This window comes from Capra hircus, chromosome 29, assembly GCF_001704415.2.
Source record: "Capra hircus breed San Clemente chromosome 29, ASM170441v1, whole genome shotgun sequence".
In the NCBI taxonomy this organism is placed as follows: domain Eukaryota; kingdom Metazoa; phylum Chordata; class Mammalia; order Artiodactyla; family Bovidae; genus Capra; species Capra hircus.
In genome coordinates, this window is record NC_030836.1 from 31346898 (window position 1) to 31578946 (window position 232049).

A 232049-nucleotide genomic window follows, 5' to 3' on the forward strand; every position below is an offset into this window, starting at 1 on the left:
TTAAGGATCGTTAACCTTCCACCCTCCATCTCTCACACTGGGCTCTGGGAGTGTCCATCTAAGAAGGTAGCTTCCAGAGGGGGTCAGTATTCCCTCTTTGGAGCCCCCGGAACAAATGACTGAACAGATTAGGACGGATTAGACAGATAACAGTTCAGACCCTTTTACAAGCACATTTTTCACTCGACACTCAAATTCCCTTCTGTGCCCCACAGTCTCACACAACCCAGCGACTGGATAGTATTACTGAAATATCTCTGCGCCAGCCGAGTGCGTGGAACTGTGCAAAGCCAGATGTTCTTGTAACCCTGTTTTACTGAGTTATTTATATCCATATAATATTTGACATTTCCTGTGTTGTTAAAGAGTTGGGGCCCTTGACGTATTTTTAAGAGAACATTGCCGACTTTTCTTTTTTTTTCTTTGATGCCCAGCACCAGAAATAAGTAATATAAAGAAGGGTTGTATTAAACAGATGCTTTGCTATCCAGAGTATACCTTATTTTAATGCCTTTCATCTTAAATAATCTTCATGAACAGAAAGATGTTAGAGTCCCCTGAACACATGAATTAAGCCAACATTAAGTGCAATAAAAGCACATGCCTGTGGACCTAAAATAAGTCAGCCGACAAAGAAAAAATTTTAATAAATATTAAAAATATAATCCACGTTTCTAAGACTAAACTTTATAGAGTACTGATATATGAAATATATTGTCCCTGAACTTGATTGATATGGAAATGGCTAGTTAAAATTTTTCCGAGCTGAGCAAATTATTTGCTGTAAGGTTTCTCTGGCAAAATGAAATAATGGAAACTTTATAGAGTTAAAAGTATTTGGTTGGTCCTGTATGGTAAAGAGACTTAAACTGTATGTGAAATTTGATATAATAGAAGGTAATCTTTTTTTTGTTTATTGAGAGGATCCATTCACAAACTATTCTTTCTATTTTGAAGATTTCCGAAATTTTAAAAAGATTTCTTCTTTGTATTTATGCAGTTTTGGACCATGAATTTTAAATCATTATAACTAGGCTCAAGCACATCTTTATTAATCAAAATAGTAACCACAACAATCAACACATTTTGGCCAACAAGAAATAAGTTGGTTTATTCCTGTACAGTAAAAAAATCCATGCTTTAGGATTCAGTGAACTCTTGGAAAGCATTTTCTGCCTCCTGCTGGTTGTGGAAGTGTTTTCCCTGCGAAAAGTTGCTGTAATGCTTGAAGATGAGTTAGTCAGTTGGCAAGGGGTTGGTGAATATGGCAGATGAGGCAAAACCTCGTAGCGCAATTTGTTCAACTGCTGAAGCATTGGTTGTGTGACATGCAGTCAAGCATTGTCATGGAAGAACTGGGCCCTTTCTGTTGACCAATGCAGGGTACAGGTGTTGCAGTTTTTGGTGCATGTCATTAATTTCCCGAACATACTTCTCAGAAGTAATGGTTTTGCCAAGATTCAGAAAGGTGTAGTGGATCAGATGGGAAGCAGACCACCAAACAGTGACCAGGAACCTTTTTTTGGCACAAGTTTTGCTTTGGGAAGTGCTTGGAACTTCTTGGTCCAGCCACTGAGCTGATCATTGCTGGTTGTCATATGCAGTCCATTTTTCATTGCACATCACAATCTGATAGAGAAATGGTTCACTGTTGTGTAGAATAAGAGAAGACAACACTCCAAAACAATTTTTAAAAATTTCTGGTCAGCTCATGAGGCACCCACTCAGCGAGCTTTTCCACCTTTCCAATTTGCTTCAAATGCTGAAAGACCATAGAATGATTGACACTGAGTTCTTCAGCAACTTCTCACATAGTTGTAAGAGGATCAGCTTTGATGATGGCTCTCAGTTGGTCATTGTCAAATTCCAATGGCCGGCCACTTCGCTCCTCATCTTCAAGGCTCTTGTTTCCATTGCAAAACTTCTTAAACCACCACTGCATTGTATGTTCATTAGCAGTTCCTGGGCCAAATATGTTGCTGGTGTTGTTAGTTGTCTCTATGGCTTAACACCCCATTTTCAGTTTGGATTAAAAAAAATCGCTTGAATTTGCTTTTTGTCTAATATCATTTCTATAGTCTAAAATAAAAATATTTGTATTAAAGCTAATGAAAGTAATGTCTTTAGCAAAAAAAGAAAACAAAACAAAGTGAGAAATGTTCATTAAAATGATGTATAACATAATCACCTTTATTTAATAATGTATTGAAATATCAAATGGCAAACTTCAATAATGTAAAACTGCAATTATTTTTGCACTTAACTAACAGAATGTGACAGAAAGGAGTCCTGGTTCCCAGCACCATCTTGATATCATTGACTGCTCCATCCTGAAAGCAAAAGTTGTAGAAAAAGAGAAGTAAGACGTGAACTATTTGGGGGCTCTATGGTCTTCAGGGTTGCTTTAGAAGCTTTTTGAAAACTCCCTACACTAGTTTTGCTTGTTTAAAATCTGTCTCCTCTCCTAAAATTAGAGGAGGTATGAGGACACCACCTTTTGGAGACACTTCCATAACACATTCTGCCTTCCAGTGTATGTCTCATTCCCACTCACCCAACTCTGTCCATCCTCACTCTCTGAAGCTGAGGACTTTCCTGATAAATGAAGTCCTTCCACCAACTTAGTGAAACAAGACGCCATGGCCTCATCTGAGCACACTGAGCCTGCTCACTCCAAGGCAACAGGCAAATCCCTTGTGAGTCCTCTAAGCTGTGAGAAGTCTCTAGTCTTCAAATAATGGACAGGTGTTCCTGAAGCCTCTAAGTCAGGGTACAGGCTTGCTTATTTGTATCACCAGTTCCCCAGACCTTTACAACTGACCTTCCAGGGTTGATTCACTGCTACAGTTGGGACTGGGGTGTGGGGTCTGGAAAGCTAGCTCTGGACCCCTCACCAAGAGCTACCTGGGTCTGCATCTCCCAGCTTCTTCTGGACTCTAACTAGACCTCTAGTCTCTGGCTCCCACATCAAGATCTTTTCTGCCCACCTCCTGAATTCTTGATCTTGACACCCTGTTCTTTTCCGTGAAAGGCTTTTGGATCTTTTGTTCCATTCAGCATATATTGTCTGTTTCTACCCACCCCCCCCCCCACCTTTTTTTTAATACTTACCTTAGAACCTTCTTGTTAAGGCCACTGACAACCTTGGCCCAACTCTAGAAAATCTCCCATCAGGAGACAACTTAATTCACTGGGATGAGAGTCACTGTTGTCAGTCATGGTGTTTGGGGAGAGGCAGAATTCTGTTCACAGTCTTCTCTATTAGCCTTCAAATCCGCTCACCAAGTATATCCCTCTAGCAGCCTTTCCTTTTCTGAAACATGAATTTGAGCACCAAATGCAATCTACTATTTCCTCAGCCTGTCTCTGATAGAAAGAAGACTCAAGCCCCAGAGATAATCCTCCAAAAATCTCAAGTTCAAGAGGTATTCCTCCAGAAAAATCTAGCCCTTTCCTCAAAGAAATCAATTGATTCACTAGTTGCACCCTAGAATTTATGAAACGAAGGTCCAAGGTTTGACTTTGGGGTGGAGAATTTCATTTCCCATAATGACTTTCACACTCACACTAACACCATGAACCTGGAAACTTCTCTAAGCAAATTGGACCAATGAACAGAGACAACTTAAGACAACCCATCCACACCACATGGGAAACAAGCAAACAAAAAATATTAGGATCAGTCGTAGTAAACCTCCTAAATGTGAGAACCACATGTTTAAGTCTAAAGAATGGCATGTATCCAGGTAATGGAGAAAAAGAATAAAGTGAATTCTGGAAGTGTTACAGACATCCTATGGAGTATCACAGATGAACATTATGAGAGCTACATGTAAATAAGAAAACATAGGCAAAGGGACTAGTCCAGTGCCTGTCTTACACTAAACAATCTGTGAATTATAGCTATGGCTATTATATCAGGTAGTTTCATCTTCAGATTAATAAATGGAAGCACAGGGAGCAAAAATTTGCTTCTGCCTAGCCTGAACCACTTCTCCTTACTTCTGCTCTTAATCTCTGTTCTCCTTAATCTCTGATCTCAAAGCAAATATTGTTTATTAAACTGGTCAGAGCAGCCACTGTTCAACTCCCAGTTCCCATCCTCTGAGCATAACATTCAGAAATGCTTCAAAAACAAACATCTAGTCACCAGATGTCCATAACATCAGGCTAAACCCATAAAACTATCTTCTACACCACTAGCTCCTTCTTAACTCCGAAGTGCAGAGAGCAAAAACATATGAAATCTTGAATGCAGTGAAATAAGATCTTGACATTTTCATCTTTTTTTTTTTAATTTTAAAATCTTTAATTCTTACATGCATTCCCAAACATGAACCCCCCTCCCACCTCCCTCCCCACAACATCTCTCTGGGTCATCCCCATGCACCAGCCCCAAGCATGCTGCACCCTACGTCAGACATGGACTGGCGATTCAATTCTTACATGACAGTATACATGTTAGAATTCCCATTCTACCAAATCATCCCACCCTCTCCCTCTCCCTCTGAGTCCAAAAGTCCGTTATACACATCTGTGTCTTTTTTCCTGTCTTGCATACAGGGTCGTCATTGCCATCTTCCTAAATTCCATATATATGTGTTAGTATACTGTATTGGTGTTTTTCTTTCTGGCTTACTTCACTCTGTATAATTGGCTCCAGTTTCATCCATCTCATCAGAACTGATTCAAATGAATTCTTTTTAACAGCTGAGTAATACTCCATTGTGTATATGTACCACAGCTTTCTTATCCATTCATCTGCTGATGGACATCTAGGTTGTTTCCATGTCCTGGCTATTATAAACAGTGCTGCGATGAACATTGGGGTACATGTGTCTCTTTCAATTCTGATTTCCTCAGTGTGTATGCCCAGCAGTGGGATTGCTGGGTCATAAGGTAGTTCTATTTGCAATTTTTTAAGGAATCTCCACACTGTTCTCCATAGTGGCTGTACTAGTTTGCATTCCCACCAACAGTGTAGGAGGGTTCCCTTTTCTCCACACCCTCTCCAGCATTTATTGCTTGCAGATTTTTGGATCGCAGACATTCTGACTGGTGTGAAGTGGTACCTCATTGTGGTTTTGATTTGCATTTCTCTAATAATGAGTGATGTTGAGCATCTTTTCATGTGTTTGTTAGCCATCTGTATGTCTTCTTTGGAGAAATGTCTATTTAGTTCTTTGGCCCATTTTTTGATTGGGTCGTTTATCTTTCTGGAATTGAGCTGCAGAAGTTGCTTGTATATTTTTGAGATTAGTTGTTTGTCAGTTGCTTCATTTGCTATTATTTTCTCCCATTCAGAAGGCTGTCTTTTCACCTTGCTTATAGTTTCCTTTGTTGTGCAGAAGCTTTTAATTTTAATTAGATCCCATTTGTTTATTTTTGCTTTTATTTCCAGAATTCTGGGAGGTGGATCATAGAGGATCCTGCTGTGATTTATGTCGGAGAGTGTTTTGCCTATGTTCTCCTCTAGGAGTTTTATAGTTTCTGATCTTACATTTAGATCTTTAATCCATTTTGAGTTTATTTTTGTGTAGGGTGTTAGAAAGTGATCTAGTTTCATTCTTTTACAAGTGGTTGACCAGTTTTCCCAGCACCACTTGTTAAAGAGATTGTCTTTACTCCATTGTATATTCTTGCCTCCTTTGTCAAAGATAAGGTGTCCATATGTGTGTGGATTTATCTCTGGGCTTTCTATTTTGTTCCATTGATCTATATGTCTGTCTTTGTGCCAGTACCATACTGTCTTGATGACTGTGGCTTTGTAGTAGAGCCTGAAGTCAGGCAAGTTGATTCCTCCAGTTCCATTCTTATTTCTCAAGATTGCTTTGGCTATTCGAGGTTTTTTGTATTTCCATACAAATCTTGAAATTATTTGTTCTAGTTCTGTGAAAAATGTGGCTGGTAGCTTGACAGGGATTGCATTGAATTTGTAAATTGCTTTGGGTAGTATACTCATTTTCACTATATTGATTCTTCCGATCCATGAACATGGTATATTTCTCCATCTATTAGTGTCCTCTTTGATTTCTTTCATCAGTGTTTTATAGTTTTCTATATATAGGTCTTTAGTTTCTTTAGGTAGATATATTTCTAAGTATTTTATTCTTTTCGTTGCAATGGTGAATGGAATTGTTTCCTTAATTTCTTTTTCTACTTTCTCATTATTCGTGTATAGGAATGCAAGGGATTTCTGTGTGTTGATTTTATATCCTGCAACTTTACTATATTCATTGATTAGCTCTAGTAATTTTCTGGTGGAATCTTTAGGGTTTTCCATGTAGAGGATCATGTCATCTGCAAACAGTGAGAGTTTTACTTCTTCTTTTCCAATTTTGCTGTGTATCCTGACTCCCTCGTCATTATTTAGAGGAATTTACAGGCTGTAAGAAAAATTTCGACTTCAGTATAAGGTTAAAAGAAGACATTCTAATAGCCTGTTCTTTTTAAAATTCTAACTTGAACTCCTATGAATGACAAGGGAATGTCCTGAGTGAAATGGGAAATCACGTGTATGATCATGATGTGTATAAATCAGAAGGAAAGGAAAGTGATCATACACTATGCTGCGAAGAGATTTGACGATGGGAACCTGGGTTGGCAATAGAGGAGCAAAGGTGCTGAGGTCAGGACCTTGGAACGTGTCAGGGACTGGGTCAATAGAAGCCAGCCTGAGGGCACAAGCAGGAAGGGGAGGAGCCAATTAAGAGACAGTCAAGCAGTGCCGGAAGCTCAGTGCCTGGGGCAGGGTTGAGGGGGGCTGTAGGAACTGAAAGCCTGAAAACCATCCCTTTATGTTTAAAAGGTGCTGATCTCAACTCTTTGGAGCAAGATCCTTTCATCATCAGTTTTATGCAAAAAGCTGTGGATACTCCAGTAGAAGGACCCTTGACCAGGCTCCAGGATTTTGTTGAGCCTGAACGTGGATATCAAATTGTGAGCATTTCATTCATACAGATCCTCAGAACAGGATGAGTTGTCAGGCTCCTAAGCCAGCAAGAATGGCATGGAAAGAAGAGGTTAGCATTGGATCTTGGGTAAGTCTAGACCAGGGTCGGTCCACCTCAGCACGATTGCCAAGTGGGGCTAGATGATTCTCTGTCGTGGGGGCTGTCATGTGTCATTGGAGGAAGTTTGAAAGCATCCCTGGTCTCTACCCACTAGATGTCAATAGCACATCATCACCTTCTGGTTTTGATCCTCAAAATGTCACCATATGTGGCCGACATTGTCCTGAGAGAGTGACAGGTGCAAAACTGTCCTCATTTGCAAATCGCTCGCCTTGACAGTAAGGAAGTCCCCACCCTTATTACACGGAATCTATACCCATCTCCAAGATTTCAAGCAAGATATTCAATCACTTACAGATACAATTTGTGATCAGTAAGCCACTCTTTCAGACACCTTGATAGGTGCACTTATTTTAACAGTCTTAAAATATTGGAAGGACCCATTATTTCCATTAATACTCCAACACACACACACACACACACACACACACACACAGGCGTGGTGAAAACACCAGCACAAACTATTCATTTTACAAGTGAGGTAAATAAGTAGAGTAGTTATCATGAAAAAGAAATTTGTATTAACTTGAGGAGTTGGAGAGTAGGAAATGGCAACCCACTCCAGTATTCTTGCCTAGGAAATCCCATACCCAGGGGAGCCTGGTGGGCCATAGTCCATAGGGTCACGAAGAGTCGATCACGACTTGGTGACTGAACACAAAACTTGTGGAGCCGTGCAGGCAACTAGATGTGACAGCATCAATGGAAAGCATGGAAAATGGGAGCAAGACTAACACAGAAAGCAGAACTGGTAGCACTCTTCTGCAGTTGACAATGTCTTCAACACACGCTTCGGTTCCTGTCACTCAGTCATGTCCGACTCTTGGCAACTCCATGCACTCCAGCACGCCAGGCTTCCCTGTCCATCACCAACTCCCAGAGCTTACTCAAACTCATGTCCATTTAGTCAGTGATGCCACACAACCATCTCATCCTTGGTCATCCCCTTCTCCTCCTGCCTTCAATCGTTCCCAGCATCAAGGTCTTTTCAAATGAGTCAGTTCTTCACATTAGGTGGCCAAAGTATTGGGGTTTCAGCTTCAGCATCAGTCCTTCCAATGAATATTCAGGACAGATTTCCTTTAGAATTGACTGATTGAATCTCCTTGCGTCCAAGGGACTCCCAAGAGTCTTCTCCAATACCACGGTTCAAAAACATCAATTCTTCGGTGTTCAGCTTTCTTTACAGTCCAATCTCACATCTGTATATGACTACTGGAAAAACTATAGCTTTGACTAGACAGACCTTTGTTGGCAAAGTAATGTCTTTGCTTTTTAATATGCTGTCTCGGTTGATCATAGCTTTTCACACATGCTTAGCAAGTATCATTATCCTCAGATACTAGGAAGGTTCCCCACATACCGGATGAATAATATTGAAAAATGTATTAGTTTTTCTAGTACTTTTACTTCATCTGCTAAATGGGAACACAATAACATACTTTATAGGATTGCAATAAGATTAAATGATCTTTAATTATTTTAAGGCAATTAAAGGCATTAAGGCAATTAGCACAGGGCCTGACACATTTTCACCTCTGGGTGAAATTAGCCTCTGTGATTTTCATTATGATGGAATGATAGAGTTGAACTGACAAGGGGTGGTAATAACATTTGACCCGATATGTTTAAAACTCTGACTTATCTGACTCAAACGTGGCCTTGTGACGTTGCAAAAAATGATCACATTCCTTTAACATGGGAATCAAACATGGAAGTTTGACCCATCTTGCTCCCAGGCCCGTAATTAGTACATGGTAGCCCCAGACCCCAGGCTAGACCCTCAGATTCCTCTGTTCTCTTCCCCTGGGTGCAATCTAAGTATTAGTCACTCAGCCATGTTCGACTCTTTGTTGTCCCATGCACTGTAGCCCACCAGGTTCCTCTGTACATGAGATTCTCCAGGCAAGAATACTGGAGTGGGTAGCCATTCCCTTCTCCAGGGGATCGTCCTGACCCAGGGATCTTACCCAGCTCTCCTGCATTTCAGGAAGATTCTTTACTGTCTGAGCCATAGGAGAAGCCCTCTGTCCTAAGAGTCTACACCCCTAGATCAGCTAAGATAATTTCAGCTAAATGGCTTGAACAATAAAGAATTTTATTTGCCCCTATAGCAGGTTGTCCAGAGGTTTGGCGGCTTCTAAGAACATGCAGTCAAGACTCTGGCTACGTTTCCCTGAGAGGCTCTCAAGCTGTCTTCCTTGGGGCATCAGCCTTGTTCTCAGACCAGCTTCCTTCATAATACTAAAAAGGCCATCGACAGAAAATGAAGCAGAGAGAGAAAAGGGGGTATTTACTGCTTGTCTTAAAAGTAAGAAAGAATGTTCCTAAGAGTCTCTGTGATCTTGGCCTGAAACAGGATAAGGTCTCATGACCACTCCTGAGCCAACCATATTCAAGGAGGGAACTACCCTGGAGTCAAGTCGTGGCCCATCCCTGGAGTGGACGTTGGCTCAACAGTGCAGGATATGGCCAGTGCCAAAGAAGGAGGAGGGACAGGAAAGCATGTAAGCAGCCATCAAACCCTCTATGGTGTCCAAAACTTAGTGCTTCCTACTGAGGGCATCGTCCAGATCTGCTTTCTTTGTGGTGATCACCCTCCACAAAAACAGAGTTTTAGATGAATCAAATCTAGTAAAGAACCTGTCTGCCAATGCAGGAGACGCAAGAGTCACAGATTCGGTCCCTGGGTCAAGAAGATTCCCTGCAGGAGGCCATGGTAACCCACTCCAGTATTCTTGCCTGGAGAATCCTATGGACAGAGGAGCCTGGTGGGCTGCAATCCATGGGGCTGCAAAGAGTCGGACACAACTGAAGCAACTTCGCATGTAGCACAATAAAACACTCAGCAAGAAAGTGAAATTGGGGGAGAGTTCTGCAAGAACTCTCCGCAAGAACCATATACCCCAGAAGATCCCCTAGAGACATTTATCAAAAACAGGAGAAGTAAGAGTCTGAAGGAAGAGCAACCGAATGCGTGAAGTCCCCCCAAACGTGAACATTCCATGTACTTGAATTCCAAAGTACATCCCACCAACTGCTTCATGGTCTCTCCTGTCATTTAATTTGCTCCAAATAACAAAAAACAGCTCTCCATCCTCAGTTTGTTATTTAACACATTGCAGAGAAGTTGACTGGCTGGCTTTTTATGAACAGTTTCTCCTCTGAAACATCATAAATCCTTAGCAGTTCTTCAAGTGTTGGGTTTACTCAGCTTCCAGGTTTTAGCAGCAGCTGATCCATAGATATAGCCTCCTAATAGCCCAAAGATGTCCCCTGAGAACAGGGATGAGGAGCTGAGAAACCACTTCCCTGTGAGCTGAGGAAAGACGGCTACTAGGAAATGCTTTCCTCATGGGTTTGGGGCTTACATTCAATCCTGTGCTGAAAGCCGCTGGTGGGAGGCGGAGAGAGGGAGTCCAGTGCAGGCAGAAGGGAGCGAGCATTTTCACAGGTCGAAGAGAAAAGAGAAGCATGGAAGTGACGGGTGGGTTTTGTTACTACACTGCTTCCTGAGTGGCCACCTTCCTGCCCTTAGCTCACACTGCAAGAGCTGCATGAATCCTCTAGGTACTTGCAGGCTACCAGCTCCCCTGCACCTTACCCCTCACCTCTCACCTAACACAAGCCCTCACCCACTCCCAGCTGAGCCCTGAGAAATAACATCATGAGGAGGAAAGACCAGCAGCCTGAGAAGGCTGAGGTTAGAGTTTCAATAACTCAGTTACCCATTCAGTTCTACCCAAAGCACCCAAAATGATAAGTCACCATCACTCCTGCAGGACATCCACTCTTTTGAGCACTATCCACTCAGTCAACAAGTCTGGAGCCACTACATCCAGAAACTAAGCCATGAGCTCAAGTCTCCATGAGCAGAAGAACCAAAGCTAAAGAGCAAGGAGGCAAGAAAGAGAAAAGGGGATGCTGTTGGTGAGATTTTTCCAGTCCGCCATATTGTTGGCTTGGGCACCCGCGTGCATGCATGGTGGGTCTCAGACCCCGAGCCCATGTCTCGGGTACCATGGTCTCCTGGAGACATTGCCTGCCCAGCCAGGCACGGTGGCTCCTTTGCGCTGCACACATGGGCTCACTAAGTTCTGCGAGCTCAAGCCTTCTGTTTCTGTTTATTTGTCTTGCGTTGTGTTGTTTTATTAACTAGAACTTGAAAAGGAGGATTTCTTTGTTGTATTGCCATTTGGCAGAAGACTAGAGGTTACAGTAGCAAGCAGAGCCTAAACATTTTTTTTAATCTCGATGAAAGTTCCTTCCAGAGAGAAAAACTATATCCGATTCTCTGTCTCCTATTGAACCTCTGAAGGACTTCCTACACCTTACCTTCAAATAACAGAACCTTGGCCAAGGAAAATGAAAAAACATAAATTTTTGCATGAAAAGTAAAAAATCAGAGGGTGCAGACAGGCCTGTGTCAACAAGGTATTTTTAGCTATCAGTGAATTTTTAGAATCAAGTCATAAGGCATGGTGCTCTGTACATGGACCTAAGATGGGTGTTTTTTTTAAGGACCTCTGCTACCCTTGACTAGTCTCAACTCATTTCAACAGTGCCTGATATCCCCACTTGAAAGACTGGGAAGACAGAGGCCCAGATGAAGAGGAAGTGATCAGCATTAGTTTCCAGTGGTTGAATAGCAAAGATGATGGTCTAGACAGGATAGCTCCTTGATAACTATAGCTGTTAGGGCTAGGACGCCAACTTGCATCATTCTTCAAATCCATTTCTCAACATTTGCTTGCTATTCTGGCTCCCTCCCTAGAATTAAACACTGCCCCTTGGTTGGGCACGACTTCTGTCTTTCTCCATCAGAGACAGACTTCCTCATCCTTAAAGCTCAAAAAAGGCAAAAAAGATAAATGCAAAAGGATCTCTTCTGTAAGATTCTCAGAGTCTCTTTTCCAGATCCTAAAAGAATAGTTTTAAAACAGAGGGTGACAGTGAGTGATGGTCTCTGACTGGGCCCTGCCCCTTGTGCCAGGAGGAGATGAATGCAGCGGCTCAATTTTCCCTCTATTTCCCTCAACAGTCACGGGTGGCTAAGTCTCAACGATCAAGCTGTGGCCGTTAGAGGCAGGAAATGGAATCGGAGAAGAAAGACGAAGGCTTACCCACCATGGAGAGCCCCGGGTGCTTCAACTCTTCCAGATCCCTGAGCCCCACCAGGTTGGCACCTGAACAAATCTCCCGAGCTCGGGGGCTCCTGCATTTCCTGGACTCCTGTGAGTTTGTGTCTGGGTCCCCACTCACTGACGTTGACCAGTCACCCTTTGAGGGGCTGTCCTCAACTTCCTGAAAAATTGACTCCATAGGATCAAGGAATGCACCTTGCTTTGGACTGAGAATAGTAACTTTGGGAGGGGGACCTGGTCAAGTTGCTCAAGATCAACATCACCAGCAGTGCATGGATCCCTCAGAATGATGACCTGCGGGAGACACCTCATCTCTGTGTGTTCTTCCCCAAAACACATAACCTCAATCTAATCTTGAGGAAAACTTCAGACAAACCCAGAGTGGGACATCATACTTAAAACCTCACCAGTGCTCTTCCAAAATGTCAAGGTCATGGACTAGAAGGAAGGACTGAGTTACTATGACAGAGGGACTAGGCTCAGGACACCCTACAGGCCAGTGTCACGTGGGTCCTGGACTGAACCCTGGAGCAGATCCTGAGCACTGCAGGAAAACCGATGAAATTGGAATAGTCTGTAGTTTGTGAATGGTGTTATACTGATGCTAAATTTTTGTAGTCATCCCATGGTTGTTTACATAATTCAGGGACATTTGGGGAAGGGTATACAAGCTCAGCTCTACTATCTTTGCACTCTTCCTTTAGGGATGAAGGGAAGGGAAGTGGAAGGTCACATTGGATGCCTTAAACATGGAAAGAGAAAAGGAAGTGATGAAGTCAGTGAACTGGCATTGTTAGTGAAAAACCAACCCCAACACCACCTAAAGGAGATGGAAAAGTACTTTATTTCATGGGTCACGTTGATAGAAACTCGACAAGGAAATATGAGATTAGAGGTTAAAAGATCTGGGTTCTAGCCAGGCCCTGCGGCTTCCCCTGCAAAGTTTGACAAACTGCTTATGTAAATACTTAGATAATGTCTAAAACAAGTTACTTCAATAATATGTAAAAGATGATTCTAAGAGACTCGGGTTTCTCACTTGTGATTCACTTTTCATCAAGCACAAGTAAAAGATGGTGATAATGATAATCGTGTCACGTACTGAAAGAGCATTTTAAATATTGCCATAAAAAATGTAATTTATGTTTCAGATTCTGTTTCTTCATTTAGCAATTGAATTTGAATTCTCTAGAGATCTTTCCAATGGCATATGACTCTAAGGGCTGCATAAAACATATCATGTAAATGTTCTCATAGTAGAAAAAATCAAGTTGCCTACATACACTGGTGTCTCTTTGATAGAAGTAATATGTGAAATCTTTACTAGCGTAAATGACCTTTCAGTAGCACTCTTGTTAAGATTGGAATAAAAATAGAGGTGAGGAGAGACAATTCGCTTTGCAGAAGCGGTATTTGTTTATAAAATTTGAAAAAATGCTAAACTGTGAAGTTTATAGAACAGCTTCCCCAGTGCATTAAAATATGACCTAATTTTATCACCAATTTAATGGTGTGAAGTTTGTCGGAGCATGTCAGTTTCATCAGTTTATGTCAGATGAATATCCACACAGTACATATGTATGAGTGAGCTTGTGTGTGTGTTTGTATTCAAGCAAGTAATTATGGATTCTTTTTTTCTTATTCCATGTATAGGAAACCATGTGGAAAATGTGTCTGGAAAATAACCACCTCTGTAGCTCAAACGTACATCATTGTTGATCTCGGTGGGTGCTTTGCAGTTGAAAATCACCTAGTTCGTGGCCTCAGCATCAGCAATGTGTTCCCTCCATCCTTGTCCCCTTTGGGGCAGGCAGGAAATGCCAGCCTCCTCACAGGAAAGCCTGTTGCGGTGAGATTTCCCGATTTACTTTATAGAAGCAAGAAGGCCAGATACAGGAGGAGATAAGCACTCAAGATTGCTAGTCCTTATCATCACTGGGTCCTGGGCCCCACAGCTATGACTAGTCTCTCTGCTCGAGATGCAGGCCAAAATTTATTTTGGTTCCAGATCGAAAGGACCGCCCAACTGAAAAAAATGTGATTATCACCCACCCCTGTCAGTCCCTGCAAGGAAACCAAGCCAAACAACTTGCTGAATGGTCGCCCTGGCTGGTATTCTGACCTGAGGAATTTCTAAGGCAGTGAAGAAATTGGCTTCCACGTAGCTTCACACTGCAATCACCTGGGGGTGTGTAAAAAGATTGGGGTACCTGCCCCCCTAACTAGTAGCTGAAGACATGTTGCCCATTGCCCACTTGTCCAGCTAACGGGAGCAATGTTTGGTGGGCACACTGCTGCTTGATTCTGATTTTTTTGCTGCTGGTGTCCCTTAGATAAAAATGTTCCTGGACTGAAAAAGGTAGGGACCTCAAAGGACAAGCCAGCCAGCAGAGGTGGCCAGCTGAGTTCACAAAGCACCCTGGGACTAGCTGGACTGAAATCAAGCAAGTTCTGATTGCTGCACCCAGGCCATCTCACTCTCTGGTCAGAACTTGGGGAAGAGGGCGAGAGCGGGCAGGAAGGAACACTGCCCACTTGAAGGGGAGCCCTATGCTCTCAAGGTCCACTCCACACCGCCCTGTTGTGTTCTGGACAATTCTTGTAAAAGAGAACCAAGGTAGCACCATACAAGCTGCACAGAGAGTGACATTTAATTTCTTTCTTTTTCCAAGAGCAGTTTACAGATCTCTTCGAAACAATGAGAATTCCTGAATCAAATACTCAGTTAATCTACATGCCACCCACCAGTCTGATCTTTTACAAAGATAAAATAGGATTTGGAATACATCTATGTTCCTATTGCCCTTAGCCAGAATTCTAGGAGACATCTTATTTCACAAAGTCTGATTTAAAAACACACACCAAGAAAATGAAAACATACCCTCCACTTTTGATCTCTTATCTAAGAAAGCCAGGTTCCCTAGAGGAACTCACAAGGCAGGCGATGGGTCTCCAGTGTTTATTGTGTTTAGTGGGGTACATTGTTTTGAGCGTATTGAAGTGATGCTGAGCAGCCATACTCTCTTCAGGACTCCAAAGTCCACTGTCTGTCAAAGCTGAAGGTCACCAAAATAATAATAATGACACTTCAGACCAGTATTTGATCAGGCAAGTATTTACATAGCATCTTTTTCCCCTGGAAGTTGGAAGCGCTTGGCCCAAAGTCTCTCGATTCTTAAAAGACTCTCCTCAGGTGTTAAAATATGAGGAATATTGTTTATACGTGGGTGCTAAATTGCTTCAGTCGTGCCTGACTCTTTGGGACCCCATGGACTGTAGCCCACCAGACTTCTCTGTCCATGGGATTCTCCAGGCAAAAATACTGGAGTGGGTTACCATGCCCTCCTCCAGGGGATCTTCCTGAACTAGGGATCAAACCCATACCTCTTATGTCTCCTGCATTGGTGGGTGAGTTCTTTACTACTTGTGCCACCTGGAAAGCCCAATACTGTTAATATCTCTCCTCAATTTTCTATTCATCACCCCACTACTATCGTCTTCATTAAAAAAACAGCCAAAGACCTTCATATCAAATAGTATTGGCCTTGGCCCAGCTTGGCTTTTTCTGTGTTTTTTTTTTTCTTTTCTTTTTTAAAATTAATTTTTATTGGAGTACAGCTGATTTACAATGGTGTGCTAGTTTCTGCTGTATAGCAAAGTGAATTGGTTATGCATATACACATATCTTTTCTTTTTATTAAATTAGGGTCATTAAGGAAGGAAGAGGGCAAATAATACAGAATCCTATTTCTCTATCCTATCGTAGGCAGTCAGGTTAAGTCTACTTTCATTTCTGTGGCACTTTTCTCAAAGGGTACCCCAAAGGTTTTTTTTTTTCAACCAACGCAATTATCTTCTACCTCAAAGTTGCAAGGAGATGGACTAGCTGCCCCACTCTGTGCAATTATGTTTCAAACCCTTTAGTTACCAATTCATACCCCTCTAAACTGTGAAGGCAACTCTTTTCACAAGAGGTCCTGAACCTGATGCTTTCTTTTAATTCTGTTCTCTTTCCTCTTTTTTAGGGTTGAGTAAGGCCAGACTGCAGCTCACTTCAATATTCTTGCCTGGAGGATCCATGGATAGAGGAGGCTGGCGGGCTACAGTCCATGGGGTCACAAAGAGTTGGGCACGACTGAGAAGCCACAGAGACCAGACTGATAGAGCAAAGACGACCTAGTCTTTGCAAGCCTTTGCCTTCTCAGAAATGGCAAAGTGATACTATTCAGGTCCTTTTTATGACTCATCCTCCCACCCCTGACAAATGAATGAATGATTTAATTCATTGTGATGAATAAACATCACCTTATCTGGAATCACACTGGAATTATTAAAAAAAAAGGAAACATTCTACAGTTTATAAACAGAAGCAAGGAAGGAGACCATCTCCCAATAACCTGGAAAACTATGACCACAGATGGGATTAGTGCTATGCTCCTTGAAAGTGCAAGTTAGTCTCTCAGTCGTGTCCTACTCTTTGTGACCCCACGGAGTGTATCTCCCCAGGCTCCTCTGTCTATGGCATTCTCTAGGCAAGAATACTGGAGTGGGTGGCATTTCCTTCTCCAGGGGATCTTCCCGACCCAGGCCTCAGACCCGGGTCTCCCACACTGCAGGCAGACTCTTTACTGTTTGAGCCACCGGAGTTTTTAGAGTTATGAAAATTAAAGCTGGCAAAGACCTCAGAGATTATCTCCTAAAATAAAATTAGTTAACTGATATCCATGAAGAGACAATTTTAAAGGGAGGGAAAACTTGCTTAGAGCTGTAGAAGAATAAATCTAAACTATATAAAAAATCTTTGGTCTTCAGAGCACCACTTTGCTTTAAAGCATGGTCCCATTCATTCTCCAATAACCTCACCTCTTCATCCCTAGCCGTGGGAAGCTTTACACATGTTTAATGTATAGGTGGGGGTGAGGGGTGAGTCTGTCATTTGGGGGAGGCGCTTTCTCTTATACCTGTTTGGGTGGCTGAGCACCAGTCATCCTCCACCCTGGCTCTGGATGCTCCCTGCTGTGCATCCCACGCTGCTCATGCTAAGGCAGATCCTCTTTTACACTGAGAATATGTACGAATGTGCCTTTGTGTGTGAGTGCATGTATGTGTTGTGATGTGATGGGAACCAAAGAGTCAATCAGATCACACAAACCTGAAGAGCCCCGGTCAGTCTGACTGCTCTACTTATGCATTCTGTTCAACTCACTGCCTCTATTTCCTGGACTTATCTCCCTGGGCAGATTTCCCGCCCCTTCTCTCTCCTTGCAATTTCTAGGAGCTCAATCTAGGTTTGCAGTCTGTCCACTAGAGAACACAGACACTGAGAGATAAGGTGCATGACACCTCGCCGGCTATACTTTAAAATTTGAAGTTGCGTCTTGGAAGAGCAGGAAGCAACTTCCTTCCTTTCTTCCTCATCATTATGAGCAAAGGCAATAAAAGAAAAATCCATACAGGACAGTGAAACTCAATGTGGTTTTGGATCTTATCTGGGGCAGAATCCCTCTCTGGCTACGCTATAAAATCTGAAGTTGCGTCTTGGAAGGGCAGGAAGCAACTTCCTTCCTTTCCTCCTCATTATTAGGAGCAAAGGCAAAAAAAAAAAAAAAAACCATACAGGACACTGAAACTCAGTGTGGTTTTGGACCTTACCAAGGGCAGAATGAACCCCAAAGACAAGAACACTGCTTTATACACAAGGCCATACATGGCCCCAAACAGAGGGGATATACAATAAACAGATATTGATCATCACAGCAGTTTCTAGAAACATTGAATCAACATAGTCAATTCCTTTTACCTGCTTGGAGAAACCAAATCATAGCAAAATACCATTCTTCAGTGGTACCAGTCTGGGAGGATTGCCATAAGAAAATACCAAAGTCTTTGTGGCTTAAACAATTTCTTTTCTCGTAGTTCTGGAGACTAGATTGTTCAGATCCAGGTTTTGGCAAGTTGGGTTCTCCCGAGGCCTCTACCCTTGGTCTGCAGTTGGACACCTTCTTCAATTGGTCAATTCTTCAATTGTGTCTTCAATTGGTCTTCCTTCTGCACTCCCACATTTCTGCGTCCTAATCTCCTCTACTGTAAGGACGTGTGTCCGTGCTAAGTCACTTCAGTCGTGTCTGACTGCGACTCATGGACTGTAACCCTCCAGGCTCCTCTGTCAGTAGGATTCTCCAGGAAAGAAAACTGGAGTGGGTTGCCATGCTTCCTCTAGGGGATCTTCCCTAGGAATCACACCTGTCTCTTGCATCGCCTGCTTTGGCAGGCGGGTTCTTTACCACTAGCGCCACCTAGGAAGCCTCACTATAAGGACCCCGGCCCTTTTGGATTACGGCTCATCCGTTTTACCTTATTCACCTCTTTAAAGGCCCCATCTTCAAATACAGTCACATTCTGAAAAGTAATTAGAGTGTTAGCATATTAATTTTAGGGGAACACCATTCAGCTCCTAACACCAGTCTTCAGGAGCAGAACCAGGACTGGAACTGACTTTTAAACCCTAGCGTGTGAATTTGCCTTTGATTCACAGCCTTTCCCGGGTTAAATAATCTCACAGAATTATAGCATGCTCTGATTGGAAGGCATCGGGTGATGATCAAATCGTTTCCCTCTTATTTGCCAAATAAGAAAGCTAGTCTGAATTGTCTTGCTTACAACCCATGGATGGCCCAGTGTGGTAGGCCTGATCTCTCAGTTCCACACCAGAGTCACCTGCCACCGAAGCTCTGGATTGCACATCTACAGCCCAAGGAAGCAGCTTGGTGCAGGCCGGTACCCAGAGCAAGAAAGTTCCCACCTCTTCTTTGAAAACAGTTGAAGGGACAAGGGCTTTCTTGAGTCTTCCTGCCTCTTTCCCCTCATCCTCCTCTCATTCATGCCTTCTTAAGGCAGCTGTTACCGTTTCAGCAATTTTCTTCTGGCCTGTCGAAGGCTCCAAGTGACAAAGGGAGTTGGTCATGTCTTCCAGGAAGATAAGGGAACCTGGGTCTACTTCCATTCCATCTCTGCTCCCAGACAGCATGGTTAGGGCCACAGGCACTTCCTCTCTGGGCATCCCAAACCCTCCCCACACCAGCCCCATACCTTCACAAACAAGGCAGGTTTCCAGGTCTAGTCCAGCCCTGAAACCCTTTCTGAAAGGGATTCCAGATTATTCTTCACTTCGTTCTCAATTCATCTGTTTCCCCAGGACCAACAAGATTTTATTATTTGCATGACCCTTGGGATAAATGCCCATTGTTGACTTTTAAAATTACCAGAAAAGTAGAAGATAGGACAACATGCTCAAGCCATGAGTATGCACGTCCTTATCCCTACCCTCCATGCACACACACAACCCTGATGAGTTTGGTACCAAACCCAGAGATGGGATACTTCCACCAGCTGACCATACCCAGAGCACTTGGCGAAAGGGATGATCACATGCTCCTTGGTTAAGCCATTTATATAAAAATGAATCCAATACATGAGCATTGATTTCATGTAACCCTGCAAAGCAGAAAATGAATCAGGATTGCTCACTCAGGTATAATTTTCCTGTTAGTTTTTCCTTAATGACAATGTGATGGTTTATTTGTTTTGCATTTTTTCTTTAGTTTTTGGTCAGAAAGGAGGATTGTAGCTAAAAAAAATTGGGCTTTCCAGGTGGCTCAGTGATAAAGAATCCACCTGCCGATGCAGGAGACACAGCAGACATGGGTTTGATGCCTGGCTTGGGAAGATCCTCTGGAGTAGGAAATGACAATTCACTCCAGTATTCTTGCCTGGAAAATCCCATGGATAGAGGACCCTGGAGGACCACAGTCCGTGGGGTTGCAAAGAGTCAGACAAGACTGCGGGACTGAGCTTGCATGAGCTAAATATTTGTTCTACTTCTCTGCTGGTCAATTGCAGTGTGGAAACTTGAGTATCCAAACTGACTCAATTCCTGCCTTCAGGGAACTTATAGTCTAATGAAGGGAGCAAATCTTAGACAGTATGTGTGCATGTATGTGCTCAGTTCCTCAGTGATGTCTGATTCTTTGCAGCCTGATAGACTGTAGCCCGCCAGGCTCCACTGTCAATGGGATTTCCCATGCAAGACTGCTGGAGCAGGTTGCCATTTCCTACTCCAGAGGATCTTTACAAATAAAGATGTAACACCAACGCTGAAAACATAAAGAAGAAAGGGCTAAAAATCTAGGGGCAGGTACTCAAGGGATCTCTTAGAAGTCACCTTCAAGAAAAGGAAGGTAGAAGGAGAAAGAGTGGGAGGGAGGGAAACAGAAAGCAAAGGAAGGACCAACGATGGAAAGACCTAATCTGGGTGGTGAGGCATTAGTTAGACAATCTGTTTAGATTTTCATCTCCTCTATGACAGCAGAAGTCTTCATTCTTCATTTTCAAATCTCTAACTTTCTTAAAAAGAACTTACTTTGAAATGCATGACATCCGTGTAGAATTATTACCTAACGAAGCGCCTTCTGTTTTATCCATGGCTGTGTGCAGTAGTGTTTATTCCCTTTGGAAGGGAAGACGAGCTCTCCAAGAATCCCAAGAACCAAAGCACGGGGCCATGGCCCTGGTACTTCAGCCCCTACCCCTCCCCAGCGCTGTCTTGTTTTCCTAAGCCGTGGCCAGGAATGTGCTGGGCGGGGGCAGCCCAGCCGTCAGCACAGAGAGCCCGGCAGCCCCAGCAGCCCCAGTCACGGTCCAGGGTTGGCCTTTCACCTCCCAGCTCTCCCTGGCCGCTCTTATTAAGCAGCAAAATGTTTCAATATGTTGAGCTTTGGGGGAGGGATGGAGAGAAAAATCGGGATATTGTTAAGAAGGAAATAATGAATAACCCTGCCGCCGGTGTCCATACCCCCCACATGGGGAGATCTGGGTGATAAGCGTGATTTCTCCAGAAACGGAATCCAAGCCATTACCTTTCGGTCAGAAATTTCCAGAGTCAGTTTGGGGAATCGGGGAGGCGGAGACGAGGGAGCTGGTACTAAACAAAATTTCAGTGTCCAGTGTACCGAAGTAGCCCCCGATCTGGATACCCCAGGAAGGAAGAGGAGGGGAAGGCTGAAGAAACTAATTCTCAAAGGTGCACAGAGCTGGAGGTTTTGCTGTTACAATTGGCGTAGCCTCTACTCTTACCTGTCACCTCCAATCCCTTCTCTGTCACTTGCACCCCCACCCCAAGGTTCTGGTCTGGGGCCTGGTGAGCTGTGTTCCCTTTTACAGGAGGCTCTGGAGAGAGGAGCCCAGGATGTGGAAAATGGCCCAGGCTGGAGGGGACCATTAGCCAGGCCAGGTCTGTGGAAAGTGGCCCTGGAATAGGGCAACTGAAATGCTCTGTGAGAATGAACCCACAAATCTGACCCTCAGGTCTACCAGTGGAAGGCAAGCAATGAATGAGCAACCTTCAAATTTCAAGGAAACACAAATCTGAGGACCCAGAAACCACTCCTTAACCAAAGTATCTTTTATTTATTTATTTATTAAAGTATAGTTGATTTATAATGTTGTGCTAGAGCAAGAGTGTTTTTAAATATGTATTTTAAAATCAAAATCCCATAATAGCCTTGGTTCCCTAACACAATCCACTTTGCTCTTAGAGATGCTGCCTAGAAAATGTAAATCAGGAGGGATATACCTGGGGAGGATCAAACAAGAGAAAGAAGTAACTAAGGGCTTGAAAAGCCAAAATAGAGGTCATTCGTCTTGTTTAAATGTAAAGACTAATTATTTGCATTGCAATCACTTGAAAGTAAATAGCCAGCTTAAAGAAGGTCCTGGTTTCCACCTCCCCTCATTGCTGGACTCAGCTGTGTGTCTCTACATTTTTGAAACATGGTGGTTTATGGTGATCCTGGACATTTCCAAGTAACACGGCGGGGCTGGGGGTGTCTCTGGAAAAGCAGCTGGGGGCAGATGGGTGGCTGTCCATTAGAACAATTTATCAGACAGCACTTGAGATATTGATAAGAAAACGGAAATCAAATTAAAAGACGGAAAAGAGAGAGGAAGCGGGAGTGGGACCAAGAGAGCTGGAGAGAGGCTGGAGGGGAGGAGACGCATAGACTTTAGCGGTTCCTGAAGTCCCGAGGATGTGCTGGGGTTGAGGGCGCCTGTCTGGGTACGCTGGAAATAAAGGCACAAGTCACAGCCAGCAGATTTAATTTCGCTCTGCCAAGGGTCCGGAGTCTAGCGGCAGAGGATTCGCACCAAGAGCTTGAACACCCTGGAGTTGCTGGAGTCAGGCTCCTGCTGGTGGAGCAGGAAGGGGAGCAGGAAGGGGTATCAAAGGTGGGTGTCTGTTGGTTCGGGATCTTTAGGGGCCATGCAGAGTCCCAGCTGCCTGCTCGAGTTGCAGCCAAGAGGCTTTCGGGGCTCTTTCTTTCTCTCATTCTCTCCCGGGTTTTCTTTTCTGTGCTTCCCCCCTCTCCTGCTCTCTCTTCTTGCAGATTTCACTCCAACTTTCAAAGAAAATGGGGCGAATCTGGAGCGAGGGCGGTGGGAGAGAACCGGGCATGGGAATGTAGGAGCCGGGAGAGATGTACCTGGTCCCTGAATATGTATGTCTGTTGTGGCTTCAGGAGCCAAAAAGCTGGAATTTGTTAGTGGGGAGAAAAGTGTTTTATCAGAAACACATTGGCTGCCGTAGAAGCTGCACCCTGCCACGTTAGAGATGGTTTAGGAGAGAAAGGGAAGAAAGAGGAGAGGGACGGCGGCCAGACTTGGACAAGAAGAGAGACTCACTCAAGCAGAGGCACCTGGCACCCGAGGGCAGTTTTCGCTTCCTTCAGTCCAAATATTCAAGCCTCAGACAGCATCTCCCCTGCCACTAGAAACAAGGCCGCCTCATTTATTGTCTTTGTCTCTGCAGGAAACCCTATTTTCTTTCTGAAACTGGTGAGGGGAGTCACTCTGGGAAATCCTCTGTATACCTCTGGAAGCTTAGCCAGGGTACCTTTCTAAGTGGCCCCCCAGCAGGGAAGAGGGAGACAGAGGGTCACTGGCGGAGCCCTAGGGGTGGTAGGTCAAGCAGACGATCTGTGCTCCCACGGCCCCAGGGTTGGCAACTCTATAAATATCTGTTTCCTGGGGCCTTCAGTGGCACTGGTGAGGAGTTCCACCTCTATACTAGCTGCCACCTTTTCTCTGGCCGAAGCACCCTCCTACCCCCCTGCACCTCCAGGTACCAAACTAGGAAGGCCCTGGGGGAGAAGGGTGTCTACAATTGCCCATAGGAGGTTACAGGACTTTAGGAAAGAGACACCCCTTAGCCAGCAGCCTGGGGGACAGAAGCATAGGAAGGGCAAGGGTACCTGCTTCCCACCCTCCCTCCATAGTCCAGGTGGATTGGAGTCACACCCCCCACCCTGCAGCTTTCCTGCCCTCTCTCTGTTTTCCTTCTCCCTTCATACCCACCACGGACTCACCCTGCTCCACTCGCCAGTGACTGAGGTTTCTTCCACATAGGTTGGTTCTTGGGCCTTCCTGACCCTTCCTCACCAACCCAGGATGTTTCAGACAGTCCCTGACACATCGTCTTACGTCAAGGTAAGACATGACAGCGTCTTTAAACAGGTAATGACCCCCCACCTCCACCTCAGCCCGCCCTCCACCTTCTGCCCAGACCTAGAGTCCCTTTCTCCTTTTCCGGTTAAAGCGGTGGGGGCCACGGACCGCTCTCTCTGCAGGTGTGTCTAGATTAGGGGCCCTAACTAAATCGGATGGGGGATCCCTGGTTGAGGACTAAGACTCTTGGCCGCTTCCGTTGGGAGAATGGTGTGCGAGGGCCCTGCAAGGAAGCCCAGACCCGCACGGGGACCCGCGGGCCACCGTCCGGCCCCTGTAGGTCGTGGCCCCACGCCGCGCCGCGCACAGCAGTTTCCCCCAGTTGAGGGTGTGCGCGGACGCGAGTGTGAGGGTGTGGGCGTGCCCTTGTATGCGTGTGGATGCAGGCGAGTGACCGCGGCGCGCTCTTCGTACCAGCTCGAGAGTCCCCAGTCCTCAAGCCCAGCTTCCTTGGCCCCACCGGCCTGTCGAAAGCGCAGATTCCTATATTTGACAGTATGTCGAAGGGAGTTAGGTTTTTTTTTTTTTCCTTTTCCACAACAGTTCCCAAGAATGTAAACAAACCGAGGCCAGGACATCTGGGTTACACGTTTAGTGAAAATTCGCCGGCGGGGCGGGGCCGAGGGTGAGGACCCGCCCGGGGTGGGGACCGCGGGGAGGTCCTCTCGCCGCCCAGGCGCGACCTCCCGCCTTCCAGGTAGCGGCCCAGAGCCTCCCCAGCTCGGAAAAGGAAGGACCACTGCGGTTCGTCAAAAGTACTCCCAACTTCTTGGGTCTCGGCCCCGCCCACTCCTCGAAACTCCGCCCCTAGAGTTTCCACCCCCGCCGCCCCCTCCCCGCACACCGTTCTGCGTCCAGCGTCCGCTAAGGCCCGTGGAGTGACCGTCCGAAGGAATCCGGAACCTCCATGGCGTGGGCACTCTCGGGTCTCATCCGGGGGCGCCACTTATGCGTCCATCGCTGTTCCTGTTTCTCTTAAGGGAAATCCGTTCACACCAAGTAGCTTTTTCCCCGCCAGCGGTCTGAAGCTGTCTCTAGGCACTTTGGGGAAGCCAGGTTGTGGAGGATTGGTGGAGAAGGGGTGTTTAATCTCGCCGTGATAAGTGAATGAAAAACTACTGAATCAGTGGATGCTACGGCTGGGTGGACCGGTGTCTCCCAGGAGGTGGCAGAGCAGAGTTAGACTACCGCGTGCTGGGTTCGCCGTGTCCAGCTTTCCCGAGAGGTTAAGGACGCGGTCACCCCTCCCAGTCCACCGATCCCGGGACGCGGGGCACGGCTGACCTAGCTCTCATTCCCGGCTCTGCCCCTAAGGCTGCAAAGGGCCCCGGGGCGGGCAGCTGTCGTCTCTCTCCCATCCTCTGGGACCCCTCGAGTGTGCACACACCCGGGGACCCAAAACCTCAGGGAGCCCGGGAGCCTGACTCCGGGCCAAGAGTCAGAGAGACGGCAAACGAGCCCGGCCACTGGGGAGGGGCTGGGGGCGGCAGTCTAAGAGTTCTGGCCGCCAGGGGAGCCGCTCGCCTCAGGAGCTCTTTTCAAGGGGAAAAAATGGATTTTTCAGCAGCCACAAAGTTTGTATTGTTGCACAAAGGGGTGCATTGATGAGTGCAAGTGGTCCGCGTGGCGCGGACAATCTTGGGTCTGTTCCGCAGGCTCCCTACGCCTGCCATTCGCCAGAGGGGCACAAACAGTCCCTGGCTGCCAAGCCCCAGCCACTCCGCTTCAGGCACTCGGCTCCGAGCTTGTTGACAAACCCCGGGGGTCCAGGCGCCCGGGCCCCAGGAGGCAGGACACGAGCCGGACCCTGGAGAACCAAGGGTGCCCGCTGCATCGGGGCAGCGATCTAGATCCCAAGTGCTCAAGGAAGACCGCGCAGGAGAGTGTGTAGGACGAGCCTGAGGCTGGAAAGAGCAAGGGAAAAGGGGGACAGCATTGTATCTGTACTAACTTGTTGAATAGTAATAACAACCCTAGGAGGTGGTCCATTTTGCAAATGAGAAACTGGGGCATTGAGAGGTGACCGTGACACAGGTTGCAAGGGACAGAGCCAAGACACAAACAAGGAGGGCAAAGTTGTGCTGACTGCGAGGCGAGGTCTAAACACTTCAGCTTTACAACAGCCCTTTGAGGTAGATCCTCTTAAAACGCCGCCGACGCACAGACGAAGACGCTGAGGCACAGAGAGGTTAGGCAAACTGTTCAAGGCCACAGAGCGGGTACGTGCACAGCCAGAATGCAAACTCCACAGAGCCGGGTTTCCCAGTGCGAACGTCCAAGCAGGACGTTCCACTTGCTGATAACGGGGAGGGTCAGGAGACCCAGTGGAGTAACCCGGACCTGGTCCTCGCGAGGTGCCGCACGGAACAAGGCACTTGTGAGTCCGAGCGCAGGGAGCGCATCCCTGAAGGCCCCAAGCCGCCCCACTCGAGACTGGCAGGGTCCTCCATGTTCCGTCTCAGACTGCTAGTTCTCGCTCCCCCACCAACCCGCCTGCTGGTTCAGCCCACCCCGCATCCTGGGGGAGACACCCCCCCCACCCCCTCAATCAGAGGAGAGGAGGCTGGCCAGAATGTTCGCCGCGGCACGGCCCAGGGGCAGCATCTGGCCGGCAGGTCCTGAAACGGCGCTTCAAGGACACAGGTCTGTACTTTGAACGCTGTTTGGAGTGGCCAGGAGGCCGGCGGCTGGAGGTTGAGAGAGGCCGAATTCTCCCCTCCCCCAAGCCCCCCATCCAGGCGCCGCCACCGGGTGAGGGTCCCGGCACCTGGCTGGTCTCCACCTCTTGTCAGCCTGCGCTCTCTGGTCAGTCTCCGAGTCCCTTGGGATTTCCTCCTCGACGCCGCGTGGTCTGGGGACCCGGCCCGGGAGCGCCACGGGCTCGGGGCGCAGAGACCCTCCCCCTCCGGGCCCTCCCGCCGCCGCGGCCTCCCACGTAGAGTTTTGAACCCTCTTGGCGCTAAGGCAAGAACGAGCGTGGGGAGCGGGCCGGGCCGGCAGAGGCTCTAAATCTTCCTTCAATCTGTGAGTAGATGAAGTCTAAGAAACAAATTCAAAGCAGGCGCGCCTGCAGAGCCTTCCTGCAGAAATATTCCCCGGCATTCAAGCGCGTCCAGGGGGCGGCTCGAGCTGCCTTGTTTGGCTAAGGTCAGACGAGACTCGAGTTCTCCAATAAAAATAAATCTCAAATTAATTATGGCCTCGAGCGAGGGGCCAGACACTTGAAGCTGCAGTTGTGCAGTCTGGAGTTTTGGCGCTCGCTCGCCCATCCCTCCCCCGCGTCCCCCTCCCCCACCCGCCTTGCCCGTTCGAATACCCGCCGAGGCGGCTGGACGGGAGGGGCCGCGAGGAGGGAGGCCGGAGGGGGAAGGACCCGCCCCACACGCTCTGCCAAGCCTGGCATCTTTCAGGGGTTTCAAGTGACCGGCTGTCCCGAGGTCTGGAGGCACCCCAGGGACCCGGCTCTGGTTGTCGCGTCCTCCCACCCCCAGCCGGGGCCGGGGCCGAAGAAACCCGGGGAAGCTTCGTCTGGAAAAGTCTTGACCGGGTCAAAAGGGCTGACATTGAGCGAGCCAAGACACGTTTCACCCCCGCCGCTCCCCTCCCGGGGGAAGCAGGACTTCCGCATCTTTGAAAATATTGTCAAGTGCGTGCGGATGGTTAGAGGCAAGTCACCCCACCACAGTTGGCAGTGAAAAATGCCCCAAGTCCTAAGGTTTCCAGAATATGCGCCCCCCTGGGCATGCTTTCTGCAAGTGACCTTAGACTTAGAACCATGTAATGGGCTGTTTTTTTGGTTAGTCCACTCCCCCCGTTTCCCCAGTGGATAGTTTTTGTTTTAAGCGCTGGTCCAGGGCTTCCTCGGACTTGAAAGCCAGAGGGGCTGGTGGGGTGGGCAGGATGGTAGCGGGCACCAGGTGCTGCTCACCAATCCTGCCCAGTCTGGAAAAGCGAGAGGCAGGGCAGTCTCTGGTGAGCCAGGAAAAGGGTGTGAGCAAGTGTGTGGGCTGGGATAACCAACCAGCCCCTAGCTGGGCCTGGAGGAAGGAGAGGAGGGGGAAAGGAGAGGGGAAAGGGAGAGGGCAAAAGAGGGGGTCAAAATAGAGAAGGGGTGGGGAGAGCCAAGAGAAGGGGAGAGGTTCCCCCCTGCCTAGCTCCAAGACAGTTTTCATCTGCAGCCGCCTCCCCACAGGCTCTCTATCAATTTGTCTCAATGCAAACATTCGAAATATTCTCTTTGGCTGCTCGTGAAAACAATGTGAGCTGCCAGGATCAAACCATCTTTCCAGATGTCTGGTGGTAACCACATTAAACAGGGCAGACTTGTTTACTGTTGTGTTTGGTTAGGGCGTCTTTCACCCTTCGGGATTTAAAAAAGCAGCAGCAGCCCTGGAGTGGGACTTCAAACCCAGAGTTACATAAGTGGGCAGCTTTGCCCACCACCATGCCAACATGGGTTGCAAGGAGGCTCAGATTCTCTCTGACGGCTGTTCAGAGTTGGGGTGGGGGCTCTTCTTTCTGGGAAGACTAGCTTGTGAACCGGCAGGAGCTCCTCATGGAGGGGCTGGTAAATACCAAAAGCCAGGGCATCAATGCCAGTCAGTGACTCACTAAAGGATGACAGCTATGCCAATGCCAGCCTCTTCCCCCTCCCCGCCACCTTCAAAATTACGAAATTGCCAGAAGCTTTGGTTTTACAGGCAGAAAAAGAAAGTGCTGTTGAGTCCCACAGCTCAGACAGGAGGGCAAGTCTTCATTTGAGTTCTCCCAAGGGGAGAGGCAGCTTCTGCTAAAAGGAGTTGAGGGGGTACGAGGGATGTTGGGGTGACTTACTGACCAGAGCAGGGAATGCAGTCTGTTATTAGCTGTTGGGGTAGGAGCTGGGAAGAGCTGCCTGGCCAATGTTTTGCCACAGGGGTAGCTTCTCAAGTACTGGGGGGAGGACTGAGTGTAGAAAGGGGAGCCGCTGGCTGGCCTGCGGTGGCCATTAAGGGCCTGAGTGTTTGCCCAGCGCCAGGAAGGGGGCCTCCGGTGGTAGAGTGGCGTTCTCTCTGCCTGCAAGAGGGGGAATGTGGCCGAGGGTGCCGGTTTTCTGGTCGGATCTGGGTGGGAAGCGGTCTCCTCGCGCCCTCCTGAAAGCCTTGTTGTCGTTTGAAGGTCGGCAAAGTCTGGGCTGAAAAGGAAACAATTTGGGGTTTGAAAGGATGTAATTCATTCTTCCTTTCCCTTTAACCTCTTTCCTCTCTGGAAAGCATGTGGAAACGCTGAAGAGAAGAGTGAGAGGGCGGGCGGCGGGGCCGAGGGGAGGAAAGGGTTAAGCCTGATTTCTTTTAATTGAACTCCAGAACTGGTGGCCCCAGGCAAGGGGGGGACTGACCCCGCTAGCGGTAACCAGATGTGGCGGTCCCAGGGGAGCCCCCGAGCAGACCCCTGGATTGAGAAGCAGACAGGAGGTGGGGGGGGCCGGCCCGGCCCCCCTCCAACCCCCACCGCATCCCCCCACCGCACTCCCCCTTACACACACCAAGTCTCAATTGCTGGCAAGCTGCACCCGCCACTCCAGGTCTGGTCACGTTCAGACCCGTGTCTGTATTCGAACCCAAAATTGGAGCTGAATTGATGAGGCTAATTTCGAGAGGGGCGTGGGGGGAGGGAGGGAGGGAGGCCAACGAGCTCTCGGGCTCAAGTGCTCCTGAAGAAATAAAGAATTAATAAGTCACCTTTTTCGTCGCTGTGGACACCCTTTTGAAATTTTTTCTTTCCAATTGATTCGGATCTCCTCTGGATTTTTTCCCCTCCTTCTCCGGATGGACTCTTAAATAAAAGTGAGAAAGTCCAAAGCGTGGTCTGGAGAGCGTGGACAAGGTAACCTGTTTCGGAAGTCGGGGAGAAAGAAGCGAGGAGTCAGGTCGAGAGCACCCTAGGGTCCCCTCCGTGCCCCCAGCTAGAGCGGGAGGGGGTTAGTGCTGGGGGACCCGGGAGGCCTCCGGGTCGCAAGGTCCTGCAGGGCGGGCCGAGGGGAGGCTGGCCTCAGGACTCGATGGGGTGACGGTCTGGAGCATCGGGGGTCTCCCCGCGAGGAGTCTGGGGCGGTTCATGGATGCTGCCTGCTGGGCTTTGCAGACCCGCCGGCCAGCCTGGACGGATCATCTCGTAGTAGCGTAGGTTTCTTGGGGCCCAAGGTGGCATTGCCTGGACAGCTCAGACCCGGGCGCCAGGGCCTGGGCCATCGGGTCGGGGGTATGCGCCAGGGGGTTGACCTAGGAGGCGCGGAAAGGTGGCCTGGGGTGCCGCAGGGACCAGCCCTCCGCTGGTGCCGGGAGCTCTCCAGTAGCCCAGGGCCGAGGCGCGCCGCCCCAAGGACGTCCCTCAGCTCGCAGCGCTCGGAGCCGAGTCCACGCCCCCGACGGCCGGGGTCCGTCCGAAACCGCTCGCCGTCCGCGTCGCTGGGTGAGCGGCTGCTCCGCGAGTCTGTGCGACTCCGCAGCCGAGGGCCCGGAGTGGAAAAACTTCCCATTGGATGCACTTTCGAATGGTCGGTCGCCTTCGGTCTGCGTCCGGATCTTCCCGGGCGGTAGGCTCCAAGTTATCCTTAGCCCCAGTAAACTCTTCCGCCCCCCAAAAAAAGTTTGACTGAGGCTGGAAAAGACATTAATGAACGTATCTGTGGGAAGAAACGGAAAGTGAATGAGTCAGGAGGGCCACCTTCGGCCAACGGCCCCGGGAAAAGGAAGGAGGCCAAGGGCGTTCGGTCTTGGACTTTGGGGGAAGGTTGGGGAGGGGGGCGGCGGGGTGGGTTCGTGCAGACTTTGGGAATCAGGGCGCGAGCGCCGGGCGTGGACCCCGGCATTGTTCCCAGCTCGCCCTTATCTCCCGGGAACAAGTATCCTGTGTGCGCAGCGCATGAATGTATCTGGGCATCTCCGCATATATTTATATAGTGTGTGTGATGCGAAAAGCAGGAGCGCCGGAGGGGGGGGGCGAAGAGGGGGTGTGGGGGGAGGGAAGACGAGAGAGAGCAGAGGGGAGAGAAGAGAAGAGAGCGCGAGACAGAGAGAGAGAGAGATAGGACTTCCTCCCCATTCGCAAAGTGAAGTCACTTCCCAAAATTAGCTAAAAAAAAGTTTCATCCGGTTAACTGTCTCTTTTTCGCTCCGCTACAACAACAAACGTGCACCGGGGAGCGAGGGCAGGGCGCTCGCGGGGGGCACGCAGGGAGGGCCCAGGGCGCCAGAGAGGCCGCGCCGGGCTAATCCGAAGGGGCTGCGAGGTCAGGCTGTAACCGGGTCAATGTGTGGAATATTGGGGGGCTCGGCTGCAGACTTGGCCAAATGGACGGGACTATTAAGGTAAGCGACCGGTCGGTGGGCGCAGAGCCGGCTGGGGTGGCGAGGCGGCGGGCAAGCTGGGCGCGGGGCGCCGGGGTCCCGGAAGACGTGGCCAGTCTCCCTCCCTTCCGCACCCCGGCTTCGCGCCGTCTCCTCCCGCGCTCCGGTGGCGAGTCTCGCAGGCGGGGGCGATCCGCCGGGCTCCGCGGCGAGGGCGATCTCCCCCACACCCCTTGCCCCCGAGCGGAGCCCGGCCCCCTCCCACGGCGCTGCCGGCCGGACTGCGTGCGGGCGGGGCCGGCGGTGTGAAACCCGGGGAGCCGGGCGCCCATCGCAGCCGGGAGCCGGAGACCTCCCGGGCCCCCACTGCCACCAGGCGAGCCGAGCACCCCGGCCCCGGCTCTGGGCACCCGCCCGGCGGCCGGCGGCTTCCTCTCCCCCAAGGCCGAAGGCGGCGGGGGCGGGCGCGCAGCCGCCAGCAGCCGGGTCCCCTGCCGGGTGGGCCCAGGGGCGGGCAAGTGGATTGGTTGCAGGCGGATCAGGGTGCGAGTGAGTGTGTCCGGGGATCTGTGTGCGCGGGCTCCTCCGGGTGGAAGCCCTGTTTACATGTCAGCGCGGGCCGGTTTCCCTTCCTCTTGGTACTTCTGTTGCCGGGTTCTTGGCGCTTGGGAGCTGCCGACTCCCCGGGACTAACGGGCCGGACTCTCCTTGCCTTTCCTCCGCCCGGCATCACTTTCCCGGACGGCTCGCGCGGCTCTCCGCACGCCCGGCTCCCGCACTCCACTCCCGGGCTGCGCCAGCTCTGGGGCAGGACTCCCTCCCGCCTCTTGAGGAGGGTCCCTCGCCCGCGGAGCCGCCCCTCCTAAAGGGAGCAGCCCTGAGCCGGCCGCCCTGGGGGCTGCCAGGTGGCCGGATTCTTCCTACTCCCACCTCTACCCTCGTCTCGCGCCCGGGTCCTGCTTGCCAAGTGCAGCCCAGAGGGACGGGTCAGGGTCTGGGTTTCACCGCAGACTTCAGGAGGGTTCACTGCCTGCTCCCTCTGGAAGGGGGAAGTGGGGTTAGGAGCAGAGAGGAGGGACAGCCCCTACTGTGACGGGCCTTAGACGACCGAGAGGAATGAATGGGACCAGGAGTTGGCTGTGAGGCTACCCCACAACTGCAAGCCCGAGCTGGTCTGGAAAATCTATTAGGCTGGTGAGGAGGGGACTGGCAGAGCCCACCATTCCCCGAACTCAAAGGAATCAAATCTTTGTTCAGGGTTGAGTAAGAGGAGGCTCAGATGTTGGGCTTGGAGAATTTAAGAGATTTTTATCATTTGGGTGGGGTAGTGGTTTTATTTTCTAAGTTTTTTTTTTTTCTTCTTCTTCTGAGAGTTTGAAATATGCTGACTTAAGTAAAAGGCACCAACAGCAGGAACTTGAAAATCTGGAGATGAGATTACTGATTGTATTGGGTTAAAAGGAGCCTCTGTGAGTCTGGGTTCCTCCAGTTTAAAGTGTGTGGGTGAGGAGTCAGTTGAGGAGATGAGGTTCCTGTAGGGGGGAACCAGTAGATGGGGGTCCTGTGACTGGTCATTTAATGTCTGTCTCCCTTCTTTTGGTGGGTGTGTGCAAGAGTCTCGAGTATCGGTATGTCTGGTTTAGTAATAAGATGCTCCAGTCTAGAAAACTCCCCTCACCAGGACACTTGCCACTGACCCAGGAGGCCCCCCTCTGACCCGGAAGGGTGGTAAGATGGCTCCAGGGTCTTGATGTGGACACCCTAAGGAGAAGTGAAGCAATGTCTCGCTGATGCTCAGACCTCTCAGCACAGGCCCTGAGGGTAGGGAGGAAGCTGTGGTCTGTGTACCCAGAATGTGCTAACCTCTTTAGATGCACACTCAGGGATTGGCATGGCCAGCAGTGAGAGCAAGCTTAGGCCAGGACCCTAGTGGGGGTGACGGGCGTCTTTGCTGCAGGGGTGACGGAAGCCCGTCAGTCCATGCAGACCGTCCCCTGAGGCACCCTCCATCTCCCATCCAGCTTGCCTGAATATGAGGCCGACCAGCAGAGCAGTGGCTTTTCGGGTCGTCATCTTCTGCCCAGCATTCAGAACTGCCCAGCGTTCTGAAGGACTGAGTCTTTAGTGTATACTTTGGTATTTAAATTGTGTGAAAGCCACAGTTTCCTGTTCATGTGTGACCTTCGGATCTTGGGGTTCCCAGACCCCACTCCCACAGGGGTTCCATCACTGTGTGTGGACAGGACGTGGACAAGGAGAGGCCCCAGGACTTCTGGTCTCCGTGTGAGGAAGGATGCACAGTCCACGAAGCCAGTTTGAGCTTCAGACTCTGTAAAAGTGAAAGAGTGGGACCGAATTACCTCTTCAATAGTATCTTTCCAATCCTTTCAGTTCCTGGGATATCTTGCTCATGTGCTCTTGCAAGAACATGGATCTCCAAGTCCAGGAAATCCAGTTCTAGACTGAGAGAGCTCAGAAGACAGCAGCTGTGGAATTTGTAGACAGAAATCCAGAATGTGTGTTTGCAGTTTGAATGGCCTTGACACATCATCTTTGACTGATTTGGGGATGTGATTTTTATGCACCTGCGTATTTCTTCTTCATCTATAAAGCATGTTGACATTTCAGAATACCTCTGGGTCTCATCACTGGGGAAGCTATTTGGTCCAGTTTGCCAGGGAAGTTTTTTGCAGAAGCTTTTTATTTTGTGATTACCAAATCTCAACCTCATCACTCTTGTTATAATAAGTCCTTCTGTATCATGCTCTCTTCTCTCCAAGAATGTCTCCTGGGAAGGCTCTGCACATCACGTTGGGAGCACCAACATTTGCTGGAGCCCTTCCACTCTTCATTTGCCACAGGCAAGTCCGTCTAAATATTGAACAACACCTTACCCCGCCCTGCTCCCCCACGGTGATGCTATCAGTTGTTGAAAAGCACGTGATACTGGTTGCTGCTTTAAGAATGACCTGGTTTCAAATACTGCATCTTAGATCTAGGAAGTCTTCAACTGAGTCTGCTTATTTCATCTATGGAAGCTTGATTCAGTCCGTACATATGCTACCATTAAAGATGGGGAAGCAATCAGAGAAAATGTAGATGATGTGAATAGTATAGGGAAATGAACTGGGGACTTGGAGTCAGAAAACCCAGGCTCAGTCTCCATTCTGGGAGACTCAGTTTTTTCATCTGTAAAGTGGAGCCAAAGTCCCTTCTTGCCTTAAGTCACAGTAAGGATTCAATAAAGTTTGGTACCTTCATTGACTGTATGTTAGTTGACTTTCTCCTTGGGGATAGGGCTTGTGGGGATCGATTGGCCAGAAAATCAGTTCATAGGTCTGGATTTATTATATACATCTTTCATTAATTCTACAAATATTAATTAGGTGTCTCTTATGTTCCAAGGCTCTGCTTTATGTGTTGAGGCTAAAGTGAAAAGTGAAAGTGTTAGTTGCTCAGTCATGTCTTGATTCTTTGCGACCCTATGGACTGAAGCCCGCCAGGCTCCTCTGTCCATGGGATTCTCCAGACAAGAATACTGGAGTGAGTTGCCGTGCCCTCCTCCAGGGGATCTTCCTGACCCAGGGATTGAACCTGCATCTCTTGCATTGCGGGCAGATTCTTTACTGTCTGAGCCACCAAGATAGGAATCAAAACCTTGCTGGACATTATGCTCTGGCAGAGGAGACAGACACATACATAAATAATTGTGTGTCCAACCTGATACGTCTTCTGAAGAACAGTAAAGCGGATTAGGGAATAGACAGGGATGTGGTTAGATAGCCAGGATGGTCATGAGGGTGCTTCCGACAGAGTCCCAGGTAAGCAGAAATACAGTCAGTTTTCATCATTTACCTCGGGAAAGCACTGCACCACACAACAGTACATGTGGGGAGAACAAAATGGGAAAGGAGGGCTGAAGTGTCAGCTGGGCTTTGAGACCATCAGAGTCCATAAGCCATACTGGCCCAGGTGGCAAGTCGCCACGGACACTGTGTGTCCAGTTGGAAAACTTCAGGATGGGCCTGCTGGAAGAAAGCAGCAGAGTGAGGGGTACCCGGGAACAAAGGCTTTACTTCTGTCCTTAAAAGTGGACACTGCCTTCACTCTGGGAGTGAACTGTTCCCCCACCTGCGCCTTTAATTAACCTTCATAGCACCTGCACTCACGCAAACTCAGGGCACAACAGGCTGTGTCTCTCTCTGGTGACCACAGAGAATTGCCTCCCTTGGGGAGTCACCAAGCGGTGAATCCTGTTTTGTTCCTGAATAATTTCTACCAAAAAAGCTTCCTCCCCACATCTGCTGCTGTCCCACTTCAGGCTTTCAGGACTGCAACTTTAGAGCTATAGTGGTTATTTAGCTCCATATCCTTGTTTTATGGGAGGGAAACTGAGGCCCAGAGGTGTTTGCTGAATTATCCAAGATCACACAGCTGACTAGTGACAGAGTCAGGGTGAGAATGCAGGGTCCTTACCCTCAGGCCAGTGTTCTTTCCACTTACTAGGAACATTTCATTTGCTTTCATTACATTATTATGAATTGTAGGATCCTGGAAGTGGTGTGTATGTGTGAGAAAGAGAGAGAGAGGCAGATAAGTCATTAAAAAAATCGTGGAGAATCTGACAGTTTGGACTAAAGACTATTTCTCTTATTTAATAGAAATGTATTTCCATACTTCAGAAAAAATCTCAAATGTTTGTATAGGATTTTTACATAACTGTTCTCCAAAACATATCCTCCTCTTTCTGTAGACAAACAAGGTCTCTACCACCAGGAGACAAAAAGAAATAGGGTATTTTACTTAAATAGCAAATAGGCCCCTTTACAGACCAGGGACAGGTAGGCTGAATTACTATTTCAGTTCTTTTAATAATTGAATATTTGACTATTGAAATAAAATGTATTCAGATGCATTAGAACATATCTTATGGGTCTGCCTTCTAGTCTGTGTAGTAAGTAGGTCTTTAATAACAGCTGCATTATATACGATTTAGATTTCAATGTCTCCTTTTATTTGGGGTCAAACAGTTAACTTGGCACTGGCTTTAAAAAGTGATTCATTTAAACCAAATCTATTTTTTTTTTTAAGAAATGCAACATTAGACAAATGTTAGCATCGAGTTGTCCCAGCAAAAGAAAAAGGTTGGAAAATTTTTTATGATGCTGAACCATCAGGCTGGATTTCTAATGGTCTGAGGCCTTTATCATCCCTCAAATGTCAGAAAATACCCCTATTTGTAAGTCAACATTCAGGCCCTCAGCAAGGTCCTTGTCTTCTTGGGAAAAGTCTTATCCTGCCTGAAGCTTGATAAAAAGATTTTCAGATTAGGACCTAACTATTTAGGGTTGGGAGGAAAAACATCTACTATTTTCATTTATTTGAGATGAACAGTTGCATTATGTAGGTAGAGAATAATGTTTTTGTTTTGTTTTGAATAACAAGTCTTTCTTTTTTGGCCTATCTTGAAACAGTTTTTCTAAGTCTTATCTTTTGTTTGTTGCTTTGTGACAAATGGAGAAGACTAAAGGACATTGGCCTCTATCTACACACACACACACACACACACACACACACACTCACAAAATTTTCAACCAGTCATAATAGGTTTTTTTGAAATCTCAGAGCTATGCAGGTGTCTTTCTCTCTGCAGAAAACTATACCTTGTTTCATTTTCTGTTGTTTCAATGATACTTATCTATAGTGTTCATCCCATTCATGGGATGCATTTGATGTTTATCTGTATTTCCCATTCACAGGAAAGCAAAACAGTGGGACAGTTTTGCTAAATAATGTCACTCTACTTTTTCTACTGACCTGATAGACCCAACATCAGTGGCCCAGACTTTGAGATATTCCCCCAGAGGCAATGGATGGGGTTTGTCTATCCCCACATTGTCACCCTTAGGGACATCTTGACAGGTGTCTTGGACATTTGAGAGAATTACACAGTCTATGGATTAACCGTTTTCTGCGCAGAGCGAGCTGGTCTTATGGGAACTTGTCACCTTGGTCTCATGGGCATCATAAGCTGATGCCACCTGTATTAATGCAGGTCAGGAGGTCTGCTGCATGGCTGTTAGGCAGGGGCTGAACTAGGTACTAAATGCTATCAAGACACCAGGCTGGTGGCAAAAGGGCTCCTGCCCGGGAGACATAGCAGGAGGAGAAGCTGTGTGTGTGTGTGTGTGCGCGTGCACACCCAGCAGAATGCAGTAGTGTGTGTGCAGTAGAAGGAAAGAGCAGTTTCAACTGGAGAGACACAGAAAAGACAGAAGTAGTCATGTGTTTCCCCCTTTCTGTTTACAAAGCATTTTCACATTCATCCTTGCATTTAATGTTCACAACGACCCTTTGGGAGGTAGTATCATCATATCTCTGCTTTATCAGGGAGAAATGAAAGTTCAGAGAGGCGCAGTAACCCTAAGATAACAGCGAGTAGGTGACATACTTGGTTTTCAAGCCCAGTGTGTTTCTGTTTCCAGAATGCTTGTTTGTTTTTCTTCACACCAGCCGCAGTGCCTCTTGGCCCAGGTAGACCTTGACTTTGAAAGATGGGTAGGACTTGCACAGGAAGATATGGGTCAAGGGCTTTCTAGGAAAGTAGACTACTGGGGGGGGGGGCGTGGGGCATATGAAGGAGAAGGTAAAAAGTGGAAATATTGGATGGAATAGATTATGGACGACCTTAAATACTGTAAGAGAGAATTTGGGTCTTGCAAAACACGTGGGAAAGAGGAATCACAAAATTTTTAATAGAAGGTTGATCTGTATAACTGTAAAAATTTGTCAGGAATGGAATCTCATCCTAGTCTCATCCTGCTCCTTAGGAGATGGAAAACGAAAAAGAAATAGAGTTGAAAGTGGCTCTATCACTTATCAGAGGCCGCAAGAATTAAGTAGCAGAAAGGATTAGACAACCAGTCATAGATTCAGGCCACCAGACTATGTTGTCAGCTGTTTGTTTATTAAATACGGAGTCAAGACAGAGAGGAGAAACTCTATTTCACCAGATCCGATAAAAATATGATTCTCCTTCCCTTCTCTGATTGCGTCTTCTCTCACAGTGTTCTAGAGACTTCACCACAAGCTGTCTTTTCAACTAGGCCATCCATTCTGGGCTACCAACTTAGTTCCTTTTTAGAATGAGTCAGCAGATAGTAAATGAGAAGAGACAAAAGGAAAAGCTGTTTCCTGAAACGCAAATCCAATTTCTATGGAAATTCAGACAAATCTGACATACTTTCATAGGGAAAATGAATGGCCGGGCCCATCCTCTCACTTAGAAATACTGACATTTCACCCATGCAGACCAAAACCTAGGTGACATCACTATCTTTCCAGGGACGACCAGAAATCAGGTGCTCAGACGCCTTTTCAGATCCTTCAGATCTACTTCACAACAGCTTCAAAATGGCTTCTACCCACAAAAATGAACCAAAATACTGAATATTTGAGGTATTTTCCCTCTTTGGGGAGCAATGTGCCTGCCGTTTAGGTCATGATCAAAATTCCAGAGTATGTAAGTTTTCACTTCCAAGAGAATGCAGACTTGAAATGTGAAATGCATTGCCCACCGCAGGGCCCGTTTTCTCAGTCGGTGCCATGTGTCCCTGGGAGTGAAAGACCGTGTCACACCCCAGTGTACACGTGTAGGTGATCAGTGTTACAGGTGCCATGGGAGCTTCCACCCTGCATTTCTAGACAGCCGTGGGTTTCAGGTGTCTACTGGCATCTACTGATCCAAGAGGAGACTTCTGAGGTCTCATTCATGGGAATTCATTGATTTTCCCTTAGAAGGAGTCTGAGAGTGAACAGTTTTGCAGTATTGTAGAAGAAATGTGAAAACAAACAGGTTGATATTATAAAATTATCCAGTTTGTGAGTTGTCAACGCTGTTATAATGTATATCAATGCATGTATTTAGAGGGAATTATTTTTTAAATTTTTGTTTATTTGACTGTGCTGGGTCTTAGTTGCCGCATGCAGGATCTTTAGTTGTGGCTTGCAAACTCTTAGTTGCAGCTTGTGGGATCTAGTTCCCCGACTGGGGATCAAACCAAGGCCCCCTGCGCTGGGATCATGAAATCTTAGCCTCTGGACCACCAGGGAAGTTCCCTAGGTTGAAATTCTTATGCCTGAAGAGTTCGTCTTTAGGGATTTATCACTTAATTCTTACTCATGCATTTGCTCATTCAACTAAACACTGAAAGCTATTGCCAGGCACAAAGCTTTACATAAACGAACAAGAGCCGGATGTCTTTACTGCTTCTTCTAGGCATCTAGAGGGTAGAGGTTTCTCTGCTCACTGATTTTAAAGTTTCCAAAAGAAGCAGTACTCACTAGGGGCCTCTTTATCCATGGCTTTGTATTACAAGGAAGTGTAGGCACATTTTCCCAAGGGTAACACCCAGCCTATAATTTTTTAATTGCCCTTTTACTCTGGGTGATACTAGTCCTGGAATGGACATTTTTGGAAATCCAGGGTTTCAGCCAAGGAAACTCTTTCTTATTATTATTCTCCCTTTGTCAGCTCTAGTTCCTCCTTTTGTATATTGACATCAAGAAAAATACCGTAAGTAAAGTGAAAAGACAAATGAGAAACCGAGAAAGACTATTTCCCATCCATCAAGCAGAGGGCACATGTCTTAAAACACAAAGATTATGTGGAATCTAGAAAAATGGTTTAGATGATCTTATTACAAAGCAGAAACAGAGACACAGACATAAAGATCAAACATACCAAAGGGGAAGTGGGATGGGATGAACTGGGAGATTGGGAATGACATACACACATTATTGACACTGTGTATAAAATACGTTAACTAATGAGAACCGACTGTATAGCAGAGGGAACTCCGCTCAAGTACTGTGCTGACCTGAATGGAGAGGAAATCCAAAAAAGAGGGGAATATCTGTGTGTGTATCTATGTAAACTGACACAGGGCTTCCCTGGTGGCTCAGTGGCAAAAAATCTGCCTGTCAGTGCAAGAGACTCAGTTCCGATCCCTGGGACGGGAGGAGCCCCTGGAGAAGGAATGGCAACCCACTCCAGTATTCTTGCCTGGGAAACCCCATGGACAGAGGAGCCGGGCAGGCTGTCGTCTGCGAGGGCGCCAAGAGTCGGACACGACTTACCGACTAAACAACAGCAACAGAAACTAAGACAGCATTGTAAAGCAATCATACTCCAATAAAAGTCAATTAAAAATAATAATAAAGACTGTTTACAAATAAATAAGAAAAAGGTAGACCACATAGAAGAAAAATAAACCAAAAATGCTATAAATAAATGCTAGAAAAAGAAATATAAATGGTCAGAAAGCATATGAAAAGAATCTCAGGCGTCTATATATTCAAATGAAATTAATGAACTTCCAACATTTATCACCTATGAGGACAGCAAAGATGAAAACAGCTTACTGTTGCCTTGTGGTAGAAAGAGTAAAGGGAAATGTCTCTCACTATTTCTGCTAGTGGGACTCTAACTTGGTACACTCACTCTGGGAGGCAATTTGGAAACATTTATTGAGATGTTCAGTGTTTATATACAAATTTGATGATAATTCCAGTTCTAAAAATTTATCAGACATATTCAGTCAAATACCAAAGACAAATGTTTACAAGATGTCTTTTAGCATTGTTGGTAAGGGCAAAAATTGGGAAACCTCTAAATATCCATCAATAGGGTACTAGACAAATTGATTTTAGAAGACTCAGGTAAAAAAGTATCATGTAGTCGTTAAGTGGAATAAAATCAATTGTGTATACAAACTGACTTAGAAAATTCTCCAAAGTATATTAATACATGGAAAAAAACATTACAAAATGTGTGGTTCCATTTCTGTAAAAAAAGATGAAAATGTTTATTTGTTTATTTATTTATGGATATACTTTTTCAGAAGTTGTCTGCTGCTAAGCTGCTGCTAAATCACTTCAGTCATGTCCGACTCTGTGTGACCCCATAGACGGCAGCCCACCAGGCTCCCAGTCCCTGGGATTCTCCAGGCAAGAACACTGGAGTGGGTCGCCATTTCCTTCTCCAGTGCATGAAAGTGAAAAGCGAAAGGGAAGTCGCTCAGTCGTGTCCGACTCTTCGCGACCCCATGGACCGCAGCCTACCAGGCTTCTCTGTCCATGGGATTTTCCAGGCAAGAGTACTGGAGTGGGGTGCCATCGCCTTCTCCAAGAAGTTGTCTATGCATAAATAATTATAATAGATAGATGTGTGTGTGTGTGTTTTCATTTTAACAGTGGCTACTTATGGGCAGGACTTTTACTTTTCACACTATAAACACGCAGTATTTGACTTTTAAAATTGCTAGTATATATTACTCTTATCCTTTTAAAAACTGAAGTAAAAGAGGGACTAGAAATAGATTTGTGAAAAAGAATAAGCCGAACACTATCATTCTGTCCCCAGTGTGGTGTTCTCAGAGACTCTGGGATTCCATTTTGCAGTAAAATACAGAGAAAAACTGTCTAGCCAAATCTGGGGACCTGAATTCTAGCCCCAGCTCTACCCCAGAGGAGTTCTGGGATCTTAGACAAGTCATTTCCCTGCATCAGTATTCGTGTAAATTTCCTCGTGTTAAAGGTTTTCTCATGTATAAAATGAAGATATGATTTCAAAAGTTCCTTTCACCTCCCATGTTTATAAGACTCTAATCCCAGGCAGACTTTACAAGCATTTCTCATTTGAGGGCTTAGATGACTGAAGTTCTCACAGAAGTTCTGTCTAGCCCATGTGGTTCTTCTGCATAATCCGAGGATAATTCATAGAGTGATCTGGGAGCTGGTTGGAGGCTGGGCGGGGAGGGGCTGGGTCTCACGAGGGCCTTCCTGAATTTCTGGGAGCTGGTGTTTTTATTACCAGGCAACACTGGAGCTGTGTTAATCCCTTTGCATTAATGTAAACGAAGAATAGGGTCTGACTCTGTTTTGGGGTCTTAGACGCTCTTTCCCAAAATTTGGTCTCATTTAAAACCCAAAACACATTTGGTCCCAAGTGCCTTTTCCTTGGATTAAAAAAAAACAAAAATTCTGTTTAATTGAAGGGAAATTGAATTCGTCTGGTTTTGATTCATTTACACTTAACTCTTAAAAAAATTTTTTTTGAGGACATATTTGATGTCCAGGAAGGATTTTGAGCCTCTTAATGAGTTTTCTGGGAGCCTTTTTTTTTCTTCTTCTTAAAACAGGAAGTGAGTGGTGCTAGGCTTTGGGCAAACACAGTCAACCCTGAAAAGCCCCAATTCAGTTTGAAACCATATCACCCACCATTTTGCATGAGCCTCAATGGCCCTTACTAAGGCCTTTCTTTTCCTACTCCTCATCTGAGAGTAACAGACTCACTCACCTTCCACCTGAGGGGAAGAGTATGGAGGGCAGATGATCAAAATCAACAGAAGAAAGAGAAGGAGCAATTTATCAAGCTCTGACTGTGTACCGACAGCTGTTTTTGCCGTTATGGGCATGCTGACTTTTTAAAAAAATTTTATTTTATGCAAGGCTAATTCATTTCTGCTGTATAGCAAAGTGATTCAGTTATACATATATGTACATGCTTTTTCACATTCTCCATTTTGGTCTATCACAGGATATCGAATATAGTTCACTGTGCTATACAATAGGACCTTGTTTATCCATTCTCTGTGTAATAATTTGCATCTGCTAATCCCAAACTCCCAAACCATCCCTCCTCTTGGCAACCACAAGTCTGGTCTCTAGGACATAGTCCCTTTTGATCCTTGGAACGACCCTATGCTGTATGTACTGTTTTTATTTTGGAGAGGTGAAGTAACTTATCCGAGGCCAAGAGGAGAGACAGTGGAAAGGCAGTGATTTGAAGCTTATCCTGTTTGCCTCCGAAGTTCATAGAGTTTAGCCTCTGTGATCCGTTGCCAGTTTGACACATGCACGTCCATAAAACTGAGGCTCCAAACTGAGACCATCTATGGAGGACTTGCAGGTGGTGGCAGGCTTCCCAAGCGGCTCACTGGTAAAGAATCCACCCGCCAATGCAGGATACATGGGTTCGATCCCTACAGTGTTTTTGCCTGAGAAATCCCTTGGACAGAGGAGCCTGGTGGGCCATAGTCCATGGGGTCACAAAGAACTGGACACAACTGAACAACTGAGCACGCAGGCAGTAGTGTTTGTCTAGGTGACCCCCTCTGCTCTAGACAGGTCTGTGGCCTCACCCTATCCTCCACATCCTGTCCTTAAGAAGGCTTCGGCCCTCTGTTCCCCAGGCTAAGAGTCCCTGCCTGACTCTGCTGGCAGATGGACTGGGTAGCAGGCAGGCAAGGGAAGGGGAAACTGCTAGGTTCTATTTTACTTTTAAAATTTGTTTTTCTTGGAGTTTAGTTGCTTTACAATGTTGTGTTAGTTTCTGCTGTACGACAACTGAGTGAGCTATATGTATACATGTATCTCCTCCCTCTTGAGCCTCCCTCCAACCTGCTCCCAACCCACCCCTCAAGGTCCTCGGAGAGCACAAGCTGAGCTCCCTGTAGTGTATAGCAGGCTCCCACTAGCTCTCCAGCTTACACATGGTGGTGCCTGTATGTCAGTGCCGCTCTCTCAGATCGTCCCACCCCCTACGAGCTATCAAGATGATTTGATGTAAAAAAAAAAAAAAAAAAAAAAGCTCTTGTAGCTCAGTAGAGAATAGCATATTTGACTCAATGATGCTTCCTCTTATACAATTTTATGCTTTCTCTTCTCCTCTCTGGCTCTAACTCTGGCTGTCTTTTTCATTCTCTTTCACTTACACACACACACATAAATTACACACACTTAAAAAAAAAACTGGTGGGGGGATGTGTTTCTACGAAAGACAAAGAAGGGGACATTTTGCAAGGTTAAAAGGGAGTTGTCAAGGAAGGCTAACTTCAGGCTCCAGTTTCTCCCGAATAGCATTTCTTGTTATTTCAAGGCTGATTGACTTATAACTGCATCCCCAGCCACCTCACATCAATTCCTTTTATCAGCTCAAGTGAGACTTCCTGTGGACTGGCCCAGCTTCCTGATGTATTTCCTTTTTCCTTTGGCAGAACAAAGAAAACCATAGCTCCAAGGATCCTTGGAACCAAACATCATTTAGCACTGAAGAACCTATTATTTAAAAATTTTTATTCTCAATGTGGAGGCTGTGTGCTTGGCTTTGGGTTTTTACCCCCTCCAGCGTCCGGCCCCCCCCCCCCCCCCCCGCCTCCCGCCCTGTGTATGTTGTCAAGGTGGACCTCGGGTGCAACTCTCAGGGGTCAAGGAGGCACTCGAACTTATTGTAGTTGTAGTTTGATTTCACTCCAAGAGGGAAAATTAACCCATTCTCCTCCTTAAGGCTGCCTGAGCACCTCCTCCACGCCATACACACATATACCTCCAGGAGGCACATGAAGGCCTCTGTGTATAGGGTTTACGTTTTTGTCACCCTAATTCAACATAATCTGTCAGCAAAGAAACTCTTATTTAGAGATGTCAGCTTATCTTTGTTTGAAGCTCTAACTCTAGAAACATGCATATAAGAAAAGAAACTTTGCATTGTATCCCAAGGATCACTGGTGTTAACTGAAGAGGAAATTCCAGAAATTGGAATAAAGGCATTTCTTTTCTCTTTCGCTTAGAGGACTCCATATTACCCATTACCACTTGGTTTCACCTCCTGCTCTACAACTTATTTCTGAAAGGGCTTTAGCTTAATTCCCAGTAAGCAGTTCAGTTCAGTTCAGTCGCTCAGTCATGTCCGACTCTGCGACCCCATGAATCGCAGCACGCCAGGCCTCCCTGTCCATCACCAACTCCCAAAGTTCACTCAGACTCACGTCCATCGAGTCGGTGATACCATCCAGCTATCTCATCCTCTGTCGTCCCCTTCTCTTCCTGCCCCGAGTCCCTCCCAGCATCAGAGTCTTTTCCAGTGAGTCAAGTCTTTGCATGAGGTGGCCAGAGTATTGGAGTTTCAGCTTTAGCATCAGTCCTTCCAATGAACACCCAGGATTGATCTCCTTTAGAATGGACTGGTTGGATCTCCTTGCAGTCCAAGGGACTCTCAAGAGTCTTCTCCAACACCACAGTTCAAAAGCATCAATTCATCGGCGCTCAGCTTTCTTCACAGTCCAACTTTCACATCCATACATGACCACTGGAAAAACCACAGCCTTGACTAGACGGACCTTTGTTGACAAAGTAATGTCTCTGCTTTTGAATATGCTGTCTAGGTTGGTCATAACTTTGAGAACACTACTAAGAGAGCTGCCTGGGGATGTCCTGGTGATCCAGTGGCTAAGACTCTGTGCTTCCAAGGCACAGGCCCCAATTCTATCCTTGGTCAGGGAACTCAGATCCCACAGGCTGCCCAAAACAGTCAAGTTAAAAAATGCTGCTTGTATTTATCATATTGCCCAAGGCAGACATCACACGCTGCTAACTGAGTACCCACCCTGAGATTGTTAGAAGACAAGAGGCCATCGTACCAAAGAAGTGTCTAGGTTTCAAGGTGTGATGTGTCTAAAGATGAGAACTGGACAGCAGAATGCAGGTATCCATTTCCCAAAGCACACATTTCACGGTAAGAGTGTTTCTACAAGTAAAGATATCAAGCCTCATCACATCCACAGGTGAACCTGCTTTCTTTGCCTTTCAGTCTTACTTCCTGGCCATTGTATAATTCTCCTGTGGGGTCAAACAGGGCACTTTCCGTAGGAACCGCCGAGGCATCTAAGCAGTCATGCAGCCACTCAAATGCAGCCTTTCTCTTTACAAAGCACTGACTTGAAATGGAAAACAGTTGAAACTGCAATGTAGCTCCCCTGGCAAAAGATGTATTTTTCAGACAACAGGAATTATCATGGATAATTCATATTGATTTTTCCCACCCAATCCTCAGTGTAATCATTTCTAGATGTAAGTGCTTTGAAAAGGGGTGATCTCAGAGAGGAAAGTCATTCAGAAACTGTATGGTGTGAGGTGAGTGTGTGAGGGTAGGTAAGGGCTCAATGAGGATGCTAAACCTCAAATAACCTGCTTTGAGGATGCCAGGAGAAAAGGGCTAACATTTCTGCACTGATACAGGAAAACATGAGATCTTTCTTTTCCCAGCTCTGCCACCAGCCCTTGTACCTAAGTCTGTGACCAGGCAGGAATCTTAGAGAACAAAGACCCGTGCATTACCTCTCTCAGTCCCCAAAATGCTATCTGTAGAAAGCCGTATACGTACCGTCCACCTCTGGTACCACCCTGTGCATTGGCTCCAGGGTTCCAAAATCAGCAGATGCTCAAGTCCCTTACACTTTGCTGTCCATATCCTCAGCTTATCCATTCGGCAGATTCAACCCACCACAGATCAGAAATACTATTATAACACGTCCGCGATCAGTTGCATATAGGGATGAGGAACCCTTGGAAAGAAGGGGCAGACTGTACTGTCCTTAGTTTTCTCTACCGTAAGGGCATATTGGGGGCAACAGCTATAACCAGTCTTGATCAAATAGAGTCTGTGCTGCAACACAGGACTTCTTTTGAAGTCAAGGACTCGAGGGACACCTGTACTTTCTGCACTTTTCAAGAAGGAGGAGAGAAAAGGGGCAGACTGCTTGTCTGGAAACATACTTCAGGAAATTTGGCGTGCAGAGAATTTTCCCAGGGTGCTTCATGGAAGAGGCATTGAGGCGTGTGGACTTGCCGCTCTGGGCACCGGGGCCTCTAAAGTCCTTGGTTCTGCAGATCTGTGGTTCCCTATCTACTTTCTGATCTGTACTGTTGTAAAGGGAAATCGCAGTCCTCCTTCTCTGCCTTCTCAGAGTTTGCCCTGCAAGGTGTTACAGGCAAGCCACGATCGGTCATTGGGGCTGGGTTTGAATCACCTTGAAATTAATCATTTCTTCTCATCAGTTTGGACTGGGCAGGACCTAGATTCTGTTCTGCCCAGAGCACCTTTTTAAAAAACTATTTAGGCCCTGTGTGTATTTCATGGAAAATTTCACATGCCTGTTTTTGATTCACTTCCAATTAAAGGCTCAAAATGCTGGTTTTGTAAGAGTGCTTTGATGATTCAGATTCTTGTTGATCTTTTTTTTTTCTTTCTCCTCCTCAAAGTCCACAGAAGTTTAATAAATGTTGCTCAGGCATTTGCATGCTTAATTGTTCAAAATAATTGGAAACAGGAGAGAACGTTTACTGTATGTGCACAAAACGAGGATATTTATGAGCCAGATGCCTTGGTGAAGGTGACTCTTATGGGAAAATAAGGAATATGACGGAGGGCGGACAACTTGGTGTCCCCACCGCTGGGAGGGCAGGGTGCTCGGAGCTCAGTTTCTCCGGAATGGTCGGGGGCATGTTCCTGGAAACACAAGCGTCCCTCTTAATGCAGCCAGTCAGCATCAATAGGCTGTCTGTGGGACGGTCAGTCTCATCAGAGATGGACCAGGTGGACTGGTGTTCCAGCGCTAATGCTGGTCCCTCTGATTGGAGGCAGTCTGTTGTCTGCATTGACAGCAAATGCATCCCTCGCCTCCTTCATACTCGATACAAAGCCTTGATGATGAACCTACCTGCACACACCTCTGCACTAAATGCAAAAGAGACCGACGCAGCAGGCCCCCTGGGGCCTGTGGAAGCAGTCCCAGGCTCTGCCTGTGTACCGGTCCCTCTGAAGTGCACAGGGCATCTGGTAATCTGATTTCTGCTCCTGGCTTTGCCTTTGGCTGGTTGGGTGAGACTGGACAAGTTGCTCCCCCTCTCTTAACTTCTCTTCTCCATCCACCCAAAAGGATGAAGAAGAGGAACAGTCAGTCTTCTGCTCTCTTGACTTTGGTGAAAATCTGGCCTGCTAGATTGCTTTGAATTTCTTGAAGAAAAGCATTAATTAATTACTGCCATTTGCCAAGCAACTCAGCGACTCCTTACACGGCGCTTCTTGTGGTCAATTGTAAAGCAAGCATCATTTCCAATTCTGAGTCTTATTTGGACCACTTTTTCTTCTCTCTTTATTGTTACGGGCTGGTTAGCCCTGTTAAGCTGGAGTTAGACAGTGTAACTTCGTGTTCACACAGTGTCATGTGGGGATGCGATGTGGGGCTTCTTGGCTGAGAAAGGTGACAAAAACCTTTATTCTGGTGGGCAGTGAGATGCTATAGTGTTTTGCAGATTATTATGATGCTGGCAGAATGGCTCCTGTGCAATTCAAAGTGTGAAAATCTAGGTTTGAAAGCAGCTGATTAGCTGTGTGATCTTGGGCCAGATATTCTCTCATCTCCTCCCTTCCTATCTGTAAAATAAGACCAGTCATAAGTAATATGAAGTTTTCTACTGCCATACTGACCAATAAAAAGAATCAAAATAAGTGTGGAAGAAAAAACACTTTGTAAAGAGCTATGGGCTTCCCAGGGGGCTCAGTGGTAAAGAATCTGCCTGCCAAGCAGGAGACGTGGGTTCATTCCCTGGGTTGGGAAGATCCTCTGGAGAAGGAAATGGCAACCCATTCCAGTATTCTTGTCTGGGAAATCCCATGGACAGAGTAGCCTGGGGGGCTACAGTCCATGAGATTACAAAGAGTCAGACATGACTTAGTAAACAGCAATGTAAATGCTGGTTATTATTATCTTAGTTATTATTCTCATCCAGGTGGATGTTTGAACATAACAGGCTCCTCTGTCCATGGAATTCTGCAGGCAAGAATAGTGGAGTGGGTTGCCATTCCCTTCTCCAGGGTATCTTCCCGACTCAGGGATGGAACCCGTGTTTCCTGCATTATAGGCAGATTCTTTACTATCTGAGCCACTAGGGAAACCCTAACAGATAATAAGTGTTGCTTAAATGGAGTCCATGGGTTACTTTTTTCCTGACTTTCATGGTTCCCAAGACTTACTTGCATTTGGTGAAACTCGTCAGTTATTTATTCATATCTCTTTGCCAGTAGAGACACTCTCCCCTACAAATGGACCAGAACAGACCAAACATCCCATATTCCTCCTCTCCCCTCCCTCATATCCGGCCATTGTTCTCCTCATGAAACTCCCATCCCCATCAATGGGGGTTTTACGTAAAACCTGATGGCAGGATGTGAGTGCAGCTTCAGGAATTCCAGGCTTGTGCTGCTGATAAAGAGTTGTGTCCAACTGAAAACACCAGGGAAACAAAATTCCCTTGTCCAAACTATGCTACTCACATTTTGTTTTTTAGCTTTTGTCTCTGCCTTTAAAGAGTCAAAAACCCTCCTAGAATATAAGCCATGTATCTTGTACCACTTCCCCTTGGGAATGGTTTTTCAATGCTCATCTAGTGAGCAACCACTGCCCCCACCACTTGTACCACCTCCTGTGTCTCCTCCCTGTCCCTGTGGGAATGCAGGACCAGGCCTGAAGTGCGTTGACTCAGAGGGAGCTGACATTCCAGTCCTTCCATAGGCTCTGCTTTACCTTCCACTTCCAAAAAGAAGAGTCTTCCAACCAAGGAGGAACTGTAGGACTGAACTCCCCTGATCAAGGAATCTGGATTGGTTTGGAATGTGATGGTTTAAGTGTGAAAGTAGCTGAAAGCTGAAACTGACTTGAGTGTGAGTGAGGGGGTGACAGTGTGGAAGAAGTCATCTACTTTGCAGATGCTCCTCTGCTGGAGCAGAAGGCAGAGATGACGGTGGTTCTTCCCCCAGGCACGGAGACTCAACAGGCAAGCTGTGTCTTTGTTCTCATCCTGCATCGGTAACATTTTAGGAAAGCTTGTCTATCTCCGTGCTGCACTACACAACCAGTATGACTGTGTGACCAGAGGTGGAACGAAGGGGAAGAATGTTTACCCCGGTTATACCCACACTGAAGCAGCTAGGTGATAATGAGACACACACAAAAAAGGAAAATGAAGTTGGCTCTTTTCATTTTAAAAGGCTCGTCTAGACATTTAGGATTCTGATGAAAAGCTTCTCCTGACATCTTTTTTTGAACATGTTGAATTAGGTATTAGGGCTTTCTTCTTAGCCAACAAAATTGGGATTTAAAAGTCCACAGGGTGGACACTGAGCTCCTCAGACGTTGATCTATCAGTTCTTTAGGAACCACAATCCAGCTAAGATCAACCCCACCACTTCTTTCTCCGTGAAAGCAAAGGACCACCAAGATCTGTAGGCTGTATTGAAGGAATATTCTGTGTTTTTTCTACACCGAAACCACAGAGTAAAGGTAAAGAGATTAGAGAGCATCTCAAATACATATTTCAAACTATGGAGAACGTCTCACACATGGGAATTAACTCAGCCTTGCAGAAAATTCGTTTTGTTTGACAGTGGTATCTATCTTTGGGAGGTTAGATTGTATAACGATTTTCTAGATATACTTAGTATCCTACCATCTTAGCTATGTCCAATCCTGCCTAAAGATGTTACAGATTTGGAAATAGCTAATTAACACGTTCTAATCTTTTTCAAGTAACTCTAACATTCTGGTTTTAAATTTATGTGAGTGGAAGGGAGAGTGATATTTTCCTGGTCTGTAGAATGCTTGAACATTTGTTTTTAGAAAAGACTGATGCATTGGCAACCTCATGAGAGACGTGGTTCTATATAACTTTTAGAATAAGAGATTTGGGAAACTTCATTAATACTTATCAGCTTTCTTAACCTGATCTTAAAGGCAAAGTGGAAGATTAAGCAAACTGTCTTCATCTGGGATGTCCAGTAGAACTTTCTCCAAAGGAGGGACATGCCCTATTCCACACCATCCACTATAGTAGCCACTAACCTAGCTATTGAGGTAGCTTCTAAGGCCTTGAAATGTGGCTGGTGCAAACAAGAAGTAAGTTTTTAGTTTCATTCCATTTCCTCCCAGTTAATCTACATTTAATTCACATGTGGCTAGTGGCTCCCGTATTAGACCATGCAAGTCTGTATATTTCAGGTCAAAACGGTCTTAAAATCTGAATTCAGCTGGAGAGTGTGTTTATGTGAATCATTTTTATTTGAGTCAGCAATGTGTGATCCACATAGAGACTAACATTTCCATTGATGCTTATGACTGACATTAAAGCAAAATCAAAGGAAAAGTGGATATCCATCTTTACCCAAATATTACCAATGCTGGCCTGAGGCTGGAACTAAGCCTACCATCTAGTATTTTGGCTTCATTGCCAATTCTACACTGGCCTTTAAGAGTATAATGCTGTCTTTTCCCATCCATAAAATGGGTGCACTCAAAATCTGTCACCGGGATATTCACAAAAGATGATTAAGTGTATATCAGGCTTGTCAAAGAAAGGTGTGGGCTTTTCCTGTAGACCTTTTCACTGAAAATGACCTCAGCCACAGGGAATCCTCCAGAACATGGTGATTTCATTTTCCTCATTTGTAAAATGCTGGCATGATGATCAATTGTTTTCAAGGTCATTTTCAGTTCTAATGCTTTGTCCTGCCATGAAAATATGATTTTCTCTGACGGCAGATTCCATCCTTTTAACAGAGACTTGGCTTTCTGAGTTCCAAGATCCCTTTAATTCATTGTAAGTAGATTTCTTCTGAAGTTTAAATGTGAACAAAGCAACTTATTTAGCACACGGGTAGGTAGAATGGTGACTTTGAACCCCGGTGTCCCTCCAGTGCATATTCCCTGGACTTCCATTGCTTTGTGTTGTTCTCAGTTACTGGGACCGACGCGCTTGATATGTCCAAGGCATGGAGGAATTTTTCTCCCTCCTTCATGACCCTGACCCGTGGAAAATCGATCATATGACATGCTGTACCTGCTGTGGCTTTGGAATGACCGTGAGGAATAAACACCTTGTTCTTCTCTGGGGAGATCTAACTTCCTTCCTAACGCCTGATTTTTTTTTTTTTTTTTTTTTTTTTGGCTGTGTGGGCTCTTTCCTTGTAGCTCGCAGGCTTAGTTGCCCCACCGCTTGTGGGATCTTTAGTTCCCTGGACCAGGGATCGAACCCACACCTCCTGCACTGGAATTCTTAACCACTGGACTGCCAGGGAAGTCCCCCTAAGGCCTCTTCATGAGCAGAGCTGTGGTGGCTTTTGCTTTGGAAGTCTTCAACTGGAATCACTGAGAAGGTTCATCCTGTGTCTATCCCCTGAATCAGTGGCGTGCATTTCTGAGCTGAATTGTTTAAAACCAAGATGGACAGATGTTACAGAGAAAATAGAGCAGAGCTCCCTGCAGGCTAACTAACTGCACGATGGTTTTAGGAGTGGTGAACCACTGTGGTCCTGCTGCTTTCTTACACTTGCCCTCTAGAAAGGAGAAAGTACAAATCAACTCCTGGGCACCTGTGAATGCCCAATTCAAGCCTTGGATCATCTCATGCTGATTATGTATAGAATCCATCAAGAGTCTGGTACTTCTATGGCTCACGCATTTTCAGAAAACTCTCTGCAGTTTGAAATCTTCCATCCTTGTTCTTTTCAGATTGCATCTGGAATAAAGTAAGGATGGGTGTGCAGAATATAATTCTGTGATGGTGATAGTTCAGTGACTCCTGGTACATCATGGAAAGCACTGAAGTGTGGGTTTTCACTGTTTGCTGTCAGCTTCTTGAGGACAGACACCCCACCAGTTTGTCTTTGAGACCTCAGCTCCCTGCGCACAGTTGCATATTTATTTTTTTATAACTTTTTATTTTATACTGGAGTATAGCCAATTAACAATGTAATGATAGTATCAGGTGGACGACAGAGAACTCAGTCATATGTATACATGTAAAACCATTCTCACCCCAACTCCCTTCTCATCCAGGCTGCCATATAACATTGAGCAGAGTTCCTTGTGCTGCACAGTAGGTCCTTGTTGGTTATCCATTTTAAATATGGTAGTGATATTCGTGTATTTATTGAGCACTTTCTGTGTGCCAGGTCCTGGGATTACAGTAGTTAGAAAAGACAGGCAAGGCAGTTTTTGGTACAGAAATTGTAGTCAAGGTGGGAAAAGAGATACTGGGTGTGTTGTTATAAGGGCAAAGAGTTCTGTGAAAAAGGAAGTAGAAGATGTTTCAGGAGAGTATACTATGGGGACCTAACCAGTTTCAGAGGTCAAAGGTTTCCCCAAGGAAGTGACATTTAGGCTGAACCCTGAATGATAAGCACGAGGAGGCATGAAGGAGAACAGGCCTTCAAGAAGTGTTCGCGGAATGAATGAATGAAACGCTGCCTTCCTACCGCTCTGCTACATTTAGTGCCTCTAGGCATTGTCTGTGGGTCTGTAAGCCATGTTCTTCAGTAAAGGCAAGTAAAGTGAGTAAAGAATATCCCAAGAGGACAATGACTTTCAAGGTTTCAAAGACATGATCAGAGTAGTATTTGACTGAGCACATTAAGTTCCTTTGTATTGGTTGATAGACTTTTTTTTAAAAAGTGTATGTAAGTGGAGGATTGATATGTTTTGAATATGCAGTGCATCCAGAAATGTCAAGCGCAGGAAGATTCTCTAAGGCTTCTTTCCATCTTTGATGATTCCCACAGCATATGGGTTGTACTTGTTCTCAGCCTTGCAGACCTCCTTACTGGAAGAGTAAGGCTGCTCTTGGGCACACAGGGCTCTGGAAATCATGCTCACCGGCCTCGGTGTGAGCTGCCCTCAGCCCTTCAGCAGGTCCTGGACCTCCTCATGCTTTGGTTTCCTCAACTTCAGAGCAAAGAGATTCTGCCAGTGATAATTTTACCTCGAAGTGATGTTGTAATAAAAATGGCTGTAAGTGCATTTTGTAAGATCAAAAACAAAAAGAAGAAAACAAAACCCCCTGCTGAAGACGCATGCTATCTATATCAAGTGTTTGCTAGAATTTCAGAGAAAGCCATCTGGTCTAAAACTTTACAGAGGTCAAGAACTGGGATTGGCTTTTAAGGTCTTTCCTGGAGTGACTGTGTCCTCTACCTATTTATTTACTTTAAAACAACTTTCCAGGAGGTTTCAATAATGTCAGTAATGATGGTGGGATCTTCCCTGGTTGGTCCAGTGGCCAAGACTCAGCACTCCCCGTGCAGGAGACCCAGGTTCGATCCCTGGTCAGGGAACTAGATCCTGCATTTGCAACTGAGAGTTTGCACGCTGCAACTAAAAAAAGATGATGATGACAATAATAATAATATTAATTGAGTAGTTATAGATGAGCCAGGCACTGTCTTGAGCCCTTCAGTGCATTTTAGCACTTCATTTCTACGACAGCCCGTGGGTTACATCTGTCATTAGAGTTTACCTAAGAGGAACCAAGTGCAGAAGACCCAAGTTTCTTGTTCAAAGTGTATGCAACTCATAGGATCCGTCTGATTTCAGAGACTTTACTCCCTACATATGTGAAATGTTTTGAACTTTTCAGAATAAGGGCTCAGGGTTGCTAAGTGACTAAACATATACAATTAATTATTGCTGCCCCAGAATACAAGAGTGTTAACATTAGCAGTTGATTTTTGCAATTCCTTTGGCCTTCTGGCATTCCCACATGCCTCCATCCCTCTTCCTAACTATTCGAGCAGACCTCCAAGGTGACAGTGGTTCAGTTCCAGGCACTGCAGTAAAGCCAGCATCAGCGTAAAGCGCGTCACAATATTTTTCAATTTTTCTTAGGAAAAGTTGCGTTTATACTTTATTAAGTGTGCAACTGTATTGCGTCTGAAACCCTTCATTAAAAAATATTTTATTGCTAAAAAATGCTAACCAGGATCTGAGCCTTCAGCAAGTTGTAGAAGCAACATCAAAGATCACTGATCGCAGATCCCAATAACAAATATGATAATGATGAAACAGTTTGAAATATTGTGAAAATTGCCACTGTGACACAGAGGCACAAAACGCTATTGGAAAAATGGCACAAAGAGATGTGCTTGACACAGGGTGGCCACAAACCTTCAAAGTGTCAAAAATGCGACATCTGTGAAGCCCAATAAGCAAGGTACGCCTGTACTGCTCTTCTGTTGTTTAAAGGGGAAAAATATTTTCCGAACTTGTTCAAATACAGATGAACTATCTGAAAACTAGCAAAAGCAGTGCTGAAGAACAGACTGTATAAATAGAGAGTGGGGGATTCTAGTCTACTGTTTCTGAGGGTTTTTTATTACCTCCTCTATCCCCCACCCCATCCCGTTTCGTTGGATGCTACGGGGGAGAACGCATTTCTAACCTTCTTGAAATGGAAACAATAGGATTTGCCTGTGCTACTTTTATTTCCCCGCTGGGGAATCTGAGCGATGACCTGATTGAATTCCACCCATAAAGGTCAGGCTTTGAATTCGAGGCAGAGGAAAAAGCGTAGAAAACATTTTGCAATGATACCCCCTGGGTCCCAAGCATGGAGGGGCCTTTGCTCAGTGCACTGTGGTCTGCTGATAAGGATAACATGGATGACAAGCGGAACATTTCCAGGACAAAGGAAATTCCCTGTTTCATTGTTTAAAGGAAGCCCCGGTCCACTCGGGAGAGCCAGGTTTGGGGCATAGACACAGATTTCTCTGCCGCAGGGACAGGAGAGGCAGAGAAAAGCCAGGAGTGCGGTGGGAACGGGGAGCAGCCCAGCCCCTCGCGTGCCTGCTGCTCCCTAATTTCATCTGGGGAGCACCGGCGGGGTTGGAAGTCAAAAAGGGGTCACTGCAGTTTACGGCATTCGTCGCAGCTCAGAGCCAGACTGTTAGTGATGGGGGTGCGCAGGCTGGGAGAGTTAAAAGCCCAAATCGCACAATGTGGCCCATTGAGGAATCACAGAAAAAAGCACTAGGAGATTTAGCGAAGCTGATCTGGTTTTGAGTTTAAATTCTGGACCTCCTTCCCTCCCCACCCCCTCCAAGCCAAAATGTCAGCGAAGGGCCTGGTTTCCCTTTATGGAGTGCAGAATAAACAGATCTACGGCGGCAGGAGAGGGGCCCAGTCCCCCAGCCCGTAATGCCAGAGCTGGGGGTGGGGGGCTGTGGGGAAAAGCAGTTATTCTTCTGTCTGGTTAGTATTTGGCATTGACTTTCATTTTCTCCAACCTCTGTTTTCTAGAAGCCTGCCTGTACGGGAAGTACAGGAATAAAGAGAAGCTGATCTGGGGTGGGGGTGGGGGGTTCTTGCCAGACTTCAAAGGAGGTGGACTTTTGGTTTTCTGATAGTTTGGGGAGGCATTTGCAAAATGAAAACTGCTTTGGGGAATTGAACCCAGAGACGGAGCTTTTAGCCGTTGGCCCGTCCGAGCGCCTGGCTCTGGCCCTGATGGAGGCCAGCGCTGGGCCTTCCCTCAGTCCCTCCCAGCCCCGGGAGCGCGCCGAGCCCTGGGCATGGTGGGGTCAGCTGTGGTTAGCCTGGCCGCAGGACTCTGCATTCCTTTTGGGCTTTGCTTGGTTTGGGTGGGTGTGACCACGAGTTTACTCTGGAGAAAACTGAGACAAAGGTCTAAATTGGGCAGGATCTCGAATCTAATGACTTGTTTACAGATCCTGTACTTTTTCCAGGGCAGGGAGGAGGAGGGGGAGGAAAGGGCAAGCTGGCCACTGCGGGCACATTATTGTTTTTCAATCTAAGGAGGTGGGATCGTTTCAGAACCCAGCAGGGCATCTCCTGGCAGCCAGTGGGCAGAGCGGCACTCTGTGTAATTTTCCAAGGTGGGGAGGAAGCGGCGGCGGCCGTGGCCTCTGCCCACCAGCTTGGCTTCCGGGGCACAAACGCCCGCCCCTGCCACATGAAAGGCCCCGTGTCCTCCTGCTGCAGCTTTCAGCAATGGGGTGGGTTTGGGGGCTTGCTCCAAGTGCACCCCAGCCAGGGTACCCAGGAAAGCATGTGCACCTGCAGGGTGGCCAAGGAAACAGAGCAGGACCTGTGTCAGGATGAAGCGATGCCCAGAAGGCCGTCTCGAATGGAAGAGCCCTCTCATTTAAGGTTCTGCTCTAAGGTGGTATTTATTTAATGACTGTTAAGTGTAAGAAATTCCGCTGCTCTCCCCTGAAAATTGCACTGCAGATTTGAGGACTTGTGCTTCTAGATTCTGGCCGTTCTCCTGGAGCTCAGAGGGCCTGCTTCTAAGACATTTAGGCCCCCAGGGTTTACCCCACCCCAAAGGGCAGGGTTGCACCACAGGGCAGGCGGGAAGTGCCTGTGCCCACGTGTGCCCTGGCACTTTATAGACACGTCCCTGTTGGGCCCACAGCCACCCACGAGTCAGATGTTGTCATTAGCTTTTATGAGGGGGAGACTGAGGCCCAGAGATGTTCAGTGATTCACTCAAGGCCACACAGCGGCTACATTTGCTAGGCTACACCTCCTTTGCACAGTGTGCACAGATTCACAAGGCGAGGCAGGAACCCACGTGTGCCTGAGCTCCTCAGAGTGAAAAGAGGGTGAAGGAGGGGTCTGCAAGGTGTGGTCTGCCCTTCTCCTGGACTGTTTCAGTTGGGTGTGGCTGATTCAAAGCTGCACTGCAAGCGAGCGTGCTCCAGTCTGTGAGTAGAGGAGCCAGACCACAGGGCGCTGCAGATTCTTGCTTTGCAGAAATCTTCCAGATGTTAATGTGGGGGCATCTAAGGTGGTGCGGGGATGGTGGGAGTGGGGTGAACTGGGACCCTCTAAATCTTCTGGCAGGGAAGCCTCATAAATACTGACTTGCCCAGGGAACTCAGGAATGGAAGGGGACTCCAATTAAAAATAGCATCAGCTGTAGTAACCACCCTTCTGTAAACACTATAACAGCTAACGTTCACTTTATACCCAGTCACTTAGAAACTCTGTGATGCTGTGAACTCATCTGAATGCAGAGAGGTGGCCAGGCAGGTAATACAGCTGGAAAGAGAGGTAGCCAGAAGTCATCCACCAGATTCTAATCCCAGTTCCTGCCATCAACTAAATGGGATACAGAAATGATTCCCCCCCCATCTTCTGAGGCTCCCCCAAAGCTGGCAACCCAGGCCCGCTGTCGGTCCACTTCCTTCCCATCCTCTCCCAGCCCGGCCAGGGTCTGACCCATGGGGAGGCCAGGTCTGCGGGAAGGAGTAGGTGGCAAGATTTCTTTCCACTTGTTTCCTGCACCTGGAAACAAGCACAGAGGCCATTATTTGGATGACTTATTGTTTAGAGCTTTTGTTTTGGTTTGGTTTTTAAGAAACCTTCACAGAAAGAAATGTGCAGATTTTTCAAATTTCAATTGTCTGCTGCCCAGCCCAGCTGACCACCTTGCCACTGGCCAATTGCTGGATAAATCTTAGTTAGTGGCCACAGACTGTGTTATTTATCTGTACCCCCGTAGGTGGAGAGTCAGTGAAATGGGAGAAGCTGCAGAGCAGCTGAGGTTGGACTCAGTGGAAAATCCAGAAGTGCAGATGTGGATCCAAATTGGGCTGAAAAATCTCATGAGATCAGGCTTTCTTGGACTTCCTGCTTTTCGCCCAAGCAGTATGTTCAACATAAACGAACTTTCGGTATTTTGAAACTTCCGTTTCTGATCTCAGAACCTGGAAGTGAAGAGCTGTTGTGAACATTTCCACAAATTTTGTCATGGTTATTCTGGAGGCCAAGTCCAACCCGGTAATTATGGAGCTTTTGGGCTCACTAGGACCACAACAGCCTGCCGGGACTTCCATAGAGGAGGGGGAAGGGCCCTCTGCCGACGGGTCCAGGTTGGGGAGATCGGTGTTTAAATTGTAGCCCTGCCACTTCCGGCCATGACTTAACCTCTTGGATGCTTAGTTTCTTCATCAGTTGGATGAAGAAAATATACCATTTCATAATGTTGTGAGGACAGAATTCTGTGTGTGTGTGTGCTCTCAAACTCTCCCCTCTTTGCTCGTCTAATTGCGTATGATGTGTGCATGTATGTCTGTATGCTGCATACTTATCTCTGCACCCACACATACCAAATAGAGGTGTGTGTGCATGTACGTTTATGTATTATTAAGACTTACTTTTACCCTGAATATATTCCCCTGGGGATCTAGGGCAGCCAGTTTCTGGCAGAAGCTGCGCGTAGAGCTCAGTGAAATCTCCCTGATTCACTGTCCAGTGGCACCTCACACACAGGCACCGAGGGCTCTGCATGCAGAAAGGATGAGACTCTGTGAGGCTGGAGAAATCTCGGGTGGCGTAGAACAAGAAGCGAGACTTACCTTGCACTTTGGGAGCTGAGTTATGTTCATCACATCCTCTTTTGCTTCTAGGGTCTCTCGCTCTCCTGCAATAAGCTAGCAGGAATGCCAGGCTGGCGGGTGCAGTAGGAAAGCAAGGTGTGAGCGGAGCCCTGCCCAGGCATCGACTGGAAGGAGCAGAGCTGGATGGGGGTGTGAAATGAGAGGAGAGACACAAAGAGGCAGGGACCAGAATGAGAAGTGCATTAACCCACCTATGCTGCTAATCCATTCCCTGGCAAGCCTCCTGCATAGACTGTGACTTCTTTGATTCTCTGTTTTTTTGGCTTACATTTTTTCTTTTACTCATTAAATCTATTGCTTATTTTAAAGTATTTTTTTAATAGCAATTTTCAAAGTACTACATTATCTTTGTATAAAATTTAGAGAATATGGAAAAATCCGGGAAAATGTCAAAACTCCTGCAGTCTAGCAATCCAGAAAACAACATATTAATATTCGGGTGCATTTCCTTCCAATCTTTTTCATGCAGACATATAGACATCCATGTCTGGTTTTTGTATAACCAGAATTGTATTGTTTTGCAACCTCCTTTTATTCTCTTTGTATTTAATTATGAATGTTTCCCTGTATCATCAGGCGTTGTGGCAGGTCACTGTGTCCTGTGGACTGACAGATAAACCCTCCGTGAGCTTTAAGTGCCGCGTTTTTGGACAGTATGTGTCATCTTGCTACTCTTCAACTTCTGGAGCTGGGATGGTGTTTTGTAACAGGGCTAGGCTCAGTCGAGTCCGACTCTTTGTGACCCCACAGACTGTACCCTGTCAAGCTCCTCTCTCTCCATGGGATATTCCAGGCAAGAATATTGGAGTGGGTAACGATTTCCTCCTCCAGGGGATCTTCCTGACTCAGGGATCGAACAGAGGTCTCTGGCATTGCAGGCAGATTCTTTACCGTCTGAGCCACTAGGGAAGCCCAACAGGGCTTGAATTCTTTCTTTTCCATTTTAATAAAATATCTTTTATGGGCTTTAGAAATGATCTCACATAAAGTGCTGAAAAAGGGATGTTGAAGCAGCTATAGGATTCCCCTTCAGTCAGAAATCAGGAGGCACAGGGGCCTGGGTTCACCCCTTTGGGTCACCCAGAGGGAGGCTGGATTGAGGACTTGCAGGCCAGTCCAGGGCCCAATCTGATAGCACCAGGACACCTACATCTCTGAGTTTGCTGCTACCACAAGGCTTCGTTTTTGCATAGGCTGTTTGACTTACACAGACGTGGAAAGCAGCCACTAATAACAGAAGAGCTGCCTCTTCCGTCGTCAGGCCCGGCAGTGGCTGCTCAGCGACTTGGCGTCTGGGGTGGCGGCTGTCTGCCACACCTCTGCCCTCCCAGCAGCAGGGTCAGCCGGTCTGCTTGTCAGAAAGAGGCCAAGCCTCCCTGCCCACCCCGTGTGTGCTGGAGGTGGGGGAGGTAGATTTCTGAGAGCTCTTTGTCTGGCGAGGGAGCCAGACCTCTCTGCAGCAGGAGCCCCTCTGGCCACCCCCTGCCTGTCCCCCTCCACCCAGCCGATGACCTTCTTCTCCTCCAGCCCCCATGAACCAGAGCTCACTTGGCCAGCCTTGAGAAGCTGGAACCTCCTGGCAGCTTCGAGAGAATCTGTCCTTCCCAACTGAGTGCTGGCAAGTCTGTGAGGGAGAATTTTCTGGGAGGACCAGCCTCTGTGCCGTTTATCCCAGCATGATACCTTGCAGAGTTGAGTCAGCCGAGCCCTTCATCAAAGCCTGAACTCGCATGGTCTGCTTTGTCAATCATTCATTCATTCCATTAGTAGGTATTTAGTGTCTCCTGTTGCAGGATTGGACTTCCCAGGTGGCGCTAGTGGTAAGGAACCTGCCTGCCAATGCAGGAGACATAAGGAACACAGGTTCCATTCCTGGGTCGGGAAGATTCCCTGGAGGAGGGCATGGCTACCCACTCTAGTATTCTTGCCTGGAGAATCCCATGGACAGAGGAGCCTAGTGGGCTACAGTACACGGGGTCACAAAGAATCAGACATGACTGAGGTGACTTAGCAGGCATGCAGCACATTGCAGGGCTAATGATGGGATGGAGGATAAAACAGCTAACACCCCTCCTCTCATGGACGCCACGAAAAATATAAAGGGAAGCGATTAGAGTCGAAGAGTTGATGGTGGGAGCCTCAGGGGAGATACCTCCCAAGTAAGACCCTTGATACTCCTGTCTTAGGTTTGACAGTGGAATCCTGCTCTTAGTCCAGCCCCAGCCTCTCCTGAACACACAGCTCTTCCAGCCGCTGAGCTGTAGAGAGACCATTGCTTTGGGTAAGAGCAGTTATGGGCAGGAAAGGAGCCTGGCTTGAGCACACAGCCCCACAGACCCTTGTGGTCAGAGAGTTCCTAAATGAACTCGAACTTTGGGAGCTGGGATCTGTTTACTCTTGGCACACTGGGATTTCCTGTTTCTAAGAAAATGGGCTTAGATGCTCAGCTGCATTAACCAAACAACATGTTGACGCAAATGAATCTGAAACTTGCCAGCTCCAGACTCTCTAGAAGGTCAGATTTGGGAATGAGGCGTTTGGGTGAATTTCCAAACCCTGAGTTCCAAATCAGATGACTCAGACTAGGTATTTATTGGGGGTGGGGGTGGGGGGCTCCTTTCCAACCCTTCCAAACTGAACTCCTGCCAAGTGGCCTCCAGGTCAGAGACTCCCTGATCGTCTTGGAGGTAGCATGGGGTGGGGGGACCTTCCCTTGTCCACAGCTGGCGTTAGCAGCGGATATCCCAGGTAGCTTAGCTGGGATGCTCTGAAAGATCCGGCCCCAGCATCCCATCTGCCTGAAATGATCACCATGAGCTGATTCCTTTGAGCCCTGGGAAGCTCATGTCAAAATGCAACTTACTCATTGACATGACTGTCTGAGCCAACCTTAGCAAGGTCCTATGAATATGGCAAATCTGGCAAGTTTTGACAGGGCGTGCGGGAGGGCAGGACAGGAGATGATGTCGAGGATGCTTCTCAGAGAAGCCCAACCCAGAGAAGGGAGTGCAGGAGGGGGATGTTCAGACACGGAGCGTAACAGGCTAGCGATACCAGTTTGGTTGAGTGTAGACTCCAGAAAGCCCCATGATCCACCTGGCTACAGGTGGCCCTCATTTGGGGCATTCTCTCTCTTCTCTGTGGTCCCCAGGCTCCAGCACACCTTGCAGAGCTGTACCTGATGAAGCTTCTGGGAGAAGCGCTTTCTCTGCTGGCAGAGATTTCACAGTTTTATCAATATTTGAACCAAGGGACTCAGTAGTGTGGCTTTACATATGACAGTGCAACTGTGTGAGTTGTTGTTGTTCCTTTTCAGTCGCTAAGTCGTGTCTGACTCTTTGTGACGCCATGGATGGCAGTGCTCCAGGCTTCTCTGTCCCTCACCATCTCTCAGAGTCTGCTCAAACTCATGTCCCTTGAGTCAGTGATGCTATCCAACCATCTCATCCTCTGTCGCCCTCTCCTCCTCTTGCCCCCCAATCTTTCCCAGCATCAGGATCTTTCCCAGTGAGTTGGCTCTTTGCAAAAGGTAGTCAGTTATTGAAGATTTATTCCATCACAGAACTTATAGTCATTGAGATATTGCTGGCTACTGCTTCCTGACCAGCGACTAGTTGGACCAGGTAAAGTTCCCTTGGGAAAACCCATAGTCCAGGGAATGTGAGTGTCAATGCGCAAAGTCAATGCAGGAGCATCATTTTGTATTTTGATTGTGTATTAGGAATTGTGAACTATGGTGGGGGAAGTCTCTGAAAAACCAGGATAAAAACATATCTGCTGACAACTGCATACAAGTTCAAAGTAACGGTGGAGCTATGAAAGGAAACAGAGGAACAAGTTGGGGATCAGGCAGTGTATGTGGATAAGCCAAAAGGAAACAGAAGAAAAGGAAAGTCCCTGTGGGTTCAGACTAGTGCAAGAGAGCTTCCTGGAGGTGTGTTGTGATCCAGGAAGGTTCATCCTCATGACTGTCCACATCATTAGGAAATAAAAGGCCAGAATCAACGTCTTTATAAGCGTTGGCGGCCTGTGAGCAGTGGTGAGTAGCAATGGCTGTGGGTGATTCTGTGAAGCTTGTGCACAAGGATAGAGATATTTCAGAAGTGGAAATAAAAGAATTGTGTTCCTGGTGCCATCTATGTGCTGAGCACCAGGAGGGGGCATGGTAGGGGAAAGAGAAGGAAGGAAGGAGAATGGGTACAGGAAGACTGCTGGAGATTTGCAAGGAAGGGGTGGATGGAGCCCATTCTTTCTTTCATTAGTTTCATCATCAGACATGTACTGGGCGCCGTGCGGCATTGTGAATGCAGTGACGTGTAAGGTGTGGTTCTTGTCTTTGATAAATTCAGTGTCCTGATGGACACAGGCAGACTCTGAGGGAAGGCGAGTGCTTTCTTTCACAATACTGTGTGCTAAATGTCACAAGAGACCAACTGAAGAAACAACCAACTCTGCTGGAAATAGCTGGGAGAGTTGGGGAGGGCTTCGTGGAGGGCAGCTCATGATGCAGTTGGCTTTTTAAAGTGACTTCGGATTTACCTGGCAGGATATTCCAGGATGCTGGTTCGATCCCTGGGTTGGGAAAATCCTGTGGAGAAAGAAATGGCAACCCGTTCTAGTATTCTTTCTGGGAAATCCCGTGGATAGACGAACCTGGCCTGGCTACAGTCTATGGGGTCGCAAAGAGTCAGACATGAGCACACGCACACATACACACACACGTTCCAGGACGAGGGAGCAGGAAGGGGAGACGGATGTCAGTAAGTGTGCCTCGTTTACAGGGCAGCGGGCGGGGAAGCTGGAAAGAAGCTTGGGCTTGACCCCAAAAGCTATCACTTTCGTATCAGATTCTAAAGAATTTGAATTTTATGTCGTGGCCAACAAGAAAATCAATACTTGTTTTTGTAAGGGAGTCGGATCAGCAATATTCATTCAATTCTATTAACTATGCATTTATAGGGCAGCTACTACAAGCAAAGCGTACACTGTGCTGGGTATTCCTAGCCCTCAAGGGACCCCCCTGTAAATCCGGGAGGAGCAATGGAGACGGTGAGGAAAAGACCACAGACAACTAATGCACAGTTGTTGAGGAAGAAGCACAGAGGTTCATGGAGGCAGAGATCCCCAGAAGCCCACTGAGACCCGATTTGGAGATTCCACCATTTCTCGTTTCTTTCCTTGGTAATTATCCCCAGGACTCTCCCTCTTTCCTCCGGGAAAACTGCATTTATTAACCCCAGAAGGAACTATGGGGTTCAGGTCAGATTGCCAGCAAATGGGGGACTCCCCAAAGCCACTCAGTACAAGTGGCCAGGGCTATGACTCCAGGCTGTGACTCGAGGTGTTTGGTTTAGATAAAAACTATAATTAGCTGCCTCAAATGCCAGTGGATGTGGGAGGGGGGATGGGAAGACTTGAGTGTGAGTAGTTGTTTCTGGGTTCCTTTATTTCTGGCTCTTCTGGTCTGGAGTCTGTGTTCAGCTAAATCCTTCAGTTTGCATATGCAAAGTAACCCCCTAGGTAGGCCTGAATAGCACCCCCTCCTGGGAAACTCAATCAGGGTCTTCCTGTGCCTTCCTCCTCCTCTTTCCCCTTCCAATCCCAGCTTGCACACCACGTGGTATCCACACCCTCTCGTGTCTTCAAGCAGTACCAGGGGGCTGGCCGGTCCCCTTCAGATCATAACCCACGTCTCGGCCCCTCACGCTGACCTGTGATCACAGGCAGTCAGGGGCAGGGGGTTCAGACTCACTTCCTCAAATCTATCCTGCGTGCATGCCCCCAGGGGACTGTCCCAAGAGAAGCCTGTGGGGCTGGCAGAGCAAGGCCAAGCCTGAGCCCAAACCTAGCTGTTGCAGTGCCCGATTTATAGAAAGATAGCTTGTCCTCCCTTTGTGTGTTGGCCCTCCTTTTCTTTTCTTTTTCTCTTGCTCTCTTTCTGACTGAGTTGCCTCAGGGCTGGTGGTTTCAAAACTAGCAGCTGCAAACTTATGAAGGAAAAAAAAAAAAAACAAAACAAAACCACAAAAACCCGTCTTGTGAAAACCGTGTGTGCCAGTCTAAAAGCGGCAGGCTGTGCGGGAGGAGAGCCTGCTCACATGTTAGCCGCCAGGGTGTGGGGATCACGACTGGGTCTGCACTGAGGCAGGACTTGCAGCATGTCCCGGGCCTGGGGGAGTGGGGGACAAGGCAGGAGAGGCCTCTGAAGGAGGGTGGACTCCACACAGGCTGGGAGCCTGTCAGGAATGACTACCTGCCTTAGAGGAGCTGTTTGAAACAGTCTGGCTTCCCAGATGCAAATCACACCCGCTGTGACCACCACATCACTGGCATCTTCCTCCCGAAAACCCTAGGTCCGGCCTCTATCCTGGGTCCACTCGGGAGCTGGGAAAGCACCTATACCTGCATCCTGAGTCCTGAGTCCCCTGTCCCCAGCTAACACCCACTCACACTCACCAGTGTGTTCACACCTTTTGGGACACTGATTAAGCAGAAAAGCACCTCCCCTAACCCAGCCTCAAACTCTGACTCCGTTGTTAGTTTTAGCCTGCCACTCAAGGTAAGAAGTAGGAAGGACCAGACAGGAGATCCTCAGATGTTCTTGGAGGAAATTGAGTCCTGGTCTGGCCCAGGTTCGAAAAAAGAAGTCCTCAGAAGTTTCAGGCTGGACAGGAGAGCTCCTTGAGTGACCTTGATAGGCCTGGGCTACTTCTCCTGACCTCCTGCCCAAACTCTACGTGACTATCCCCTTTGACCAGAACACAGAGGATGCTCAGGTCATTTGGCCAGATCGTTGGGAGATCTGTGGATGGCCAGGCAGGCCATTCATAGACCTACAGACAGAGACCACAGAGGCCACCCCAAGAGGCACTCGTGGAGCACACCTGCTGCCAAACCCTGTGGGGAAAGACAAAAGAGGGGGACAAGACACAGCTCAGTGCACAAGAGCCCAGTGGACTCCAGCTGTGAAAGCAAGGCAGAGGAATCTAGGGTAAGTGTGTCAGTATTTGAGGAGAAGCAGAGTTGGTGAAGTGATCGGCACTGGGTGGGGTTAATGACAGAAAGCTTCAAGGAGGAAGTAAGTTCTGAGTAGAGGTTGAAGGAGGGGAGGGACAACGGCTGGGCCAGAGGAGGGGGAAGAGGAAGTGTGTCCTGTGGGGGCAGGGGCTGGCCTTTGGGAAGGGTGAGCGTGCTCTCCTGCTGGCCCTGGGAGCTGGGCCACTTAGAGTTGGACCACTTGGTGGTCCCTCTTAGAGTTGATATCATTTGGGTATATATATATATATTTTTTTTTTCTTTTTTAGATTTTTTTTTTTTTGATGGGGACCTTCTTGAAGTTTGTTGCATTTGTTACAGTATTGCTTGTGTTTTATATTTTGGTTTTTTGGCCACAAGTCACATGGGATCTTGGTTTCCCAGGTGGCTCAGTGGTGAAGAATCCACCTACCAGTGCAGGAGACTCAGGACATGTGGGTTCAATCCCTGGGCGGGCTATAGGTTTGCAAAGAGTCGGACACAGCTGAGTGACTAAGTACGTATGCACACGTAGAATCTTAGCTCCCCAACCAGGGAATGAACCTGCACCCTCTGCATTTGGAAGGTGAAATCTTAACCACTGGACCACCAGGGAAGTCCCATTTGGTTGTATTCTTAAGGAGGAAGAATAAGATTTATAACAGGCATGCTGTGTAGCGGCAAAGACGTAGACTTGGGAAGAAGCACATTTTAGCATCGGACAGATCTAGGTTCACACCATAGCTCTGCTGCTGATAAGCTGGGGAACCTCCTAAGCTTCACCTTCCTGAACTATAAAATGAGGAAATTGTTTCATAAGGCTATGGCAACAATGAAATGAGATGAAATAACTTACACAAAGTGCTTCGTTCTGTACTTGGCCAAGAGCAGCTCCGAAATCGATAGTGGTCAGTGGTATATATTTTATAGCTTATAGTTTACAAAGGCAGCCACCAAAATCTGTTTAAGGTCCCTAGAGTATCAGGCTTTCAGATTCCTGACGTCGCATCTCAGCAGGTCAGGCCTGTGTCATCCTTTTAGTGGGATGAAGTCAGCCAAGCTTTGAGCGCTGGGTCCACGGCAGTGATTGTGGACAGGGCTGACCCATCAGCTTCGAACATTGGCCTGCTGCAGCCAGAGGCCTTGAGGCATGGGTTCAAGTCCCGTCTGATTGAGAAGTAGGCACACCCACCCGCCTGCGTGCGTGCTCCGTCGCGTCTGACTCTGCGACTCCATGGATTGTAGCCCACCAGGCTCCCCTGTCCATGGAATTTCCCAGACAGGAATACTAGAGTGGATTATCATTTCCTTCTCTAAGGGTGTTCCTGACCCAGGGGTCAAACCTACATCTCCTGCGTCTCCTGCATTGGCAGGCAGATTCTTTACCCCTGAGCCGCCTTGGAATCCTTCCTAACTATCTAACAACCAGCTCTCTGATGTATGTAACCTGTTTCCCGGGTATAAACTCCGCCACAGTGGCCAACTGCAAGTTGCCAGTGATACTGAACCTGAACCTGGGGCTGGGAAAAGGCACGCGCGGTGAGGTCTCCCCTCGTAACGCTGGACCAGCATCTGCCGCCTCCCGCGGCTCCGTCCAGACGTGGAGAAGGACGCCTGTCCTCTGGGCCAGCCTGGTTTTGCTTCTTGTTTGTTTGTTGAGAGTGAGTGTTAAAAGAAGAGAGCATCCCTGCCATCTCCTCCATCCTCCCCCGGGTAGAAGTAAAGATTCCCTCCCCGGACCCACTTCCCCTTGGGCCACTTCCATCCTGACTAGCAAGTTCACTTTGCTCACAAGCTGAAACAGGACAAAACAAACTGAGGGCTCTCGCCAGCTCTGCTTTAAGAAAGACCAGCAGGTGCAGCCCCCAGTTCTACCACCCTCGTTCTTGGAGCTGCGGTCCTTCCGAGGTGGAGTGGCCACCCCAGGAGCAGATGAGGCTTTGGGAAGTGGCCGCAGCATCTGCCTTCTCCCTCTGAATTATCCAGCAGCATCCGGCACAGGCTTACGGAGCTGCAGGAGATCTTAGGGATGGTCTGGGTGCCCACTGACTGCCGTGAGGGTCGGACGGGGGGCAGCCCCTCAGATGGGGCAGGTCTGCACCCCCCGCTCCCTTTCTGGCTTGTGCTGATGTGCACACATTTTCCTCAACCATTTCTTCCTCATTCCTGTGGTCCCTGTGGGTGTGAACTCCCTCGGGCAAGCCTTCTCTTCTTTGTGTGTTCCCCACAGGCACCCAGCACAGCGCTGGGCAAACCTCTGGACTAACTGATGAACAGATCTGCTCCTATTTGCAATGAAGGAACTGACAGGAGTGGTGGGAAAAGGAAAAAAATCGGGGCACCTCCCCTGGCAAATTCCATCTTTGGATTCCCTCCTTCAGTTACAAAAAATAATATCTTGTTTCTACTCCCTGTTCACCCCAGTGGGCATCACCAACTTCACCTGAATATCAGGTGGGTCTGCACCACCTACACCATGCTGAAGGATACAGCATGCCATGTAAAACCAACCACAGTCAGTCAGCTCCCTAGCTGGGGAGTGGGCTGAGGGGAAAACCCACGACTCCCCAAACCTCTGTTCCAACCACCAGAGCCACGCCCTCTGCCTGCGGCTCTCTCATTCCTCGAGGTGGCCCACGCTGGGCTCCACGGTGATGCAGAGCTGCTGGTGCCCGTCTAGGTCTATGAGGAGCTGGCTGGACTCCTCGGGGAATCCTAGTGCGCTAGAGATGGGCCGTGTTGGCGCTTCCTGCAGCAAGCACCTGCCTTCAGCCGGGCCCCTCGCCCTGTGACCCGGTGTGGACGAGGACATAAAGGGTGTCTGACTGGGCTCTGCCCAGAGGCCTTATTAGGCTCTGAGTTTAGAAGAAAAGAGGGAGGGGGAGGGATTAATAGAGTGACAGGAAGTGAGCTTATTATATTTATAAACAATGAGCCCATGTTCACATTTCAGGTGTCCTGATTCATCTCGCAGGTGGGAGGGAGGAACTGCTGGCAACCTTTCGCTGGGGGCTCCGGGTTTTGGAACAGGATTTCCTCTGCAAGTTGTCAAAGATCAGATAAAAGTCTTAATCTCAGGCACACACAGCCGCAGGCCTTGGGCCCTGCCACCGTGTGCTCGACTTTCAGTAATGAGACTGAACAATGGTTCGGGCTGCGGGACAATTAAAGAGGTGGGAAGAGAAATGGGTGAGGTTGGAGGGATGCGGGGCTTCCCGTGGGAGATGCGGCCCGCTAAGCAGGAACACTGGCTGCGGTCCAAGCAAGGTCTCTTTTACACCCTTGGCCTCCTTGTGCCAAAGAGAAAGTATACAAAAGAGAAACACATCCCTAACCGCCTGTTTTTAAAGGATGGAAATGAGAGGCAGTCGCTTCTGCTTCTCAAGCAGGTTTCTTCTGAACTGGCTGGAGAGCACGCCCCAACATTAGCTGGGAGGGCTGGGATGTGAGGACAATTTGTAAACCGTTCTCCAGAATGCTTGCACTCAAAGGATGCCCCACCTTTCCCCCCGCCCCAAAATGAATCGTTAACTTCAACATCTCAGAGCAGGCAGAATTAAGATGTTCAGGGGTCCCTTTATGGAGCGGCATGCTGCTCGGGAGCTCTCTGCTTTACTGACCTCCAAGCTATTCTCATCTTCCAACACAGAGTTCATTCATGTTGGCCAAGCCAACTATGTCAGTTTTAGAAATAAGGGGTCATAGAAACATTGATGATCTTGGAATCAGGGTCTGTACTCTGCAGGATTCTTCCTGCTCAGAAGTCCCTTTTTTGATTTTTATTCTCACCACTTCCATTCTGCCTGCCGTGTATGTCTTTGGTTGTGTGGGGGCCATGCTGAATATTTCACCCATCCTCCCTCATCTAATCCTCACCACCTCCTGATCCCCATCCTACAGATGAAAACCCACATCTCAGAAATGTCTCCTAACTTGCCCAAGGTCTGCCAATGCACACGTTAGGCCACATTCTCGCAGTATTTCAGTCGCTCCACTGTCCTAAGGGTTTTCCTGGTGGCTCAGCGATTAAGAATTCGCCTGCCAATGCAGGAGGCATGGGTTCGATCCCTGGATCGGGAAGATCCCCTGGAGGAGGATATAGCAACCCACTCCAGTATTCTTGCCTGGAGGATCCCATGGACAGAGGAGCCTGGCAGGCTACAGCCCATGGGATGGCAAAAGAGTCAGATACCGCTTAGCAGCTGAGCACGAGCACGCGCACGCACATACATACACATACATCATCCTAATACTCATCCGGTATTCATTCAGCGGAGAGAGGAGTGTGGTAAAGCCACACTAAAGCCATGGCCAATTCAAGAATGTACTAGAAGGCTGATAAATAAGCTAGCCTTCCCAGGAAGCCACTTCCAAAGTGGTAAAGAAGGGCTCTTCTCAGAGGAGAGACCCAGGGTGAGAGGCCTTTCTCCTTCCCTTTGGCCACCCCCATGTGAGGACAGGGGTGACTCCCTGAGTCTTGATACCACTGCTGTCCTGTCGACTCTGCCTCTGGTAGGGTTCATGGGGACTAGACCAAGCCTGTGTGATGAATACACCACGAAGCGGGGCGGGTGGGGAGTATGCTTAGTTATTTGCCTGGAGGATGCAGTGGGGAGTGAGGGGAAGTAAAGCCTAATTAGTGAGTTTCAATCTACGGAATCAATGATTTTCCCAGATGGGCTGTATTTAAAGGCTCCTGGAAATCCTGCATTTTTCTACTGCTAGTCCCCATCCTTTGCAAGCCTCGGCTGAATATATCCGGAAATCCCTTGGGAAAGAAAATGCACGAGTCTGTTCACCTTGAAAATGAAGAAACCAAAGAGGCAAAAGGTCCCTCTTCCTTCTCAGGTGGACTGATTAGTTTTACAAGCACCTGGGAGGCCCCGAGGAAAACGCAAATGCCAAGTCGTCTCCCAGTGAAAAAGCACATAATAGTCTGTGCAAAACAGCACCTCTGGATAAACACAATGTGGCTGTATATATATATATATATATATATATATATAAATACCGTGGTCGTTTCCTGTTGCTCTGCAGCTTGTACAGCGAAGGTGGGGTGAGGCTGCGGCCATAAGCCGCATGGTGACATGTACATTAGCCGTGCCCTCTACTTCCGGTACTGCTGATCGCCCGAGGGGGACCAGCCTGGCACTGCTCAGAGCTGCCCACAGGCAGGGAGCCCCTGAGGTCTGACCTGGGGTGTCTGTCTGTGTCTATGAGGTGCACTCCCATTCTCCCTGGGTACTGGCTGCCTCTCTGCAGAGAGATGTCAGTGCACAAAGCACCAAAGAGCCAGCAGCCAGCATGCATGTCTAACGGTCTGCTTGTGTAACTTCTGTACCACAGAACCAGAGGTCTGGGAAGAAAGGGTGGTAACAGATGAGCGGCCTTTGTTCTGTTAAAGGGGCAGTGTCAGTAAAAAAAAAAAAAAAAAAAGTCCTTAGTGAGGTTGTATTAAAAATCATTTTGGTGAAACCTAAGGCTCACAGCCCATGTGCTAGAAACCCGCAATGCCAGGAATAGCAACCATGATTGGACTCTCAGAGTGGCCTCTCATCTTAGGATTTCAAAATGCTTGAGTAGACATCTCACAGTGTAATTTTGGATTTGCAGACCAGACTCCCACTTTACTAAGCAGTGAAATGTAGGCACCAAAAATGCAGAGATTGGCCCCACACCTAGAGCAAGTCAGGAGAATAGACTGGAGTAAAGTTCACCAGGACTCACTGTTTTCCGTCTGCTAAGCCAGGGATCGCCACCCCATTCCCAGGTGCTGCCCCCCTCCTCTTGTGGGAAGTCCAGGATGGAAACTGGCATTTTTCAAAAGTGTCATTTTTTAAGTTTGGCTTTTTAAAAATTTTCAGGAAATTCTGTTGTGCAGACAGAATCACCATGGGTCTTAATCACTTGGCCTGACATGTTCTACATGAACTGTTAAACTAGAATGCTGTAATTTATCAAGGCAGTAAGCAAATATTGAGTGCATACTGTCTGCGGGCTTGATGCTGAGTCTTGGGTACAGAAGTGAACGGATTAGACCAGTGATTCTGCTTTAAAGAGTTTTCTAGTGGAGGAGACACTAATATCAGTTTTGAACAGATAAAGTTTAGTTTTGCACATGTATTTCTAAATATGGTTTGTGTGATGACGACAGGGTGGAGAGAATAACTCAAGGCTGGATGTAAGTTAGTCTGAGGATTCAAAGCAAGACCCTCTGAAGATAGGATATTTACATGTAAATGACAAAGATGGAAAGAAGGACTGTGCATCCCCAGCCTTTCAACACAAAACCAAAGCCAGTTATGATTCTAAGAAGCAACTAGTTACCATAAAAAGAAGAAAAAAGGTGGGGCAGGGGTGTGGATTGCTGTCTTGAGCTTAAGACCATTTGTCTTTATTGAGGGAAGCATGGCTTCTCCTCCCAGTGGTGGAGGTGGTTTATGGCAGGACAAAAGGGAAAAAATGAAACGAAGGGACATAGGGTCCGCTGGTGACTCATGATGAAGGTTCTCTTAGGGCACTGATTGCTTCCAGAGTGAGTCTGGGGGATGTTCACAGGTGCTTTATGCAAACAAGAATCTGGTCAAATTAGTGTGGGAAGCACTGGCTTATGCACAATCCAGAGGCCCATGTCTCAGGACTTATCAGATAACCTTACACATGCTGACAGAGATCATGAATCTCTAAGGGAAGGAGAGGGCTGATACGGTCTGCCGTGTTTTCCAAAAATATGTCATGGTGGCACGGTTTTTCCATGAGCACCTAACCAGGTTCTGAAATATGATTCTGCCTAAGACCCTCTTGGGGAGAATAACAGATGGTGAAGCCAAGAATCAGGTTCTCTCCATCTAGAATGGTCTTCGCTAGCTTCCTTTTTACCCAACACCTCAAGAGATTTTGAGGCAGTAAATCCAGGAACCATACTTCAAGAAAAACTCATAGGACTAGAATTCCATGGAGCAGCTCCATATCTTTGCTCATTTCCTTGACTGGCCTACCTGGCTCTCCTGTGTTCTTTTAAACCTTAGGTTCATGCTGAGTGGACACAGCTAAGTTATTGGGCCAGGATAGACTTTTTACGAAATCATTTATTTATTTATTTGGCTGTGCTGAATCTTAGTTGAGGCCTGTGGGCTCTAGTTCCCCAACCAGGGATCAAATGCAGGCTCCCTGCATTGGGAGTATGGGGTCTTAGCCACTGGACCACCAGGGAAGTCCCAGCATAGACTTTTTGAAAGTAATAATAAATAAAATGAGTCACAGACAGCAAATTCACCCTTGGTCTAGAATCTGCTGGGTGTCCTGTGTGGGGTTACAAAGGCCACCTTGGTCATTTGGACTCAAGTTGGCAGGAGCATCAAGTGTGGTATGAGATGCTGTGCGTCAAAAATTCCTGAAGCTGTGCAAATACTGGGTCCATCAGAAGTTTTTTTTCTGCAGCATATACCCACCTGCCTTTGTCTGATTAGTGCCATCTCTTTAGCTACCTCCCTTGCTTTCCAAGGAACACAGGTACTCAGAAAGGCCCTTCTGGATGCATTCATATGCACAGAAGTTTGTGTCTTTTATTCCTCTCCCTTCTGTCCTGGCCACCAGAAGGAAACAGGCTGAAGAAGTGGGCTCTTTGCAGAGGGTGTGGAATCCTCTGGCCCCTTCTATCTGGGTTGCATTCAGCATCCAGAGGAGGGGGGGACCAAGCATGTGATCAGACAAGGCTTGTTGCTAAGAGGCAAGGTTCAGATTACTCACCTGGGCCCCAGTAACTCCCCACCCCCACCCACCAGAGCTCCAAGTACTCCACGGCTGCAGACAGAAAACACGTTCGGTGTTACACCCCGAAAGCATTCCAAAGACCAATGTGCCAGTGATCTGAGTCGGTTAAAAGAGAGCCTGGAGATGGGAAGAGGAGATGGAGAAAGAAACGTGAGAAAAATTGGGTTTTCCTGCACATTCAACAGCCCTGCCTTGTCCTTCTCAGAGCAAACAGCCAAAAAAAATTTAGAGAAATCTGTACTTGTGTGTGGTTTCTCAGGTTGGTGCAGTGGTAAAGAATCCGCCTGCCAATACAGGAGACTCAGGTTAGATCCCTGGGTTGGGAAGATCCCGGGAGGAGAGAAGGGCAACCCACTGCAGTATTCTTGCCTGGAGAATCCCATGGAGAGAGGAGCCTGGCAGACTGCAGTCCATGGGGTCACAAAGAGTCAGACATGACTGAGCACACACACACACACACACACACATAAAACTTTTGTGCAAGGCAGGTCTAAAGATGAGTTTTGTGTGAGAACACAGACACAGAACCAGGTTAAAAGTTGAGGATGGTTGTGACTGAAACCACGGTGAGAGAAGTACCTTTCCTTCAAGATGACTGCATTCTGACTGCTTGTCTTTCTGACCCACACATTGTGCGTCTTGGTGTGTTTTGCTTGGTTTGCACTAATCCTTTGGCTGGTGGTCATTTGTTCTTGGTGGCCAGTTTCACTTCCTGGTTTTGCGAAAATGGCAGTGTGGCCGGTCGCTTGGGCACACTGTATCAGTGCAGGAAGTGTGCAGTTTTAAAATGTCAAAGCCAGCAGCCTCCTGTCCAGTGCCTGCCATCAATCAGCAATGTCTCGACCCCCAAAGAGCCCACTGCCAGTTAAAACAGTAGCTCACAAAGATCTCGCCTCAAGACTGCCTACCATCTAACCGAAGGCATGAAATCAAAAGGGAGAGAAAGATGGGATCAACAGAAAAAGTAAATGCATTCACTGCTACAGTGTTTTAGGGCAAAGCATGAGTCAGAAAAAGGGCTGCCCATGGGGAGCTGGGTGTCTGGGGTCCAGAACATGGGTTCACATTTTTTCACTGATGGGCTGTGTGACTAGAAATGAGGTCTGAGCCCTCCTGTATCTCCCTTTCTTCATCAACAAAATGGGGAGGGGGGTGATAATACTACCTACCTGTTCAATTTATTCTGGTGATTAAACAAGGGTTATAGGTGTGGGAAGCTTCCCAGGTGGCTCAGTGGTAAAGAATCCACCTGCCAGTGTAGGAGACGCAGGTTGGATCCCTGGGTCAGGAAGATTCCCCTGGAGAAGGAAATGGCAACCCTCTCTAGTATTATTTCCTGGGAAATCCAATGGACAGAGGAGCCAGGTGGGCTACAGTCCATGGGGTCATAAAGAGTCAGACATAACTTAGGGACTGCTGCTGCTGCTAAGTCGCTTCAGTTGTGTCCAACTCTGTGCGACCCCATAGACAGCAGCCCAACAGGCTCCCCCGTCCCTGGGATTCTCCAGGCAAGAACACTGGAGTGGGTTGCCATTTCCTTCTCCAATGCATGAAAGTGAAAAGTGAAAGGGAAGTCGCTCAGTCGTGTCCGACTAGTAGCAACCCTATGGACTGCAGCCTACCAGGCTCCTCTGTCCATGGGATTTTCCAGGCAAGAGTACTGGAGTAGGGTGCCATTGCCTTCTCCGAACTTAGGGACTAAACAACAATAAATAGGTATGGGGAGGCTTCTATTAAGATAAATGCCTTACACTATAAAGTTGTCTAAAAGTTCAGCTATTATTATTGCTACAATAACAGCATGGAGGGGAATCAGTCTAGAACATGCATCATCAGCCATTTCCCCTAAAAAGCAAGAGAGGAGTAGAGACTGAGCTGAGTATAGGGATTAAACCAGCTCAGGACTCCGTTCTGGCCCCCTCTCTCTTTGCTTGGAATTCCGGTATCACTACTGAAAGGTAATCGTGGTTATCATTTGTACTGAAAGATTTAAGATGAACTTATCACGTCTAAGATTTGAAGAAATCCAAGAAAAGCATGTACTTCCTAAGATATCACTTGGTTTTAATTTTATGGAGCTACCTTCAATTTAGGAGAATTTTGTGACTGTGCAGTTGGTGTAAATTCCATAGAGATCCATTTGATGACCAAAAAAATGATCATAGTAATTATGAGTATTATTAAATATCTAGATAAGAGAGGCAAATATAAGGTGTCCTTGTGACATCTGTGTGATTGTCATTTTCTAGGTAGCTAGATGGGTTTCCCTGGTATCTCAGTGGTAAAGAATCCACCTGCCAATGCAGGAGACACAGGCTTGACCCCTGCGTGGGCAAGATCCCCTGTAGGAGGGCATGACAACCCACTCCAGTATTCTTGCCTGGAGAATCCCCATGGACAGAGGAGCCTGGTGGGCTACAGTCAGTGGGGTCACAAAGAGTCAGACACAACTGAAGTGAGTTAGCACAGAACACACGGGTAGCTAGATGAACCAGGAGACTGTATTTGGCTATGGTTGGAGAATTAACTGTGAAATGCTAATGAATTTCATAGGCCTTTCTGAGTCTTCTCCTCCCTTATATGCTAGGTCCTGTTGGAAATTCATATGATTCCCACAAACAGAAAATAATATTGAGAATATTTTTTTACATTTTCCTTTAAGGATCTATGTGCTGGTCTGAGAAATTGCTTAATCCCACTTTAAAGGGCGGACCTTGGGAGGAATAAGACAAAGACCAGTTGAAAGAAGCAGCTAGAATTAGGGACTGGTTGATCCTGAAGATTCCTGATACTAAAATCTCCATTTGGTATCAGAGGCCAAATGTCAGTTCCTCACACATCTCCAAGGAAGCTTGGAGTCTCTGCTTACGCACTGAGACTGCATTAAGACTGAAACTTTCCTCCTTCAATCCTTCACCCAACCCCACTAAACAGGAAATGCAAACCACTTGAGCTGAACAAGCAACCGCCCCCCCGGGCCCCACCCCCACCCCACCCAGCATAAGTACTTTGTTCTCTGCTTTCCATTCATTTTGATGAGCTATGTACATTCATTTCATAGATGCAGGGTAATCAGTTAGAAGTTGTTAGAAAAAAGAAGACCGGGTCATAATTCTTACCCTCAGATATCTTACTTTCGGGAAACTTCCAACCAAAGAGGTCCTGTGAATTGATAAGCTACAGCTTTTGATGGTGATATTAGCAGCTCTTGATATTTAGAAATAATTGGGGCACGTACTTGTAGCGGGCACATCACATTTAAAGTTCTGATCGTTGACTTGATACCCTAAATTGGTTTGTCACTTGATCGACTTTGGAGAAGCAAGAACCTGGAGTGACTTCTGGAGACACATCCCATTTCAGACACTCCCCAAACATGCCAGGTCCAGATAAAAATCTCCTCTGAAGCTACCTCATCTAAAACCAGAAGCCTATGGCTAATCGTCCACCAGTAAACTGTTTACTGATTTTCTGGGGCAAATGTTCAGCAAACACTGTATGATCAAAAGACAGCTAGAAAGAATGTTTTGCTTTTTTAAAAAATTCTAGAAGAGATAGATGATTGCCTATGTGCGTTCTTCTTCTGTAATACTATTTGCATACATTAAATATTTATAGCTTATTTTTAGTAGTTTTCCAAATGCATTATAATTTGTGGGTATCTGAGTGTGTGCAGGTGTGTGTGTGTGGGGGGTGACAGTGAAAAAGACAAGGGCTTCTTGTTGTTGAGGGTAGAACCTGACTCAGCATCCCAGACCAGTTCAGCCCAGTCTGAGTTCCAAAGGATGATATTAACCCAATGAGTCCCTTTCCAAGCCCCAAACAAACATATTCTAAAGGACCCATCAGTGTAAAGAACATGGGCATCTGCACTCTAGATACACACTTAATTCATTAAATAGGGGGGGACTTCTGAAAACCCTTAACTGAATTTGTTGAATCTAGCCAGTTTCTTAATGATGATGGTATGGGCTCTCGGTGGGAGCAGGATCTAGAGACAGAGGGAAGTAAAGAGCCCGGGGCCAGCACAGCTCTGTCCCCGCATCTGTAGAGGGTGGGGACCCTCTGATCACCTCCCAGCATTATCCTCAGGTCTGTCTGAACTGGGGCTTCCCCGGTGGCTCAGTGGTAAAGAATCTGCCTGAAATGTAGGAGCCATAGGAGACGCAGGTTCAATTCCTGGGTCAGGAAAATCCCTTGAAGGAGGGCATGGCAACCCACTCTAGTATTCTTGCCTGGAGAATCCCATGGACAGAGGAGCCTGGTGGGCTACAGTCAGTGGGGTTGCAAAGAGTCACACAAGACTGAAGCAACTTAGCACGTGTGCACATGTCTTAACTTGGAGCTGAAAAACCAGACTATGAAGCACAAAGTCAAGTATTCATGAGTGAGACTGGTAGGATAGACAACCTGGGCATATCTTGCATTTCTCCAGACTCCCACTATGCCGGCTCGCTGGCCTTCTGCACTGGGCTTCTTCCAGGGTCAGTAAAGTTAAACTTGACTCAGTCCTAAATGGGAATCTCATCCAGCACTCCGTCTCCAAACCATGAAGTCAACCATAAACAAGATCTTCCTTTTTCTACCCTTCTTTTCAATTTGATTTTTAGTCAAATAAATAATACAAATACCTTATTGGAAAAAAAAAATTCAAATAGAGGTAAAGTCAGAACCCCCTGACTCTGAGGTGAGACCACACCCAGTCTCACTTCCCATCCTAGAAGTGGCCATGGAGGGTTTATTGAGAGCATAAGGTAGATTGTTTGAATGATGCATCGCTTTTTCCCCCGCAGGAAACTTTCTTTTTGGCTGAGTTCCAGTTACTTTTGCTGTGATGTGACTTGTGAGGCTTTTGTGGAGAGTTTACTTTCTATCCAAATGCAGATGGTCCGTATTGTATGTCTAATACTGAAGCCTTGGGAGTCAGGTGCAGAACTGCTTAATTGAAGTTTGCGTGGAAATAACTTATTATCTTTATGGAAGTAAATAGCCATCCGTAGTTCCTTAAGTGAAAGACGTCAGCACCCTAGAACTTGGGAGCTGGGATGGGTGGCAAAGTTCTACCATTGTGCTTCCCATCTTAGTCCTAGTAAGTCATGTCAGTATTTTACCCTAGTGTTGTCATTGTGGTTGTATAATTCTGTAAAAAAAAAACCAACAAAACACAACTTTTAATTTTGTATTGCAGTATAGCCAATTAACAGTGTTGTGATAGTTTCAGGTGAACAGCAAAGGGACTCAGCCAAACATATGCATGTATCCATTCTCCACCAAACCCCTCTCCCATCCAGGCTGCCACATAACATTGAGCAGAGTTCCCTGTGAAATACAGTAGGTCCTTGTTGGTTATCCATTTCAAACATAGCAGTGTGTCCATGTCTACCCCAAACTCCCTAACAATCCCTCCCCCCACCCCATCCCTCCCACCAGAAACCACAAGTCCGTTTCTCTGAGTCTGTGAGTCTCTTTCTGTTTTGTAAGTAAGTTCAACTGTATCACGTGGTTGTACAATTTTTAAGAGAATGTGCTTATGAGGAAGCAAACATGCTCCATGCTACCCTCACTGGCCTCTACCCTCCTGCATTAGGTACCATCTTGACCCACTCCTTCATTTTACGAAAGGAGTTGTGGAAAATCAGAGGAGTGGTCTTTGCCTAAGACCACCATAGCTGATCACTGATAGAGCAGAGGCCAGAGTTCTGGATCCCCTTTTCCAGGGTTCCTTCTACTCTCCCCATATCTTCCATGTGGGCTTCTTGCTAACATCAGATACTAAAAAATCAGCCACTACCAATACATGGAAATCTAGGATGGCCCTACCTTTTTTGTGTTACTCAAGTGCTGCAAAGCTCAGAGTTCCCCTCTACCCTGGCTCATCCACTGCTACCCAAGCTTTCAAATCCTTCCAGATGCTATGCCCAGGCACAAGGCCATTCTAATTTCTGAACATCTTCTAGCCACTGAGCCACTGCATGGGATGGAATGAACAGAAGCCAGCTTGATAACCAAAGAAAACCTGGGTTTTCCCCCTGCCACTACGCCTCAAGTTGTGTGGCATTGAACAAACCACACAATCCAGCGCAGGCCCACTTTACACACAGACTCTCTGCCCTGCCTTAGAGGGCTGTCACGAGGGCCAGATAACACAGCGCCTGTAAAAGCGCTTTGGAAAAGAAAATGCTGCAGATAGATTGTCATTATTATCAATGTTTGACTCATCCTCTTATATCCAGGACTGAAAATATTTCTTCCATTGATGTCAGAACAAAACACGTTGAACAAAGCCAAGCCCCAGGGCTGCCTTTCTGCTCTGGAGTCCCCTGTGTTACAGTATCTATGTTGGGCTTTCCAGTGAGTAGACTGAAACCAAACAAAACAAAACAAAAAAGAAGAAGAAAAAGCAGCAGCAAATACTGCTGGGTTTTGCATTTTCCCTTCTGTTTTCTGATTAGCGTCTCTATGGCCTGTGAGCGCAGAGAGAACCTCAAAAGATTGTGTTCGCTGTGGATAAGCACCCAACCCGATGTTTATCAGCACTTATCTCTTGCAAACTCACTCTCTGGAGGCTTCAAAGCAGTGGGGAGATCTCTCAGCCTTGTTTGAGGGAAGGCAAGCTCCTGCAGGGCTTGGGCTGCAGGTGTGGCTCCACAGCCCTAGCTCCATCCTTGGAACACGGCTCTCTTGTTCCTCCTAGTGCAGAAGAAGGAAGCAGGAGGTTTACCCAGTGTTTGAGGATGGGTAGTGGGGTAGAGGGAGCTGCGTAAAAAAGGGAATATTTTTAAACAAGCTCTGAAAGGCTGAAAAAATAGGTAAAGCTGGGGAGGGGAAGGCAGGCTACCTCCACATACCGACACCCCCCACCCCCGCAACTCCACCTCACCCCCACCCTCCCTAGCCCTTAATCTGCCAAACAACCCATCACACCTTCAAAAGGTGTTTTAACTCCCTTCATCTGCTCCCAGCTCACCATCCCCTACCTCCTTGGGTGTGCCCACTACTCTCAAGGCAGAGCTGTGGTCAGCTGAGGGGGACCCTGGGGGGGAAGGAGGGGGAGAAGGGGAAGGGGAAGGCAGCATTTTATTAGGCTGTTGAATTTGATTTATTAGAGGGGAAAAATCCTTCGCTTGCTTGCCACACAGGTTATTCTCAAAGTGAAAACTCTATTTTACTTTGAAAAAAAAAATGGTGAAAGTGCCTCCAGTTATGAATGGAGCTCTTTGTTACCTTCCAGATCGACAAGACAGACTGTTTGGTTCATGTCTGTGAGCCGGCAGAGAAGTGCGGGGGCCTGGGAGGCAGATGTGGCCTTAATTGCATGGAAATATTAGAAGATCGTTAAGCCATTTTGACAGGATTTCCCTCCTGCTGCAGGAGCAAGGGGCCATGTCTGAGCTGCATCAGGTCTGGCCCGACCCTCTGGCTGCTCCGCCTCTTGTCCCCACATGTGAGGGACGCATGGGTTTTGAGTCACTTGCCCTGATGTTACAGGGAAGTAGAGGTGTCCTTGCTATCAATGTCTATGCTCCAGGAGTGCAGAGAGTAACCTCCCAAGAAACCCTCTGACCTGGAGTGGGAGGGGCAGCTGGGTAGTGAGATCAACAGTCAAGAAAGTGCATACGCATACAGGGAGGGCATGATCGGAGGCCTCTATCTGAAAGGTGTGCTCAGAAAGCTCTCGAGGGACCGACCCACAGAGGTCCCGAAAGACTAAATCTGTGATCATATCAAATTGTTGTTGTTTTTCAGTCCCTAAGTTGTGTCTGACTCTTTGTGACCCCAGGGACTGCAACACGCCGGGTTTCCCTGTCCTTCACCGTCTCCTGGAGTTTGCTCTGATTCATGTCTGTTGAGTCAGTGATGCCATCCACCCATCTCATCCTCTGTCACCCCCTTCTTCTGCCCTCAATCTTGCCCAGCGTCAGGGTCTTTTCCAATACTGGTGTCTAAAGACAATATCTTCCCTATCTTTTTCACTTGGAGCCTACGCTTAATGCTTACAGGAGCGCTGGCTCACTGGGCTTCCTGAAGTTAAGTCCAGAAATCCTTGGACTTTGTTGGGTTGTCAAAGACCAAGACCCATGAATGTGGTCAACCTGGTTTCCTGTCCGCTGGCCTGACCGAGGCCCCGTTGTGCTTTCACTCCCCGCTCTTCCCCTTCTCATCTTAGTTTTCTGTGCGCTTTGCTGTTGTTTAGTTGCTAAGTCATGTCTGTCTGACTCTTTCGTGACCCCATAGATTGTAGTCTACCAGGCTCCTCTGTCCGTGGGATTTCCCAGGCAAAAATACTGGAGTGGGTTGCCATTTCCTGTTCTAGGGGATCTTCTGACCCAGGGATTGAACCCACATGGCTTGCACGGCAGGCAGATTCTTTACCACTGAACCACCAGGGAAGTCCTCTGTGTGCTTAGGGAATGCATTTTTTAAAAAACATTTATCTAAATTAAAAATACTTGAGAGGGTTAAACTGCTCAGAGGGAAGAGGAATCCCCTCTCAAATTGTAGTTGAGAGATCTCTTTGGATTACAAGAGTGAATATTTTAGATCAAATCTTGCTCGATGAGCTCAGAACATCAGGTGTTAACAGTTGGGGACCTGGGGTGAATCCACACTGTAGGTGTCCTAATGGTCAGGCCGCCTCTTAAAGTTGGGGTGGTGGATGGTGGCTTAGCTGATGTAGGGCCACAGCCTGGGAGGGATGGGGACAAGGTGGCCAGAGAGGAGGAGTGGTTTCAGGGAGGAAGAGAAGGTGTGGCTACAGAGATCCTGTTTTCATGCAAATGTTGATTTTGTGGGAAGAGGCACTCCCAGGCAAAGCTGGCACCCAGAGTCCCAGGCTGCACCCATCAGAGCTGCCGCTCTCCTAAGGGCTGAGCATTTGAGAAGCATCTGTGAAATGTCTTGGGGCCAAGAGTACGCAGTGTGAAGCTCTGGCTTAAAGCACAGTCACCCGCCCATGGGACTTGGGCTCCAGAGCTGAGCAACCTGCCAGGATACCTGGCATCTCCTTGCTGATCTCCCCATCACGCTTCCAGAGTGCTCAAAACCTCAGTGTTGTTTGAGGACCCTGCTGTGAGAGCTACCACCTTCTACTAAAGGGAGGCAGTATCCTTCCAAATCCTTAAGCCCCCAGGGGTGGGGGTGCCGCATCTGTACCCCCTTCTCCCTGCAGCATGCTCTTTAGACACAAGATGAATTATTTTCGGGAGGTCCTCGCTGGCTATTTGTGACCAGGAAAGTCCCTGCTATACATTTGTTGACAGGCAATGAAGTGTTAACGCCCTCCCCTCACCACATTCCTGCTCAGTTCACTGCTCTCCCCTCCCCTGAAATCCCCCTGCCTCCGCAGTGGCCATCTCTCTGCTTCATGCACTGCCACCTTCTCAGGAGGCACTCCTCTGCTGTTCTAGTACTTTCTTGGGGATGATACACCGGGGTGTCTGGGAAAGCCATTGGCTCGGATTGTTGTATGAAAGGCCGTGTTTTACACTTTCCAGACTTCTTTTGCAGACTTTGTTCCTTTTTAATTCAATCCTCACAACATACCGTAATTCCTACCTATTTAATTCAGGATTTCCTCCCTCCTCTCTCTCCTACCACCAACTGCCCCGCCCGCGCCAGTGATTTCCACAGCAGACTTGGAGAGGCTGCTTGCTTGTCAGAGGACCCCCTGCTCACAGAATCGCCTGCAAATATTTACTTCACCTGCAGAGACACACCAGATCAGTGGGGGAAAGTTTATACCAATCTCCTAATTCCACCGTAATCAGCAAGTGCTGTTAAAACTCTCTGTTGCCATTTTCCACGGACACATTCTCAACTTCTATCAGTGCCTAGTATAAGGCATGTTTCCAGTCAACATTTGTCAAATGAATGAACGCCTCAGTGAAAGAATGCTTTTTATGATAAATATGTTGCATGATCCCATAATGAGACAGGACATGTTCAAGAAATATCCAAAGTGACCGTAACATGGTTTGAGCGGCATATAGTCCAGCCACCCAGCACGCGTGTCTAGAACCTGTGCTGGTCAATATAGTAACCACTAGCCAATGTGGCTATGTACATTTAAATTAACTAAAATGAACTAAAATTTTAAAAGTCAGTTCCTCAGTCACACAGGCCACATTTCCAAAGTTTGTAGCCACTCAGGGCTAGTGGCTTCTGCATTGCACAGTGTATATTGGAGAATGGTTTCCTGTAGCAGAAAGTTTTCCTGGACAGTGCTGGTCTGAAGGACCAAATTCAAGAGTTCAGTTTCTTTGTACATTGAAGGATCATAGGTTTTATATAAATGCTCTTTGTTTGTTAATTCTTCTTTTTTTAGTATTTTATTAACACTTTATTTTGGCTGTTCTGGGTCTTCGTTGTGGTGTGTGGGCTTTTCTTGTTGAGGAGTGTCGGCCCTAGACGACATGGGCTCAGCAGTTGTGATGTGCAGGTTCAGTTGCCCCATGGCCTGTGGGATCTTACTTCCCGGACCAGGGATCGAACTTGTGTTCTTTGCATTGGAGGATGGGTTCTTAACCACTGGACCACTGGGGAAGTCCCTGTTTCTTAATTCTGAGTTTAGCACAAGACTGAGGTTGAAGTGTATACGTATACCTCTTGCTCCTTTCCACAATCTTTAACCCTTTTTAGAAAGTCCTTTAGGACATTGTCTCATGTTTTATGTGGTCTGTTCATAAAATTCCCTTTTTCAGTTTATAAGAATATTCATCTAATAAAGGAAATGCTGTAAATATTTGTAACAACATTGTTTAAAACCAGGCCAAAAAAAGGGAAAAAAACAATTTGGGGGAACAAGTTGACGTAAAAGTGGTGTTATATATATATAAAAGGAAAAATGCACTCAAGTTAGAAGACCTGAAACCTTTGTTGGTTCAGGATTAGAAGGAGCAGGGTGACCACAGGTTCCAAGAAGGGCAAAGCTGACATCATTGGCTTTAGCCTTTTTTAAGAATCACCGAGCCCCACAGAACGTGGGACACCCCATTGGTGCAGAAACCCAAGTTGAAGTCACAGCAGCGGAACTGACAGCTGTCGACAGTGGATCCTGGAGTGAAGGGACCCAAGCAGGGAGAGGAGCCGAGAGGCTTTTTGATGAGGTTTGGACACGTCCTCATGGCTTCACCACCTTGGAGGGTGGTTTCCTGTTTCCCATAAGGTTTTGGAACGTCAAGGATTAAGCTTCATAGCCATCATGACTCCTGTCCTTGGGACAGACAGAGAGGCCTGGCTCCTACAGGGTAAGGCTGGTCCCTCCTGAAGCTTCCAAGAATTGAACACTAAGTACCTTTTATAGAGAGAGTAACCAAATCAGTCCCAAGGCCCTGGGAACTGTCAGGGGGCTTCAGCTGGGGTTTCTGCTCAACCAGCTTTACTGAGAGTGACAAAGGAAATACCGCCATGTAACCCCACGGAGATGTTTTCATTGGAAGCCCTTAGCAGGACTTGTTCACAAAATATCTGCTTTTCCTATAGATGGACCCCAAAAGACAGGAGACCTGGTGCCAGAATGCCTAGGCTTGGCACTCAAGTCACACGAGGATGAAGGCCAACCCAGTGGGCGAAGGCTTTGAGGGTGGCTGCCAGCCGAGAGGCCAGCTGTGTACCGGAGACAGAGTCTGAGCTCCGAGAGGGGCGATGTTTGGCTTCTTGTGTGGGGAGCAGGCTGTCCTCAGATCCCCTCACCTCATCTCGGAGGGGAGGGTGGGGATGATGAGCAGTGGGTCCATGGAGCTGAGGCACACACTGCCATCTCTGAGTGCAGGTGGGCGGCCCCACAGTGCATCAGCCAAGCCGCGATAATTTTGAGAGTGAAAGGAGGCATTATTAAGCATTTTCTGGAACAAAAGGCATCAACTGGGACAGTCCCAGACAAACAGGGCAGTCGGATCCGTCTGCTAATCGATGACAGGCATCTTGCTCCTACCTAGTTCAGTCTTCTGTGTTTTGATAAAGATATAGCTCCATAGTAAAGCATTTGCCTGCCAATGCAGGAGACCCGGGTTCGATCCGGGAAGATCCCCTGGGGAAGGGAATGACTACCCACTCCAGTATTCTTGCCTGGGAAATCCCATGGACAGAGGAGCCTGGCAGGCTGCAGTCCGTGGGGGTCACAGAAGAGTAGGATATGACTTAGCAACTAAAGACCAAACAAAAGAAATAGGCCTAGAGAAATGAAGTGCTTTTCCTATCTTAGAACCTGTGAATTAGAATAAGAAGGGTAAGCTTGGGGAGTGCTTATAATGTGCCAGGCATGAGTTAGAATGTCTTGTCATCGTCTATCCCACCAAAAAGGAAACTGTGGCAGAGAGAGATGGAAGAATTTGCCTAAAGTCACAGGACTGACAATCCTAAAGGAAATCAACCCTGAATATTCACTGGAAGGACTGAAGCTGAAGCTCCAGTACTTTGACCACCTGAGGTGAAGAGCTGACTCATTGGAAAAGATGCTGATGCTGGGAAAAGCTGAGGGCAGAAGGAGGGGGCAACAGAGGATGAAACGGTTGGATGGCATCACTGACTCAATGGACATGAATTTGAGCAAACTCCGGGAAATAGTGAGCTTCCCTGGTGCCTCAGTTGGTACATAATCTGCCTGCAATGCGGGAAACCTGGGTTTGATTTCTGGGTTGGGAAGATCCCCTGGAGAAGGAAATAAGTACCCACTCCAGTATTCTGGCCTGGAGAATTTCATGGACAGAGGAGCCTGGCAGGCTACAATCCATGGGGTTGCAAAGAGCTGGACATGATCGAGCGTCTTTCACTTTCTTTCTGGGAAATAGTGGAGGACAGAGCCTGGCTTGCGGCAGTCCACGGGGTCACAAAGAGTCAGGCACGACTTAGTGACTGAATAACAGCGTCACAGGACTGACAAGTGGTGTCAGAAGCTGAATCTCAAAGGGGACAGCATGGTTCCGCTCAGAGCGGGGACACAGTGAGGAGCCCCTCACCTCAACTTGTGCTCAGCTGGACCCTTTGCAGTCATTTCTGTCATTGTGCTCATTTGAGGGGTGAGGAAGCCAAGGTGTCCGAAAGCGTGAATAATGTCCACAGAAAACATGAAGAGAATCCATCCACATGGGGTTTACTGTCTGGAGAGACAGAATATCAGCATATGAAAAACTACCGTATCCAGAAAGAGTTAAATAAAAATAAAATCGATGTGACAAGGCAGTCTAGAATAAAGTATTGAATCGGTGATGAGTTAGAATGTACTACAGGGTCTTCCCTGGTGGTCCCTGCACCTTCCAATGCAGGAGGTTCGGGTTTGATCCTGGTCAGGGAGCTAAAATCCTACATGCCTGCAGGCAAAAAATCAAAGCATAAAGCAGAAGCAATATTGTAACAAATTTAACAGAGACTTTAAAAAAATAATCCACATTAAAAAAAATCTTTAAAAAAAAAAAGTACTACCAATTTCAGCAGAGTGAGAGCTTACTGCAGGGGACTGCAGGAGGGTGAAACTTCCTAGAGGAGGTGATGGAACTCCAGGTGTTCTGGAAGGTCCCCTCCACCCTCCTGTCCCAGGAGGGCCTTCCCTGAGCCTTTACTCACTGCCCCCTACCCCGCCACATGAGCCCCTGTACCTGTATCAGCCTTCTCCCCAGACTAAGCACCTCGGTCTCATTTATCTTTGCATCCCCTGGACCAAATGCTGGCATGCAATATGTCCTCCAGAAAGGTTTGGTGAAGAGCTGAGATTCAGTGCGACAAAGGGGATGAGGAAGGCAGCTCTGTAGGATGTCTGGATTGAGCAAAGGGACAGGAAAGCTGGTATTCACAAAGGTGTTTTGTTGTTGCTGTTTAGTTGCCCAGTTGTGTCATACTCTTTGGCGACCTCATGGGCTGTAGCCCACCAGGCTCTTCTGTCCATGGGATTTCCCATGGCAAGAATATTGGAGCGGGTTGCCATTTCCTTCTCCAGGGGATCTTCCCGACCCAGCGATCAAACCCATGTCTCCTGCATTGGCAGGTGGATTCTTTACCATTGAGCCACCTGGAAAGCCCATAAGTGTTTACAGACACCCAAAGGACAATCCAGAAATGTGTATTATAGAGACATCTACAAGACAAGAGTGCTGGGAAGAAACTGGTAAGAGGTCTTATTTGAAGAGGAACCATTTAATAAGGACATTAAAAGGCAGCAAAAGAAATGGGAAACGCAAGAAGGAATAGAGGGGGACAAATGGAGTGGAGGAGCAGAGTATAGCCAACCTAAGAGGAGGGCAGAGACAGGGCGGGGGCATCTGAGCCAGCCCAGAGGACAGGCTCTGTGGGCACCTCCTCCGGTCACTGCCGTTCTCCTGTGCCTGCAGCAGCCTGGTAACCGTATGCCTAGGACCACAAAATGACTAAACACCTTGGGTAGAGTGGCTCATGCAGACGTGAAAGTTAGAAATTCTGCACAGTCAGGATGGGATAGGCCTAAGGTCACCCAGCGTGGCTTCCTGGGCACGAGTCACTGAGAGGAAAGAGCTATGAAGAACTGAGAAATGGATCCGGGCTCTTCTTTGCCCAGTGCCCTGAAGGAAGTGAAGTCGAAAGGGGTCTTGTGCTAGGACCCGGGTCTCCATCAAGATGAAGTGGACTCCTCTCTCTCCCTCGACAGGGCCAGCGGGGCTCACGGACATTGACACCCTTGCTCCTTGAGGCTGGCTTTGTTTTTGTCCTCTTGCCAGGACGCTCCCTGGGTGTAGCTGAAAGAATAGAGCAAAGGGCCCCTGTGTGCTTGTTTCCTCCTAGGCTTCCTGTGATTATGAGGGCACCTGTTGCCGTGGAAACCATCACATGAGGACATCAGCGGATAATATCACAGCTTCTAGGAAAAGGACCTCATGTCCTTGTCGGGGGTGGCGGGTTGGGGGAGTGGTCAGTGGCTTCATGTTTAAACATGAATAAGAAACGGTCACTGGGTGTGGCTGGCTAAAAAAAATGGACAAGCCTGGGTGCAAGGCTTAATGTCTCAAGGCCAAGAGCGAGTGGGAAGTCTGGCTGGTGGCAGAGGCACTGGTGGTGGGGAGGGAGGCTCTTGGTGTTTCTCATCATGCTCTGGGTTTCTTATCCATCAGAAAAATCTTTTGCACACCTACTAGGTGTACCAGGAACTATGCAAGCTGCTAGATGCAAGCAATGATTACGATGGATGTGGTCTTTCTCTTTGGGCTGCTTCTCTGGTCTTTGAGAGAAAGGATGAGAAAGTTCTCAGGACCCCTAGAATTGGCAAAGCTCCTGAGGGTACACACTGCCTACATTTCCTCCTCTCCCCGAGTTTGCAAACAATGGCAGAAAGTGTCATCACCGCTGGTAGACTGAGAGTTTGCTTCCTTCTGGGGGAGCCCATCGTTTCAGATCTGAGCTGTCTCTGCTGCCTCTTCCCTTATCATCACAGACCAGACTGAGATCCTCTTGGTCCAGCTACCAGGCCAGAGCCACGAAGACCAAGCCCCAAGGGGACCATGTCCCTTCTCCCAGGCTGTTCCATCACCGCCACGGTGGGGGAATTCAGACGCTTCGAGGAAATACTGCAGCCATCCCCGCCAGGCTGCTTCTTCCAAGCTTTCAGCTTTTTGTGGTCAGGGCACTGCAGCCATTCATCATCGTCAAAGAGCATTAAACGTTCAGTGGAAGACAGTTAAAATTTTCCAGGAACCAAGAGGTTAGGTAATTTGCCCGAAGTTGCACAGCCAATAAAACCCCGCGTTGTCGCAGCTGGCACACTGTGCCTTTTATTGAAACAGACTTTACAGCAGCATGCTACGGAGTGAAGAGAGTGGCGAAGTGGTTTGCTTCCTTTACCCATTCACCCTTGACCTCTCCTGCAGCAAACCTGCTCAGGGGTCCTCTTGGGGACAAGGCTGCTCCCAGCCCATCCAGATCCTCAACTGTCCTCTTGTGCCACCACCTCCACAGTCAGAAGAGCACACTCCAGAGCAAGGAAAACATTCTGATATATAACTACCCGGAGAAGGCAATGGCACTCCACTCCAGTACTCTTGCCTGGAAAATCCCATGGACAGAGGAGCCTGGTAGGCTGCAGTCCATGGGCTCGCTGGGAGTCGGACACAACTGAGCGACTTCATTTTCACTTTTCACTTTCATGCATTGGAGAAGGAAATGGCAACCCACTCCAGTGTTCTTGCCTGGAGAATCCCAGGGACGGGAGAGCCTAGTGAGCTGCCGTCTATGGGGTCGCACAGAGTCGGACACGACTGAAGCGACTTAGCAGTAGCAGCAGCAGCATATAACTACCCATGTGGTGCCATAGGGGCACCAGGGCACCAACCTCCTGTCTTAGAGCTGAGTCTTGGAGGACCTGCTGTGCCAATCCTCGACCCTTTAGTTCATCCCCAGGGCAGAAGAGAGCAGGAAGAGGTCAGAGCAGTGGCCTTCAACCACCGATGTGGAAGCATCCAGTATTGTTAATGACAAGTGCAGCCACCGCTGTGCAGCCAGGCAGGATACAGTCCCAGCGCAAGTGATGAGCAGTGAAATCTACTGGGACCCTATGTCTGGTCCATTATCCAGGAATGCCTTCCTTACCAGCTTCTCCCGTGGCTTCTGAGGGTGTGTTTTGATGGTTGCCAGTTCCCTCTTCATCATCATCCCTTTGTACCTGGCAGGGCTTTATTTAACCCTTCCAGCCCATCAAAACTGGCAGGAGAACACAGGCTCAATGGCACAGGCTTGATTTCACGGGCTCCATCTAAGCTTTCCAACCAGGGTGAGCCCCCATATCCCACCCTCATGCTGCCCTGTCCCTTGGGCATGGTGAGATCCGCCTCTGTGATCAGGTCACTCTTTATTATTGGAGAGGGGCGTGGTCCCCAGACTGTCAAATTATACACAGCAGATCATGGCTGGCCTTTTTGCGCTCCCCATTGTCATTGAGAAAAAGCAGCTTCAAGTGTGGCCAGACCCACTGTAAAGACACAGAAAGGTCAACATACTGTAAAATGTTCCCTTCTTGGAGCTCAGACTAACCTTCAATCCGCCTTCCTGTTAGTTTCCACATTCAGCGCTTTTCTTCTTTGCAGCAGTAGACTCGTTCTCCGTGGGAGGAGATTTTCACTTTGATCTTTAGAGATGCCCTTTAAATGTGGTTATGGTCAAAAAAGTGACTGTGAAAACTCAATGTCAACAGGCAAAGGTAGAGACCCACGGGAGACGTGGAGAAGCCTCTAATGGGAGACTATGATTAACAGGGGCCTCCGGCTCTGGATTCTGTTACGTGGCCTGCCTGTATGGAACGCCGAGCCCCTCAGCTCTGAACGCACTTAGGTTCATTCCCTTAATTTATTAAACTCCATTAAATAAAGTACTTTCATCTGCAAAGGATTCCAATTCCATCTTCTAGGAACTTGGCTGACTGCCTTACGCCGGGCCGGTCATGGCAGAAGCTCCCCCCCTTCCCCAGTTAGTGAAGATTTAAGTGACAAGGTGGCTGGTGGAAGCCTGGAGGTGGGGGTGGGGATGGGATTAGAAATTTCAGTAGGCTACTTTAGAAATCAGCCTGGCACTCTGAGTTTCCAGGGCCATTTTGGCTATGCGACACAACCCCGGATGGGGCGAGACCGAGTTGCCAAACTGGGAACAGTTTGGGGGAAAAGGTTAAGCTTTGCAGTTGGGCTACAGATTGGAGAATCACTAGTTGAAGGATCTAAGGCAAGCGCTGAGCCTCTGGACACTTGGGTTTCTTTTCAATAATGGGAGGATCCTAACATCCTCGGGCTTCCCAGGTGGTGCTAGCGGTCAAGAACACACGAGACGTGGGTTTGATCCCTGGGTCGGGAAGATTCCCCTGAAAAAGGAAGTGGCAACTCACTCCAGTATTCTTGCCCAGGAAATTCCATAGACAGAGGAGCCTGGCGGGCTACACAGCCCATGGGGTCGCAAAGAATCGGACACAACTGAGCACACGTGCATACATATCATAGTTAATTTATTCAGCTGCCCTGGGTCTTAGATGCAGCGTGCAACAGTTTTCACTGTGGTGTGCGAACTTCTCTCTAGTTGTGGCGCGTGGGCTTAGTTGCCTCGTGACACGTGAGATCTTAATTCTCCAACCAGGGATTGAACCCTCATTCCCTGCATTGGAAGGTGGATTCTTAATCACTGGACCAATCAGGGAAGTTCCCTGCCACCTTCCACTTGTGGAGGTTTCATAAAGTCCGCTTATGGTTCACAGGGAGGGGAATAGACATGGCCTCTTGGTGGGGAGTGGCCAAGATTGGAAATCCTGCTGTGGCCGTTTTGGGGCAAAGACAACCTTCCTGACCTGAGTGGGAGCACCTGCAGTGCTCTGTGCTAAAGAGCTTTCAGATCATTCTGGGTGATTGATCGATGTCTTCACCTTCTTCCTGATCTATCATTGCCAATCGTGTGCCTCCTCTTCCCTTTTGTACCTGCCTTCCCTGTATTGGAAAAAAATGAGTCAGAATCAGGCATAGGGCTGGCTGTTAAAAAGGAGGGAGAAGCTGAAGGTTTGAGCGATCTCATAGGAGCCACCTCTCCTGACACTTCAGCTGTGACTGTGCTGAGCATCGTCCACGCCCACCCCCCGCCCCCCACCCCTCCCTGCCCTGCCCCCACACACACTGCTGCAGAGCCTGCTGATTTCCAAAAACAGAGAAGCCGGAGGACTTTGCTCCCTGGAATCCTGTCTGCAGTGTATATGCTCTCTGGCTGCCAGGAGAAGGGACTTTATGTCATTATGCAAAGAATGTAATAAAAAGCCACAACTCGTGGCTTCCTGTGGTGACCCAGGGATTAGCTTTCCCGAGGCCTGGTCTGGGAGTCTTGGACTCCTGGAGCAGAGGCAGCGAGCGGCAGGGAAGTCAGTCTGGTCGATTTTGACATCTTTCAAATTGCCTCTAGCACAGCTCATCGGCCACCGGAAGTTGTCCTTACAAGACTTGGGGCGGCACCAGGGAGAGGTGGGCAGCAAACCAGTGTAGGGTTGATTGTTCTGGGGCCCCATCTTTTGGGTCATTCCCTGTGCTAGAAATAAACACTCAGCCTCATTGTAAGAATCAGGGTCTCCTCCTCCTCTGACTCCATCTGGCCCATCGCTGTGGCTCCTGTGTGTCCTTCCTGCATGTGGACTATGGCAGACACTTCTTTCCTGCCCTCCTGCAGAGAATAGGGGACGTCTCACGTCACCCTCTTCAGCCTTTGCTGGCTGCTCCAGAGGCTTTTCCCTCTTTGCCTCCATCTCTGCTAAGCTGTCTGGGGACGTGGTCCTCGGTTCATCACTAATGTCAACCAGGCCGTCATGTGGCCAGGCTCTGACCACATCCCCCCCCATCGCTCAACTGATGTGAGTGTAGAAAATAGGCCTGGACTTAATCTAAGGAAAACAAATGGTGGGAGACACATCTGCTGGTATTTAAAAAAAAAAAAAAAAAAGGAAAAGAAAAGAAACAAAATGTATACATGACAAATTCCGAAATATGGGAAGTTTATTTATTTATGAATTCACAGTCATGCATGCGGCATTCTTCTGATACTTACTGCAGGACTGATACAGGGACAGCGGGATGAGTGGGTGCTGCTACTGCCTCCTGTCTTTTGCAGGATTTCTGAGCCTCATCTGTGCCTCCTAGAGGCCTGAATTCACAAACTAGAAAGAGAGAGCAGACTGAGGCTGCAAGGAAACAGTCTGATGGTTTGCATGGAGGAGAAGCACAGAGTAAGAAGTAAGCTCTCTTCTCTAGAAGTCCGTGGAATCCACATTTCAAATCTGTTATCTCCAAACCTGCTCGTTTTGAACCCTAGGCAAACTTGGTTGCTTTTAAGTAGCCAACACATTTGAGAAGGAGGTACCTCTCTGGTTTTATCTGTCTCCCTTCTCCAAACCGCATCTCCAACCCAGAGGTTCCCATGGCATTCCCGTGGAATCTTTCAGCATTGTACTTCTTTTTGAATTTTTAAAAAAATTTATTTATATTCATTTGGCTGTACGGGGTCTTAGTTCTGGCATGCGGGATCTTTTAGTCATGGCACGCAATATCTAGTTCCCTGACCAGTGATCGAACCTGGATCACCTGCATTGGGAGTGTGGCGTCTTAGCCATTGGACCACCAGGAAAGTCCCTAAAAAAATTTTTTTTTGTTTGCTATGTCTTAAGAACTTTAGTAGTGTATGTGTGCTCGGTTGCGTTTGACTCTTTTGCAACCCCTTAGACTGTAGCCTGACAGTCTCCTCTGTCCATGGGATTTCCCAGGCAAGACTACTAGAGCGGGTCGCCATTTCCTTTTCCAGGGGATCTTCTTGACTCAGGATTTGAATTCACATCTCCTGTTTTGGCCGGTGGATTTTTTACTACTGAGCCACCTGGGAGAACTTTAGGCACTTGATTCAGGGAGTTCATTTATATTATCTCATTTTATACTTATTCTAAATCTGCCAGCTTAGGGACTGTTATTATCCCCATTCTACAGATGAGAAAATGACCTTTGTAAAGTATAAATGAATTGCACTAGGTGGTGTATTGTTGAGTAACTGATGGAACTTGGATTGGAACTCAAATCTCTCTGACTCCGAAGATCGGGCTCTAGGTCTGTTTCAACAAACATAAGAGTTACCCTCAAAGGGGTGACAATCTAACCGGGAGGTGGATGGTCATAGTTCAATGCCCAGACAGCAGATCTGAATTAGAATCCCAGGTCACATTCAGTTGCTGTGTCACCTGAGCTCGTTAGTTCACTTCTCTGAGTATCTTATCTATTTCCTCATCAGAAAAAAACAGAGGTGATAACAGCACATCCCCTATAGAATTGCAGGGAGAATTAAATTAGATTGTTCAAGGAAAATGCACTTAATAAATAATATGATAATCATCTGCTACTTTGATCTCTCTTCTATAGTGAGATGTATTAGAAGTGATGTGTATTTAAGGCAACCTTACCCAAACTGGGTAAAAAGGAGAATCTGCACCAAGACAAGTGCCCCCTGGCTGTGCATGTCCGCAGGCTCCCAGAGCCAGCAGGGGATCCTGGGAAGGAAGGCTGACATGGTTGGTCAGCATTTTTACAGCCAGTATTACCATCCTGTTAGCTCGGAACTCAAGCTGCCGCTCCAAGACGTTGCCCTTGCCTAAGTGCTCTAGTAAATGGGTCAAATAGGATACTGATGTGCTCGACTATTTCTCTATTTGGAGTCCAGGAGCCCTGTGCTTCCCTCTGGCTCTAGGACCTCCCTCTGGCTCTAGGATACAGTGGTGAGAGGCCAGAGCATCCTGATGAGCATCTTTTGTTCCCAGCATGAAGCAGAGAGAAGTCATGTGCTTCATAGAATCCAGTTACTAAGCAGTTCAGGGCTGACTTCGCAGGGACAGTGATGGGGACCATGAAGACCTCGGACTGAGACCACACATGGGATTAGACCACACACGGGATTAGGGCCCTGCCTTCTGTCCTTCCCACTAAAGGCAGTTTCCCTGCAGGGTGCTCTATGGCGACCTAGACTCAACAAGTCTTTGAAGAATCACTTGTCTCCCTCTGCATGAAGGGATCAGTGTCATTCCCAAGGTCAAATGGAGAAGTGAAGGAACCTAGGCACTCTGAGAGTAGTGTGTGAACTTTCATGCTGATACTCTTTCTATATTCAGCCCATCCTCCAGAGTTAAACATTTAGAAACCATCCCTCAGTATAAAAGACTTGAACACCAACTGTGGACTCATTCCTGTAAAGAGTTGTAAGTACTAGTAAAGAGTTTCACATTGAAACTTTTATAAGCTTTACGTATTTAAGTAGAAGTAAACGGCTTCTGGGCTTCCCTGGAGGCTCAGTGGTAAAGAACTCAGGTGCCAATGGAGAAGACATAAGAGACGCAGGTTCAGTCCCTGGGTTGGGCAGATCCCCTGGAGAAGGGAATGGCTACCCACTCCAGTATTCTTGCCTGGAGAATTCCATGGACAGAGGAGCCTGGCAGGGTACAGCCCATGGGCTCACAAAGAGTCAGACATGACTGAGAGACTATACAACAAGCAACAACAGAAACAAACAAAACAGCTTCTAAGACATGGAGAAAATAGCAACAGCCACACATTGATCTGTCTGCCTTCTCAACTGAGAAAAGCAGCCCCTTGGTGCCTGCACCCCATCAGATCACCCCCAGGGACTTCCGGACCCCCAGTGGGGACACGAAGCTGTAGCACACTACTATGGCAGCCCTCAGTCTACATTGTGCCCCTGTGGTGTCTTCCTGTTCTATGTCTGTCTCCCCGAAATGCACCCACCACCCCCAAAGCAGTTTAGAGGAGACCTGCTATTGGCCACAGAGACTGTACTGCGGGTGTGGTCTCTGGACAGCCTCGAAGCGCTCAGCCTTATTTTCTTTTAAGACTTTTTTTTTTTTCCAGGTGGACCATTTTTAAGTCTCTATTGAATTTATTACAGTATTGCTTCTGTTGTTTATGTTTTGGTTTTTTGGCCCTAGGTATGAGGGATCTTAGCTGCTTGACCACAGATTGAACTCACGCCCTCTGCATTGGAAGGCAAAGTCTTAACCACTGGACCACCAGGAAGCCCCTGCACTCAGCCTTGTGTGGCAAAGCGATGCTATTTCCTTTCAGATGCAAATCTCCTCAGCGCTTATGTTCCACCTGAATCCCAAATCAGCTTGTCTGGGCCCTGGTCTCCCCACATGTATGATTTGCATTGATGGTCCTCATGTCCCCCCCCCCGCCCGACTTGTGTTCGGTTTTCTGATTCAGTCCAGGCCAGGCAAGGAACCATTCTCCTGCATTTTCTCTCTCTCTCCAGCTCCTCCCAGTCACCAATTCTTTTCTACACATTATGATGAAATTTGTTTAAAAATCCATTTCACTATGAATGGTTGCAAACAGGGGTGTGTGTGTGTGTGTGTGTGTGTGCGCGCGCACGCGCACACATGTACATCTACCCAAGCAGTATTCTCACTAGGCCTTTAAAAGTTCAAGAGAGTCAGAGGACATTATTATCAAGGAAAGTTTCACGGAGTAAGGGGGATTTCACTCACCTACAAAATGGGTAGAACTGGATGTGCGCCCGGCCAAGAGGGCAAAGCAAGGGTGCTCCGAGCGCAAGGACTCACAAAGTCAGACACAGGAGGGCACTGAGGGCCCGTTTAGTGGAGCTGTGGGAACAGTGAGCCTAGGGCAGGAGCTGCGTGCGGAAGTCGTGAACCGGGACCACGGATGGTGGGCAGCTGCGGCAACACCTCGTGCTGGAACGACAGGCAGACAAGAACAGACTCGTGATGACTGACGTCCAGGGATGCTCTGGGAGGGTTCTGAGCTCTGGTTGTCTACAGCTCTCAAGGGAGCTGGATCTGGCAGGGGAATGAGCAGGGTGAGCTGGGTGGGGGGCATATGCTGGCAGAGAAAAGAGGCAGAAAGAGAAAAGCAGAGGGAATTGCTGGCAGGACTGGACAGAGGACAGGAGATGTGTCCCGGAGTAAACCAGGGTCCTCTCCTCCCATGGCGTGGCTCCTTGACTGGAGTTTTCTTTGACTGTGAACTAAAGGAAACTTCTATTCCAAAATGAGTTCAAACTAGTTTTGTACCACTTACCACACTGCACTTTGTTCTACAGAGTATTCTTTCTCATCTGCTTGAGAGGTCTCTCCATGGTCAGCCTCTGGAAACCCTGGCTTGGTCTTATCTGTCCTCCATTGCAACCTCTTTGCTGTGAATCCTGGTTTTGCCATCTGCTTGGTCTGCTGACTTGACAACCCTGCTTCTCTGCTTCCTCACCTGCCCTCTTCAGGGATAGTGATGCTAGGTGTCTTTCGCCCTTTACCAGAGCATCACTATCGCCGATCCTGCCTCCCAGGCCTCCGTGATTCCTTCATTTTCTCCCCTAACCCAGAGGAAAGGAGATGGAAGAAATGCTTTAACTGGAAGCTCCTAGTTTTGTGCATGATCAAGCATGCATGTGAGCCACTCTCCATGGCCAAAGACAATGCCTGATTCCTTAGGTATAGTCTCTTTCTGTAGCAGAACTAATGAATGTTTACCACCTCTATCACCAAAAGGGCATTCATAGTTTCTAGCTGGTAATGCACCTTGGCTCCTGGTATAGAAAGAACCCCAGGAAGTTCATGGGCTCACACTCAGCCCTCTGCAAGATAACAATGCCACACTTTTCAACTTGGAACCATATGTGCTTGGCTACCCATACCCCTGGTTTGGGATGTGCAGTTAGGGCGGATCCCTAATTGAAAAGAACAATGGATAAAATAACTAACAGACAAATGGCTTCAAGAAGCACAGCTCCCCTCTGAACATGGAACCAGGTATCTTTGTCTGCCGTGGAGAGTGGCTCACATGCATTCCTGATCATGCACAAATCTAGGAGTTTCCAATTAAAGCATTCCTTCTGTCTGCTTTCCTCTGGGTTAGGGGAGAAGATGAAGAAATAATGGAAGCCAGGAGGCCTGGGAGGCAGGACCAGGGCTAGTGATGCTCTGGTAAGGGGCAAAAGACAACAAACATCATTATCCCTGCAGAGGGCAGGTCAGGAAGGAGAGAAGCAGGTTGTCAAGTCAGCAGACCAAGCAGATGGCAAAACCAGGGTTCACAGCAAAGAGGTTGCAGCAGAAGACAGAGTGGCATAGGACAGCTGGTGGAGATTGAAGGAACCCAGCTGATTTCAGATCTGAGTCAAGGGACCCCCCTGTCCTTTCCACACTCTGCCGGCAGCTCAGCTTTGAAACTGCCGTCTCTGGCCATGTCTACACCCTGCAAAGCCTCCTGTGCAGGAGCAGACTTCCTGGACTGTGTTCCAGTAATTCTTCCTTGATCCCAGCCGGAAACAGCCACAGAAGAGCCTTTCCCTTTGAAGTATGGCTGTCCTCCTGCTGGGGTTGAGAATGGGCCTGGGAGAAAGTTAGCTGGTAGAGTGGATTGTAATTTTATAGGTCTGGGGGCAAAGGTGTCCCAGGGCTGCCACAGAAAAAAATGCCACTGACAGGGTTCATGCAACAGAAATGTATTTTTTTCTCAGAGTTCTGGAAGCTGAAAGTCCCAAGTTGGGGTGCTGGCAGGTTATGAGATCTCTCTCCTTGGCTTGCAGATGGCTGCCTTCTTGCTGTTTCTCCACTTGGTGGTCTTGCTGTGCCTACCATTTCTGGTGTCCCTCTGTGTGTTCAGATACTCTCTTCTTTTTTTTTTTTATTTTCATAGAAAAAATTTTTATTAAAAATATTTTTTTTCAAACTTTAAACATTTTGTTTTGGGGTATGGCCGATTCATGATATTATTATAGTTTCAGGTGAACAGTGAAGGGACTCAGCCATACATATACATGTATCCATTCTCCCCCAAATTCCCCTCCCATCTAGGCTGCCATATAACATTGAGTAGAGTTCCATGTGCTATACAGTAGGTCTTTGTTCATTATCCATTTTGAATTTAGCAGTGTGTATGTGACGTTCCCAGACTCCCTAACTATCCCTTCCCCCTGGCAACGATAAGTGGGTTTTCTAAGTCTGCGAGTCTCTCTCTTCGGTTTTGTAAGCAAGTTCATTTGTATAATTTCTTTTTAGATTCCATATATACGGGATGTCATAGGATATTTTTCCATCTCTGTCTGATATTTCACTCAGTATGACACTCTCTAGGTCCATCCATGTTGCTGCAAATGGCATTATTGCCTTCTTTTTAATGGCTGAGGAATATTGAATTGTATATATGGAGCACATCTTCTTATCTATTCCTCTGTCAGTGGACATTAGATTGTTTCCATGTCTTGCTATTGTAAACAGTGTTGCAATGAACACTGAAGTGCATGTATTCTTTTGGATCATGTTTTTCTCCAGACACATGCCCAGGAATAGGATTGCATCACGGTCACTTTCATGGCAGCGCTATTTTCAGTTTTGTATGGAGCCTCCATACTGTTCTCCTTAGTGACGGTACCAATTTACATTCCCAGCCATATTGAATTAGGACCCACCCAAAGGGCCTTGTTTCAACTCAATCATCTCTTTAAACATCTTATCTCCAAACACAGGTTCTTAGGAACTGGGGTTAGGGTGTCAACATATGAATTTTAAGGGAACAATTCAGACCTTACCAGGTCTGAGAGAGAACTGCTGGCCTAAGAGAACCTTTACTTGAAACTGAAAACTAGCAAAGGTAACTTTATTGGGTGTCACTATGTGCCAGTGACCGTTCTGGGCATCTCTCCCATAATATTACATCTCATCTCCAAGATTACAGATGGTATCGATTATAATTAATCCTAGATTATAGATTGTGACCTCCTTTTCTGAAGTGTGATCAACTTAATTTGGTGGAACTGTGTGACCTAGTGACCACCACACCCCAGGCCATGACCTGGTCCCGGTGATTTGCTGTGACCGGGATGGAGGGGAAGGGTTTCGTTACCCTGCTCTGCTTGCTAGATGTCTGGAAAGTGCGACGCTGCCTTTCTCCATCTGTCATCTCCCCTGTCCCAGCAGCTGATGGGACAGCACACGTGGGAAGTCCAGCCTTGACCCCCCACCCCCACCTCACATCCACAGAGCTGAGACTCCACCCTCTTTCTTGGGTGGGCAGAATCATCCCACTTAAGACTGGAAACTGTCATCTCAAGGAGTCAGGCAGGAAGGGATGATGGAGCACTCTGTGCCAGGGAAGCAGGCAGTCCCCTACTCGGATCTCTGATATGTAAGAAGCTCAGCACATCCTGGAGCATGTCTAAGCAAACAAGCTAGACACCTGTACCAAGGCCTTCTCATTTAATCACCCATCACCTCTGAGAAAGCTATTCTTATGCCTGTTTACAGAGAAGGAAACCGAAATGAGAGTGGCCCCACCCTTCCCCTGTGTGACCTTGAGCCACATACTTAGCCTCTCCGGGTGGGTCTCACTGGCCTCACCTGTAAGAGCAATGCTCCCTCTCATATGCCCTGTAGCTTGGTGGCTTCCTGGCCAGTAAGGGGCATTTCCGTCTATCTGTTTCAAGCACCACCCCAACATCACATGTGTGTACTTAACCATTCTTCTTGGCCTCAGCCTCCCCACCCTCCTTTCTGGGGGTCCCAGCCTACAGAACCAACAGAGGAACATACTCCTGGGGGTCCCCATTCCTTGGCCCAGACTCCCTCCTCACCCGGGGTCATCTGCAGAGAACACATCAAGCTTGCATAATTGTGGGCCAGCCCGCCGGCTCCCAGGGAGGGTGGGGGAGAGTGACACTGGCTAAAGAGTGACCTGGGGCTCTGTGTCCTCCTCTGCCCTCCAGGAGGCTCTGTCGGTGGTGAGCGACGACCAGTCCCTCTTCGACTCCGCGTACGGAGCGGCGGCCCACCTCCCCAAGGCCGACATGACCGCCTCCGGGAGCCCCGACTACGGCCAGCCCCACAAGATCAACCCCCTTCCCCCGCAGCAGGAGTGGATGAACCAGCCGGTGAGGGTCAACGTCAAGCGCGAGTACGACCACATGAACGGGTCCAGGTAAGCCCGCTGGACCCATGCTGCCGGGATGGGGGCGGCGGAGGCTGGAGGCCTGGGGCTGAGTCAGAGATCTGGCGGGAAGTATGTCTGCGGCAGACGGAGCTCTGGTGCTGGGCCGGGCAACTGAGCCAGGCTTTAGTGAGCTGGGGTGAGAGGGCTCCTTGGGGTGGGGCGGCACAGAGCCAGGGAGCCCTCTGGTTCTCTGGGCCCCAAAGCCGCCCTCAGGCCCAGGACACTAACAGACACTTTTGTAACACCTGCTTTATGTCAGGCCCAGGCACCGTCCCTCTTGGGGATAATTCAGTAATAAGATACTCTTCTGTTTCTTGTTGAAGATACTTGACCTCTCTGGGTGGGTCTCATCAAAGCAAAGATGAGCAAACCGTCCTTCGATTTAAAGTCTAGGACGATGACAAAGATGAACAAATCTGAGGGCTCCCTGTGGGAGGGAGAGCACACTTGGAAAGTGGGTTGGGACTTGGTGCTGCCTAGGGCTGATAAGACTTTGATCATAGAGATGGACAGGAGAGGACCGCAGAGGAGAGCACACCTGGGGGCTGGGCGGCCCAGGCTGGTGTCCTGGCTCTGCCTGTGGACCAGTCACTGCTCCCTCTGAGGACCAGCTGCCTCCTTTCTGCACGGCTGGAGCATCAGTTTCCCATAGGCTTGTTACGAGCGTCGACCCTGATACTCTAGGAGAAGTGTCCCAGGGCAGGGCCCAGGAAGTGACCCATCCCAGGACTCAGAAAGTGCTGGCTATCCTGAGGGTGACTGTCACGAGTGAAGTTTGAAAGCTGAGAAAACGTTAGTCTAGTTCATGAAACATCAGGCAAGCACAGGGAGATAAAAACAGAGACCAAGGGAGCCCTGACTGGCTGGCTAAGAAAACAGGGAATTTATTCCACGTGCAGATGCCGATTTGACATGACATTTGAACATCATCAGACCTGTGACTGAACACTTGAAAGCTGGGCATCATGGTATACAGAGAGTGGGGAGGGGAGAGTCAGAAAGATAAGAAGTTAGTGAAATATTCCAGGTAGAAAATTACAAAATTCTGAACTAGAGTCATGGCACTGATTGTGGAAATGAAAAGGGGAAGACACATGAGGGACATATCAGAGGGGATAATTAACAGGACTCAGGTTGATAAATACTGCACTGGGGGCGGTGGCGGTGGGAAGGGGGTTTGTGCGAGGAAAGAATCGAAGATTAGCAAAAGTTGGGTGTTTTCCAAGAAGGATGGTGCCAGTGGCACCCACAGGAGTGGGAGGAGGAAAAGCTTTGAGAAAGGATGTCAGCACCCCTGTGAGATGCATCAGGAGCCATCAGTAAGTAGGACATCATATAAAAACATCTATGAGTTACTGGAAACAGATCAGATACTACTGGGGGATGCAGTTGGAATGTAGACTTGGGTTTCATCACTCAAGTGTTCTGCCTGTGCTGGCAGATGAGGTCAAGGAGCAGACAAGACTAGAGAAAGCAGGAGAAGGGGGTGCTCGTGTGGTGGGCAACCCCCCAGAAGGTCCTGGTCTCAGACCTGCCTGTGAATACACCTGGCCCCACCACACTCCAACCCCATTAACCAACACCAGCCCCTGGGATCCCAGCCACCTTGCTGGCATAGAGGATTTCAGGGAGGCTTAGGGGTTCTGAGCCAGGAGCCCGTCTGGTGAGTCCCTCCACAGAGATAATGAGGGTACTGACTCACTCTTGGTGCAGGGAAGTCAGAGTTTGTCAGTCTTTCCACATCACCATTTGCTTTCCATCTGCCTCCCATGAGGTCCATATTGTATTTACATCTTGACCTAGAGAGGCCTGGTGAGCTGCAGTCCATGTGCTCGCAAAGAGTTGGGCACAACTTAGCGACTGAACAACTAGAAGGACATATTGAGCTTTGAGGGGGTAAATGACTTGCCTGAGGATTCAAAGGTGCAGTGAATCCTTTTCAAAGGTGCAGAGCTGGCCCTGCACCCCAGCTCTCTGATCCTGGCCCCGTGGCCACTCTTTCCATCCCCTCCGCACCCACCTGCACCCACCCCACATGTGGACATCATTCAGCAAGCCTTCCCACATGGGCCTGACCACGGCACTCCCAGTGCTTGCTGACAGTCTAGACTCACCCTTGGACAAGCTGGAGGCTGAGTCCAACCCCTGCTCACCTCCACCGCCCAATCATCAAAGCCAGCAGCACCTCTCATTCTAGGCCATCTGGGAGCCTCCTCCTTCTTCCCCTTCCTCCTCTTGCCTTTCTGACGTCTCCTTATCAGACAGCAGCCTGAGTCTTCTTTTCAAAACATTTGCCTTTCTTGCTCAAAATCCTTTAATGGCTTGTGCTTCAGGGAAGCCTCAAGTACTGCCATATATGAATCCTGGGCAGGGAGGTCCCCCCAGAAAAATCAGTTTTCAGAACCCCCTCACCAGCTCCACCGAGGCTCCCCTCATCACACCAGACGCCAGCTGGAGGGGAGCTGCGTGAAGACCCTGGAGACCAGACATGGTATCTACCTGGCTCTGGTTTCACAAAGCAGCCCCTGCTTCTGATCTGCTGGTCTTGACCAGGGCCAGGAGCTGGTGACAGCGTAGGTTCAGAAACTGATGTCTCCTCGCCCCTCCTGGGAAACCAAGACGATGCAGTGGACTCTTAGAGAATCAGGCAGGCTAGGTCTAGACATCACCAGCACCTCATAAACATCTCCTAAGTGCTCTTGTGGAAGCTGGAGTGGGCAGCAGGGAGCCAGGGTTTTCAGAAAAAAATGTCTTTGCTTAGGATGGAACCCGGTCGGATCACATTCTTGGATCACGCAACAAAGAACCAGCATGATGAAGCAGATGCCGCCCTATTTAAATCTCTCACCTGCCACGCTGTGCTTCTGTCCTTTCAGTACCACTGATGATGTGCTTTTAATGCAGAAGATAATTCCTAACTTCAGATGAAAAGAAACAGAGTATAAAACTTGGGATTTCTTGGCTCATACACTGAATCTGTGCTGTCCAAGGCAGTAGCCACTGGTCACAGATGCTGCTTTGGAGCACTTGAAATATGACCTATCCAAAATGGGCATGTGCTTGATATGTATGTTACTACACTGGCTTTAGGAGACTTAGTGTAGGAAAAAAGTGAAATACATCATTAATTATATTTTTTTATATTGATGATGTTGAAATGATCATCTGCAGCCTGTATTGAATTAATATATTTTAATATATTATTAAAATTAATTTTACCTTTTTTATTTTAAAAATGTGGTTTCTAGAAAATGTTACATTATATATGTGGCCCCTTCGACTGGACAGGGCTGGGCTAGAATGTTTTGGACCGATTCAGGGCTTCCCCGGTGGCTCAAACTGTAAAGAAGCTGCCTGAAATGCAGGAGACCCTGGTTCAATTCTTGGATCAGGAAGATCCCCTGGAGGAGGGCATGGCAACCCACTCCAGTATTCTTGCCTGCAGAATTCCATGGACTGAGGAGCCTGGTGGGTCCTCAGGTGGGTCTTTCCATGGGGTCGCAAAGAATCGAATACAACTGAGCCACTAACACATTTGTGGCACTTTGTTATAGCTGCCCTAGCAGATCAACAAAGTACCCAAAGATGTATTTCTCTCTTCTCTTCATGATTCACGGTGAATTCTCCCCCACGTTCTTCGATAAGTTGGAATTCTGAGTTACTTGATGCTTATCAGAGACCCTACAGATATTTATGTCTCTAGAGGAGGTATTCTGTGTGCCTAAAGCTACAAGGTCCTTCTTGCTTCTGATGCTGCCAATAAGTCATCCAGGCTGGTGGAGAGACTGAGATCTGAGGAGCTCACAAAAATTCGATCTTGCCCACGTTGGGGCAGGTTTGCCCCCTTTCTCCCTACCTTCCGCTTGTGGTTGAATCTGTTACCATGAATTGTTCTTCAAACGGTGTGACCTATAGGCTCTGTGCTGGATGTAGACTTCAGCAAGATGATCCAAGCTGTGGTCTGCAACTAACTCTCAGCTGCATCCTTTCTCAACCACGAGTTTGGGGGAAAACATCCCATGAAGGAAAAAATATATATATCAACTTACGGATATATTGCTTGCTTGCCAGAATTGCTGGACCAGAGTTCACTGTTAGTCTGCCCTGACACTGCCTAGCCTGGCCAGCAGGATCCAATGCCCTTATTAGACACCTGCAGACTTAACATCCACACACAGGAGGACGAGCCTCACACTGTCACTTCTGCCTCTGACTACACAGTCCCATGCTAAAGTGCCTCCTAACACTCTGCACCTTGCAATGAGAAGCCTGTCAGGCAGAAAGGTGAGTGGGAGGGGTACTCAGGGTTCTGGAGAAGCTGTGAGCATCTACTAAGTATAGGTTAGCGTGAGAGCTTTACTATGGGTGATTTCTTTTCTTGAAGTTTGCGTTTGCATCTCCTTTTCAAAGGCAAAAAGGTCACATACACACATCTCTGCATGGCTCCTACAGAAATCCTAAAGACAACACAGATTGGCACAATTTCCTCAGTATGCACGTGATGTAGAAGGCACACCAGATATTGCTAATGCTCCAACAGCCCTGGGGACCTCCTTTTAGCCGTGTGGACATTAGATATTCATCGACCGTAAGCCTAGGCTGCAGGCCTGTGGGACTAGATCCCATACTCTTGAGTAAAGTTGCTCTCGGTTGAACCAGAAGGTAGAGAAGATGTTTACATACTTGAATGGGATTATCTTCAGGTAATTGGGCTACGCTGGTGGCTCAGTGGTAAAGAGTCTGCCTGCCAATGCAGAAGCCACAGGAGACGCAGGCTCGATCCCCTGGGTGAGGAAGATCCCCTGGGAGAGGAAATAGGAGCCCACTCTAGTTTTCTTGCCTGGAGAATCTCATGGACAGAAGAACCTGGCAGACTATGGTCTATGGGGTCACAAAGAGTCAGACATGACTTAGCGACTGAGCAACAACAACAATCTTCAGGCAAGGTCTTTGAAATCTCCTGTTATCCAAATGCTCAAGATTTCTCATTGTGTGTCAATCGCTTGACAGTGTGCGAGGCACTTTTGGGAACCAGCAGCCGTCTTTTTAAAGCAATGATCCCTGAACACAGAAATAAAACCAGAGGAGCAAAGACCTTGTGTCCTTTGGTGAAGATAAAGGACAAGGCTGCAGGGCCCACATGGCCTTTGCTGTGGCTTGCCAGCACAGTGTGGCTTTCTGAGCCATGGTTGAGCAGGACATGCTCTGAGTTACACTTTCAGAGCCACCACCTCCTCCCTGCTCCGCTGTGGCAGCCGCTGGCCCTCCTGTCACCTGTCTCGGTGCTGTCAGCTGCCTGCAGACCCCAGCCCCATGCTAGCTGTAAGTGCAGGTCTCAATACAAGTCAGCAGCAGAGTGGGTGGGCTGAATGGCAAAGGCTCCCCCCCTCCATGCATGCCCCCCCTTGTTTTCATCGGTCCTCTCCACAGGCACCAGCTGCCTCGCTTAAGAGCAGCCTTTATGCTGTGCTTCACCTGTGTTCCTGGCTCCTTCCAATAGCTGGCTGGGCTCTTGGGAAGCCTGTGCTGTCTGCCCAGGCGCAGAGTCCCGCAACCCCAGAGTGGAGGAGGGGCGCGGCAGGTGGATGGGGAAGGCATGGCTTTCCTTCCTTCTCTCCTAGGAGTCAGAGGAGGGCCGGCCTGCACATGGCAGAAGTCCAGGGTGAGGGCCAGGACGTCTCCCTCAGGGTGCTCCTTTGCAGAGTCTGGGATCAAAGACAGAGCCTTGTTCCAGAAGACAAGCACCCAGGCAGGTGGGCGGTGGGCAAGCAGATCACCTTGCCCTGCCCGGCAGCAGGAGAGAAAGGAGGGCACAGAATCGTGGGAGCTTCTGTGGGCCCGAAACGAAGAGGCCCCACCACTGGACGACCCCAGTGGCGCCCCCAGCTGGAAGGCCCAGGCTTGACTCTGTTCAGACGTCCTCCCTAGGGCCCAGCCCCCCGCCCCCCCCACCCACCCCCATCCCCCCCATCCCCGCCCCACACACCCAGCAGGCTCCTTTCTCACCACGGTGCTCAGACTCCTTACCGAGAGAGGTACCAGGCAGCTTTTACTAAACGATTCCCTTATTCAGATTTTTATTTTTCTCTCCTCCTGGTACCAGAGACTGGCCCTGCCCTGGGGCGCTGATGGCATAAGGGGCCATTTCACTGCGATGCTTTCTGAGGTCCGACTTCTCACCTCTGAGTGGCCAGAGTTCTCTTTTGGGCTAAGAAATCCCCAGAGACCCAGCTGATGGTGGAAAAGAATGTTCACAACTCATCTATTTCTCCGATGTTCCCAAAGAGAGATGCAGCCCACGGAGGGCAAGTCCCCTTCCGCCACACCCGCCCACCGCCCACCAGTCCCACCCCTACCCCCCAACCCCCACCCCAGACACCGCCCCCTCACAGAAAAGTGCTCTCCGTCTGCCCAGCCGGGGGAAGCGTGTGCTCTGGCAGCCCCACCCTCGGCACGGCCTCTCCCAGCCAGTGAAAACGTTGCTGTCTTGGTTTAAGGCCAACTTAATCCTCCAAACTTCAGCTGCACTCGGGTTGTTTCACAATGGACAAGTATGCTGGGGAAGGCTGCCAGGCCGTGGTGGCGGTGGTGTGTGTGTGTGTGTGCGGGTGCGGGCCTGTGCTTGCGTGCATGTGTGTGTACACGCCTGCACGCGTAGCGTATGTGCCCGTGTGCGTGTGCCTGCACCGGTGGCCTCAGCGCCTCTGTGCGCATGCGCCCACTTGCGGTTTGCTTGGACTAGGGTGAGGGGGACCCGGCCAGCTCCACCGGAGCTCAGCTCATACGCGGGACCGGGGTCTTTCCGGGACTGCTTCATCTCAGGCCAAGTCCTGCTCCAGCAGAAGCCAAAGGGCCAAACCCTGGTGCAAAGCCCCGAAGTGCTACTGCCGCCCCTCAGACTGCCATGGGGACATTAAACCTTCAACAATCTGGGGCTCCGACGGCTGGTTCTTGGTTCTCTGCCTGGAAAAACAGTAGGCGAATAGTAAAACCTTAAATTCTAACATGTGTAAGTTATACATCTTATTTTCATTTTCAGCCCATGTTCCCCTCTGTAAGACATCAGGAAAAAATTACCGTCTGACTTCTAATATCTCAGTGGAGCATTTATCTCCCAGCTATGATAAGTGATCTTCAATATTTTTTTCCTTTCAGATTAAGAAACAAATTCATTTAATTTTCTTTATTGAATGTGCTCTGGCCTCCCCCCTCCCCTGCCGTGTCCCCACCCTCCTTCCCCTCTCCTCTCAGGCTCAGGGACCATTGCTTGCCTGCCCTCCACGTTGCTGCCTTTTCAGGATGGGCGGGTCCATCTGGCACAACCCTGCTCCTCGCCTGCTCCTTTAGGCTTCAGCCTGGTCTGTTTCTGCCCACAGCAGAGAGAGGGAGGGCAGCGGCCAGACCTCTGGAAAGCCGTTCGAGGTTCTGCAGCCCAGAGTTGGCCGTCTGTAATCTGAACCTTATCTGAACTCCTGGGTCTGAGGGCCTGGTTTGGAGCTCTTGTGAAGACTGGCTGTCTCCCAGGTTACCAGAACTGATGCTTCCTGCTCTGGACAACCGGGAGGGTGGGGTGGGAAAGCTGCAGCCTCTGCTTGGGCTCTTGTCATCTCCTTCGGCCCTGGCACTGGGGGAGTGGCTGAGTGGAAGTGGCAGGGCAGGATAGCACTGCCCTAGGCACACCAGGAGTCTGTGACCCCGATCTCTGGGTAGGTGGTGTGTTTTGCCAGCCTGCTGAGGCACCAGCTGGTCACAAGGGAGATGTCAGCTTTGTCTCCAGACAGATAGATGCTCCCATGTTGCAAAATAGCAGGGACTAACCATGTACTTCTCTGGTTTTCTTAACCATAGGAAAGAGGTGTTAACCTTTGTCATGTCGGACCTGGAGGGTAATGGGGAGATTCACATAGAACTCTCTCTGAAAAGCACGTTGAAATGATACACATGCAATAGTAATGAGTGATTCCGGACTCAGTGACTGTTCAGCCCCTCTGGAAGGCACTATAGAGGATTGCTGCTGTTGTTTAGTCGCTAAAATGTGTCTGACTGTGCAACCCCATAGACTGTAGCCTGCCAGGCTCCTCTGTCCATGGAATTCTCCAGGCAAGAATACTGGAGAGGGTTGTCATTTCCTTCTCCAGGGCATCTTACCAACCTAGAGATCAAACCTGAGTCTCCTGCACTGGCAGGAAGATTCTTTACTGCTGAGCCACCAGGGAAGCCCACTATTACAGGATACTTGAGGTTAAAAAAAACAGAAAGCCATGGCATCGATCCAGCCAGGGGAGGGGCACCTGCCAGGCTAACCATCACACAGTGTGACAAGTCCTAGGGCCACAGCTGAAACAGGGTGCAGTAAGAGTGGGGAGAGGCCTGTCTGGGAGCCAGGTCCAGCGCTTCTGCCTAGGGAGGGTAGGTCGCCTGGCAACAAGGCTAAAAGTGTCAGCTGCAGGCAGAGCCGAACTCAGAGGTCCAGACTCCAGTCTGAGGGCAGTGAGGCTGCCAGAAAGTGTTTAAGTACCGTAATTATAGGATTGGGCTGGGATTTGGAGAAAACTAGTGGCCGTGTGGATAGAAATAAGGCAGCGTCAGCAGCACCCCCGTCGCCCTCGTTCCACCCGGTAGGACTGGGCAGAGGCTCCACGGATGCTCTGGTGGCAGTGGCAACAGTGACACTGATGACTTCCCCTGAGCTTTGTCTCTTCTCACTCCAGGGAGTCTCCGGTGGATTGCAGCGTCAGCAAGTGCGGCAAGCTCGTGGGCGGAGGTGAATCCAACACCATGAGCTACAACAGCTACATGGACGAGAAGAATGGCCCCCCTCCCCCCAACATGACCACCAACGAGAGGAGGGTCATCGTCCCCGCAGGTACTTTGGGAACCCTTTCACTGGGTGCCACCCATGTCCTCAGTCTTCTGAGCTCGTCGTCCTGGGGGAGGGGCATCTACATCTTCACCTGGCCTATTCTCTGTGGAAATGCTTAGCAGGGAAAGCTGCACCTTCTTCCCTGGCCACCCTCCATGACAGCTTCCCAAATGTCACTGGAACCCTGACACACAGATTCGGGAAGCCCCGCCTTCAACAGGTCACGTCACACTTTCAACCCTCAGTGCCTGGTTCCACGGACAAGGCCTGCTGAGAGAGGAGAAGCAAGGTCTTCTGAACCCCAAAGGAATCCTGGGAACACCCAGACGTGCCCACCTTTGCCTTTAAGGACAAGAGTGGCCTGGAGTTCTATCCTGTCCATCGGGCATGCACTTCCTGGCATCCGCAGGGTCCCACCTTTCCAGAATTACAGCTATCTCTTCCAGGTCCAAAATAGAAGCAACTATATTTAACAAAAGGAGTGCCTGAACATGTGCGCAGCACGCTTTGTCATTCTGTAAAAATAGGCTATTTTTCCTAGGTATCGGTACTGTTGGTCACAGAAAATAAAATCATTGTTCAGGCCTTCTGTGTGCTGGCTGGACACTGGCTGTCGAGCTCAGCTGCCTGCTTGAAAAGGGAGGAGAAACTACCCCGTGTAGAGTCCATGCCAGGTAGAAGGTGCCAGAGTGTTCAAATTTGAGGCAGTCAATGACTTACCAAAACAAGTTTACCCGAAAGGCAAACTCCTTCCATTTGGGAACGTGTAAATGCAGTTGTGAATGAGAGCCAAGGATTAGATGTCCCTTTGAGGTAATCCAGAGGAATTTGCGGGTCGGTCTGGAAGGTGTGGCTCTGTAACAGGCCGCTCCGTCCTCGGCCCTCTGTATTTCCTTTCCATGGGAAGCTGTGTGTCACCATCTCCTAGGACTGCAGACACGTGCTTGTGCTCCAGGCCAGACTCCAGGTGGCAGGGACAGGAGGGGTGGGGACAGGGGAAGCAGGGGAGGGGTGGGCTCTCAAGTCTCTGTGCCCTGCAGGACTTGAAAACTGCTCATAAAGCATGTTTATTTCCTTCTTCCATAAACATGTGGCCACCCAGAGGAAGAGAAAGAATAGCTCTGTATACTGAGTGCCTCCTGGTGCTGGGCACCATGCAAACAGCTTCATCCTTGTGATGTTACTTCTGTCTCTAACATCGAGAAAGAAGCATCTGTATCTGATCGCCCCTTCCTCAGGACACCAGCTAGGAATGTTTAGTTCAGGTGCATCTGTGAGAGCCAAGAGAACTGTGTCTTCTCCCTTCTCATAGAAAGAAGGCAGAGATGAAACTGAGCTAAAACTGGCCTGGAGAGAAACTTCTGGACTCCCCATATTGGAGCCAAGCCTCTCCAAGCCTTTGCTCACTTGGAACCAAACTCTCCCCCACCACCGCCCCCTGTTTCTCTCAACAGTGGCCAACATAGGGAGGAAATCTTGAGGACAGAAGAGTTAGGGGGCCAGAGGTTGTCTCTGAACCAAATGTTGACAGCATCTCATTTCCGAAGTCACTTTGGGGAGAAGACAGGGGAAAGAAGGGAGGGGAATGACCAGACTGGTTGACCCTTCAACTCTGAAGTGGTGTTGAAGTACTTTTGAAAAGATAATCAAGGTGGCGGTCTTAGGGGGCCAAGGTCACCAGAGCAGTAATAGTGAAAATAGCATAAATTCCCATCAAAGAATGTTCCAAGCACTTCGTGTCATGGATTTGCTAGCCAGGGCTTCACTTCATTACTTTACTCCTGGCGGGATCTTGCAGCATTATCCTCACACGTTTTGGCTTCCTCCTGGTCAGCCTCCTAGACATAAGAGAAAGTCTCACAAATCAAGGCCATAAAACATCGGTGGAACAACCCATTGGATTTATGGTGGGATTTGAAGACAAGCATAAACGAGGGCCCTAGTTCATCACCAGTTCCAAGTTCAGATGGGAAGAAACTAGGACTAAATCATCCAGGAAATACATTTGGAAGAGCTTAGCACACTCCAGAGTGGAAGATTTATAATTCATTGTGCTGTAAAGGGAGAGAAATAATATTGTGATAGAGCCCAAAGCAAGGGCGGAAATAATAAAATAAATAAAATCTACAGTGTAAAACTGAATTGGAGGCCTTGGATATTCAAAGTGAGAAATTAGGAGAAGCAGAGGCGAGCTGATGAAATAATATGTGACATAATCCAAGTTCCCCCAGGACATTTTTCTTTAGAATTCTGAAATGGTGCAAAATCATTTCCATTTACCAATGGTCCATGCCTAATTGTTCCTGGAGAGTAAAAGAGTGAAACAAAGCAAGAAATTTATGTGAGATTAGGGAGAGAGAGAGAGATCCAGACTTGTACAATGTAGCCCCGAGTAGCTCTGCTTTTGGGAGTGATGGCAAAGCACCTCCTGAATGAACTAAGACAGGATGGTGAGAAGGGAGGAGACTTAGGGTGCAGGGATCCTCAGCTAAGTGCAGTCCTGGGAGGCTTTCAGTCAAACCCCAGCTCATACTAGGATTAAAGGTTAAGTTGAGAACTTAATGTTTCAGGACTCCACTTCCCACCTGCAAAATGAAAATAGCCATTTTTCAGGGTATTTGTAAAAAATAGCACACCCAAAGCAGTGGGCACCTAGGAAGTGTTCAAAATCTGGACTGTTACAAGTTTCTGGGCATTGGGTGGTTAGTATGAACCCTGCTTCTCTCCCCGTGGCCCTTCCTAATCATTCAAACCTGTTCCCATTTTTACCAAGAGCCTTAACAGACCCTTAGAATGAGAAAGTGAGGTGGTAGCACAGATATTCCTACCAAATAGCAGGCTAATAAAACAAGTTCAGTAGAAGCTAGGGGCTACTATTAAGTCTCCTCCCCTCCTCCAGGAAACCTTCCATGATTGCAAATTCACAGTCACCCCTTCTGCGGACCAGTCCTCAAATTGCCACCACAAAAATCTTGCTTAATTCTGTGCTTTCCTGCCTGAGTTTTCCTGGGCATGGGTCTTCCTGTGATGAGCATGTTTATGGTTTAGCTAATTATCTCTAATAATTAGGTGCCAAAGAGAGAGCTGGTTATGAAATTGTGATATGTGACAAGATATAAGGGCTCCACCTACTGTGGAACCTGCTAGAACTCCTCACAGCACTCAGAGCACACACATTTCCCCCCACCACACACACATCTGTTAAGGAAAGAGTCTGAGCGTCCCCAGTGGAGATCTAATACCTTGAGGTCCTAGGACCTCAGCCCTTACATTATTTATCCTCAAGAGTGAAAACATTTTCTCCCTCCAACACCATTTCCCGTCTTTGGGGATTTAAATATCCTAAAAACCCTGGGGCGGGGGGATGATTTTAAAGAGCCTTTAATACAACTGTCCCCAAAAGGAGAGAATCCAGGTTGGAGTTAAGCTGAAGACTTAACACCACCGGGTGTTCCACCTGCACAGATGGAATTGCGGTCGAAGTGTGCACACACGTCTTTTTTGCAGCCATAGGAGAGATTGCTGTTGCCCCATGAGATCACTGATGTTCTTAAGATATGGATGGGGGCCCTTTCCAGAGCCATTGGTCCCTGCTCTAGGCAACTGGGCTTATTTTCATTCTGATCTCATGATTTCTCAGGCAGAGGTTTCAGTTGCCCTCCAAAGACTTGAAAGAGAACGTCCTGTCTGGGTGCATAGTTACGCGCCTAAGAACTTTTTCAGAGCGCTAAGTGGTTCAGGCTGCACCAGATGCGATGGAGCCAGATGGGTGTTCTGGGAGGACCATCTGGGGCGGGGGTGGGGGGACCACTTTCCCTCTGTAGGAGGGGCACTGAGGAGGGAGGAGATGGGAGAAAGGTGGAGGTGGGGAGAGAGAGAAGAGACAGACAGAGAAGGGGAGGAGCCCTGCCTCTGGTAGCCTTGCTAACAGCCTATCTCTTCTGCAGACCCCACGCTGTGGACACAGGAGCACGTGCGGCAGTGGCTGGAGTGGGCGATAAAGGAGTACAGCTTGATGGAGATCGACACGTCTTTCTTTCAGAATATGGACGGCAAGGAACTGTGTAAACTGAACAAGGAGGACTTCCTCCGAGCCACCTCCCTCTACAACACGGAAGTGCTATTGTCACATCTCAGCTACCTCAGGGAAAGTAAGTGGCCGGTCCCTTCCGTTTCTGGGCAGCGAAACACCCCCAGAGGCCGTAGCGCCAAGTCCCCAGGGCTGGAGAGAACTCTGCCTGGCTGCTCAGGATGCAGACTGGTTCCCGTAGTGACAGCCCAGGGCAAGGACATAGGGTCCCTGCCTCAGTTTATGCTGTGTGGGTGCTATAGGAGCGACACCTCTGGGTGTCAAGTTGCCAAGGTCACGCTGGCTCCCAGGGACCCTGCGAGGGGGCTGACCCAGTCCTGCCATGTCAAAGGAAGGAAAACAAAGCATGAAGAAAAACCAGGGCACTGCAGCCGTGTGTGTGTGTTGAGGGCAAGTCTGCTGGAAGCTGGTTGCACCCTTGCCGTGAGAATCCCTTTCTGGAAACTACTTTGCCCCACATTTTAAATAGATGGATGCCCTGGCTGGTTCTATCTTGAGCAATGATTTCAAGTTGCTCCAAAATTCTAGATTCACGGGTTTACATTTTTGAATATTTTTGCATGAAGTTCTTCTTCTTCTTGGGTTTTCCCTGGCACTGCCCACTGTTACCTACACACCCTTCTCAGCCAAGCAGGAAGAGTAGCAAATGTTACGGTTGGGTTAGGGTCTGTTGGAGACTCTCATGGCAGAGTGAGAAGGAAAAGAGCTTTGGAAAGGGAGAATCTGTAAAAGAAAAGGCACAGTTGTCCAAAGGATTTATCCAATACAAGGATTTTCTAAAACCAAGCCCGGTCAATTTGATACGAATTTCATCTGATGTGAAATATACCCAGAGATATGAACAGAATTTTGATAAACCCACTAATAACCTCAGCCTTAACTCTTTACCAGAAAAGTGTAAGTCTTTCAGTTGTGTCCAACTCTTTGTGACTCCATTGAACTCTGTAGCCCACCAGGCTCCTCTGTCCGTGGAATTCTCCAGGCAAGAATACTGGAGTGGGTAGCCATTCCCTTCTCCAAGGGATCGTCCCGACCCAGGGATTGAACCTGGGTCTTCCGCATTGCAGGCAGATTCTTTACTGTCTAAGCCACCAGGAAAGCCCCAAGCAGGTGGAACGTCAATAACCCCAAGTATCAAAGGATTGTTCTGTGAGCAGAAAAGATGGTACTAAGATGGGGAAGCGGAAGCTACAGGAAAACAGATGTGGTTCATTCCCCAAGGGGTTTTCTAGCAGTTAGCCCTGCCCGAAGATCCACCGGCATCCTCAGGATGCAGGATTTGCTGTCTGTGGCCAAGGGTGCAGGGGTTCAGCCTCACAGTGAAGGAGGTTGGTGATTTGAAAGCCCCTTTAAAACTGAAATCCTTGGACAGCGTTTAAAGGCCGCTTTTCCTGGTCTCCTGGGCTCTGGGTGGGTTAGTTCTTTGTTTGTTTTCTGTGTTCAGTGTGTCTTCAGCTCGCCATTCCTGGGACCTTCTGTCTTCTTCTGTACCAGTGCACTCTGCGGGGTGGGCTGGGGGGCAACACACACTGGCTGTAAAAACAAAGAACTTTTAAAATGCCTTCGGAAGTTTCCACTGGTGCCTCCGGGCTCCCCGGTCACCCCTCCAAGGCGTCTGGTAGGCAGTGGGATTGTGTGGGTGATGCAGTGTATGTTAACACCAGAGGAATTACCTCATGTCTGAGTCTTGCTGCAACATGAGGTCAGCCCAAGAAACGATCGTTTCAAAAAAGGGGGCAATTTTCCACCCAGTCTTCCTGAGCTTTGGAGAATGAGCATTTTCTAACAATCCGTATATCTGTAAGTGTTTATAGGGGTTTTTTTAAGAAAGGATCTTTGCACAGATGCTAGCTGGGCAGGGCGGGGGTGGAAGTGGGCACATGGAAGCGGAGCGTGATGCGTGACGAGGAGAGACCACCAGCGAAACAGAAACACTGACCCTTTCTGCCTTTCTGCACCTCCCGGCCTCATACAGCGGATGGTCTAGGAATGGCTGGTCCCTTTTCTTTGTTTGTGGGAGAAGAGATGGACAGAGGTGAGGACGGTGACTGTGGGGCCCTTAAAGGGCCCAGTTATCAGTTGCCCATGATGGGGAGTGTTCAAGCACATTCTGACTAACGTTGAGTGCTGTGTATTTTAAGTCACTTCAGTCGTGTCCGACCCTTTGGGATCCTATATTGTGGCCTGCCAGGCTCCTCTATCCTTGGGTTTTCCCAGGCAAGAATACTGGAGTGGGTTGCTGTACCCTCCTCCAGGGGATCTTCCCAACCCAGGGATTGAGCCCAGGTCTCTCCTGTCTCCTACATTGCCAAGCAGATTCTTTACCATGAGCACCACCTGGCAAGCCCTGACTGATACAGGGAGATGCCATTCGTGCCATGTGATCCCAGCCCCTGCCTTATGGTGGGTCCGTAAACATACCCAGGTCCTCGCTAGGACTTCCTCTCACAAAAGAACCCAAGCCACAGCCGCTGAAGCAAAACCAGCCTATGCTTAGAAGGCCCAGGAGTCCAACATAGTGGTCATGGATAAACCGTTCAGGAGGCTTCCTATCGGAGGAGAGCAGATAACAAAAAGAAGAGGGCCGAGCAGCCTGAGCAGAAGTGGAGGCCAGACAGTTTGGTTTGGGGGTTGTAGGTAGCGGGGCATGAAAAAGGATGGATTTCTTCTTTCCTTCTCAGTATATTTGTAGACATTAAAAAAGATAGCCTCAAAGCAATAAAAATATGAAATTTCCAGAAAGGAACTTAGAAGCAGAGCAAATTCCCAGAGCTGAGCGGAGATGAACAAACCACAGATAGGATATAATGTTTGGTGAAACAGCAAAATATAAAGGGGTCTGTGCAAAGATAGAAAACCATGTCTGCCTGCAAAAGTGAAAATTAAAATACTTGTCTTAAGGTTCAAAAAACTTGCCCCAGCATAGCCTTGTAGTCTGGAGGCCTTTTGAGGACTTTAGGCTTAAAATGATCCCCACCTCTTTTTCACTGATGTCTAGTCTCTGGGACCCCTGGTGGTGGCTGGTCCACTGAGACCCCTGCAGGAGGTCATGTTTGTGGTGACTGTCCCCTTTCAGTATTGTGGGGAACTCCCCAGGGCCCAGCAACTTGCCTTCAAACACTGCTTTGTTTCCCCAGACTTGTTTCCAGCGGATGTTTTGTGCGGAAGCAAGGAGGCCAGCCCTCAGGGGAGAGGCCGGGGCACCTGAATGGAGGCCGGGAGATGGGTGCTAATTCCTCGTGTTTTGTCATCTGTCCTTTCATGGAGGAGGGGATAAGGTTCAGACAGTTCCACTTTGGCGAGGAGGTGGAAGGAAGACAGCTGAGCTGCTCAGCACAGAGGGAGGAAATACTGCAGGGCTAAGGAAAGTGGATGGAGAAGAGTCAGAGTCCTGTAACTTAGCCTCGGTCAGAAGACTATAAAACAGTCGAACCTCTCAGAAGTCTCTGAGCTTTCTGGACTTTAATGGGAAAAAAAACAAGGTTAATTAAGAAGCTCCCCAGTGACTCAGTGGCAAAAAATCTGCCTGCCAGTGCAAGAGACGTAGGTTCGATCTCTGGGTTGGGAGGACCCCTGAAGGAGGAAATGGCAACCCACTTGAGTATTTTGCCTGGGAACTTCCATGGACAGAGGGGCCTGGTGGGCCGCAGTCCGTGGGGTCAGACAGGACCCAGTGACTAAGCAACAGCAACATAATATTTACGCTTTCACAAAAGGTGCTTGAGTATTTATTTGGTGGTCAGGGAGAGGAGCTATACTTTCAAATTTTAAAAACCAAGTTTCAGATTAAAATGTATTTTCCATGATGGAGAAGAAATATCAGTGTCCTAAGCACTGCCTAGCATGCTAGGATGTACCTGGCCTGCCCAGCGGCTCCTGTTCTCCTTACCCTGGCTTTTCAGCCAGCCCGGACGAAGTGTCTGTACCTGATACCGCCCCTCCGTAATGTCACCCACTCTTGAAATGGGAGGAGGACAGGTCTGGAGAGATGCTCACAGGGCTTGGGATCATTCTACTGTCCCCTGGGGACACCAGGGCTCACACTGCATCTGCCCAGGTGTCATCTACTTTACGGGGACAAGATGCCCCCTTGTGGACACCATGGACAGCTGATTATAAATTCCCATTTTAAAGCCAAAGCCACTGAGGCCTGGAGTGCTTCAGAAATTGGTTCAAAGGCACCCGGCCCGTAGAGAGCAGCTTGGTATCTAAGACCCAGGTTTCCTGAGTCCCAGGCTGCAGCCAGGCTCATGGCCTCACACTCTAAGTCAGAGGCCAGGCCTTATAGAGAGTGCCCGCTTACCTGAGCCACCTGGTCTTCCCTCTCCTGCTGTGGGGTTAGCCTTAGGCCCTGGCCGCACACCCATGGAGGGCCAGGCCATTTTCCCCACAGCATTTTCTGTTTTCATTTGTACCTAGAGATAAATGCTTTCTGAAAAACTTCCCTGTGGCCTCCCGGCATGAGGCCGCTTAGGAATAACCTATCTGGGTGCCAGCCCTGCCCTTCTGCCTTCCGTGGGGCGCCCCACACCCTGGACCCGCCAGGCGGCCCCATCAGTATCTCTTGCAGGCACACCTCGTTTGGCAGAGGCTGTATTTACAGTCTTAGGCTGCGGGAAATGAGATTGGGTGTCATACGGCAAGATTGGGACAGACCTCAGAGGAAGTGGGAGCTGTCCCCAGTGGCAATTCAGACGCAGGGCCACTGGGGGGAGTTTGGGCCTGAAGGGTCCCCAGCGGGGTGGCTGGAGGCAGAAGAGCCTTTTTCCATTCTATGGCAAGTCCTGTTCTGTCTAACTGCGTCTGACCTGGGAAACAGGTTAAGAAATCTCGTTTTGAAATAGTGGCAGCGCTAGAGACATGAAATATATTGGGTGACAGGGAGACCACAGCAAAGGTATCTATCTTGATTCCCATTTTTAATTTAAACTTAATGGAAAACACATTTTGCGTTTTGTGGCGCTCCCACCGGCCTCCTCAGATGTTCGGGCAAAGGTGATGGGTCCCGGCAATTAAGCAGGTGAAGTATTACCCCTTCCAGGCCGGGTCTGACCGGTGAAGGAGAACAAAAGGCCGGGTTTCCCCACACTCAGCCATCAGCCAGGCTGTTTCTAGCACAGAGCCTCCTTCCTCCTCCCTCCCCACCTGCACCCTCCAGCCAGAGCCATTGATGGCAACGCAGAGAAAAGGGAGCCCAGCTTCAATAGGCTGGCGGTGGGGCTGGCGGGATCTCTGCAAGGCGGGAGACAAAGCCTTTGGCGCTCAGACGGTCATTGTCTCGGCTGCAGGTGCCCCAGATGAAGACCAGGTCCATTGAGGGGGGCACAGGGCTGAAGAAAGCCTGATTGTTGGGCTCCCCACACCTGCAAGCTTCCCTCTGTTCATTTCCATCCTCTTTCAGATCCCAAATACTGTACCAGTGATGGATGGACTCGACAATGGGAAATGATTTTGTCCTTGTGCTTTCACGTGGGGAAGCCTGTTCCATTAGCAGCAGCCCCTCCGTGCTTTCCAGGGCCCCCAGTACGTAGATAAACATGGATGCCTGCATGCATGTATAAAGACATCAACAGAGAAGGCAATAAACGTTTTAATTAAAGTATTGAACAGAGAGAAGTGCAAAAATCATAAATGCACAAATCAAAGAATTATCACAGTGTGAAGCCACTCACTCATATGAGCACCCCAGCTCAAGGAGGAGGCTGGAAGCCCCCGTGTGTCCCCTTTCCATCAATACCCCTCGCTTCTTTCCCCAAAGCAACCATTGTCCTGATTCCAGCACCTTAAGTGAGTGCTGCCCGTCTCTTAGATGTAGCCTGGAGGCGGACTGAGAACAGGTTTTGTAGATAGACCAGAGTGGATATCCTGTTTCCTGGGCTTGCTGGCTGTGTGACCCTGGGCAGATTGCTTGACTTCTCTGAATGTTGATTCCCTCATATGTATGAGGATTAAGTGAGAAAACAGAGAGAAAGCATCCGGCAGAGGACAACAGAGCGTAGGCTTCCCTTCTCACCGCACAGCCTGTTTCCTCTGACCAGGAGGCGTTCACCGCACACAGAAGGGGCCCCAAAGCAGGAGGGAGACATTCCCAAGGCACGGAGTGAGGCCGGGCTCCAGGGAGGACCTTTCTGCCTCTAAATGAATTCCTTTAAGGAAAGAGTGCGCCTTGCCACTCTGGGTAGCCTGAGGAACTGGCTAAATAAACTGGTTAAATAAAAACAGGAGGAGAGAAGGAAAAGTTGGTCCCTTGGGAAGGAGGTCAGACTCCCCGAGTCAGCCCTCCACGGGCAGGCAGGCAGCCTCTCCTTCTAGGGGGGAAATTTGAACCAAGAACACTCTTCAGGGTAGAATCCTTCTCCGGGGTTACCATGAAATATGTATTTCACGCAGGCTTTGCCGAGGTCAAATGACCCTTTCTCTAGGCTTTCTGGGAGTTTCCTGTGGAATTCACGTGTGCCCAAAGAAGAACTTGCACCAAGGGGAGAATTTAATAAATGCGGTTTATCTAAGCTTCGTGCTCTCTGCTGCATCTGCGCTAATGACTCAGGCAGTTCGGTCCTCTGAGACCATCATTTTTCTTTATTTGCTCCAGCCATGAGGTTTCCGCCCGAGGCAGAGAATGTCAGGGACAGAGAGGCAGACATTCTTGGTCTTACTCCGGAGACTGTTTTTGTTTCCCTCGGAACGTTTGCTTCCTTTCTGTAACCTCCTTCCAGTCATGGAGGGTTACTTCTTATTGCAGCAGAACTCATTCATAACTCTTAATTCCAGAGGATAAGACAAATGCCCAGCGAGCTCTTTTATAAAGAGTTTATTGTGTGTCATTGTGGTGTCTGCGGGAGCAGGGATGTAAAAATAATTGTGGTAGTGCCTAGCGTGCTTTGAGCACTCATTGCGAGCCAAGGTCTGTTGCGAGCAGTTGCATGTATTACTTCAGTCAGTTGTGTGTATTCAGTCGTCACAACAACTATATCAGGTAGGTGTTACTATTATCCTGTTTCATGGAGGAGGAACCTGTGGCTTGGAGAGATGAGGCAGATTGATGGAGGTCACCAGGCTGGCAAGTGGTAAGAGGCAGGTCTGACTCTAAACTCTCATTCGCATAAAGATCTATATTAAATGAAGGGTAAAAATCACTTTATGCTCGACTTCTTTGAGAATGGAATAACCAAATGCATCCGGTTCTCGGATATTCCAGGCATGTGACTGCCTTCTTTCTAAAAGTATCTCCACCTAGCCACAGTTTGGCACAAAACTGTCTCAATCCCACCAGCATCCTTGCACTTTTTTTTTTTCTCTTTTAACCTGGAGCTGTTTCAGAGCTGAAAGGCATAGTTGCCCAAGCCCAGAGTCAGTGATTCTAGCCAGTTGGATGGTTCTTCCAAAATTCTCTTGGTCGCCTGGCCTGAAAGGGGCCACAACTTCTCTGAGGCACACAACCAAACGCCCACGGCTGGGTGAGGCAGGCGCTTCACTCCGTGTCCCTTCCGTGACTTGAGGCTAAAAATAGGAATGTCTGGCAGTCCATTCCCTGCTCCGGAGCCCTGGCACCTAAGTCTGTCCACTTGGTCCCAGGGATCAGGGAAAGGATTGTTTAGAAAGACTTTTTAGCCTCCAACACTCACGTCCAGCCTCTCGTGTCCTTTGTAAAAACAGATTCTAGCCCTCTGGATCAAACTTCAGAGCCTCAAGGCGGAGGGCAAAGATGCCTACATTTCCCAAACTAAAGCTCTTGGGCTTGCTGGAAACAGAGGAACAAGCCCAGTTTTAGGAATGGGCTCAGTTGCTCAGTCGTGTCCAACTCTTTGCGACCCCGTGGACTGTAGTCCTCCACGCTCTGTCCATGGGATTTCCCAGGGAAGGATACAAGAGGGGGTTGCCATTTCCTCCCCCAGGGGATCTTCGTGACCCAGGGATCGAACGTGCCTTTCCGGCATTGGCAGACAGGTTCTTTACCACTAGTACTACCTGGGAAGCCTAGATTTTAAGAAAGAGGGGGAATTTTTTTTCTCTTAAGAGAGAAGAGAAAACTAGAAAATGCCTAGACTAGTGTTTACTAAGAGTAGTTCTGCATGAACATTTAATTTTAAAAGATTGTATATCGAAGCCTTTGATGACAGGAAATTCAGTGTATTATGGCTTATGTCTAGTGTTCTCTTAGACGTGCATAAAGGGAGACACAAGTTGCTCTGAGGAGCGCTGCCACCCCCATCCCATCCCCAGCTCCTAGCACTCCCTCCACCAACGTGATCATCCAAGCACCTCGCCCACCTGTCAACCCAAAGGACGTCAGAGCAGGAAGGACCTGGCCAGACCTCTCCTCCAGGGCACGGCAGTGCCAGTGGCAGCCGGATCTGGCCAGCACTTGCCCGTGGACAAAACAGAGAGATGTTCCACAGAGGTGATATTTACTGTCTGGTCTTGATAAAACGTTTGCCAGTCCTTCTTGCAGTTCAAGATAAAGAAATCAAGGTGCAGACCAGGAAAGTCGCTCATTCATGGTCACACAGGAAGTCGGTCACAGGACCAGAACAGTGCCTGCAGCCGTGTGTCCCTGCTGGGTTGTAGTGACCCAGGACCTCCAGATCCTTAATCATGGCCGCTGCGAGGACTTGTGTGTGACCCACCCACGAGCATTCTGTCCTAGCTTCCTCGGACCTTGACCCCAGGAACCCGTGATGGCTGGCATTAACTTTTTCCTTCTCTCAAGGAGTCATCTGTCCCTCCATTCTCCCTGTCTCCTCCCCTCCCCTATTCATTCTCATCCATCCCCTTTCCCTGTCTTGATCTCGGAAGTTTGTCTGGGACACAACTGATGTTTTTGCTTCGCCTTTCAGGTTCACTGTTGGCCTATAACACAACCTCCCACACGGACCCGTCCTCACGGCTGAATGTCAAGGAAGGTGAGTGTGTTCTCTCAGGCGTGTAGAGTTGTAGAAGGGTCCTCTGTACCAGTCCAGGACTGTCTGTGATGGGAAGACTGGGGTGGGGAACCTCAAATGTGGGCCCCAAGTCTCTTGTCCACTTGGCTTTTTTAGAAGCCTAAGCTGATCCCCTTTGTGCTGCTCATTGCAAAAACATGACAGGGGTGTAAAATATCTTGTGATAATATCATAAAAATACGATCTGAGGCTGTTACTCCATGAAAGAAAGCATGTTGCTCTTGGAAGGAAATGGATGCTACTCACTTTCAAAGCTGAAAGGCAGGGGCTTTCTCTGTTGAAGAAAATGAAGTAAAGATTTTGAGGATTCTTGCAATGTCACATTTTCAGGGTATTTTTTTCGGTAAGACATTTTAGCACTACCAATTCATTTTTAAAGTGCTGACTTGGGGATATGGTCTAGTTCGCTTGGTTTGGTTTGGTTTGGTTGAGAGAGAAAGAAAATCATCTCAGAAAATGGTTTTCTCTGGTGAGGGTTTTAGCAAACATTATAATACATTTCTCATCATCTCTATTTGTGAAAGTGTTGTGGATATTTCCTGCTCCAGATACTGTTAGATTCTGGGCGTTTAAACAAGTGAATAATTCATAGTACCTGGTTTAAGGGAGACAAAATGTGAGTGAAAAAATATCTGCCCGAGGCAAAAGAAAAATTTCCTGGAGGAGGGGCATTTTGAGTGGGGCTTTGAAGGATGAGTAGGAGTATGATAAGCACTCTCTTCCTTGGCTCTCTCTCCTTTAATACTTTTTCTTTAATGCACACCTGCCACATAGAATGAATGAAGGCAGGAGTTGTCGATATTGGTTACATGGGATTAGCACAGCATCATATCACAGAGAAACATAAGGCTCTGAGAAACGGGAAGGATCTTAGAGACCATTTAGTTCAAAATTGTCATGGAGGAAACAGAGACCCAGTGAGCTTGGGTGTTTTGACCAAGTTCACACCTTCCATCACATGAGACTTCCTGTTTCCTGTTAACAATTTATAATCAGATGATGACCAGACAGTTCTGTGGAGGAAGTATTCAACACAATGAATCTGTGAACTTTCCTGGTTTTCTGCAACTTTCTTCACCTCCTGCCCCACCCTGGGCCAGTCCTATTTATGCTACTGTTTTCTTTCAAAATCAGAGTTACTGGCTTTTGCCATAAAAAAACCTGAAGTCATATTGACTCATTGTACAGTCCAAGCCGCATTTTATTAGGTGACCCACTTAACCATCGCATTGCAGACATCCATAAAAGAAAAAATGTGCTACAATGACAAACACATTAGACTGAGGTCGGAACACCTCTGGTTTACTTTGGGGAAATCACTTCATGCCCCGAACCTCAACTTCCTGTCAAGTAAAAGGGCCAAATTAAGCCAGTAAGAGGGCTTCCCTGGTAGCTCAGTGGTAAAGAATCTGCCTGCAATGCAGGAGACTGGAATTCGATCCCTGGGTTGGGAAAATCCCTTGAAGAAGGGAATGGCAACCCACTCTAGTATTCTTGCCTGGAGAATCCCATGGACAGAGGAGCCTGGCAGGCTACGGTTCATAGGGTCTCAAAACAGTTGGACATGACTGAAGCAACTGAGTACACACACACAGAAGCCAGTAAGAATCCTCCCTGACTTTGGAGTTGCTGGGTTTTAAGGAGGTGACCCTGCAGCCTCAGGTGAGGCTCTGCTTCCATCCAGGGTCCCCCTCTGCTCTGATCTGGTTTGCTTACTGAGCTTTCACTTCACCTGCAGGTAGCGATCCACTTCTTGCAAGGAAGGAGGGAGAGAGGGAGGAAGGAAAGGGTGAAAGAAGGCAGGCAGGAGACCCCTGAAGCCCATGCAGGGCTATAGGCTGAGACCTGTTTATGACAGCAGGACTAACCAGTGAGACTGTGGGGCGGACCCAGTGAGAGGGCATCCGATATTGGACTTTAAATACAGGTTTCTGTTAAGAAGCGAGTGTGTCTGGGTTGAACTGATTATTGACTGATTATTATCGCGCTGGTTATTGACTCATGACTCCTGCAGGGGTCTTAGCTCTCAGCCTGCCCTCTACCTGCGCTACGCCCCTTCCTTTCCTGGGTCCTTTTGTGTGTGTACAGTGCTGTGCTGGGCTCTCTGGAGCTTCTGCAGGAGCTGCTCCTCTTCTGAAATGAATGAACTGCAGTCTCCAGGCAAGCAAGCGCTGCCAGACCCTCAGTCAGGTGGTGCCGGGCATTTATCTCCCAGCATTGGCCCTGGTCTCCGGAGACGTCTGCGCTTTGCAGGTGCATCTTTTGTCCACCCGTAAAGCTTTCCACTTGAGATGTCTTGCTGCTCCAGCGGCTCCGCCCTCGAGAGGTGGTCCAAATCTGTCTAAACAGCCCATGGTCCACAAAACAAAAGTACATTAGCAAGACAAAGCTAGCCACACTCCTCGCTCCCTCCCTTTCACCCTCCACCCCACCCCTCTCTCTTCTGCTTTTCTCTAAGAGCAATCTTGAGTTCTTAAAATTTTAAATGGAAAAATAAAGAGAAGGCATGGTGCAACCTTAGGTCCACCTTCTTTGAATAAGGTACACTCACAGCCCCAAAGAAACCCAGAGCCCCTCAAGAGATCCGGAGCTCTGTGTGTGTGTGGGGTGTGTGTGTGTGTGTGTGTGTGTGTGTGTGTGTGTGTGTGTTTCACAAAGGACAGGTGCTGGCATCAAGCACAAAAGAAAGAAGTTGAGGAGGTAAACGCTCCTGTGAATGCGCCTTCACTGTGCTTATCCAGTGAGAATGCCTTTTTACTTTAAAATGGCATAATCACCCTTCCAGGTTGTCTCTTGAAAACTGTTGTACTCTCTAAGGGTTATTGGTGCCCACGAAGTAAGACTAGCTTTTAAAAATCAATTTGTAACAGTCTTTAAGCTTTTTATAAGTTTTTTTTTTTATGTGGACCATTTGTAAAGTCTTTATTGAATTTATTACAATTTTGCTTCTGTTGTTCATGTTCTGGTTTTTTTGGCCCCAAGGCATGTGGGATCTTTGCTCCCCCACCAGGGATCAAACCTACATCCCCTGCATTGGAAGGCAAAGTCATAACCACTGGACCGTCAGGGAAGTCCCTAACCTTTTTAAAATTAAATATTCTGTGGTCACAGATTGGACCCAGCTAGAACAATTATCCTCCCTCTACCTGTTACCAAGGCTAATGCAGTTAGAAAATAAATTAGAATGGAAGCAATTGTTGAGATGATGAGATGGTTAGGTAGCATCACTGACTCAATGGACATGAACTTGAGCAAACTCCAGGAGACAGTGAAGGACAGGGAAGCTTGGCATGCTGCAGTCCATGGGGTCACAGAGTCGGACATGACGTATAGCTCCTGAACAACTGCAACAGTTGTTACCCATTGGCAGGAGCAGCCTCCACTGTCACCTGTACAGGATTCTGCCGTGCCCCAGGCACTCTCACAAGCTTTGCCTCTTTAAGTCTGGCAACGTCCCGCGAGGTAGACAGAATCAGCCTTGTTTTTCAGACAGAGAAACTGAGGTTCAGGACTGTTAGTGGTTACTTGAAAGACACACAGCTATTTAACAGCAGAACAAGGATTCAAACCCAAGTTGTAGGATTCAGAATCCCTTGCTTCAGATCGTCCTCCAGACATACATAGCATTTCCCTTCTAGCTGGCTTTTCATGAAAGCTACACCTTGTCTAACTGTAGTGTGGGTGGAGACTTGAATTTTTTCCATTATGTTTCTCTGTCCCTGCAATTTTCTCACTATCATCTCCAACCACATCCATGCATTGTCCTCTCTTCCCAAAAGTGACTTCATACAAATCCCCCGCTTGGCTTACTTCCTCGTCCTAACTGAGCAGAGAATGAGCTGGAGAACTTGGTAAAATAACTGATGCCCTAGGACAAATACTGTATGACTCCACTCACAGGAGGAACGTTAAGTCAACAAATTAAGAGACTAGAGAAGTAGCAGGGTGGTTGCCAGGGGCTAGAAGGAGGGAAGAATGGGACATTCTTGTTTAATGGGCACATGGCGTTTCAGTTTGGAAAGATGAAAGAGTTCTGATAGTGATGATGGTTGGACAATGTGAATGTACTTAAATGCCACTGGAATGTACACTGAAAGATGAACAAAATGGTAAGTTTTATGTAACGTATGTTTCACCTCAATGAAAACTGCAAAAACACATGAAAAGGTGTTCAGCATTGCTAATTATTAGAGCAAGGCATATCAAAACCACAGTGAGGTACCACCACACAACAGTCAGAGCGGTCATCATCAAAAAATCTACGTCTGCTGGAGGGGATGTGGAGACAAGGAAACCCTCCTACGCTATTGGTGGGCACACAAATTGGTGCAGCCACTATGGAAAACAGTATGTAGGTTCCTTAAAAACTAAATCCAGAGCTACCGTATGATCCAGCAATCCCACTCCTGGGCAGAAATCCAGAAAAGACAAGAACACTAATTCGAAAAGATACGCACACCCCAATGTTCATAGCGTCACTATCTACAATAGCCAAGCCAGGGAAACAACCCAAGTGCCCATCAACAGATGAATGAATGAAAAAGATGTGTTCTGTATACCATGGAATATTAGCTATTAAAAAAGAAGGAAATAATGTCATTTGCAGCAACATGGATGGACCTAGAGATTATCCAACCAAGTGAAGTGAAAGACAAATATCATATAGTATCACTTACATGTAGAATCTAAAAATAATATAGTTGAATCTATTTACAAAAAAGAAATAGATTCATAGGCATAGAAGACAAACTTGTGGTTACCAAAGGGGAAAGGGATAAATTAGGAGTATGAGATTAACAGATACATACCACTGTATATAAAATAGCAACAGGAATTTACTGTATAATAATCCTAATTTATCCCTTCCCCTTTGGTAACCGTAAGTTTGTTTTCTTTGCCTATGAATTATACATATATGTGTATATATATATATGTATATAATCTGAATATGTATTATATAACTGAAAAAAAAATACTGGAAAAGTCAAAATAAAAAATGTTTCAAAATACTGATGCTCAGGTCCCAAACACAACTTACTGATTCAGAATCTCTAGGAGTGACAGGTGGGATTGGGAATTTTTTCAAGATCTCCAGGTTACTCTTAAACCTGCAGCCACAATTGAGCAGTGCTGTCCTACAGGGCAGACTTGAATCAGAAAGAGGGGAGGGAGGCCCATCTCCTAGCCACCCAGGTTTCCTTGGAAACACACTGGATGGTTGATCTTGATTTTTCCTGGCCCCAAACCAACCTCGAAAAGGAAGGGCAGGACCTCCTGGTGTACTTATGGAAGAACAGGTTGACTTGACTACAGGAAGATTTGTTCTATTTCATCCTTGTCATTGATGAGGTTAATCTTTATTGATCTTGACCTGAGCCTTACCTGAGTCCATCACTTCAGCCTTCAGAAATCTCTTATATGTTCTCACCATGGGTATCTAAATAGTAATTGGGAAACTTCTCTGGTGGTCCACTGCTTTAGACTTCATGCTTCCAATGCAGGAGGCAAGGGTTCAATCCCTGGTTGAGGAACTAGGATCTTACCTGCCACACAGCGCAGTCAAAAATTTTTAAAAAAAAAAAAAAATTGGTAATTGGGATTGGAGTTGGCAACCTGATTTTATCAGGGGCACTGGGGTTCTGGAAGTTAAATAGCTGTTTCGAGCACATACTGACATCTCTGACCTCCACGCCCAGGGGCGAGTGTGTCCGTCCTGGATGCAGGTCAGAGCAGCCCTGCCCTGGGCCCTTCCAGAACACCCCTGCAATGCTGCTTTGCATCCTAAACCTCATGTCCTCAGCTCCTCGTGCCAGACACATTTAAATGCCTCTGACTCTCCAAAAGTCGGAGGATACTGAGCTCGTTGTTTATGAACTCCTGGAACTCATAAACTATAAGCCCAGCCCGTGGAGCCTGAGCCTCTGTCCTCAGCCCGGGAAGCCTTTCAGGACCTGCTGTGGAATGCAAACTGCTCCTCCTCCATGTGGGTCGCTGGCGGCCTGCGGAACAGCCCTGGCCTGCCGTCACCTGAGCTGATGGATAAAAAGTCTGTCTGCTTGCACGCTGAGTGTGGGAGAGAGAGGGGGAGAAACCAGCCTTCCGTGTCCTTCAGAGTGAAAGGCCTAACCACTGCTGAAGATCATGCTAAGGAGAGCCCTGCTGGCTCGAGGAGATTTCCAGATGGTGGGGCCTGTGTTACAGCCAGCACCATCATTCTGCAGACCCTCATTGTTTGCTGAGCATTTGCAGGTCTGTTATCTCATTTGCACCTCTCACCCTCCATCCCCGTGAGCTAGCAGGGCTGGTATTATTATCACCCTGGATCTGCAGATCATGGAAACTAGGCACAGAGAGGTTACAGGGTTCACTTGAAGTCCCCGACGTCTCGGGACAGAGCAGGACTCAAACACACGTCCCTACTGTTCTTTCCTCCCTCTGGTCTGCTTCTCATCTCAGCATTTAAGCATCTGATGTCTTTTTTAAAAATTTATTTTATTGAAGTATTGTTGATTTACAATGTTGTGTTAATTCTGCTACATAGCATAGTAACTCAGTTATACACATTTATACAATCTTTTTCTTCTTTCCCATTATGATTCATCATGGGATGTTGAATATAGTTCCCCGTGCAATATGGAAGGACCTTGTGGGTTATCCATTCTTTATGTAATAGTTTGCATCAAGCATCTGACATTTTAAACATTCTTTAATTGATGCTTTAAATTTCCCCAAAGCAGGTGTTCATCTCATATTTCAGCCTTATAGCATATTGGTTTAAAACTCAGGCTCTGGGCTCAAGCTAGGTGAACTTGGTCAAGTCATTAACTTTTTTCTACCTCGGTTTCCTCATGGGTAGAATGAGGACAGGCTTAAGACCCCTTCAGGGGTGATATCGTATGCATAAATCTCTTACCAGGTGTCTGACACAGCAGTAAGTGTTCAGTGTCTTAGCCCCATGAATTACAGTAGTAATTGGTAGTATTATCACAAAATCATTAGAATATTCTTGCTGGTTTACTACCTATTGACATAATTCCCAGGGTTGTGAAGGACACCATATTAGATGGGATGGTAACACTGTAGATGAGATGGACAAGTTGTTTAAAATTTCAGCAGGGATATTCACATGTGGAACGATTAAGGAATAATATGAAACTGCTTTGATCAAATGGAAAAATGCATGCGACCTACAAGAAGCTCCCTAAGAGTAATGAAGAGTTGGAAAATCATTCAGTGTTAAAGTGGACCATTCACTCTGAACCTTTCATGGGACAGAGGCAGTGGGAGGCAAGAGAAGGCCTGGGTCCCCCCACGACCACACAGAGGGTGAAGAGCTTCACCCAGGACCTTAGTCAGAATTCGTACCCTCCTCCACCCATTCACACATCTCTTCATTTATAAGAACCCGCTATGTATGGAATGCCAGACTGAGCCTCAGAAATGTGGTACCCAGCCAGCTACCCTCAAGGGGTTGTAGTCAGAGACAGATGGGCCAGTAAGTCAATGCTATGTGTTGTTTATGGCTGATACAACACCACGTCTCACCACTTCTCCCTGCATTTTCAGCCCCTACGGGGTGTCCTTGATGATTTAATGATAGAGATCGTAGTGAAAGATGGGAGAAGATCTGGAAGGACCCAGCATAGTGGCGCTGGAAATGGGTATTGAAGAAGAGGAGGTGGGCATCAAAGACACCAGCCAGCACATCTGGGTCTGTCCTGTGTGGGGGCTGCATGGGCACGGGATGGGTTAGGGGGACAAGACCCAGTGCTCTCCCCTGGTGTGCCTCATTGTGCCCCTTGGGAGCACCGAGGTCCAGTTTTGTGACGTGTGCATGGTAGGGGAGGCTTGTGGGGGTACTCTTGGTGGTGTTCATGAAACCGATAGACAGGTACAGTCTCACTCTGTGAGAAGGAAGCTTAGCAAAGGAACCAGGGATTTGCTTCAAAGTAGTTGGGGCGGAGAGGGGGCGTGGGTAGATGAGGGGGAGAGCTGGAGTCAGGCTGGCCGTGAGTTCATGCCTGTTAAAGCTGAAGGGCCCTCCCCAGTGCAATACATCTTTCTCTCTGCTTTCCTACATCTTTGACATTTTCCATGATTTAAAAGATGCTGCAAGAAGTTTTGCTTTGATGGAGAAGATGTGGATGCATGCAGAATATTGATTCTCGTGCCCTGTGTGTGTGGCTGTGAACAAGGGTAGCAGGTTAGGGGTTCAGCGTAGGGGATGGGGTCGAGGCAGCATCCTGAGTGAGAGTCTAGGCGGGGTGAGCGTGTGTTTGGCAGGGCCTTCGCCTGTGTGCATTGCCCTGCAAGGAGTTGGTCTGGAACACGTGTGCCTGAAGGAAAAGGCCAGTAATGCTGTGAGGTAATGGCCTGTTATTTTTAGGGAGTAAATAACATCTCTCATGGAGCAGGTTGTGTGGCTTCACAGGCTCCGTCTGTGTCCGCTAACGTGCACTTAAAACGTGAGGGTATCGAGGCCTCCCGGGAGGGCCTGTTAAGAACTTTGTCATTATATGTTTTTCCTTTATGATGAAATAGCCCTAATCCATTTTTAGCAAGGATGATTGCTGAGTGTGTGTGTGTGTGAGTGTGTGCTATTTCTGCTTCCAAAGGCAAGATTTATGATTCTAGAACAGACGGTAGCTTGCTCTCTCTGCTTTATTTTTTTTTAATTGTTTTCCTTTGAAATTCCAGAGTTAATGTTTTGTCTACTTTCGATCTGACCCTCTTTGGAGAGCTGCATGTTGTATGTATGTGTGTGTGTGTGTGTGTGTGTGTGTGTGTGTGTGTGTTTTCACCAGAGAGAGATTGAGAGAGGGAGAAGGGGAGAGAGAGAGGTTTGGAAACAAAGAATCTTTGTCTGTAAGCTGAAGCAGGCAGGAAACCCCAGTCCCCAGAGACCTGAGCCAGCCAGCCCTGTCCTGGAGTCAGACTCCAGCTCTCTGAATTCAGTTTGACAGCTTGTCTGGGACACTTTCTAAGTAACCATTACCCTTCCTTTCTCTGAGTAAAAGAACTGTTATTTTGTTCCGTGTGTGCTGTTATCGCATGTGTGGGTTCCACAGCGACGAGGACACGCTTTCTCTAAAATGATTGGAAACACTTAGCCCGTTTCCTCAGACAAGTGTAAATTTGTTCCAGGATAATGAAGCAAGCAACTTTCCGTGTCGCACCATCGCTGTTAGAGGCAGGTAGAGATGGATTTCGCTGGAGTGTTTTTAGTTCCAGCTAAGGCAGGAACCCACTTACTTGAAGGAGCTTCTCCATCTCAGAAATCATTTTAATTGTGCACATTTTATTCCTTTGAAGATTTTTTTTAAAACGAACATATAAACATAGATACCTTCTGATGAACATTCTCTTCTGTTTCTGTTTGATTGATTAATTGATGACTTTTAAAGAAATCCACCATCATAGGTCTCTCTCACCTCAGAGAACAATTCCAAGGTAGGAGCATGTCAGCCCAAACCCTGAGGGTGGGGAGCCAGGCAGGCACAACTGTATAACTGCCGGGAGCCCAGCAGCCACTGCTGTCCTGTGTCCCCCAGCCACTCACATCACTTGACTTTGCCACAATCGCCTGATGGATTGTGAGGCAAAACCCACCTTCTCCAGGGTGTGTATGTTTGCAGGCCATCTAGGTCCGGCCATGCGGGATGGCCAGAGGCATCACCCAGTATGGCCAAAGTCAATTAAGGGTCTAGGGCATGACAGCTTGCCCAGCAAAAGTCTTGCACACTTAAGTTCTGACACCCCCCCCCCCAATTGTATCCTTCAAATGTGAATGGATTCCTGTCTGGACACTTTCAAACCGAACTTTGAGTGTTTCCTTTTCTCGCCTTGCCTGGTATACTTTCCTTGGTTGTCTCACCCCCACCCAATCCACACTCTATGAGCTACACTCACACTTGACGGTCCAGGTCAGGTGATGTCTCCTTAGCCACCTCTGCCCCATGGCACCTTGCTTGTGCCCACTGTCCTTCCAGGACAGCATCCTGATAGTCTATCCAACAGCCTTTGGTCTTGGAAGTCTTGAAGCATCTTGTAGGCAGGGACTATGCCTTAGAAAAGGCCACTGGATAGATGGATGGATGGATCAATGGATCAATGATGAATGGATGGATAGATGAATGGATGAGTGGATGGATTGATGGATCAGTGATGAATGGATGGATGGGTAGATGGATGAAGGGATGGATGAAAATTATAGACAAAGTGCCTTAAACTACTCCCCAAGAGCTTACTGTAAAATTCACCCTTTGTGATGTTTCTAAAGACAAGAGTGAGACTGTGGCCTTGGCCACTGAAGAGCTCGACTCAGGACTGCCTTTTCTTCTCTGCCATAATTTCCCCTTCATTTGACTCCAGCATGATTCCTTCCAGGCAGAAGTAGAGGGAAGAGCTTACTGAGAACCGATTTCAGTCACAAGGAGATGGTTCCATGTCACGCTTTTGCCCCATTTTTTATTGGTTTAGACTCCCCTTGGAGGCCCTTCAGATCTGGATCCTCTTGCTATGAGTGCTGATGAGAAAGAGGCCAAGGGCAGAACCAGAACAAGGGAAAGTCATGTTGCAGGAAAGGTTAACTCCTGCTCATTCAGACCTCCTTCCCTGACCTTTATTATCACCCCTCCCCTTGCCCCATAACTATAACAGCTACCGTTCACTGAGGGCTTGTGCTAAGAACTCTTCTATTCACTTCATCTTTACACTTCATAATCACCTTATGTAGTTGGTACAATTATTATTACGACTTCTCTGATGACCCAGTGAGTAAAGAATCCATCTGCAATGTAGGAGACATAGGTTCAACCCCTGGGTTAGAAAGATCCCCTGGAGAAGGAAATAGCAACCCACTCCGGTTTTCTTGACTGGGAAATCCCATGGACAGAGGAGCCTGGTGGACTACGGTCCAAAAGGTCACAGAGAGTTGGACATAACCGAGCAACTAAGCACACACACAGTTATTCTTCCCATTTTGCACGTGAGAAAACTGGGGCACAGATAGATTAAGCCCAAATCACAAAGCCTAGTAGGAATTAAAGCAGACTGGAGCCCATTTCCACAGTTCCCTCCCCACCCAGTAGTGACAGGCTCTGTGGCTGCGTCTCCCTGTTCCATCCTCCACCCCGTAGAATGGCCCATATTTTTCAGGAAGCTAACGTCATCTAGTTGTTAAGATGATATGATGACATTCACTGATATCCACTATGGCTCCCCCCCCAAAAAAAAGATTAGGATCCTCACTTGGGTACTCAGATCTTGCATTTCCAGAAGCATGTTAGATGACCTCACAGATGTTCTTTTCATTACTGTGCTTGATAATTTACACAGCATTACACATTTTTTGTGTGTTTAATATGACATTTTTAAAAATCAGAGAGAAAGACCTCCCTGGTGGTCCAGTCGTTGAGAATCCCCCTGCCAATGCCTGCGACATGGGTTCGATCCCTGGTCCAGGAAGATTCCACAAACCTCAGATCAACTAAGCCCATGTGCCTCAACTACCGAGCCCAAGCTCTATAGCCTGCCCTAGAAACTGCCACAACAAGAAGCCCTACACTACAACTAGAGAGAAAGCCCTCCCACAGCAACAAAAACCCAGTACAGCCAAAACAACTAAATAAAAAAAATTTTTTTTTTAATTAAAGAGGAAAAGAAGAGATTTAGGAAATGACACGCTATCTTGAGTAATACTCTGTTGATAAGAAAGAGTGCAGTAAACTTTAAAAAAAGGATAATGGATGTTCGTTTGATAAGTCTGGTTGTGAAATTTCCTCAGTTACAGGAGTTAACCAAGGCCTTGCCTTGGTCAACTTCCTTGACCCATGGCTCTCCAAGAGAAGGAAAGGTGTCAGCATCACCTGGACCATTTTAAAGACAGAAGCTGCCTGCCCCAGCATCCTAGACCACATCCCCTTCTCAGTCCGTAGGCATCCTTGGTGGGCAAGGTTGGAGCTGAGTGTTCCCACTGCTTCTCAAATCCTCTCCCCCTCCATCATCCCGCCGCCTTCCCCAGGCTTTACTTGAATACTTAATGGAGATGCAACGTGTTTTTGTTGCTGTGTATCAGCATCATTCCGCAGCGTTGTTTTCTCCTCATCCCTGTGCCCGCTGGCATTCCAGCGCCTGATACCGTTCTGGGCTGCTTAGAAATGTGCACTTTGTTCTTCTTGCCCCCACCCCGCTTGGGCTTATCGCTTGTAGTCATGTCTGTCAAAGCTGCTCCTGCATGCTTCCTGGAGAAATCGAGAATCTGATGGGCACCACCTTGCTCTGCACCGTGAGTGAAGGTGACAGTGAAGGCATGAGCCCTGGTGCGTTTCTATAGAGAAGAATACTGTCCGTGCACCTCAGGATGGGGGACGAGGCGTGGGGCTGCAGGGCAGGTATTTGGGGCCACCTTGACCTCCAGAGCAGTATTGCGTAGGAACCTGGAATGTCAGGTCCATGAATCAAGGCAAATTGGAACTGGTCAAACAGGAGATGGCAAGAGTGAACGTCGACATGCTAGGAATCAGTGAACTAAAATGGACTGGAATGGGTGAATTTAAATCCAGTGACCATTATATCTACTACTGTGGGCAGGAATCCCTTAGAAGAAATGGAGTAGCCATCATGGTCAACAAAAGAGTCCGAAATGCAGTACTTGGATGCAATCTCAAAAATGACAGAATGATCTCTGTTCGTTTCCAAGGCAAACCATTCAATATCATGGTAATCCAAGCCTATGCCCCAACCAGTAACACTGAAAAAGCTGAAGTTAAACAGTTCTATTAAGACCTACAAGACCTCTTAGAACTAACACCCAAAAAAGATGTCCTTTTCATTATAGGGGACTGGAATGCAAAACTAGGAAGTCAAGAAACACCTGGAGTAACAGGCAAATTTGGCCTTGGAATGCAAAATGAAGCAGGGCAAAGGCTAATAGAGTTCTGCCAAGAAAACGCACTGGTCATAGCAAACACCCTCTTCCAACAACACAAGAGAAGACTACACATGGATATCACCAGGTCAACAAGGAAATCAGATTGATTATATTCTTTGCAGCCAAAGATGGAGAAGCTCTATACAGTCAGCAAAAACAAGACCAGGAGCTGACTGTGGCTCAGATCATGAACTCCTTATTGCCAAATTCAGACTTAACTTGAAGAAAGTGGGGAAAACCACTAGACCATTAAGGTATGACCTAAATCAAATCCCTTATGATTATACAGTGGAAGTGAGAAATAGATTTAAGGGACTAAATCTGATAGAGTGCCTGATGAACTATGGATGGAGGTTCCTGACATTGTACAGAAGACAGGGATCAGGACCATTCCCATGGAAAAGAAATGCAAAAAAAGCAAAATGGCTGTCTGGAAGGCCTTACAAATAGCTGTGAAAAGAAGAGAAGTGAAAAGCAAAGGAGAAAAGGAAAGATATAAGCATCTGAATGCAGAGTTCCAAAGAATAGCAAGGAGAGATAAGAAAGCCTTCCTCAGTGATCAATGCAAAGAAATAGAGGAAAACAACAGAATGGGAAAGACTAGAGATCTCTTCAAGAAAATTAGAGATACTAAGGGAACATTTTATGCAAAGATGGGCTCGATAAAGGACAGAAATGGTATGGACCTAACAGAAGCAGAAGATATTAAGAAGAGGTGGCAAGAATACACAGAACTGTACAAAAAAGATCTTCATGACCCAGATAATCACGATGGTGTGATCACTCACCTAGAGCCAGACATCCTGGAATGTGAAGTCAAGTGGGCCTTAGAAAGTGTCACTATGAACAAAGCTAGTGGATGTGATAGAATACCAGTTGAGCTATTTCAAATCCTGAAAGATGACACTGTGAAAGTGCTGCCCTCAATATGCCAGCAAATTTGGAAAACTCAGCAGTGGCCACAGGACTGAAAAAGGTCAGTTTTCATTTCAATCCCAAAGAGAAGCAATGCCAAAGAATGCTCAAACTACCGCACAATTGCACCCATCTCACACGCTAGTAAAGTAATGCTCAAAATTCTCCAAGCCAGACTTCAGCTGTACATGAACCGTGAACTTCCAGATGTTGAAGCTGGTTTTAGAAAAGGCAGAGGAACCAGAGATCAAATTGCCAGCATCCACTGGATCATCGAAAAAGCAAGAGTTCCAGAAAAATATCTATTTCTGCTTTATTGACTATGCCAAAGCCTTTGACTGTGTGGATCACAATAAACTGTGGAAAATTCTTCAAGAGATGGGCATACCAGACCACCTGACCTGCCTCTTGAGAAACTTGTATGCAGGTCAGGAAGCAACAGTTAGAACTGGACATGGAACAACACACTGGTTCCAAATAGGAAAAGGAGTACGTCAAGGCTGTGTATTGTCACCCTGCTTATTTAACTTCTATGCAGAGTACATCATAAGAAATGCTGGGCTGGAAGAAGCACAAGCTGGGATCAAGATTGCCAGGAGAAATATCAATAACCTCAGATATGCAGATGACAGCACCCTTATGGCAGAAAGTGAAGAGGAGCTAAAAAGCCTCTTGATGAAAGTGAAAGAGGAGAGTGAAAAAGTTGGCTTAAAGCTCAACTCAGAAAACTGAGATCATGGCATCTGGTCCCATAATTTCGTGGGAAATAGATGGGGAAACAGTGGAAACAGTGTCAGACTTTATTTTGGGGGGCTCCAAAATCACTGCAGATGGTGATTACAGCCATGAAATTAAAAGATGCTTACTCCTTGGAAGGAAAGTTATGACCAACCTAGACAGCATATTCAAAAGCAGAGACATTACTTTGTCAACAAAGGTCCGTCTAGTCAAGGCTATGGTTTTTCCAGTGGTCATGTATGGATGTGAGAGTTGGACTGTGAAGAAAGCTGAGTGCCAAAGAACTGATGCTTTTGAACTGTGGTGTTGGAGAAGACTCTTGAGAGTCCCTTGGACTGCAAGGAGATCCAACCAGTCCATCCTAAAAGAGATCAGTCCTGGGTGTTCGTTGGAAGGACTGATGCTAAAGCTGAAACTCTAATACTTTGGCCACCTCATGAGAAGAGTTGACTCATTGGAAAAGACCCTGATGCTGGGAGGGATTGGGGGCAGGAAGAGAAGGGGACGACAGAGGATGAGATGGCTGGATGGCATCACTGACTCGATGGACATAAGTTTGAGTGAATTCCAGGAGCTGGTGATGGACAGGGAGGCCTGGCGTGCTGTGATTCATGGGGTCACAAAGAGTCGAACACGACTGAGCCCTGAACTGAACTGAACTGACCTCCAGAGCACCCTTCCAACTGGGCTGAGCCAGAAAACTGCTCCGCCCACCCCTGCGGGTGGGGTGCCCAGTGGGCCGGGCGCAGCACCACGCAGTCCCGCCCACTTCTCAGGCGTTTCACACTTACTGAGTGGGCCGTTTGGGTTTTGCATTTCCAATTCATCTCCAGACTCTTAACTGTTACTATTTTAAACCTCCCATCTCTACCAGGTTTCACTTTGACTCAGACGTGTCATCCCATTCTAGATAGATAGCAGAGCTAAGACTCAAAATGAAATTGGCCTCGGTTGATGTCACTCCATTTCCATGACCACGGGGTCTTGGTTTGTAATAGAAACTAGAAGTGACCACTGTTGGCTCTGTTGAGGAGTTGGGTCCTGGGGTACTTTGAAAAGAGAAGGCTAGGTCCACAAGTGCTCCAGTTAGCCCAGTGGTGGGCGCCTCCACATAGAACATTCCAAATGCCTTTGTTTTGCAAAATGCACTGATTTAGAAATTGCAGCGGTTGTTTGGAGGGACAGTAGTTGCTGAAAAGTATTTAAAAGGTGCTTGTTGATTCTCATGCTCGTAAACCAAATTTCTCTCCAGGAAGAAGCATCTCAACCAATACAACACTGTAACAATTTTTTTTTAGCATTTAAATTTTAAAAAATAGGAAAAAAAGAAGCTTCTCTTATGCCAGACAGAGATGAAGGGACTTGGGAAATCTTCTAGTGAAAAGCCAAGGCAAAGATAGCATCATTTGTTATTTTATTGTAAAAACTTTCCCAAATTCTTTTTAAAGATGTAACAACGAACCCTCTTCAGAGAAGTCCACGTCTAAGATAATAAATAATTATTTCTCATGAAACATCCTTTTGGCAGAAAAGTTAACATCTTTGAGGAAGAAATGCTATAGTTAGAAACACTAACCGGGACCCACGTGAGCTTCTCCCCTCCAGCCTCAGGGATCTGTAAGCAATCACACGTGAGGATCAATAAAAAGTTTAACATGCCGCTGATGCGGTTCAAATTCTTGTGTTAGGCATATTCTAAAGAGCGAGTGGTAAATTAAATGGAGTTACTACTTTATCAAAATCCAACATATCCTTCAAGGCCTAATTCAAGTTCCAGCCTCTTCAAGATAATTTTTTCTTTACTCACAAAGACTACATGCAGTCACTTCTCAGGACCCTACCTTACTCACAAGCCGTATGTGGACCTAACTACCATGCTAAGGTAACTATAGATTACTTTGTCATCTCTAATTCTGAGTTTTGTTCTGTATCCCTTTTCCCAGCCCTGTAGATATTCAGTAAATATCATTGACAGTTGATGGATTCACTAGGGAGGGAAAATCTGGTTTGCCAATTTAATTAAATATATACTCCATGCTTCTGCTTCCCTAAACAAAGAAGCACAAGAAATTAGCCTTGGTTGACACAGGAAAGATTAACTTTTTTCCACGGAATAAAACTCTGGAAAAGAATAGCAGCTATACTCTTAAATGATACGTTGGAGTGTAGAAAGCATTTTCACATGCATGATCTCATTTATTCCCAAAAGAACTCTGGGAGGATTAAATAAGCCATTTGCGTCTCCAAGTTCTTAAGTTTTAGGAGAATCATTTCTCCCCTGTTACAGATAGGTGGACTGAGAGGTTCAGAGAGATTGTCACCTGTGCAGGCTCACACAGCTGGTAACTGGCAGAGATGAAAAGCAACCCAAGGAGTTCTGAAGCCTTGTGTAGCGTTCCTTCCATGGCAATGAACTGTTTGCCTAATGGGAATGAATTAAAGAGGAATCACGGAATTCCTTCCTGTGAAAATCCCTAAGAGTCCTTAATTACATCACACGTGACCTTAGACTCGATAAGATTTAGGTATCCCTCTTCCAAAGAGATGAAAATTGTTCTCACTCTAACTTTGAAAACTCTTTGAGCTTCCAAAGTCTTCGGCCTGCCTGTAAAAAGAATGGTCCGTCCTGCCCAATATCCTGGAGGAGTTTAGAGAAAGGCAGTTTTTTCTGCTGTGAGTCATACTTTCAGTTTCTATTAAAATTCTTATATGGTCGCATATGCTTTCTCTCAGGCTTTGGGCCTCCAGGCCTGTGCTAATTTGCATGTCTGGTTTAGATAATGTCTGAAGTCCCTTCCAGCCTGAAAAGAAGCCTCAGATTTTATTATGTAAGTGAGACCACACTCCACCTGCTGATGGTTCTTTAACTCCTATGCTTTTTTAATTGATTTGTTTGGCGGTATCAGGTCTTAGTTGTGGCATGCCGGATCTTTAGTTGCCGCTTTTATATGAAGCATGCGGACTCTTTTTTAGTTACAGCATTCGAACACTTAGTTGTGGCATGTGGGATCTAGTTCCCTGACGAGGGATCGAACCCATGACCCCTGCATTGGAAGCTCGGAGTCTCAGCCATTGGATCACCAGGCAAACCCTAATCCCTGTGCTTCTGATCTGTGAATGCAGAACGCAGAGGTGGGGGTGTTCTGGGGCTCATGGGCTGGCCACAAAGATTGGGTGTTCCACTGCGGAGAACTCACTTGTTTATTTCTCATTCACAGTGACCCCAGAGAAATGCCCTTTCCTGCAGTCCACTCTGGCTCAAAAGCAAGGCATAGGAAGTGTGGAATTTTCAGTTTCTTCATTTAAATGGCTTTCCTACGTCAGTATGAGTCTGGGATCGTAGATTTGACAATACCTTGATTCTAAATATGCAAAAATTGGTGAACGCTTTAATTGTTGTTGCTGTTCAGTTGCTAAGTCGTGGCCAACTTTTTGCAACCCATGGACTGCAGCACACCAGGCTCTCCTTGTCCTTTACTGTCTCCCTAAGTTTGCTCAAATTCATGTCCGTTGAGTCAATGATGCTATATAACCATCTCATTCTCTGCCAACCCCTTCTTTTGCCTTCAGTCTTTGCCAGCATCAGGGTCTTTTCCAATGACCCTTAACATTAGGTGGCCAGACTCGAAAAAAGTAGACTTATTTCGCCTTTTACTGTCTCTCATCCAAACATACAAAAGATACTATCGAGTTTTTTAGCTAATTTTTTTTCATCTTCTATCATAAAATAATTCTCACCATCTAAAGAACTGACACTGATTGATTAACTTTCTGGAAGGGCTTTGAGATCAATTAGGGTGACCCAGTCACTTTTCATAAGAAAATCATGGCACTATGGAGAGCTTTATGTTCCTAACACTAGACAGGCCAAGTCTTTGTTCAAAATTGTCATCAGTGAGGCCCTCTCCTTTGCCTGTTTTCTTTTTCTCATAACACACCAACTTCTAATTTACGATGTAGTTTACCATGTGTTTTGGGAGCTTCCCTGAAAAACATCTATTTCTGCTTTATTGACTATGCCAAAGCCTTTGACTGTGTGGATCATAATATACTGTGGAAAATTCTGAAAGAGATGGGAATACCAGACCACCTGACCTGCCTCTTGAGAAACCTGTATGCAGGTCAGGAAGCAACAGTTAGAACTGGACATGGAACAACACACTGGTTCCAAATAGGAAAAGGAGTACGTCAAGGCTGTGTATTGTCACCCTGCTTATTTAACTTCTATGCAGAGTACATCATGAGAAACGCTGGGCTGGAAGAAGCACAAGCTGGAATCAAGATTGCCGGGGGAAATATCAATAACCTCAGATATGCAGATGGCACCACCCTGATGGCAGAAAATGAAGAGGAACTAAAAAGCCTCTTGATGAAAGTGAAAGAGGAGAGTGAAAAAGTTGGCTTAAAGCTCAACATTCAGAAAACTTCATGGGATCTGGTCCCATCACTTCATGGCAGATAGATGGGGAAACGGTGGAAACAGTGTCAGCCTTTATTTTTGGGGGGCTCCAAAATCACCAAAGATGGTGATTGCAGCCATGAAATTAAAAGACGCTTACTCCTTGGAAGGAAAGTTATGACCAACCTAGATAGCATATTCAAAAGCAGAGACATTACTTTGTCAACAAAGGTGCGTCTAGTCAAGGCTATAGTTTTTCCAGTGGTCATGTATGGATGTGAGAGTTGGACTGTGAGGAAAGCTGAGCACTGAAGAATTGATGCTTTTGAACTGTAGTGTTGGAGAAGACTCTTGAGAGTCCATTGGACTGCAAGGAGATCCAACCAGTCCATCCTAAGGGAGACCAGTCCTGAGTGTTCAATGAAAGGACTGATGTTGAAGCTGAAATTTCAATACTTTGGCCACCTGATGTGAAGAGCTGACTCATTTGAAAATGATGCTGGGAAAGATTGAGGGCAGGAGGAGAAGGGGACGACAGAGGATGAGCTGGTTGGATGGCATCACTGACTCAATGGACATGGGTTTGGGTGGATTCCAGGAGTTGGTGATGGACAGGGAGGCCTGGCGTGCTGCGGTTCATGGGGTTGCAAAGAGTCAGACACGACTGAGCAACTGAACTGAACTGAACTTATGGCTCAGCTGGTAAAGAATCTGCCTGCAATGCAGGAGACCTGGGTTCAGTCCCTGGGTTGGGAAGATCTCCTGGAGAAGGGAAAGGCTACCCACTCCAGTATTCTGGCCCAGAGAATTCCATGGACTGTATAGTCCATGGGGTCGCAAAGAGTTGGACAAGACTGAGCGACTTTCACTTCACTGATGGCTCAGTGGGTAAAGAAATTGCTTGCAGTGCAGAAGACACAGGAGACTTGGGTTCAATCCCTGGGTTGGGACGATCCCTTGGAGGAAGAAATGGCAATCTACTCCAGTATTCTTGGCTGGGAAATCCCATGAACAGAGGAGCCTGGCAGGCTACAGTCCATGGGGTTGCAAAGAGTCAGACATGCCTGAGGGACTGAGCACAGTGCAGCATTCTGTGTTTTGAATGTCAGCTCCCAGAGCAAGGTTGTGTGTCTGGCCACCGATGCATTCTCCACACACTGAAGAGGGTCCTGCACCATAATACACATTCACTAAAACGTTGCTGAATGAATGAATGTTTGTGGAGTATGAGATATCAGCTAGGCCCAATAGCTTATGCTGGAAGAGAAGAGGAACCTGGGGGTGGGAAAGGAAAACCAGGTGATAAGATACAGTCCCTCCCTTCCCAAAGATGCTCACCAAGCAAGAGGCATAAGTACACCAGGAATCACAGCAGGAGGCTGAACAAAACGAGGGTGATAACCACGAGAGCCTCACCAGTGAGCCTTTGCAGAACTTTGGGAGTGAAAAATGCAAAAGTTGAGTCATGCATCAAATGCAGGACTGTGTCCCGAATAATCAGGGAGAGTGAGGGCGACCCCCCTCCAAGGAAGCGGACGGGAGCGCATCAGATCCAGGCTTTCGGGACCCAGGGGGCTGAACACAGATGGCCACTCATTCATCTCAAGCCTGTTACCTAAGTGAGCAACCGGTTAGGTTTTCTTGTTCTGACCTGGAATCATCTTAAACTGGAGGCAGATTGGACCCAAGAAGTCTGCAGTTTTGTTGCGTCTACACTGCCTAACGTAGAGGGGAATTCTGGCAAACACTCAACTAATCAAGTCAGTATGAATTGCTTTTCCACACAAGGCTGGCCTCCAAATCCCACTTGGAGCCCTTATCAAAATAAAGAGGTCATTGAGGCTTGTGTGTCATTCAGACACAGAGCCCCGTGGGAGGAGCAGAGCCAGGGAGGGCTGGCCTTAGCAGGTCCAGTCTCGTGGGACTGGGGTGAGACTGTGCAGAGAAGGTACCACTGGCCTCTCCAGCCATCATCTGTGAAAGCCGACCATTCTTTAAGCATTTCTCTCATGTGTCCTTTCAGATATTTCTTCACGTGAAATATCTGAAACAGTAGCTTCATTCTACTCCACACAGCGGGGCTGGCTCCGAGGCTCCTAGGCTGTTTGGATTCCAGGACAAATGCTTGAGCAAAAAAAATCTGATCCAGGATGTTTGTTCTTTTTTTTTCTCCATGCATTCCAAGTTTGAGGAAAGCCTTGCCTAGATATTTCCCTCTTCTTGAGGTCTCCTTGGAAGCCAAGATCCCCTGATGCCCTTTAGAACATAGGATGCCTCCAAGGCGAAGGCTGAGCTGCCCTTGTAGATGAGGTTGCAAAGAGGTGAGGACCCAGCTCAGAGCTCCAGGGCTGGCTGGGCAGGGAGCTGGGGGAGCTGACAGTTGGGGACGGCGGGAGGAATGCTGGGTAAAACCTAGGCTAGTAATAGACCAGCAGGCAGCCAGAGCCACGGGCCCTCACCAGCTTCTAGGCCAGTGATTCTAAACTGGGATCCAGGATACAGCAAGTCCCCTACACACGAACCTTCAAGTTGTGAGCTTTCAAAGATGTGAACGTGCGTTTGCATTTCCAGTCACATAAGTTAGTTCATGTGCCTGCATCCTCTACAGGTAATTGTGCTTTCATGTTCTTTACAGTCCTGTATAGAATATGGTAGTACAACATCTTTATTTCAAGCCCAGCATGTCCAGAAAGAAGAGTAAGAGGAGCAGTGATGTAGCCAGTACTGCTAAGATGCACTGAGGGATAGTGATGGTGTTAGTTGGGTACCTAGGCTAACTGTGTTGGACTTACAAACAGATTGGACTTACGAACTTGCTCTCGGAAAGGAACTCATTCATATGTAGGAGACTTGCTGTCATACATTCTCCTTCTAAAAGAGAGTGAGACTTTATTCCTGTTTGGGAATCGCTGATCTCAGAGCACAGGAATGGGACTCTCCTTCCTCCTTTACAGTTTCTCTTCTTTTTCAGGGTTTTCCCTGGTGAGCTTTCTAACCTCACTTCACCAAGACCAACATCTTAGAGGCGCAAGCAAGATTGTATAGACTACGTGTATATTGTATATATTTTTTAAATTGCCATTGAGCGAATCCTTATTTAATCTTTCTATCAATCCTATGCAGCATCTGTTACTAATATTTTTAGAGAAGCAGAACATGGGGTTCAAAAAGGCAGAGTAACCTTTTGACGATGATTGTTCACCAGGGCTGGGATCTGAAGCATAACCACCGACCTTCTAGAGAGAAAGGGTGTCTGCCCAAGGGGGTCCATGCCCTGTATGACCTTGCACAGCCCAAGTGCCCATTGCCTTAACACAACTTTGAAAGTGGGAGGCCAGGCCAGCAGGTCAGATGTCTGGTATGATGGCTGGCAGGGGCTATATGGCGATCAAGGCCGGCACAGGGCTGGTCCTGAGTCTGGAAGGTTCGGCATGCTGGGCAGGGCAGAAGAAAGAGCCTAGAGAGAAGCAGAGCTGGACTGGTGGCCAAGTCAGACCTGCTCCTCTTCTTAGGCTGGACCATTTATACCCCAGGGCCTCAGAGGGTGGGGGGTATGGAGGACCATATCGTTGAGTCCTCTGCCAACAGCAAGGATGTTGTCTTCGTGTATATTCTTCGCTGTGTGTGGGATTTCCTTGGTGGTCCAGTGATTAAGAATCCGCCTTCCAACACAGAGTGCCGGTTTGATCCCTGGTCAGGGAACTAAGATCCCACAGGCCTCGTGAACACCCCTCTCCCCCACCAAGAAAATGTTACCTATAGATGGGGGAGTTTGGGCAATGGGTCTTCCTCCTGGTGCATTTGGCTCTTTCTTAGGAAGCTTGGGGCTTTGGACTCAGGGGTTCCCTTTCTTAGAGCTTTTGTCCTTGGGCAACCTCGCTCTTCCAAGAAAGGAGGTCTGGATCAGACTGAGAGAAGCCTCTGCCTTGAGCTGGAGCCGCCTTGCCTGTCCTGCTGAAAGGTCTGCATTCAGAAGCCGGGCTTTCCAAGGATAAACAGGGTGAGGTGCTGCCAACCAGAAACTCGAAGAGAAGTTTCAGGGAATATTCATCTTTTTCCATCAAGTAGTTGAGAGCACGGGCTCATGCCGGAAGGGAGGAAGAGAGAGGCTTTTGTGCCCGCGTCTCCAGCATCTCTGGCCCCCGGGTGAGGTCATGACAAAATGTGGAGCTGCGTGTTGCCTGGGACACTGGGCCTTCAGACAGCAAACCGTCGGCATCAGAGCAGAAAGAAAGCTTTCCTGCGATGTTTGGCCAGGTTTCTAGGACCCGTTTAACAGCTTCACACAGAAGCTGAGTTAACACTGGGATGTCTGTGAGAAGGTCACGTCCAGAGAAAGTCTTCCCCTTCCCACAAGGAGTTTTCAGAAAAAAAGAAAAAAAATCTCCATGCTCATATTTCTCCACCCCAGGAGGCTCCCCTGGAATCTAAGAGGCCACTGAAGGTCAAGTCAGCCACAACAGACATGCTATAATGAAGATACTGTTCAGACCATTATATACGTGAAGCTGAATTATCCACAATGCCTAGCAGTGCCCAGAATGAGGTTCAGTCTTTCTCAGCTTTGGCCAGAGTGGATGTTAGGACTGCCTGAAACCATAAGCTCCAGGCAGAGCCCTTCTGGGAAGATCCTCGGAAAAAGATTATTGCAATAAGATTAATTATCAAGCCGGGGGTAGAAGGCATCACTGAAGTAAAAAGTGATTTTCTACTGATCAAGCATCTGCTGCTACCCGACAGTTCTGAGACCAGCTCCTCTGAGGGCCCCTAACAGTCACATTTTCACCTGTTGTACCCTTGGTCAGGGGCTTCCCAGGTGGCGCCAGTGGTAAAGACCCCACCTGCCAATGCAGGAGACATGAGATGTGGGTTTGTTCCCTGGGTCAGGAAGATCTCCTGAAGGGCATGGCAATCCACTCCAGTATTCCTGCCTAGAGAGTCCCATGGACAGAGGACCCTGGCGGGCTACAGTCCATGGGGTCACAAAGGGTCGGACATGACTGAAGCAACTTAGCACGCACACACGCACCCTCGGTCGCCCGCTTAAGTGTGTGTTTTCAGAAGTCAGTTCTCAGAAAGCAGACAGCAGGGCCCAGGGGACACTCAAGGCCGCCTCCTGAGCCAGGCACACCCCACAGGAGGACGGCCCACATGCTGATGGGCAGCTGGGCACCAGGGAGGCAGAGTGTGCAGGACTCTGAGTTGTTGGGTAGCTCCTGGGTCCAGGCTTTTCCATTTTGGTTGTGGACATATTTCTGTTTGAGTGTCTGATACCAGAACTGACCATCATGCTGGGTTCTCCCTTGTATGACTTTTAGGAACAAAAACAAGTCTTCATTTGAACACTGACCTTGTTAAAATATGTATAAGATAGACCGCAGGTCACCTGAATGAGTGGCATCTAGTCCTGGGCTTCCTGTGGGGACAGGTTTATGCCTGTGCTTTGTTGTAGGAGGGCTGTAGGCCATTCTGCTCAGAGGGCAGCGCGGGTTAACTGTGCACACTCATATATCACCCATCACCCAGACTGGAATGGGTTTCTCAGGTGGCGCTAGTGGTAAAGAGCCTGCCTGTCAGTGCAGGAGACATAAGGGACTCAGGTTCAATCCCTGGGTCAGGAAGGGCATGGCATCCCTGGAGGAGGGCATGGCAACCCACTCCAGTATTCTTGCCTGAGGAGCCCTATGGACAGAGGAGCCTGACTGTAGTCCACGGGGTCACAAAGAGTCAGACACGACTGAAGTGACTTAGCACACACACAGCCTGGAATCACCTGGTGACTTCATTTAGTGGGGAGAAGTCTGGGCAGAGGCTTGGAATGCCCATCAGCTAGGAAAATAGTCAACAACAAGAGGAAGTGTGTCTGTTTAGCAAGAAGGAGAAAATATTGGCCGGGCATTCATTCATTCATTCAACGAATGTTTATTGTATGCTTGCCCTGGGCTGGGTGCTTGGTTCTATCAGAGAACCAAAGAGGGGTCCTGACCCTAATGGACCTGACATTCAGGTGGGAGATGCAGACAATAACCATCATGAATTCAGTTCAGTCCAGTCTCTGAATCGCGTCTGACTCTTTGTGACCCCATGAACTGCAACATGCCAGGCCTCCCTGTCCATCACCAACTCCCAGAGTCACCCAAACCCATGTCCATTGAGTCAGTGATGCCATCCAACCAGCTCATCCTCTGTGGTCCCCTTCTCCTCCTGCCCTCAATCTCTCCCAGCATCAGGGTCTTTTCCAACGAGTCAGCTCTTCACATCAGGTGGCCAAAGTATTGGAGTTTCAGCTTCAAAATCAGTCCTACCAATGAACACCCAGGACTGATCTCCTCTAGGATGGACTGGTTAGGTATCCTTGCAGTCCAAGGGACTCTCAAGGGTCTTCTCCAACACCACAGTTCAAAAGCATCAATTCTTTGGCGCTCAGCTTTCTTCACAGTCCAACTCTCACATCCACACATGACCACTGGAAAAGCCATAGCCTACGTGATTAAATTAGGTGATAAATGGAAAAATAAGTAGAGCAAAGTAAAATGGGTGGAAGCAAAGGGAGGGAGGTTAATGTATATTTGGTAGGACTGGCCAACCTGTTTCTGGGTTTGAACATTCATAAGGTATTTAATGATGCAAATATAGCAATAATTGCAATAATATTACTTGCTAATGTTCACCGAGTTTCACTCTGTGCTAGGCACCATGCCAGCTGTTTGTCTGGGTATCTCATTTAATCCGCAGGGCTGCCCTGGTGCTTCCAGCCTCTAAGGCAGAATGCCAGATCTTAGCTCTTGATCTTGGCCTTCCCCATCTTCAGCTCTATCCTTGCAGTAGGACTTAATCCAAAAACACTGGCTTTCATTTCAGTCTTCCATTTAGTAGGTGCTGTAACGTACCCAGTGCCCACAGACAGCATTTGTTAAACTCAGTAAATGGACCCAGGTGTCCTCCGTGGACTCAGATTCCAGGGGCAGGATTTTCCATGCAAGTGGGTGGAAAAGAAAGAGCACGTGGGAAGGGAGCCTTGTGGCCTTTGCTGCTCTGATTTCACACTCTGCTCCGGGACCCTTAGCTGTAGGCATGACGGATGCTGTTTATTGCTCTGTTACCTTCGCTGGAGGAGGCACTTCAGGCTGATTGCTCGTGGCCTTTCTGTTTCTGTCATTATTTTTTGGTACCTACTATAAGACTTTAGGATTGGTAGGGACCTCAAAATTTCTCTCAGCCAGGCTCCCCCCAGACCCCCAGGGCATCGAAGGAAAGGACAGGGCTGCCAGACACTCCTCTGATGAACCATTAGGAAAAAATCCAGCCACGACCTGCCCTCTGTTAGTTACAGGGAATTCATCCAGGTGTCCTGTAACTTTTGCATGCCTCTACTGTTAGAATAAAAGAATAGGAGGGGATATATGTATACTTATGGCTGATTTATGTTGAGGTTTGACCAAAAAACAACACAATTCTGTAAAGCCATCATCCTTCAATTAAAAAGAAAAAGAATAGGAGGAATAGTTGGTAAGAAGTCGATGGTAACAATAGCCAAAGCCTTAAGGTGGGCCTTAAAAAAAAAAGTTTCTTCTAAATGAATATAACATAGCTTTCAGAGAGGATAGATTCCTCCAGTAAATTAAGGATCGAGAAAAAAAAAAAAACTGCTTAGAAATCTCTGAGTCAGAGATCTTATCAGTGCAGAGTAAGTCACAAGTCAAGTCAAAACTTCAGATAACACACACCAATTCCTGGAACTTGGTGATTTGCTATTTCTCTTTGCATGAATTTGTCACTTTCTATTCCACTTTCTATTCCGTTCCTGCTAGTTTCACCTCTCGTACCCCCCAGTACCCACTGCATCCATCCACCACGGGCTGTGTGCTCCACCACACTGTGTGTTCACGGTATTGCCACCTACCAGGGGCCTCTCCTGGTTTCTGCTGCCTGTGACCCAGGGCCACTAAGCTTATTGATCAGCCGTGGACACGGTCTTGAGCCTGACCTCATCCCCCCACTGCAAACCCACAAGTGGTTGTCTCCCACCCGACAAATTCGCATCTCACTGCTCACGTCTGCCATATGCCCACCTCTGAGGCATGCTCTCTTCTCTCCAAAGAGGCCACCCAGCCCCACTTAGACTGGCTTCTCCCTCCTTCACCTCCAGGATCTCCAGCACTCCTTTGGCACATGACCTGTACATCCTCACAATCTTCTATCTGTTATCTTCTCCTATTTAAAGGCAAGGACAGGGGTGTATCCACATCTCTACAAATGACCCGCTTGTGTTCCTTTTTATGGCTGAATAATACTCTAATGTGTATATGTCCTACGTCTTCTTTATCCTTTCCTCTGTTGATGGATACTTACTTTGTTTCCATGTCCTGGCTACTGTGAACAGTTCTGCAGTGAACACTGGGGTGTATGTGTCTTTTTGAACCATGTTTTCTTCATACAGAGTGAAGTCAGAAAGAGAAAAACAAATATTGTATATTAACACATATATGTGGAATCTGAAAAGATTGGTATAGATGATCTTATTTGTTTACAAAGCAGAAATAGAGACACAGATACAGAGAACAAAAAAAGTATGGATACCAAGGGGGATGGAGTAGGGGTGGGGTGAACTGAGAGATTAAAATTGACATATATACATTACTACATAAAACATGGTGCTTCATGGTGACTCAGTGGTAAAAGAACCTGCCTGCCAGTGCATGGGATGCAGGAGATGTGGGTTCAGTCCCTGGGTAGGGAAGATCCCCTGGAGGAGGAAATGGCAACCCACTCCAGTATTCTTGCCTGGAAATCCCATGGTGGGCTATAGTCCATGTGGTCGCAGAGTCAGACACGACTGAGCACACGGCTGCTGCTGCTTCTGCTGCTAAGTCACTTCAGTTGTGTCCGACTCTGTGCGACCCCATAGACAGCAGCCCACTAGGCTCCTCTGTCCCTGGGATTCTCCAGGCAAGAACACTGGAGTGGGTTGCCATTTCCTTCTCCAATGCATGAAAGTGAAAAGTGAAAGTGAAGTCGCTCAGTCGTGCTTGACTCTTAGCGACCCCATGGACTGCAGCCCACCAGGTTCCTCCGTCCATGGGATTTTCCAGGCAAGAGTACTGGAATGGGTTGCCATTGCACACACATGTATAAAATAGATAACTAATGAGAACCTATTCTATAACTCAGGGAACTCTATTCAGTGCTCTGTGGTGATCTAATTGGAAAGGAAATATAAAAAAGAGGGGATATATGTATACACATGACTGATTCATTTTGCTGCACAGCAGAAATTAACACAACAAACTGCAATAAAAATTTTAATAACTAATAAAAATAATAAAGGCAAGAATAGCGGACTTGTTTCATATTCTTTCACTTGCACTCTATAGCCAAATACACAATCCATTGCAGAAATCAGTCCCAGACAAATGCCTGGAGGCCTAACCCCAAAGAAGAATTTTGGAAGAACCTGGCCTTTCCTCGCAGGTCCCCCAGCCTTGTACACACTGTTGCCCCCTGCCAGACAGTCCAGAAAATACCCATGAGAACCTTCAACCACATACCCCAGCTTGTAAACAAGTTAGGTTCTTTGTTTGTTTCTGTTCTGCTGTGTTTTTAAGCAAGCATAGGAATCTATTTGCAGAAGGAATTGTGAAAAAAAGAGTCAAAAATGAAAACAGACAATTCAAATGAGCCAGGTCTGTCTCTTTTGCCCCCTTCCCTCCCCTTCTTCCCGTCTCCATCCCCTCACTTTCTGTTTTGCTTTTCATGCCAATTGCTAAAGATTGTAATTTCAAAACTGCCCTGGCTTTTCCAAAGCTAGGAGGAATGCGCATCTGCACGTGGATTTTTCCACCAAAAGTCTGTTCCTGTAGTTTGGTTCTTCTTAGCCAGAAACAATCAGAACAGGCCATGGGACCAGCCAGCCCATCTTCACAGTTCTTATTCTAATTTGTTTGTGAGGCTCAGAAGGGGTGGAGGGGGATGGTTTGCGTTTCACCCTGTCTGACAGTCTTTTGATGAGGTTTGCACTCCATTTGTCCGGATGGTTTTTATGGTTTCTTTGTTGTCCGTGGAAAGACTTTGAAAGTCATAATTCTATATCCTTAAGCTCTTCTGCTGTTCCTGCTCCATGTCTCCACGGGACTCACAGCGTGAGAAAGGAAAAGACGTTTCCAGTCAGTCATTTAAGCAGTTTCTGCACAGGGTTAGGGAGGTGTGTGGATTCTTTCAAGAAAAGGGTTGGGATCATGAATGTTCAGGTTCAACAGAGTGTCCACCAAGGTGATCTGGAAGCCTCTCTGCAGTCCAAGTGGGAAGCGTCTCTCCAGCCCCTTGTTTCTTGTTCCAGCCACACCTCTGGTCCTTTTCCTTTTGCTGTGGTCATTGCCCAGCTCTCCGCTATCAACAGAAAACCTGAGAGACCAAGGAGAGTCCAGAATGTGCCCAAACATGTGCTGAAATGAGAGGCTGGAGCCACTGCTGGGGCCTTGAGGCAGGGCTGTGCGCCAGTTTGTCCATGAGCCTTTAATCTAGACATGACCATCTCCACAGAGCTGCTTAAAGGGTTTTGCAACACAGGCTTTGGACACTTTTTTTCTTTCTAAACTTAGATTATGTTTGTAGAATGCCTTATAAGATACTTCACACGTGTTATCTCATTTGATCATTACCTGTCTTCATCCCTTGGGGCTGCTGTAGCAAAGTATGACAAGCTGGGAGGCTTATACACAACACTAACTTCTGACAGTTCTGGAGATTGGAAGTCTGAGGTCATGTGCCAGCATGATCAGGTGTTGGAGGCCCTCCCGTCTGGATTGCAGATGGCTGCCTTCTTGTTGTGCCCTCATATGGCAGGAGGCAACCAGGCAAGCTACCTCTGTGACCTCTTCTTATAAGAGCACTAACCCTCTTCATACGGGCCCCACCCTTAAGACTTAATTACCTCCCAAGACCCCCACCTCCTATTACAATCACATTGGGGATTAGACATCTGCATATGAGTTTGAGGAGGACACAGATATGCAGTCGATAACATTTGCACACCCTTTAAGGTAGATTAAATCATGTAAAATCTTATTTCCATATTTAAAAAAAAGTGGTAGTGCCGTGTCTTTGTTGGAGTACACAAGATCTTCAATCTTCACTGTGGCAGGGTTTCTTTTAGATTCAGCATATATGATCTTTTTTTTTTTTTTTTTTAGTTGCAGCATGTGAAATCTTAGCTGTAGCATGTGGGATCTAGTTCCCTGACCAGGGACTGAACCCAGGCCCTCTGCATTGGGAGCACGAAGTCTTATCCACTGGACCACCAGGGAAGACTCTTAATTACTTATTTTGAAAAGCTGAGGCCCAAGGATGTCTGGATTCATCCAAGGTCTCACTACAAATGGTGGAAGGATAGAACTTGAACCAACCCTGTGACTTCAGATTCAGGGTTCTTTCCACCCCCTTCGACTCCCAATTAGTGTGTCAATGTTCCTTCCGTTCGTCCGCATTTGCCCCAGGGAAATGTACTTCTGGAATTTAGTGATGCTTGAAGTTATTGCTAAATTAAATTTAATTTTTCTGGATCACTAAAAGATAATCTTCAGGCAACCTTTCTGAAGAGCAGGAGATGCTTTCGTTGCTGTTCAGTCACTCAGTTGAGTCTGACTCTGCTACCCCGTGGACTATAGCATGCCAGGCTCTCCTGTCCACCATCTCCTGGCGTTTGCTCAAATTCATACCTGTTGAGGCTGATGTATCTCTATTTGTCTTTTCCACTAGACCCTTCCTATGACTCAGTCAGGAGAGGAGGTTGGGGCAGTAACATGAATTCTGGCCTCAACAAAAGTAAGTAAACGTCACTGTTCTTTGGGAGGAAAACCTTTTTCTGAGGGTTGGGTGGAGAACAGGGTCACAAGATAAAGGAAGACAAGAGTGAGCATTTTCTTTTTCTGCTTTTTGAATGGATATCAAAATTAATTGCCAATGTAGAACCTGTGAGTGATACCTAGTCCCAGAAAGATAAGGGAATTTTCACTCAGACCTTTGAGTTTTGTTTCACTGCATTTGGCTTTAGAATGTTTGAAGTTGTCACGTTTCTTAGGACAAGTTTCTGTATGAATGAAAAATCCCTGGATTTGGATTCTGCCATATAAGTTTCAATAATGACCCTCCATGACTTCACCTGCTTCCCTAATTGTCAAGATATAATCATACCAACATCTCTACCTCATTTCAGGGAACGTTGAGGTGGGGTGGTAACCGGATGAGGAGATGCTAGTGGTATGACATCAGTTTGTGTTGAAATCTGACCCAGAATCTCCTGTGAAGAGTGCAGGGGAAAGAATGATTCATAAAGTCCTGACCAGAACATGTAAATCTTGCTGTCTCTAGGAGGTGAAATATCAAGCACAGAAATGGATGGTGATGGGAATTCTTTCAAGAAAGAGGTTAGGATTGAAAACTAATGCCCAAGCAATAGCCACAAATCCTTTTAATAATGTGTATTATCTGTTTCCTCTGCCTTCAGCTCTGGGCAGTGTGGGTTTCACATGGTGAACCAGGCATGGACCAGTCTCTCCAGGAGGGGGAGGAGTCAAGCACGCGCACACGCACACGCACACACACACACCCCTTTCTCTTTGGGTGCCCTCAGGAACACCTTGGAGACCTGGAGTCATAAGAGTTGGTTCTAGAAAGAGAGGCAGGATTTGGACCCAGAGAGATGGGAAAGATGCCCTCCCAGGATAGGTGGGGTCAGGGAAAGACACCAAGGTCAATATGTCTGAGAGTCAGGGAGGACTTGGGTTCCTGGAGTTTAGGGTGCATGAAGGAAAAGTCTGGAAGGGTAAGGAAAGGGTTCAGAGATGCTCAGACCATAGACCTCAGTGGTTTAGTCAACAGTGAGTCACTGAGGTTTTTGGATGGTGGAGTAAAGTGGTTTATGGAGATTAAACTGGCTAAATAGCATTTGATGGGTCAGTGAGAAGAGAGAGGAGTGGTGAGGGTGCCAGTCAGATGAAACCAAAGATGGTGCAAGCAGCAACACAGCTCTAACATGGAGATGTGACGTGATGGCAGGAGCAGGAAGGGTGTACTAAGAGATGCCACAAAGAGGGGAGCTCACAAGACGTGGAAACACAGGAGCAGGAGGCTGGCGCTCAAATGCTACCTTCTCATTAAAGACCTTTCTCGGTTTTCTATTTAAAAATGAAATCCACAGCCCCAATACCACCAGACATGCTCCTTTTACATATTTATTGCTGTTCATCATTGTCTCCTCCATTAAAATGTAAGCTCTGGCAGGAACCCCTTGCGCAGTACTGGGTCCCTAGCATCGAGAGCAGTGCCAGTACATAGATTCTGGATAAATATTTATAACATAAAATGAATAAATGAGTAGAGTGACTGAGTGAGGGAGTGAATGGGAAAGCACAGTTGCTCTGCTCGCTGGGGATGTGCTTGATGAGACGGTCCCTCCCCTTCATGGAGAATGGCTCCACTTACCATATTTCTCTTCTTGCCTCAGGTCCCCCCCTTGCTGGAGCACAAACGATGAGTAAGAATACTGAACAGCGGCCCCAACCAGGTACCTGTCCCTGATGTTCGAACCCTCCTTTGCTTGCTGTGCGGCCATTGGTGCCACGTGGTCAGCAGGGGAGGATTTAGACAGTATCTTGTGTTTGTCATCATTCTTCTTCATAGAATCCTATATTTGACACTGTACTAGATCTATGCATGGCGTACCTAGCCCTGGAATGTAGAGAGAATCATGTCATATCAGAGGTGAAAGGAACCTCAAGATTAACATGTTTCATGTTGTAAAATAAAGAAACCGAGATCTCAAGAAGTGAAGTGATTTGCCAGAAGCCACACAGCTGGATTCGGGGAATACGAGAGCTGTCATCCCAAACTCCCAAGTTGCTTCACCTTCTTCCATCCCTGTAATGAATCTCCTTAACAATTAAGGCAGAGCACCTTTGAAAACCATGGAACTGGAGACTCTTCGTATGGCAAGGGAACCTAGAGACGTCTAGGTCTATGACATCCTCCTGTAACACCTCAGTCTTGTGGCCGCATCATCTCCACTTGAATACTTACAGCTATGGGAAAGTGAAGTCGCTCAGTCATGTCCGGCTCTTTGCAGCCCCATAGATCCAGGCTCCTCCATCCATGGGATTTTCCAGGCAAGAGTACTGGAGTGGGTTGCCATTTCCTTCTCCAGAGGATCTTCCTGACCCAGGGATTGAACCTGGGGCTCCCGCATTGTAGGCAGAAGCTTTACTGTCTGAGCCACCAGGGAGCTCAATACCTAACCAGGCTCAATTCCACCATTTGAGCCAAAGTCCCCCCAGTGCTATATCTTCCATTCAAGCTTCCCAGTTTGCCCTGTGGAAAGGTCTTCCTCTTGTTCTCTGTGAAGGTTCTTCATGAATCTGAAGACTGCCATGTGCGCCCTCCCAAGCCCAGCTCGGTCTCTCTTGGAACACAGCTTAGAGTAAGCTCTGAACATGCTGTTGCTTTGGGTGAACAGACTTGGTTTTCCATCTCCACTGAAGATAAGCAGTAGAAAGTTGACCTGCATTTCTTCAGGAAGGCTGAGAACTTGCTGACTGTGAAACACAAGTCAGACAGAGAGGATTTGACGTGGAGGATTTAGAGAGTCCCCAACAACAACAAAATTAGACATTGTTGTTCAGTTGCTCAGTTCTGTCTGACTTTTGCGACCCCGTGGACTGCAGCTCGCCAGGCTTCCCTGTCCTTCACTGTCTCCGGGAGTTTGTTCAAACTCATGTCCATTGAGTCAGTGATGTTATCTAACCATCTCATCCTCTGTTGCCCCCTTCTCCTCCTGTCCCCAGTCTTTCCCAGCATCAAGGTCTTTTCCATTGAGTCAACTCTTCACATCAGGTGGCCAAATTCAGTTCAGTTCAGTCGCTCAGTTGTGTCCGACTCTTTGCAACCCCATGAATCGCAGCATGCCAGGCCTCCCTGTCCATCACCAACTCCTGGAGTTCACTCAGACTCACGTCCATCAAGTCAGTGATGCCATCCAGCCATCTCATCCTCTGTCGTCCCCTTCTCCTTCTCCCAATCCTTCCCAGCATCAGAGCCTTTTCCAGTGAGTCAACTCTTCGCATGAGGTGGCCGAAATACTGGAGTTTCAGCTTTAGCATCATTCCTTCCAAAGAAATCCCAGGGCTGATCTCCTTCAGAATGGACTGGTTGGATCTCCTTTCCCCAAAATATTTTAGTTGTCATACTATATAGATAGAAAGGGGTAGATTGAGAGGTCTTAAGGACTCTTCAAAGTTAATTTGTGGTTGTGAGCAAAAACCCCTAAATCATGTTGATTTTTTAAAATTATATAGAAATTGTAAAATTGTATCAAACATATGACATCATCACCAAGCTGTGATCCAGCTCTCTACCATGATCTCAGCTGAAAAGAAGATAGTCCTCACTGTGTCAGTATTGCAAAGGTTTCTTTTATGGCTAAACTATCATACAAGTTTTATGTAAACTGAGGTATTAAGAATAATCATTTTAAGGACTGCCCTGGATGTCCAGTAGTTAAGACTCCATGCTTCCACTGCAGGGGGCAGGGGTTTGATTCCCGGTCAGGGAACTGAGATCACACATGCCACATGGTGAGGCCAAAATAAATGAAGAGATGTTATATTAAAAAAAGAGATTCAAATATATGTGTGTGTGTATAAATATATAATCATTTTATGGCTAAAATACAAATTGCAGTTGGTTGGTGTCAACATTTCCAAGCTTAAAATCATAGAAGGTTGTACTGGAAGGGAACTGGAGAATCCAAGAGCCAAACCTATCATTTTGCAGAGGAGAAAAGCAATACCCAGAGATTGTCCACTGAGTTATTTAGCTGATAACTCAGTGGTTATTATCAGCTAAATTTATTATCAGGCTACTTGATTTCCAGGCATGTGTCTTTTATGCTGCATCAGAAAAAGAGAGACATGTAATAGTTAGAGCTATTAAAGACCAGTCAGGGATTCCCAGGTGGTTCAGTGATAGAGTCCGCCTGCCAATGCAGGAGACACAGGAGACGTGGGTTCGATCCCTGGGTCAGGAAGATCCCCTGGAGAAGGAAATGTCAACCCACTCCAGATTTCTTGCCCGGAGAATCCCATGGACAGAATAGCCTGGCAGGCTACAGTCCATGCAGTCACAGAGTCAGACACAACTGAGTGACTGAACAGCAACAAAGGAATTCCCTGGTGGTCCAGTGGTTAAGACTCAGCACTTCCACTGCAGGGGCGTGGGTTCAATCCCTCATCAGGGAACTAAGATCCCACAAGCTGCATGGCATGGTCAGGAATAAACAAACAAACAAATTTTTACAAAGACTGTTGTAAGACCTTTATAAAGACACTGTTAGACTTTGAGCTCTTTTAATACGCCATACTTCACCTTATTCATGTGACTGGATATCAGCTAGCTCCTTTCCAAATGCATTTTATTATTCTGTTGTAGGTAATGGCAGCATTATCTATAAATTTTAAACACTAAATAGGAAAAAATGATACTATCACTATTTCATGTTGTTTCTGTAATAACAGGGATATAGAGCATAACTCTGATCATGATCTTTAAGGTTTGCAAGTAAAAGCAGTGCCGTTTTATGAAATCAGGCTTTCCTATGATATCAAAATAAAAGTTGAAACCCTTAGGGGTATTGTTATTGTTAATGCTGTTGTTTTTATATTTTTCATAACAGTGAAGCAAATTTCCTTTCTTGTCTCCTTAGATCCATATCAGATCCTGGGCCCAACCAGCAGTCGCCTAGCCAATCCTGGTGAGTTTACTTTGGCCTGAGAGGTTGTGTTCCAGAATGTTCCATAGTTTTATGAGATCACTAAGGTGTCCTCGGTTCAGACACCTGACCGGGGAAGGACATGTATGCCTTTCCTTGAACTGTTTGACCCCTGTTTCTCTAGTGCACAAGGAGAGAACAGGGCTTGTCATTAGGTGGTGACGATATCCATAAGCTGGAGATGCCTTTGGACCACAAACATTTTAGCCCTGTGTATGTGCACTGAGGTTGAGATAAGTTTCAGCAGGGAAAGATGGAGGGGGTGGGTGTGGGAAGGGCAAGGAACAAGTTCTAGCCAGCTCTCAGTGAAAACATATTCTAAAGCTGCCTCAGTATTCACTTTAGATGGTATTGCAGCATTACCTGGCTTCCTAAAAGAGGTTGCAGATAAAATAAACTCGACAGTGTATTTCAAGGGTTTGTGATTCAGGTAACTCTCAAGCGAGTTCTGAACCAAGCGCACCCCCTGTGTGAGTTAATAGGCCCTTTGGAATTGCGAGGCCAGCACTGTCCCACCAGGGAAGTCCCACTACTCCTGTCTCCAGGCCATTTCTGCTCAGAGGGTGAGAAAGCCACCAGCTCTCTCTCCTCTTTTTTCTTTTCTCTCTGCCCATGTTCTCTGTGGAACTTAGAGCAGAGAGCCAAGCACAAAGGCTAAGGAGCAGTTCAGGTTGCTTCAGCCTAAAGTGCTGTCCACACGTTCTTCTGGGACTCAGAGGGAGGCCAGCACTGAACAAGGAGTAGACCGTGGTTCAGACCTTTACAGAAGGAGAGAGGCAAGCATCTTCCCCCAAAGGGATGGGGTGTGCCTCGCCCCAAGCCACACAGCTGGCTCTGGGTGAATTTCACCAGGCTGGGGGCAGCTTATCTAAAGATCTAACCTTGCTGATTACGCCAGTCTGGGTGAGAAGTGGATTCTGACTGTAGAAGGAGATCCTGGGGTTCCTGTCCGGAGTGAGTGGACCCTTGCACTTAGGGATCAGGTTCTGATTTCTCAGGCGGAGCCTCTGTTTTCTCTCTCCTGCAGGGAGCGGGCAAATCCAGCTGTGGCAGTTCCTCCTGGAGTTGCTCTCGGACAGCGCCAACGCCAGCTGCATCACCTGGGAGGGGACCAACGGAGAGTTCAAAATGACGGACCCCGATGAGGTGGCCCGGCGCTGGGGGGAGCGCAAGAGCAAACCCAACATGAATTACGACAAGCTGAGCCGGGCCCTCCGATACTACTACGATAAGAACATTATGACCAAAGTGCATGGCAAGAGGTATGCCTACAAATTTGACTTCCACGGCATCGCCCAGGCTCTGCAGCCGCATCCCACTGAATCGTCCATGTACAAGTACCCTTCCGACATCTCCTACATGCCTTCCTACCACACCCACCAACAGAAGGTGAACTTTGTCCCTCCCCACCCGTCCTCCATGCCCGTCACGTCCTCCAGCTTCTTCGGAGCGGCGTCACAATACTGGACCTCCCCGACGGGGGGCATCTACCCTAACCCCAACGTCCCCCGTCATCCCAACACCCACGTGCCCTCACACTTAGGCAGCTACTACTAGAGGCTTCCTCATCGGCGGCCTTCTCGCTGAAGGCCCCTCCCTTACACCTCCCTTTGGACTTACGTGGCCTTGGAGAGAAATCAAAACTGGATGCTCTTTCTTGTTGGATAGAACTTTTGTACCTGTTCTTAAAAAACAACTCTTTTTTTTTTTTTCTTTAACATTGGTAACTCCTGCTTTTCTCTACCTTGAACAAAGAGGTGGATAATTCCATGGGCCAGTATGCCAGTTTGGAGTCCCAATCTCCTGTCAACCTATGAGTTGAATATTTAAGATTACTGGAATGGTTGTGTCATGGTTCTGGGAAAGAAACTGCATGTAGATTTATATTTTTAGGACCAAAAACAGTTTCTTATAGACACACGGGTCTCATCTTGAACCTTGAAGGGTTCAGTAGGATAAAGAATCATGGACTTAACCAGTTATGCTCTGGTTTGAGGCTTAGTGAACTAGAGGCAGGAAGCTTATCATCTTATCTTAGGAAGACCTAACTCAGTGGAGGGCAACTGGAACATTGGTTGTAAGGCCAGTGAAATTTTCACCCAACTGGAATTTAACAGAAAGAAACAAGTGTGTATTTAAGAAGCCACGGGCATTGCAGAATCCCTCTCAGTGGGCAGTAAATATGCGCTAGGCTGACCATTTTGTCTAGAAGTAGTCAAAATATGAACTAAGAGATGTTAATGCAAATACAGACATTCCTGAAAAGCCAGAGAAGTAAATAACTGAAAAAAAAAAAATAATGACAGTGGGTCCCAGTACTTTGAAAAGTCCTAGGGATTTCTAAACACAAACAGATTCGCAAGTGCTGTGCGCTTGTCAGACGATCAGTCCAGGGTCCACCAACCACAAGGCAACTTACTGTATAAATTATGCAGAGTTATTTTCCTATATCTCACAGTATTAAAAGTAAATAATTAAAAAGTGAAAAAGAGTAAAGAAACGAGTTGACCTCGGTCACAGATACAGTGTTCCTATCAAATCAGTCGTTATTTTTTTTAAATGTAATTTGTACATCTTTTTGTCAATCTGTACATTTGGACTGCTTGTACGTTTTTATAGCTGGTTTTTAAAAATGCATAATGTGACTTGTTGCAGAAAAGAGAACAGGACTTTGAAGTCACTGACTTACCCGAAAGAGAATCACTGTAATTATTTAACAAATGAGCAGAAGCGAGTCAAGGCAATCCCTTTAAACCGTTAACTGCTTTGGAGATGTTTGTAAATAACTGAACTACAATCATCACAACTTGGAAAACAGCAACCAAACTTTCCCTTGTGGATACGAGGGATTTTTTGCCTTATATATACAATATATTTTTTAGATATTAAAATATATATAATTTTGCAGGTAATCATTGACTCTTTTAAACTATATTAAGTGTTAAGTTGACAACTGTCCATGAAAACTATGTTGTAAAATAATTTGACTAAATAAATTGTGCCTTCTTCTCTCAGAACTGAAGAAAACGTTTTCTTATTTACAACCAACCTTCTGTCCCTTGTCCCCCACCCCAGGTCCAAGGGTTTTCCCAGGGAAAGTTTCCTATTGACCTCTTCTGGCACCGTGAAAACTTTTTCACATGTACATATAGCAGAAAGTATAGAATTATGTGGGTTTTAGTGTTGTTTGTATTAGCTCTCTCCAGAGAAACAGAACCAGTGGGGATATATATTTGGGTCTCTATTACGAGGACTTGACTCATGCAATTGTGAGGGCTGTAGAATCCCCCCGGGCTGGAGCTGGTCACCTAGGGAAGCCACGTGTAGCATGCTCAGTTTCTTCAGCAGTGTCTGACTCTCTGCGACCCTGTAGACTGTAGCCCACCAGGCTCCTCTCCAAAGGATTCTCCAGGCAAGAGTACTGGAGTGGGTTGCCATGCCCTCCTCCAGGGAATCTTTCCAACCCCAGGAATTGAACTCGTGTCACCTGCATTGAAGTCGGATTCTTTACCCACTGCGCTACCTGGGAAGCCCTCAAGGGAAACCAGTAGCGTGTGATTCAGGGGAATCAGGGAAACCGGCTGATGGTGTAGATCTCAGTTCAAGGGCAGGAGAAAAATCCTGCCTGGGCAGGCAGGGAGGGAGCCCAGAGGGTGAATTCCTCCTTCCTCTGCTGTTTGCTCTATTCAGATCCTCCGTGATTAGAGGGGGCCCTCTGGCCTGCACCGGGGAGAGGAGTCCTCTTCAATGAGTCCACACATTCAGTGCTCATCTCATTCAGAAACACCCATACTTACATACCGGAAATACTGTTTAATCTTGGCCACAGTCAAACTGATACTTAAAATTAACCTTTACATTGTTGATGATGCTTGCAGAGATTTTTAAACATAATATTTAAATCTTCCTGTTTTAAAGGAAGACAGCCAAGGCCATGGATATGTGTCAAGGAACCAGAACAAAGCAAGCAGATCCATCCAGGGTAGACCTCATACCTTGGACTTCACTCTTGCATCCTCTGACCATCTCCAACCCAAGTGGCCGTTTCCCCAATGATCCTCCAGCAGAGAATAAGATGGTCCAGCCCCCTCTGGTCCTGTGCCAGGAGTTTATGGTTCATGCAGATTTTTAAGATCTTTTTTATTCCCAGGGAAGAAATTTGCCTCAAATCGTTTCACTGTGAGTTGGCTTATTTTCATTTCCTCTATTTCATAATGAAAATGAATGAGCCCTGGAAAGTCCTTGATGTTGTGAGAAAAATTAGACTCACAGACTTGGTCACCCAGTAGAATTCCTAGGGTGACACTGAGTACCTTCTAGACAACTTGTCTACTTAAACGAAAGGAAAGAAAGATTGAGGGCAGGAAGAGAAGGGGTTGACAGGATGAGATGGTTGGATGGCATCATCGACTCAATGGACGTGAATTTGAGCAAACTCCATAAGATAGAGAAGGACAGGGAAGCCTAGCGTGCTGCAGTCCATGGGGTCGCAAAGAGTCGGACACAACCAAGCGACTGCAACAACAAAACAAAAGGAGACATGTTCCAAACTTTAGTGTCTAAATTTTTGACACTTGATCTTAGCCAAAAGGCTAGGAAGTGATGTGTCTAAATTTTTTAATGTGTACCCTACCATTAAAAAATGTAAGTAAATATTCTTGTTATATATACATTAATTTGTAAAGTATACATAAAGTGATAGTCAATCAGTTGTGTCCGACTCTTTGCAGCCCCATCGACTATGCAGTCCATGGAATTCTCCAGGTCAGAATGCTGGAGTGGGCAGCCCCATTCCCTTCTCCAAGGGATCTTCCCAACCCAGGGTTTAAACGCAGGTCTCCTGGATTGCAGGCGGATTCTTTACCAGCTGAGCCACAAGGGAAGCCCAAGAATACTGGAGTGAGTAGCCTATTCCTTCTCCAGAGGGATTTTCCCAACCTAGGAATTGAACCGGGGTCTCCTGCATTACAGGTGGATTCTTAACCAGCTGAGTTACCACTCTCATTATATGCACATTAATTTATAAAGCATATATAAAACTGTTATGTTGTTGTTTAGCTTATAAAACAAACACAAAATAGAAAAATTTGGGAGTGATAGAAAAATAAATTACAGATGAAATTCTATTTGTTTATTCCTATCCTCATTGTATTGCATTTCTCCCACTGTCAGTACTCAACAAGGATGTTAGTCTTTAGAGGAATAAGTTTGTATGTATACTTCTATAGAGGTTTCCTAGTGGACTTCTAAGAAAGCAGAACATAAAAATTTGGTATAAGGGGCCTAAGGATAGAAAGAGAAATAACGGCCAGGGATGTTTAAGAGTAGTCTAGCTGGATTTTCTTGCAAATCTCTATCTCAGGCAAGCAGTTTTCTCACCAATTCTGAAATCTGCTAAGTATTGATTAGGGAAAATCAAGGCACACACTTCTGACTTCTCTGAGAAAGATAGGATGGTGAGGCATTGGAGGTCATCCTTTTAAGAGGTTTTCTTAATATGCCCTGGCTATTCAAGCACTGGCTAAGGTCCATTGCCTTTACAAAGTTTTAGAATTTGATTTAATATTTCCCCTAGAATTTGTTTCCCAGTCATTTATTCCACACTTGGAAACCTGGCCCACTCATAACAGGACCAGGAGACCATTTCCTTAGAAGCATTTGTATGGAGTGAGGGCTGGCACTTATTCCCTGCAGTGCTCAGATTTACGATTTTACTAACTTACTACAAGGGAGCTGGCTGATTTGACACGAAGGCCAAATAGGAACTTCACCATCCTGGCTACTAATCCAGCCTTTCCCCTACTCAACTGTTCTGTGCAGATGTCATGAAGTGCTTTGAGTCTATCAGTGCAGATATGTGGAATCTAGAAAGATGGTACAGATGAACCCATTTCCAGGACAGGAAGAGAGGCAGACTTAGAGAACGCATGTGTGGACATGGCAGGGTTGAGGGAGGTGAGCTGGGAGAGTAACCTCGACACATACACACTTCCATCTGTAAAACAGATAGCTGGTGGGAAGCTGCTGTACCTCACAGAGAACTCAGCGTGGTGCTCTGTGGAGGGGATATATGGATACATATAGCTGATTTTCTTCATTGTACAGCAGAAATGAACACAACATTGGAAAGCAGAAAAAAGAGAAAGCAATTGAAAGGGGGCAAAAACACATGCCAAACAGAGAGGAGCATGGCAAGCCTGTGGGGAGTTCCGATGGAAACTGTCTTCCCCATAGTCTGAGATGCTGCTCAACAGCCCTTTCGAATAAGAAGTCATTTTGTGTGTGTGCCGGGGCGGGGGGAGGGGGGCAAGGGGCAAAAATGTTGTTGACTCCCATGCAAGGGAAGCTATATTTTCAATATCTCTTGTTTTGCAACATTCTTAATGGTCAGTGACCACTAGAAATGTAATGACACCTAGTCCAAGTGAAGTCGCTCAGTCGTGTCCGACTCTTTGCGACCCCATGGACCCCATGGACTGGAGCCTACCACGCCCCTCCATCCATGGGATTTTCCAGGCAAGAGTACTGGAGTGGATTGCCATTTCCTTCTCCAGAGGATCTTCCCGACCCAGCGATCAAACCCGGGTCTCCTGTATTGCAGGCAGACGCTTCACCGTCTGAGCCCTAAGGAAATCCAGTGACACCTAAGATGATTGCTATTTTATTAAATCAATGAAATCTACATGCTCCTGAGCCATCCATGTGTACAGTGTTTATTTAGTCCATGAGTAATGCATCAAGTGTGGACCCTCACACGGGTTGTTACTATCTTAGACCAAATGAGAACATGAGGTTCCAGAATGCCAGGGCAAAAAAAAAAATCTCATTGCTCTAAGCCAAGGAGCTGCCAGGCCAAGGCAACAGTGAGGGAGGAAATTAGAAACAAAACAAAGCAAAACCATATGCAGTGCTTTCTGTAAGTGGTCTGTGGGCTTGGTTTCGCACTCTTACTTCCTCTAAAATCTATTATTAACAGCCATCATGTAAACAGGTCACCTTAGAAACTACTGCAAAGGTACCGCTTTGGGGAGCAACCCTTGGGCAAGGCTCCTCTGCTGCTGAGAACTGTTCCACGCCTGTCGGGGATCTACCTCCATCAGCAGCATTGAATAGGCTGTCAGTGTGCTTGGTCTCTTTGGAAGGAGAGGGGAGGTAATAAAGAACTGAAATGGGGACAGGGGGAGGGATCCTGATCCATAAACAGAGGCTTCAACTCTTAGCCTGGAAGAACTCGATGTTTTGCAAAAAGCACACTGGTTACTTCATCATACAGAAAAACTTGAAATCCAGTCTGCACTTCTTCACCCAGGGAGTCTGGCTGAAGGATTCTGAAAGTTCAGCTGATTTCAAGACTACACATCCCAAGCTCCCCTGGGGAGGACAGACACTTCTGAGAGGAAGTGGTTTAGCCAGTCAACCCTCTAGGGTTTCAGCCAATGGAGAAAGGGGCCAAGGGAAGCTTTTAAAAGGAATGTCGGCTCAGCTCACATGCCTGGGGTCTGCCTCCCTTTCTCACTCTTACTTGGCCTCCTGTCTAATTGTTTCTGTCTGAGCTGGTAAATTCCTAAGCACATAGTCAATTTACACTTTGCTTACAAACTCTAGGGGGAAGCTGAAAAAGTTTCCAGAGAGACCACTCACCTATCATTGCTCAACTAGCACTCTTGATTTTAACGGTTACTTTGTATGTTTTGTTAGTGGGAGGAGAGAGGCGATTTAGGCAGATGACTGAGCAGGGATGTGACTCCAGAGGCCCTGGGTTCAAATTCTGACCCTTCTACCTACCAGGCAACTTATCCCCACCTATGAATCAGGGAGCTGAGTAATACCTCCCACCAGAACTCCTGTGAGGTGTTAGATGATACACATGAAAAACCCTTTACAAAATACTGTACAAAATGTGTGTGTATATATGTATATACATAGATATATAATATATATACTTGCTCAGTTGCTCAGTTGTGTCCAGTTCTTTGCAACCCCATGGACTGTAGCCCACCAGGCTCCTTTGTCCATGGGATTCTCCAGGCAAGAATACTGGAGTGGGTTTGCCATGCCCTCCTCCAAGGGATCGTCCTGACTCAGGGATCGAACCTATGTCCCTTATATCTCTTCCACTGACAGCTCTTTACCAACAGTGCCACCTGAGAAGCCCATAATCATATATATATATATATACACACTATTTTTATTAAATATTATTTTATATAAAAAGTAAAATAGAGTAAGTACCCTACATCCAAATGAGTTCCATGCTGAGAGTGCATTAAGTCCGATTTTTTTCATAAGTACAAGAGAGTTAGTTAGCCTAGATACCCAACTAACACAATCAGCTATATACCACCGTTTCTTCCACGTGCTTCTGGACATCCTGGACTTGAAATAAAGACTCTGTATTACCGTACTCCATACAGTACTCTATAGCGAAGTACACAAAAACACAACCATTTGTAGAGGATGCAGGCATGTGAACCACCTTATGAGACTGGACATGCAAATGCAGCTTCACATCTTTGAAAGTTCACAAGTTGAAGGTTCGGATCTAGGGGACTTACTGTATATATGCATCTTATATACATACACACATATGTATATATACACATACATAAACACTGTTTATGTATACAGATACATATACACTGTTATCTGTTAGTATTTGTTAACTTTTTCCAAGAACTTTTATTCAGTGCTTGGTAATCAGTAAGCTCTCTGTTCAGGAGGGAGTTCTATACAGTATGGATTTTGTTTTACAGTCAGAAAGGCATTGTCCAAATGAGTGAAAAGTGGGTAAACTGGGTTTTCTCATCCCCAGTCCTCATTGCATCCCACTTGGACTTCCCCCTTTCACTGGTTCTGTGTACACCTACAGTCAGCCCACCAGGCTTCCAAGCAGCAGGACGCTGCAAATAAACTGAGACTGTCGTGAAGGAATGCTAAAAATGCACTTTGTCAGAAATGCTGGGTTGGGTTTTCAAATCAGCTAAGAAACAGAGGCTGGGAGCTGGGATTTCATTCTTAGCAAGCTTGGATCCAGATTTTTTTGCAGACTCAAAGAGTCTCTCAGCTCCTGGAGAGAAGAGACGATTTCGTTGCTGCCTTCCTGAACACATGGCAATTGGTCATTAACTATATGCTGAATGAATATGTAAAAAACAGGGATGTAGTCGGGGGAATTTGGAATAAACCCAGCATTTCCACCACACTAATTATAACTACTGTCTTTGAGCCTGCCTTCCATCTGTACAATGATCATAGCCACCACCACGCAAGGTTATCACAGGAGTTAAGTATGAGTAACAAAGAATACTCTGTATGTTGAAAAGAACTACAGAAATGCCAGATACTGTCTTGGTTGATGAGCAGCCCCCCTGTGTAACTCAAAACTCTGGTCTCTTCTCGGTCATCCTAAGACAGAGGGGTAAAATACATTTCTCTCTTTTTTTTTCCACCAGTTACAAGCATATCTTTTTTTAACCATAAAAGAGTAAAAGTTTGTAACAGTCACTAACTTACAAATAAGCTGGGACAGCACAAAGAACATTTTCAGGGAACCATCAGAGAGTGTCTAGTCCTTTGCCAAAGGATCTCACACAGAATTACACACTGCGTTGGGAGAGTAGCATTGACACACACGCGCCGCCGTGTGTAACACAGAGAGCTAGTGCGAAACTGCTGGAAAGCAACTGGAAAGCAAGGAACTCAGCTGGGTGTTCTGTGATGACCTAGAGGGGTGGGAGGATGGGGAAGTGGGAGGGAGGGGATATATGTATACATATAGCTGATTGACTTTGTTGTACAGCAGAAACTAACACAACATTATAAAGCAATTATACTCCAATAATAAAATTTTAAAAAAAAATTAAAAATCACATATTGTATTTAGCTATCACATACCTTTAGTCTGGGATACTCCCAACTTTCTTTAACTTCCAGGACTCTGACAACTTTGACATTACAGGCCAGCTGTTTTGCAGAATGGTCCTCAATCTGGGGCTGTCTGGTATTTCCTCATGATTAGATGTAGCCTGGAGAAGGAAATGGCAACCCACTCCAGTATTCTTGCCTGGAGAATCCCATGGACAGAGGAGCCTGGCGGGCTACAGTCCACAGGGTCGCAAAGAGTCAGACATGACTGAGCGACTTCACTTTCAAGGGAGAAGGAAATGGCAACCCACTCCAGTATTCTTGCCTGGAGAATCCCAGGGACGGGGGAGCCTGGTGGGCTGCCACCTATGGGGTTGCACAGAGTCGGACACGACTGAAGCAACTTAGCAGCAGCAGCAGCAGCAGCAGCAGCAGGCATCTCTGACGTCACAGATATTTACTCCAGGGTTGATGATGTTCATTTCGATGATGTGACTAAGGGATGGTGTCTGCCAATCTCCTCCATTGTAAAGTTACACTTTCCCCCTTTGCAATTAACTGTCTTGTGGGGAGGTACTTTGAAATTACGTAAATATGCCATTCATCATCAGATGTCAGTGGATTCACTCATGTATCTCTAAAGTCTGGTGTCTTCCTATTTTACTCAGTGGGAATGATCTTATTTATTCTGATGATTACATTGTCTGAGTAAGACGCCGTTCACATTGGCCTCTGTGTGCCTTGTGTCCCCTCAGTCTTTCTCAAACAACTACATATTCGGGGCTCCCAGTTTCAGCTTTGGAGTCAGTACCTTCTCCAAGGATCACTGGCTCTTTTTAGTGGGAAATGATATTCAGAAGTCAATATCTGGGTGCTGAATCTGCTCAATGCTACTGCAGTGTTTTTGCTCCCAGGGCCTCTCTAGTAGACAGAACTTGGAAGCCTGTGTGTATACATGCATAAACACCATGTCTACACACATAGAATTCTGTAGATGTACATTTGCTGTGTGAGTCAGGTTTCTCCAGAGAAACAGAACCAAGAAAATACAGTCAGAAAGGGAAAGACAAATATCATATGATATCACTTCTATGTGGAATTTACAATAGGACACAAGTGAACATATCTATGAAACAGAAACAGACCCACAGACCTAGAAAACAGTTTTATGGTTGCCAAGGGGAAGGCAGGTGGCAGAGGGAAGGATTGGGAGCTTGGGATTAGCAGATGCAAGCTAGTATATGTAGGATGGATAAATGACAAGGTCCTACTGTATACCACAGGGAACTACATTCAATATCCTGTGATAAACCAGAATGGAAAAGGATATGTAAAGGAATATATATATGTATATATGCATATGTATGTATATATATTGCTATTGTTCAGTCACTAACTCATGTCCGACTCTTTGAGACCTCATGGACTCAGCATGCCAGGCTTACCTGTCCTTCACTGTCTCCCACAGGTTGCTCAAACTCATATCCATTGAGTCGGTGATGCCATCCAACCATCTCATCCTCTGTCGCCCCCTTCTCATCCTGCCTTCAATCTTTCCCAGCATCAAAGTCTTTTCTAATGAGTCAGTTCTTCCCATCAGGTGGCCAAAGTATTGGGGCTTCAGCTTCAGCATTAGTCCTTCCAGTGAATATTCAGGGTTGATTTCCTTTATGATCGACTGGTTTGATCTGCTTGCTATCCAACAGACTCTCGAGAGTATTCTCCAGCACGACAACTTGAAAGTATCAATTCTTCAGTGATCAGCCTTCTTTATGGTCCAGCTCTTACATCCGTACTCATGGGTGGAAAAACTATCTCTTTGACTATATGAACCTTCGTTGGCAAAGTGATGTCTCTGTTTCTAATATTCTGTCTAGGTTTGTCGTAGCTTTTCTTCTAAGAAACTTCAATCTCAGAAGATGGTATTCCTAAAGATACAAGCTCTTCACCTCTGTGGGTTCTGGCTAAGTCCAAGAAGGAAACCCTGAGTATTTGCAGAGTTTCCAGAAAATATTCAAGGTGCCACAAACATCATATTTGCATTCAATGTGCATATAGGTTATATCTTGCTTTGCAAGAAATAATCATTTTTAGGAGATCAGTTATTCAGTTTGTTGAATTAATTACAAATGACCCCACAGCTTTGCATTAACAAATGTCCAAAAGGCAATGGAAGGGAACCTGGAGTCAAAACTATGGCACACAGAGAAGTTCCCTGGAGGAAGACTTTCCCCACTTCAACATTTTGGGTAATCATGGTGGATGGATGGATGTCCTTTAATTATGAGTGTCTGCTGGATTTCCTGGGAGAAACCGTGACAAAAAGACAGAGGGACGAACACTTGGTTTCCAGGACATAAGTTTAATAATCTTAGTGTAAAAACATTTAGTTTACGCAGGGTCTGTACCTTTAGAACATGAAAACCATCCCTAGTTAAATCTTCAAGCTTCTTGGTCTCTTGAGGAAAAATGGAAAGATTGGCCTAATGGTGGAATTTCCTGGTCTTAGCGGATTTACAACCAACGAAGCAGCAGCAGATGACCCAGGTCATAACTGTGCTGGCTGCACAGCAAATTCAATTATCCCAAATTCCGACACACCCCCCTCCTTCCTGTCCCTTTCCCCTTGCTTATCATAATCTTTCCTGGGCCATCAACCCCCACTGGCTTGTCTGAGCCCAAGTTTAATCTCACCAAACTCAGAGCTAGGAGAGGACATTTCATCGAGGGAGAAGGCCACATTCTTTTATTTTTTTCTTTCAACTGGAGTTTAGTTGCTTTACAATGTTGTGTTAGTTAGTGAAACAGCCATACGCGTCCATTTATCGTCTCTTTGTCACCACTGAGCATTGAGTAGAATTCCCGGTGCTATACAGTAGGTTCTCATTAGTTGTCTGTTTTATACATAGTAGTGTGTATATGTCAATCCCAGTCTCCCAATTCAATTCATTCCAGTTCAGCCCCTTTCCCCCCTTGGTGTCCAAATGTTTGTTCTCTACGTCTATTGCTCTTTTTGCTTTGCAACTAGGTTCATATGTACCATTTTTCTAGATTCCACATATACGCATTAATATAAATATTTGTTTTTCTCTTTCTGACTCACTTTTCTCCATATGACAGTCTCTAGGTCCATCCATGTCTCTGCAAATGGCACAATTTCATTCCTTTTATGGCCGAGTAATATTTCATTGTATATACATACCACATCTTCTTTATCCATTCCTCTGTTGATGGACATTGAGTTTGCTTCCATGTCTTGGCTAATGTAAATAGTGCTTCAGTGAACACCGGGGTGTATGTATCTTTTGAAATGATAGTTTTCAGGTATATAACCAGAAGTAGGATGGGTGGGTCACATGGTAGCTCTATTTTCGGTTCTTTAAGGAACTTCCATACGATCCTCCATAGTGGCTGTATCGATTTTCATTCCAGCCAACAGTGTAAGAGGTTTCCCTTTTCTCCACACCTTCTCCAGCATTTATTGTTTGCAAATTTTTTTTGATGATGGCCATTCTGACCAGTGTGAGGTGATACTTCATTATAGTTTGGATTTGTATTGCTTCCCTGGTGGCTCAGGGGCAAAGAATCCACCTGCCAATGCAGAAGACACGGGTTTGATCCCTGGGTAGGGAAGATCCCCTGGAGAAGGAACTGGCAACCCACTCCAGCATTCTTGCCTGGGAAATCCCGAGGACAAAGGCACCTGATGGGCTACAGTCCATGGCATCGCAAAGAGTCAGACATGACTTAGTGACTAAATAACAGCAACAAATAGTGATGGTGAGCATCTTTTCACGTGCCTCTTGGCCATCTGTACATCAAGAAGGCCACATTCTTGATGTCAACCAATGACATCAATGTAGCCCCAGCCTGACCCAACCAGCACAAAGATGACATATGTCAGTCCTGCCTACTCTTTCCAGCCATCTCCCAGGGTGAAGAAAGCATTAGGATACAAGAAGTGATTTTTCAGAATTTTACATGGGTCCCTTGACAGATGGAGGCCCTTACAAAGAAGGAACACTCTTGAAATGGTTTTACCTGCTGCAGTTCTAACACAGTCGTTCACAATCATCGTACCCTTGGTCTGCCCTTGCCTCTCCCCAGCCTGGCCACAAAGGGCTGAAGAGCATCTGTGTGTTGTTGAGACAGACTTCAGGGAAGGTGAGCTCTGTGCATTGTAAGAGGCAGGTGCTCACTTAGGCTTCCTGGAAAACTGGAAATTGACTGTAGAATATCCACGGTGATGGGGGTGATGGGGGTGATGGGGACCTCCTAAAAGTGGAAAGACAGCCTCGTAGAGTTCCAACAAGAAAGTCACTGGGGTCCCATAGGTGTGAGAGAGACCATCCTACATCCCTGTGACGCAGACGCCCTCCCCACATCTTCCCACCTGTCACCCCACTACGACAGGCCTCAACCTCTCCGTTTAACCAAGTTGAAGTGTTTAAGAGAAGGACTTCCCTGGTGGTCCAGGGGTTAAGACTCTGCCTTCCAGCGCAGTGAGCGCAGGTTTGATCCCTGGTCAGAGAGCTAAGCTCCCGCATGCCACAGGCTGCAGCCAAAAATTAAAAAACAAATGTTGTTTTTTTAAAAGGAGAGAGAGAATTTCATTTTTTAAAAATAATGTTTCAGAGAGAAGGTTTACCAAGCAAATTATCGTCACCTGACTCTGACCCTTCACGGTTCACTTGAAGTCTATGGATTGACTGTCCTCAGCTCAGGGCCCAAGGGTGGCAACAGGGAGGGGAAGGGGCACCTGTTTCAGCAGCCCAGACTTCCCCAAAGCAAGTGGGGGTATGGGCACAGCAGGCAACTGGATTGGCCAGCCTGGGCCATCCCTAATGCCAGAGTGATGATGACCCGAGGGCAGGACGACCTCAAATAGCATCTCCCGTGGAAGGGATGCCAAGGCCCAGTGTCCAGGACTTATTTGATCTCCAATCTGTACCTCCCAAATCTTAAATTCTGTTCCAGAAACTCTAATACTGTCACATTACAAAAAGGGACTGCACCTCCACTGGGCCCAGACTGAACCATGGCATTTGGGGCTGGGAGGAACTAACACTGAGTGAGGTGTGCTATTGATTTTCATCTAAATTTTCATATCACCTCACGATACTCCATAAGATGGACTTGAGCCTAATTCCCTCCTGAGGATTCAGAGGTTCTGAAATTCATTTGTTAGTAGCTGGACTTGGACTCCTGCTCGGCCCACTACCTGAGACATCAGGAGTGTGCAGCACCTTCTGGGTCTTTTTGCGACTCATCTGCATAACTCACCTGACTCTTGCAGGGGGGACCAGCTAGCCTGCAGGGAGAGCCTTCTCCACCTTAGGGGAGACACACAGAGCACTTTATAGTTTTCAAAACACCTATTCACCAGCTGCCTTCTCCCTGTGCATTACTAAATATTTTGCCTGTTGATTTGTTTGTCTCTCCACACTGGAAGGGCTTCCCAGGTGGCTGGGTGGTAAAGAATCCACCTGCCAATGCAGGAGACGCGGGTTCCATCCCTGGGTCAGAAATGGCAACCCACTCCAGTTTTCTTCTCTGGGAAATCCTGGGGACTGGGGAGCCTGAGGGGGGATGGGCTACAGCCTATGGGGTGGAAAAGTCAGGCACAACTTAATGATGGAGCCCACTAGCCTGCCACGCTGGAATGTCAGCTCCACGAGGGCAGGGTCTCTGTCTTTCATTCCCTGCTGCACCACTGGGATCCCCTGGGTGATGGGCACGCATCTTTGTATGAGTGGCTGTCTGGACAGACCAGGCTCACTTAACACCTAAGTGTGGGAAGTCCCACAGCCACCTCAACCCTGAATCCTAATTTGACAAGTGTGATGCTCTTTGGGGGTGGAAGAGGAAGCTGCTCTCAGAGTTTCTAGACGTTTACCTCCCTAGTAACATTTGACCACCAAAGAAAGTCTGTAATTTGTTTTGAGAAAGGTCCCAGGAAGCCGTCCCCGCCCACACCGGGCAGCCCCATCCCCCTCCCCAGGGTGGAGAGCCAGGCCTGAGAGGAGCCCGCCACCTGGCAGCCTCAGCCGGCTCTGGCCTGACCACCCAGGTCCGCGGGCTCCCCCTCCCCTCACCCGGGGCCCCCACCCGGCCCCCCCTCCTGGCCGCTGTGAATCCAGCCCATTTACAATTCCCTTTGAAAAGGTCTCTGTTTGGGTGAGTTCCGTGGGCTCTGCCTAGAGAGCGGCAGATTATCTGAAAATAGGTGTTATTGATCACAACCAGGTGGTCTTTGTGGAAAGGGGTCCACTCGAACCAAAATAAATATTTGCCGCACAAAGAACAAGCCGGGCCCTGTTGCGGGCGGGGCGCTCCCGGCCCCTCCGGCCCCCGCGGCCGCCGGGCGCGTCGGGCGCAAACCCGGATTGTGTTTCTGCAATTAGGAAGGGGCGCGCAGGGGGTGGCCGAGGGCTGCACAAAGGGCCCCGGTTCCCGTGCCAAAGGCTCGAGGCCGGGCCAGGCTGCAGGCCCCAAGCCTGCCCGAGCCTGGGAACCGTATTTTCTTTGGCTTTCTGGCGCACTTCTTATTATTTATTTCTTTTCCCTCTGTTTTATTTGTATTTTCAAGTTGCCGGTCGGGGCTGCATGCTGGCCATCCACCCCGCTGCCTTGGAGCGAGGCATGCAGACAGCTGGAGCCGCTCGGAGAGGAGCGGCCAAGGGCGCGGGTTCCAGGCTGCACCCCTGCCCGATGGGGCCGCTGGGATCGGGCTGGACTCTGAGTCCCTCACCGGTCCCACCTCACGTGACCTGGCAGTGATAATGTGGCTTTCTTGGAAAGACAATGGTGACTGGTGGTGAAACCTGGGGGACAGATCAGAAGGAAGCTGAAACCTCGTCTGACCTTCTGTGGGTCCCTTCTCCCCATTCTCTGGGAAAATGAGGTCCCTGCATCCTGCCCAGGGTCAGCATTGACATCCCCCGACCCCAACCAAGAGTGTTCCTCTGGGCTCTGAATAGTCTTTACCTACATCTTCAGATCCCAAACCTCCCCTGCTTCTCAAGGTCAAGGGTGGATGGGTGGGTGAAGGTTAAAGCGAGCAGAGAGGGTCCCACTTCTTAGTGTAGGGAGATCAGAGCCTGGGGCCATAACCAGCATCTTGAAGAGGCTTAGGGGAAGGTGCCCCTGGCCATCCAGAGGGCATTGTCCAAAGCCAAGGGTGGAGGGCTGGAGACTGGAAAAGGTATGGGCCATAGGAGGCAGGAAAGGCCTAACTCAGGAATCTGGAGGGCAGATAGAACAGCTAGGGGAAGAAAAAGAGAGACAAGAGGATAACCTAAGGACATAGAAATAAGATACAGTAAGGCTTTCCTGTTAAGGTTAGATCACAGGAGGGCAAGTTGCTGTTCTGACTGGGACCAGAAGGGGTCCAGAAAGAACTCCACAGCCATGGAGGTGGGTACAGACCTGTTGCCACCCTCCCGCTCAGCCACAGACCCCTCCCTAACCCAAGCAGCCCCTTGTGTCAATGAAGGATACATTCCTGGGGGCTGCTGTTCAGCTGCTGCTGCTGCGTCGCTTCAGTCGTGTCCAACTCCATGTGACCCCACAGACGGCAGCCCACCAGGCTCCGCCGTCCCTGGGATTCTCTAGGCAAGAACACTGGAGTGGGTTCAGCTAGTGGTCTGTTTGCTTGAGTGTGCTAAGTTAGTCACTCAGTCGTGTCCAACTCTGCGACCCCATGAGCTGTAGCCCACAAGGCTCTTCTGTCCATGGGATTCTCTGGGCAAGAATGCTGAGAAGGGTGGGTTGCCATTTCCTTCACCAGGTAATCTTCATGACCCTAGGGATCGAACCTGGGTCTCCTGCTTTGCAGGCAGATTCTTTATTGTCTGAGCCACCAAGAGTGCTCATGTAGAATTTCAATATAATGGTGTCTGCTCCAGGGCATCTCTGTGTGTCTTTGACTCCCTCTGCTCCCCAGATCACAGCAAGGGCTGCCGTTGAAGCCGACGTGGCATCAACATCAGTCCACAGACCAGCCCCTATAGAGCTAGGACCGCTTCCCAGGGCCTGGATGACACGCTGAGGGCCTCATCGTGCCTTGTGCTTCTTCGGCTTTTTCTTGGGAAGCCTTTTCCGAAGAAAATCCTGGTGACCTTTCCTGCTCCCCCTCCAAGCCTCAGGAGGACAGGCTAGTTACAAGTCCTCCCATCCCAGGACCAGACCCACTTAAGACTAGCGAGCAGGAATTACTGGTCAAGGTGGAGACCTCACCACGACTCAGCCACTGAGGCAAGGCAGTCTCCAGAATTGCAAGAAAAAGATGGCATAGTCGACATGTCTGATATTTGCAGTCACAGTTTCTAGTCTGTGAACAGGGGACAACCAGAGGCAGATTGTTTTAGAACTAAAAAATAACCTCGAAGGACGTGTAATCTGTGGATTCTAGAACCCCAGTATACAGGTGTTTGGCATCACCTGGGGCATCTAAAAGTTCTGATTCCAGAGGTGGGCAGCGAGGTCCAATGATTCTGCACTTGTGTTTCTTTTTTTGACTGTGCTGGGTCTTCGCTGCTGTGTGCAGACTTCTCTAGTTGCAGGCTTAGTTGCCCTGAGGCACTCTGTATCTTAGTTCTCCGACCAGAGATCCCTGCATTGGAAGGCGGGGTGACAGCAGGGACCCTGACGCGTAGCATTTGCTGGTCTCCAGAGTATGAAGACTTTTACGTGGCCGATTTCAGGTGACCAGCGTGAAAACTCTGAACTCGGAGCCGGGAAGAGACACTCCCCATCGGCTCTTGTCACTTGGACCTCCCCTGAGACCCACAGCAATGAAGTGATGGCCCCTTGGGGCTGGAGTCAGGAGAGGAATGTGAATTCAGGGTTCTGCCCACAGCAGAGCCTGGCTGTCCCCTTAGTCAGCAGAAATCTTGACCACATAGCCCTGGGGTGAGCCTCACACCCTGGTGCCTTTGACCACAGCCAGAACGAAACCAGGAAGCAGAACAAGAAGCAAACAGTGTCGCCTCCTGCCTTTCCTTCCTCTTCACCTTGTGATGATGAAGTTCCTAAGAATGTGGGGTGGCCAGGGAAGAGTCTGAGTGCCCGACTCCTGGGGATCCTGTTCTCTGGGGGGAAAGCAAAAGAAGCAAGACAGTGATTCTGGGAAGTGTGGGTAGAGTCTCGCTAAAGATGGGAGCCGAATAGAAGGCACTTTGCCAGCTGGCTTCAGATGATTCTAACCAGGGCCTCAGAAGCACTGTTGGTGGTGTTGCGAGGTGGGGGCAGCAGAGTGAGGTCATGCTGGGAGAGACAGGATGAAGAGAAAGGTATATATAGTTCATCTTTTCGCGCTTCCTTCAGAGCTGACATAGGAAAATAGCAGAGGGTCTTCTCTGGTGGTCCAGTGGTAAGAATCTGCCTTGCTATGCAGAGGACGCAGGTTCAGTCCCTGGTCAGGGAGCTGAGACCCCACCTGTCAAGGAGCAACTAAGCCGCGATCCCATAAAGAGTCTGTGCACCACCGCAAAGACCCTGAGTGCTGCAGCTGAGACTTGATGTGGCCAAATAAGTAATTAAAAAAAAAAAAAAGAAAACAGAAATGAAGTTCAAATGGAAACTCCATGAAAGAACAAAAGAAGCAGTTGAGATTCTCCCAAACGCTGAAGGTTTGGCATTGGCTGTTTTTGGAGACGTTCGCTTATGTGAAGTCGGGTTTGTAATTGTTTAGGTGTCTGCTAGCTCTTTCTTGTTCAGAACTCTAGTTCCTAGAATCATGAAACTGTAGAGTTCATTCTAGAGATGAGCAAAACCGGAGGCCCAGAGAGGTAACAGAATTTGCCCACGATTGTACTGCCGTCTATTCATTCAGCAGCAGCTTTAGAATTCAGATTTTCTAGATTGAGTCCAGGCCTAGATCTTCACCTAGATCCCTAGACATTACAAGGTACTACACGACTGAGAGACTGAACTGAACTGAACTGAACCTCTAAGTTACCCTTTTCCAATAGAAGTATAGTGGATGTACAATATTATATAAGTTACAGGTGTACAATAGAGTGCTTCACAGTTCTTACAGTTATGCTCCATCCTTGTGTGTGTGTGTGTGTGTGTGTATGCTCAGTTGCTCAGTCATGTCCGACTCTTTCTGACACCCTGGACTATAGCCCTCCAGGCTCCTGCGTCCATGAGATTTGGGGGGCAAGAGTCCTGGAATGTTTATAAAATATTGGCTATATTCCCTGTGCTCCACCATATATCCCTGTATTTATTTTATCCATAATATCTTTTGGGTCTCAATCTCCCACCCCTATCTTGCCCCTCCCCTCTCCCTCTCTCCGCTGGTAACCACTAGTTTCTTCTCTATATCTGTGAGTCTGCTTTTTCTGTTATATTCATTTGTTTATTGTCTGAGTTATCTTTTGTTTCAAATTATCATGAAAGAAATGCATGGCTACAATAGAAAATCTGTAAAATACAGAATATTAAAAAATGACAGTAAAAATGACCATTATGCTACCATCTAAAGATGGTCAGATACACTTGCTACCACCTAGACAGTGGTCCTCAGCCTCACCGTATATTAGTGTCACCAGGAAAGCTTAGAAAAATCACTGTGAAAGTGAAAAATGCTAATGCCCAAGGTGTACCCTTAAGGCATTAAGTCAGAATCTGGGGGTTGGGGTGGCAAGCATTAGTATTTTTTGAAGCTCCCCACATGCTGCCAAGTGCCCCGGATTGAGGACCACTGGCCTTGAATATTCTCCTCCCATATCTTTGTATAACTGGCTCCTTCCCTTTGGCCATTTCTCAGCATTGGCTTCCGGGAGAGGCCTTTGTCCCCACTCCGTTAAAGCCGCTTCTTCCCATCCAGTCATTCTCTATCCTGACTCTCTTGAATGTGCTCTGCGACCTGTATCATTATGCAGAATCTTCCTAAGGGAATGCATGTACTGTTCATTTTCCATTTACCTCCATTGGAAGGTAAGTCCCTAAAGGTGAGGACGTTGATCATCTTCCTCGCTGTGCATCCCACCCCACCCCCGACCCTCAAAGTCTCAGAACTTCGGGCCTTCTGAGCACATTTGGTGAATGAATGAGTGACTGAAGAATCTGCGGGTGTTTCTGAGTCTTTCTGCATGTGTGTGTACACATATGTGTGTGTGCTAGTCAGGTCTGTCTCCTTGTGACCCCAGGGACTGTAGCCTGCCAGGTAAGAATACTGGAGTGGGTAGCCACTACCTCCTTCAGGGGCTCTTCCCAACCCAGGGACTGAATTCCCATTTCTTATGTCTCGTGCATTAGTAGGTGGAATCTTTATTACTAGCACCACTTGGGAAGCTGCAATGTATATATATGCAACATGCAACATGTATTTATATATAAGTCTCATATGTATGTGTGTGTATATATATATATGTCTCTCTATGCAACAAAATTGTATGTTTTTAAAAAAGTATTTTAAGTCTAATTTTTTAAATTTAATGAATCAATTTTTATAAAATTTAATTTTATCATTTTTGATTAAAACTTCTCTCATGGGAGATTTTTGAGAGATTGTGTAAAATGATTACATTTGTTAAATGTGACTGGTAATGAGCGTGGTGTCACATCTGGGACTCTGGATGCATCCTTGGAGCATCCCCTCCCCCACCATGATCCTTCTTCATCCACCTCCCATCACCTGACTAACTTTTCCTTACCACACAGGCTCCACCTTGGCCTGTGCTCCTCAGGCAGCTCTCCTTGGTGCCCCTGACACGATTAGGACCCCCTGTCTTTCCTTGGACAGCTGTGTCTCTTGTCTGCTGCCTCTGGACTCTGAGCTGCACGGTGCTCCAAGTACGTTTTGTTCCAGCTGTTCCCAGGGCTCTGATGTGTGCCCAGATGTTTGTTGAAAGCAGCTAGCATCTCACCTTATTCTGGTCCACACAGCATCTCCCTGTTGTGGAACGTTGAGGTCTTTCATCACTACAAATAATTCTGCGACAAATGTCTGTATATGCGTTTTTATGTCAGTTGAGCCATTAGATGCCTGCAGGAAAAATAATCCCGTAAAATAGAATCATGCTTTATGGTGAACACTGAAGATACCCATTGATCTCCACAGCCTTGTATGGTTGGAGAGGGGGAGTGACTTGCCAAATTCATAGGAAAGCAACCAGAAGGGTCAGGATTGGACCCTGGAGATAGGAAAGCCATGAATTTTGACACAACTTGACCTGTGCTTGCGTGGCTGGGTTGTTCCTACCTCCTAGTGTTGCCTAGAGGATTAAATGAGTAAACAGACATAGGTGTTTAGCATGTAGGTATATACCAAGCTCTGCCCTCACTATCCTGGACCTTGGGCAAATACCTTGATCTCTTTGAGCCTCGGTCTTCTTATCTTTAAGATGGAGATAGTAATATTGTTTCAGCTTTATTGTAGAGAAAATGGAAAGCAACTGGACTCCAGGAGACTCTTCATAAATGATGACTTTCTCTTCTGGCACCATAACCTCTCTAGAGTTATAAACTTCTACTTTTATCACATTTATTTTTTCAAAGGCTTTCACAGTCGTTTTAACAGCCCAATAATGATTAGATGATCCAGATATTTTATGTCTCTCTGTTCAATGTGTAAACAACAAAATGGTTATTAAAGAGCTTTCTGGGTCGGCCAAAGCCCTCCCTCCACCGGCTAACTGTTGGAGGCCACTTCACTTTCACTTTTGTGATCTGGAAGCGGATGGCGCCACCTGCTGGCCAGAAGCACGTTGCACTAACTGGAAGGTACAGCCTTGCTTATAACTGACCCACTGACCTCCTGTGTATGCTCCCCTCCCTGTAACCTTCCTCTCCAGGTAGGGCTGTAATAACACCTGTTTCTACTCCCCTGGCCCCCTGGTGGAGTGTCTGAAACACAGGTGGAGTTAGAAACCTACACTTTCTGAGGTCCATCAAGACACACTGGACACATTATCTCCTCCCGTGACCCTCAGTCTCTCTACGTATGACTGGGTCGAGCAGGGTTTTCATAAGGTCTTTTCACCACTAAGCTTCTAGGATTTAGTGTGTCTGCAGTAGAAGCAGAAGCAGTGATGGGAGGAAGGGGAGCTATTTTGTATCCGGTTAAGACCAAGAAAGCAAAGGGCAGTGGTGATGCTCATGCTAAAGGAGTAGGTCACTGTGTGAGACCAGCCACAGGGCCAGGCACACCTTACCTTCATCCTCAGAATCATCACCTCGGCTGCAGCATCACTCAAGCTACCGTCTCCTGGGAGCCTGTATCAGGCTCTTTGCTGGATGCTTTACATACTATTTCATTGTGTATTATTTCATATAGTTGTCCTTACAGGGACCCTCTAAGGTGGGGGATCATGTAAATCAACTCTACTCCAGCAAAAATTAAAAAAAAATTTTTTTAAGTGGTTCAGAAAGGTTAAGATCTAGTTTGTGGCTTCCAGGGTGACTCAGTGGTAAGGAATCTGCCTGCAATGCAAGAGATCTGAGTTTGATCCCTGGGTCAAGAAGATCTCCTGGAGGAGAAAATGGCAACCCACTCCAGTATTCTTGCCTGGGAAACCCCAAAAACAGAGGAGCCTGGCGGGCTATAATCCATGAGGTCACAAAGAGTCGGACACGACTGAGTGACTCAACAACAACAAAGAACTAGTTTTAGACAACACGGCCAATGGGGAAAGCTGTGTTTGACCAAGCATGTCTGTCTTCCAAGCCTCTGAACTTCACACTGGCCTTGCCGCCTTCACCTCTCCTCTTCATCACCTCTGTCTTTTCTTCCATGCTATCAGCAGGGCATGTCCTTCAGAGGTGGCCCCGGGCTCAGGTGGGGTGTGGCCACCACTACCAACGTGGGGAAGTGAGAGAGCCGTTGGGATCATGGCGGCCCCTCACTGCCACTCAGAGTGCAGCCAGAACCAGATGGGCCGGTAGTGCAGACCCCACACATCAGTGGACCACTTACTTTTCACATCACCCTGTGAAGTGGACAAGCCACTCGCCTTCTCAGGCTGCTCAGTGCCAAGTAGATGTATGTGGCTTCCTTGTCCCCAGGAAAGCAGTTAAAGGATGGGCCTGTCCAGGCCCCAGACTCACTCCCTCTGGTCCTGGTGAGTAGTCCCCTGACCTTGGCTTCCACCTTCCTGGTGAGCTTTCCTTCAAGAACGGTGACCCCCAGGCATGAGGAATATGGGTGACTTCAGGAAAGAGCCCTGAAGTGACTCGAAAGCAGAAGCCCAGGGCCCTCGCCCTTGCTTCCCCCTGCATCGCTAGTGACCTCAGCGTGTGGTCTCTGAGCAGGTTTTCCCCTCCTGGAAAACGAATGCTGACACATCCCTTCCCAGTCCCTGAAAGCTAATTTATGCCTCTAATTTCTCCACTCTACCCAGCACATCAACACCAGAGGCAGATTCCTAAAACACCCATGTAATCAGGTCACTGCCCCTCGAGGACTCCGGTGGTGGACTGGCAGAGCCAGGGTGCACACTTGGGTCACACGACGAGCCTTCTTTGACCACACAGTAATGCTGCCCTCCTGTAGCTGTGGCCATGGAAATAGTACGTCACTTCCCAGGGGCCCCAGACAACCATGCCTCCTGCTATGTTAGCCTGGGACACGTGCCCACCTGGTGCCCAGCTCTCTGTCCCGTCCTTTCCCTATTTTAAGTCTTACCCATCCAGTAAGCTCAGGTCAGCTGCCATCTCCTCTGGGAAGCCTTCCCCGTTCTCTGCCTCCCTCGGCATGTTCTTTATACTTCCATTGTAGCATCTTATTTATTTCATTTATTGAACTAAGTACCTATGCACAAAATTTCACATACAGTGATAGGTTCCATAACTTCTATCCCCTACAGGGTCCCCTGGATCCTCATCAAAAGGTGATGACCCAGAAGCCCTGGGAACAATCCCCTCTTGTCCTAGCAGAGACCCCAGATTAGGTTCTATGGGAGCAAGGCTCTTTTCTCTTGAGGACACCACTTCTGACTTTTTCACCAACCAAAGATCTTGGGAGTTTTGATTCTTAAAGGGCTGCTCATCCAAGCAGATCAGCTTCCACTGAGAACTCTGGTTCCAAGAGACCAGCTCATTTCCAGGCAGCTGGAGGCACTCTGCAATGGAAGAAGAATGCAAAACGGGCACAGCCAGAATCTCTCTGGCACATAACAGCAGAGTAGGGGCCTCTGCAGCAAGATCCCAGCAAGTGCGGCAGAGCAGTGAAGGCAAGTGGTGGTGGGGGGGGAGGGTGTGGGTGGTGGTGGGAGAGCCCGCAGGAGCTGGTGTTATCTATCAGCAATGGCCCTCACACGATAGTCTGCAGGATGAATTATTAAGTAAACCGTGTTTCTAGAATGCTACCTTTCTGTTTAAGAATGGGAGCGGGATATAGATATGTGTGTATTGCTTATATTTTTCAAAAAGAAATAGCAGCAGAATAAAAAAAAAAGAATGGTTAGCTTGATATGAGGCAAGGAAAGGAGAGGCCACAGGAATAGAAATGAGTGTTCTAAACCCTGTTCCATGATTTTGAAACCATAGAACCGGTCTTTGCATGATTAATCAAAGAAAACAGTGAAAGCCATCTAGGAAAACAATGCGCAAGCTCTCCTCTCCAGAAATCAGCTTAGGCAGGGACTGCCCTGGAAGTCAATGGCACCCCACTCCAGTACTCTTGCCTGGAAAATCCATGGATGGAGGAGCCTGGTGGGCTGCGGTCCATGGGGTCGCTAAGAGTCCGACACGACTGAGCAACTTCACTTTTGCTTTTTACTTTCAAGCATTGGAGAAGGAAATGGCAACCCACTCCAGTGTTCTTGCCTGGAGAATCCCAGGGACAGTGGAGCCTGGTGGGCTGCTGTCTATGGGGTCGCACAGAGTCAGACACGACTGAAGCGACTTAGCAGCAGCAGCAGCGCTGGAAGTCCAGTGGGTGAGACGCTGCACTTCCAATGCAGGGGATGCAAGTTCCATCCCTGCTTGGGGAGCTAAGATCCTACAAACCATGCAGCCAAAAAAAATGTTAAGTAACAACAATAATAAATAGAAATAAGCTTGAACAAAAGGACCTAACTCTGTGTCAGATTGTTGCATGGCCACGCAGAGACAAGAACTCCCACAAGTGACTTTACAAGCACTTCACTGACTGTACATCCCCAGTAGGATATACTGTAAAGAATTTTTAAAATTCCCAATAATTATACATTCCATAATCAATAGTCTTATTGTTAGCAGTAATGTCAACACCATTTTTGGGAAACATAAGCATGTTTCCTAAGGCAAAAAAATAAACTTTCTCCACACTCAGCACTTCTCCCATTTAGCTCTGGTCCCCAGGCTGGTTTAAGCCCCTCAGGATTCTTTATCCCAGTGATAGAAACCATCCTCGCATCCTTACCCTTGCATCCCCAGTGCCTGACTCACAAGAGGTCCTCAACAAACATCTGTTGGGTTGAAATGAAGTCCAGGGTACCAAGGTTCTACTCAAATTCCCCCAACTCATAGCCTGTGCCATGTTCAGGAGGCTTCTGGTCTTTGTCACAGCCCCACTCAGCTCTCTGTGTCCTTTGGCCTTGAAGCATCAGGCAGCCAGGGGTCTAGCCTGGGTACCAGGGCTCCCAGCTTCAAACCCACGCTCCTACCCCACTATGCCACATCAGTAGTCATTTACTTCTTATAAAGAAATTTTTCCATCTATTGTTTCCTCTAATCCTCCCCCTAACCCTATTTCAAAGCTCGCTTTTACTTAAAAAGGAAACTGAGATTCGATGAAGCTAAGTCATTTGTCAAGGACCCTCTGCAAATGAATAATGTAGCTTGGTCAAAAATTCTTCAGACAGATGTAGGATGAAAGCCACCGCTACCCATGTTGTCTTGAGCAAATCATTCATTCATTCATTTACTGACTCAAAACCCCCTTACTGACTACATGAGGCAGTGTGTTGGTGCTATAGGTACACGGAGGTGAATACGGAATATAAACACTGCCCTCCAGGGGTATCCAAAGCTCCATTTCCCCATAGATCAAAATGAAAATATCAGTTTCTACCTCAAATGACGGATTACTGACAGACTGAAATAAACCAACATATATCTAGTTAGTACAGATACTTAGGGTGCATATAGACCTAAAGAGATACCGCTATTCCTAGAACACCCAAGTCCAGAGATGCTTGTTAAGCACCGGCTAGGGGCTCAATCCAGTGCCAAGCAATGTGGGATTTCTCCCAGAGCATGACACAGAACCAGAAATGGGTACTGACTATCCATGGGATCCAGGTAGATGTCTGGCAGCTCTGGCGAGTCCTCCCAGGGGATGACCCATGTTAGAGGATGTAGACTTGAGTGATTTTAAACCCATGGGCTTTCAAGACAGATGTGGGTTTGGATCCCAGCGCTGCCATTGACTAACTAGTGACTCTGGACAAGTTCCTTACCTGAGCTGCCTCTTGTGGAAAACAGGGGGAATAATAGCACCTCACTGGATCATCGGGAAAATAAAGTTAGGTATGTAAGTAAGTGTTAGTCGCTCAGTCAGGTCTGACTCTTTGTGACCTCATGGACTGTGTAGCCTGCCAGGCTCCTCTGTCCATGGGATTTCCCAGGCAAGAATACTGGAGTGGGTAGCCATTTCCTTCTCCAGGGGATCTTCCCAACTGAGGGATCGAACCTGGGGCTCCTGCTTTGCTGGCAGACTCTTTTCCATCTGAGCCACCAGGGAAGACCAGATAGTGTGAACAAAGTGCTTTAAACGGAACCCCAGACATAGTAAGAACTCAGGAAGTAGCTCCGGTACTAAGCTTCTCCTACTATAGCACAAGACAAACTTGGGGTTCCTCTCTCACCTGAAAAGACGCTTTGGCCTCAACAACACCCAGGGCTGTGGACGTTGCTTGAAATGGAGCTGTGGAAGGACCCACACCCGCCCTCACTGCGCCTCGCGCCACCCCCCCCCCACCCCCCCAACCTCAGCCCCCTTGCAACTCTCCCTCTCTGCAGGGCTCAGCTCCAAGGAGTCCAGCTGGGTGCATCTGGCTGGGGAGATTAAATTATTTTTGAATTCCTAACTGAATGTTCTTTTAATGGAAACTTAATGACAGGCATTGAAATAGATTTCCTCCATAACCCCTCCTCGTGTGGCGCCCCCCACGCCGCTCTGTGCAGCGCAAATTCCGATAACCTTTATTCCCTACCCCTGGACTTTTATCTCCCCAGTGACAAACAGCCCTTGCTGGACAGAAAGAGGAAATTCCAGTCATTGTTCTCAAACTTCTGGCTTCCAAAATAAAAAGCTCTATCTCCCCTGTCAAGCTTTGATTGACATGCACTTCCTGGAATGGGGAGGACAACGGCCGAGGGGCGGGGCCAAGGCCTTATTTGCATTCTGATCATCTGAGCACAGGAGACGCGACCCCGTGCTAGTCACAGTCACCCTGTCGAGGACCCATCTCCCGTTTCATGCAAAATCTCCAAGGAAGACACCTCCTCAACTGTCCCCATGATCCACCAGGGAAGTGCTCTGCTGTCCATGGAAACAGGCCAAGCATCTCGCTCTTTAAATTTGGCAACTTGGAGAGGAACTTCTCCTTCCACCTTTTCTCTCTTGAAGAATAAAATTTTAGACAGTCCCCCACATCTTAACTCTAAATATTGGAGCTTGAACCACCCTAAGACCTGGAAGGTTAAACCAGGATCAGACTCTGCAAGTCAAAACCACAGGGCAGCAGAGCTAAGCAGGCCATTCAGGGGGAATCAGTCCCCACCCCCCACCTCCCAATAAAACACTTTGAATATGGTGATGCACCATGCGGTTCAGTTTTTCTCGAAAGGACTAAGAAATGTTGAATACCTTTAAAATGGATAAATCAGTGAATAGAACCATAGAGCACGCCTGTAGCAATAGCAGTCCCTGTATGTTCAGGCCTTGCCGGGAACCCTGCTACCACCTTGGAATAAAAGTTTAATGCCTTTAACACTGGCATTAAACTATGGGCAAGTTGGCCCTCTGGAACATTCTGTCTCCTATTCATTTTATTTACTCACTGGGTTCCTGTGCCTGTCATAACTCTCTCTCTTCGTATGTCCATGATTCTTAGGCTGCTTTGGGGTTCCAGCCACCCCTTAGGTGCCTTCAGGGACTTATTTCATCTGGGTGTAAGTATGTCAACTGTTGCTAAAGATTAAATGTGATTACAATGGTGGCTCAGCAGTAAAGAATCCAGCTGCCAATGCAAGAAATGTGGAAGGAGCTGTGGGTTTGATCCCTAGGTCGGGCAGATCCCCTGGAGTAGGAAATGGCTTCTCACTCCAGTATTTGTGCCTGGAGAATCCCATGGACAAAGGAGCTTGGTGGGCTACAGTCCATGGGGTTGTAAGAGTCGGACACAACTTAACAACTAAACAACAATGACCACAACAAAAGTTTCTATGGGAATTTGCATTAAAAAGTAGACTTCAAGTGGTAGAATGCCTTAATCCTAAGGAAGGAGTCCTTGGAAGCAGACAGTCTTCCATCAAATAACCTAGAAAGAAAGGTCATTCGCAAAGGTTCTGGTGGTTCTGCTCTTTTAGCAATCAAGAGGAATGGATCGCCTATGATGACTTATTGATTGCCTATTCACCACCAGCATCCCCTAGCATCTGCTAAGGAGCAGAACAGACCCTCCAATCTACAGAAACACTGGAGTCATAAACCTTCATAGCAATGGATCAGCAGAGAATTCTAGCTTCCTCGAGCTTGTTACACCTGATTTCCTTTTGCTCTGTCAGCAGATTAAATGGCAACACCAACACGCCTACAGTCACAGAGTGATGGACCAGTAGGGTCCACCATTACAGCCACAGACAAAGCGCACAACTCTGAACCCAGCGGATTCCTCACTCATCTTCGTCAGAAGGACCAGAGACTGTGTATGCATCCGTACAATCTCCACCCCAGGCCTGGGTAAACCACGTCATCAGTACTTGCAACTGTGTGCCAAGACTCACATGGAGAGTTTTGAGGGGCCACTAGGGAAGGGGGCATGTCTGCACCCAAGGTCATGTCCTGGGGATGGTGGAGACAAGACAACAGGCCACCCCTCACGCCTCCCGGGAGAAAGCCCACCCTCTCCAAGAAGACTGTCAGTGGTTGGTGTTTCACACTAATGCACAATGACTGACACTTGGGGAAAGGACGTCACAGAGATTTAATATGTTAATCAACACACTGAAAACATTTTGATTCCTATGCAGTTTTGGGTACCGTCCTCTCCAGAATACATTCAAAATAATGAAGGGGGTGGGGAACTGAACAAGACATTCACAGTTAAATCCCCTCCTTCAGAGCAAAATAAAATACTTCTCTGTCCATGGAATTCTCCGGTATTCTTGCCTGGAGAATTCCATGGACAGAGGAGTCTGGCGGGCTACAGTCCATGGAGTTGCAAAGTGTTGGACCCAGACTGAGCGACTAACACACACATAATATAAGGATATCACAGTGGTCTCTTTGAGGAAGAATGTGGTGTTGGCTCTCAGAGGCAGGAAGACCTAGCATTTTTCTTATAGGGAAGTCACATCCCATTCCCCACCCTTCCATGCTTCTCCTTTAGAAACAGCATTTCAGTTACAAACCCTCAGGCGAAAAACATAAGACATATTTTTTCTCGGAAGCATTAGCAGTGTTTTCCGTTCTAAATTGCCTTTCCAACTGTCAGACTCCTCATTGCCTTCTTAGAAAATCAGGAAGTACTGTTTTAACAGATTTGAAGCCAGCCCCTTCTCCCATCGAACACAAATGGGAAGAAATATCAAACCTATTTTCAAACCAAGCATCCTTTCTTACAGGAGAGTGTTCATGAGATCCTAGAGTGGTGCTTTAGCTTCTGTCTAAAAGTACATGGGCCAAAACGCTGGCTTCACTGCAGGATGTCGGGATGCCGTGGAGCAGGCTGTGTCCCACACTCCTCTCCTCACTGGGTACCTACAGATGTGGGGTCCATGGACTGGGTCTTCCCTGCTCTGGGAAAGCAGCATGACCCAGACTAATACAAAAGCTCCAACAACAAGGGCTGGAGAAGATCAGAGCTTCACAAATGTTCACTGGGCATCCGTCTTTTCTCACTGTCATTGATTGGTTCATCTCCCCCAACTCAGGAGGCAACTTTTCCTTTGATAAGAGCCAATGTTAAAATAAAAGTGATTTCTTTCTTATCAGTAGAATCAAAGTAAGAATATAGTTTCCCCCTGATCCTCAATAAAGTTCATAATTGCTTTAGGGAGACTCTTAAAAAGATCTCATTTGGCCTGTCCATGAGGCTTTCAATGATTCTTGTCTGTGCCAATCAATACTGCATGTTTTCAAATAATCCTATTGGAGAGTTTATGTGAGCTCCTATGGCTCCCATCCTGGAACCCACGCTAGTACTCTTTCTTGGGAGATCCCATGGACAGAGGAGCCTGGAGGGCTCTGCACAGAGTTGGACACGACTGAGGAACTGAGCACATGGCTCCCATATTTCAGTTTCCTGTAAATCCATCTCACGTTCTCATGCAATTAACTTGAAGAGCTGCGTGTCTTGCAGGATCATGGTTTGGGGCTCAGGACATGGTTCAGGGAGGCTTTAAAGGCTCTCCTCCTACTGCCATACCCCAAATTGTTGATTGTTTCATAATGTTTCTAGTTAACTAGGTATCTTCAAGATTTCTCTCTACTCCTGTTGAAAACTCAGTGTTACATTTTGGTGTCGTCTGTTTCGTTGACTTCTGACAAGACGAAGTTGGGGTTGTCATAGCCTCTTTTCACCTTGGCTCGAGCGTCTTTCTCATTATAAAGGCACATGGCGCAGTGAGGCGTCTCCACTTCCACAGTCTTGCTAAAGTTATGGAAGTCCACTCGGTATTTCCCTTCCTTGGTCTTGGACACTATGGGAGCAAAACGGTAACCCCAGAGCACCTCTTCTGGGACATAGGATGTCCGGACTTGGCAGGTGGCACTGGTTGCCTCCACCGTGCCATCTAAAAACACCACTAGTTCAAAGTCCTGCTGGGGAAGGGTTTCTGCTGCCATGTGGAAGAAGGGGCTGGTGTGATCAATGACATGGTAAATCGTCAGTGGGGAGATGAAGAATAAATTTTCATTCCCTGCGTCAACCACAAAGTTGATATTGATCTGGTCCAAAATGATGGTCTCTCCTTCGGGAGTGATGGTGGTCCTCAGAAGCTTTCCATATATGTGACTGCCAATGAGGAGGCTCTTCCGAAGATTAGCCACTCGGATCAGGAGACAGAGCTTCCCACCCCGCTTGCTGATCACTGCGTTCTTGCTGAAAGTAATGGTCTTGGCACGTTTTTTGGGTCTGGAGATCTTGGCTAAAATAGCACCACACATGAAAGAATTGATGATGACTCCGAGTATAGACTGGAAGATGAGCAGAAAAATGGCAGTGCCACACTGTTCTGTCACACACCGGAATCCGTAGCCAATGGTCACTTGCGTTTCCAGAGAAAACAGAAAAGCTGAGGTCAGGCCATTAATGTGTTCCACACAAGGGGTGTGGTTGGCAGGGGGATGGAACTCAGGGAGGTCTTTGTGGATATAGGCGACCACGTACCAGAGGAGGCCAAAGAAGAACCAGCTGCCCAAGAAGGCTGTGATGAAGATGGTCATTTTGTATCTCCACTTGAGGTCCAGCACGGTCGTCCATATGTCCACAAAGAATATCAGCCTCGACTGTGCCTCCACGTTGCCAAATTCAATGTTGCACCTTCCATCTTTGGAGACCAGCCTCGCTCTCCGCCGAGAACGCCCAAAAAAGCGAGTGACAAACCATTTCCGAAGATGCTTGAACATTCTTTCTGTCAACACACTGATCTGAAAACACATCAGAGAAAGACAAAACAGAAGAAAATTATGTGTATTGCACTAATGAGCTAAGTGACTCACATGAAGAGCTGTCTATGAAAAGGCCATTCAGTACAATCTGTGTGACTGATCACTTGGGCAAGTTGACAACTTTATTCTGGATCCCACAATGCTATTTCCAGTAAAAACACTCTACTATAAGACCATATGGCTTAAAGATAAAGAGGAAAGCTAATTACAGGGAGATAGACATGTAGAGGAACCTAAGAGAATATATATCCACGTGTTTTCTGACCTTAGTCACGCCCAACTTTAAAAATGTTTCTTATAACACAGACATACAGAACAGACTTGTGGTTGCCAAGGGGATGGGAGGTGGGGGAAAGATGGAGAGGGAGTTTGGGGTTAGCAGATGCAAACTAGTATATATAGGATGGATAAGCAGCAAGGTCCTACTGTATAGCACAGAGAACTATTCAGTGTCTTGGGATAAACCATAATGGCATAGAAAATAAAAAAGAATCCATCTATCTATCTATCTATATATGTATGTATAACTGAATTACTTTTCTGTTAAATAAATATAAATTAACACGACATTGTAAGTCAACTACTTCAATAAAATAAAATTTTTTAAATGTTTATGATAACAAATTATGACCTGTACTCTGATTTATTTGATAGTATTCTTTAAACTGACTCCCCTTTTTTCTTTAATAAATTTAGCCTTAAGCTAAGGAAAAATATCTGTGACAGCAGAAACTTGATACACTATTTACATTTTCGGTTCATATATAGAAACAAATAACTATGGGGGAAAGTTTCACAACATATTACCTAAATCACCTTGTAGCTAGAGAAATTATAATCCAATTCAGTTCTCTCATTTATCTAATGAAGGAATTGAGAAAATTTCAGTGACATATCCAAAGTCAGGTACCCTAGCAAAAACGAACACAGCATTGTAAGTCAACTAGAATTCAATCAAAATCAAAAACAGCACCAACGTCAGGAACCTGACCAGTGGTGGGATGACAACCAGAACATGAGTTTCTCTGCTTCCAGGTCAGAGGAATCTCTACTTCACTTGTGTCTCAGTTATTACTTTGTTTATATTCTAAAGTGAGATTCCTCTGGAACATTTTAACACAAGCTTTGGTCAACTTCCTTATTTTGTGCTCAACATTATTTGAAACGGAGTTCCTCAGCACTGTTTAGTCAAGTCCTATCGTAAGATCTGAGACGTTTTCTCCATGGATCGCAAGCCTGGGATGCCAAGATTCCCAAAGGGAATAGTAAGAAGCTCACTGTCAGTGTCTCCCACTTTCTCCCCTGCTCCCAAGCTGACCGACGGAGCACTGTGACTTAATGACTCCTACATAAGGTAGAACCATGTTTTATTCACTCCTCTATCCTAGCTGTTAGCACAGACCATGGCGGCTTACTATTTATTCAATCAGCGTCAATGGAATCATTCCGTGAATGAATTAAGAGCTTTAAAATACTACGTGGGCAAAGGTCTCATTAAAAACATAATTGTAGCTTCCATTTTACAGCACAGCACTGAAGGGATTTCCCCCAAACAGCCAACACGGCTCAATATCCCAGGGTCATAACACTAGACGGCCCCCTCCCCTAGGTGTGCCCACCCCACTCCCAAGGTGTGCCTGTTGTGGTTAGCAGTGTCTTCGTGGTATTTTTAATCAAATGCAAACACGTTTCTAAAATAGATTTCAAAATCCCCCTTCAAAAATGTGTTTATTCATACAAACTAGGAAGCGAAACCAACTTAGTGATAAAAGTTAAACAAAAGTGATATTCTACCACGTCTTGCCCATGGCCTTCAACCATGTGAAAACACAAGAAGACCCCAAGTAAAAGTGGTAAAGAGAAAAAAACAAATATATATAAATAAAAGAAAATATTACCAGGAGAGCAGACAGAAGTTCACTCTCTTTTGAGGGCCCTGCTCTCATCCCACCCAATATTCACTGACCTCAAGTCCCCAAAGAGTCCCAAGTGCATGGTCCCAAGAGTAACTCAGCCAGGGAAATGGTCTCTTTCTTCCTCAATCCTTCCCTTTCTCTGCACACATCTCATCTAATTTTGCTTCTATCCACTGGGGACTTTCTCCCTTTCCCTGGTTTGTGGAAGCTCAGACTGTGTCCAAAAGCTCTTCATAGGGTGAAGTGAAGTGAAGAGAAGTCGCTCAGTCGTGTCTGACTCTTTGCAACCCCATGGATGGTAGCCTACCAGGCTCCGGGTCCATGGGATTTTCCAGGCAAGAATACTGGAGTGGGCTGCCATTTCCTTCTCCAGGGGATCTTCCCAACCCAGGGATTGAACCTGGATGTCCTGCATTGCAGACAGACGCTTTACCATCTGAGATCTCATCTAAAACAATAACTTCTTTTAAAGTCAACATTCATCAGTCGAATCCACAGCCTCTTTGTCATGCATTATAATTCCAGTGGTACCTCCTAACACACCAGTCTCTAGGTTTTTGTGCTTGACCATTCTTGTCCTCCCGGTCCACCTAAATTCATTTTAATTTTGATGAGAGTATTTCTGTAGAGTGAGTGAATCCCCCTTGATTACTCTCTCAGATAAGCTGGGGTTTCCATGCTTGCCCTCCTAAGAAAATATTATCTGCCTGGCCCTGCAAAGAGCCAGACAAAAAGCAACCAGCTTAAAAAGCTTTCCCCACATGGCCGGCACTTACCAACATCATCTTAAACATATTCCGTCCCGAAACGTCCACGGCAGAAAATGGCAAGGAAAAAGTTTTGGGAGTTGGTCTCCATAAGCAGGCTGATTTCTTCTAAACCCAGCTTAATTTATTGTATGCTTTGGCCAGTGAACTGATGATACTTTGTTTTAGCCTTAAAATGTTAATTTGATAGTGGAGTTGTGCAATTTAAACTAAGGCAATTGGTTGTTCTCAGGCCAAGCCCCAAGCTGGGTATGTGTTTTTTTTCCAGACATCACATGGCTTGAATACCGTCATGCTAAGACATGACAAGCTGCCAGCTAAGGTCCTTGAGCAGCAGGCATGGATTCTGTTCCAGCATTTCCCTCTTCTCCTTTGCCACCCTCTGTAGCCCTCTTGCTCTTTCTCCTAGCTTGTGCCTGATGCCTTTCACCAGAAACAATCAGTTATTGTCAATCTCCCAGCCTATCTCAGAAACACACTGGGATACTGAGATTTCCAAGTGTTCACAAACATACAGGCGGATAATATAGACAAAGATAAGTACAGATTTGTAAGACAAAAATAAGATCACACCAGGAAGCAACAAGATACTCCATTAATCTCTCTACACAATGTTCACTGTTATGTAAGAAACTGAGATTTAAAAGCAGCCTTTATTGTTGAATTGATCTTATAAAATCTGGCATTTACCGAAAGTAGTTTGTATATGCACTGAGTTAGTCAATGCTGTTGATTTATGTATTCAAACAGTAAGAGGAATTATACCTAGAGAATGTGAGAATACAGGATAAATTCTTCCTCTGACCAACCCCATCTTTCTCATGGCAGACTCATTATACACAGCCCACATCCTCCTTTGCGTAGACAATGACATTTAATCCCACCCTAGACAGAAACCAATATGTGTTTTTTAAACTACTGAGTTTTTAGAGATTGGCCCCAGATTATGTCACATGCACAGTTTCTAGGTTACTTTCTAATAAATCAGTAAATCTTAATAGCAAGCATAGGGCTGTCCATTAGCTAATGTTTACCAAGGTCTTCTTAATGGCCTGGCAAAGCAAGTGGATTATATTATTGCCATTTTTTTTTTTCAGGGCTCCAGCATTCTTTTTTGGTTAACAGTGCATTCTTAAAAAACAGACTTTGTGTGAACTTTCCAAACATTGAGTGTATGCTCATTGTGTAGGATTTCAAAAACAAATAGAAATCTGTTCTTGTTCTCAAGGAGCTCACAATCGAAGGGGGAGGTAAGCTCAGTAAATGAGCAATTACAAGGTCATGTGGTTTGTATAATACCAGAGGGCTCATCTCTGCTTGAAGGGCTCTACTAGATGGGCATCTACGCCCTGCGAAAATACCTCAACCAAGAGAAAACTCACTTTTGTGTCCATTAATTGGTTTATCTGACCAAAGTCCCTCTAGTCAAAGCTATGGTTTTTCTAGTAGACATGTACAGCTGTGAGTTGGACCATAAAGAAGGCTGAGCGCTGAAGAACTGATGCTTTTGAACTGTGGTGCTGGAGGAGACTCTTGAGAGTCTTGGACTGCAAGGAGACCAAACCAGTGAATCCTAAAAGAATCAACCCTGAATATTAATTGGGAGGACTGATGCTGAAACTGAAGCTCCAGTACTTAGGCCACCTGATGGGAAGAGCTATCTCATTGGAAAAGACCCTGATGCTGGGAAAGATTGAAGGCAGGAGGAGAAGGGGGTGACAGAGGATGAGTTGGTTGGATGGCATCACTGATTCAATGGACATGAGTTTGAGCAAACTCCGGGAGACAGTGAAGGCCACGGAAGCCTGGCATAATGCAGTCCATGGGGTCGCAAACAGTCGGATGCGACTGAGCAACTGGACAACGAAGCAGCAGGGATGTGTGGATTCTAACATGTGTCCCAGACAATCCTTTACCAAATAGGTACAGTCCCTGTCATCCGGAAGAAGCTTCTAGTCGAGGTGGGAGATACAAATGAGCTGATAAACCATCAAAAACAGTATGATACCTGCCAGAGTAGCAGATGTTCTGGGAGCATCTTATTTGAAGGGCAGAGAAGTGCCATGGAGACCCAAAGCCTGGACAAGGCATTACAGTCACACATAGTAGGAACTCTATATTCATTGGATGGTACTCAGTCAACTAAACAATGCATGCAAAAGTGATGAACGTGCCATCACTCACATGGTTCCCCTTCCAACCATACTTTGGAAGAGACATTTCTGTGCGCTGTAACTGCAGTTGTGTTTGTGACCAGGGCAGGGGCACAGAGGAACTGAAAGAATTGCTGGGTACATAGGTGACAGAGCGCTGGGGGAGACACCTGGCTGGCCAACAGCAAGGGCCAGTGCACTCAGCGCCTGTGTGCCTTGCGAGATATTCTCGTCTAGACCTAGAGGAGAAACTGATACCAAGAACTCTGATCTAGTTCTGCCTCAAGGACCACTCATGATATTTCTAAATAAGTGTCATTCTCTTCTGGGGAACAACCCCGCAAATTCTTGAAGATAAACACTTTTTCCTCCTGCATCTCCTTTTCTCCATAGAAACGCAGGCTTCATTTGCATACAACACCCCTGGTCACCAAACCCCTCTGCCTTCTAAGTGAGGTGCCTGCATTCTGGGCTCCTGGATGACAATTAAAGAGCCAGGACCCAGGCTGTTCTTTTGCAGGCAACCCCCTAAGGAGAAGCCATTGGGAGCTGGGGGTTTCCCCATGGTTGATATAATGCTGCTTTTGTCTCACCCCAGCAGGCTCAGCAGCCACTGTACCAAGAGAAGATGGCAAAATAGACATCGCTTCTATTATTTCTTCTTTAGAATTACAAAGGCTATTGCTACTCTCTGTAGATGAAAAGACAGCTACCATTGCCTGCCTTTTGGTCCAACCACTCACAGCTCACACACAGCCTGAGTTACCTCAGGACATTCCTGAGAGTCAAGATTATCTATTAGAGGTAGAAAATAGAAGCTATGGAGCCAGAGAACAGAAGTCCAATGACTTTCTGTAGACCCTTTGCAGTGTTGCTGGAGAAGAAATTCAAGCTCCCATGAAAACTGACAGCTTGAACTCAGCCGGGCTTCCCTGGTGGCTCAGACAGTAAAGAATCCGCCCGCATTGTGGGAGACCTGGGTTCGATTCCTGAGTTGGGAAGATCTCCTGAAGAAGGGAACAGCTACCCACTCCAGTATTCTTGCTGGGAAAATTCCATGGACAGAGGAGCCTGGCGGGCTACAGTCCCTGGGGTCACAAGGAGCAGGACACGACTGAGCAACTTTCATTCTCACTGGATTCAGCCTGCCGGTCAACCACGTGAACCAACATTTCCTGAGGACCTGTGGGTAGCAGGGCATGGAAAGGGATTATGGGCCAAGGTTTCCGCCTTCTTAACGAAATCAAACAAACTCTCCACTGATTGAACTCACTACTTGCCAGGTGCTACGCTAGGAAGCAAAAGAGGCAACAGTTCCTACTGTGAAGTTGCTCAGGGATACAGAGTAACTTAGTCATTATCCAATCATTGCAGGGCAGCATCTTTGCTGCCCTGAAGGGGTTGAGGACACCAGAGAGCAGATGAAAGAGGCTGAAGGTCAAGTTTATACTCTTCAGCACAAAATGCATCTGACTGGTACCGCAGAGAACTTCCTGTTTTCTATGAAAACGGCCTCAAGCTGTTGGAGGATGGCCACCCAGCTAAATTTGCAAAGCTTCGGTGCCTAAGGAGCATCTAGCCAGCCAGCTCCCAGGATGCTGACATCTAGAACTATTGTTGACAGAAGGCATCGTTGCTTTTCTGTTCAGTATTCCCAGAGAAGTCACCTCAGATATCTTTAGCTCTACCAGGCTGCTCACTTGGGCTCAGCCTGAGTTCTTCTTACATAGGACTTACCAAGGCCATTGGAAATGATTTTTCCGGCCTCACAGGCATGTGAAAGGTCATGAGCCTCAGGACTCTTCCAGGCCTGATTTGGGGCTGCACTTCACCTTTCCCATGTGAGGAATACACACCCTCTTCCCTGTGAAGCTACAAGTCTGTTTGCTCAAACTCATGTCCATTGGGTTGGTGATGCCATCCAACCATCTCATTCTCTGTGCTCAGAATGGGAAAGCGGCACAGACTTTCCGGGGCACCTGGTTCCCTCCAGAGAAGAGAGGTTGGGAACAAAAGCCAGGGAATCACAGGGTCCAGGAGTGTTGGTGCTCTCTTAAGGCCCTCCACCTTCTGCAGGCATCTCTGGGGCCTACCGGTCCAGGATCATCCCCTGAATAACTGCAGAGATCTGCCATGCTAGGGATCAAGAGCGGGTGGAAGCCCTGGTGCAGGATGTTCATGGCACAGAGAAGAACCAAAGGCAGCAGGAGAGAGGAGGAAATCCATCTTGGGAAAGTGCAAACACGGACTTGAACCCCAGTTCTGTCACTTGATGGCCAGGCAGCCTAAGCAAGCCACTTAGGCTGAGTCTCAACTTCCTCGCCTGTGAAATGGCTGTAAAATATTCTCAAAGGCTGTCGTATTTTTTTTTTTTTGGTCATATGTTTTAAATGCAATCCCATATGTAAAGTTCCTAGAACACAGCAATTATGTAATAAATAGTAGTGATCATCATTACTGGTTCTGAAATTTAAACATGCACAGCAGCTTAATTAGACATCACCAACTCAGGCTACTTAGGCTCTGCTCTGTAGAGTCAAATGGGCGGTGTTGGGGGAGATGACAGCCAGGTGGGGGCAAGGCTCCTGGGAGAGAGAGCAACAAAGGTTCTGACAGCATGTCAATGTCTGTGAAGTGTCCTGATTTCAGAGCCTGTCCTGCCCCGCGGAACAGAAGCCCTATAGAAAACCTAACATTCCTATAAAGGATTCGTCCATCATCAGGGCAGAAGACTTATCCTGAAGAGGTGAGAACACAATTGTTGTCATTGTTGTTCAGCTGTTTAAGTTGTATCTCTTGGTGGCCCTATGGACTGTAGCCCACCAGGCTCCTCTGTCCATGGGATTTCCCAGTCTGGAATACTGGAGTGGGTTGCCATTTCCTCCTCCAGGGCATCTTCCTGACCAAGGGATCAAACTCTAGTCTTCAGCATTGACAGGTTGATTTTTTCTTTTTTAACCGCTGTGTCATCTGGGAAGCCTTGGGAACAGGAGAGGGAGAGAATTTTCCTTGGCAGGGTTGAAGAGCGGTGTGCAACCACGGGTGATGCTCTGCTTCTCTTACCACAGACACTGACTAGGATTCGATCATATCACTAACAATCTACAGATGCAGGCAAAGAGGAGAAAGCAGCCCCTGACAGATGGGAGCCAGCCTGGCACTACATCTCGGCCTGGTTGTTGCTGAGGGCTGTCCTGGGGCTCACAGCTGGGTCTTGTGTTCTCCTGTTGAACACACCTTCACAAGACATCAACATCAGAATCATGTCTGCACACACAGAAATGTGAACACGGTCCAAACCACAAAAACGACCAAATGTCCCCCCCCCGGACCCTGGCACTGAGTGATCACTGCTTCTTCACCAATAACAGCGTTAGCCTTGCACCAACTCTTCTCTCCTTCTTGATAATGAGACTTATTGACATAATCACGGAATTACCCCTACATCTTAACATCGAATCCTGAGCAGAGTATTGCTCCGTTTACTCTCCCAAATCACCTAGATTAAGCCCAAATTCTATTTATGTGCTTTCTAAAACTCTTTCAAGCAGAGCTCCTCACCATTCCTTGAGGTGCATGTTCTCACTAGCTGCAACAAGCCAACCTTTTCAACTACTGCAGTGTGCCTGGTGATCTCTGGCTGGAAGACATTGATGCCCCAAAAAGCAGAAGAGCACAAGAAGAGAAGGTCACAAAGCCACTTTTACAACAATTAGTGATTTCCATTCTACTGCTTCCAGAAGTCACACTCACATATGTACACAGTGCATGCTTTTGTATCAGGATGTGAAAATGAAGGACCAAATTTAAATATGAAAGGTCATTAAGGGACTTCCCTGGTGGGACAGTGGTTAAGACTCTGCACTTCCACAGCAAGGAGCACAGGTTCAATCTCTGGTCAGGGAACTAAGATCTCCTATGCCTTATGGCTCAGCCAAAATAAAAAGTTTTTAAAAGGAGTTAAAATGTTCAAGTTCAGGCTTTGAATTCTATCTAGCTAACTAGTTTATAAGGGCTGCTGGTCATTCTAAGATTATTCTGCTCTTCCGACAAAGACCTGCATCACTTCCTGGCACCTGGATGGGCACCCATCAAGAGGCATCAGGAGATGTGACATTTCCCAGCCATCCTGGGAGTCTGTTAGGCTCACCCCAAGCCAGGTGTCTCTCCCATCTTTGGTGAGAACTTGCCTTTGCTGTGGAGTCAGAAACCTGCACTTTGGGAGCTGACACTAATTTTATGCGCAATTCCAATTTTGTTTTCTTGCTGTCCTTCAAAAACATTTTTTTCCAAGTGTTTTGGAAACGCTAGCATGTCTCAGCTCTGCAAAAAAAGACCTAAAGGGGCTCGCTTCATCTCTGCCTGGCTCAGAGTTTTGAAGGGAAAGCACACACCCCTGGGGGCTGTGGGGAGTTTTGACTGCAGAGCGAGAAAGCCCCAAAGGAACTCACGGAACTCACAGTCACAGAGTTGGATCTTCTTGCCTTTTATGCTAAAGATTTTCTAAGTAGTCTATCTTAGTCTATCTTCTCAACTTCAAGGAGTTCTGCACTTTACCCAGAAAAGGCATTGCTTTGCTGGGTGTGTGTGGATTGAGACAGAGTTAAGAGGATAAACTGAGGGGGAAGTGAGGATGCACAGCTCAACATGAATGAAGAGAAGTCCAGGGCTGAGAACAGCTTCTGCAGAGTGCGCGTTGGCCGTTCAGAACAGGGTGGAGGAACTCCTATCGGCATCCCGTGCGAACAGCGCCCTCTAGAGCACAGTGAAAACGGTGCCCTGAAGCAAGACCTCTGGGGGCAGGAAGCCCACAGTGCAGCCTGAATTGTTCACAGAGAAGCCCGTGTGGACGTGAAGCCACTTGACTCTGTCTGAAGAAGTGCAGAAGGTGATTTTAAAGCTTCGTGTGTGACTGGAATTTGCAGTGACCCAAGAGTCGCTGGCTTTGGGATTCCAGTTGGAATCCACCAACTTGCCTTTGCCGGATTCCAGACTGTGGGTGAAAGCACAGTCGGGAAGATACCTAGTAACACACAAGGAGATCCAACCAGTCCATCCCAAAGGAGATCAGCCCTGGGTGTTCATTGGAAGGACTGATGCTGAAGCTGAAACTCCAATACAATGGCCACCTGATGCGAAGAGCTGACTCATTGGAAAAGACCCTGATGCAGGGAGAGATTGAGGGCAGGAGGAGAAGGGGACGACAGAGGATGAGATGGCTGGATGGCATCACCGACTCAATGGACATGAGTAAGGGTGAACTCCGGGAGCTGGTAATGGACAGGGAGGCCTGGCGTGCTGCTTTTCATGGGGTCGCAAACAGTCAGACACGACTGAGCAACTGAACTGAACTGAACACACAAGAAGCATGGTCATCGTCTAGAGGGAGGAGGGGTCCCTAGAAAATCCCAGGTGAAATTCCCTTCAGTCTGTCCCACAACCACAGGGGACAAATGGGGTGAAAAGGTCAGTTCTCAGACCTCCTTCATGCTCTCAGGCCACACCTCCTGAGAGTCACTGTCCCAAATGTTGGATTCTAGTGTCTGGGGAACCTATCGCTGAACATTAAGTTAACACAGGGATCCAAAGATTTCAGAATCCAGAGGATCCAGAGATTTCTGATCTCATAGCCTTTTATTCTAATTACTATTTAAAAGAAACTCATTACAATGAAAATATCATTATACAAGTCTAGGCATATAATGTCACGAGTGTGTGCCTGCTCAGTCACGTCCAACTCTTTGCGACGCTATGGTCTGTAGCCCACCAGGCTCCTCTGACCATGGGATTCTCCAGGCAAGAATACTAGAGTGAGTTGTCATTGCCTTCTCCAGGGGACCTTCCTGACCCTGGGATCAAACCAGAGCCTCCCACACTGCAGGTGGATCCTTTACCACTGAGCCACCTAGGAAACCAATATAATTTTGTGCTGAAACCAAAATCAATAGATGGTGTTCTCAGAAGATAGTATGTGAGGGACTTCCCTGGTGGTCCAGTGGTTAAGATTGTGCTTCCACTGCAGAGGGCAGCACGGATTCAATCCCTGGTCAGGGAAGTAAGATCCCGCATGTCCCAAAATGTTTTGAGCAGTCAAAACCAAAGACAGTATGTGAACAGAAATTGCTTCACATAGTCAGTCATGTAACATATGATCTATGTGCTAGGATACTATAGATATGTGTTTTTTTCTTTGAATTAAAAAAAAATTTTATTGGACCATAGTTGATTTACAACATTGTGCTAGTTTCAGGATTACAGCAAAATGAATCAGCTGTAAGTATACATACACCCACCCTTTTTTAGATTCTTTTCCCATGTAGGCCATTGCAGAGAATATTAGACATTTAAAGGACTCTTCTACTGAATTATTATATATTATATTTATATGATTATATATGCATTTTTGTCTTTATAATATATTTTATTATACATGTGTGTATGTTAGTTGCTCAGTTGTGTCTGACTCTGTGATCCCATGGACTGTACCCCACCAGGCTCCTCTGTCCATAATTATATATATCATTATATATTTTATATATATCATATAATATATTATATATTAATATATAATATACTAGTCAGACACTGAGCGACTTCACTTTCACTTTTCACTTTCATGCATTGGAGAAGGAAATTGCAACCCACTCCATTGTTCTTGCCTGGAGAATCTCAGGGATGGAGAAGCCTGGTGGGCTGCCGTCTATGGGGTCGCACAGAGTTGGACACGACTGAAGCGACTTAGCAGCAGCATATGTTATATTACATAATAGTTTATAAAGAAAAGAATCATTTTTGCAAAGGAAAACATCATCCTCTCACTTATGTGATTTGTACAAGTCTGTGTTGTGGGGGTGTGTAGTTTGTTTTGTCCGAAAACTAGACACATCTGTAATAAAATGATTTTTAAGTCACCTCTCTCAGGTACCCACCTCAAATGGCACTGGCATTTAATAAAAGAATTTTAATGTTTACCAAGAGTCCTATTTATTATGTGTTCAGAGACCCTGTTATTAGTCTGATCCTTCTAGTTCTCTATGGTTTGGGTTGGTATCACATCCATTCAGTCTTTCCAGCCCAGAAAGGGATGAATTCTATGTGGACTAGAGGCCTTGAACGTGCTTTACTGAGTGTCTGCATTAAGAAAGTACACTTTGTTTTTGCGAAAACACATGGAACCCCAAACCTCAATGCCTTATAAAATAGTGGAGTAATTCAACTGATGCCTTGAGCTTGGCCCTGGGGGACTAGTAGTCATGAAGCGGTACCACAGGTGAAGGGTTTCCTGTGGGTCCAGCCCCGCACCAAGAAACATGGAAAGAGAAGGCACAGAACTGAGTTTGGAGGGGGCATCTGGATGACTTCCAGTCCCGTATTCTAGCTTATGTTTGCTGTCACAGCCCTGAGGAGAGGCCATTTGGACAGGACGTAAGAGGTGGGTGTGTGGGGTTTGAATCTGGAGTTGGTCAGTCATTCTGTGCCCCTAACTCTGGGTACCACCCAACGTCTCAGTGTGTCAATTTCCTCACCTGAAAAAGGGGACCATCCATGTCTATTACAGATGAATAGAAAGAGCTCAGATGGCCCTTGAACTTGGAAAGTGATCCAGCCACTAATACCTTCAAGAATGCAATCTCCAGCTCTGACTTCTCTCTCAAGTTACAGCCAGATGTTGAATGAGAGATCCAACACGTCATCATCTGTGATGCCTCGAATCCTGGGCTTCTCTGCCCCAGCATCCATGCTGCAGTAGCGTTGCTCTTCCCAGAAAGGTGCTGAGGAGGGCAAGGCTCTACCATAGGAAGCCGTGGTGGCTCCGCCCGGGGGAGCTTGGAGGGTCAATGATTACCAGCATGGGCTTGGGTTCCGCCGAGCACAGGAGTTGCATTAATGGGGCGGCACGCCTGCACACCAGCCAGCCTCCCACGTCCAAGAACTTTCTGGGAAAGCCCTGGAGGCAGAGGGAAGCAGAGCCAGCAGCCGGGCGCTCTCTGCCCTAGAACCGCCCTTGGGCCCTTGCTGAATTCCTCTCTTTGGGGCTCTTCTTGTCATGGGCAGGGCCCACCCCAGGAGACCCTCTCAGAGTGGGGATGAGGCTACAGAGACCTCCCACCTGCCTCCTCACAGACTGGCGGGCGACTCTGGCAGCTGGCTTGAGCTGCTCTTGACTAGAGTCTGCCACCGAAACAAGAAGGTGAGTGAAAGGAGAGCATCTCCCAGACTCAGAGCTGGGCCAGGGCAGGCAGACCTGAGACCTGCCCCCCAGAAGGTCAGGAGCCCACGCAGCCCTGCTGACGCATGTCCCCTCAGGCCTCTCCTGTTTTTTCACTCAGTGGTGTGTATAATGTCCTGCCTTACTTCTCTTATTTGCCCTTCTAGCATAATCAAACCCAATCACAAGAAGCTTTTCCATCTCAGAAATGGTACTTAACCACTCTGAGCTGCAACTTTTCCTAATAAATCGGTGATTATAACACCTATTTGTGGCCCGGGGGATTCACTGGAAAATACACACATCCACACAAAAACCGCTCCACCAATGTTGGTAGGACATTATTTGTCTCAGCCAGAAAGTTAAACACAAATGTCTATCTACTGCTGAATCAATAAATAAATGAGGTTTGTCCATACAATGAAATATTGAAAAGTGAAAGTGAGTCACTCAGTCATATCTTTGTGACCCTATGGACTGTAGCCTGCCCGGTTCCGCTGTCCATGGAATTTTCCTGGCCAGAATACTGGAAGAGGTAGCCGTTCGCTTCTCCAGGGGATCTTCCCAACCCAGGGATCAAACCCAGGTCTCCCACATTACGGATAGGACTTTTACCATCTGAGCCATCAGGGAAGCCCCCAGTGAAATATTATTCAACCATAAAAAGAGACTGAATCACTGATACATATTACAATGTGGAAAAACCTTGAAAGCATTGTGTTAAGTGAAAGAAGTCAGATACAGTATTATTCCCTTTGTACAAATGTCTAAAGTAGACAAATCTAGACACAGAGACAGTTAGATTGGTAGCTCTCAGTAGGGGTGGGGAAGGGAAGTGGAGAGTGACTGCTAGTGGGTACCTTGCTCCTTTTGGAGGTGATGAAAAAGCTCTAATATTGTTGGTAGTGATGGTTGCCCAACTTTGTGACTATACCAGAAACCCTTTAGATGGATGGATTGCATGTATGGGAATTATATGGTATTGTATTGCTCAGCTTCCAAGGTGGTAAAGAACCTGCCTGCCAGTACAGGAGATGTAAGAGACATGTGTTTGATCCCTGGGTCAGGAAGATCTCCTGGCGAGGGCATGGCTACCCACTCCAGTATTCTTGCCTGGAGAATCCCCTGGACAGAGGAGCCTGGTGGGCTACAGTCCATAGGGTTGCAAAGAGTCAGACACAGCGGAAGTGACTGAGCATGCACGCCTTCGTATCGTATTGTATTATATCGTAACATATCCTATCACATCCTATTGTATTATTTCAATAGAATTTGTACAGGGAAAATCCACATCAAGGACCTCTTGCTTGGCGGGGACTCAGGAAACTGTCCACCATCCACGTCCCGTCTCTCCATTTCTTAATCCCATTCCTCCCTCCTCAAGCGCCAGACAGAAGCACCCCCTGGGCCTTTATGGGGTCCTCGGCTGAACTTGGCCCCTTCCTCCTACAGCACGTGGCCATGGTGATTCTGGAGGTACCACATCCAAAATATTTCCTTGGTCACAAGAGCCTGGAGGTGCAGAAAGATGCTTCTGCTGATCCTCCCCCTCAACACAGGCTCTGGCGGCAAAAGGAGGGACCGCGCCTCTCCCAGCGCGTACGGGACAAATCCTCGGCCCTGCCACCTTGGCCAGTGGTGGTCAGTGGAGCAGCCGAGGCACAGTGAGATACCGCCCCGCCATCCACCCTGACCTGGGCTCCCCACATTGTGCCCCTGACCTGGCAGTTCAGTCTGAAGCCCGTCAGCTCTGTCCACTCTCCCACACAGCTCTCAGGGCTGGAAGTCCAGCCAAAGACTTGGCTTGGGAGCCAGGTCTGCTGTCCTCGAAGCATGGAAGGCGCACAGACTCACGCTGTCTGATGGGATGCACGGGACCTTGGACTTGTCAGGCTGCACTGAGGTCCACTGTGCGGGCCACGCCCACCCCTACTCCCTGACCCTCTCTCACACTCACAGGAACTCAGCTCCATTCCCTCCTGCCCTCCCCTTCACTTGGTAAATTTTTAATCTTCATTGTTTTCTGGAATATTTTTCCTTGCCCATGGTCCTTGCTCTGTTCTTGGAGTCAGTAACCTGAGCTATAAAATTCTTACTTAGACTAACCTCTCTGGAGATGTGGCGACCTCACAGATTAGCCAGAAGCCCACAGGACCATATAGACCCCTCCTGGCCCCACATTCCCATAGTATTCCTTCCCTTGGCCCTGCACACACATGGAGGAGGGTGGAAAAGGGGGGCTGAAGCATGGGTGGGGTTCTTGGCTGTTTCCTCGGTGATAGCTATGGGGAGAGCTTCGTGGAGTCCTAATTCAGGGGGCCTCTCAAGGAAGAGACAGAAAACTGCCTACTGTGGACACTCTGGAGGTTGGCCTGGCCCCTTTCTCAGGCCCCAGGTGGGATTTCCCTATATGCTTCCGGAACACGGGCCATTTCTCTCTCTACAGATCGCAATGACCTCTTTGATGATGCACCATCAGGACCAAGCCTGGACCATGATTAAGAAACGATGTATTGAGGGGAAAGAAACTAAAGTACAGCCCCCGTTCCGTGATGAATGCTAATTTCTAACCAAAAAGAGGCCAGTCTACCTGGAGAGCACACGCAGGTGTCCCCGACTCTCTGAGCTTGAAACACCGGATCTGGAGTCAGATTTGAATTCCAGCTCTGCGTTGCCCGGATGCCCGTCTGAGCCAACTGCCTGTGTTTTACAGGGCAAATTTCCCAAGGTAATCGATTAAACCTGGAGAAAAACAGAACAGAAAGTCACCAAGAAAAGTTTAGGAGTCATATAGACCCTGGAGCTTACTGTGTTTCTTTCTTCCTTCCTCTTTCCTTTTTTTCCATCTTGCTGCTCTGCCCAGCCCTAAGTTGCAGAGCCAAAACCTCTGTTTTCTGGTTTACTTTTCCTGCCCATGACACTGCCAAGCTTTTCATTGATGGATTTTCATCGATGGATTTTCATCGATGGATTTTCACAACACCATTATAGTTCCGGTCAGGTCCCCCGCACTGGGGTTCCCCTGCACTGCTGCCAGGATCAGCCAGAAGGACTGCCACTAGGAATTGCCAAGAGATGGACCAGGAGCTTAGCACTGACTAGAATGCCAGCTCCCCGGCACCTGGCGGGCTGTGGGTCTGTGGGGTTGTGGGGCCCAAGCCATGGGTGCTGAGACGAGAGTATCACTGCAGACAGTGGGTGGGGTTGGTAAAGCAAAGATGGGGATGAACAGGTGTCCCTGTGGTAGTGAAGGTCAGGCTGTACGGTGATATGGACTTGATTTAAAGCCTACTCCTTCCACTTGTGAACAGGATAAATGGCTTTGCTTCTCTGAACCAGAGTGTTCTCCATGAACGTGGAGTTAAGAACGCCTGTTTCTCAGGCTGAGATGGGACCCAGGGTAAGAGCACCCCATAGCGGATCCAGAACGTGGAAACCTCAATGAGGTCAGCTTCCTTCCGTGCCTGGCAGAGATGAGGAGCCTCCTCGAAGAGACGGCCAGAGGTTGACTTGGCATTTGGGGAATAATTGGAACTCCCAGGTCTGAATTTGAGCAGGCGGCCGGCTCTCCTGCCAGACCCAAGGACAGACTCGGAAGGGCCCCTTGAGCTGCAGAGGAAATGCAGGGGTGGGAATGTGTGCCGCCTGGGGGAGATGCCAGCCGTGGGAAATGTTCTTCTGCCTCTGCTAGCCCTGTCTTCCCTGGCTCTTCAAGAAGGCTCTCCCCTCAGAATCTCTGGGAGGAGGAGGCAGTGGGCTCTGGGTTGCTTTAAGGGGGCCTGCAAGGAGCATTTTTGTACATAAGAAGCCCAAAGGGAGAAGACTTTGTTTATTTGGCTGCTTGGGAAAAATAACAAAGCTGGGGGAAAGGACTGAAGATCAAAAAGAAAAACATTGCCCATAAAACGATCAGATTAGATTAGACCACGAAGATCTAATTATGCCAGGCCAATTGAATTTCCTCTGAGGTTAGCGTGACCAGCTTTCCAGAAGCAGAGGCAGCTGGGGTGCAGGGCTATGACTGATGCCTGGCATGTCCTTCCTCTGAACACTCTTAGCGGGGGGTCAGTCCTGTGACCCCTGGGTAGGCATGTGAGTGCATCTCCACCAGGCATCTTGAGCTAAATTCTACTCCCCAAGAATGTCTCTAGAATCCCCTTTTCTTTCTTAGCACCAGCTACAGCTTATTATATATTTATCTTGTTGAATTTGTGCCTTCCTCAGCTCTGTCAATGGCACAACCATCAAGGAAAACTTCATTCAATCTCGATTCTTCTCTGTTTCTCATCTCCACAGTCAATCCATCAGCAAATCTTCTCTGCTCTTCCTACAAAATACAGAACCTCTCTGCTCTCTGGACTCCATCTTCTCCAACCCCACTGTAGTCCAAACCACCATCACTCTTGCTTCGGCTATAGAAATAGCCTGCAGTCTCTCTCTCCTCACTCTGACAACTTTCCCCAGGTAGAGGAGAAAAAGATCAGAGAAGCCAAGTCATCAACCCAAGGTCACAGAGCTGCGCTGGGCTCAGTTGTTTCAGTTGTATCTGATTTTGTGCCACCCCATGGACCATAGACTGTCGGGTTCCTCTGTCCATGGGGTTCTCCTGGCAAGAATACTGGAGTGGGTTGCCATGCCCTCCTCCTGGGGATCCTCCCAACCCAGGGATCAAACCCATGACTTCTGACTCTTCTGCATTGCAGGTGGACTCCTTAACAATGAGCCACAGAGGAAACCAGAGTTCACAGACCTAGAAAGTATGCATTCAGCTCACTGTCGCTTTCTCTGTTGTGATATGTGTCCATTGAAAGAAACTTATTAAAATGCGTCTCTTTCAATGTGACTTTCTGTGGCAAGGTCGGAAAGCTGGCGGTGTATTCCCTAAAAGGTCTCCATTCCATCCAGGCAGCGCTCCTCTCTAATGTGGTTGGAGGCACACTGAAGGGTTTGACTGTGCTTTACAGGATGGGGGTGGGAAGGTTGAAATCAACCCAGAAGGAAAAGAATACATGCTTGTTGCATGTTTGCACGTACAAGAGCCTGTGGTGGCGGCTTGGCAGAAACTAGACCATTCGATCTTCACAGTGACCCCATGAAATAGATGTAATGGTCCCTGTTTTATGGGGTAGGGGCACTGAGGTGTGGAGAGGTTAAATAGCTCAGGTGGGCAGAGCTGAGATGGGAACCCAAGCCTTCCTGGCTCTTCCTACCGGAAGTTCCATGAAGACTGAGTGAATTCTGATCTAGGGTCAGGAAGGAGAGGCAGGAGAGCTTTGGGGAGAGACAGACCCTCCCTCCGTTTCCCTCTCTCTTTCCTTCCTCGCTTGCTCTTTCTTTGCTTATTCCTTCCTTGTTTTCCTTCAGTCAATAAATATCTACTGAGAGTCTATCACACGCCCGGCTCCAGGCTGGGAGTGGGGATAAAGCATGAACAGGATTGGTGTTCAGGGAGGTGGAGACAGCAGGACAGATAACAAAAAGAAACTAAATAAACAGGGTCATTATAGATGGAGATAAGGGCTGAGAAAGAAGGGGTGACCTTGACGTTAGCAGTGAGTAGAAGGCCACTGAAAGCCCAAGATGGTGGGGGTAGCAATGCCAAGGGAAGTGTGTGCAGGTCCTCCCCCAGGCTGGGGGTGCTGACCTCACCTGCTGCTTCCAGCCCAAGGTTTTGCTCAGAGACTTTTAGCATTTCAGGAAGAACTAGGAGACCCCGCCTACCTCCACACCCAAATGGGCACAAACCCAGCTTCAGTCTTCCCGTTTGTCAAATGACAATCATAGCACTCCTACCTCCCCAGCCATTATGCCAATGAAATGATGTAGTGTTTGGGAGAGTCCAAGTGGATGAGTGATGAGCCGTATAAGAGAATCGTATTGAGAGAAGGTTCCGTTAGACACAAGAAGAACTCTGAAGGAAAGGATGATATGATGTGCATTAGGTTTCCAAAGAAGAATCTTCTCCATATGGACCATTTAAAATAAAAGCAATCAAATTAGCAGATCTAAGCTATCGGAGAAGGCAATGGCACCCTACTCCAGTACTCTTGCCTGGAAAATCCCATGGACGGAGGAGCCTGCTAGGCTGCAGTCCATGGGGTCGCTAAGAGTCGGACACGACTGAGCGACTTCACTGTCACTTTTCACTTTCATGCATTGGAGAAGGAAATGGCAACCCACTCCAGTGTTCTTGCCTGGAGAATCCCAGGGACAGAGGAGCCTGCTGGGCTTCTGTTTATGGGGTCGCACAGAGTCAGACACGACTGACGCGACTTAGCAGCAGCAGCAGCAAGCTATTATATATAGACTGGATAAACAACAAGGCCCTATTGTATAGCACTGTATAATATACTATAGTATACGATATTCAAAATCCTGTGACAAATGATAATGGAAAAGAATATTTAAAAAGAAATGCATGTATATATATTTCTTTTTAAATGTTCTTATGTATGTTGTTATTGTTTAGTTGCTAAGTTGTGTCTGACTCTTTGGGACCTCATGGACTGTAGCCTGCCAGGCTCCTCTCTCAGGAAGATTGCATGAAGAAGGAGATGGCAACCCACTCCAGTAATATTGCCTGGGAAACCCCATGGACAGAGGAGCCTGGCGGGATACAGTCCATGAGGTGCCAAACAGTCAGACACAGCTGAGTAACTGAGAACACATATATATATGTGTGTGTGTGTGTAACTGTATCACTTTGCAGAAATTGACAGACTTTGCAGAAATTAACAAAACATTGTAAATCAACTATATATTTCAATAAAAAAATTTAATAAAAATAATGCAGAATTTTTCAAAGAAACAGAAGAATTTTTCAATGTAGACGTGAATTGCAGGAAGAGGCAACATAAAGAACTCAGGAAGTCTCTTTGCTAGTAGTACATCAGGGATTCTAGAAGGTTCTATATGAACAACAGAGAAGGTATTTCCATTGGACCAGGTGTTACACAGGACCCTTGGAGATGTGCCTGGGCCCCTCCCCACCCTGCCCGCCACAGCCCCACTGCCCAGGGTTACTCTCATGAACTCCAGGGTCGGGGACTGGGGAATGTCCACAGTGCAGAGGCAAGACTAGCATCTTTCTGTAGGCGTCTTGCCTTCTCTCCGTCCCCCATCATAGCCGGGCCTGGAAATGGTTCAGCATCTGGTCTCTAGTCACCAGCAAAATATGCATGGCCTTTACAGTGTCTGCATTTGGAAATTAGCCTGTTTGTGGTCTGGCTGTTGGCGTCCCTGCAGTCCCCTCATCCGTAGGGCTAAGCTGGCAAAGACAGCACCCACTGCACCGTCAGCTTCTGCCCAAGCTCTGTCCAGAGTGAAGCAGGCAGACAAGGGGATTAAAGAGGCCTGATTCCCAGAACAGCATGCCCGGAGAGCTGAGGAGGGGGACAATAGTCCAGGCAGGGGTGGGGTCTGCACTCACGGCTGGCACCCTGGGGAAAAGTGCCCCAGAGCCTTTGGAATAGAACAAGAGTAACCTCAGTGATCAGTGCAAAGAAATAGAGGAAAACAACAGAATGGGAAAGTCTAGCGATCTTTTCAAGAAAATTAGAGATACCAAGGAAACATTTCATGCAAAGATGGACTCGATAAAGGACAAAAATGGTATGGACCTAACAGAAGCAGAAGATATTAAGAAGAGGTGGCAAGAATACACAGAAGACCTGTACAAAAAAGATCTTCACGACCCAGATAATCACGATGGTGTGATCACTCACCTAGAGCCAGACATCCTGGAATGTGAAGTCAAGTGGGCCTTGGAAAGCGTCACTGTGAACAAAACTAGTGGAGGTGATGGAATTCCAGTTGAGCTGTTTCAAATCCTGAAAGATGACACTGTGAAAGTGCTGCCCTCAACATGCCAGCAAATTTGGGAAACACAGAAGTGGCCACAGGACTGGAAAAGGTCAGTTTTCATTTCAATCCCAAAGAAAGGCAATGCCAAAGAATGCTCAAACTACCACACAATTGCACTCATTTCACACGCTAGTAAAGTAACGCTCAAAATTCTCCAAGCCAGGCTTCAGCAATACGTGAACCGTGAACTTCCAGATGTTGAAGCTGGTTTTAGAAAAGGCAGAGGAACCAGAGATCAAACTGCCAACATCCGCTGGATCATCTAAAAAGCAAGACAGTGTCAGAAAAACATCTATTTCTGCTTTATTGACTATGCCAAAGCCTTTGACTGTGTGGATCACAATAAACTGTGGAAAATTCTTCAAGAGATGGGAATACCAGACCACCTGACCTGCTTCTTGAGAAACCTGTATGCAGGTCAGGAAGCAACAGTTAGAACTGGACATGGAACAACACACTGGTTCCAAATAGGAAAAGGAGTACGTCAAGGCTGTATATTGTCACCCTGCTTATTTAACTTCTATGCAGAGTACATCATGAGAAACGCTGGACTGGAAGAAGCACAAGCTGGAATCAAGATTGCCGGGAGAAATATCAATAACCTCAGATACGCAGATGACACCACCCTTATGGCAGAAAGTGAAGAGGAACGAAAAAGCCTCTTGATGAAAGTGAAAGAGGAGAGTGAAAAAGTTGGCTTAAAGCTCAACATTCAGAAAACTAAGATCATGGCATCCGGTCCCATCACTTCATGGTAAATAGATGGGGAAACAGTGGAAATAGTGTCAGACTTTACTTTTTTGGGCTCCAAAATCACTGCAGATGGTGACTGCAGCCATGAAATTAAAAGACACTTACTCCTTGGAAGAAAAGTTATGACCAACCTAGATAGCATATTCAAAAGCAGAGACATTACTTTGCCAACAAAGGTCTGTCTAGTCAAGGCTATGGTTTTTCCAGTGGTCATGTATGGATGTGAGAGCTGGACTGTGAAGAAAGCTGAGCGCTGAAGAATTGATGCTTTTGAACTGTAGTGTTGGAGAAGACTCTTAAGAGTCCATTGGACTGCAAGGAGATCCAACCAGTCCATCCTAAAGGAGATCAGTCCTGGGTGTTCATTGGAAGGACTGATGCCGAAGCTGAAACTCCAATACTTTGGCCACCTCATGGGAAGAGTTGACTCATTGGAAAAGACTCTGATGCTGGGAGGGATTGCGGGCAGGAGGAGAAGGGGGCCACAGAGGATGAGATGGCTGGATGGCATCACCGACTCAATGGACATGAGTTTGAGCAAACTAACTTCAGGAGATGGTGAAGGATGGGGAGCCTGGTGTGCTGCAGTGCATGAGGTCGCAGAGAAGGACTCGACTGAGCAACTGAACAACAACAATAAGAAGGCAGTGAGGGGCTGGTGAGGGGATAAAGCATCTCTGGGATCTCTAGGACAGGAAGGAAGCTTTGAGGTGGCTCATTTATGGGGTAGACCCAGGCTGCTTGAAGGAAAACTTGGCCAGGGGAGATGGTCAGAAGCGGCTGTTCCTCTGTGGTCCGGGCTTAAACTTAGAAGCAGATACCTGCACCTTCAAAACACCAGAGAGAGTAGGATTGTGGAGGACTCACCTACTTGGTGCAAGAACATGAGATCAAGAGTGAGGGGCTCGTGACTGCCCCCTCCCAGGACCTGGAGGGGGTCTGCCCCTGAACCCCTCCCCTGAGAGCCAGGTGTGAGTTCTTGTCTGTGTAAAGAAATACTTCCTTCTGAAACCCATCCCTACTGCTCAGCACCTGGACACCCGGCTTCTTCCTGATGCCTAACCCACATCCTCAGGCTGAGATTTGAATCTGCTGTCACCTAACCTTCAGCAGGTGTGAGAAAACCAGCCCTCTCCATGTTAGAAAGCAATTTTAGCCCACATCTCTCATCGACCTTCTCAAATGACAGCCTGTTTCTCAGCTTCCCTTCACTGTCACTAGAGTCTACTCCTGGGAAGGAATTTGCCCACTCCATGCCCTGAGTGATGAATCTCTCCGCTCACATCGCTCTGGGCACAAGCCTGCCCTGGGCCCTTTTCCCTCCCCTCCCCACACTCCCACTCAGAAGTTCCTTAAAGAAGCATCTTTGTCCATAAAAATCCAAAACTACAAACAGCTTCAGAGGCCAGAGGAAGGCATGTGCAATAAAAAGGTAAATAAAATCCAAACCTAGGACACACTTTTCTCTACTTCTCAGCCAGCCCCTTTCCCCAGGAGACTTCATCTTGTCCTTATCTTGACAGTGGTGAGCGTCCGCATAGCTCTCACTCCCAGTGGTTTAGGACAAAGGAGTGTGAAAACCTAGACTCAACGGGTTGCTCAGAATGGTCCAGGTAAGCACTCTGAGTTAGAATCTCTCAGAGGTACCCTCTTTTGTTGTTGTTGAGTCACTCAGCCGTGTCTGATCCTTTGCAATCCTGTGGACTGCACCACACCAGGCTTCCCTGTCCTTCACCATCTCCCAGACTTTGCTAAGACTCAGGTCCATTGGGTTGCTGATGCCATCCAATCATCTCATCCTCTGTCGCCCCCTTCTCCTCCTGCAGCATCAGGGTCTTTTCCAATGAGTCAGCTCTTCACATCAGATGTCTCTCTACTCCATCAAAAGGGATGGAGCAGTTGGGAGAGTGGATAAGCTTTCTCTCCTTGACCCCCTCACCCCCACCTCACTGGGGCAGCCCGGGAAATAGACTGGGTGGGAGGGGAAAGCCCAGCCCCTTCAGACAGAATGTGCCCCCACCCATGCTTCCCTTGTTCTTTCCTGTCTGGACTCCCAGGAGCCTGAAATTTCTGCAAGGAAGGGACAGGGTTCTCACTTTGGGAAAGTCCAGCACGTGGTGGAATTCCCCAGAGGTCTTCCTAGGTGATCCTCTGACCACTCCTGTGACTTATCTCTGACAGTCTCCGCTCCAAGCATGATTCATCAGCTGGCCCACCCTTCCCAGCCAGCCTCTGAATCCCCTGGTCCCCGACTTGGTCGAATGCCGTCCAGCACAAGACTGGGATTACTCCTATCAACTTGGTCGAATGCCTTCCAGCACAAGACTGGGATTACTCTTATCTCTCCCAGCATCTAGTTGGTGACTTGGACTCCAAAAGGCCACATTGCACAGAATTCTTTTCTGTGGGAAGCTAGCAATATTTATTCATACTTTCCGAGCTTTGTCAAGCCCCTCAAGGACACATGACAGATCTGGACAGAGCCAGAAAGCTCCCAAGAATTTAATCAAGGGCAGCAAAGCATGAGTCTCCCCCGAGGGTAGTCACCTGAGAGAGCGATCCTGGTTCCAGCTGCAAAGACGTTTTAGCCTGTTGCTTTCAGCGGTGTTATGTTACATATTTAAATCTGCCCCCTAGGGATACAGTAGCACATTGATATTCCCTGCCCCCCATAGATGAAATTCCCAAACCTGAGCCAAGAAACATTGATGTTTGTGCAGTTGGAAAAGAGGGAGGGGCCGCAGATGGACATTAGAAAATTCTGAAGATATGGAAATTTCTGGTTTGTATTTCAGAGTACTCAAAAAGAATGTTCTATTAAAGTCTAAGGGGTGACCTACCTCTGTGAGTGTTTAGGAGTTTGGGTAACTGCAGCTTAGAGCCTGGGCAGACCCATGGCCACCAGGGCAGACCACACACAGGAGGACCAATTTAGGGAAAAAAATGACAGGCTACACTGAGGGAAGAAGTCATCAGTCTAAAGCCCTGTATGGTGAATTCAGATTTCTGCTTTTCCTGTGGGTTCTAGAAAGTCTTGGACTCTTTTAGGCCTTAGTGTCTTCTTTCCTACCATGAGTGAGCTGGAGCATTTGAATCCTTAGGATGACTCTCTAAAATTAATTATATATGTGTATGTGTGTAACTAAATTACTTTGCTGTACACCTAAAATGAACAATATTTACACACCACTAAAAAATAAAAATCTTCCCCCCCCAAAAAAAAAAAATTAGTTCCCATGCTTTTTTTTTTTTTAATGGGATGGCACTGGGTTGGGTTTTATATAACAGCCAAAATCCTTTTAGAGTTTTTGAAAAGGAACTATTCCTTGATATGGATCATCTTTAGATGCTCGCTGGTCTTGAATTTGCCCATTGTCTGCGTTATTCTGGCTTCTTTGTGTTCTTCAGACAGAACCAGGGGCTTTTAGGGATGAGGACCTCCCTCCCATTGTCTGCTCATGGATTCTGACAAGGCATCGGCAATGATGGGGAGAATTCTCTGAACATCCTTCATCACAAAGCCAGCAAGGATGGCTTAGGACCCTCCATATGGGGCAGGGAATAGACTTCTCTGAGCCCCATGACCTTGGGTTATCTTTTGTTTCTTGTTAACTTTTCTAGGTCTTACCTCCTACATGTCTCCCCAAGAATTTTTCCTTCATCTATTTTTTTGAAGGTATTTGCTTTTGCAATGGCACCTCACTCCAGTATCTTGCCTGGAAAATCCCATGGATGGAGGAGCCTGATGGGCTATACAGTTCATGGGGCCGCTGAGAGTCGGACACGACTGAGCGACTTCGCTTTTGTGCATTGGAGAAAAAAATGGCAACCCACTCCAGTGTTCTTGCCTGGAGAATCCCAGGGACGGGGGAGCCTGGTGGGCTGCTGTCTATGGGGTCGCACAGAGTCAGACACAACTGAAGCAATTTAGCAGCAGCAGCAGCAGCTTTCATTCCTTTTGTTTCCAGTTCCCACATATGCTCCCTGTTTGTTCATGACGATTATGAACTATTAATACCTGATCAAGCCAAATCACTTTTGCTGTCCGGAGCAGAGCTAGAATTACTCATGAATCATACATAATCCAGGAGACTGAGCAGACTGGGAGGGTCTGATCCTTTTCTCTCTTGTTTTAGATTCTTTTTTCCTGGTACTGACTCTTGTGGCTTGCAGGCTTAGTTGTCCCTTGAACCAAGGATCAAACCCACATCACCAGCACTGGAAGGTAGATTCTTAGCCACTGGATCACCCAGGAAGTCCCTGGTTCTTTCTCTTTACATCTGGCTTTAGACTAAGTCATCACTGCCTGGTACTTTGTCTTCTCAACCTATATAATTTTAATGATCTCATTGGCCTTGAGATGAAGGCAGATGGATGGTCCCTTGGAGCTATTCTTTAACGCCTTTATCAAGCTGACGATCACCTCCACCTCTGAAAAGGCTGAGCTGATGTGGAGGAAAGTGACGGTGGCAAATAGAGTCACTGCAACTGATTAACGTAGTCAACTATCCTCAGTTAACTATTGGGCAAACTTTAATTTCTATGCGAATAAATTCACTCAACTGGGCTTGAACTTGCAACACAAAGCATACTCTGGCATAGTCTTCTTCTCAGGCTTCGCAGAAACTAAGCGGAAACACTTTGAGTCCTTGTGGGGACCCCAGGAGTAACTTCATCTCCAGGAAGAGAAGTCCTAGGGGCCCCTGAAGGTGGCTACTCTGACATGAGTGCGTCCGCACTTAAAGTCCAGTGAGCTCTTTCTTCCAGGTATTTTGAGCCCTGAGATCTCACTATTCCATGGCCTGTCACCCACCTGTTGAGTGGAACGGGGAGGGACGTTTGGCGGATCCTGGGGTCAGAGGGACTTACTGCCTGTGGGACCAGCCCTGAGCATTTCAGATGCTGTGATAGGATGGGGGTCACATGGACTCAGATGCTGTCCTCTCCCCTTCATGGCCAGGAGGGCCCAGAGTGAGTGACCATGCCGGAGATGTCAGTGCCTCCACTGACCCCAGCAAGGGATAATCATCCTACCAGCGTCATTCTGTTCCCTGCAGCCCGCTGGAAAGAAACTCAGGAATTCTGACTTCACTTACCCTCCCTTTCTCTTCATCATTTTGCTGTGCTCTGTGCTTAGTCACTTAGTCATGTCCAGCTCTTTGAGACCCCATGCACTGTAGCCCACCAGGCACCTCTGCCCATGGGGATTCTCCAGGCAAGAATACTGGAGTAGGTTGCCATGCCCTTCTCCAGAGGATCTTCCCAACCCAGGGATCGAATCCAGCTCTCCTGCATTGCAGGCAGATTCTTTACCATCTGAGCCACCAGGGAAGCCCATGAATACTGGAATGGGTAGCCTATCCCTTCTCTAGGGGATCTTCCTGACTCAGGAATCGACCTGGGTCTCCTGCGTTGCAGGCAGATTCTTTGGCAGCTGAACTACCAGGGAAGCCCATAGTGAAGTCGCTCAGTCATGTCCGACTCTTTGCGACCCCATGGACTGTAGCCTATCAGGCTCCTCCGTCCATGGGATTTTCCAGGCAAGAGTGCTGGAGTGGATTGCCATTTCCTTCTCCAAGGGATCTTCCCGACCCAGGAATCAAACCCAGGTCTCCCACATTGCAGGCTTTACTGTCTGAGCCACCAGGGAAGCCCATGCATCCTTGCAAAATGAGCCTGAAAATAGACAGACTCATAGGAATAGGGCTTCCCAGGTGGCTCTAGTGGTTAAAAAACCTGACTCCCAATGCGGGAGACATAAGAGACGTGGATTTGATCCCTGGGTCGGCAAGATCCCTTGGAGGAGGGCATGGCAACCCACTCCAGTATTCTTGCCTGGGAAATCCCATGGACAGAGGAGCCTGGCGGGCTGCAGTCCATAGGGTCGCACAGAGGTAGACACGACTGAAGCGGCTTAGCACGCATGCATGCATAGGAAAAACCCACATGGAAGACTCATCTCAGCATCTGCTCAGTGTGAACGGGGAATGCTTTGCAGCAATTAATCTTGCATAGAGTAACCTTTTTAGAACCTTTACAGAGGCCTCTAATACTCAATGATTCTGTTGTTATTTCTAATATTGTCTCAGCTGTTTGCTCCACAGTCGGGAGGGGCACATTTTCTGCCCTGCCTCCTAAAGGTTGACAGAGAGGCTCAGTAGAGACCTAGAACAATGCCCCATCTAGAGCTGGGCACTCGGGGTGAGGAGAAGGAAACACAGGCTCACTTGGCTGAAGACGTGCTTTCTCGGCAGACAGGCGGGTGCTCATTTTGGTGATGGAGGAAAACAAATGACCAGGGATTTCACCTCTGAGGTGGGGGTCCCTGAAAGGCCAGCCTCTTAGCCTTTCAGCTAGGTGCCTGCCTCCCATAAGATCCAAGCCTGTTAACTTATTTCTCTGGGCCCAAGAGGCCATGGTGGGTGCTTGAGGGTAAGTATGGAGAAAACGCTTTTTTTCTACTCAAAGTTTGCTCATCATTTGGGCTTCAGGGAAATTTCCAGAATGAGACCAGCTAACAGGTTCCTATGTCCAGGGCTTTACTTCATCCTCGCAGCCAGCGTGCCCTAAATCTTGTGCATTCTGCCTTTTAGTACTTTCCCAACTGGTTTCCTGGCAATTGTCTTATCCCAGCCCAACCCACCTGGCACTTCGCACACAAAGCAGCTTTTCTAAGTTGTAAATACGACCTCACGTGGCTTCCTACTGCCTTCAAGACAGTGCTGCTCTTGTGGGTATTGTACACAAGGTCCCTCTTCACGGGCGCTGACTCTGCAGCCTTGTCTTTCTTCTCCCCTCCCCGTCCACCCACCCCAGCCACACTAGCTCCACATCCCCTAAAGATGTCACATTTTCTCACGCCTCTGTGTTTTTGTAAATACTACCTCGTATTCGGGAATGTCCTTCCTCTTGCCCCCCACCAGTCCCATCCTGCCCACTCAGGGAGTTGAGGACCACCCTTCCACACAGGCAGTGATTATATCATGACTACACTGGGCACTTGCCCCACTCAAGTGTAACAGTCTATCTCCATGTACACAAGCCCTAAACAGTAACTGCCGTGAGAACAGGGGCTATTCAATAATTTCCCAGGACTTTGCAGAGCTCCCAGAACACAATGGGTGCTCATTCTAAGCTTGTTGAAAGGCAAATGAGGAAAAAAATATCTCTATGTCTAAGACTAATAGTAATGAAGAGGCAATAATGAAGAGAAGAAAATGGGATGAGCATCTTGAATTGTAGAACCAAGAGGAGTAGGATTTGGGTCAAACTCAGGCCCTATAAGCAATCCCAAGGAGAACTCTAAGAGGAAGAATTAAGAAGGATTCACGCCATGGAAACCATGGGACAAGTAAGAGGCAAAGCATGTGATCAAAGCTGACTCCTTGGGAAATCAATGAGCTGTGAAAAGGTCCAGGGTAGATTTGTAACCTAGCAAAGAAAAAAATGAATTGCTGGGAAAAGGAAAAAAGACATGCCTGAGAAATCCTGAGTCTCAGCTCTGTAGAGCATTTCTTGGCAATTACAGCATCTTATGTATTTAAAAAAAAAAAAAACAGAAAAAACACCACCAACAGCATCAAAGCTCAGAGAACCATTTACAAGTCATCCGCTCCCTGTACTGACCTGCAGATTCAGCCTGCAGCTGAGCTGACTTGAGGTCCTCCTTACTGAGGGACAGGGAAGAGGGCGGGAAGCATCTTCATGCCTTAAGTATTAAAATAAAATTTTTTTTTCTAATGGTTCATTACTTCACAAGTCACCCCTCCCCCCACCCACAACTTAGTGAACATACATTTTCAAAAAACAGGCCAGAGTAAGGCAAGACAAGCTAAGCCCACAACCGAAGGGCATCAGGCAGTGGGCTAAGCTAAGTCCTTGTCAAAAACAGCGTGCTTCCTGTCACTATGCCTGGCTCCATTTTGCATGCCCAGCTACAGTAAAAAGCAAACACATTCTTCCTAAAGCTTGCCAGTTGCTAAAGACAAATATTTTTGGAGCCGCTATGCACAGCATCTGTACAACATGGTTGTTTGGAGAAGGAGACTGCAGATCTGCTTATTCTCAGGCTCATAGAAAGCGGAGCACAGGGAACAGGTGTCGTGCACCGTCAGAGCACCCATACGGCTGACGCTGAACAAACCTGGAGGGTCCCAGATGACTTACTTGGAATCAAGCAACATTTCATCAAATGAAGGAAAGGCATTTGGGTGCAGGTAAGCCAAGCGTCCTATTAATACTAACATGTTCCACTCAAACAAGGCTTCAGCTTCTTCCACAGTGGACCTCACTAGCACCTTTGTGTGCATGCATGCTAAGGCCCTTCAGTCGTGTCCGACTCTTTGCACTCTTATGGACTGTAACCTGCCAGGCTCTGCTGTCCTTGGGCTTCTCCAGGCAAGAATACTGGAGTGGGTTGCCATGCCCTCCTCCAGGACTAGCACCTTACCCTCTGCCAAAATGACAGCAAAGGCAGAGAGAGGTCCACCCTTGCAGGGGCTAAAGCTGTCAGGGACACAAGTACATGTAGGTCTCCACCACCACGAGGAGGAGGCAGTGGAGCTAGGCGTGACACTCAGGGCTATGGAACCACAAAGGGTGGCCAGGACGAAGCTCATGGCTCATCATTCATTTGTAGACAGAAGACCCACAGCATCAAGTGAGGGAGTTAAAATCACACCTTTATAATCTGGGAACAGAGAACATTCCTGTCTAGATTTGAAATGGGGAAACGAAGACTAAATTTCCACCAGAATTAACTTCTTCTTTCCCCATAGGGGCAATATGGCATTTCTCTGCTTACCTCATGGATTGCCAGCATGAATGCAGAGACAAAAGCTCAGTTCCTTGGTCCCCGAGAAAGCAGCCAGGTCCTTGATGTTAGTGAGTCCTTGCACCTTTGGTCCCAAGAGTTTGGATGGCACAGGTGAAGGGGCCCGGGGCCCTGTTGGTTTTTATGAGTCTGTGGGTCAGCTCAGACCGGCTGCCAACTCATCTGTATGCAATGGCTGTCAAAGAACACAGTTTACTTAGAACCGGATCCAACAAGAGGAGGCGTGGCGGGTAAGCGGGCAGGATACAGCAGAGGTGTTGAGCCGCCAGGGCTAATTATGAGGGATCTGTTTATGGAACTGTACTGGAACCAGTGTGCTGCGGCTGAGCGTCCCAGACAAACACATGCACGAAGGCTAGATGCTGCCAGGTGGGGGAGGAGCCCTTCAAAGCTTCTGCTCCATGACTCCATTGTGGTCACAGCTCAGGCTGATCTGACAGTCCCTTGGCCATCATCTCCCACCATAGTTCCAGTTCAGTGTAGAACTCTGTAGCCAAAGATTTACAGTAGAGCCGACTGGGAAGGAAGCCCTAGAGCACCAACTTTTCACCTGGGGACAAGGTCCTGGCTTCTCTCCCTGGAGTCCACACTAGAGAGTGAGGTCAAGGAGTGACAGACTTGGCACGCACTTGGCATTGAGAAAATGTTCCAGAAATCAACACACCCCAGGGCCTGCTTTCTTTCCTTCTTCCCCTCCCACCCTCGAGGGTCATCTCACCCTGGCTCACACATTGCGTCTAACACTCTGTTATGGGTGTGACACTGGGGTCAGTGTTCCCCCTGCCCTGGTGGTCTTTGTGGGCCTGCACTCACTCCACTGCTGGTCACCACTGGAGCATCAGAAAGCGGTCCCCCTAGTAAACTGTCACTCTGCCCTCGTGGAGTATTGGGAGGCCAATACAGGCACCCTCCACCCTCTGGTCTCCACTCAACACCTCACAAGACTGACGTTGCTGTTCAGCCACTCCGTCCTGTCCGACTCCTCTGTCCTCCACAATTCAGCACCAGGGCTCTCGTCTTCAATTTCAGAGCAGGAGGCCAAGGAGCCACACTGAGCCCCTGGGTCAGCATGAGTCACAGAGATGCCTTTCATTCTCCCAATCAGCCTCCAGATAACTGGAAACACAAACACACACCTCTTGCAAAGCTAAATGCTAATTCTCCAGTCAGCGCAGAACTGCACTCAGGATGAGGAAAACAAAGGGTTCCTTAAGTGCCTCATTCATTTGCAAGTCAGGTCCCTTGCAGGATGGAGCCAGAGCATCTCATTATTATGGAGACCAGGTAGCTATTTTACCTCTGTTCCCCCTCTCCCCTTGCCCCCCATTCAGACCAGCCCCTTGGGACCAGCTGGGAATTAGAAAGAGGCGGTTGCTAGGCAACAAGGAGGGCAGGGCTGCTGCCTCTCCCAGTTCCAGGCATGTTGGTCACAATGTGCTAGGGAAGGTGAATCAGATGGAATGTTGCATCTTCCATAGAACCAACATGGATTGTTTTCTCAGTCTCTCCTCCTGCCTTCATAGGGAAGTCCTGCTCCTGCTCCACCATCTGCTGCTTCTCCCACCTCCGTGGTCACAGACACAGTCCTCCTTGGCCCAGCAGCCAGGGACAGTGAGCAGAGGGCCTTTCTCCCTGGCTTTACCCAGGTCCCACTTTGCTGGTGCTCACAGGAATTAACTCCTCAAACACAGCCTGGAGCCCCAACCTCCACACCTGAGCTGGGGGACCAGAGCTCATGGGCTGCTTTTCTTTTCCTTTTCTTTAAAGAAATTTGGAGCATTGCAAAGATATTATTCCATTCATGACTAATATTCCAAGGGGAGCAACTTACATAAACAGTAGGTCTTTGGAGGGGCTTCCCAGGTGGCTCAGTGGGTAAAAGAATCTGCCTTCAATGTAGGAGACCCAGGTTTGATCCCAGGGTTGGGAAGATCCCCTGGAGGAGGAAATGGCAACCCACTCCAGTATTCTTGCCTGGAGAATCCCATGGACAGAGGAGCCTTGCAGGCTACAGTCCGTGGGGTCTCAAAGAGTCAGACATGACTGAGCGACTAAACAACAGCAACAATAAAGCTGCAAGCTGTCTCCCTTGCACATAAGGGGGAGGGGATGCCCTGTGTCCCAGGCCACTGCCCCCTACAGATGTGGCTGGCACCCTCTGATTCAGGAAGGGCAGGAAAGGCCATTCCACAACAAGCAAACACATCGCCCCTCAGACCAGCCTCCAGCTCCTGAGTGGGGAGAACAGAGGGACCTCTGCTGAAAGATGTTCTTTCATCTTTGTGCCTCGGTTTTTTTTTTTTTTTTTTTCTTTTAAGAGAACCAGTGTCTGGTGAAAGAGATGGTACAATGTGAGCATGTCTGCCCCAGAAGAGAAGTAGGTTATCCCACTGAGGTGACAAAAAGGCAAGAGTACCGTCACACGGGCTTCCCAAGGAAAGGTTTTGAGAAGCCTGTGTGCAAGAGATGAAAAGCTTTCCTCTGAAACACTGACTGCCTTTTGAAGAGGGTAGCACATACACTGCCATATGAGAAATTCCAGGTCAAGGGACATTAAAAAAAAAAAAAAAGGATGGAACAAAGGGAAAATTTTGACAATTCTGTTTCATTCACTAAAGGCTTGTTGAGGACCTTTCTGTAGAAGCCACAGCACCAGGCACTTGGGGAGTTACAACATGAATAAATCATGGTGTCTGCCTTCAAGACTTTAAGGCTTTATAGAGGAAAAGACATCACAGGCACAATAAGGCATAAATGCGTGGGAAGCATCATGAATAAATGGAAGAAGAGTTTTACTTTTAGCCGGGGGAGCCTCCAAGAGCTGGTGGTGCTTAGCAGGATGCTACTGGGGGGGTGGGAGTAGAATTATGCCAGGTGGTCTTGCAAGGTGGGGAGTGGATGAAGGAGCAGCAGCTTGGAGGCTGGAGAACAAAGGTGAGTTGGGGTCATGTGGGTTAGCATAAGACCAGGGGTCCTTCCAAGATCTGTTGGAAGCCCAGAGGGAAGGGGCCATTGCACCCCTTCATTTGATGTGGCAGCAACACTGGCCTGAGATTTTCTAGGATTTCAGCCCAGTGTCCTGGACATTTTGTTCCAGATTCTCAGTTGCTCACACATGTGGCCATAAAATCAGAAGTCAAGACAAATGAGTTCACACGATCCCAGCCAGTCACCCCTGTGTTTGTTGAACGCCTAGGGGGGCGGGGAGGGCTGCCCAGGGAGCAGATGCCCCTCAAGCCAGGACTTGGCAAGCACTTTCTCCCACGCTCGCACATTTATGGGGGTCAGCTTCTTGCCTCAGGCACGAAAACCCGGGCTCTGGAAATTGCCAGCTTCTGCAGTGATGCAGGACAGGTGCCCTGGCCAGTCCAGCGACCTTGAAGTTGATGCCTTTGTGGCCAAAGTGGTGGATGTGACAATCATTTCCTACCATGGGGTGACCAGCCCTGCACCTCATTGCTCAAAGATCCACCTACGATGGATGTCCTGGGATGGTTGTCAGAACCTGTCGTGCCTACAGGACAAACCATGAAGCCCAACTCTCCCAGCATGTAAAGAACCTGGATTCCACTCACCAATACTGTTTTCCTGTTTTTTTTCACTGTGCCACGCAGCCTGTGGGATTTTAGTTCCCCCACCAGGGACTGACCCTGGGGTAGAAAATGGCAACCCACTCCTGTATTCTTGCCTGGAGAATCCCACAGACAGAAGAGCCTGGCAGGCTACAGTCCATGGGGTCACAAAGAGTCAGACATGACTGAGCAACTTGGTATGCATGCACCAGGGATTGAACCCAGGCCCTCAGCTGTGAAAGCACAGAATCCTAACCACTGGACAGCCAGAGAAATCTTCAAAAATATGGATTCCAAAAAGCAGGTGGCACTGGCCTTCCAGCCTGGGTCCCTGCTGTCTCTCAGCCCCACAGCAACTTTGGGTGCCAGGTCATGAGGACTGTATTCAGGAGGACGAAACAGGCCTTAGAATAAGAGCCTCAAATTCAGGGTGCAGCCTCAGAGAGCTCAGGTGGTAGGAAAAACACTGAACTTGGAATCAGAAAATCCGAGTTTGAGGTTGGCTGTCACATTGGGATGGTTACATAACCTTATGGAGTCTCAGCTTCCGCATCTGAAAAAGAGACAAATTGCACTCACCTTACAAGTGGAAGTGCCTTGTTAATGCTAAGTACTGTAATAAACACCACTTACCATTTCATCATTACGCGTAATACTAAAATCAAACAGAAGCAGAAACTAGGAATCCTGGTTTAGTTCTAAGTCCTGCACCAATGAATGCACAGCAGAGGTCACACCATGCTCCCTACACTGTGAGGTGTGAATAGACAGTTGTCTCTGGTGGTCTGGGGTTGGGGGGCTTCAGGGGCTGTGGGAATGGAGGTGCTGGGTGGCTGGGGTACTCATCAGTGAACAGAGAGCACAGATAGGGCCTAACCTAGGCTTGGGAACAATTGTGTAACATGAATGCTGATGCATGGTTAGTTCAGTTCAGTTCAGTCACTCAGTTGTGTCCAATGCTTTGCGAACCCATGGACTGCAGTACACCAGGCTTCCCTTTCTACCACCAACTCTTGGAGCTTACTCAAACTCATATCCATTGATTTGGTGATGTCATCCAACCATCTCATCCTCTGTCGTCCCCTCCTTCTCCCACCTTCAAGCTTTCCCAGCATCAGGGTCTTTTCCAATGAGTCAGTTCTTTGCATCAGGTGGCTAAAGTACTGGAATTTCAGCTTCAGCATCAGTTCTTCCAATGAATATTCAAGACTGATTTCCTTTAGTATTGACTGGTTAGATCTCCTTGCCGCCCAAGAGACTCTCAAGAGTTCAAAACACCACAGTTCAAAAGCATCAATTCTTTGGCACTCAGCTTTCTTTATGGTCCAACTCTCACATCCATACATGACTATTGGAAAAACCATAGCTTTGACTAGACGAAACTTTGTTGGCAAAGTAATGTCTCTGCTTTTCAGTAAGCTGTCTAGGTTGGTCATAATTTTCTTTCAAGGAGCAAGTGTCTTTTAATTTCATGGCTGCAGTCACCATCTGCAGTGATTTTGGAGACCCCCAAAATAAAGTCTGTCACTGTTTCCATCGTTTCCCCATCTATTTGCCATGAAGTGATGGGACCAGATGCCATGATCTTCGTTTCCTGAATGTGGAGTTTTAAGCCAACTTTTTCACTCTCCTCTTTCACTTTCATCAAGAGGCTTTTTCGTTCCTCTTCACTTTCTGCCATAAGGGTGGTGTCATCTGCATATCTGAGGTTATTGATATTTCTCCCATCAATCTTGATTCCAGCTTGTGTTTCTTCCAGCCCAGCATTTCTCATGATGTACTCTGCATAGAAGTTAAATAAGCAGGGTGACAATATACAGCCTTGACGTACTCCTTTCCCGATTTCGAACCAGTCTGTTGTTCCATGTCCAGTTCTAACTGTTGCTTCTTGATCTGCTTACAGATTTCTCAGGAGGCAGGTCAGGTGGTCTGGTGTTCCTATTTCTCTAAGAATTTTCCACAGTTTATTGTGATCCACACAGTCAAAGGCTTTGGCATAGTCAATAAAGCAGAAGTAGTTGTGTTTCTGGAACTCTTGCTTTTTTGATGATCCAACAGATGTTGGCAATTTGATCTCTGGTTCCTCTGCCTTTTCTAAAACCAGCTTGAACATCACGGTTCACGTACTATTGAGGCCTGGCTTGGAGAATTTTGAGCATTACTTTACTAGTGTGTGAGATGAGTGCAGTTGTGCGGTAGTTTGAACATTCTTTGGCATTGCCTTTCCTTGGGATTGGAATGAAAACTGACCTTTTCCAGTCCTGTGGCCACTGCTGAGTTTTCCAAATTTGCTGGCATATTGAGTGCAGCACTTTCATGGCATCATCTTTTAGGATTTGAAACAGCTCCACTGGAATTCCATCACCTCCACTAGCTTTGTTCATAGTGATACTTCCTAAGGCCCACCTGACTTCACATTCCAGGATGTCTGGCTCTAGGTGAGTGATCACACCATCGTGATTATCTGGGTCAGGAAGATCTTTTTGTATAGTTTTTCTGTGTATTCTTGCCACCTCTTCTTAATATCTTCTGCTTCTGTTAGGTTCATACCATTTCTGCCCTTTCTTAATAAATGAAAAAAAAAAGAGAGAGAGAGAGAGAATCCCAATGAATTCTGCTCTTTAAAAGCATCTCCACATTACCTGTAAAACAACAGTAGGTCCTGTTTTCAATTTGATCATTTGCAAAGCACTTTTGTGAACATGGCCTTGTGTGATCATTTAAACAAGGGCAAGCAGCTACAGAAGAAGGCGAGTGATGTTCTTGGCCTCCTGTCTCTGTGTCCAGTTAAGAATTATGTCCTCAATACGGCAGCTGCCCTGGAATAGAGGTGATGTGGTTTATTCTCATCACCACTCCTACCTACGCAAGCCTCCCCTCCTCAACCCCATCGTGTTCTTGCCCTCCTCCCCGGCTCTCTCACCAGAAGCCATGAGTGCCCTCCCCAGGTGCCCTCCAGTCCTCACTTACAAATCCTCAGTGGAGGAGAAAGGTCCCACCCACCACTCTCCAACAGCTTCGGGGCTTGATTTCTTCTTTTACAAAAAGACACTGGAGCGAAATGACGGCCAGGTTCTCTGTGGATAAGGGGAGGTGAATTTGCTGGGAACAAGTGCCCAGTGGGTGTTTTCTGAGGTCACTAGAAAAGGGGGCAGAGCAGTTTTTTTCTGTGACTGCTCAACAGCCACCTGACATGATTCTTCAATCCCACAGAAGATGTGACCATCATCAGAGAGGTTCAGGACATCTCATTCAGAGCCTGTCATCTAGCAAAGGATGAGGTCCCCTGGCTCAGTACAATCTCATGTGGCCAGGGTGTCTGGGGAGGGTTTGAGCAGCTGTGGCCAGAGAGAGGGGGAGTACAGGGAGAGTTTGAACTCCTCGAGAAAAATCTTCATGCAAAGAGCGAGCCGATGGATGTGAATGAAAGAACATCCCCAGGCGCACTGTCAAGCATGCCCCTTTTAGGGAAGGGCAAGCTCATTCAATAGACTCCCACATTCCAGTCCATTGACCATGACCTGCTTCTTGTTCAACAGCCAAGACCAATAATCACCTAGTTGATCTACAATTCATGCCCTTTGCTGGATTCCAGGCTCACCTAGCAAGGTTCCCATCACGAGCTGGCCTCCCTTCTGGCTCCCCGTGTGTAGGGAGAGATGTGTTGACTTCATGTGAGTTCTAGTTCCCAGCACAGAGTGCTCACAGCAAATTAACGAGTTAGTGTTCTGGTCTAGACATTAGGAAGTCAGACCTGAACCGGTGTTCTTGGGAGATGGTTGTGCTCAAAAATCAGGGGACTGAACTTGCCACGGGGGTCTTGGCAAATGCTCTAAGTCAGGATCTCCAGCCTCCGGGATCGAATGCCTGATTATCTGAGGTGGAGCTGGTGCAATATGAATAGAAATGAAGTGCATAATCAATGTAACCCACTTAAATCATCCCCAAACCATCCTCCTTCTCCAGTCCGTGCAAAAATTATCTTCCATAAAACCAGTCTCTGCTGCCAAAAAGGTTGGGGACCACTTATTAAGTGATGTCACTTTCTGGGGTCTCTTGGAAGACAGCCGACTTTACACCCACGGAGACGCCCGAGCATCACCATTAGCTGTGTACCCTTTCTCTATAAACTTGCATCACTATTTATTTATCTGCTACCACAAGGGGAGACATCGCTCTGGGCAGGGGCTATGATCTTATTCATCACTGCACATTCAGAACCTGGCACAGTATCTGCTGCAGAGCAAGGGGTAAACCAATGTCTGCAGGATGGATGATTAAAAATGAATGAATGACTTGAGTATAAAGAGAGTGCTTTAAAGAAATGCTTCTGCTTGTACTCGCATCTGAAATCCTAATCCAATAACAGTTCTTCAACAGTTGTTAGCCCTCAAAAGTAAAAAGAACCAGACAGGAGACAATAGCAGCAATATTTCTGAAAACAGAAAACTGACTCATTCTATGCTTGGACAGGAAGAAATCAGGACCAGCACAATTATAACATCAGAATTCAAAAGAGCGTAGCACAGTCCGCCAGTGGAGGAGGAAGATGAACAGGCAGCTAGAAGGAGGAGGATTGATTGAGTCTGCTTAAGAAGGATCCTCTCCCTGACTTGGCCCTGGGCAAGAAGTCTCTCCCAGCTTCCCTGGCACAAGACTGGAGGCTTATTCTCCAGGGTAAAGCAAAGAGCCTCTGGGTGGAGCAGGATTGATGTGACACCAATCAGGATGGGCTTTCATACTCTGAGAAAAGCAAAGCTAAGTAAACATACCCAGATATCAAAGCCCCCAGATCTAGTCTCCAACTTGATTCCAGAGGCCAGCACTCAGGACTTGACCTTCCAAGCCGGAGACTGAGAGAGTTGATCCTGAGGAACCTGAATATCTCCAAAAGGAAAAAGCACTAACAGGGCATCCTGCACTGAAATAGTCCAGACAGAGCATCCTCCAGAGAGCCTGAGAGCTGTCAGGCCCCATCCTCGGGGCCCAGGCTACCAGGTGTCTGAGGAGTGAAAACAAACAGACATGAAGATAAAACAAATAGCCATGACGAAGCATCTTGGAGGAAACGGAGGCTGTACAGGGAGAAGAAACCACAGATGAAAGGACACTGCCAAATAGCGAGACTTAGAGTGAGAGATGGGGGTTCTTGGAAATTAAAAATAGGAAAGCAAAACCAAAAATCTCAGAAGAAAGTGTGAAAGAAAATGTTGAGAAAATCTACAGGAGCATAGACGAAAACACAAAAAGATGAAATTGGGAGAGAAAAGATAAGGAAATGAGGGCTTTCTGAGCTTCAAATTCTAAGTGAGAGGAATTCCAGAGGGAGGGAATGGACTAGGAAGATGGAAACCATCAAAGAAATGTGGCAAGAAAATTTCCCAGAGTGCAAGGCGATGATGAAAAGAACTGCCTTGCTGGGACGTCCCTGGTGACCCAGGGGTTAAGACTATACTTTCAATGCAGGGGCCGCTGGTTTGATCTGTTCTGAGCAAACTAAGATCCCACATGCCAGGAAGAACAGCCAAAAACTTAAAAAAGAAAAGAGCTGCTTCATGTCTAGCACAACAGGTATAAATATTTCTACACCAACCAGGCCCCACTTCTCTGAAATTTCAGAACACCACGGACAAAGGGAGGGTCTCGCTTGTTTAGAGGACGGGTGAAAGGTCCAGGCGTGAAACCTGCTGTGGACATCTCAACAGGACGATGGAAAGGTGAAAGAAAACCAAGACATCCGTGTAATGTTCTGAAGGAAATCGGTCTCCAATCTAGAGTCCTATATGTAGCCAAGCTGTCGATCAAGTAGAACAGAGTTATTTTCACATAAGCAAAGTCTTAAAAAATTTACTTCAAATGCTCTCTTTCCCAAGAAACAGCTACAGAATGTGTCCCTCCAAAGTGGAAGCGTGAACCAAGAAAGACAAATGCAGGAGACACAGGAAACAGGGGATGCAATCGGGGATGGGGGCAGTGGGAGGGTGGAGGGTTGAGGGAAAAGAGATGCCAGGGGCCAACTGTGCACCAGCAGAGAGTAACCCATCCGGACCAAAGGGAGTGGACGTCTTCTGGCGAGATCTCTCCAAGAGACAAAGTGGCTCAGATGGCAAAAAATCTGCCTGCAATGCAGGAGACTTGGGTTCGATCTC

General features: G+C 47.4%; 2 protein-coding genes and 1 long non-coding RNA gene across 8 annotated transcripts; 1 reads left to right on the forward strand and 2 right to left on the reverse strand.

Moving 5' to 3' along the window:
* FLI1 (Fli-1 proto-oncogene, ETS transcription factor) lies at positions 22296-162161 on the forward strand. 5 transcript variants are annotated; one of them, XM_018043321.1, is made up of 10 exons: positions 22296-22501; positions 23678-23785; positions 101222-101433; positions 110157-110311; positions 114256-114459; positions 123236-123301; positions 154078-154143; positions 155825-155884; positions 159074-159121; positions 160167-162161. In XM_018043321.1, exons 2-10 carry the CDS (start codon positions 23720-23722, stop codon positions 160694-160696), a joined length of 1407 nt encoding a protein of 468 aa, XP_017898810.1. In that variant the 5' UTR covers positions 22296-22501; positions 23678-23719; the 3' UTR covers positions 160697-162161. The 5 variants fall into 5 exon arrangements, with proteins under 5 accessions (XP_017898810.1, XP_017898812.1, XP_017898814.1 ...); XM_018043323.1 differs by having other exon boundaries at positions 23678-23758; XM_018043325.1 differs by lacking the exons at positions 22296-22501; positions 23678-23785 and adding an exon at positions 29557-29641.
* LOC106503729 lies at positions 28510-29728 on the reverse strand. The gene is made up of 2 exons (XR_001297439.2): positions 29497-29728; positions 28510-28949 (listed from the first exon to the last, which is right to left on the reverse strand). It is a non-coding gene; the product is annotated as an uncharacterized LOC106503729 (long non-coding RNA).
* On the reverse strand, positions 189124-222575 carry KCNJ1 (potassium voltage-gated channel subfamily J member 1). Of its 2 annotated transcripts, XM_005699628.3 has the most exons (3): positions 222299-222575; positions 207470-207621; positions 189124-191813 (listed from the first exon to the last, which is right to left on the reverse strand). In XM_005699628.3, the coding sequence occupies exon 3, from the start codon at positions 191790-191792 to the stop codon at positions 190674-190676; it is 1119 nt and encodes a 372-aa protein (XP_005699685.1). In that variant the 5' UTR covers positions 191793-191813; positions 207470-207621; positions 222299-222575; the 3' UTR covers positions 189124-190673. The 2 variants fall into 2 exon arrangements, with proteins under 2 accessions (XP_005699685.1, XP_013831336.1); XM_013975882.2 differs by lacking the exons at positions 207470-207621; positions 222299-222575 and adding an exon at positions 194527-194654.

Excerpts from the sequence above, each read along its gene's own strand:
- FLI1 (XM_018043321.1), top strand. The coding sequence starts at position 23,720 with ATGTTTCAGACAGTCCCTGACACATCGTCTTACGTCAAGGTAAGACAT. Across the intron at positions 114,460-123,235 it reads TCTCAGCTACCTCAGGGAAA|GTTCACTGTTGGCCTATAAC; the intron begins GTAAGTGGCCGG and ends TTCGCCTTTCAG. Across the intron at positions 154,144-155,824 it reads GAATTCTGGCCTCAACAAAA|GTCCCCCCCTTGCTGGAGCA; the intron begins GTAAGTAAACGT and ends TTCTTGCCTCAG.